Consider the following 288358-nt stretch of genomic DNA (forward strand, 5'->3'; position numbering starts at 1 on the left):
GAAACTGTACTTAAAAGGAAATTCATGACAACAAACACAATAGATTGCTTGGATGATGCAATGTACATAAATCTATCAGTGTAGTATACTACATTGAAAGAAAAAAATGACAAAATTCTTGTATTTTCTCAGAAAATATCATTTGAAAAAATTCAACATTGTTTAAGAAATGCATGCAACCAATTAGGTAAGGGAGGAACTCAGTAACAGGATCTATGCAAAGCACACACCTAGCATATTGCTTAGAGATAAAAATCTATAGTTCCATTTTGAGCTATTTCAAATTCCACTTCTGACATTAGCAAGAAACATCATAAAGTGAAGAAAGCTGAAATTCACACTTACGATTATAAAGTCAACTAATAGAGGAGCAAATGAAAACTTGCATTTAATAATAATAATTAAAGAGGTAATGAAATTGGGGAATTCGGGATTGAGGGGAAGAGATAGAGGGAGAATATGAAGTTGAATAGTTATAAATACAAGACTCATTCATGAAATTATAAAATAATAATAATAAATGTTAAAAACCAGTCAATGGAGTTCCAGCAAGATGGCTCAGCAGGCACACTGTTTTATGCCTAGCATGGAAACTTGGGTTGAATCCCAGGGTCTTGCATAGTAGAAGGAGAAAACTGATTCCTGAACACTGTCCTCTGACTTTCACATGCATGCTGCTGCAAGAATCTCCCAAATGAATAAATTAAGGAACCTTAAAAAAATTAATACACATGCCAAAATTGTTCAGATCATTGAATCCTAGTGGTCTGTCATCAAAAACACAGAGATTCCATCTCCAGAGAAAATGTTTTTTTCATTAATACAGTGTTATACTTTCATATTAAGGCTCTTTTTGATCCTAAATGCAACCAAAAAACATTGCCAAATCAAAATTGTTGGTCAGTTTCTGTATTAATTAAATATTTGTTCACTAAATCACTTAGCATCATTTTCCTAATATAAATGTACATCAATTAAATTGTGTGTGTGTGTTTAGATTATTCTACACACTTCCAAATCATTCTGAAATTCAAAAGTAATGGTGCTGTAGTAAAGTCACTGACAAAATCAACATACTTTTATGGTTAAAAAAACCTTGAAGAAACTAGAAATAGAAGAATAAGCCATCAGGCAACATAATAAAAGCAAAGAACAAGCATATAACCAACATTATACTAAATGAAGGTAAAATGAAAGAAATTCCTCTAAAAATATATGTAAATTGAGGTTATTATCTAATACCACTTGCGGAAGAGGCTGTCTTTTCACCAATGTATGTTTGTGACACCTTTGTCAAAATTTAGATGTACAAAGCTACATGAATTTACTTTTCTTTGCTCTATTCTGTTTCATCTGTGCACATGACTTCGCACCATTACCATGTTGTTAATATCACCTAAGTTCCTTAATATAATAAGAGAGCAGGTATTATGCCTCCACTATTGCTTTTGCTTAGGATTGCTTTGGCTATTTGGGGTTGTTCATGCTTTTATATTAGCTTTAGGATTGTTTTGCTTTTTCTTTCTACTTCGGTGATGAATGTTGCTGAAACTTCTGAGCTCAGGAAGATCCCTTCACAAAAGCTTAACAAAATAAAATAAAATGGTTGAGGATAAACTTAATCAAAGGTGTGAAACATCTTAACAATGAAAACTTGAAAATATTGAAAAAGGAAGCTGAAGAAGGCAATATATGATAGAAAGTCTATGGTCATTGATTGAAAGCATTAACAGTGTGAAAATGTCTATATTACTGAAAGCAATCTAGAGATTCAATATTGGTTTCATATTTCTCAGTATTCATCAAATTCTATTTAAAAAGTCAAATACCTTGATGCAAGATCTGAAACTGATAAAGAAACCAATAGGCAAACCACTTTAAGATATGTGCAGAGGTCAGGACTTTCTAAAAATGCCTCATAATAAAGATTTATAATCTATTATCTATTTATTTACTTATCTATCTACCTATCTATCTATCTATCTGCCATATAGTAGAGTATAGATATGGAAGAAAAGGTCTAAAATATTGGGACAAAGGGATTATTTAAAGGAAGTAGAGGACCAACAAGAGCAAAGAGGAAGGACAGGAGAGAACAGATAAAAAACAAAGAGAGAATACTGAAGTAATTATAATCAAGTGTGGAATGAAGCAACTACAAATAAACAAAACAAAAAAACATTGATGAGGATTGCTTTAATTAAAGGAAAACTATAATAAAGTTTGCCATGGGCCATTTTAGTTCAAGATTGGACTGTTACTAGATGGTAATACGTAAACAATCAATGTTTTGTGAGCTTTTGCTTCAAATTAAGCTCCACATGTATAGATGAAGAATTTCTAGATGAATTCATGGATTTTTTGGTTGTGAAAAATGTTAAGACAGTACACTTTCCATAAATTGCTTTCAGAGTATGATAATGACTGAACTTTCTTTTACCTTTGAATCCTGAGGAGATGGAGCACTTTGCGTTTCTTAGTAAGGGAAAAATAAGTTTGATGTAATATTAAAATTGGTTTTGTATTTCAACCTCATTAAAACATCTGCAAACTGAGAACAAAATTTTTATTTAGTTTAGCCCATTTCCAACAATCTAGCAGAAGACAATAAACTGATGGTTTGTGGCTAAAGAATAATGTATATCTAAAGTCTATTAAAAAAATGTCAGGATGGGAAGAAACAGAAAGAACATCTGGTAAAGTGATTAATATTTCTGCCAATAGAGCAATGTTTTTTAGAGTGATTTTATTGCTTTGCTATATCTATAGTCTTCCAATTCCCTGGTTTTGAAGAGATGGCAGATGTGAAGGTCTCTGAAAAAACCCTCACCTCTATACAGATGGGGAGATATGGAGTATATTATCCATTATCCAAATGGATTAGCTCAGCTCATTTGCTTATGTTATTTTCCATGAAAAGTTTAGATATCAACAAAGAAAAAAATAATATAACTATGTGAGTTTGGTGATTATTGTTTAAAATTTTACACTCAAGATTTTTGTTAGGTAGCATTTTGCAATGAAATGAAATGTAGGTTTCCTTATTTATGCTCTTATCTAATGAATATATTAGGAGGAAGGCAACTTTCTCAAAAGTACCAGAAATTCTCAACAGAGAATATTTTAGGGGGAGAAAACTTTCTCTGTACTGCAAGCATTAGTGACAAGGTAAATTCACTTTTTGTCTTTGTTATCCCATCTGTAAGGCAACTTAATATTATTCAAAGGCGATTTAAATATTCAAGCTGATTTTTCTTCTTTAAATTACAAATTCTTATTTTAAGAGCTCTTTACCACCTTTGAGATGTTTTAGGTTCCCATGTGGAATGGAGTTACAAAATGTATCTATTTAATCTGCAGTGTGTTTATTGCAGCCTTGGGGAAATCAAGAAACAACAGCTCTCTGAACTACGCTTAACTCTACATCACTCTGAACAAGTGACTTTACCTACTGTAACTCAGCTTTATGTGGTGATAAAACTACTTATTGACTTATATAAATTATTTTCTGAATCCTAATTTAAAGCTTATCTTTTAAAGTCTTGTAACACTCTATTAATTTTATTCATGTGTGTCAATGTGTCATATTTGTGTATGGTGTGTGCATTCTTGTGGGCAGCTGCATTTGCAGAGGCCAGAGGAAGACATTGTGTGGTCTTTCACTCTCACAATATTCTCTTGGGACAGAGTCAATCATTAAATCTGGAGTTGGGCTGATGGCTAGGATGTCCTACAGGTCCTTCTGTCTCAGCCAGTCAAAAAGCTGGGGTTATAGGCATACATGCCAGCATATCCACTTTTTGTTGTAGGTGCTAATATCCAATCTAGGGCTCTCATACCTGTGCAATAATGTTCTTACCCACTGAGCTATCTTCCCAGGTCCAAAGAATAAAGATTATTGAAATTTTTAGTGAAAGTATAGAGTCAAATAAATAAAAGCAATTCACTCACCTATACAAAGGCAGCATGATGAGTACATATTTTCAAAACTCAATCATATTTTCTGAACTTGACCTGAACATGCTCTGTAACTTATTCTTCACTCCAGGTTATCCTATCTTGGTGAATTGTAGCAATTAAACAATAGTATAATTAGAACTTGTTTCAAAGCCTTCTTTGTGGTTAGTTTGAAACCCCTGCCAATTTGTAAAGTCACACAAAATGATTAGCTTCAAAACAAAAGCTGCCCAACACACTTTTACTTGTGTTTCAGTTTAGTCTCTCTTTCAATTCTCAGTGTTGGAACACATCTCTGTCCAAATTTCAAGAGTCTTAGACAAAGATAATGAATAATAATAATTTCACAGACACACATTACACAGTTTAACAAAAATCAATTTTCCTTTTGTTTTTGAAGTTTCTCAACCTTTCTAGTGCTGTGACCCTTTAATGCATAAGGTTCTTTGCATTGTGGTGATGCCCCAAATATAAAGTTATTTTCTTGCTACTTCATTACTGTAGTTTCACTTTGGTTATGAATTGTCATATAAATATCTGTGTTTTTCAATGGCCTAAGGTGACCCTTGTGATGCCACATGACACACAGGTTGAGAACCACTAGTTTAAAGCTAACATTCACTCTGTATGTATCAAATTCTCCATAGCAATTTTCTGTTATGTATTTTAATCATAAACTAGTATCTTGGGTTTGACCGTTTTCATAGAGTATCATAGACTTCTAAAAATGATGGTATCTTAACAAAATTCTTTTTGTTTCCATGGCACCAAGCTTCTAAAACCTCATTTTCTGTGGAAGGCAGTATTTACTGAGTGCATCAAGCTCAACAACAGTGGTCCAAAGGCTGGACAGAAGGTGATCTTTTTCTTTTAGCAACTCCCAATCTATAGACAAGACAAAATGCATAATTTCTTTGATCTTCATGTTACAGAAAGCATAATGTTTGCAATCTTTAAGACCAAACTGAAATATCTTTATTAGCATCAAAATAAGCATAATTTTTTATTCATTGTTCATGTGTTTTTTTTCCTCTCATATAACTCTCCACTGTAGCACATTCCCTAAGTGCTTGGCCGTGTTAGAGTGGAACATGTTGATATTAAACAACTCACTGAATTCAGTTAAAGCTTATTCAGAGTCAATTCTGAATGAAAAAAAACCTGCAATAGAGCCAAAACTTGGACTTCGACACTAATTCCAGTTTTATGCTCTTTAATGCTGGCTTTGTGACAAGCACTGTGTTAAGAACTAAGGGATAAGTTATAAATGAAATGAATAGTGACCTTGCAAAACAAATAAGTTCCTTGTTGGTAAGAAAATCCTCCAAATATATGGTCACCTGACCATAGGGAATAATGACACCCAACTCCTCATATAACTTATCATAGCACTTCACTGGCTTGAACCTTCTTTTGAATGAACTCTTATCATCTTATATCATTCTTAATGTCCCTAGAAACACATAAGATTTGGAGCCTCCATACAGCAATGCCAGCTTGACCTCCATGTCATTTAATAATCTATATTTAAAAAAATATTTTTCCAAATTCTGGGACCCAACGTGGTGCATAGAATCTCAGTACCATATAGCATTTCACATCGATCCCTACTAAGTTTCATCGTAGTCAGTCCAAACTAACATAGCCTTCTGTTATGATGGACCAATTTGGCAAACTGCTATTAGTTTTTGTATTCAATTTATTGTGAATTTCAAGTTGTACATTTCAATATTAACTCCTGATGCCAACAATTAGCAGTTTCCTTGTTGTTTTTTATCCTTTGCACCAAGTGCCAGAATATATTTGGGGAAAAGGAGCAGAATAAAGGTTTTGGTTACATGCTAGTTCTTAAGATTCAGAAAGGAAGGGGCCAGGAGAGAAGGAAGGAGAGAAAGCAGGAGTGAAGAAGGAAGGGAAGAGAGTGGGAGGAGGGAAGAGTAAAGGGGAAGGAAGAAAACAAGGAAGGAGTACTTCATTTGAAATAATGTAATGGTATCTGTTACAGATGAATAAAGTGAAATGCATCACTCTACAGATAACTCTGCACCCTTTAGTTGTATGGTAAAATGCCCAATTAATGCAGGAATGGAAATTAGAAATCAGGCTTTTCTGAGAGAGCCAAATAGACTGTACAGGCAGCACAAATGGTAGTCAACAGGAAGGGCTGAAAGAGAAATCACTAACATCTTGAATTTTTCATTTAAATAAGAATGCTAATTGCTACCTTTCTCATTCTAAGAGGTTATGGTAAAATCCATGCCCATAACATAAAATGCATTTATCGAAACACGAATGTGCTACAACGCAATACATATTTTCTTTGGAATTGACATCAAAGTAGTTTCTAGCTTTTTTGTCCTTTAAGTTTCTAGATTTTTACCTTCAAACTTGAATGCATGATTTGTCATTTTTAAAAGTATGTGTTGAGGCAGGAGAATCAGAAGTCCAAGATCATCCTTGGTTGCACAGCAATATTGAGGCCAGCCTGGGCTACGTGAACCCCAGTCCCTAGAATGAAATTAAATAAAATACCAGTAGGTATTTGATTAATAGAAGAATATTAGGTAAAGTTAAATTCATTCAGTAAGATTTTCTGTGAAGAAGGGAACACAGATTTTTAATCATAACACCTTCTGGTTTTGTCTGAAAAAATATGTGACTGAGACCTTCCCACTCCACTCAAAAGGCTTTTAGATTTTCCCCTCCATTTAGTGAGTGTGTCACAGAACCAGAGTTGAATATTACTTTTCTCTGAAACTGAGGAACTGACTAAAAGGCAGCAGCTGCACACAAAGACTGAAATGATCAGAGACTGCCCCCTGCCTTCCTACACAGCAATAGAGCTCTGCTGCTGTTTTCATAAAAAAAACTATTAGCAAAATTTAAGACTTCCTGTGTAATAAGCTGTCTATATATGATATATTTCATCATTCAGTGACTCTGAATGAATAAACATGAGACGTTTGCTATGTTAAATGCTACAAAAAGATTATCTTTAGAAAGTGCATGCTCCAATAATGGGATCTGATGCTTGATTTTTTTTCGATTAAGAAAAAAATGCCGAAATACTATTTAATATAGTTACAGAATTAAAAAGAGTAGTTATCAAGATTGGCTTTAAAGCATAGAATATATGTGGTTAAAGGGATTATCAGGATGTCTTGCATCTATAACGTCTGGTAAACAAGGAAATTTCAATTACTGCACAGGTAAATTTTGTTTGATTTCTTCGGTTCTGAGGAAGTCACTCTTTGGAATATTTTGCTACAATTGGGGTGCTCATTTTGAAATCTGTCTCACAATCTTTTGGGATGTGTTTGCAATATAGGGCTCTCCGGTCAAGAGGTGCAATAATACTGACTAGCAATCTGCCCCTGACTGGAATTAGAAGAAAGTCCTCAAAATCTCATATGATGAAGGTCTTTTTCCTACTTAATAACAAATTGCTTTACATTCTTCCTGCATTTCTAAACCCAAGAAAAAGACATGCATATTGGACAGAAGAACTCTCCCCTGGGAAGAAACCCAGTGGTGAGGATTGGGGTCTCTTTCTGTTCCCAGGATCAGTTAGTATTTGCATAAAAGTGGAGGAATTTACTCTAAATGACTCTCTTTTTTTCTTCCAAAACAACTTCCCTTGACTTAAGTGTCAGGAATAAAATGAAAACCCAGGCTAATCCCTCACTAGCCTCAGGTGCTTGAAAAATCCTCTACAACTGAGAAGCCTGACATTTCCTTCTCCAAATTTCACATGTGTCCTATCTCCCCGCAATGTATTATTCTCGCTAGCCAGTGTTTCCCAAATCGCGAAAGTTCATCAGATCAGCAACTCTCCACTAAGCACCTGCCTGGAGAAGTCAGACTGGCAGAATGTACTGCAGTAGCCAAGAAAGTGGAAAAGCTGTTCCTGGCCAAAATCAGCGTTCAGAATCCGGCTGCATGTTGCTCGGGCTCAGCATCCTAGGCTTTGGGCTGTGGCGAGAGCGCCGCTCAAAGGCAAGCTTGCCTGAGGGTGTCAGGCTACTCAGACTCCTAAACACACTGCCCTTTAGCGAACTTTCTGTCCATCCCATCACAGGGTGGGCTTCACTAATTATCTCTACCAAAGTTTTACTTTTTCCCAAGATGGAAAGAATAGCCTAAAGAATAAAATAAGGAATAAAAAGAATGACTATCACCCTTGATGTTCTCGTCCTTGTAACTGAGCTTGATGTGATCAATTTTCCCTAGCCGGTTTCGTGGGCAACTGGCAAAAAGAGACCCAGTTCTGGTTGATGGTATCTTTCATCCAGGCCTTAGTGAGCTAAGGGATTCATATTTACAATTGTGAAGTAATACAAACATCTCCAGCCTCCGACATACCAGAAGTCGCGCTAGAAAGAAAAGTGTGAAAGCATTCCACATTCCCGAGCATAAAAAAAGACAGGTGGGGACTTCTAAAAGATGAGTGCTTGATTATTTAAAGAGAGAACATACGTTTTCTCTTTGGTATTTATAAAATACTTTTCACTAGCAAAGCGATTCTACTGATGCAAGTGTGGTGCAGTCTGCGGACTTGGCAGCGCTGTAGCCGCCACCTGTGTTGCAAGCATCATACAGGAGCATTCAACAGATGCTTCAAGCAAACTGCATTTTTTTCTTGCGTTGGAAAAAACGGGTGTAGTGGACTGTATGTTCACTGCCAAATTAAATTTCAAGGCCTTTAAAAATGTTTGAGTATATTAGAGATAGATTCTAATCCTCAGGCACACTTCTTACAATACAGTTAGGGCTCCTTTCAAAATTTAGAGGCACGAAGGGAAATATTTGGCATCAGGGCTTCCAGAATAAAGAAGAGACCCAACTCTTCTCATTTCCCCCAGATCTTTCTCCATTCCCAGTTTCTATAGCTACTGGGGTCAACAGTCCCCAAGCAGCAGACTGATGCCTTCCTTTCAGCATTTTTTTTCTGGGTTTTATCCTTCAAGCCACTACACTGACCTTTTGTCTTCTCTTCTACATAATCACCGCTTTGCCCTTGGGTCCCAAGGCGTTGTACTGCTCTCCATCTGATGCTCTGATTTAGCTACCATTGACCAGTGGGGGAAAAGTCTAAACTTCTCCAAGCAGCTGTCCATGCGGCAGAAAGACATATCTACCCACCCCCCCCAACACACACCGTCTCTAATCACTCCCTCTGTTCCCTTCTATCCTCTTTTCTCTGTGGGAGTATCTCCACTCTTAGGCTTGGTTTTGATGTTACTGAGTCATCTTGGCCAGGTGAATCAACCTCTGCCCTACAGGCTGAACACTGCAGGCACCTGCCGGGTGTGGGCACTTGAGAGTTAATGGGGAGTTCGGCTTGCCGGGTTTCAGCTGAGTATACAGGCAGAAGTCAGAAGGGAGGTTTGTTTGTTTTTATTTTTTTCTCCCCTATCCTTACGTTTGTGTTTATGCCTTGATAGCCTTTGCAGAGACTGGACAACTAACTGTACCTCCTAAACTCTGTTGGAAATATTTTCAGCTCCCCAAGAAAGCCGAGTGAGCTACCTTCAAGGTCTATTTCTAAGCCCTTAGCAGGCTGTGTGGGGTGGCATCAAGAAGGAATAAAAAAACTGCTTTGAAAGTCAAGTTTTTCCATTCTCTCTTTGAATTTAAGAGTAGGGGCAAGCGTAAGGAAGCCAGCCATCAAACAGGGTTGTGGCCATTAATATTTGATTCTGTCAATGTGTCTGCTGTTTCTGATGGAGGGAAGAGTGAGAGTCAGAATGGAGACCCTCAGAGGGAGTTTCAAGAATCAGTGAAATTTATAGGACTTTGGAAGTGTGTTACAGGAGTTAAAGCCTATCTATGTCTGTCTGTCTATCTCTATCTCTTGTCTCTGTCTCTGTGTATCCCTGTCTTTCTCTGTATGTCTCACTGTCTTTCTCTCTGTGTGTCTGTCTGCCTCTGTGTCTGTGTGTCTCTCTGTGCCTCTCTCTCTCTCTCTCTCTCTCTCTCTCTCTCTCTTTCTCTCTCTCTCTGCGCAGTATGTGTTTAAACTTTGAACCTTTGAGTTCGAATTTTTGAGACTTTCCCCGTCCCCTATCTGGTGCCATAGATGACCTCAGTTTCCCTGAGTTCCTGTGCCTTATGAATCAAGTTAATCACTTCCCCACCCACGCCACAGGGTCTCATGGTTCTCTGCCAGCAGATTACAGACGCACTAAGATTCTGGTCCAAACAGGCCTGGAGCAGTGTAACCCTGAGCACTGATTGGCTCTTCTTGGCTCCTCGTTGACTCCTCCCCTCATCCCTGGTTTTGCCTAAGAGCCTGGTGCAGCCTCACCAGCTCTGGGTAGGTGCTCTGGTGCTCACCGAGGAAGCTTCCTCGGGTGCACCAATCTTAATGACAGAGCCCTTGGAGCAGCAAGATTGTTAATCTTGGTTGCTCCTTTGGCCTCTATCCCTTACCTTCCTATTGCATATGAACTTTCCTTCGTTCTGAACATCGTTTGTCGTCGGCGTCGTGGAGATCGTCGTGGTGCTCAGGTGGTGGTCTTCGTCCGCTTAGAATAGTGTAGTTAGTTAGGGGCCTTCAAAGAAGAAAGAAGAAGCGATTGGCGCGGAGATGCTGGAGGTGTCAGTTACTATGCTAGAATAGGGTAGTAAAACAATACCAGCCAAACCTTTCCGGGGGGCGCAGGTTGCCCACAGGAGGTCGACTTGCCGGCGCTGTCCTTCGCGCCGAGCTCCCTCCATCCTTCTTTCCGTCTGCTGAGACGCGAGGTTGCGGTGCGCAGCTCAGAGCAGCGCACTGACTGCCGCGGGCTCCGCTGGGCGATTGCAGCCGGGTCCGTTTCTCGTCTAGCTGCCGCCGCGGCGACCTGCCTGGTCTTCCTCCCGGACGCTAGCGGTAAGTTGGAGCCCCTGGGCGGCATGGCTAGGGGATTTGGGCGGAGGATGAGGTAGGGGAGCATAGACAAGTCCCGGGTGGTTGCAGCCTGCAGGACCACACACTGGTTCCAGAGGATGGTTGGAGCGACTCAGAGCGCTTAGATCCCGGGGAGGCTGGGGTCTCTGGAAGAGACAAGCACGTAGGTTTCACTGAGGAAGCGCTGGGAGTCTTGAGGAGGTTGGAGAACCTGACTCGAGATGTAGGCGCTAGAGGATCTAGGGACCCTCGCGCTCAGGGAAAGCTGTGAGAGTAAGACTGGGGTGGGGTCTCTAGAAGTAAGGGGAGGGGGAGGAGGCAGGGGAGGGGTGGGAAGGAGGAGGAGTAAAACTGAACGCGGGCCTTCTCTGGTCGAGGGGTTGGGCTGAGGAAGGTGCAATCGAGTAGGGGGATACCAACTGTTCACCTTTTTAAGAAATCGGACCCGGGCCAAGTGGGATGGGGGCTCAGGGCTTGAAGTAATGGGAGCGGGCCTGGGGCGGGGGCAAATGATCTCTATTATGTTCTCGTTGAAACCGACCATCATTTTCCGCGGGTCTCAGTGAACACATGTAACTCTGAGAGATAACACACTGCGGATCTATGTCTTGGTCTAACAGCTGCTGGCTGAATTTGAACTGCGTTGCTGATGGTCACGTAAGTTTAATAGGATAGTATTAGGGTACCCTGCGAGTCTTTTCATTAGCTTACCTAAGCCATTTGGCAACGGTTTTATATTTTGAAAAGGATTGTGGAAACGTCTCCAATGCTGCCTCTTATCCCACCTCATTGCTCAGCTTAGCCTGACAAGCAGTGTTAACTGCATACCACGGAAATGCTAAACATGAACAGGTTGCTGGTTCCTGGTGCGACATAAAGTTCGTCATTGCAAAACATGTCTGTGTGTCTGTTTCTTTTCTGCGCCGAGCCCTATGCGCCTTGCTTCTTATTAGATGGTAGTAGGCGACTAAGGTAGCAAACACATTGCACTATGTTCGAGACCCCTTATTTTAACTGATAGAGCCCCTCCAACAAACACAGAAGGCAACATTCAGCAGTTAGAGGATATTTCATTTAGCTAAGAATCACTGCCTGTACCTGCAGGTTCTTCATTAATATTTACCAGTGTAAGCTCCATTCAAGGAAGCTTGAGCTTAACATATATGCCCCTTAACATATATTCCCCCTACCCTGCACCTTTAAAATTAGCTAAGCAAGGAAAACGTCCATTGATGTGGAAATGGTATTGAACTGAAGTGTTGCAGGGAGGGGGGAGAAAATGTTGCGCAGTGAGTAATCTGCACTCCCAGTTTGTTGCAGACAATCGTGACCTCACATAAACAGTGGTGAAGAAGGATGTATCAAGACACTTTAAATTTTTTCAATAAGAATTTTATATATATATATGACATGCATACATACATTCATGTGTATGTAAAATCATACACTGACAAACCAAAAATAAATTCAGTAAATATAAACAGTCACCTGGAGTTGTTGACTATGCAATGACAATGAGAATGGGCAATTGACATGCACCGCAGAAAATTATTTCTTTTGCAGCCCTCTCCCTCCCCCCTCTCATGCACACACACACACACACACTGCCCTTTAAGAGGGGTGTAATTTTAACACACACACATACACACACACACTCACACACACACTGTCCTTTAAGAGGGGTGTAATTTTTAACACACACATACACACAAATACTCTCACACACACACTGCCTTTTAAGAGGGGTATAATTTTTAACACACACACACACTCTCTCACACACACACACACTGCCCTTTAAGAGGGATGCAATTTTTAACACCTTTCTTTTGGGAAATCATATACAACTCCCTAACTCATCCTAAAGGAAAGAACTTCCCCCCTATATTTTGAGGAGGTAGACCACAGGTACTTAATTATATTTTTCATTCACTAAATTTGTTCTTCTGGTCCTCTTGGGAAGTAAAAAAATTTGCTCTGTGTAAATCATTTATCTCCTACTAGCACTTATCATCTGCTGCAGCAAACCCAACTCAAGCCCTGCATATCAGAAGGTGGATAAGGCTGTGATTTCAATGGCCAGGTAGGATTTGGGTGTTTACACAAACACCAGCAGGAATTTTCTATCTGCACCACAGACCGGGGCCATTAACCCTTCATCTATTGTCGTTTGGGTTTTTCTTTTTTCTGCCATGTAGACATGTCATGGATAACAGTGATGACTTTTTCAGGTAATAATGTGACAGGCTTTGGTGCAGTCTTTATTCACAGGAAAAAGAAGAGCATGAGAACTGACATTTTTGAGAACCTCCTGGATGCCAGGCAGGTATTCTAGAGTATTATATATAAGCTTTATTTCATAATATTTTCATGGCATTGTTATGAATAGAAAAATCGTATGTCAAATGTTATTGATACCAACCAAATTTCTTCCCAATTTCCAAAGATTCTCTCATAGATTAAGACAAGGAAACACAAAGCACTTATTTGTGCTAACATGGTTATCTGAGAAAAACACACCTATTTTTCCAGCAACAGAAATAATAACTGAAGGTCCTGTGCTGCAACGGAGCACTTACCTAGCATATACGAAACATTACCTTCAATCTCCAGCATTGCAAAAAATTTTTTTCCCTGCATTTAAGCTGGATGTCCGTGACAATGTGCCACCAATGTCCTAAGGATTTAAGAAATATAAGCACCAACACCAAGAAGACAGTAGATTTTCCCCTCTAAAAAATAAACTAAAATTTCCTGTTAGGTTTACAGCATTCTCAATATTGTCTGGAATTTAACTATTTAGGAATATTTCTTCATTTGGCTTTAAAAAACTCAATAATAATCTGAAAAATAAATGAATCCTTGTATCTTCATATTTTATTTTAGTTTCTACAAATAAGAGTCATATATTTTACAAATAAAGGAATCACAAGAAGAAGCAGAATTTAGAGTAAAGATTATCAGCATCCAACATAAAGTATCTCCAGCTGCTCTTAAATTGTTCCAAGCCCGAAACTGAATGTTGCAGTTTGCTGAGCCCTACTGCCAAACAATAATTAAGTTCCAGGATCTAATGGCTCCTTAGTCTCCAGACTATTTGGTTAGTATCATTAACATGTGTCTTGCAACTTCACTTATATAGCAGTGGAATCCTTCAAGAAACAGGGATATACAACACTTGTGTTGAGATTATTTTAGTAGAGCATCTTTGAAAGCTTAATGTCTAATGAAATAAATTCTTAGTTAGCTCATTAACTAGGTAGCAATAAGCCAACTATGAAAACTTGACACCATATTGGGGTCAATAAGGTATTATTGTAATATAATGACACATAGTCATATAATATATAGTGATGTAATAAATTAACATTACTTGTTCATTATGAAACATGACATGCTTTGATATTTTAATGATTTCACAAGACAGTATTTTATATTATCATTTGTCATAATTATAAAATACCTATGTCTTAATTTTCTATGTATTGTATAGTTGAATCTCAGAAGAAAATCACCAATCATTAGCATAATGAATGTTCAATTTCTCTGTCATTGCCTTCAATAGAACATTTTGAGATGTCTTTAAATACAGAGAACATAGCTGCAGAAATTCCTAGTATTCCCCATTTTTCACACTCAGCATTGCAATCAACCAAGAATTTAAGCTGCACCACCATTAGCCCGGCCCCTAGCAGGCATTTTAATGCACAGTTAGAATAGTATGAGCAGGATTTCAAATAAAATGTACAAGAGCTAGAATATTGAGTTTGTGTCCTACTACACAGCATCTACCTCTGCTTTATCTTTATGCTGATTCCTCTTTCTGGCTATGGTTAAGACTGTGCTATCTACACTATCCTAAAGATGTTTAAAAGTTACAGCATATCTAGCTGTCATTTAGTATTATAATTAACGTTATCCATGGTCGGTTACACCATGAAGTGAACTAGAAAAACCTTTTGACCCACAAACTACCTTCATGGCCCTTTGCATCACTTGAAATTCTGCATTCAGAAATATTTTCTTTACTTTTAGTAGTGTCCTATTGAACCACAAATGTCCACTTAAAGGGCTAAAAATGTCCTTGCGTATTAAAGAACCATGACTATACCATAGTTACCAGAGAGCTTTGAAAACTGCAATATCTCATGCAGCAGCTATATGTTGATATGCTAAATTTCATACAAAAAGTGTATCCTTATGAGTTCATAAATAAACATCACCTAACATCAAGTTTCTTTTGGAACAAAGATATGTAGATAGTCATCAATTTCAACTGCCCCAAGTTTGTAAACATTCTCCTTACTCAGGAGGGTAAGTAGAAGGTATTTTCTGGGGAATAAGAAGGAGATTATGCTTCTGATCCAAGTAGCAAACAAGTGAGAAAATGAGAATGAATTGAAATCTCCTAGAAGGCAACCTGAATCATTGTGCTAGGTAGTTAGCCAAGCCTCAGAGGAAAGAATATAGATAGTATGTTTGGCCTTCTATAGAAAATGAAGCAGTTAGTCTGGAGGTTCTGCAAGGAGGGTGTGTTCCAAGATATATATCCAGTGATGTCAGGATGTAGGGTACATGTAGTGCAAACATTGAAAGCAACTAAATACTAAGAAGTCATGTCAAAAATGTACAGACAAAAGTATCAGTGAATTAAATAGCTACAGTGGCCATGTCATTTCATTTTCATGAAAACATATTTCTTCTTTAAGGGCATTAGTGAAATGCCTTTGACTAAATGTCTTCGCATCTTTTTTAAAGTTCATTTTAAACTCACATATCTCCTACTTTAGATAAGGAATCAAGACTCAATGTTTTTTATGTGCAGCTCCCTACAATCAAATCAAGAAGACTTAATCAAGTTAGCAAGTAGTTATTCCTCTTAAGAATATAATAAACAATGATAATAGTGGCCATGATTCATTGAAAATTGCTGCATAAAACATTGGACACATGTATAAGAGGTTAATATATGTTTTCTCATTTAAGCCTCACGACGATTCCATGAGAAGGTAATAGTATTAGCCACAGTTTGTATACTGGCAAACTGAGTCATGCAAGAAGGTGAAATAATCTACTCAACTGTAATGAACAATTGCAAGCCTGAAAGCAGGCACTTTTGAATCTAGTTACACAGTAAACTCTCTTGCTTATATTTAGGCATTGTTTTATACTATTACCACTAGGCTTTGGACAAGTGTATATGTATATGAAGATATCATTGACAATTTCCTTTAACACCTGTCAAGGAATAAAATGGGAATGTAACATTTCATGTAGATTTTGCTATCGGTTAAAAAAATATCAAATAATTTAGAAACATTGATGCTGACAGGCTGGGAGGTAAGCAGCTGAGTGAAATATGGGTGTGGAACCCGAGGTCTTAATATCAGCATTCAGGAGCAAGGTGATTTTAAGTTTGAAGCCTACCATGGCTACACAGCAAGGCCCTTACTCAAAAATGCTAAGTCCCTGTCTCAAAAAGGGGGAGAAAAGAAATCAAAGTTCATGGGAGTTACCGAATTGTACCAAAAACAATGAAAACATATCAGAGAAATAGCATATATAGAGATAAGATAAGCACACAGAGGCAGGGCCTACTACAGTTATGTATACTCAGATACGGTTTGTACTTGATGTCACTGCAACAAAGACCAAATCTATTTGGTCATTTTTAGAAAGCTGGGTACTTGCAATTCAAACAGGAAAATTGAAGTTAAGAAAGCGCATAACTAGAATAACAGAAGGTTGCTAGAAATATTGGAGAAACATAAGAAAATATTGAAAGACTGTGGTATGACGCTCACCCTACCAAACATTCCTCAGGCCTTTGTGGTCTTCCAGGTCTGGTTCATACCCGACCTCCTACAGCAAGATTTTGCCAGCTTGTACTTATATATGACAAAGCCCTTGTCTGAAATCTGTATCAATTAGCAAATTTAGATTGATTGTGCTGCCAACTGTAGAAACTTAATGTTTTGTACCTCTAAGAGCTCAAGCATCTACCACAAGTATCTCCCTAAACATAAGTTCAGGCAATTAAGGATTTTCAAATCTTAACTTAGATTACCTAAAGTTTAGTCTGAAAATACACAGTTTTATTTTCTATTTTACAGTGAAATATACATATGCCCCCCTCTCGAGTGTGTGTGTGTGTGTGTGTGTGTGTGTGTGTGTGTGTGTGTTTAACCATTTGGTTGACTACTTGACTACTTGTCAGGTGATAAACATGTGCTTAATGTGCAGAACCAGTTTCACGTTCTAGGTCTGTTCCATAGCTTCGATGTTATTTGAGCTTTAACTAGTTAGCTCACCGATCTACACTCTTTTTGCGATGTGGGTTGATGGGCAAGTCTAATTGTTTCTTTTCTAATTACAGGATATCAGAAGTTACTATTCTTAAATTGCTTACAGTGATAAGATCATGAATGTGTAGGTTTTGTAATTTGAAACATGTAAAGTTAACTTTATAATTTATAGCTTGCTGGTACATCGATCCAGTTTAGGATTAGTCATTGACTCCTGGAAGTTAAAAACAATTTAACATCTGACCTAAAAGAACTTCAGAGGAATTCCGATGCTTTTATTCTTGTGTGAAGTAAATCTACAGGATCTGGTGCTATTCTAGCAATATGTTTTAGACCTGTAAGTTAAGGGAGCAAAAGTGAATAGGTTTATTGATAGACTTATTTCTTTATCCTTTCATCACATATCTATTTTAAAATAATTGCAAATGGAAAAGAAATGGCAATATATAATTATGCAGTAAAATGATTATTTATTGATACCATGACTCTTACTCTTTCAAAACTTATTTAAGCAGTCACTATGAGTAGATTAATTGGGTTTTAGGTCTATTTCCCTCCTTTCATTGAACAACAGTTTATCTCAATTTCTTCAATACATCTATTACTGAACTTCAACCAATTTTCCAAATTTTATTTAATCAAATCTATTAAGTGTACTGCCCATGTTCATCAAATATATAATCCAAATTAGTCAATCATAAGATGAATAACCTGTAATAATAATGGAATAGCATCAAGTATTATTTAAGGGATTGGTGTATTTCCAATGCTATTTTAGATGACTGATAGATGCTAACGTGCTTATAATATAAAATTTCCTAAAAGAAACTGCTGTTCAGGAAAGGCAATTCTCTTCTTTATATTTCTCACTCAGAATAAATGTCCCATTTTCCTCAGATATGCCATTGCAATTGTAGACTCTTATTACTAGTTCTTTAACTATCACTGCAGAAACAAATCTCCACTCCTAATCTGATCACAATGCACAGATAATGCAAAGTATTTACAGAGTTGTTAGCAATAGAATGAGGAACTAGTTGTAAAGCACCAAGAATAAATAAAGTGAGTACCAGGTAAGCTGTAAAGTAATGAGCCTGTGGTAAGGTAGGTCTTTGTGAATGCCAGCAGACCAGTTCTAATGCTTAGTTCAGGAGGGACTGTACAGTTTTGCCACAAACAGTGGAGAAGAAAGCTATTTTGCTGACTATAAAGACAAAATGCAAGAGCCAGGAATGGTGCTATGTGCCTGTACTCACAAGGTTGAGCAAGAGAATAGTGCATTTGAGATCAGTCTGTGTTACAAATAAAGTTGTTACGAAGTACATAGCAAGATCGTATCTCCCAACAAACACAAAATAAGAATAATGCTTAAAATACAAATGTTTTACACTTTTATGTATACAATATAGAAAAAGCCACTTATCACACTAAAAGATCATCTAATTTCATACATAAAATTATCAAATTTTTCATATTAATTTTAACTGGCACTTAGCATATTGTGTTTTATTTTACTTTTGTTCATTTCTTTTAACTTAATAGTTTAAAGTTCATGTGCCAGGTATGATATCACAGATTTTATAAGCATTGTCTTGGTTTTTAAGTTGAGTAATAGCTATTTTATTAGGTCAAATATTCACAGATAAAGACTGTATTTTATTCATGTTCATATGCATAGGCCATTATACATTATGGTTTACTTGAATATGTTTTGACTGACTAATTAATATATAAACATACTGCACTATGGAAAAGTTTTTTGGGGGGATTTTTGAGGCAGGGTTTCTCTGTGGCTTTGGAGGCTGTCCTGGAACTAGCTCTTGTAGATCAGGCTGGTCTCAAACTCACAGAGATCCACCTGTCTCTGCCTCCCAAGTGCTGGGATTAAAGGCGTGTGCCACCACCGCCTGGCTATGGAAAAGTTTTAAAGCTACAAAGTTAAGGGTTAAGTGACCTGAGTTCTAGTCTTTTATGTGCCTCTGTATCCTTTGCTGGTTTAAGAGGAAATCCGAGGCAGATCAGTAAAGAGTACATAGCTAGCACGAATGAAGGTCTTTGGTTCAGTCTTCAGCACTGGAAGGAAAAAAAGGTAAACTAGGTGGCTACTAGTATCCCTTCAAATGCTTACTGTAAAGTTAAGAAAAACTTCAAAGATTTTCTAGTTCTGAAACCTGTCTTCAAATAAAAATGGGAAGACTGAAGATTTTTCTATCACTGAAAATAGCAGCTATGATTCTTCAAGCACACAAGAAATTGTTAAACAAGCAAAAGTCAGTCCTCACCTCTGGTATTGAACCTGTAATTGTCCCATTCACTTCAGTGCCCTATATTTGAAATGTTTCCCCTTTTAAGTGTAACTAAGTGGAAATGTCTCTTGATTTTCTTTTATTGCTTGAAGTGAATGTAACAGATTCTTATTATCAGGAACAAAACTAACATAATTATGGCTTGTGATCCAAATTCAGGCCCAATCCTTACCAAAGGGAGTTATTTAATGTTGTCAAAAACAATAAAGGTAGCCTTTACAGTTAATATAGTATATCACTTATCAACTTCTTTAAGCGATGTAAGTGTTACTTAAGGAATAATTATTATTTTATCTTAGTAGGATTTATCTGTGGCTGGGTGTAATGACCCTAGTCTGTAAGGCCCAGAACTTGAGAAGGGCAGGCAAGAGGATCAGAAGTTTCAGGGTCATCTTTGACTATATAGTGTGTTCAATAGCATAGGTTGAATGAGACTCTGTCAACACACACACACACACACACACACACACACACTTTCTAGCCATTTTACTTGTGCATATAACATGATCATTCTTTGGGAAGAAAAACAGATGACTTTAAAAACCTTTTTAAGTTTTGAAAATGTCTTATAAACACACAGAAGGCAAAAAGGTAAAAGTTAAATGAATCAAAATGTTTCACACAAAGTTATTTTGACAACATCAAAATTCCAAGGATTCATATTACCAGCCTGTGAACATAGACAATAGTTAGCCATAGTAAAAAAATAAAGTTGGGGCTGTTTTCCATTTCTTCATTTTACTAGGTATTGACTAACATGCACATTTATGATATTCTTCCTAATATATATTTATATTTATGTTCTGTATACACACACACACACATACACACACACAATTTTGTTTTTTAGTGGCAGGGTTTCACTGTGTAGGCCTATCTCTCACTTTGTAGACAAAGCTGGTCTCGAATTAATATTTCTCCTCTTATTCACTCCAGAATGTTGGGATGCATCATCAAACCCAGTCTATTTTCTAATATTCTCTATTACTTGCAATTTAAAAACTTCCTATAAAGTTGAATTTAAGCCAAAGTTATATCCTTATATCCTAGACTACACTTTCCCCCTCTTTCATTTACCTTATTTTCTAAGAAAAGTAACAAACAGCTGAACGTACTTAAAATATAATCACAGAGCATCCTTGTAATATCATTTACACTTGGTTATATAGTTCCAAAATGTTCTCTTATTTTCAACTTAACTACAAAGTAATTAGGGCCCATATTTTAGCAACATTTATGCAAATAAGACCCTTAATAGAAAATACCTTGAAAAATTGTATTTGTGATCACACTTGATTGTACAACCAGATTGAAACAATACCATGCTTTCTCATTCAGGATAACCCAGGACTTCCAGTAGTCGCCATACCTTCTATGCTATACATAGCTTCAAAGAAATTTTGGTGGTGCTGATAAATAAATGACACATTCAAGAAATTGTATGTTCTTGGTAGTATGGTGTTTTCCTAATGTGTGAGGCTCTGAGGTTCATCTCCTGGATCATTAAATCAGAAGTTACATAGAGGTGTGTGTGTGCGTGTGTGTGTGTGTGTGTGTGTGAGAGAGAGAGAGAGAGAGACAGAGACAGAGACAGACAGAGAGAGACAAAGAGACAGAGGCAGAGACACAGGATAATAGAAATGATTAAAATAAATGATAAATGTGTTTCTGCAGAAAGCAGGCATTCATTTAAATGTGGTTAGAGGTTATATACACATAACTGATTGATGAGCAATATGTCTTTGATGAAAATCTTAATAAAAACCTAATCACTTTCCGTAGAATCAGTTGGAATACAGCCACCCCATTGTACTTTAGCCAAGCAAGGTTTCTTGAAAGTCAATCAAGCTATTTTGATTTCCTCTTTTAATTTTCCAAAATGTTTCAAATTATTATACTTTATCTCTTATACCTATTATCACTATTGTAATGTTCAGAGCCCATGTAATCAAAGATGCTTTCAATATTTCACAATATCACATTCTAAACTCTTGTTTAATGTTGTTATAATAATATACATAACACTGAACCTGAAATTTAAAACTTCCTTTCTTTCCCGAGAAAATTAGTAAAAATTAAAATGTCATATTATTTTATTCCAAAATCGCTTTTCAGTGAAGAATTCCCAATAGGAATTCACTAATATTTTTGGTTAACATCAATGTTGCTAACTTTTAGGCTAAGATTGGATGTTATGACTAGAATTTGTCTGGTTCATTAAATATATTCTTAGATTTATATGGGACATTTAGGTTATTAGTGTATAAAGGCTTCACAGGACAAAGAAGGTCATGAGCACCTGTTCAACTAACTAAAGGTCATTACTACATATATGCGACCTTCTCTGACCCCCATGTTAGAAGTATTCTGGTTTTGTATTCTTTTATTCTTTGGGGGTGACTTTAGACGTTAGAAAGAAGGGAAGGAAAGGCCATTTATAGTTTGTCCATGACTCCTGTCAGGCATCCCTTTTGATTTCTAATTGCTTTCCCATGAAAACTATACCTGGGTGTTTTTTCACCATTTTTAATAAGTCTGAAATTGTAGTATTTGTGTTCATGTAAAATAATTTCAAAGTAATTATTCAAGTTTCTGTATTAAGATCTTAAAGTATGGTACCCAGGCCCCTCCTTGATCTGTTTTAGGAATCGGGCAGACTTCTAGCATCATCAATAGAGACAAAGCTTTTGAGGCCTCATTTATTTCAGGACCTAAGAGCACTACAGAAAATATAGCACCTGTGCTTAGAGTCATATAACTGTCAAACCAGAATTTGATGTCCATTCACCCTTTCCTAGAATCACTACCATAAATTATATTGTTATGCAACAAAACCCCAGACATTACACTGTAAAAGAGTATTAAATAGTTGCCTTGCACACAATTAAGTACCAACATGTACGTAAATATGCTGTACATTTGACGCTGATATAATCAGTTGTCTGATGATAACATAACTGTTAGTTTCCAACACCAAAAGATTATTTATTTTTATTAGATCATGCTCAGTAATATTAACAAGGCACTTTATAACTTCTCAAGGTGTAGCTGATGTGAAAGCGACTGTGAATTAAGTGCTAAACATTCAAATAAAGCAATGGGATTAAAGTATTCTCATATTTCTGAGTGACTTCATACTGCATATGGGTTTTTAACATTAAATGTAATGTTCTTTTGTGTGAGTGTGACAGAGACAGAGAAAGAGAAAGAGACAGAGGAGAGGGCGAGAGAAAGGGAGAGGAAAAGGAAAGGAGAGAGAGGGAGGAGAGAGAGGGGGGTTGTTGGGGGACAGGGTCTGAGCATTCATCGAGGTCAGGGGACAATATTCTGCCTTCAGTTTTCTCCTTCCACCTTTACGTGGGATGCAGGAACCGGCCTCAGGTTAGCCGGCCTGTGCTGCAGGCACTTTACCCATGGAGACATCTTTTTGGCCACTATTGATTATGTTTTTAAGATGCCTAAAGTAAGGTTAAGGGACAGTTCTTGACTAATTTTTGGTAACATGTATAGTTATTGTTAATGCTGAAGTCATAGAGATAATTCTAGTCTTTTGACTCTGAATTTGGATTCTTTCCCCACATAGTCCATTGCCTCTTGAAAGCTGTGTGGCATAATAAGAGAAAGCTTTTAACATTTTGACTACATCATACTGTCCTTGAGAATCACGTCATTCTTAATAAATTCGGAATGAACAGAAAATACATTTGCATTCTTGGCTCAAAATTATAACCTCAGTACAAATATGTGAATACCTTGAAGACTATGGCTTTTGTTATTACTGAAATTAACATAGAAGATATAATTACGTTTGTGTTATATATCATATGAACACATATTCACAACATGCGGAAAAGCACAGTGATTTGGGAGCTTATATTAAACTGACCAGTCGATTGGCCACATACACTTATTTATGTTAGCTTTGATTTCTTATTTTGAGCAACTGATGTCTGAAACAGCTCAACGCTGAATGCTTACTCTATAAATTACATTCCTTAAAAATGTACAAATGCAAGCATGAGTCACTAGCTACAGAAGTCCATCTTTAATCCATTATGTTATTTCCATAAGGAAAGAAACCAGCGACCTTCAGTAGTTTTAAAGACAATGACTCTGAGCAATAGAGTATGTGAAATACGCAATCACAACATGAACATTCAATGAACTCAGGTAAAAAATAGCTTTGTAAAATGAAATATTTCCTTCTATGACTATTTTCCCATTCATTTGTGTGAGTACCTTTCATAAATGGGATGGATGTGAAACGATATCGAAACATTATTTCATTCACCATTGTATTGATAGAGGGGAAATCATGTCTCCTTTTGGGGCTTTTAGTCTCATTAGTAAAACAATTTAAGAATGGACTCAGATGAAAGCACAAAGGAAACTTCTTTAGAATGTAAAAGAAAAATTCCCAACTGCAAAACCGTAGCAGCTGCCCAAGGGGAGATAATGGAGGAGAAAAGGAAAAAAGATCATGGCCTTTAGGCTGACATGCACATCAAACACACAGCAAACAAACAACCCCATGGTAGGAAGGCCTCACAGAAAAGATAAGGAAGCCCAAAATGTTGCCGGGAAAGCTCTAAAAGAGACTGAAGAATCAGGAAATACAAATGGAGAGAAGCTGATAAAGAGCCAAGTCAGGACTCAATCTAAAAAGACTGTAAGCTCTTTCCATGGCTCCTTGAGTAACAAACAGCCTACCTTTTCAAAATGTGTCAAATACTTATGCACAAAATTTACTCTGAGTAAAATACCTGTTCAGACCTAACATTCTCATCCAGGCTTGAGTTTGAACACAAGACAGGGGATAGGCATCGTATGATGGCTTCTCCAAATCAAAAAGGTTTGAATCCTTAAAGATCTCACCTCACTTCTAAAAGTGAGGAAAACACTATTTATTAATACCAAATTGATGGGAAAATTGTGCAAGATGTTATATATCGGGCAGAGGTCTATTATGTAAGGTTTTATTCTTCTTGGAATCCAAGGTGGCAACAGTGTTATGAGAATGACTTATCTATGTGCATTCAGCCAAAGTAAAGGATAAACACAAAAAAGTGACAAAAGAAATTACAATTTCTTTCTGTCTTCCATTATCTTGTAGGTTCAAGGGAGGACTCAATGCTTTTTAACAAAAGCAGCTGTTTCTAACAAATGTACCTGTTTCACATGGGGGGGGTGTTCCATCAGAGGATAAGTCACTTGTCACACAAGTGTGAGGACCAGAGTTCAAAATTCAGCCTCTATTTAAAAGCACAAGTCTGATGGCCCGAATTTGATCCCTGGTCTAACTGTAGAAGGAGAGAACCAACTCTTGAAAGTTGTCTGACTTCCGCATGTGCCCTGTGCCACACACTTGCCAACACACATACATCACATACGAATAATAATGATAATGAAGATGATACTGATATTATAATGATAATGATAGTGGTGATGGTGGAGGTAGAGGTAGTGGTTGTAATGATGAAATTTAAATAACTCAAACAACAAATAGGCCAGCAAACAAAATTTCCTCTGGTTTGTCAGGTCCTATTGGATTTTTGACCACTATTGCTAGTGCCACTGACAGTGCACTCTATTGTTCCCTTGACAAAGATACAGTAAGTTTAAAAGGGAGTGTCATATCACAATAACAAAGACCGTGATTTTAAAGACTGCATGTAAACATGAAGTGAAATCTAAGAAAATTTAAAATAACAACACAACACAATAAAGCAGAAGATTATCTTCGTGCTTAAATAACACTCTGTAAAAGAGAACAAAATTTTTTTGAACAGTGTGGAAGAAATAGAGAAAAATCTGAGCCTCTTAATGCTAGAATGTATATCAACTCCAGCAGGAGAAGTTTTGCATCTTCTTGGAGATGCCTGCCACACAGATGGAAACACTTTCCCAAACTGACTAAATTGCCTTCAGAATGAGCACATTTTATCACATATTAATCACGCTTCTATAAGGATTCCTTGAAAATTCAAATAATCAGCGAAAGTAAGCCTGCAGTCTCTTTGTGGTCTTGCTTTAATGCTAAGTTTCCTTTTTCCTAAATAACTCTGATAATCTGCGAATGCACAGAGAAGTACATTTGGTTCTCTTAGTAGCCACTGGCTCAGGCCTCAATAATGATGTTTGAGCACAAAATAGTGCCTTCTTAGGGACTTTAAAAGACAATTTTGAATTGAAACTATACTTTTATAATAGCTTTATTAGAGTAGGCTGGAAATGAAATAGCAATAATTTGTGTAATGTTGAGTATAATCTCTTATCCTCAGAATCACTGTATTAATCAACGAGAAGCCATGTCAAAAGTAATAATATCATACTTGGGAAACTTCAAAATGGATGTTTGTATTAATATATAAAACACAGTTGTGCTCAGGACCATCTTGCTGTCTTGAGACACTGACACACACACACACACACACACACGAGCGCACACGTGCACGCGCACGTGCAGAGACAGAGACAGAGACAGCAAACTTATTGTGGGAATTGAAAATAGTAGTTCAATAAGGTAAGGAGAGATCAAAGACTTGAACTGATGATATACACAAGAAATGGCAGGATTAGGCTGGAAGAACACACTCAAAAAGGAATCAATTTCAGAAAAAGGAAGCCGTCCTTTTTTCAAATTTAACGTTTTTAAAATCTACTCTTTAAAACATTAGACAGATCAGAAAATATTTTTGCCCTTTAATCCCAGCACTTGGGAGGCAGAGGCAGGCAGATCTCTGTAAGTCCGAGGCCAGCCTGGTCTACCGACTGAGTTCCAGTACAGGCTCCTTGAAAGCAATACAGAGAAACCCTGTCTCGAAAAACCAGAAAAAAATAAAAAAGAACGAAAGAGAGAAAGTATTTTTGCTTGTTAAGTTTCAGAGAAATATTTTTAAAACCTACAAGATTAATTTTTTCATGGGGCAAGAGATATGCTTCATTATAAAATGTCTAAATTTATCTTCTCATGATGTAAAACCCAGAATAAACAATTTCTAACAGTGACATCACAGAATGCATTGTTCTGGGTGCAGTAGTCAAACGTGACCACTAGGGGGCCTCAATTTCATTTGCTGCAAATCTGTGGCCAAAATCAGATTTATTCCCTCCATGGATACTATACAATTAGGTAAAATTAATTTAAATGTGAGCCACAACAGGTCGAGCAGATTACTACGTATAGTGAGATGATATGTTTTGATGCAATGCAATTGTACGTTGTATCACGTTAATCGATAACAGCATTTCAAGTGCATCTTCACTAAGCATGAACTCTTACGTACAGTAGAAAATAGTGATTTTGGATTTCTGCATCCTGTAAAGTGTTAGGAGAACAAGCTTTATGCACCTTTCTCCTAAGAAGTTGAGTATTATAAAGTTCCGTACAACAGAATCTTAATTTTGAGCATTTATTTTTACAGTCCTCACAATGAATCTTTGTACTAACTTCTTAAAGTGACAACAAAATGTTCTCATACAGATTTATAAATATTAAATGTATTTTAAATATAATTTAGACAGGAAGGGAGTTTTTTAATCTAGGTTGTTTCTTATTTGTACTCACAACTACTTTATTATACTGTCATAAAGAAGCAGAAATAGAGTAAATCTTAAGTATAATAATTCCATCTTTGATAACATGAAATATAATCCCACCAAATTATTTAAATCGTGGCTTTAAAACTCACTATATACATATTTCATATTACTTTACTCATGTCAATTTATGTTGATCAGTTTATAAATTAATTAAATTATTTTAATAATCTCAAATAATAAAATGATGTTTCCTATGTATTTTTCATAATTTTAATGATGTCTACTTTATTGCATTTTTACTTAGCTAATCAGAATGTTTACTTTGTATTTTAAGAAAGTACCTGCATTTAAAATATCTTGGTCATGTTTATAGTGTTCAGAGAATCTTTTCCTTTTTAAAATAAAAAAATTAAAAGTTTGTCCTAGTCCCAAAATGTAGCTAATATTTAATTTTGAATTGCAAAATAAATGGGTAGAAAATTGATACTGTTATGATAACGGGCATTTAAATAATGGTTGTCAAATGTTATTTTCTTTCCTAGCGGCTAATATCATCATAGAAACTTTGGACCAAAACCATTTAACTGCAGCTCTGGAAACTGCCTTGTATGAAATCATTGTTCAACTTAACATTTGATGTAGAATTTTTCTGATTCCTTTAAAATACCAAACTGACACAGGCTTTCTCCTTTAGCAGAAAGATAAACAGTGGTGTACCTGCTCTACTAATGCTACATTTGGAAAACTATGATTTTCATGTGGAGTGCATGGATAGCATTCCCGTCACATTTCAATCAGGCCTTACCAAAGAAAATTGCATAAGTATTTTGACTAAGCCCTTACTTACAGAATTCTTACTGTACTTTTTTCCTCATGTTTACTTTCAGGGTTCTCAAACAATACCTGCAAGCATAGGCCAATGAACAGTTTCTCCAAATTAATTGTGAGTATACCCATAAACTTGCCTCCAGACTCTTATTTTGAATTAGTATTTAACCTCTATGTATATGTGATTAGTTATCTTGTAAACTTAGGCCTGCCCCTAGACTACTAAGATATTTACCATTAATGAATGGGTTAATGCATGTGAAAAAATTATTTGACTGATTAAAAACATTAATGCAACCTAAAACAATTTTCTTTTTTGTCAAATCACATATTATCAAGTTATGTGTGATGCAGACATACCAAGTTGCAAACCACTATCTCAACTTTGTGGTGAGAAAATATAAAACAAGGTTTTATGTTGGGAAAAATTGTTCAGTGATGAAAAGCCATGCATGATCTCCCAGTTTCCTTCTATAGTGACAGACACATAGTTGTGACATGAAATAAGGATATCAGGCTATCAATTTCTGGTGGTTAATTTTAGAAGGCAAAGCTCCTTAAATATTATTTTTTATTTAAAAACTTTATTTAATTTTACATAATAACCCAGTTCCTCCTCTCTCCCCTTCTCCCACCCCTGACCTCCCCCTTCCTATCCCCTATCTGCTCCTCAGAGGGGGCAAGGCCTTCCTTGGGAAGTCAACAAAGTCTGGCATACCAAATTGAGGCAGGACCAAGCTCCCCCAATATCAAGGCTGAGCAAGGTATCCCTCCATATGGAATGGGCTCCACAAAACCAGTTCATGCAACCAGGATAGGTCCTGGTCATAGTGCCAGGCCCCTTCCCCCAAATAGATCAAGCCAAATAACTATCACCCAGATGCAGAGGGTCTACCTCAGTGCCATGTAGGTTCCCCAGCTGTCAGTCCTTAATCCATGATCTCCCACTAGCTGAGGTCAGCTGTCTCTGGTTTTCTCCATCATGCTCCCGACACCCCTGCCTTGTTTTTAATGACTGAACTCCCTGAGCTCAGCCCAGTGCTTAACTGTGGATCTCTGCATCTGCTTCCATTATTTACTGGATGAAGGTTCTATGATGACAATTAGGGGAGTCACTAATCTGATTAATGGGGAAGGCCAGTTCAGGCACTTTCTCCACTATTGCTAGGAGTCTTAGCTAGGATCATCCTTGTGGGTTCCTGGGAAATTATCTAGCATGGGTTTTCTCTGTAATATCCCTCCCTTTTTTTCCTGGAGATCTTAACTCTTTTCCCTTCCTGGGGCTCTCCATTCTTGATAGATGTGGTTGGTAGAGTACTTGTATGAATAGTGGAAAAATCTGGGTTCCATCCCCAGCACCAAAGTTCTCTTCCTCCTCCTCCTCCTCCTCCTCCTCCTCCTCCTCCTCCTCCTCCTCCACTTCCTCCTCCTCCTCTTCCTCCTCCTCAGGTCAAGTATAGAGAAGGTGAGAACCTTTTATTTAGTCACAAATTTGGAACAGGTTATTAAAGATGAAAAGCAGAGAATAGAAGCTGGGCTTGTTGGTACACACCATTAATCCCAGCATTCAGGAAACAGAGTCAGGTGGATTTCTGTGAGTTCCAGGTCAGTCTGGTCTAGAGTGAGTTTTCAGACAGACATGGATACACAGAGAAACCATGTCTCAAAAGAAAGGAAGGAAAGGGAGGGAGGGAGGGAGGGAGGGAGGAAGGAAGGAAGGAAGGAAGGAAGGAAGGAAGGAAGGAAGGAAAGAAAAGTCAGTTTTTAGTTAAATTCCTCACTATCTTATTGATGTAGTTAATACCACAAAATGAAGTTACACTTGTAGTTTTGGAAGAAACATTGATGATTCTAGAATCTAATTCAATACTATAGAGATATTTTAATGTGTACTTTTAGTGGAATGTTAATATATAATTATACATAAAAATTAACCAGTGCAAAATAGAGTGAAAGATGTAAGCCTATTAAATTTCAAAAGATATTAAGAAGGAAATAGGGTTGGGATTGGGAATGTCTGCTACATACATAATTGATGATTTGAAAAAAATGAAAGAAATCAATGAGTTTTTTCTCATGGCAGGTATATCAAAATTGCTACTTTAAAATATACCCATAGTCGAAATAATCAACATCCAACTGTCCTGCCAGGTTATTAAGCACATCCTTACTTAATGTGTTGGCAAACAGAACCTTTCCTGTATTCACTATATATTTAAAAAGTTCTATTACTCTATCTCACTGATTTGTCATGTGGTGGAAAAAAATCAATCCTTAGGGAAAATTCAAAAAGTATAAAGTGTAAAATTGTGAAGTGCCCCAGCAGGAGGAATCTCACTGTAAGTTTACGAAGATCGAAGTGTACCGCAGGTGTTTTCATTGTGTTGGTGAAATAGGTTAACGTGGATGTGCAGGTAAGTTCATATAGTATTCACACAAGGTCATCTCATGTTTATCAACAGCATTATAAGCCCTGTTTGGTGATAAAGGTCAAGGCCAGTGTTACCACAATATGAAGTCAGCCAATTCCACCTTTGCTGCCACCCTTTCAGTGCTCTTCTGCCTCTGATAAAATATATCTTTACCTCTGTATGCTAAGTTTCTACTACCCACAGTGAGTGTTTCCTACATCTCTCCCTGGCCTGTGCACTCTTTCTGCACATACCTCCTGACCCTTAGTTCTTAATTAGACCTTAGAGAAAATTTGATATGCAAATTCATCTTAAGGTACCAATAACTGACAAGTTCTAGCCAATCCCTCCAAAACCAAAATCCACCAAGGAGATCATAGACGAACTATAGCTCAAAATCTATGTTTTATGTAAAGTTTTGGACTACTTCACTTCTCCACGAGGCTCTCCCTGATGTGGCATGCCAGTGACATGAAAACTGCATCCCCACTCATCTATCTTAAATGGCTGAAAACTAGTTAGATGCAGCTAATGTCCTTAATATGCTAATATTCATTGTGTTTAGATGAGTACCACAAGTGCTATTTTAATACCTATAAAACTAAAGGTTTTTTTTGTGATGAGACTGACATGACCCACACATGCTGGGCAGACACTCTACTGTGGGGATTTTGAGTTTCTCTGACAAAAAAGAAGGTTCACATGATTTTGTACTATCCTTCAAAATTAGTAATAACTTTCCTATAGTCCTATAGAACCAAATACAAAGATATATGATATATATACATATAAAATGTCAATATATATATACAAACACATGTATACACAGAGAGAGAGAGAAAGAGAGAGAGAGAGAGAGAGAGAGAGAGAGAGAGAGAGAGCAAACAGTGATGGGGGGTGATTCTCCAAGGTAATGATTTATGATAGGTAGTCAATGTACCTTTTTAAAACTGAACAATTTTCAACTGAACAGTTGTGTTCCTCCTGATCATGATAAAGTTTATAATGCCAGTAAGTATTTAAGGTAAAAACTGTTTGCTTAGTTTTGTTTTTTCTGTAACATAATAACAGCACTGAAAGTTCTTTATATGAGTAGTTCATGTAATGAAGAAAGATCACCAACAAGTTAGCTCTACTCCTCCAGGATAGGATTTATACTCATCACTCTCTTGACATTTGTATTAAAAATGGAAGAATTTTTATTTTTAACCATGTGGCCCTGTAGTATTAGAAATAAAACAAATTCACTTAACAAACTGCTTGATAGGAGTTCTCTGATGCATGACTTTCAGAATGTTTCATTCTAGGTTTGTAAATGACTTGTCAAAAACACACAAAAAATCGTATTATATGTGAAATATTACTATTTATCCAGTTCTATTATTTTACTGTACACTGTATTGTATCATATCTTTTTCAAAAATATTAAAAATACTTGTATTTCGTGAAGTATAATTTCTTTACTGTTCAACTCTTCCTTTGAATAAATTAAAGCATATAAGCAGAAATGTATGAGGGAAGCAAAGAATTAAAGGCTAAGCAATGTAATATCATTATGTTCTATGTTGGCTATTCCATTTGTATCACATGTAAGAATATACTGTATTACATGTAATATATACTTGATCATCAGTTTCACAATAATTATGAAACTTCTATAATAAAATAATAGTACCTCTAGAAAAGAAACAATAAAGTATACTCTTTAAATTAAAATACATAATATATTTTAAGCATAGGCAAGTTTTCAGGCTTTCTACTGTGGCACTGTGCACAGTATTGTTGATAATCTAAATTCTTAAGCCAATTTTTTAACACTTCTTTAAACTCAAAAGACATGGGATTGTGTAGACACTTAAAGAACTTCTTGTTGCCCTATAAATATGTAGAAACATAATTAGAAATACGCATCTATAAAAATAAATGTATGCATTCTAGTTGACCTAGCTAGATATTTAAAAACCATGTATAGTACAAATACATTGTTATGTGAAGCAGCTTGTATCAAAAACTTACAAGGCTAACAAGATGGTTTAAAGTGCACATATTCTAGAAAAAACGTCTCAACTTCTCCAAAATAAGTGAAAGTCACACAATTTTAAAAGGTAAGTAGCAGAAGAGTCTGTAGTAACTTTGGTGACTTCGAAAGTCGGTGAATACCAAAAGAGGGCCTATGCCCTCCCCCATAGGAATGTGATGGACTTTGATGCCACCCCCCAGTGGAAAGGAAAAGAGTTAAGATCTCCAGGTAAAACTGGGAGGGGGTAGAAGGGAGAGGATGGGGCATCAGTGGGAAGCATTGGAGACTGGGAGGACTAGGGATTAGGGGGATTGATATGTAAAATAAGATTGTTTCTAAAAATAGTCAGTGAATCCATGCATGTAAGTGGTTGTCATGATCAAAGAGCTTGTCACACAAAATATCTATCCCAAATTTCATTATTTTAAAAAACTAGTCTTAAAATATATTTAATTCGGCCGGGCGGTGGTGGTGCATGCCTTTAATCCCAGCACTGGGGAGGCATAGGCAGGCGGATCTCTGTGAGTTCGAGGCCAGGCTGGACCGACAGCCTCCAAAATAATACAGAGAAACCCTGTCTCGTAAAAACCAAAAAACAACTTACTTAATTCAATTTACAAAGCATCAGTTAACATCTTTTTCCAGAAACGTATAATAGACACACTAGAAATAAGGCAAATGGCACAAGGTTCAAAACCAAACCTTGCTACATCATTTGAAACCATCATAGGCTATGTTAGATTCTTCCTCAAACAGAAAACGAACAGATTAAAGCACTAGAGACAACTACAGTTTGGATCTACTTCAATTTTCCATCATTTTATTATTATTTTATTTTTGTACTACTGAATTGTCCTTTACTAGTTCACAATTGCCTAAATTTGTCTTATTTCGTGTATCTGCTATGAACCATATATTTTGTGATCCTGGTCACCTTTTCCCTTCTTTTCTTTTTTTCAACCTGTTGAATTTTTTTGACAAACCATTTCAAGCTAGCATGATGAGTTGTACTCTGGTGTTTCTGGCCCCTATTACAGCTAGAATCATCCAGGTGATCCTGTTGTACTGCAGATTCTCATTCACTAGGTTTGGTGAAGCATCCAAGAGTCAGTTTCTAACAAGGTCCCAAGTATCCACAGTCTAAATTTGGAGTACCAAGGTGAGAGAACAAAAGTCAACAGTTTTTCCCTGTCAAAAGCCTCAGAATCCAGACTTTGAATGCTGTGAACCACAAAGACTCTTTGCCTATATAGCTCAGAGACAGCCAGGAACAGCATATAGAGTGCATGTGGGTCCAAATAAAAACCTCATGAACACTACAGTGAAATCTGAATACTTGTACCCTTTCCAAGCCAGTCAATATTATTGATATATTGACTATTTTTCAAATGATTAATAATTGAGCGCTTTTGTTGGGTTCTGCATCAAAGCAGTCTCTAGTAATTTTCAGACCAGTTTACTGGAGCAAAAAGTACTAACAAATAATGTTGTCATAGTTTAGGAGGGTCATGTGAGAAAGATGAGCTCTGTAGAAACATTACAGTTGAGTTAGGATTGGAACATACATGGCTTTTCTAGACAAGTAAGTAGGAATGAAAACAGGGAGAGATGAGGAAGACCATCATTGTGTTTAGATAAATTAAAGCATCAAGTGTATATGATCCATTCTTGGCCAAGAAACTCGATGAGATGGGAATTCCCCATAAGAATATTTAAATAGTTTAAAACTTGAATGAGTAGTGGTATCAGGTGAGCATGCTGACTTAGCAGTGGGGAATGCAATTAAATTATGCATTTTAGAATTTCAACAAAGGACATGTCTGTTCTGTTGTGAGACAGAAAGGGGATAGAAATGATTGAGGTACTACATTTGAAAGGTCAGAACTTCACAAGTGGCTGCAAATTGTTCTGAGATAAAAGCTTTGAGGAAGCATTTGTAGAAGTCATCTGACTTTGAAGCTTCATTGATGATATGTGGATATGTGAAACGAACATCGAATAGCCCAGGCAGAGCAGGCCTCTGAAGTCAATTTTTCCATTGGTAGAAAGCACACAGCAGATTGATAAAAATAAATGGTAGCTATGAACGAAGGAGTGAAGACATTAAAAGATGATCTCTACAAATATTTAATGGACTGCTAGACATTGCTGATATGCTAAGGAATAGGCACGCCTGCTGAGTGTAACTAGACCATGTAGGTCCTTTAGAAGCTTCTGGTCATTGTTTGGAGATAGTAGTGAACTGAGATGATATAAAAATACACAGCACTCACCTCAAAGTCAAGAAGAGATAGTTTATTCTGGAGTCAAGAATTAGTGACTGTGACCTGGAAACTGATTCAAGTTTTTAGGATTTATCCAATAGTTGCATGTTAACTTACACAGGTACAAGCAAGCCCGAGATAACTTCTGTTTAAAAATGCAACATTCTAACCACTACACTGACATCAACAGTCTCATCATCTAATCTGACCTGCTTGAATGTTCAAAGTAGGTGTAGCTTCTTTGGGTGAAAAATAGCTCATAGATATTACACAAAATACCCAAAGGCAAAAATATGAAAAACTAAATCTCATTACAAAATTAACACTTTTATTAATGCTTTCTGGATCTCTCTCTGAATTTCTCCCTATTTCCTATATAATACAACTTCCCCCACTTCCCGGTCACATAGCTGACTGATTCCAAGGTGTGCTTCAGTGGGATGCTAAACAGAACTGAAGATTTACATAGCATCTACTATACACAAGATACTTATTGAAAGTTTATTCAACAATGTAATCAATGGTGAATTTGATCACTGTTTAGCATACAAAGAATGTGGGAAAACCTCATCTATTCAGCAAATCTGTAAAATGAACACCAAATTTGCCAGAAGCTGTGGATTATAAAAAAAATTCTGGAGGAATTTCTACTCTTCCTCACTGGGGAAATTCTAGTCTTCCTACCAATTAATATCAGAGATATTTTCCTCCAGCTTGATCATCAAATCAAAAAAATTACATAAAAACTTAGGTAGAAATGTTGAGACCATTTGCTTGTTCTGTTTTTGTTGTTTTGAAATAGGGCCTTGCTCTGTAGGCCTGTCTAGATAAGTACTCACAACATGTAATCCAGGCTGGCCTTGAATATTTAAGCTTCCTAAATGCTTAGGATTGCAGGCATGAGCCACCATGCCCAATTTAATTGACTTTGATGATAAAAGCAATAATGGGTTTATTAAGAAAGTTATCAAGAGTAACAAATACAGACATAGGAAAATAACAAAAGTTGTTTGTTTGGTGTGTTTGTGTGTGTGTACACCAGTATGTGAGCTCATAACATTCAAAGGACAGGTGACTAAGTTTCCCATCAAACGAATAGAGAAGTTATGTATAGATATAATAGAAATTATGCCTATATCTGTCATGTTTCTGGATGTGATCAGTGCTATTTCCTACAATTTTCATAACATTACAATAAAACTCATTTTTATTAACCACACTTAATACAGTGCTTCACTGAACATGCCTAATGAAAGCTGCTATTGTAAATTTGGTAGCATTAACAATCAAATACATCCTTGTTGCAAACAGATACATAGCATTGGTTTCTTCCCTAACATATAATTTTCTTTATCAAAACCTGGCTCTGTCAGATGACAAAATGGGTAAAGATGATCACTGCCAACCCTGATGACCTGAGTCCCATCATCAAACACTGCATGGTAGAAGAAAAGAATTTACTCCAACAGGAGCCCCCAACTCCACAGATACGACTATAGTACACACACACACACACACACACACACACACACACACACACACACACACACACACACACACACACACACAAAACACACACACACAGGGGAGGGGGCCAGAAAGTGAGGAGTGTCTTTTTTTCTTTTAATTTTTTAAATTACTTTAATTTTAAATAGCTTGCTTCACATGTCAATCCCAGTTCCCTCTCCCTCCTCTCCTCCCGCACCCCCCCACCCTTCCCCCACAGCCTCCTTCCCTATCCCCACTTCCTTCTACATAGGGAATATTCAGAGACTGTCATTTCACTCAGGGCAGGGTTCAGGTACTCCCCTAAGAGTCCAGGCTGAGAGAGCATCCCTCTTTGTCTTATGGTCACACGAAGTCTGTTTGTATTCCAGGGATAAACACTGGAATACAGTTGCCCAGGCCTCTCCACTGACTCTCACACTCAGGGGGTCTGAATCAGTCCCATGTTGACCTCCCAGCAGTCTGTCTGGGGTCTAAGAGCTCCCCCTTGTTCAGATCAGCTATCTCTGCTGGTTTTGCCATTCTTTGCCAATTTGTTCATCGCTCCTCTTTCTGTGTCACTTGGTTCCATGGGTGTGGGTGTTTGCCTCTGATTCCATCAGGCACTGGATGAAGGTTCTAGGATGGCATATAGTGTAGAGATCAAGTTCATTATCAGGAATTGGCATTTAAGGTGGTCTCTCCACTGTTGCTTAGCTTGCTAGTTGGTGTCATCCCTTTAGATCAGTAGAGGGCTCACTGGTGCCAGATCCTTCTCCTAACATATGACTCCCTCTATTATGGTATTTCTCATCCTGTTCTCCCTCTATCCAACCCCCCACTCAACCTTCCTGTTCCTCCATGATATACTCTCTCTTCCTCTTCTCCTCCTCTCTTCTTCCCAGCTCCCACTCACCCGCCCCCACCCCTTGCAGTGTTCCCAATCTGTTCAGGAGATTTTGCCTGATTCCTCTTCTCTGGGGTACCATGCATGTCTCTCTTAGGTTCTTTCCTGTTTCCCAGACTCTCTGTCAGTGGAAGTGCAGACTGGCACTATCCTGATCCATGTCTAAAATCCATACAGGAGTGAGTACATACCATGTTTGTCTTTTTGTGACTGGGTTACCTCATTCAGGATGGTTTCTTCTAGTGCCATCCATTTACCTGCGAATTTCAAGATTGCATTGTTTTTTTCTGCTGAGTAGTACTCCACTGTGTAAATGTACCACATTTTCTCTATCCACTCTTCAGTTGAGGGACATCTAGGTTGCTTCCAGGTTCTGGCTATTACAAATAATCCTGCTATGAACATAGTGGAGCAGATGTCCTTGTTGTATGAATTTGTATATTTTGGATATATGCCTGAGAGTGGAATTGCTGGGTCTTGTGGTAGATTGATTTCCATTTTCCTGAGGAATCTCCATACTGATTTCCGGAGTGGGTGTATGAGTTGGCACTCCCACCAGCAGTGGAGGGGTGTTACCCTCTCTTCACATCCTCTCCAGCATAAATTGTCTTCAGTGTTTTTGATTTTAGCCATTCTGACAGGAGTAAGATGGTATCTCAAAGTTGTTTTGATTTGCATTTCCCTGATGGCTAAGGATGTTGAGCACTTTCTCAAGTTTCTCTCAGCCATTTTAGCCTCCTCTATTAAGAATTCTCTATTTCTGTACCCCACTTTTTAATTGGATCCTTTGGTGTTTTGGAGACTTGCTTCTTGAGTTCTTTGTAAATTTTGGAGACCAGCCCTCTGTCAGATGTGTGATTAGTGAATATCTTTTCCCATTCTGTGGACTGCCTTTTTGTCTTGTTGAGTCTGTCCTTTGCCTTACAGAAACTTCTTAATTTCAGGAGGTCCCATTTGTTAATTGTTGATCTCAGTGTTTGTGCTACTGGTGTTATGTTCAGGAATGTTTTTTTTAAAAGATTCAAAATGTCCTTTAATTCCAATTATCTTAGCCTTCATATGGAAATCAATATAAGTTTATCAATGAAATTGCATATATGGAATTTCTTGAACTTTTTAACATATAGAAATTGTATTAAAGACCCTATATATTTTTTCTTGAAACATACTTTTATTTTTAAATAAAATCAAACCAGATGGTAGATATTTATGTGTCTGATAATGTAACAGGAAATTAATGTGCTGTTTATATCTAGAAAACAATGCATGTCCACAAAAATGAATTGTTTCAAGTGTTTGCAAAATACAACACATGTTTTCTTGAGTTTGTTTATACTGGCACTCCTTTCTTTTACCATGCTCCCCCTCTAAGATTTCAACAGGCACTTCTCAATAGTGTACTTAGCAAAATAATACTATTCATAATATTATTAAGTCTACAAAGTTATTGGAGTACCACATTAAAAGTTGTCTTTTAATAATTTAATCATTGTTTACCCACAGTAAGAAAGTGTTCAATAAATGGTTTCAATAAATGTTAGATGAAGGAGAATAAATTACTCATTTCCATTCTTTGTTATATTTAAATCTTTACATTTCTGCAGATCTTTGCTTCCTTTACATTGGACATAAACTTATCTGCTAATTGATTTTAAGAAAACACATCATGTTCTCCTGGATATAAAAGAACAAATGATTGTCTTTATCCTACTACATTTTTGACAATTATATTAAATTTTTATTTGAGTACTTGATGTGCTAACATTTAAGTGCAGCATAACTTTCTCACATTATTTTTCCCTTGTTACTTCTCTTTAATTAATATTCACATTGATGATTCTGGCACTCCTCCTGCCTTTAAAATGAAAGCCACAAATTTGTTTTATAAACAGATCGTTACGTTATTGTGTAACAGTTTTCACTAATTCTAAAAGAAAAATAATGGCCATGTATTTCTAGCAAGGAACCCTGATATTTCAGAGACTTCAAATTTGTGAAGACAATTAAAATTACATTTAAAAAATTTTGAAATTAAAATGTAATTGTATCATTGCACCTTCTCTTCCCTCCCTCCATACACTCCCACACACTCCTCTTAAATTCATGACCTCATTTGCAATTGTTATTGATCTCTCCCTTGTCTCACTCTCTACACATTATATTGTATAGTATTTACACAATTAAATATGCAAATAAATATGTGTGCATATGATGTGTAAATAAACATATTTGTTCTTTCTAGTGTTACTTGTATATATATGATTTCAAGACCCACCAAGGTGTATTGGATAAACTATCAGGCTCTGGGCGTTGGTGGCACATGCCTTTAATCCCAGTACTCGGGAGGCAGAGACAGGCAGATCTCTGTGAGTTCAAGGATAGCCTGGTCTACAAAGCGAGTTCCAGGACAGACTCCAAAACAAAACAAAAAAACCTTGTCTCAAAAAACAAAACAAAACAAACAAACAAAAAACAACAATCAGGCAATTCATCCCTAGAGAAGACTAATTTTCCTTCTCTCAGCATCCCTTTGTTGCCTGTAGGGGTAGGGCCTTGTGATGTTTGTCTTAGGGTAGCATCTTGTAATATTTCCCCATGTATGTTAACATGTATATTTTGTTATTACCTGTTTGGGTCTTGTTTAGGCAGCCATATTTTTAACGTATCATGGTTGCAACAAAATATATTTTAAAGTGATTAATCCTTCAGGAAATTGTTTATTTGGAAAGGTATTACTGAAAAGAAAGGCCATGGAAGTTACTATGAGACTAATGAACAAATAGAGGTTACCTTAAATGCCGACAGTGTGTAAGAAGAAGTTCTGAGCTTAAAATTCAGGGTAGAATTGAACTCAGAATGTGGAAAGGCCAGAAGGAAGAGTGTTTCAAAGTGTATGATTGGAGAAGTGTATCTAAGTGGGAGCTTAGGAAAGGCTTTGGAAGAAAGTCATTGGTTTCTTCAATAACCATTGAAGAGATCAGAGCTGATGAGACCTGTGAACTTGCATTGTACAACTAAAAAGAATAAATATAAAATAGGTAAGGTGAGAGAATATGTCAAGAAGAAGATGCTGATTAGGGAAAGCTGACAATATGGGTAGTCACTCCCCCAAAGGAAACTCCTAGACACGCATAGATATGCAGCACGAGATTTCTCATCTGTGTCTCTAAGTTTTGACACTTTGTACAGGGAGGGCTCTGTAACGTTTATGCTTGTAACAGATTGTCCTGACCACTAGGTGGCTACCTTGCTAAGATTGCTTTCAAGAGTTTGGGATTGGCATGGTCAACGTTTTTTCCACAGCTCAATTTTTAGAAACCAAGTCTACCCACTGTTTTATTTACTATATAGACCACCTTTTACTTTTTGTCTGTGTGGAGTGATAGGGATTTTATCCAAGTCCTTGCACAAACTAGGCAAGTGGTCTGTGACTGAGCTGTATCTCCAGCCTGCACACTATCCACCAGTTCAGGGAACTGATTAATGCATTAATTACCTCAAATGAGAAAATGAAAGTAAAGTAATTAATAAGAGCTTTATGTAGTTTCCATGTACCCCATATTATAATTGATGACTTGTTCTCAGACAAATTTCTTTAGTGTTATTGCAATCATCTAACATTGAATTTTGGCCTTTAAAATATTTAATTTCTCTTCCACAGTACACTGACTTTGAGTTCCTATGGCAGAGTTATAGCTGAGGGACAGGATATTCAATAAATTAGAGAAAGGGAAAATGATAGCCAGGCTCTGAAAAGCCTTCAGTGGAAGGTCAGTGACCACTTGGATAACAATCATTGGCAAACACAGATCCAGCAGCTCTGTCTTAAGTATACTTTCTTATACACATGCTATAGAGAACATAAAGTTCTCAGTTTACAGTTTGTTAAAAATTATATAAATCTAAGTTTCTTAATTTGACTCTTCATGTGAATAGGCAATGCATTAAGTTTGCATTAGAATTAAAAATGATGCAACCTGCTTTTGAAAAAAGCAAAACACTCCAATTAACATATCAAAACATCCCTGCCACAGAGAAAATATGCTGTTTATTGATCTAAATTATTCAGAAGTTTTCACACAATTTGTTGTCAACATCAGACTGAAAGAAAATTCCGGAACTATTATTCAGTAATTTTTAACTGATTTGAAGTTTTTTCCTTCTCTTTGTGTCTATGAAGGTTACAATAAAGAAAGGGTAGAATAAAGTGTCAGGATGATAGTTGAATAGTAATACAAGGATATCCTTGAATAATGCTGAAACAGAGAACTATTATACTGTTAACACTATCAGGAATTAATGGATTTACAAAGAAATGTTCACCATGATCTCTGGCCTCTCAATGTTTTCAGGATTTTATTCATGAAATAAGACCAGCTAACAAGAATCAAACAAAAGAATAGTGTACCTTAAGTATTTAATTCATGGATATAAAAAGAAATAAAGAAGCCAGGCAGTGGTGGCACACACCTTTAATCCCAGCACTCAGGAAGTAGAGGCAGGCAGATTTTTGAGTTCGAGGCCAATCTGGTATACAGAGTAAGTTCCAGGACAGTCAGGACTGTTACACAGAGAAACCCTGTCTCACAAAACCAATACAATTATGATGATGATGATAATAATAATAATAATAATAATAATAAGTAGAAGAAGAAGAAGAAGAAAGAATGCACTTTCGCTAAAGTTCCTTCAGAAAGTGCTCCTATGAATTAGCATGTAGCATATCCTTATTTTGCAGTTACTTCTTTCATCTCAGTAAGCATCTATTTCCTATTCATGCCCTTTGCATGGGTCCTTATAAATGATAGGCACTATGTCAATTTTCCTACTTGATCAAAGACATTTTTTGAGACAGTCTTACTGTGTAAACCAAGCTAACTTAGAACTCACAGAGACCTGCTTAACTTTGCTGGAATTAAAGACATATGCCATTACATTAATGCTGCATAATGTTTAATCGCACTGTAAACATCCTGATTGTGTTACTTATGGGAACAACCTGTTTCTAGTTGTGGCATGACTCAACCCTAGCACACACCTTTAATCCAAGAGCTTTATGCTTATTATAAACAGTATAGTAAAGTCAACCATACGTCAAGAGGCAGAGCAAGAACAACCAGTTGACAGGAACTGAACAAGAAAAAAATATAGAGTAAGAGGGAGTCAGGAGGATGGATAGAGAGCCACAGGAAGTAGAAGGGAGGGACATTCATGTCTTTTGTCTGAGACAGCAGAAGATGAAGGGTATTTTTCAGAGGCATCAGTGGAGGAGGAAGGTCAACTGGGTAATTTCTCTGCCTCTCTGCACTAACAGGCTTTCACCCCAACATCTGGTTCCTGGGTCTTTATTGGTAAAGTCAAACAATTGAGATTTAGTTTAAAAAACAATACATTAATTTCTATTTTTTCCTTTAAGTTGCCACAGTTTTATCATTTCGGACTGGAAAGTATCATTTTATCAGTCACCCATTAGCTTCTACACTTTCATTCCTGAAGAACAGTTGTTTCCATACTCTTACATTGGGTAATATTTATTTTTAAATTGTTTTTTGTTGTTCTTATTTCCTTAAACATTTAGTGTCTAGGAAGGAAATAAACTCCACAATCCTCAGTTTGAGGTTCTAAAACAGATTCATAAAAAGTAAAGTAAAAAGGTAACATTTCCCATTGAATATACAGATAAAAAATTTTAAAGTTTAAAAATTCAAGCATTTACATGAATATGAACCAAGTGTTTCTATTGTAGAGTGCTGACAGAAAAACAAATCTGTACAAATACTTAGAAAAATGTTCGCATTATTTCCTAAAATTGGATATTCACAGTGCATAATTTTAAATAACAAATTAATTATAGCAAGAGAGCCATGAGTGGTGCAATGATAACAGTGATTCACACACTAAGGTTATAATTAATCCCATTGTGTGCACTGAGGCCAGACTCTTATAATTCAGGTGGCTGAGTAGCCAATAGTGGGCATTCAGTTTAGCAGAATGTGGGGCTATTGGGTAGGTGTATTTTTGTTTGGTATGTTACTAGTGTTGTGCTTGCTTTATAAAATTTACAAGTGAATAGTTGCTGGTATAATAAAGTAAAACATAATTATTTGCCAGAGGCATGTCCAAGTGGCAGTTTTTCAGTTATAACCAAGAGAGGAAAAATGGAAGATGCATTAAATGCATTGTTTTCTGTTTTTGTACATTTGGGAAAAACTGAGGACTATCCAGGTGCACAAGAAATATGTATCATTGTCATTAGTACAATTCAACTATAATGGTCCATGTATTTTTACAGGAAATATTACATAGTTGTATGTAGTCACCCCACCTTTAAGTCAACATAAGCAATACAAAGCAACTTTGTTTTGTGAGAAGGGATTTATAAAAGGAGTGGAAACATGTAGAATCATTAACTACAAATAATTCCCTGCTTAACAAGTGGGCCCAACAGTGAAGAGTTCATGCAGCTCTTCCAAGGGACAGAGACAGGTAGGTAGCTCACAGCCTCCTTTAACTCCAGCTCCAGGGAATATGCAACCATCTTCTGGGCTGTGCCAGAACTTATACACAGAGAGATAAAAATAACATTAAAAAATCAAAAGCTCCATTTCACACATGGTCATTCCAAAAAAGAGAGATGTCATTGAGAAGTAGAAAGGTGTCTAAGTATGACAGACACTGTTGTCTGGTGAACAACCAATTGTAGACACTGCACATTTTCCCCATAATTCTCACAACAATCAACAACATTAAAGGATGAAAATATTTCAAAGATACTACAACTAGTCAGTGACTACACTGCAACTCTCACCTAATTCTCAACTCCTATTTCTTTCCCCTGAAGTAGACCCTGATTTGAAATCACCTGCTGAGTTAGTTTCTGAGATCTTTCTGGTTCCTCATTCACCATCTCCTAGCTGCTTGGTTTTACAGAGAACATGACCTATCCAAAAGCTTTGATGTATGCAGCACTGGCAAGGTTCCTTATTCACCATCTTCTCCTAGCTGCTTGGTTTCACAGAGAACATGACCCATCCAATAGCTCTGATGTATGCAGCACTGGCAAGTGACCCATTGGGCTCTCCCTTGACCAATTGGGCATCGAGCAGTGCAAAAACAAAACCCTCCAAAACCTGGGGGAGTCACACTGTGGACTACTCCCGCATGCAGGTGGGTACAAAACTTAATGGATCCTGAAAAATATGAGTGAGTGAAAGACAGGCAGCTACATGACCTCTACTCCTAAGTAAAAGTACTGAAGTCCATATCAGGTTAATAGCAAATATTCAGTGCTATCCTTGCTTAGGCATCATTTTAATCCTTGCTAGCTGTGCAGGTTTTAGCAATTTCCATTAACCCCTTTAATATTCAGAGTTGGAGTCCATAAACTATGTTTGATCTTACTGAAATGACCAGAGGTTCTCATGGAGATTTCATGAAGGCATATACTCATTTGAATTTCTTGACAAAAAAAATGTCCATTAAGTGTTGCCGAGAAAGGACAACACATGATTTTCTTCCTTTGACATGATGAAAATGAGACTACAATTGTCCTAAGAGATGAACGACTCTCTTGTATTTTGTTTGTACCATGCATGCTCTATTAGTTTCATAAATTAGCCTTCCCCGGGTTCTTCAACTCCTGTATTTGATAGCGCATTAGATGTAGAGACGTCCCTTTCGTTCCAACTCTTACTTCAAGGTCCATTGCTAGCTTCTTTATAATCTTACATTATGTTCTACTGCTCAGATTTCCACTAATATCACCCTCTAGCACATAGTGAGCAATTGGAGATTCTTTGGAAACAAGTTTATCTTCACATACAAGTTAGAACTTACTGCTGTATATAAAGCAGTCACTTTCATAAAGCATGAACATAATGAATATTTATTGATGAATATGTTCATATAATTTATCTGCAAATTCAAACTGATTATTATAAGTAGAACTGGATGGAGGCAAGCACTAGAATTTTGAGTGTCGGGTTTGGGACTGTGTAAAAAATTTATATATAATATAGTAAAAGTCAGGTGATGGTAGCATATGCCTCTAATCCCAGCACTCAAGGTACAGTGTCAGGCTGACCTGGTCTCACAGAGTGAGTTCTAGCACATCCAGGGCTACACAGAGAAAACCTGTCTCAAAAAAAAAAAGAATGAAGTAAAGACGACTTTGTAAGACATGATTCCATGATAAGTTCTGTACATAAAAAAGTACACTGAAGGAAGATCTCACATTTTTTCTTTTATCGGTGTAGATAATAATCATGACTATCTAGGAAGAGGTTTTAAAGTAGAGTCCTACACCATAAAGTACATAGGGATCATAAGTCTATCTTGGTATAAAGTTTGTTTTCTGATAACTAAGTCAGCATTGTTAAGTGATGTACATAACTTGAAACTCATTATAATCTTACCCTCTAGGGAACAATGAAAGTGAAAAGCATCACTAAAATGCATACCTATGAAAAAATTAAATCTTTAGTAAGAGCTACATAAGCTTGATTAAGATAATGATACATTTCCTGATTAAATGACTACAAACCTAGGATTGCTTTTCTATTCAGCATTTCAAAATGTATTTTTAAATGTATTGTTCTTTAGACTCTAGTCTTTATTAATATTACAGAATCAAGGGATTTTTACCTTTTCAAGTTTGTGGGTGATACGAAGTAAGAGAATAGAGAATTCTTTATATGAATTTCCCCTTGAGTTTCCAGAGACTTTGTCCCTTTGAAAAGTAAAGTCATTTTCCTTAGAAGTCTAAGAAGATAGAAAAGTTCCCGTAAAAAAAGAATAACAGTGATTGTTCACCTATTGCAGTAGTTTAAAAGTAGTTTCTACCTTTTACTTGTTTTACATTAATACACTAAAATCACACAAGCATTGTTCTTATGCTTAGACTGAAAAAAAAGTAGAGTGCTCACCTGACCCATTAGCCTAGTGAACAGATATGTTCAAATACAGTTTTATGGTTTGCCCTTTACTAGTTTATCTGTGAGATATTGGAATGCCCCACCACCACACTTGTAACAGGATGCAAGAAGTCAGGTTTTTCAATAGATTTTGATTTCATAAAAATCATATTGTCTAGGGCTTGTCTTAGAGGTCCATGTGTGTAGGTAAGACTCTGTCAAGCATTTTTTCCAAGGAAAGCACGCTGTCTCCCTTGTAATTATTTTTGACTCTTTATTCTTTCCTGATGGTCTACTTTAGATTCCTTTGGAAATCTGAGGATGGAAAAGTATGATGATTTAGAGAGTATCCTAACGTGAAACCACTTTGTGACAAAGACTATGAATGTCTTTGTTATAAACAACCGCCTATATTTGAATGAAGTGCATTTATTATAGAATGTGATGTTAAAAAGGAAACACAATTAATTTATCTATATAGTGCTTCCTTTGTTACACTTACCCTTCTGGCGTCTTGCAGTAAGTGTATGGCCTATCTGTTTGTTTGTTTTTTGTTGTTAAAATAGCAAATTTTGATCTGGAGCAGATGCTGAAAATGCCCTTGTTCAAGCACTTAAAATTCATTTTGCTCCAGTGTACTTTTAATCATCAAACCACTCATTTTAGCATAAAATAAATTGCATCTGTGTGCGGGTTCATCAGAGATACTTGAATCTTTATTATACATTGAAGCATTCAAATATATATTACTGTGATTGCTGTAATATTATGTCAATGTTATCAAGGGAAAATTGATCTTTTTGTTGCTGTTTCATACAAGACTACTAGGTTACTGAGGCTGGCCTTGGGTGACTATATTCAAGCCATCTTTCTGCCTCACCCACCCCAATAACCAGAAATGCAGGCACATGCTAATGAACCTAAATGCTGCATTATTTTTTACATAAATAAATGCACAGATTTATTTTATTATGTTATGATTACCAAAAGTATTCTATCTAGTTAGGTGGGTAGGAGGATGGAGAGCTAGAAAGATGTTATGTAGATGAATGATAGGTATGTATACAGGAAGATGATAAATACATTGATAATAGATAGGCAGAAATAGTATCGAGAATGGCAGTAGACAAAATTTTACTCATTAGTTGTGTATGAACTTATTATTAGACTTTACTTGTATCCCTTACTTATTCCTCCGTAGCTTATTCCACAAGAAATGAAAAAATCACAATGTGTATCTACATAATTTTTGAGAGGATTTAAATATAAATATATTTTGAACTTCAAAATTGGGCCCCTTGAATTGTAGATCGTAACATCATCGTCTGTCATATACCCTGCACAGAAAGACAACGGATTGTATGGTTTCTACTGAGAATGAATTAGAACCAAAGCTACTTTTGTCACCCTTGACTTTGTTTTCAATACTAAATATTTTTTAAATGTTGAATATGGTGTGAATTTAAGAATGATACAATTATATTATCTCAAGAGATAATTTTAAAAGGAACAAATGAATATTTTGTCGAATAGCCATGCCTCCTAAGCAAATTATATCCATATACAAAAGTTCAATAAAACTCCATAATGTGTCAAGCATTTTAAGTGACTTAATATAATGAGCAAATTCTAACAAAATCCCATATATGGATAATTACATGAAGACATGGAATTATTTTGACTTAATGCTGAGCAAATTTAATACTATTAAGGTGACTATACACTGTAGTTGTCTATGATAAAGTATTTATGCTTCTTATTATCCTATTATTATGATTTCTTTGAGTTTCCTTATTTGGATGCAAAGCTACATGTTTATTTCTACTCGCTCATACAGACCCAAGTATGATGATACATATAACATTATAAACAAATATCCTTTCCCTGGAGGAGTATGAAAAACATCTTAAAAACCAAAGATCTGTACATTAAATAATTACGCAGTAACCTCTCTGATTCTAAATTTAAAGTTTACATTTGTGGGGTAGTCAGTAAGCCCTGCAGGAATTCAGAGAGATAATAAAGGAGCATCTTTGGTTAGGCTAGGCTATTCTAATTTCCTAGGACAGTTCTACTCAACGGTGTTGCATGAATGAAGTTCCATGAACCAACTTACAGTGACTGAAGTGACTATGGCCCACAGCAGAACACCTCACTGGAAAAGAATGAGCACAAAGAAAGATGTGTTAGAAATAATAAAACAAGAACACAGAAATTGTGGTCTGTCAGCCTGTGCCTGCCACTGCCTAAGTTTAAGACACCGAAGAGACTATGCACTTTGACTTTGTTAGCTGTATAAAGGAGTGAAGTAGATTCATCCATTCATCAAGATTTTTAATGGTAAGGCTACTTTGTATAACACCATCAACAGGGTCTATGTAAATGACCTGTCAGGTTATTTCCTCCTCTGACTTTTACAGCAATCACTATCGTCACGTATGTTTCCAGTGCTACAGTATTGTAGTCAGTTTAAGATCATGTGTTTCTCTGTCAAAAAAATCCACAATTGTTGTAGTTAATTAACCTGAAAACATCAAACATATGTTGCATTAAATTTATTTTTAACATGTCCTTTATTCATATTTGGATAGAAACCATATTCTATTTCTTGTGATAGTGGTGGTACTTACAATAGTAGGGGACTCCACCAGTAGAAGTTTGCCTTGCATATTTTCAGAGTGAAAACTTCAATTATGCTACAGGCAGTAACCAAATCTCCCACTTGCTCAGAGGGGTGAAAAATTGCTCTGTATGAGTCTCCTTGGTCATTTCGCACAAGTAGAGATAGATCCTCACTTCCAGTTCCACTCTGGCTTCAGGAAGACTGTTCTTGTTCCCAGTGCTCGTCAGTCACAAGGAGACACCATGCTCTTTGGAGTGCAGGTAGAGAAATTGAACAGCAAGAAATTCTTGTCGACTCAAAGAAGCTCAGATGTCTTCTGTGAATCCAGCTGGTTCAAGGCTGCAGGCCCACTTCCCTTGGCAGGTTTTTCCATTTCAGGGAGTGGGGAAAGTGGCCCTAAACCATCAAAATGGATTATACATCACTCTTGAAAAACATGGATACTTCTCTCCATTAACTGGAGAAATAAGAGATAGATTTAGCTAAAAGCAATCTGAGGATGAAAACACAGTGTCTTAACCTGTCTAATACTTATGTACTTTTAAAATGTGGTGGGATAAAAGGAGTTATATATTTATCTGTGAATAAAATTTGGTCTTTCTTAATATAGTGAGTATAACACCAAGATGAAGTACAAGCAATTTTTAAGATGATCCTTAGTTATTTTATCTTTGTCACTTAACAAAACCAGATCTTGCTTTCTGATAGGATAGAAGTACCACAGTTTATTCAAATCCAGCTGCAAACAACATCTGATTTGTGCTTTCTTGGATTATAGATACTGCTGGTCATAATGCTGGTGGTAGGAAATGAGACAGAGAACACTTAAAATTTTGTAAGGAAACTATTATTCTAAAAGCAACAAAACAAGAACTGTAATAGATTTTGAATAATAAAGGTTACAAGGAAAGCAAATAGTTAAAACTTAATTTGAACATGGTTATTATCTCCCTGTTTCATTTGTTCACACAGAACATTTTTAAGCATTGCTGTAGGTGTGGTAGCATGGTACTCTTTTAGTGTGGTAAGGCATTGGAAAGCCTTTCAATACAGTCTTAGTATTGTTCACTAATTTTTAGTTTCATGATACCTGGCATGTACAAAGGGCCTTATTTTCTAATAGTAGTAATGCCAAAAAGAAAGAGAGAAAGAGAAAGAAAGAGAGAGAGAGAAAGAGAGAGAGAGAGAAAGAGAGAGAGAGAGAGAGAGAGAGAGAGAGAGAGAGAGAGAGAGAGAGAGAATGAAAGAAACAGAGGGGGAGGAAGGAGGGAAGGAAGGAGAAGAAGAAAGGAAGGAAGGAAGGAAGAAAGAAAGAATGAAAGAACAAAAGAAAGGGAGGGAGGAAGGAAGAAAAGAAGAAAGAGAGAAAACCAAAAGGAAAGAAAGGAAATAAATGCTAAGAAGATTCTCTGGGTTTTCATATAGTCACATCGCAATTTTTTCATTTATTCTGGGTATTTTTTTGAGAATGTACATAATGTTCTGCTTTTATATCTGTAAATGTACTATGAAAGTCACTAGCATGAAATATCAAGCCAAAGGTATGAATATCTAAAAATTAATTAATAAGGAATAGAACTAGAGTTGTAAATTCATGGCTGAGAAATTTGTTTTGGTTTTTTGTTGTTTTGTTGTTGTTGTTGTTTATTTGTTTCAATACAGAGTTACAAATCTATATTTCTTCCTGTTCTATTGAAACCTTTTACCCCATCAATTTATAAAAACTCCTCAAACTTGAAAAACTGACTAAATGATAGAGAAGTAGAGAGAGAACAAACAAAAAATGTGTGGGCTCTTTTTACGATGTGCGGAAATAGTAAGCTGCAGACATCTCTAATAAAATACAATTATAAAAATCAAAATTAAAGTGGTTAATAGGTCAATTTTTCAGGATATATTTGATTACATCATGTCAATTAAAACTAATCACGAGAGAGAGAGAGAGAGAGAGAGAGAGAGAGAGAGAGAGAAATCATTGTACGAGGAAAATCAGAAAATAATAAAAAATCTGTGCCTCATTTCATAATTTCTACAGATTTGTAATACATTGCCAAGCCCTTGGAAGGGAAAAGAATATGAAGGAAAATTAAGAGGTTAACTCATATTGATATTTGAAGCATTTAACCAGTCTCAGAAAATCTGAAAAGCTATTACACAGTGCAAGAAGTTGGTGGTGGCTGCTGCCACTGCTTCTGGTCCTCGTCTTCCTCCTCATCCTCTCCCTCTTCTTCCTCCTTCTCTTCTTTTTTCTGACTGAAGACAGTCAATATTGCCTAATAAGAATGGGTATAATTTTTATATGAAGGTAGCCTAATTGACATTATTAGGATAGTGAGCAGACCCTTTTCCTGATAAAATATGAAACCCTTCCAAAACAGAAAAAAGGTAAATATGAACCTATTTTATTCCAGGGATGCTGACTGAGTTATGTTTCAATTAAAGATGAGGTTTACTTATTGTTGAGACACCGTCTTTCAGTACAGCCAATAATGGCCTTGTACTTGCTACTTTCCCGCTTTAGGCTCCCCAGTGCTAAAAATACATGTATGTGACATCATGCCCAGTATTTTGTCATATTAATTTAGAAATAAATAACTGGTTGAATGACATCATCACTGATTTTTCTGAATAAAGTTATGTGTACTTTATAGACAGCTTGTGTAAACCTATTCAGATCCATAAGTTTTAATATAATAGAAAAACTACTGCTGGGCGGTGGTGGCACATGCCTTTAATCGCAGCACTCAGGAGGCAGAGGCAGGCGGATCTCTGTGAGTTCGAGGCTGGGCTGGACCGACAGCCTGCAAAACAGTACAGAGAAACCCTGTCTCGTAAAAACCAAAAAAAAAAAAACCAAAAGCAAAAAACAAAACAAAACAAAAAAATAGAAAAACTACTTTGTTGAATAGAAAATTGGGCATCATTAATGTAACAATAAGTATTTAAGAACATAAACATTTCATTACCAAGACCTATAGTTTAACAAATATAGGTCAAATATGTTCTAAGTAATCCCTGTAAGTTATGCATTTTAATGGTTATAACTGATATGTTTTTGACCATGAATTTAAACATCTTGCCAAAAGTTTGATTCATGTTCTGTAGAAACAAAGAATATTTTAAATATTTAATATTTCTTATTTTGCTTTTGTTTCATAGCTCCATAATTGAATATTTTTGGTACACTGGTATTATTATGAAAGGAAAAACAAATAGTTACTCTTGTCATAATAATCATACTAATATTTTGATCAAATCTTCCTTGATTACTGTTTGTTTATTAAAATAATGTGGAGGAAACATTTTATATACCATTTATTAATTAAATTGTAAATATTGTTAAGTTCTAATTACAAATCCATAAGGAATTTTATTTTGGAGGAAAACATCATAACCAAAGTATGAACTTATTTGTTTGGAAGGTTATACTACGTGTCATAGCACCAACACAATCTAAATCTAGGAGGCAGGTGCTCACATGTCCTCCTCCATGCTTATGAAACACATGGAGGAGGCCATAGTGGCAACTGTCACCATGATTGATTTCAATGATAGAAGATTTCCCCAGCTGGTTATAATCAACCTTCTAGCAGGAAGACCATTACATTTAAACTCCTCAAGGTATCACAAAGGAGAAATGTTTTGAAAGGTAAAGATTTGAAATACAGGATAGATTTCTCACACCATTTCTTCTAAACAACCTGATGTAATGCTTAAGCCATGCATTGTCTTTACATGATAATGTCAAAATGATAGCTTGCATGTTCCAAATACAAGACAAGAAAGCTTAGTGACAAAAGAACTGATACCTGTTAGTTGTGTTACCTAACCTTCTAATTTGTTGTATAAGAATGAATACTCTTGAGAATGTTAGCATGTGACCATCATATGTTCTTCAGTTAGTAATCTGTTAAGTTCAGTCTAGGAAATAAGATTGTTTTATGAAACTTCATTTCTTTGAAGATTAATATTTGAAGAAATAATGATATACTATAATATTGAAATAATGTCTAGACAACTAATTATAATTAAAATATCCGTTGTTCTTTTACTCAACAAACTATTTTATTTATTCTCCTTTCATACAACACATCCAACCGGAGTTTCCCCTTTCTCTACTCCTTCCAATTCTCCCACACCTCTCTCCCCCAGATCCACTCAGCAGGCCTCCCAGGGACATCAATCAACATGGCACAACAAGATCCAACAAGACCAGGCAATATCTGTCACACATCAAGACTGGTCAAAGCACCCCAATAGGAGAGAAAGGTTTCCAAGAAAAGGGGAAAGAGTCAGAGAAAACCCCAAACCCACTATCAGTAGTCAACAGCTAATATATGTAGGGCATTTTAAATTTGAATTACGTTCGTAATAGTAGTCAATACAGCTTCTAGTAAATGAGATAGTCTTAGCTTTAATTGACTGTTGTCAAGGCTTCCATGAATCATGAATACTATAATTGGATGTCATCACTCTTAACATCTATACTTTAGTATATTTTACCCTCACTTTGAATGAAAATGTGAAACAAGGATATCACAATGCATGACTATTGAGTAGGAATAATCACAAGAAACTTCTTATATGATACCGAATACTTGCAGAGTAAAGGTCACTAGTGGGCCACTAGAACGGGAGCATTAAAAACCGCCAGTTACATTCTATCATTTGCAAAAGCACAAGAAAAAATGCATCCATATTTTGGTCTTATGAGATTGATATCTCACATTACATAGAAAGGTGCTGCAAACTTTTGTTGTTATCTATGAGAAAATGAAGTTGGGAAATATGAAATTGAGAGCTACGCTATTGAACATAAATTCTCTATTTTTAACTTATTGAAATTCATTTTGGAATTGATAGACCACACACTTAGTGGGAATATCTTAAGGACTTAATTATTTACAAGACCCAAGGCATATAATGAACATAAAGTATATTCTTCATATTCAAGCTTTTTGCATGTAGTGAGCAGGATGTTCTGGTAATCCTCTCAAGAGCAGGGTCTTCCTGCCTAAAATGATGGAACTATAGCGTCTTTTATTCCACAGTGATTTTTTTCTTCTTTACAACTTTTATTGTCTTTGTAGTACTGACAAAGGAACCCGATGACTTGCATGTGCTAGGCAAGCATTCCACCACTCAGCTGCATCTCTAGCCCCTGTTACTATTTCCTTTTTAGATTAAATGTTCATTAGGAGCAGATTACATGTATAAATGCATGCCACTAAATGATGTTAGCACAGAAAATTCAAAACAAGTCTCAGATGCTGTCTCTTGACAAGAGAGTAGATGGCTATTATCCAGACTATGTATTTGAGGATGTGAAAATAAGACTCTTGTATTGTTGGTGATGCTTATGCTTAATTGATCTTGGTTAGTATATTTACACTGAAAAGTTAAGAAGCAATTCAGGTGAAATGCTGAGAGGTATTTTAGAATAATTCCAATACTCCTTTTAAATTTTGATTTGGATAGATTCTGAAGTAACAGCAGCAACAACAAATTCTTGTCTAGTCAAACTTGGCTGCATGGAAGGGAAAGTTAATTTTCTTTCAACGATTAGTTTCTCATTTTCCTCATTACAGTTCAAATTACTCTCAAAAGCAAAGAGTGTGATGTTATTTCCCAGCAAATGCTCATTTTAAAGGATCATTGAGGAAAAGTAGTGTTCAGTTCCATCAGGTTATCGTCTTCACTTGTGCAGTGACAAAGTAAACTATAACTTCCCATATAGATTTTTAATGTTCAGTCTGCATCTTTGTATCTTAATGCATATTACTCGGTTTTACATGAAAAAGAAACAATCAAAGAATGTAGGAAGAGGTTGCTACAAGTCTGCTACTAAACTTTATTTTATTGTTATTGCGTGTATAATGGGGCACATGTCGGGGGGAAGTCAAAGAACAACTTTGTGTAGTTATTTCTCTCTTTCTTCCTTTATGTGAGTTATAGGGATCTATAGCCTATTACCCACTGATCTAACTTGACTGGTCAACCTTGAGCTTTAAAAAAATTACGTTATGCCACACAAATTAGAGCATTTTAAAAATTATAGTTGGGGGCATAACTCAGTGGTAGATTATGTGTACAAGGCCATAGCCCTAGAGAAACAAGTTTTCAAAATTGGTTCGTGATCTCATTTTGAAATCACTGTATGAATATATGCTAATACAGAAATTTGGGGTGGACTTTATTTGCATTGCTGAGGAGAGAACATAGAACAACCTGAATGCTAGACAAGAACTACTCCACAAACTCACAAACTGATATTTGATACATAAAATATACAAATGACATTCAGATTAATAAAAGAAAAAGGCAGTCCGCACAAATTTATTTGTTTTGCATTTACTGAAGCTTTTAATTATCATCACTTGGATTTTGTTTTTATGTGTAGGGTTGCTATAACTGAAGAATATCATTTTTCTAGCTTTTGAATTTCTTTAGAAAGGTGTGTGCTATACTATAGGTCTTTAGGAGTATATTAGTTTTTCTAGAAACTAGCTGTTAACAAATCAGTGTTTGAAAAAAAGATTTCTTGAACTAATAATGAATTTTCTGTTAATCATTTACAGACACGAGTAACAGTAAAATTAACCCCAAACCATGAATTAATAATAAACTTCCATTCTTTTTATGATAGTGGATATGTAATGGCAGTGGCAGGACCCTCAATACTGAAGTTTGTTAAAGAGAATTTGTTACCTAAGAAAGTAATTTTAATTTTTTGGATTTTTCCAAAATGGGAAAGAATGTTTTATTTTCTCCTCACATATGAACTTATGGTTACATCAGATTACTATTGTCTCCTTTTGGGTTCATTTGAGATACATGAATAAAGAGTTTTGTAGCTTAAAGAGCACTTAAACTGTCTTAGTGCTTTTATTCTTTGCAAGAGTTCTAGAGTCGACCTTATTAAATATTGTCATAGGGAATTGATGACAGCCATATTGATTGCTTTATCGCCTTTATTTTAGAACACATGTTATGTATGCTAGGAGTTTTATCCGAAATTGTTGCCATATTGATTTGTTGGCCTTCACATATTATTTATGTATGTCTTGATTTAGCAGGAGCTGAAGATAAATTGTATGACTTAATCTGTACAGTAAAGGGGAAGGATATGGCTTAGGGATGGCTTTGAGCACTGGTTTTCTGTCTACATAATCCAAAAAATAACTTCTATCAGGACAAAACTATCAGTGTGATAGTATTTTGCTAGGAAATTATCAAAGTGTAAGTTAATTATAACAATGAACTGCTTGCTCGGGCTGACAGTTATTAATTAAATTTTCTCTGCTGGCTACAGTTCAGGTCATTTCCTGTTTTTTTTCAGAGGGAGACAGAGAGACAGAGACAGAGAGTGAAAGAGGGCAGACAGAGACAGACAGTGAAAGAGGGCAGACACAGAGAGAGGCTGACAGAGAGACAGAGAGATGTTGATTCAGAGAGTAAAAGATAGAGAGGCAGAGTGAAGTAGTGGCAGAGAGAGACTGACAGAGAAAGAGAGTTATATTCAGAGAGACAGAGAGTGAAAGAAAGGCAGACACAGAGCACGAATAGAGAGACAGACAGACAGAGACAGAATGATAGAGACTCAGAGACACAGAGATGCAGGGGGAGACACACACACACACACAGAGAGAGAGAGAGAGAGAGAGAGAGAGAGAGAGAGAGAGAGAGAGAGAGAGAGAGAGAGAGAGTGACTTGTATCCTAGGCTGTCTTTGAGCTAAAGATCAGATCTGTTTGCCTTAGCTCTCAAGTGCTGGGCTTACAAGTTTACACCACCCCATGCAGCCATAATGAAAGTATATTTTTGATGCAAATGCTTAGGTTAGCATGTATAAATTTTAGTGATCATCATGATATATTCAAACACCCACTGTAGTTAGTACAGTGATTTGAGATTTTGTATACATACCTAAGTATATGGGTTGTTAAAAAATGATGCAACTAATTGGAATTCAGTATGAGCTTATATTTATTTGGGCAAATACGTTTTACTACGAAGTTGGATGTAACTGAATTTAGTCATATATTAAGAATATAAGAAAGTATGTAATGAGTTTCATGAGCCTCCTTATTCATGTTGAAATTCACTACAAATACATCCTCATCCATTCCAGTTTGAGTCGGTTTTTGACAATTAGATTCTGTAATTATTCTGTACTGTTGATTGACATAGAATACCATTTGCTTGAGGAGTCTGAAGGTTTGGTTCTTAGTCTCGGATGATAGTTTAGCTATCTCAGACAAAAAGAATAGTTAGAGACTTGGAAGTAGATAATTATTTTCTAAGACTTGGAAGTTATAAAACAATGGATGGCAACATATTGAGGAAAATAAATGAAATGAGAGAACATACTAATTGAGGTCTACATTCTTAATGCTTTGTTACTGAATTGTGCCTGGTCTGTGGGTGTGATGTTAGGGACTGGAGGGCTTTGCATTGCCTAGTTATTTCTATAGAGAGGAAAAGGAAGGCTTTTGGTAGGGCCAGAGCACACTCTATGAAACTCCTTTAATTTGGAGTAATAGGGACAAAATTTTTTCACTGTGGTTGCCTCAGAGAGAATACAACGCGAAAGCAATCTAAGGCATGAGACAAACGACACACAATACAATTATTTATCATTTTTAAGGAGTGCAAATGGAATTTGGTAGCAAGGTAATAGCAAGAATGTAATATTAAGGTGGAAAAGACACAAAAATGTTGGGGGACAAATTGTTACTGGATTCTAAAATAAAGTACTTACAGATATCTGGTTACGACAGGAATAAAAATGTATCATTAATACCCAAAGATACAAATGCCACATGTAAAATGATCATAGGAAATGAACTTCAGGAACTAAGAAATGTGCGACAATAAAACAACAAAAACTTAGAATGGAGAGGCTTAAAACATATACAGTAGTCTCCACAGGTTGCAGTTAGGGATAGGAGAATAGAAGAAAGAGGGAGAAGAAAAACATTAATAATAACAATTATTATTATAAAAAGAATGACGGAAAAATTTGGTAGGAAAATCTGTCTTAATTAGAAACATATCTACAAGCATAAAAGGAGTTGTGTGTGGTAGCAGGTGCCCTTAATCCCAGTATTTGACAGAAAGAAGGAAGACTGCCAGGAATTCTAGGTTGGTCTAAGATACATAGTGAAACCCTATCTGTCTGTCTGTCATTTCCAAAAGGACAACGAATAGAACTACAGACAGAAATTAAGAATATAGAGAGTTTATGGAGAGTTGAGAGCTAACTAAAATCAGACAACTAAGAGCAATATAGATAATCTTAGATATATACACTTGGGTGTAATAAGAAACTAAACATGGAATTGAAAAACTGCCAACACCTTTCAGACAAAGTCATGGGAAAAAAATCACAATAATTTTAAAACGAATAGTTTATGAGAAATGACAAGATATGTATGATCTCTAGAAGATATTTATGAATCAGTTGATAGGGTCACTCAAAAAATGTAGAAATGTTACTAAAAACATAGTAAATCCAGGTGAACTCATGGGTATTTTAGATAAAATGACAAAGGATAAGAATCAGATTTTAATATTAAGCTTTGTAAATGAAGCATTTCAAATGTGCTTAACCTTTATATTTTTTACCTAACAAACTGGTGAAGTGATAACTTTTGGACCTCAGATCGTGAAGATACTTGTCTCTAGGGTGTGCTCATTGCATGGGCTGTGTAGACTTTTTATTCAGTACTCAGAACATGCAGTGTGAACTTAATAGAGATTGGAAGACGTCCAGAAGAATAAACCACGAATTCTTAAAGGATAACTTTGTGCTTGCTACATATTAAATAACTCTCTATTTTAAGCTTTTTACTAACCCTGTCTCCAAACCTCACAGCCTATGTTTGAAACACACAACTTGAATTTGCATATTGTTTCTATTTTTATTTGTTATTAGCTAGTCTTTTATATAGGTGCACTAAAATCTCACGTGGAGAGTCAAAGTTAGTTTCAAGTAAAAGTTAAAAAAATCATTTAGGAGCTATAGAGATGACTCTACAGTTATGAATACTTGTTGTTCTTGAAGAGGACCAAGGTTCAAGTCCCAGCACCTACATGATGACACCCAACTGTCTTTAACTCCAGCTCCACTGGATCTGACACCCTCTGCTGGCCATCCTGGGCACTGCATGCAGGTAGTGCATTTGCAAAGCACTTACACATCAAAATAAAAATTAAGAAATCTTCTAAAAACATCCCCATGATCAAACAACACAAAACATCTTAAAGGATATATTATGACCATGTGTCAAAAGTTACTTTGATGACACACTTGACACACTTGATGTACACAGTATTTACTACAGTATTTACCAATAATATTGATGAATATATCATCTGATCTTAAACTCATGGTAATCTTTGCACATATATTCCTTATAATTAAAAAGTACTTGTTATTGTTATGGCATCTCATTATCTATGTAAGGAATCAAAGCGAAGCTAAATATGTTAAGAAATCTAGTTCAAGAGTAAGAATAAAACACATTATAAGCCAGAGAAACACAACGGTTTTATACTTGAATAGAGATGGAAAAGAGGTTTATTGAGAAAGCAATCTAGTAAGCACTCATTATAAATATTGGGGCATCTTCTGAAAGGTTGACAACTTGAAAATTATGGTCTAATGGTTTTAAAGGCAATGTCAGAACATATCCAACACATTATATTTCTTCATGCCTCGCACATAGCAGGTCCTCAAGAAGTATTTGTTGAAAAAATAAACAGAGCAACAAATCTTATTTGAGCACCTGTTATGTGGAGGATAAAAAACTACAAGCCAGATAGAGCTTATGATCTTATGTAAGAGAGAATGAATATAAGGAAGATGCACAAATGAGTATTATTTTGAAAGTATGTAATAAGAATAGACATGCATTTAAAAAAGATCACAGAATGGGCAGCTCATTTCCCATTCTCAGGGACTTTAAGGACTTGAACCTGGTATGCAGAAGAATTAGGGGAGCAAAATCATTTCTATAGAAATTTGACTGAATATAAAAGAATACTAAATCAATAACATTATGAAAGTCAATAAATTAAAAATAGAACTTCCTGGTTCAGCATGAAATCTTGTTATAGTCATTCCATTCTTAATTTGATTTGCATTTCCATTGACATAGTAAGCTTTTGTGCATTGTTTTGCTAAGTACTCTGTCCATCAATTTACTACTCTTCAGGTTTAACTTCTAGCCAGCTACTAAAAAGAGAATTTGAATATGGAAATGACATTAGTTTTTTTCTAATTTAAAAATTCCTATTAAGGATGTAGAGCAATAGATTATACATTTTAACTTTTATTTTTCTCTCATACATTATATCCAGAATAAAGTTTCCCCTCCTACCACTCCTCCATTCTCTCTGCCCTTCGCTCTCCCCTTTGTATCAACTCCTCTTCTGTTTCCCTTAAAAACCAAACGAACTGGCTTCCCAGAGATATCAGTCAAACGCGGGCTCACAAGACACAATAAGACTGGGCGCAAACCCTAATATCACAGCTGGACTTGACAGTCCATTAGGAGGAAAAGGTTCCCAGCACAGATAAAAGAATCAGAGATAAGCCCCACTCCCACTGTTGAAAGTCTGACAAGAACACGAAGCTACACAATAATACATATGCAGAGTACTTGGTGCATACCCACACAGATTGTTGCTTCAGTCTCTGTGAGCCCCTATGAACCCGGCTTATTTGACTCTGTGGGTCCTGTTCTCATGGTGTCCTTAACTCCTCTGGATCCTATATCATTTCTCCTCCTCTACTGCAGAGTTCCCCTGGCTCTGCCTATTGCTAGTGTTTGGCTATGGTTCTGTGCATCTTAGATTATGCAATCAAACAGGTTCCTTTTCCTAAGAAGTTCAAATAACGAATTGTTGTCCAATTTAATTTGCTCCTATGGTCTCTTTTTAACGAATAGCATTACTGAACAATGTTAATTTCATCAGACTAGGGATATACATTAGGAAAAACAAACTGGTTACTCCATTATCTGAATGATGCAGTGATCACTTTGAATATAAATCTGTTCTGTCATACCTTTGTATGTGAGTCACCCTCAATCCATTTTTCCATTTATTTGTTCATTTTCTTATTGATAGCTTTATTGTTTGTTTGTTTGGTTGGTTGGTTGGTTGGTTGGTTGGAAGTTTTTGAAACATGGTCTCCAGTAGCCTACTCTGGCCTTGAGCTGTCTCTGTAACAGAAGATGACCCTGAACTTCTGGTCCCCTTGCTTAAAGGTATGCAACATTATATCTGTCTCCCCTGCATTCTCACTTATGAGACAGAAACCAGATATATCTGCCTTTCTTTTCCTTAAATTTCCTCCTTAAATTTCTCCTTCTCTCTTTCCCATTTCTTTTTCATCTTTCTTTTCTTCGGCACACAAAGGTAATGCTGATGTTGTTCACCATTCTACATTGAATTACTTCAGATATTTGCTGACTGAATTAGTAATCATCTGCTTTAGAAATATGAACTTATTTAAATACAGCACTTTAAAATCAAACTAGATGTATCTTTTGGGACTGGGCACCAGAACTATACATTTTGAATGGCTGTGGTTTTCTATAATGATCTCTATCTGTTGTAATGAGAAGTTTCCTTGCTTAGGGGTGAGAACTACATTTATTTGTGTATATATGGACAAATACATGTAGTTAGGGACTATGCTAGTTTTGTAAAGTGGTTGTTATAGGCTTTCCTTCAAGATTCATATCTTCACTAGCTCTGGGAGTTGGCTAGTTTCCCAGTACTAGGCATATTTTATCAATAGTTATACAGATGGAGCAGTTTATATTTAGGAATATATATGTATGCATATATAAATATATGTTCATGTACATATGCATGTAACAACAACTAATGAAAATGGGATCATGAATTTGAAAGAGAACAAGAAGGGATATGGATCTGGAGAGAAAAAAAGGGAAAAGTGATATAATTCTATTATAATTACAAAAAGAAAAGAAAAACACAGCAAAGACAAACACCAGCAGAAAAAGAATCTGAGTCCTGAATATGGTATACTGAAAAAATGCAGAAGGTTTTTATGTTATTCAATTTGAAATATTCACATTACTACTCTATCTAAGAGTATAGATGTGCCTTTTATTAATAAGGTCTTTTTATTATTACTTGCAACGATAATTTATGCCCACATCATTCTTTTGATCCTTCCATGAAGTAGCTAGTACCTGGTACTATACTAAAAGTTTCAGGTCCATAAGTGACTAAGAAACCATGATTCATTCAGAGATTTAAAAAATTAGAAGAATGTAGGTGAGTGAACAAGAAAAGAAATTACTTTTGTAGTGCTATGGCAGGGGTTATCCTAACATGCTTTAGAAACATGTGAAAGTCCTCCTGAACCAGTCAGGTCAGGTGGCTGTAGGAAAGCTTCCTGTAGTAGGTGTTCTGAGGAATATAATTTTTCTGCTTGTTTATGTCATTCTCAGGGAGGGTGAAATGGAATTTATTGCTCTGTTTGTGTATTTATCTATTTCTGAGATAGGGTTTCATGTAATCCAAGCAGGTTTTGAACTTCTTATGTAGCCTAAGATGACACTGAACTCCAATACTTCAACTCACACTTCCCAACTGTTCGTATTACAGGTATACCCAATCAAGTCAGGCAATATGCAAATTATTTAGCTATTTAATGTCTGGATTACATGGTAGAACTTACTGCTTAGTTACAGAGTGTACTTAGTACTTATGGAAACCACAGAATCCATTATTGAGACAACAGGAGATGTAAAGAGAAAAAGACTAAGAGATATTTTATCCATATGTGACAAGTAAGGAGTAAGTTATGACTATGAACCCAATGGTTAGTAATACAATTCCTGAGAGTTACAAAATTAATAGTTGAATACAATAAGGTACTTGATGATGGTAAATATATTGTATAAACAGTGACATATTCAGCTTAAGTAACAAAGAAAAATAACATTTTGAGTCGTGTCTGTGTGTTTGTTTGTGTGTGTGTGTCCAGTTGCTTACAGAACTGAACACTAGAACAATGACAAGTAGTCATTAAACTGCTTCTTTTCCTTTAAGTTAAGTTTTAGATACACTAACTGGGTACTGTTAAATAAAAAATGTACTGATGCACTGTAACAGTGAATTTCCTATTCATACTTAATTACACTTCTATCAATTTTTCAATCTGTATGGAAGTTTTATTTCTAAGCTATATGAATTTTTTGCCTGACATACTCACTTTACAGTTGTCAGCTATTTTTTTCTTCTCAAATATTCCTCTATAAAAATGATTCCACAGCTGCCTCAGTAGCAGCCCGACAGCCTTGAAGGAGATAGAATCATATTATCTTTCATGGACTGATGAGCCTACACAATATAGAATTCCTTTCTGCATCCTAAATCCCATTAGATCATTTGACAGGATTCTTTTGAAAGATTCTACACCTTCTCCAGTTTTAATACTGTAAAACTCTACTTATTTGCATTGACCTGCTCATTAAAGTTGCAAAAATAACTTGCTGAATCACAGAACAATTATTCTGAGTATTTCTATCCTGGCTTGCTTCATATTTTCATTATCATTTCAAATACACATTAATTTTTGTTTGCGTGGTGATTGCAGCCAACTTGTCTTCATTTAGGTCACCCTGTGCAAGAAAATGAATCAAATCACTGCTTCATCCACTTGCTTGGCTTCTGCTACTGTACATAATTTTGAACTTCCACATATATTTTCTAAGAGGTTCTATTATCTTCTCTCAATTTCTTTTATTACACAATTACTTATAGCCCTTTGGAGTTCACTTTATTGGTTTTAAATGATCCATTAATCTCAGTACTTATTATCTTATCAGGGTACATAAAGGTGGAAGGAGAAATGAAAGATTATCGTAAATTAATTTCCCAGGTCTCTGTGCTCTCTATATTTACAAATCGGTCTTTCTAGAATGTTGCCACAACATGAAGAAAGGAATGTTTCATTTATTCATCCAGCCACCCACTGTTTCATTCATTTGAGAACTATCTTTACCACAATACTTCACATGGAGTTTGCTATAAATGTATTAGCATGTCCATTAGTTATTTCGGCAGTTCACTGCTAAGAATGGAAATTTGGGTCTTTAATGTGCTGGGCATGTGCTCTGCCACTGATCTACCTTCTTAGCCTCCTCAGTTTGGTTAATGAAATAGTAAGTTAATTTCCACAGTCAGAATGTGGGAATTTTTCTCTTAACCTTCTAACTCCCTATATTGTGAAATCAGAGGGGGAGAGAGTTTTCTCTAATGTTGCTTATAACAAGTCAATCCTTTGGTCATATATTTTGCATCTCAGTTTTGATCATGTTAATTTCCTGGCGTGTATCCTTTTTCTATGGTTGCAGAAGATAATAAAATTAAGGGAAGCTTGAATGGTATAAGCATAATACATTTAGTGTAAAGTTTGTACAGGATTCACTGACCCACTGTCAAGTTGAGAAAGTTAAAGAAATAGCTTCATACATTTAAACCTAGACGTGTTATGATATGGATTTTGTTATGATATGGCTTATAGCTTCTTTGCATTTCCAGCAAGATGCTTACTGACATTTATATATTTCTTCATGAGCAGCAGAGAAAACAACAAAAAGATATACCTAGTCCTTTCCTTTGAAAGTCAAACAATATTCAAACTTTTACAGAAATGAATTACAAGTGTCCTCATGTCCAAAAGTTATTCCATAACCACTATTATAATAATGAACTCTTCTTTAGTTCTTTGATTTCATTTAAATTCTCCTTGCAAACAAACATACAACAACCAAGTCTTATATTTCCTAGATCTCATTATTAATAACTTTAGTTTGCATATCAATCCCTGAACTGATGATGTTAATTCATCTGCTAGCAGATCTTATTGGAATTTTTTTTACTGTTCATTAACTAGCCAACCATTTTGTGTACAAACACATGAAATAAATTTGCATGTTTTTTGTGGTCAACATGTTATTTTTGTACAGCTTAGTGTTTACTGACAAGTTTATTCCTCTTTGGGGCTAAAACAAAAGTTGAAGCAATTTAATTTTCTTTAGTAATGCATGAAAGGCAGACCATATTTATAAAACCGGACACTTTAGTATGTCAGGTAATATTTCCTCTTTTTATACTTATTTTGGAAAATGTTTATGATGACATATAGCACTTTGGTAATATTGATTATTTTTATTTATGTTGGGTCCATTATAAAATTGCATAACTATTTTTGAACGGGTAGAAACAACAAATTCAGTAAATTTTCCCAAACTTCACTCAAAAAGCATCAACAAATGCGTTGACGATCTTGAATCAATTGAAATGACCAGTCCTTCATAAGTTCATTCCCACTTTCTTAAGTTCGAATCTAAGATTAATAAAATTTTGAAACATTTCTATTCATATATAACATCAAGACCTTACAATACAATGAATTATATTAAAGAGGCTAATGACTTCAGTTTTGCTGGTAATGATTCACACAATAATCCATAATGTTAATCTTGGGCTGAAGATGTCATTTGGTGGTAGAGCACTTCCATATCATGAAAGTGGCCCTGGGTTTGAGCTTTGACACAGTGTAGGTAGTTACTTAGCAATACAATAAAAGTACTACAACAGGCCCATGACACAAACAACTTTGTTTTATGTTCACTTTCTTCTGTGCTTGGTTGCATATTGTGATTATGGTTATCACATTCATTAAATACTTAATCATTTACTTGTGCTTGAGGTTGAAATGAACCCTGGCCTATAACAAGCAGAGAAAACCATAGGATGACATTTGTGTGGAGCTTAATATACTCGAACCTGTAAGCAACAAATCTAAACGATGAGATGACCTGATGAGTAAAACAAATGTTGACTTAAAAGATCAGTGGACTTTAGTGAAAAACAACACATAGAGAAACCCAATAGAGAGTTACATATGGCTTTCATTCTCTGTTAGAGGAGTCCTGGGTCCTGATTTTGCTTTTGGGTTCCCTGACTCATTGTAACATCATTCTCACCTCTTTCTCTCTCTCTCTGTCTCTCTCTGTCTCTGTCTCTCTCTGTCTCTCTGTCTCTGTCTCTTTCTCTGCCTCTCTGTCTCTCCCTCCCTCCCTCCTTCCCTCTCTCCTTGCCCTCTCTGTGTATACATGTTTGCCTTACTCTTGCTACTACCCCAGTCTCTCTACCGCACCTCCCCTTCAGTTAGGCATTACATGCACTTGTAATCTGGCATGGAGCTGCAGTTGTGGAATTAGATGGAATAAACGTCACATGTAACATTGAGTTCCAGGAAACCAAGGGAGGGACTAAACTGAGTCAAATTTGCTTTATTTTTATGAACATAGATTGTACATAGACATACTTTCACATTTGAGTCACAAACTCAAAGGCAACCTGTGTCCTAATGATGAGTCAGAAATGTACCCTTTAGTAAATAGATTATTTAAGATGTTAGTTTAATAGATAACATGTTATAAAAATGCCCAAAATGATAACAATCATTGGACAACTTTTATCTCACAAGTTAAGCACAGAGCTATATTCATACATAGAAAATCTGGAAATAAATTATAATTATCTTAGCATATGAAATATTAGTCTAATTTGATAAGCAAGTTGGTACATTCAAACTCATTAGAGTAAAAACTTTCACAAAACATAATTACTAAGTGATTGATAAAACACTATCCAAACACTTAAGATCCCTTGCCTATTGATTAGAATTTTGATGATGGCATAAATTGTGACTTTTTAAATTGATCATAAAACTAATCAGGAAACCCATTATAAATTAAGCTACTGAACAGATTATAATTATCATTATCGAGAACTCTGACTTCAACTTCCTATTCAATGCTTATCTAGTAAAATTCTTTCTATCTTTGACATTTTTCTTGCAGAGAAAATGAATGATAAAGTTGGTTTTGGTATACCAGCTATTGGCTATTTACAGGCTGTCTTGCACTTAAAAATGTGTATCAGCAGAACAACTACAACTATTAACTCTAGTCATTGACATTATTAATGTAAACTATGTTTTTAAGAAACTAGAGGGCAAACTAATAGGCTAAGACATTATTATTCAGTTGCCAGTTCATAAAATATTGTAACTAGCATTGTGACCTTGTCTTTAAAAATTAAGTTGGCCATATTCACTTTCAACATACTTGAGAAAGAATCTAACATGAACTTGTCATAGACCTTCACAGGAAATGTATAAAGACAGCTTTAAAATATCTTTTCCTTCTTTTTTCAATGGCAGAAACGAAAAGGGCCATTCCAATTTATATAAAGAGGCATCAAAGTTTCTCAGGGTTTGTTAGGAATGAAACACACCTGTAGAGAGAAGCCTTTTCCTTGTCAGCCGCTTTGGTTTCTCCCCACCAGTCGCCTGGGCTCTGCAGTGTTGTAGTCCCCAAATAACACACAAGACGCTGTATTAATTATGACCCTGTTGGCCTTGCTTGTTTCTTACTGGATAGCTCTGACTTAAGTATTTACTCCATAATTGTTAATTTAAGTATTTCTCTTACCAGAGAAAAGGGTCCAGGCTTCTTACCCCTAAGGCGGTTACATATTGATTCCCTGTCTTTCTCCTACCCAGAGTCCTCCTGGACTCCTAGTCCCATCTATCTTGCTTCCCTATTGGCCTACAGTGCTTTATTGACATATACACAGTACTTCTCCATCACACACCAAGCACAAGATCTTTATAAAAGAAAAGTATCAAACCAGAAAGTGAGGTGACTTGGAAAGAAAATTGCTTTTGTAATAATGCTCCATAGCACTTGAATAAATTCAAATGAATATTTCACAACACTCCTGGAATAAAGAGATTCCTATGTGAGCAGGAAATGAGTGGTGGAGTGCTTGCTTAGCACAAGGGAGACTATGTGTTCAATCTTTATTACCACAAAGCACTAATAAATAAATTCACATATAAGAATTTACTTACGCTAATTATCAATTATTTTCATGACAATGTCAGGTGTATATCGGGGGAAATTTATTTAGTTTCTCTATAAAACAAATATTTCTTAACTATAAAATAGATATTAGTATTGATACTTTGATTGATTGACAAAATGTAATTACGAACCTTCCTCTAAAATAGCTACAGTTCTTTCTTCATTAGAGATATCATGTAGATTTTAATGTAGAGTTCTGGAAAATATTAACAGCTACATACACACATACTTGAAGTTAAATGCAGAAATAAAAATCATGTGGTAATAGTATAGCTTGTTGTACTTAGGTGAACAGTTTGGCTCATGTTTCTGGATTTTAATTAAATTTAAATTTTCAGTATTAACAACAGTACAACTGCTGTTGTACTGTTGTTAATACTAATACTAATACTAATAATAGAAAAATTATATTAATAAAACTGATAACAGTCTGGAAGTTCAGATGATTGCATCCTTAAGATTAGTAGGAATCAAATTTCCACTACCATTTGAATAGATAGACATTAAATTTTATGATTCTTCCCTAGGCAAATAGAAACTTTTCAGGGCAAAATCTGTTCCCTGTTGCCAAACAAATATACTTCAAAAATATGTAACTGTTTACAAATATTTAAGAATAATACTTATTATTACTGATTATTATTATTACTGCTATTGGTAGTGGTGGTGGTGGTGGTGGTGCTGACAGCGATGGTGGTGCCTGTTTGTAGAAATATAGTACATGTCATGGAGAATATATAGAGGTGAAAATATAACTTTCAGAAGTAAACTTTCTCCTTCCTCTGTGATTTCTTTGGGTTGAACTCAGACCATTAGGATTTACAGGATAAGCCATGTTGTCCCTAAAGACATCTAACTCTTAAGGTTACCAATGAGTATATAATTGACCTAGGAATTGTCTCACTTTAATGATCAGAATAAAGTAGAAGTTAACTTGTTTTGTGTGAACTTTATACTGAATAATGAATTTTTAGAAACATAGTGGAAAGTAACTATTTATCCAAATTTTTATTCATATTTATGGATCACTTGCAACTTGTTTTTCTACGTTTTCAATGAATTTTATAGTAAAAATATGAATTAATGAATTACACATCTATACATAATACATAATATAATATTAATCTAAACCAACATAGATTATAAAATAAGGTTAAGAAACATAAAATTATTACACTTCTGAAGGAAGCTGTGCCTACCACTCTACTACCAGCAGGTAATTATACTTTGACTTTCTACCCCTATCAATTTTGAGAAAGCTCCTGGACTCTGCCTCTTTTTAGGATCACTATCCCATGAATGACATGCAGATAAAATCAGCAAATTAGAAAGCCATGTATCATTTGGTATTTAACACTATTTCACTTTTCTTTTTTCGGGGGAAGGGAGAGCTGTAACTAGGGCTGCGACTCATGGTTCTGGACATGGTAGACAGGTCCCAGAATGCGGTATCTGGTGTGTGTGTGTGTGTGTGTGTGTGTGTGTGTGTGTGTGTGTGTGTGTGTGTGTCTGTGTGTCTGTGTGTCTGTGTGTCTGTGTGTGTGTATCTGTGTGTGTATCTGTGTGTGTGTGTCTGTGTGTGTGTATCTGTGTATGTGTGTCTGTGTGTGTGTCTCTGTGTCTGTGTGTCTGTGTGTGTGTGTGTCTGTGTGTGTCTGTGTATTTCTAAGAGATGTACTACGTGATCTGCATATAGAAAATAAGTATTCTACCACTGAACTGTACCTGTGACCTACCTTTGTTTTCTCAAATCCTTCCGTATTATAGTGTATCTAATATCTCTAATATCATGTGGTAGTGGGAAGTCTTAAATGCTAATTTGAGAGATAAGTAGGAAAAGATTAACGTGAAAACTACTTGTTTTGAGCTATATACATATACATATACAATTAATAGTTCTCATACATAGGTGTTCAAATGATAAGATATTTACAAATTTTTTCCTTTTGTTCAAACTGTTTCTAGTAACCATGCATATTATTTATAAGCAGGAGGAATAGTAAGTGACATTTTGAAACACTGAAAAGCCTTTTTTTGCTGCAGTTACCTATACAAGACCTACACAAGATCAAGCAAACAGAAATCCAAGCCCCACCCCCAACTGGGGAGCTGTTGGCAATGCATCATTACTGATGGATAGAAAAAATCATACCATTTATAGAATTCCCATGCTCCAGTAGATAATCCCACATCCATATGCATAGAAAGCACTAAATTGACTACATGACTTGATGTGATATGTTAGGGGGAATATAGAAAGAGTTGAAACAGGAAATGATGGAGTATATGTGATAGCATTTCATTGTACGCATGCATAAGATTCTCAAGAATAAAGAAAAGTTAAAAAACAAATACCTAATGCTTTTGAAATTATTATTTTAATGCATTCATTTATTTATATGTGTATTGGTCATTGGTCAGAGGACAACATGCAAGAGTTAAATCTCTCCTTCCACTATGTGGATTCCATACTAAACTCAGGTAATCACATTGTCAATAAGCACATTTTTGATGACTAGTTGTTCCACTCAACTCAAAGGAACATTAAAATATTATTTTTATATGGTATTGACTCCCTAAAATAATATTAATAATGTATTATCCTGTACTCTAATAAGAAAATATAACAGCCAGCCATTGGCTAGTGCAGGGTTGTGGTAAATGATGTTATGGACAACAACATAAATAAAACAAATATGGTCTGAGTCATGTATTCATCTAATATATATACATATATATGTATATTAACAAATGCCATAGTCTAGTTTTCCATGATATTCTGTTAAGAAAATCCTTAGAAAAATAAATAATATATTGTTTCTAGTGAACTAGCATTTAAAGCTGTGTTTCTAAGGTAAAAACACAACCTAAATATTAGAATTTGAAATATTACATGCTTACCATTTCTTATGCTAACAGGATTTTTCTGGAAATTTCTGACACCGCACTAGTAACTTTAAAAGAATGAGTTCTTTTCAAAAATTTCAAATTCTTGCTTATTTCAATAAGGAAACTAAAAAAAATGCACTTCTTATTTTCAGGCAGGTTTTTCATTTTATCCCTGTCCATAAAAGTAAAATTTGAAGCCTTGTGGTTGCAATGTATAGTCAAAACTAACCAATGCTCTTAAATTAAAATGCACAATAGATGTGAATGATGTCATTAACAATACTTCATTTCTTGTAAGCTTTTTAAGTTTATTTTTTATTTCATTTTGCATTTCAACCACAGTTCCTCTTCCACCTCTATTCCCACACCTCCTGTCACCTCCTCCTCTGACCACCTCTCTTCCATACCTCCCACAATGTAAGTGCTCCCAAGAGGAGACAACAAAGCCTGGCACATTATATTGAGGCAGTATCAAGTCGTGCTCTCTCATCCCTCCATGCCCACCCCTCTTGCTCAGCAAGGCTCAGCCAGGCTTCTCACCCTAGGAAATGTGCTTCAACAAGTTAGCTCACGTGCTAGGGATAGATTCTAGTCCAGCCGACAGGGCCACCTCAGATAGACCCAGCTACACAGTTGTCTTCCACATGTTGAGGGCCTAGTTTGGTCCCATGGAGGCACCATAGCTGTTGATCTAGAGTTTGTGAGTTACACGAGCTTGTTTCAACTATCTCTCTGGAGGTTCATTATCTTGGCCTACCTTGTTCATATATTACCTCCTCCCTCTCTTCAACTTGATTCCCAGAGCTCCTCCTCGTGCTTGATTGCGGATCTCTGCATCTGGTTCCATCAATTACTAGATGAAGGATCTATAATGACAGTTGGGGTACTCACAATCTGATTACAAGGGCAGGCCAGTTCAAGCAATCTATCCACTAGGATTTCTGGGATTTTCCTAGAGAGAGTCACTATGGGGTTAGGAAAAAAACATTAGTTCATTTAAGCCTTCCAGCAATATTTTTATACTTTTAGGATAATTATTCTATACACTCTATATGGGGAAATGCCATGCAAATTATTAAAGCACAAGTACTTCTAACTTACATTTTCAAACTTTTACACTCTGTACCATCTACCAAACAGAATTCTTGTTACTGTGCTCATTATTATGATGTAGCAAGATAACGACACTAACATACTGTTTAATATGCTGTTCATGGTGGACATTAAAAGCAAAATCAAGTATATTTAAAGTTTGAAGTAAAATGGACGTGATCATTAAGCCAGTTGCTGTCTGTTGTTCCTATAATATATCTACAAAATAGAGCTAGAGGTTTTGTAAATATGAAAACAACACTATGACATATATAATAACAAACTCATACTTGAATAATTGTGAGAAAATTTATTCTCAACACCAACTATTCTGCACTATATAATAGAACAAGATGAAAGTGTATAAGCACAAAAATATTCCATGTTATTAAAAACAGAAGAAAAATTCTATACAGTCTCACTTGGTTGTTTGGAGCAGCCTAACTAGATATTTTGAGTGAATCCTTTTTCTTCTTTTCACCTTCAGTATTTACAGACTTGGAAACTTTTAAAATAGCATGAATCTTCCATTTTGGTTTTATACAAAGACCTTATTTGTCATTTATGTCAATGAGTACATTCTTTTTTATTTTAATTTTAAATAGCTTGTTTTACATGTCAATCCCAGTTCCCTCTCCCTCCCCTCCTCCCACACTCCCGTTCCTCCCCTCCCTCCCACCCTATTGTCAAATCCTTCCACATAGGGGATATCTAGAGTCTGTCATTTTACTCTTGGTAGGGTCAAGGCACTCCCCTAAGAGTCCAGGCTGAGAGAGCATCTCTCTTTGTGCTATAGGCACCTGAAGACAGTTTGTATACCAGGGATAGACACTGATCCACAGCTCAGGGCCCCATAGGTTGCCCAGGCCTTCTCACTGACACTCACATTTGGGGGGTCCAGATCAGTCCCATGCTGGCCTCCCCACTGTTGGTCTGGGGTCCAAGAGCACTCCCCTGTTCAGATCAGCTGTCTCTGCTGGTTTTGCCAGCCCATTCTTTGCCAATTTGCTCATCACTCCTCTCTCTCTGTCACTGGGTTCCTTGGGTTCAGGTCAGTGCTTAGTTGTGTGTTTGCCTCTGCTTCCATCAGTCACAGGATGAAGGCTTCCGGATGGTTATAGACATCAAGTTCATTATCAGGAATGGGCATTCGAGGTGGTCCCTCCACTATTGCTTAGCTTGCCAATTGATGTTATACCTTTAGATCACTCGAGGTCACTCTGGTGCCTGATCTGTCTTCGATCCTATGATTCCATTTTCCCCCTATTCTACCCCCACCCCTCAACTTCCTGTTCCCCCATGACCAACTCCCTTCCTCTTTACCCCCTCTATTCTTCCCAGGTCCCACTCCCCCCCACCCCTCGCCGTGTTCCCCATCCATTCAGAGGATCTTGTCTCCATCCTCTTCTCTTGGGTACTATGCATATATGCATATCTTTTAGGTTCTTTCCTGTTTCCCAGACTCTCTATCTGTGGGAGTGCAGACTGGCACTATCCTGATCCATATCTAAAATCCATATATGAGTGAGTACATACCATGTTTGTCTTTTTGCGACTGGGTTACCTCACTCAGGATGGTTTCTTCCAGTGCTATATATTTTCCTGCGATTTTCGAGATTCCATTGTTTTTTTTCTGCTGAGTAATACTCCATTGTGTAAATGTACCACATTTTCTCTATCCACTCTTCAGTTGAGGGGCATCTAGGTTGCTTCCAGGTTCTGGCTATTACAAACAATGCTGCTATGAACATAGTGGAGCAGATGCCCTTGTTGTATGAACCTGCCTCATTTGGATAAATGCCTAAGAGTGGAATTGCTGGGTCTAGTGGTAGATTAATTCCCATTTTCCTGAGGAATCTCCATACTGATTTCCAAAGAGGCTGTATGAGTCGGCATTCCCACCAGCAGTGGAGGAGTGTTCCTCTCTCTCCACATCCTCTCCAGCATAAATTGTCTTCGGTGTTTTTGATTCTAGCCATTCTGACAGGAGTAAGATGGTATCTCAGAGTTGTTTTGATTTGCATTTCCCTGATGACTAAGGATGTTGAGCACTTTCTTAAGTGTCTCTTGGCCATTTTAGCCTCCTCTACTGAGAATTCTCTATTTAGCTCTGTACCCCACCTTTCAAGTGGATCCTTTGGTGTTTTGGAGACTTGTTTCTTGAGTTCTTTGTAAATTTTGGAGATTAGCCCTCTGTCAGATGTAGGGTTAGTGAATATCTTTTCCCATTCTGTGGCCTGCCTTTTTGTCTTTTTGACTGTGTCCTTTGCCTTACAGAAGCTTTTTAGTTTCAGAAGGTCCCATTTGTTAATTGTCGATCTCAGTGCCTGTGCCACTGGTGTTATGTTTAGGAAGTGGTCTCCTGTACCAACTCGTTGAAGAGTATCTCCCACTTTCTCTTCTAAAAGTTTCAGTGTGGCTGGATGTATGTTGAGATCTTTGATCCATTTGGACTTAAGTTTTGTACAAGGCGATAAACATGGATCTATCTGCAGTCTTCTGCATACCAGTACCCAGTTATGCCAGCACCATTTGTTGAAGATGCTTTCTTTTTTCCACTGTACAGTTTTAGCTTCTTTGTCAAAAATCAGGTGTTCATAGGTGTGTGGGTTAAAATTAGGGCTTTCGATTCGGTTCCATAGGTCTACCTGCCTATTTTTGTGCCAATACCAAGCTGTTTTCAGGACTATAGATCTATAATAGAGCTTGAAGTCAGGTATGGTGATGCCTCCTGAAGTTCCTTTATTATATAGGGATGTTTTGGCTATCCTGGGCCTTTTGTTTTTCCATATAAAGTTGATTAATGTTCTTTCCAGGTCCTTGAAGAATTGTGATGGAATTTTGATAGGGATTGCATTGAATCTATAGACTGCTGTTGGCAAGATTGCCATTTTTATTATGTTGATCCTACCAATCCAAGAGCATGGGAGATCTTTCCATTTTCTGGTATCTTCTTTGATTTCTTTCTTCAAAGACACAAAGTTCTTGATATACAGGTCTTTCACTTCCTTGGTTAACATTATCCCCAGATATTTGATGCTGTTTTTGGCTATTGTAAAAGGTGATGTTTCTCTGATTTCTTTCTCAGTCACTTCATCATCTGTATATACTAGGGCCACTGATTTTTTTGAGTTTACCTTGTATCCTGCCACATTGCTGAAGGTGTTTATCAGCTCTAGGAGTAACCTTGCAGAGTTTTTTGGATCACTTATGTAAACTATCATATCATCTGCAAATAATGAAAGTTTGACTTCTTCTTTTCCTATTTGTATCCCCTTTATCTCCTTTTGTTGTCTTATTGCTGTAGCTAGAACTTCAAGTACAATATTGAAGAGATATGGAGAGAGTGGACAGCCTTGTCTTGTTCCTGATTTTAGAGGAATTGCTTTGAGTTTCTCTCCATTTAGTTTGATGTTAGCTGTTGGTTTACTGTATATTGCTTTTATTATATTCAGGTACGTTCCTGTTATCCCTGATCTCTCTAGGACCTTTATCATGAAGGGGTGCTGGATTTTGTCAAAGGCTTTTTCAGCATCTAGTGAGATGATCATGTGGTTTTTCTTTCGCAGATTGTTAATATGGTGGATTACATTGATAGATTTTCTAATGTTGAACCATCCCTGCATTCCTGGAATGAAGCCTACTTGATCATGGTGGATGATTTTTCTGATGTGTTCTTGAATCCGGTTTGCAAGTATTTTATTGAGTATTTTTGCATCAATGTTCATGAGGGAAATTGGTCTATAGTTCTCTTTCTTAGTTGTGTCTTTGTGTGGCTTGGGTATCAAGGTAATTGTAGCCTCGTAGAAAGAGTTTGGCAGTGAGCCTCCTGCTTCTATTGTGTGGAATACTTTGACGAGTATTGGAATGAGCTCTTCTTTGAATTTCTGGTAGAATTCTGCACTGAAGCCATCTGGGCCTGGGCTTTTTTTGTTTGGGAGACTTTTGATGACTGCTTCTATTTCATTAGGGGTTATAGGTCTGTTTAGATTATTTATCTCTTCTTGATTTAGTTTTGGCAAGTGATATCTATCCAGGAAATTGTCCATTTCTTTTAAATTTTCAAATTTTGTGGAGTACCGATTTTCAAAGTATGCCCTGATGATTCTCTTGGTTTCCTCAGAGTCCGTTGTTATGTCCCCTTTCTCATCCCTGATTTTGTTAATTAGCATGTTCTCTCTCTGTCTTTTGGTTAGTTTGGACAGAGGTTTGTCTATTTTGTTGATTTTCTCAAAGAACCAACTCTTTGTTTCATTGATTCTTCTCAGTGTTTTCCTGGTTTCTACTTGATTGATTTCAGCCCTCAATTTGATTATTTCCTGGCGTCTGCTCCTCCTGGGGGAGTTTGCTTCTTTTTGTTCTAGAACATTCAGCTGTGCTATTAATTCTCTAGTATGACTGTTCTCCAGTTTTTTCATGTGGGCATTTAGTGCTATAAACTTTCCTCTCAGCACTGCTTTCAAAGTGTCCCATAAGTTTGTGTATGTTGTGTCTTCATTCTCATTGAAATCGAGGAAGTCTTTAATTTCTTTTTTTATTTGTTCCTTTACCCAGGGCTGGTGCAATTGTGCATTGTTCAATCTCCATGAGTTTGTAGGGTTTCTGCGATTTGTGTTATTGTTGAATTCTAATGTTAATGCATGGTGGTCTGATAAGATGCAGGGGGTTATTCCAATTTTTTGTATCTGTGGAGATTTGCTATGTTTCCTATTATGTGGTCAATTTTAGAGAAGGTTCCATGTGGTGCCGAGAAGAAAGTATATCCCTTTGTATTTGGATGGAATGTTCTATAGATGTCTGTTAAACCCAGTTGGGTCATAACTTCTATTAATTCTTTTGTTTCTTTGTTAAGTTTCTGTCTGGAGGTCCTGTCTAGCGGTGAGAGCGGAGTGTTGAAGTCTCCTACTATTAGTGTGTGAGATTTTATGTGCATTTTGAGCTTTAGTAATGTTTCTTTCACGAATGTAGGTGCCTTTGTATTTGGGGCGTAGATGTTTAAAATCGAGACTTCGTCTTGATGTATTTTTCCTTTGATGAATATGAAGTGCCCTTCTTCATCTCTTTTGATTGATTTTAATTTGAAGTCTAATTTGTTAGATATTAGGATTGCTACGCCTGCTTGTTTCTTGGGGCCATTTGATTGGAAGATCTTTTCCCAGCCCTTTAGTCTGAGATAACGTCTGTCTTTGTTGTTGAGATGTGTTTCTTGTATGCAGCAGAAGGAAGGGTTCTGTCTTCGTATCCATTCTGCTAGTCTGTGTCTTTTTATAGGCAAGTTGAGGCCGTTGACATTGAGGGATATTAATGACCATTGATTGGTGATCCTTGTTTGCGCTTGATTTATTGTTAGTGAAGTTATTTTGTGTTGTTTCTCCTCCCTTTTTCTTTAAGTGTTTTGTAAAGTATGATTATATATTGCCTGTGTCTTTGTGAATGTAGTTATCTTCCTTGGCTCTAGATTTTCCTTCTAGCATTTTCTGTAGAGCTGGATTCATAGATACGTATTGTTTAAATCTGGCTTTGTCATGGAATATTTTGTTTTCTCCATCTATGGTAATTGAGAGCTTTGCTGGATATAGTAGTCTGGGCTGGCATCCTTGTTCCTTTAGTGTTTGTAGGACATCTGACCAGGATCTTCTGGCTTTCATCGTTTCCATTGAGAAGTCAGGTGTAATTTGGATAGGTCTGCCTTTGTATGTTACTTGGCCTTTTTCTTTAGCTGCTCTTAATATTTTCTCTTTGCTCTGTAGGTTTGATGTTTTGATTATTATATGGCGAGGTGACTTCTTTTTCTGGTCAAGCCTATTTGGTGTTCTGTAAGATTCTTGTACTTTCATAGGCATATCTTTCTTTAGGTTAGGGAAGTTTTCTTCTATGATTTTGTTGAATATGTTTTCTGTACCTTTAAGTTGAAGTTCTTCACCTTCTTCTATACCTATTATTCTCAGGTTTGGCTTCTTCATGGTGTCCCATATTTCCTGGATATTTTGTGTTAAGGATTTGTTGGTTTTGAGATTTTCTTTGGTTGACGACTCTATATCCTCTAATGAGTCTTCAACACCTGAGATTCTCTCATCTGTCTCTTGTATTCTATTGGTGATACTTGCATCTGTAGTTGCAGACCGTTTACTGAGCTTTTCTATTTCCAGCATCCTTTCATTCTGTGTTTTCTTTATCGTTTCTATTTCAGCTTTCAATCCTTCAACTGTTTGAGCTGTTTCCTTAATTTTCTTGGTTGTTTTTTCTTGGTGCTCTTTAGATTCTTTGAGAGATTTGTTTATTTCTTGAATTTTTCCCCCATTTCATGGATTTTTTTTTGTTTGTTTTTTCTTCTATTTCTTTAAGGGATTTCCTCATTTCTTCTTTGAGGCTCTCCATCATCTTCATGAAATAATTTTTAAGGTCTGTCTCCTCTTCTTCATCTATGTAGTGCTTTTCGGGTCTTGCTGGTGTTGGATCCCTGGATTCTGGTGGGGTCGTGTTGGTGTTTCTATTGCTGAGTGATCTCTTATTCTGTCTTCTTCCCATCTCTTCTTCCAGTGGGTGCTGGTGGGGTCTTTCCGTCTCCACTGTTCTCCTTCCTTACTGCAGGCTGAAGCTGGGGATGCTGAAGCTGGACTCGCTGGGGTTGGGGTCTTGGAGGGGCTGATCTCTTTCCTGAAGCTGGACTCGCTGGGGTTGGGGTCTTGGAGGGGCTGATGTCTTTCCTGTGTGGGCGGCTCTTCTGGAAGCCGGGAGCGGCCCCGAAGATGGAGGGGGGATGGGTGATGGGCGGGTGGTCCCAGCCGGAGACCCAATCTCACCTGAAGCTGGGCTCCCTGGGGTTGGGGTCTTGGAGGGGCTGATCTCTTTCCTGTGTGGGCGGCTCTTCTGAAGCTGGGCTCCCAATGAGTACATTCTAATAAACTCCAAAAAGATTGGTAATCAGTATCCAGATGAGGGAGTGCCAAGCCTGTAACTCCCAGCTACTAGAATTACTGCAATATGAGGAGCACTTGAGGAACACATCAAAGAGGTGTTTCCAAAAGACTTAAGGAAAGGGAAGAAAGGAGGCAATAAACTTTTAGAAGGGTACAGACTCATTTTCTCTCCATGTGTTGTATGTAGCCTTATTTGTGCTTGTTGAAACGTTTTTTATATTCTTTTCTTCCAAGTTAGGTATTTAGCATTTACACCATATCTTCCATTTCCCTAAAGTTTGCTGTAGTATATTTAAATGATTTATCCTATAGTAATGTGATGGTCTAAAATGTTTGCCTTGGCTTCCAAGCATGCCACACATAGAAACTACTTTGGTCTCAACGTTAAGATCATTTCATGAGGCAAAGCTTCAAAATTATGTCATTGACTAAATTATGAAACTTTCAGTGTTTGGGAGATACATTTTACATTTTATGAATATCTCAATATCAATATCTAATATTAAATAGGCAAATTTCAACCCTGACAAAACTCTTTTTTTGTCATCATAAACTTTGACTAGCACATATAGAAATAAAAGCCACATAAACAAAGGTGATTGATGTACCAAAATGCCTACCATAAAATCTCTGTCTGCAACATACAGAATTCTCTTTAATCTTGTGATACAATTACCTTTGATTGTCTTGCACTATTGTTCCAACCCAAAAGAGGAAATAAATTTCGTTTTAGCTTTCTTGGGTAAGAAAAGGCCCACCTTCAAAGGGAAAAAATGAAAGATCATTATTATTTGGAAAGGAAGAATCCCTTACAACCTGCAGGAGTAACAACATTTGAAGTACAGTTTAAAGTTTTCAACTCATATTTATCAGTCTTTGAAATAATTAGTTGGAGTGCAAGAAATCATGTGCCAAATAAAGGGCCAAAATAACTTGTGATGCCCTATGATACTTCATTATTTTTGTTTGCATGCTTTTAGATCAAATAAATGTACTCTGTGAGCCCAATTTAAAAAACCCTTTACTAAAACATCAAAAATGCCCTTGAGTAGTTTGCTTTTGAGCTAAAAACTATTCAGATAACAGGAGGCCCAAGGGATGCATTGAAACCTAAAAGACTGAAGGAGAGAGGCTTGGATCCTTGAAGTCTTCCTCCAGTTCAGTGATTGAACTCCTTAATTGAATCCAAATTCAGATCAACTGCATCTTCCTTACTTGTAAAACTACAAGACAAGGAGAAAACATGTGGGGAATGATTTAGATGAGAGATTCACAGCCTGTAGGTTTCGACCCTTTGGTGGTTGAACACCACTTTCATGGGGATACACATATATTTACATTATGATATATAACAGTAGCAAAATTACAGTTAGGAGGTATCAATGAAGGTAATTTTATAGTTAGGGGATGTCCCCACAACATGGCAAACAGATAAAGGGCTGCAGCATTAGGGAGGTTGAGAATCACTGCTCTAGATGGAAAAGTAGAGACTGACTCTGGGATATTGTCATAATCACACCCTTAAGTTTAAATTTGTTTGGGGAGTTACCAATGTATGCCACCTCAATGCAATAACTGTTTTTGACTTCTTGGAAGGCAGGCATCAGTTAGCACCTAGAAAACATTCAGCTTTAGCTAGTAATGGAACACTGGCTAGTGTTTTAACCATGTTACAATGAATACTGGAAAGAATTTAAAATGCTGTTTTACATCACCATCTTCTTAATGGCAAAGCCTTATGTTTTACAATATAATACCTCATGTTTTGGAAATTTCACAACTAAAGAGCTTCTAAGCAGACCTCTCATTGATAATAAATCATATTTACATTTATGATTCTTGAGTAATCTTGAATAGTTACAAGTACAGGTGAAAAGAATAATTACAAGCAGTCTAAAGGTTTTGCAATTGTTTTCTTCTTGCTTTAATAAAATGTGCGTGAAATAATGAGACATGCTTGTTGGTGGTGGCCAATGCCTTTAAATCCCAGCACTTGGAGGGCAGAGGCAGGTGAATGTCTGTGAGTTTGAGGCTAACCTGGTATACAAAGAGAGCTCCAGGAAAGCCAGGACTACTACACAGAGAACCCGTCTCAAAAAATATACCACAAAAATAAAAACAAACCCATGTAAACTTAATGCATGGACCCTTCTATGTCTTTCCAGATCACCAAAATGATCTTGTAGCATGACTAAAAGAATCAGTGTTCTAAGACACTCTGTGTTTCAAAATTGCTGGAGAACTTGTGATAAATGAGGTCATTCAGTATTGTTTTGCAACAAGACCATTTTATAATATTGTGGGTATCCTCTTTCCCCCTTGGCCTGTTGACTACCAAGTAGGTCGAGAGGGGAAAGAGGCAGATGGAGCAACAGAATAGTTTAGGCAGCCCATGAGCACGAACAGAGAAAGCACTCTGGGAGACAGATTTTGGTGAATTAGCTCATATTTATTCCAAAATATAAGAAACATATAAGGTTGAGGATCCTAGGGTAAAATCCTAACTTGAGTTAAGTGCCATGCTCCTATCACAAGGCTTTGTATTAAACAGACAAAATGTGCTGGAAATGAGATGCACAGTGTGCATATTTTGTCACACACACTTATATTCACTCACACACACACACACACACACATTCACATTTTAAAAAGGTTGATGTAAAATCCACATAAAAAAGCGTTCAAATGGACCCTGTCAAATTCTGTTGACATTGCCAACATAGTCTCATGACAGTTCTCTTAGCTCAAATTAGAAAATATAATAATCAAAATTTTACAGTGCTGGTATTGATTATTAGAGAGAAACTTAACTTCTACTGTCGTAGTGGTTTTGGAGATTAGCAGTCAGACCCTTTAGGGAAAGAACAGAGCCTCAGAACTTGTTATTGAATAGGAAAGATTATTAGATTACTTTTCCATACCTGTTTCATATCCTGAAGATCATGGTCTCAGAAGTCTTAATTAGACAACAGTGTGAAAGTCCTTGGTAAACTTTAAAGTTTCATATATTCTAGGAACATTAGTCCTTTTGGTCTAAGTCACAACACATTAGACATTTTGGGGAAGGAGGATGAAAATTCCTATATCTTCTTACAAAATATTGCTACTTTTGCCAAAGATGGGAAGGATGACTGCATTCCTTTCCCATACCATTTCATATCCTGCAGGTCATTGTCTCATAAGTCTCGATTTAGAATCTACTCTCACATTCATTAGAAAATGTTAACCTTAAAATATTTCATTTTCATTAAGTAACTAAATGAAAACCATGAACGCAGCTAATAAAATCTATTTATACTTAATCTAACAATGAAAAGTGCTTATGTTTTAGCAGGGCCTAGGTAGTACTTGTCTCAGGACCTTAGAGACAGAGACAGGAGGCCATACTCTAAAAACAAACAAGAATAGTTGCCTTGTACTCACTTAACAAATAAAATGTCTTTGTTGACTTTCAAAAGAATCTCCTAAACAACAGCAACAAAACACCAAAAGTTTCAATAGATTAAAAGTTGGGCATATTGGTGTATACATATAGTCCCATCAACTAAGAATGCTTAAATAGGAAGTGTTCTTAAGCACAGTAGTTTAGGCCAGCATGAGAAATATAGTGAAATCTGTCTTCCCAAAATAATGCATGCATATTAAAAATTATAAAGAAACCCATTTTTTGAAAATTAACTAAATATTTAATTTAAAATACTCTTGAGAACTGAAAAATATTTTGTACAAAATTGTACGCAAGCCCGGTTCCATAGTGTAATGGTTATCATGTCTGCTTTACAAGCAGAAGGTCCTAGGTTCCAGACCCAGTGGAACCAGGTGGTGAGGAGTGTTAACTTTGGACTAGCGTTGGTGGCTCACTCCTTTAATCCCAGCACTCGGGAGGCAGAGGCAGGCAGATTTCTGTGAGCTCAAGGCCAGCCTGGTCTACAGAACGAGTGCCAGAATAGGCTACAAAGCTTCATAGACAAACCAAAAATCATTGCATGCAAAGTTCCTCAGCTTGATCCTTAACTCTGCAAAAGTAAATAAAAATATCTAAACACAAATTAAAATAAATAAGACATATAAATGATTTAGCAATTATTAATTTAGCTATTCTTTAATGGCAGACTATATCACTCCATTCATCAGATTAACATGAAAAAAATGACAGGTGATTAAGTGTTTTACATGATATAGATGTGAGAAAATTAAGATCTCAAAAGAGTTGAATATCTATTCTATTTTTTTTATCAGGAAAAGGTAAACAAGTTATCCCACCATGGGGAGTGGGTTCCTAAAAGCCAGTTCATGCAGCTGGGATACCTCCTGGTACCACTGCCAGCCCTCCCCACCCCCCACCACCAACAGATCAAGTCACATAACTGTCATTCACAATCAGAGAGTCTAGTTCAGTCTCACGTAGCTTCCCCAGATGTCAGTCCATAGTGGATGAGCTCACATTAGCTAGGGTCAGCTGTCTCTGGTTTTTCCCATTCTGCTTTTGACTCCCCTTGTTCATATGATACCTCCTCCCTGTCTTCAACTGAAATCCAGGAGCTCAGCCCAGTCTTGACTGTTGGTTATTGCATCTGCTTCCATCAGTTACTGAATGTAGGTTTTATGATGACAATTACGGTAGCCACTAATCTGATTACAGGGGAAAGCCAGTTCAGGTATCATCTCCACTATTGCTAGGGGTTTTATTTGGCTCAACTTTGTAGATTCCTGGGAATTTCCCTAGCATAAGATTTCTCCCTAACCCCATAATGGTTCCCTCTATCAAGACTTCTCCTTCATTGCTCTTTCATCCAATCCCTTCCTCAACTGAACCATCCTCTTCTCTCATATTCTCATTCCTGGCCCTTTACTGCCCCCAGGCCCAGTTTATCCAGGATTTTTTATCTATTTCTCCTTCCTTCCCAGCGCAATCCATGTGTCCTACTTAGGTAAATATATTTCAATTAAGAGTAATTACATCAGTTTCAACCTCACTTTAGCCGGTGGCAACTCTCCTCCCCGTTAATGTAGCTCCCACTATCAAGTTGACAGTCTCTTCTCTTTTGATTATTTTTGCTACATGTATATGTATAGTTGTATATCTATGTAGAAATATATGTATATTTCAAATATATGCATATTTCAAAGTATAAAATAAAATGAGCCTGGGGAGTGGGTGGTGGGTGGGTTGGGGGGTTGATGGGAAACATGGTAGGATGGGAGGGCAAGGGAATGCGGGGACAGATATGTAATTTTCTATTAAATAGATTTTAAAAAGGGAAAAAATAAATAAAATTAGCCTGTGTGCCCTGGGAATTATATTGAAATTTTCTTTTCTATATCTAAAAGGAATGTTTTGTGATGCAAGTGTAGCTCATTGATACAGTAGTATTCTAGCATGCCAATGTCCCTGAGCTCAAACCATATCGTGACAAAAAAAGAGAGAAAAAGAAAAAGCATTTTTTGTGAGCTTTCTGCTGCTTAAGTTTTATAGAAATGATTCCTGGTGTTCCTCATAAATATAAATAATTGCTTTGTGGTTTAGGGAGGACAAAGGAAAAAGTATCTACAGTTCATTTAGAGATAAGACCTGTTTCTTCTCCATTCTTCCCCTTTCCCTAATACCCTCCAAACCCCCAGAATCTTCTCATCATGGTTCTGCAATCTGGAAAACACCTGTAAATCAGACTAGGTTTCCTCCTTAAGCTTGTTTTCCTGTAAGAAATGGGATAAGTTAATGCTTGTACTTTTTGGGAAAAAGAAATAATTTTCCCTACAAGCTCTGCTTTCTGCCAAATTGGAAAATATATAACCATGCTGATAGTCCAGGGAGTGACACTTATCCCATACATTACTGATGAGAATGTAATAATGTGAGATATAATTATGATTGATCTTAGTCAGACCAAGCATTCTGGAGATGTCACAACTCTGCATCATTCATAGAAATCTGATGAAACACTTCAGCTTGGGAAAGCAAGGTTGCATTTTAAACTAGTTTTAATCCATCAGTGGTTATGGAACATGTAAAACATACATATTCTGACTATGCTATATCCTTATAGCACATGCTGAAAAAGAAATGAACATTATATGTTAAAATAGAGATGATTTATCTTTATACTATTATTCAATTATGCCAGCATATCATTTAACAACATAGAACACTTACACACAAATGTCTCTGAATGCCACAGAGGGACTTTCACATCTTCTTTCCTGTACTGAAAAAAATTTCTAACTAATGTAAGCTAGTCTCACTGATGAGGAAAGTCCTTCTGTGTATATGTTTGTCTGATTGGTTGGATAAATAAAGCACTGTTGAACAACAGGGAAACAAGATAGGTGAGACTAGGAGTTGAGGAGGATTCTGGGAAATGTAGTCAAGAGTAGAGGTTTGCCATGTGATCCCGGGAAGAGAGATCCCATGAGGCTGAGTCCTCAGTAAGATAAAACCTTACAAAAGTATATATTAGTAAGTATAGGTTAATAATTAAATTAGAGCTAGCCATTAAGAAACCAAAGCAAACTGCCAACAGTTTCATAATTAATATAGCATCCTACATGTTCATTTGGGACTGGTGCAGCTCAGGGACCAGGCTGGTGGGAAGAATGTACAGGCAATGGGAACCTAGCAAAAGAATTTCCCCTATGTTCGAACCATTTGACTTCTGATAATCATACTTTCTCCATTTAAATTTTTATGAAATTATCTTTTAAAATACCAACATTATATCAAAAATTTCTCCTGATTGATAAGCCTCACTTCTTTTCCAAAATAAAGAAAAGTGGAAGTACACTTATTAATGCAAAGACTATACCTTCTGATAACAGTCCAGCAGGTTTATATTAAGAATCATTTCACATGAATGATATCAACAAATTTCATAATATTTTAATTATAGTAAGTATTTACTAGTTTAGTGGTTTTCTATTTTGGCATCAGTTTTATCTTAAAGTGTCACTGAAATGGCCAAGTGGTTTTGGTGTTGGGATCCCTTCTCACATTTTGTAAAATTAGATGCTTCCTCAAACCAGAGATTTCACTGAGGACTTGCTTAGGACTTTGGCTGACAGTTAAGTGGAGGTTCAGAGTTCAAGTACTCACTATTTACACAGAATTATTTCCTATCCTGGAATTACATGTTTTCACCATGGAAACAATGCTTAGCAAGGGGGAGGTGTTGCCTAGTTCCTGGGGAGATCACCATGGATTTCATTTTCAACAAGACCAGTGAGTGCTATGTAATACACATTATTTTCTTCTTACAAGTCACAGTGTAGTAACAGTAAATACTTCTTATTTTATATTCTTGACATCATAAAGCATACTTTTAGTTCAGTTACCTTGATATTCTTGCTTATATCTTGGAAGGGGGAAATATATTTACAATGGAAAGCACACAAATAGTTTTCATTTTGTGAGGCTATTTAAAAACACACTAAGAATAAATGTAAAAGCGCTCTTGGCATATAAAGTATTACAACGTTTTCCTCAAAATACCAAAGTACAAAAACAGGAATGGTAGTGGGAGGATTGTATTTCTCACTATAGTGTTTCAAAAATATGTCTTTATAGAAAATAACGACTAAAACAAGATGCCTTCAAAAATAACTGGTATAGATAAATTTGCTGTTTTAAAAGTTTAACCCCCAGACCTGACAAGGGTTAACTCTTGAATCCCAGGCTGATGCCTGGGAATCCAGCATGGGACTGATTAAGACCCCCTGATTGGGGGTGTCTGTGAGGAGGCCTAGATAATCTATTGAGCCTTGGGCAGTAGATCAGTATTCATCCCGAGTTTACACATGGACTTTGGACTCCCATCCAACAATGTGAGATGCACTCTCACCCTAAACTCTTGGGGGAGGGTCTGGGCCCTGCCCTGGATGAAATGACAGACTGTGGACACCCCCATGGAGGGCCTCACCCTCTCTGGGGAAATGAGAGGATATTGGGGGAGGTTGGGGGAAGGGCAAGGGAGGAGGGAAGGGAAACAGAGAGGGACCTGGAACTAACTTGTGAAGCAACCTTGTTTCTAATCTAAATTTAAACTTAAAAATAAAAAAAAAAGTTTAACTCATGATAGGTCTTTTAATCAAAAACTTCAGTTATATATTTTTTCTTCAAGTCTAGTCAGCTAAGGCTTTTATATAAGTCCATACACAGATATAAAATACTAAAGAAATAATGTATCAATTAATAACTAGATGAAGTTTTATGTGTTGGAAAGAATACTAGAAGAAGAATATAATTTGTATATTATAATAATGATATTTCATTGACTTTTGAATCTGATGTTTTTTCTGTAGATTATAATCATGTCCTTAAAATTTATGGTTTGCATCATTCATTAATACTATAAGTACCATTCATTTTATCATTAATAAATACTATGTTGAACATGTTAAGAAAATCTCTTATTAAGAGTTTCCAAATACCTCCAGGGGACTGAACTAGGCCTTCCATATGGGGGAAACTGTTGTGAAGCTTGGACTATCAGAGGAGAACCTGACAGTAGGACCAAGATCTAGCCCTGTTGTATGAGCTAGCTTGTTAGAGCCCATTCCTTGTGATGGAATGTCATACTCAGCCTTAATGCATGGGAGAAGTGCCTGCCCTTGCCCCAACTTATTGTGACAGACTATTTTGACCCTTATCCATGAGGAGGAGAGGACTAGGGGTGGGCTGGGGGAGGGTTGGGAGAGAGAACTGTGGCTGGAATGTAAAATGAAATTTAAAAGAATAAAGCAATTGTATAAAATGGTAAAATAATCCCCCAAAAGTAAAAGAAATATTAAAAATAAATAAATAAATAAAACAGGGATGTCCACAATGTTCATGTACATTGGAATCTCCAAGGAAATGTTATTTTGTTTCTAAATTGTATGTGTTTCTTTATCTACCGAATGCTATGATTAATGTACAGAAAAAAATATAGTTTGGAGAGAAAACTAAAAAAAAATTTTCCAAGAGCCAAAGGCTCATTAAGTCTTCCAATTCCACAAGAAGGATAGTTAATTGTCTTTACTACACAGCCTACAAGTAAGGTGTGAATATACTACCCATTAGACAACATCAGTTGTACAAGAATCCTGCCATTGAACCAGTCCTTCTGCATTTATGACATCTTATAGAGCTGACAGTAGGAATTATGAATTTGCCAATGAATTCTTATCTTATTAACGTGACACACCATGCAAGGATTAGAGTGTTTTGCCCAACACAAACAAATTTGATAATCACAAAACTGTTAACCAGGGAGACTGCTAGTTCCTAGATTGCTTAGATGTCAAATATCTGCCTAATGCTGTACATTTGCTTAATACTGGTTAAAACTGTTATCTTAGATTCAGGGGATTTTAGAAATGAAAAGAAACTAGTCCAATTTGTTTATTTCATGCAGGAAAAATAAATATCAAATGAAATATTTTGCATAACCTTTGTTTTCCACCTTTAAAAAATGATGGAGTCAAGTTCAGAAATTTTCATAACACAAAACCCTCAATAAAAAGCAGTTATGATTATAAGCAAATTCCCATTAAAGCAACAATACAAATGAAAGTCATCTTGCTAACTTTTATAGCAAACTTCTCCTATTGGTATGTAACACTTCACTCAGTTTCTTACTGTCTTTAGACATGATTAAGAAAAATTATTTATTCATATAACACTACCAGATTGGGATACAGGAATCCTTGAGCTAGAGAAATTATTTTTATCTTCTTTACTTTACAGAATATTCCAGAAATACTTCTCCATGGGTTATCTATTCCTAGACCATTTATTTCATAAGCAAATAGAAAGAGATATTTTGAAAAAAATTGAGGACATTTTGCATTATTTTAATATTTGTAATTTCTATGGCTTAAGCTTTTCTTAAGTTAAATAAACTTTTATATGAAATATTGTATGTAACATCAGTGACTGAAGTGGTCATCATTTTGAAAATTATTGTCAAATAGTCAAACTAGTTAATGACATTGACTTTATTACACTCATGTTTTGATGACACTTTGCAAATTTAAAAGACTATTCCTGTATTTTACACCGGCTATATTTTCTTCCAATAAAAGTTTAAAACTCACTTTGAAAAATGCTATACAGGACAATTACTTACTATATGTCAGAATATATAAAATAGAAAACATATGTGGAAAAGTTTTAAGAATCTTGTTTACAAAACAGTTTCATTAGTGCTGGTTAATCCATGGTTGTACTTTCACAATTTCCTGTGAGCATCATTCATTGTTTAGTAACTTATGCCCATTTCAAATATTGCGTGTTATCTCATACATTTGAGACTTTTAATATTTCTTTTCTTTTGAGATAGGGTCTCACTATGTAGCTGCTGCTGCATCAGTCTTAAACACAGAGAAAACAGACGTATACCACCATACTTGTTCTGAATGTCTAGTACTGTCTTTTCAAAAGACCACTACCTTAGCATTTAGTGATATATTGCTTATAAAATATCACTTAAGTTTTCTTCTTAGTTATTTAACTACAATGAATTTGTGCCTAACATATTTTCATATTACACTGATAACAATTAAGACTAAGTTTGCCCACGTTATAAAGACAATTGATGGAACCTATAAAAACTTGTAGTATAATTTCAATTTCAATATTTTCTCCTGGTGCTAGGGATAGAACTCAGTGTATAATGCCTACTAACCAAGCACTCAGGCATTAAACTACATCTTTATCTTCCCCCAGTAATTTAAATTTGGAGAAATATAACACTTTTAGTCAACTAAGTAAGATAGGCAGTTAATAGATAAATATAAGTTATGACAGAGACTTTAAGCTTTATGGTTTATTAATGTAAAAATAATTATATTAACTTTACAAATATTTACTTTATTACTTGTCAGTTTAGTGCCTTGAGCTCTTCCCATTGTGTAGGATGCTCCTGAAGTTTGATGACATTCTCTGTAGGATGATTATAAATGTTAAGTCAGTCATAAGTGTAAAGTACAGCACTATAAATAATGTTGACCTGACAATCACCCACTTCGTAGGAAAATGCTAAAGCCATGTAGGAAAGTCTCAAACCATGGGTTTATGGTACTCTTAGTTCTCATGAATTTGAAAGAGAGCAAAGAGAAGAACATGGGAGAGATTGAAGGGAGGAAAAGGAAGGAGGAAATAATACAATTATATTAGTCAAAGAAATAATAAAATAAGTTTTATTGGTTATTATAATCATACATAAATACCTATGGAATGTTGAGCCACAGCTTTATAATTTAACAGTCAGGTTTGATAATTAGAAAAGTTGTTTCAGCTCATGTATACAAGTAGCAATTACAGCACATGCACCCCGAAAATGATCTTATCATTCTTAAATGGTGAAAGCTTCACTAAAACTAGGGAAATTAAGCAATAAACTGGAGAGGAGAAATTGAGTTTGAGTAGATTTTTTTTTCATTTCTAGCCATAGAAATGTGGATGAACTCTTCATCGTTAAGTTAACTCATTATATGGAAAGACATAACACTGAACATGTGAAAAAATAGAAAATATTAAATTTTATGTGCTGGTGCTTATAACTCATCTCAAGTCCTCTTTTCTAACCAATTCTTGATCACCCTACAAGTCTGACATATTAAAAGGAAGCTCTGAAAATTAACAAGTCTCAGTCAGATGTTTCTTCTCAAGTGTCCTTATCGCTTGCTACATATCTCAGTCATACTATGCATTTTGCCACCAACTGTCCACTTACTTATTTTCTCCTTTAGAATTCTCAATAAGGCATGATAACTTTATCTCACATCTCCTCCTTTATTATAAAAGAAACATTCATTAAAAATGGCACACAGCACCTAACGTATGAGTACATTTTGGCATTCCTGATACTTGAAAGGAAAAAGGCAGGGGCCAGACTCAGCTACATAGTAAGCCAGCCTGGACTACTTGGCCACATACTGCTTGTAACAAATAAAGGAAAGAAATATCGATAATTAAACAACTATTATTTTCTATAAAAATTATTTATACAAAACTATAAAACAGACAGAGGACTAATATTTTTTAAATCTCTATTAATGTGTTGTGAGACAAACCATGACATTTTCACTTCAACTCTCATTGGAAAACACTGGTTGTCAGAAAGTTGATTGAGCGTTTCTGAAAACACTGCACGTGATGGGTAAGAACACACCTCCTTTCAATCTGCTATGTCTCAAGTGACTGAAAACAGACGATCAACCTTTGTTTCTGATCACTATAGTAATTCACAAGAGAAGAAAGTGGTATACTAAACAGGAAGGGAAGCATACACAGCCTATGAGAATCTGAAACAGATCATGTTTACACTAGAATATTTTACTGTCTCTAAAACAGAGGAAAATGGAACTTTTTACAACTGGTTCATAGTGAGATATTAGAAAGGGACGATCTATACAATTGCTTACTTTACAAATAGCTTTGGTAATTTAGAAAGGTGAACTTCTAAAAATAATCTACCATATAGCTGCCTTATGTCCTCTAGTATTACCACTAACACCTTCCCATGCAGAATTATATTTTAGGGTAAACAGTATAATTCAAAAAATTGTAGTAAGGTTGAATAGAAAATGCATTTTCAGTCTAATACAATTGGTTCTAACTGACATTTCACTTACCTGGTTTCTAGAATGACGTGAACAATGTTCCTTGAACCACAATGGTATGGACAAATTTTTGTACTCTAAACTAATAAAGAAACAAAATTGTTTTGTTTTGTTTTGTTGAAACAGGTTTGTTTTCTCTCCATATTGTGACAGGGTCTCACATTGTAGTCCGGGCTGTTGAGATACTCACTATGTAACCCCTTGTAGCTTTGCATTTGTGGCAATCCTCTTGTCGAAAACCTTTCAGTGCCGAAATTGCTACCCTACTCTGCTAGAAATAGGGCCTTCTTGTGTCATCCTGTTTGGTCCCTAACTCCGAAGATCAGATAGCCAGGACTCACAGCATGCACCAGAAAGTCCAACTTAATTAAACCCTTCAAATTGAATGTATTTATTTATTTATATTTATGTTACTATTTGTGTGTGCCTGTGTACCTTGGTGCACATTGAAGGTCAGAGGACAACTTGATGATATCAGCTCTTTTTCCGCAATGTGGGTTCCAAGGGTTGAACTCTATTCATCATGTTTGATGGCAAGTGCTTTTAGTCAGTAAGCCATCTAGTGACTCAACAGCATTTTTGATTAGCAAATCAAACTTGATAGTATATACCAGTACAATTTGGCCAGCTAAGGACATGAATATTTGGTCTAATTTTAACACAACAATAATCTCAATATTAATAAGTTAGTAGGTAGACTAGAATGACAATATGGTAGGTTAAGCTTAGTTTATAGAACAGTATTTTTAAGTGAAGTTATTTACAGCTATTACTGAGAACATTGTCATTTTTGAGATAACTCATCATTTAATAAATTCAATATTTATAAAAGGTATCAATTTGACAAGTCTGCAGATGCTTAATTTAAAAATATATTCAAATAATAGAACAGCAATGATGAGATTTTCTAATCTCCGCCTAAGCATCTGTTGTGTCTAACACTATTTTGGAAAGTCTGTTTCCTGGGTGAAGAATTATTTTGGTCAACATATCTGAGCAGCATCCTCAGAAAGATTGCCTTTCCCTCATGGCACTAAAGATGATCTTCATATTTTTTGACTTTTGGGAGATGTGGGTGTGGATTTCCAATTTGCAATTCAGCCATTTCCTATTCTAAACATCTAGGGCAAGAATTTTGTATTTGACACAAGGAAGTTGCTAGCACTGTGCCAGGTTTTCTAGTTTGTCTGTCATTGTTTTGCTTCCTCTTTGGAATATAACAAACAAACAAAAAAGTAAAGCTACAATTGTACTATTGTTGTCTGACATCTGTTTGATTCAGTATTCCTCTACATATTTCTTTCTTCAGCATCATTTCTTTTATTTCACATTTACATTTAACAAGAATTTTTATATAAAAATGCAACAGAATGAGAAATTTTGAATGCAAAACATAATAAGAAATAAATAAACTGTAAGGCATTCATGCATTGTTTATTGAGAAAATTTAGAACTAAATAGTAAGCTTTTGTTGGGAATATAATAATGCAGCTTTATTATTTGGTATTTAGCAGGAAATTGACATTAGAAATTTAGAATTTAATTAATACAGGTTAAAATATAAGAATGCAATGCTCGCTTAACCCATCTTCTAACAAAAGCTTTAATATTTTAACATTGCACTAGGGAGCAAATTGATGATCATGCAATAAGTTTAATATATTAAGAAAAATATACAGCTTGCTACCTAAGGTAATATCAGTTATGGCACAGTACATGCCTGCTTTTATAGGGAAGTTGACTCATTAAACTTTTACCCTCTTTATAATAGTAACTTTTGGATAGCTACTACAGAATACCTAAGAGAATAACTTCATTGAGTAAAAATTTGTTTTAGTCCATAGTTTCAGAGATATTTCGGTCAGTCTTAGCAGGAAGCCATGATGGAGTTCATGGTAGTGGGAGTGGGATATGATGGATAATTACAAGGTACTGATCAGCATGCATAGAAATTGAGCTGTAATGAGAACTGAGTAAACGTCAAAGTCTGCGGCAGGTGGCCTACTTTCATCACTCAAACTTTCAAAGTTCTGCAACCTCCCAAAATAACAACAGAAACTGGAAACAAGTTTTCAAATATAAGCCTATGATGGAAACTTTATATTCAAACCATAATGCCCTTTAATGGATATCAATATGTTTATTTTGTCATCACAGTTTCAACTATTGTAATAGTTATTTTAATATTCATCATTATCAATATTCATACCTCTCTGACTCCAGCATTAACACTAACTCCATTATAAATAAAAAAATTTGGGATAGAAGTGACTAAATGCCTTGAAGAACCAAGTTATATCAGCACAGTGATAGGAATTGCCATTTAGATAAATATTTCAGCACTTCTTTCTCACTCAGAAAAATTTGAGTAATCATGAGAAGCTAATCCTATAAAAATAAATGGCAAATAACATTTTGGAGCCAGAAATGAGCATGTAGTCATCAGCCTTATGTACAGGACTGAGGCAAAAGGGAAGTCCCACTCACTGATGCTATTAAAAGTGATGAGTTAATAAGAGTGATGTGAGCTACTGGACTTGGGAATCAAGCTTATTTGGTCCTGTCACAGACTGATACAATATGTAAGTTAGAAATGATTTCTGCATAAAACTAAAGTGAGCCTATACCCTGCACCTCATTTAAATTTTTATATTTTTTTATCAGCTAGGTGTTCTTTCACAAATTTTAAACAATTTAATTCTTTGAAAAATCACTTTTTTCTTATTAAAATAGTCACTTTATAATCATTAACAAAGTGTCTTTTGTCACTTGTAACTAAAGAGAAGAGGTTAAGTTTCTATATTTAGAATGCTTAAAGTAAAACTTTCCCTAATTCTTTCAGTTGCTTACTAGGTATTTTTCAGCAATTAAGATGGCATTGATCAAAAATACTAAAAAGTCATTTTTGTTTTCTTTTGCTTAGTCCTGTATACATTTTAATTGAATAGCAAATGTTCAATAGTTCCTTCACTCAACAGATATTTCCTGAACTCCAACAGTTTGCTTGGCTTTGTTAGAAATATAGTATTAAATATTCTTTTTTTTTTTTTTTTTGGTTACGAGACAGGGTTTCTCTGTATTGTTTTGGAGGTGGTCGGTCCAGCCTGCCCTCGAACTCACAGAGATCCGAGTATTAAATATTCTTAAGCATAAAATGAGACATGTTTTTGATTCTCTTGATCAATTGTATTCTTTTTCATGTTTAAAACTAGTTATTCTCAGCCTAGATACAGGGGGAGTGCCTAGGTCCTGTCTCAAATGATGTAATGATCCCACATGGGAGGCCACACCCTCTCTGAGGAATGGGTGGCTGGGGGAGGGGGAATGTGGTAGAGCAGAAAGAGGGGAGAGAGGGAAGGGGAACTTGGATTAGTGTGTAAAATAAAAAGACTTTTTGAAGAAAGAAAAAAGAAAAATTATTTCATAGAATTTTTTTTGCCTGACATCATTGCTTGTTGAAAAAAATAACATCTATATATCTTATTGATAGATTGCTCATAGCTTAGAGTTCTTGAAATTTTAGGAGCAGAAGTGATATTATAGAACAATAGTGAGACCTTAATGTCCTGCCTCGATAGAGAAGTTTCTAGATCTGCTCAAAGAGAAGTATTACATTTTCTATAAGATATCTTCATTTTTTCATAAAGTGCTCCTCTCTGGAGAAATAACTATCAATTTTGACTTCAGAAGTATTTTTATACATTGCATATATTTAGCTTGACTATCAAAAAGAGCAATCTACTCATCTCTAAAATGTGGCAAATCATGAGCTAGGCATTCTATTTCAAAAGGAAGATAATTTTAATAGTCATCATATATCCTTCTTTATAAAAGAACATTTCAAAAGTCTATTTCTACCTATTGACTTTATCCATTGACTGCTATAAATGGTCACTTCTATATTCAGCAGCATAGAAAATGTTTATACTTATCAATATTTCTAAAAGGGAGAATCATACTTAACGTTTTCTTTAAAAATTAAGTAGATTTACCCTATCACATATTAATGAAAGTGCTTAAGCATCTGATGTGATGTCTTATATCTGCATATGCTTATTGCCAGAAACATGCAGTTAGGGCATCAGAATGGAGTTAATTCTCTCAATATACTATTTAAATTTTCTTGTGAATTTTGCTTTTACCTATCACTGTATTGCATGTGTTCCATGTACTGTATTTATTGAGGGTCTAACATGTATATTAGAGCATAAAGTGAATAGAGAAGAGCTATGAAAAGCACTATGAGAACGGGAAACTACAAAGAAAGTTAAGTAGAGAGATTATCTTTTGCCTTCAAGAATCACATACATAAAAGCAATTTATTTTTGTCATTATTCAAAAATAATAATACAGTGTACCTTCAGTTAACTTTTCATTGGTAGCAATTCATACAATAGGTGAAAATACAAATTTTTTTTTGGTTTTTCGAGACAGGGTTTCTCTGTGGCTTTGGAGGCTGTCCTGGAACTCGCTCTGTAGACCAGGCTGGTCTCGAACTCACAGAGATCCGCCTGCCTCTGCCTCCCGAGTGCTGGGATTAAAGGCGTGCGCCACCAACGCCCGGCGAAAATACAAATTTTAAGATGAAATTTTAAACAGTATATTGAGATAATTACCTCTAATTTGATGCCCCAACTACATGTTTCTGGTAATTAATATACACATATATAAGATATCACACACAGAGAGAGAGAGAGAGAGAGAGAGAGAGAGACAGAGAGAGAGAGAGAGAGAGAGAGAGCATGTTTCAGTTATTCATGTTTGCTAGGGATATAGAGAGGAATACATAAAAGACAACAGATGACAGAGGAGCATGATACAGAAGGAGGATGAAGGAAGAGTGGGCAGCAGCACTTCTATAGCAAACATTATTTATTAGCTTCCAATCCAAGAGTCCATGAGAACTGTCAAATTATAGCTTGCCTTTAAGCAGATACTAGTGAGTTGTGTCTAGGCTTTGCTTTTATTTTCCCTTAAAATTTTTAATTTTTATTTTTTAAGACAAGGCCTTGGCATGGGGCCAAGGCTGTCCTCGAACTTCTAGATCAGGTCTTCCTAACATCAACACATACTAACATTTAGAGACCAGTAAGTCTTTGAGACAGATGGTTGTCCAGTGCACCATAATTTGGTTTGTAGCTTTTCTGGCCTATAATCATCAGATACCATTTGATATGCTTTTCCTATCAAGTCAAACAAAAAAAATGCCTCCTGATGGGCAAAATTTCCTGACTTGAGATCCACTGAGCTATGAGGTACATATCTCATCTTGAGTGAGGCTATAATTTAGAAGGCGAAAGGCAATCAGTAGACTCAGAGATAGCCACCAAATAGATGCAGAAATTCGTATTAAATATATGGATAATCAACTATCCTGTGTGCAAGATGATGCTCATAGGTTATATAATGTCTGTCCTGCAAGCACTCACCTGAGGCTTCCTTTTGAAGTAACAGTTACGTTGTCTCTGAGTAAAGAAAAAGATAATCTGGTAAGGCAAGACACTTTCCATTTATTCTATTCCTAAAATAACTACATTGCTAGTGCTAGTCTGACTTCAGTCAGAGTGAAGATGCCAGAGGGAATTAAGATGAAGTCATCAAAATATTCAGCTCTAATTGCATTAACTAAAGAGTTAAATGCTTTAGTTATTCACTGTGGTCCATCAACTTTTCTCCTAACCATGAGCTACTGATATGGATGTTTGAAGATGGCAGGAAACATGAAAATGTTCTAATTAAACATGAAAACAAGGAGAAACAAGAGCCATAATGAAATCATGTTCTTTTGGACAGTGAATGATGACTGAAATGCATATGCTTTTCTACCTATGAGAAACTATGCAAAAGATGACCTAAGCACAACTGTAGTACAAAACTCCAACAACATGTCAAGATTATAATCATCTGTCAAAAGTGGCTTCATTTACATTCTGAAAGTTTTAACAAGGAATATTGTTTTTTTCTAGCTCAGATTTTAGAGTACCTACATCATCTTGTCCATGACAGTAAGATGTTGGTTATCCATGAACAAATAAAACAATAAAATTGCTTATTTTCCTTTGCTGTTGAAAGCTTGAAGGAGAATACATGCTATTCTACAATGTTCCTTTGCATCTATTTATTAGTAATTTACCCATGCTTAAATCCAGTTTTTTCACAGAATTTCTTTATTTTCTTCACTTTTGTGAACACTCAAAATAAATCCCATCTGCTTGTGCTTTAAAAACCCTGGGTTATATATATTCCAAGCCCTGTTCATTTTATTCTACAGCTAAATATTTATAGTATAGCTTTAGCACTGAAGTGTCTAACAAAAAGTATACAGACAGATTGATCATAGGGCCCAACATTTCCCATGCTTAAGGACACGATCTATTTTATTGTTTCATAACTGTCGTCAAACCCAGTCAGTTAAAATTGATTTTCATTCTCTTTTACACTCTTTTAACACATATCCCAAACAAATAACTTTAGAAATGACAGCCAACTGATGGCGATTCATACGAAATATGCAGATTGAGAGTAATATAGCCCACAAGGTCATTAATTTTAAAAGCAGTAGTTGCTGCTTTGAAAGAATTCTTCTGTCGGCTTATTCCTACGATGAGCAAAAAATCACAGTTGTTAGGATTCTACCTTATATTGTAGAATTTTTTAAATGAATGAAGTTGTGTGTAATTGGAGTCTTTGGCACACAAAGAACAAGAAAAATTTATATCAATTATCTAAGTAGGGCATTAATATGCATCATATAGTTTTAGATTTTTGCATTTTCACAATAGGAATGAAATCTTAACGATTTACAAAAACATCCTTTGTTTAATATATAGTGCCTTTCTAGTCATCTGATTAATCTTATGTTGAAATCAGGGGCATATTTAATATTAATAAGATGTTCAGTTTTCATCTCTGGATCTAAATTAGATCCAGGATTTACATAAAAATGCTCTACTTAGTAACATAGTATTGACTCCCAACCCACTTTCCAAAGGAGAGTACCAAAATCTGAGCTGAGCTAGAAAACTGTTTCTGCCTTACAGTTAAATTTCATTACATGCATCATACTTTCTCCAACATCAGCATTAACTACTGGGAGATTCTTCTTTCCTGTGTAAGCACACATATATGTAACATTATCAGAATGAAATATTTTATATAAAAATGATTTTTCAATTTTGTAAGTTTTTATGAGTTTAATACTGTATAACAAACTCACTATTTTTGTTCATGATGGCAGCTGCCTAGAAAGTAATACATATGCTTGTCATTGTACACTTCCTAACATCATAGGGTACTCTATTAGCCACAGGTTTAATATTAATCTGTTAACAGAATAGTCTGTGTTGAAGACTATGGTCTTAGAGGGACAAATGCTATGGACAATGCATAAAATATCATAACCATTTTTCCTTTTTGTTGTTTAACAATGTTTTCCTGTACTGCTCTTAAGAAATAATTCTTTATCATTTAATACTGAAACTTTAGATTATTTGCAAGTCATAATGACTGACAATCTTGGAGCTGAGAAACAATCCTACATTTTTCTCAATATTATGTTTTTTAAGCACAAAGTAATTCTACACAGTTGTCTGTTTGCATTGGATATGTTGTGGTCAATACTTAAGACTGAGATTTGACTAGATGCTCTTTCTACTAGTTCTTTTCATTCATTTTCCACCCCACAATGTAAACACTATGTTGAACTCAGTAAATATTCTTAGAGGTTGACTATGGCCTTAGTTCCCTAAAATTGCTTGCCCTAAATATATTCACCATCCTTTCTTCTGAACTTAATTTCTGGAGAAAATACTTCAGATCTTTGAGTGAATATTGGTCTCTGTTATTGACATTTTGTGCTATATTTTATCCCCTTTTTGACAAAGACTGTGCTCTATTTATATACCAATCTCCAGAAGTCTGCAATTATGTGTATATGTGAAACACAGTGAACAATGACTAGGTGTCTTTGTTTATATGGCCATTTCTATCAATATTTCATCTACAAAATTATATGAATTATTTGCTTTGACATTAATAATTTTGTCAACTTTAAAAGGTTTCGTGAGTTCATTTTTCATCCCTTTTAGGAAAAAGACATTCATATTTGATATATTGGGGAAATCAAAGCACTTGCTAGAAGGCACATAGTCTATAATAAGATAAGATTGTTTTGGAAGTTTGGGTAAAAGTAAAACAATAACTTTTAATCAATACTTTATTGATTTGAATACTAACAAGGTAATTGTCCTCTAAGAACCCTTTTATATTAGGACAGGCCTTTGAAAGGTGTTTGTGGCATAAAGAAACAGAAACATTTTTCTCTGTGGTTTGAATAATTTACATTTATGTTAAACTAATGTTAGACCAAGTTTAAATAATTTCTTAAATATATCTAAAATTGTCTTTGTGATGCAATGTCACTATTCTTTACCAAACATATTTATGTTAAATTATCTGCATGTAGATGCAGCTGAAATACTTTTGTACATGCTTCAAACTATTTGAAATATCCATTGGTAATCTAATCTTATCAGACTTATGTATATGAATTAAAGCATAAGAACTTCAAGATAAAGACTACACAGCTCCTCAAACTCTTTCTTTATTCATATTTGGACTTTGGTTTTTTCAATCAGTATAAGAGATTAAAAATAAGTCAGAAACAGCATCTTTCGAAAGGTATTCATAAAAGAAATTGTGAAATCCAATAATTTTTAAGTAATACTCAAGAATTTCAGTTTAAAAATAACACTAAAATTTATGTATCTTTACCAATCTTTCGTCATCACCATATCACCCCTCACACCAGCCCTTCAGCCTCTATAAACACCATTTTGTTTCTGTCCTCTGCTATCATGAAAGGCATTTTCAGGGTCAACATATAAGTGAGGTAATAGTTGTTGTCTTCTATGCCTGGCTTGTTTTGCTTTGCATAATGTACCCTGTGTTCAGCCATGCTGCTGCAAATTAAATGCACAATTAAGTGCTACATGAGCTCAGTACAGGGACAAATATATTCCTCCATTATTAATCTAAATCCTCACAGCCTCGTATTAAGAGCTGCTTGTAACTGTATCTAAGACATGAAATAATTTATTCCAGCGGGAAATACCTATACATTCATTTTCTCTCTAACAAATTCTTCAATAAACATTATACTTTCTAGGACTACTAAAGGTGTGTGTGTGTGTGTGTGTGTGTGTGTGTGTGTGTGTGTGTTAAGGATACAAGGAAATAGGAAAACAATACACACACACACACACACACACTTCTTCTTTTCCTAATTCTGAGAATCTCCTTTTCTTAAATAATCAGATCTGTCTTCAATTCTTCAACTTCATCATGCTTGCGGTCTTCTACATTTAAAACTTGGTTGTAACAGATACAAATGACCTGAACCAGGAGTGCCTCATTTAAAAATAAAAAGGGGTGAATTGTGGGGACACCAGACCTTGAACTGAGACCCACTTCCCCTTCGGCCTGGGAGTAGGCAGCTGTAAGACAATGTTTACTGAAAACAATTCAGTGCCATAAAGCTCTTGGTAGGGCTCCTATAAGGGCTCGCTCACTGAAACACCATGACTTTGATCCCCCCTATGGCTATATGCCTTTTCCTGCTCCCTGCTGTTTCTCCCAGATTCTGGTGCCAGAGATTTTAATGACCAGCCAGGAGGGTGAGAAGACTGTGAGAGCTGTGAGAGGTGTGTAAGAGCTCGGTTGTAGAACTGTATGTGTGTGGATGGCAAAAGTCTTTAAAGGGGGAAGCGTTTTTTCTTGGGGACATCTCCTAAGCCAACTTGGGGAGAAAAAAGTTTTCTTAACACACACACACACACAAAAAAAAGACTTCACTTTAAAATGTTTACCATATACACTTAGAGATCAGCCATCATCAGAGCAGCTTCCTCTTGTAGGAGAGATAAATGAATAGAGATACACATCCAGACATTATTCAGAGAATGAGAAACTTTGGAACACCCATCCCTAAAAGGGATGTCTACATTAAATCCCTTCTCCCAGAATTCAGAGAAACTGAGAGAAAATGGGGTAAAAGGAGTATAAGAGCCAGAAGGGAAGGAAGACATCAGGAGAACAAGTCCTTCTAAATCAACATGAGAGAAGTTTAAATGAACTCACAGAGCAGAGAGCACAGGGCATGCAGGGATATGCACCAGGTCATTAGTGTATAGATTATGGCTTCCAGTTTATTTGTATGGGATTCCCAAGTATGTGAACAAGTGTGTGAAAAAGTGTTTGAACAAGTATATGAACAAGTGTGTAAACAAGTGTATGAACAAGTGTGTAAACAAGTGGGTCTCTGATTCTGTTGGTTATAATCTTCTAACTTCGATGTAATGATTTTTGTTTTATTTCATTATTATCTCCTAGAAGTCTCTTCTTTTTCTAATGAGAGATGGAAAGACAGTGGATCTGGTTTGAGATTTGAGGGGAGGTGGGAGGTACAGAGAGGAGTCCAGGGAGGAGAAACCATAACCAAGTTATAATGAATGAGAATTGTGATCTTGCCACACCTTAAACTCACTAGAAAAACAAACAAAGAAAATTTATTCATTTTCTAGGGTTCCCAGAATAGCAATTTGATCTAATGATCAATCTTTTCAACATAATGAGTTAGATATTACATGTGCTTTTTTGTTTTTGACTTCCATTTCTGTATTAAAATAAAATATGTATTTATTTAATAGTACTTACTAAGGAATCTTCTAAGCTTACTGAAAAATTATAGGAAGTGGAATCTTAGCTATGTTATTTAAAATCAAGAAATTTTCCCATGCTGTTTGTATAGAAAATAATGCTGTTCTTTAGCCAAGAAAGCTAAGAAGTTAAAGAGCAAACCTGAGGGATATTTCTTATGCAAATAACAGGCTCTTCATTTCATTCCATTCATCAAGTTCAAAGTCATTCATTTGGTTTGTTTTGGACTTTACCAAGCACTTCAATTTCAACACAAACAATGGAAAGACTCTAATGATCAGTGACAACACTATGGCTCACTACCATTTATGGTAGTTATCTTGGTAGCCACAGGATGGCAGTACTAATGAAGTTTTGCCTGAAATGAAAGGTAGCCAGATTGGAATGTGAAGTGTTTTATATTTTCTTACGATTGTTCAAAATGAAACAAATATTAATGTGGTATAGTATAAAATGTTCAGATGTCCTCAATATTCTTTTAGAAACAGATACTGTGATTTTTTCTTTAAACTATGACTTTTACTATCACTATTAAGTGTCTTTGGATCTGCTACACTTGAATATAAAACATAATGTTCCCCTAACAACCTTGAGCTTGATGAAAATTTTCCAATAGAATCCCTTCAGGTCAATTAGTTTCTTAAAGGAACCATAATTTCAATCAGTCATGTCTGGAAGCCATCAGGAATTCAAGACTGTTCTCAGCTGCTTAAGAAAGCTCAGGGCTGAACTATATGAGACCTTGTCTCAGAAAACAAACCAACAAACTTATAATTGACTAACCAATTAAAATTAAACTTCATGATTATACCTGCCCACCTTTTCCCCTGTTAGTACTGTCCACAATCTGACAATCTAGAGTTGGTGTGATTATTTACTACTACTGGACTTGCTCTTTCTAAAAATAGAAGACTATCAAATTTGCCATCATCATGGCTCCTGACATACAGTAGACCCTAAGTGCAAACTTAGCCACTAAGTTAATAGGGGGAAATGAGTGTAGATATTTTTTATCTATTCCCATCAAGTATTTTTGTTAACGATATTGCTAATATTTAGGTACATGTAAGCTTTCTCTTCTGCATTGCCAAGACAAAAATAAATCACCTTTGTAATTCTGCCAATAGTCAATTGAGATGTAAATCAACTCTGAAAATCCACCTCCATAACATTGTACACCAAATTTACAGAAATCAACTCTCCTGAATACACTTTGGACTTTGACCTTTTTATAACCAACTGGCTTAAAATAACATTGAATTTAAGCTCATCAATTTTTGTAAAGTAGTCAAGCGAAAGGCAGTAGCAAACCAATCATAATTGCCATATAGTCTTATAAAATAATGTATTTTGTGATAATTTAAATTTTAATCTGTTAGCTTTTATAAAATGTTTCAGCTTGTAAGATTTGACTCTGTCATTGTTTTTAGTTTATTAAATACAGCCTAATGAAAGAGTTCTATTAATACTAAATAGAAAGAGCGATTTTAAACTGTCAGTGACTACTAGCCAGCCCCCTGGACTCCAACTCAGGAAGATACCTCCAAGAACTATATATCAATATAAATTTAATTCAGTGAAACTCAAGAACTACTTTCAAGTGTCTATTATTATCACTGGGGGACTATAGAATCTCCTTGTAGGTTTTTAGTCTTGAAAGAATAATTTTTTAAAAGGGCATTAGATTAGTTCAAAGACTATGTAATGGAGTAAGAGTAAAAGAACAGGGAGTTAAACAGGAGATCTTGGCAGCTGGGAGAAAGGAAATGGGGGAAGAGTAGAGGAGCACTTAGGGAAGGAGGTTGAGAAGCCAGCAGCTGCAACAGCAGCAGCACCTTGAAGGACACACAGCCATAAAAAAGAAATAAAGAGGATGGAAAGAGGCTTTGATCCTTGTTTGTATTTTTAATTAAAAAGGCACAAAGCTGTGCCCCTCTCAGTGTGCTGTGTGTCTTTGGTGGGGAAGCAGCACTCCATCCTTTTTGGTTAAACAAAGAGGACATAATTAACCTTAAAATTACCAGGTTTAACTTTCTCATCAGCTAAGAATGGCTCTGGGTGGCTTAGAATTCAGGGCATATCTAAACAAGAAAGGAATAATAACTAACTATAACTATTGTTGGCAGTTTGCCTTCCAGTTTGATGACTTTGGATCTGTAAAGAATTACTCACAAGATAAGATGCTGTCATTGTACCTCTTGGTTTTGTGTATTTGGGGCCAGTTTAAAGCCCTTGTCATTTGGTTCTCTTTTTATGCTTTCAGTTGCTTTCAAGAAGCCTGTGGGGCTTCATCACTTACTCAAAGGCCATCACTTGACAATAGGTTATTAGCAGACAACAGGATATTTTTCCATTATAGTGTTTTAAGTCTCTCTCTTTTAATTACTTTTAAATTCCCTGTTTACCAAGATATGACTGATCCTGATCATGCAGTTTGTTTCTAAGTAAATGTGGTACTGATGCCCCTGTGTCTAAGATTTTGCTAAGCAAACAGATTCAAGAGGGCATTTCACTCCCTTTCTTTCTACCTAGCACACTTTCCTCTGGAAACTGTTAAAGAAGGGGATATTCCTAAGGGAATTTGTACTTAAAGGATAAGGGTGGCCATTTATATTAGAAACATACTTTAAGTACATTATTTCCAGGAGACCATAATACCTAAATATCCAAACAATACTGAAAACTAAAGACTATTAATTGGAATGTGCATGCTTGTTTAGCAAATCACTGATTACTTGCTTACTGTTATACTGACTGGTTTGCTGAAAGCTGTGGATTTTGATGAGAGTGGTTACAGTGTAGACATTGGGAAACCCACAGAAACAGCTGACCTGAGCAAGTAGAAGCTCACTGACTCCAGTATGACAGCTGGGGAATCAGCATAAAACCTAACCAGGTCCCCTGAACTTGGTGTCAGTTAGGAAGCCTGGGCAGTCTATGGGACCTCTGACAGTGGAACCAGTCTCTATCCCTAGTGCACATATGGGCTTTGGGAGCCCATTCCCCATGGAGAGATACTCTCTCAGCCTAGATATATGGGGAAGGGCTTAGGTTATGCCCAAAGTGATGTGACAGACTTTGATGATTCCCCCATGGGAGGAGGCTTCACCCTCCCTGAGGAGTGGATGGGGATGGGATGGGGAGATGGTGAAGGGAATGGGTGGGAGGAGGGAAGGGGTGGGGGGGGAGGAAGAGTGAACTGAAATTGGTATGTAAAATAAGATTGTTTTTATATAAATAAAATTCATTTAAAAAAGTAAAATGAAATAAAGAAAATGTAAGCTCAGATCTTTAATCCTAGCACTTGGGAAGCAGAGGCAAGTGAATCTATGTGAATTCGAGGCCAGCCTAGTCTGCAGAGTGAGTGCGAGGACAGGCTCCAAAGCCACACAGAGAAACCCCATCTCGATAAAAACAAGCAGAAAAGCGTGTAGGTGACCACAGGGTGTATCTATGCTTCACTAGATATTGAAAAGCTAGTTTTTTTCCACTGTAAGAAATGGTTTTTGGGGCTCGAGGGCAGTTAGTAAGTGAAGTGTTAATTTAATTAGTCTTTATCAATAAAAAAAAATCAGGAGTCAGTTATTGGGGTAAGAACCTGAAAGATCAGAGAAGCAGGGAGCAGTCACCAGTCACCTCCTACCTCTTCCATTCTTCTGTCCAAAATGGCTGAAATCCTCTCTCTACCCTACCTTAGTGTCTCCACTCTGTCTACAGTCCTCCAAACCTCTATGGTTAATTTTGGTCAGCTAGTGGCTAGCTCCACTCTCTGACTCCAAGCAAGCTTTATTTGTCAGAACACAATCAAATATTAACAAGTAAGAGCGCTTGGTGTTCAAGTATGAGGAACGGGGCTCAGATCCTAGCACCCAGGTGAAAAACCAACTGGCTTCCCATGTCTGTAACTTCATTGTTTGTGCACATATACTACACACACCCCACATAGAAATACCACATCACAAATACATGTGTGCGAGTGTGTGTGTGTGTGTGTGTATACAAATCACACACGTAAAAATAACTTCTTGTGTGAGTCATTTATTCTCATGATACAACTAACTCATGTCTAAAAGCTCCACTTTCAAAATGTTATAGCATAAAGGAATCCATCTCACTTGAATAATGAGGAAACACTTTTATTTGCAACTCAGCTTTAATGTTGTTAAGTTTCCCTTTTATGATGATACCACTTTTTCCTTTGAAATTGTAAAATTTCCTTTCACTTACTCAAAATATGCTCAGTGGCTGACCTTAAGATATTAGTAACTTTATTTACTTCTTTTTTAATTTTTATTATTTAAAACAATTTTATATTTAAATGTTTTCATCATATTTTTCCCTTTCCCCAAGTCTTTCCGGATTCTCTCGCCCTCCCAAAACTACCCAAAAAAGAAAAACTTAATACAACAACAAAATCTTCTAAATCATTAAAACAAAATAAAATAACACACAAACAGAGAGAAAAACTGCAACCAAATGAAAATACACACAAAAACTGTGGAGTCCATTAAATGTTGGTCAACTACTACTAAATATGAGACCTGTCCTGGAGTGGTTGATATACCCAGTGTCACACCATTGGAGAAAACTGCTTTTCCCTCTCCCAGTGGTATAACTGACAATTCAGTTGTTAACCTTTACCCTAGTGTCTACGTATTCATTCATCCATTCGTTGTATAAAATATATCAAAATACAAATATATAACATAAAACAAAAACTATCACATTGAATTTGGACAGGACAAAACAACAGAAAGAAAAGATCCCAAAGGAAACCACAAGAATCAGATAGTTACTCATTCACACATTCAGGTTCCCATAAAAATACTAAACTGGAAATACACACACACACACTCACACACGTATGTATGTATGTATGTATGTATGTATGTATGTATGTATTTTTATATATGCTGAGGACCTGATGCAGACCCATGCAGGCCCTGTGCATGCTGCCTCAGTCTTAGTGAACTCATATGGGCCTTGTTCAGTTTACTTAGAGGGCCTAGTTTACCTAGTGTCCACCCCTTCTTACGCACTTTCTGCCTCCTCTTCCAAGGGGAGAGATCTTTTCTCCATTTAGTGGTATATCCCAAGGTCTAGAACACCACCAGATATATAGTGCATTTTGAAAAAAATTAACAAACTTTTTTGCTGCTATACTCTCCTAAATGTGTTATCTTTTACTCTGTTAAAGTGAAAACGATTTTCAAAATCTACAGAGCATACTACATGACAAATTCTCTTCATTGCATTATTTTAAATCATCTCACATCACTTCATGTATTCCTAAGATGGCAGTATATCCCCAGTAATCTTAACTACTGAGTTTTGCTTTAAAATACAGTATTTGCATTTATATAACAGAATGCTCTAGTTTAAACCTAAAAGTGGTAACTTGTAATATAAGGAAACATGGCCCATTGTCACATTTTAAAAATACATAATGGTACAAATAACAACACTGGCTATACTTTGCAACATAAAGAAAAATGTGCATATTGATACATGTATTTAATAGTTTTAAAATTCTTTTATTTTTTAAAAATTTAATATAATTACATCATTTCTTCCTCTCTTTTCTTCTCACTAGCCTTTCCATATACCCCTTCATACTCTCTTTTAAATTCATATTCCTTTTCTCATTAATTGTTATTATATACATGCATGTGTATGTATAACATATATACATATATGTTTCTAAATATACCCTACTTGGTCTGTATAATATTACTTGTATGTAGGTGTATGCATTGTGTTACTCAGCATTATATGCAGTTTAGAAAAATAAAGCACTATTCAAATGGTATTTCTCTGATCCCAAGAAATACAACCTTACTGAAATAAAAAGTAAAATATTCTTGACAATCCTAGCACACATGATTTAGATGGGCTACAATGTCATATGTGAGACAAAGTTCTCACAATGTTCGCCAATGGTGAGTAGTGGTGAATATATTTTCTATATAAATTTTTGAAGTGGATAGAGGTTTCAAATGGGTAATGAATATTTCTAATAAAAGTTCCATTTCAGCCCATTTAGTCACTAATATTAAAAAATTATGCCTAGGCATGCATAATGGAGCCAGTTGCCTCTCAAGATATTTATGAACAGTGCCAAATTAGAGCTACGGCTTGTGCTAAATGAGCCCCTGTTATTGCACTTCCCTGAAGAGCTTAGATGACAGAGCTTAAGCAATCAGATACTGTTGTTAAGTGGAAAAGGTGATACTGGCAAAAGACTAATACATCGTTATTGGAAATGTCAATCAACTAGAGATAACACTTTTCTCAGAGTGTATTATCATGAAATAGATTCCATAAAAAGCCATCCAAGAAGAACAGGGCCTATTGCATTTTATATCAATGACAAAGACTAATATTTTACTAAGAAAAATATATCATTCACATTTTAGAACATTAAAATAATATTTCTATTTCCTTCTGTTTGTAACAACAGAACTTCTGGCATGTCAAGGTGCTTAAAAATAAAAACCTCAATAAGAGATAAACTAATGAAGGTTTTATTTTTAGGAAGCAATGTTTTTCATGTCTCATTGGAATATAAAATTTCTTTTGAAAAAACTTTCTAATACACACATAATAGTATGGATAAGTCAATATTTTTCTATGACCTCATCTCTCAGATTGTAAATAGATGAATTCTGTAATACTTGATTAATCTATCTCTTTCTCTTTCCCATTATTTGTTAAATTATTTCACACCACATCATCATACAGTTCTAAAATTGTGAGTACATTTATATACATTTATATAAAATTGCAGTGTAATTGTCATATGTAGCAATCATTTTATTTTCCAAAATTAAAACATTTCCATCATTTACTCTTTTCTCTCTCCAAACCCTCCCATGTTCCTCTTCCGCAATACTTCCTCTATCCATGACTTCTTTTTCTTTAATTGCAATGTTATTCATATATATGCCAGAATATATAAACAAGGTCGACTCAGTTTGGATACTGTTGCTCGTATGTATGTATTTTCATGCCTGACCATTTGATATTGGATAACCAGTTAGTGGGCTCATTTCCTGGAAAAATGATTTCTCTGACTCTCTGCATTCCTTGGTACCCTTTGATTCATTGTCTAGGGCTGAGGCCCCATGAGATTTCCCTCTTCCTTCTTAGCATGTCAACTGCATACCTGGCAATATAGAGTAGTTTCTAGATGTGATCTAATACCTTCACAATGTCAACCCTTTGGTGGTCAAATGACCTTGTCTAGGACCAGCAGAAAACATACAGTAACAAAATTACAGTTATTAAATAGCAACTAAACTAATTTTGTGGTCGGGGATCACCACAACATGAGGAACTGTATTAAAAGGTCACAGCATAAGGAAGGTTGAGAAGTACTGAGCTAGAGTGTGTTCATCCTGTACTATTTTGTTGATTTGTTGGACAATTTTGAAAATACTCATTTTTTGTACCAGTTCCACCAAAGGGTTGACAAACAGGTTGAGGACCGCTGTTCTGGTTGAACTTGAAATGTGGATTTCTGAGTGCCTCCAAACTAGGCAGTATTCCTTAAAATACACTTTTCTGTAATTATTCTAGGCACAGAATTTTTAAAATAAGAAATCACAAATAGATAATTATGTATTAAATTTTTTCATGACTTGATGTGATCTTCTAACTCTTCCATCTACGAAAGTTGAAAAAAATAGATGCTAAAGACTGCATGCACATTGGTTTGTACACTGTTTGGGCTGCATTACGAAAATACCCCTTTGAGCAAAGAGGTCAATACCATGTTGGGGAAACCCACAGAAACAGCTGACCTGAGCAAGTGAGAGCTCACTTACTCCAGACTGGCAGCTGGGAAACCTGCGTAAGACCGAACTAGGCCCTCTGAATGTGGGTGTCAGTTGGGAGGGGAGGCTTGGACAGTCTATGAAGCCTCTGGCAGTGTAACCAGTATTTATCCTCCCCCTATGGAGAGATACTCTCTCAGCCTACATACACAGGGAGGGTCTAGGTTCTTCCAAGTGATGTGAGATTTGATGATCCCCACAGGAGGCCTCATCCTCCATGAGGAGTGGAAGGGGGTGGGATGGGACAATGGTGGGGTGAGAAAGAGGACAGGGTGTAAAATAAGATTGTTTCAATTTAATTAAAAATTAATAAAAATGAAATACCCCCAAATCACTCTCCTACTCTTTTTTAAATCAGGAGGTACTTTCAGGTGTGTGTCATGTTTTACATTCAGTTGGCAATAACAAGAATATACCTATTATCTCCCACTTTAACTTCATATACCATTGGTGAAACAACTGAGACACAAGAAGTTTGATTGTTTATTCTAAGTGACACACCAACTGAGTAATAGGGTCATGTCTGAAACCATACCCTCTCCCACCCTGTCTAATGACCTGTGTTTCACAAAATAGGATTTTTAACATGATACATTTTAATGTAAGTTATGAAAATCCAACTTGTCCACTAAATTTTCTGTATTTGTCACAAGTCTTCATTGTTACTGCTGAACCTATTTTGTATAGGTATTGTTGCTAGCTGGTGTCTCAAGTATATTTTCTAGTAATATGTTATTCACCAGTGGCAGAGACTGCTGTTTTTTTTTTAACATGGAACTGCAAAACAAGAAAGACTAATCAATCCTTTAACTCCAAAGTAGAGTTTTTTGTTCATTTCTCTCCTCTTTATCCAGGAGTGTAAAACTGTGAAATGAAGAACTGTTGGAGAGATGAGGAGTTAAGAGTTCATTCGGATGTCCAGATGTATCCAAGTACTTGATTATTTGGCAATAAATACATCTGGGCAACTGATTGAACTTTTCGCTTTTCTTGACTCAACTGGAACATCTACAACAAGCAAGGCCTGCTAGACAGTCCAGCCTGTATGATTTCTTAATCAAATGAGACAGGGATGAAGGAACTTCATTGTAAAACCTAAGGGGTAATTGCATTTTTATTCAGCTAAGTTGAGTTGATTGTATGTACCTTCACAAAATTAATGGAAATTTTGTTTTGAGTTTGTAAAACTAACAGAAAAGTATTCTCATCATTAATAATTGTCAAGTGCCTGTATCGCCACTGTAAAATAAGTGTGTATTTGTGATTAATGCTAAAATGCCCTCAATCAAGAATACATGTGGCTATAAATCTATCCAATATATCTCCTCTAGTAACTCTTTATCTTAATATATGAATACAATTCATTCACAGCAATGGTACACTCTGACATGTTTGTTGCCTGAGTGTTGTGCTAGAATGTAAGCTCTATGAGAGCAGGGTCATTTCTGCCTTGCTTTCTACCACAGGGGCAGCAACTGGCAGAGTGTTGAGCACATAATAGGCAATCAATTAGTGTTTGAACACAGAATTTTGGTTGTACAGTTGTCAGTCTTTCAACTCATATGGAATTGGTTCCAAACACATACATTAACATATGGTTTCTCCATTAGTTCTGCTCTTTAAGAGTCTGTAGTTTATTTTGCTATAAGGATACTTTGGCTGAGATGATTTAGGCAGAATTCTCCTACCACCTATGGAGAAACAGCTTCAAACGGCTGGGCATGCTGCCCACTGTGACAGATTCCTTCAATGTTTGTTACTACAACTGTGGAATGATTTGCAACAGCAACTTGGGTTCTAATAATTTGAGAACTATTTTTGGAGTATTATTTTAGGTGAATGGAATAGTTCCTACTGCACAAAACTTGCTATCTAAGATTATGTTTCCCTATGTGGAGTTTTATTGGTAGACAGGGAGGGAAAAGGGGGTGAGAAGTAACCAACCTGTGCAGAGCTGAGAGAGAGAGAGACAGACAGACAGACAGACAGAGACACAGAGACAGAGACACAGACAGACAGTGAGAGACAGAGATGAGAGTAAGAGAGAAGATGGGATGGAGAGGAAGATGAGAGTAAAAAAGGGCATACAGTGGTCAGCCCTTTAAAGGGGTCCTTTGCGCCTGCATGGTTCTCACAGAACTCTGGGCTGGCCAGAGTGCTGCCTGAGTGTATCCTGCCAGGTAACAGGACAGGCCAGCGTAATGCCTGTATCTTTCATTCCCACCTTTATTTATGATTAAAAAGAGATGGGGGTATTAGACGTGGCAGGTTCGGGATCAAGGACGTTGAGATTTTAAGACTACTTCATGCTGACCTGGGGGCATTGACCATCTTTGGGGGAACCTGAGAAAGCTGAGGTGTTGCCACATCTGGAGTAGCTGGTGGTTCCACTGTAGTCCTAGCTGTCTGGAACTCTGGCATCTCTGTAGATTTGGCAAAATGTTAGCAGAGTAGAGGACAAAGTTAGGTTTAAAATTTTCTTTCTTAGGTCCTGGTATTTGAGGGGAAGATTGTAAGATGAGGGAAGGGTTCCCCAGGGAGGGGTCTCAAGATAAGGGAGGAAAGTCCCATGACCAGGGAGAGGTTGAATAATATCTGGAGTGAATCTGACCTGTTTGCATGGGTCCAATTTGGCTTCCTGGAACTTAAAGAATTCTTTGAGTTTGTGAAAACATAAGTATTAGACATATCAGCAGCATATTTGTATTAGAAAAGACTTGGTTGAAAGCATTAACATTTTAAAAACTGATAGATATATTTAGCACAATGAAAAGCACCTTAATTTTGAGCTTGTAGTTATGATCATGTAGTGCTATCTAAGATTCTAAGGAGTTCAGTTTTCTAGTCTTGTTAAATTTCACAATAATTGCTTTCATGTGGGCCTGAGAATGTAGTTCATGCATGAGGCCTAGGACATCCCAACAATGCAAAACAAAAGAAAACCTCCTATAACACATAACAAGCAGAAGAATTTAGAAAACACGAATAAGGAAAAATGCTTCATTTGCAGTTCAAGTACAAGAGGAAAAAGTCTATTTGCCTCAATACTCATTAGTAATTTCTGGACAGCAGAGTGAGGGAGTGTAAGTATGGGCAAGAATTCCTTTCAGAATAAATAATCATGTTAGTGTTATGAGATCTAATAAAATGTCCAGAAAAGACCCCAAGTACCATCTCCCAAATGCTGCCCCCTGCTTTCAAATAAGAAAGTATAAAACCTCCCAGCATATATAACTGCACAGTCAGAATTGTGATATTTCCCTCTTGCCACACTACTGGGAAGGGTCCAGTTTTAGGTGTGAGGGGCTGCATTCTAGGACAAGTCTAGCAAGAACACAATAATCTAACAGCCTCAAGCCTGAGGTATAGATATCCCTTATCTGAGTTATTAAGGGATTTTTTCCTTTCCACTGATGTCTATTAACTCGAGGCTCTTTTGCCTGGTATAAAATAACACTTCCTGACAGAGCAGATTGCAGAACAGGGGAGGACTTTGAAATTGCCTCTGCTGAAGGTTGTTCTAAAGAGCGTCAACTGTCAAGCTTGTGAAAGGGACTTAAATATAGACATTCCTGAAGACAAGGAACTAGATCATTTTGTCCCTTATAATTTTTCAACCTCAGAAGTTCTGTGAATTCAAGCTTGTAGAATAAGTTAGGACCTTAAAATTGAAAATAGAGTGTTTGGTTTTGTTTAATTTCATAGAATACAATTCTAAATAAACTCACAATATTATCAGTTCCCATGTTTACCACTAAGTCTCTAGAATTTTTTCATCAAATCATAAAGAATTACATGATATGACTATTCAAGGCAAACATGAAATTTTAAAATGAAAAGAATGTGCTGTATTACAAAATCTCTATAGAACGCTTAAAATTGAAAGGAACATTCATGAAACATGCCATAGGCCTAAGGATAATTTTTGGATTATATACGTAGTTCCCAGACTGTTATAAATCTGTACATAATTATTTTCTTCACAGGAGCTATCTGAACATTTGTGACTGATTAACTTTTGATATCACCATCTGCTGAAAGATGACTGCATATAATAATCAGAAGGAAGATTTCATTGACATTTTATTTAAGCTTTGTCAGTTTTAGATGTATATAGAGTTTATATGAGACAATCTCCACTATTACCTTCTTCTTTCTCCTCCCATTCCTGCAGCTCACTTCTTTCCAGATAGTCCCTCTCCTTTTGGATTTTAATGTGGGAACATATTTTTGTCTTCCTGATTTTGTTGCGACTGGCCTCACGACAACCCACTGGTCTTCCAATTACACATCATATTCACATCACCCCACCTTCCCTCCACTTTCTGTTCTTTATACCCGTTTTCTATGATGTTCCAGAGGGAAACCTTTTAAAATTGTGGGTCTTTAGTTTTTGAGCATTGAAAACTGGCAAAACCAAAGCTTCAAATGCAATGTTACATAGCTAGTTCTTCTATAATTTATCATACACAGTCAGGCAATGGTGGGTAAAATAGCTTAGTCAGTGAAGGTGCAGACACCCAAGTACGATGACCTGATATCAATCCTCAAGACACATTTGGTGGAAGGTGAGAGTGACTTCTTCTAATTTCCCCCCTGTTTTCCACATCTCTTCTATGACATGCAGTGAGTATGCACACACACACACACACACACACACACACACACACACACACACACGCGTGCGCGCGCGCGCACGCGAAAATAAATGGAATTTTAAAAAGTCACACGAGAATAGTTTTCAAGTGTGTATTCTACAGCCTAGTTTCAATATGGGTAAAAAATAATGTGCTATGTCACCATGGTTACCTGACAGATTTTCCAGAAATCTAAAGGTAAAAAACAATCTGAAAGAGGTAGTTTCAGAGGATGTAGGACAGAAAAGATAACCAAGTTTTACCACGGAGTTCTAAAGTTCTTTATTCTTCAAATGTAATGTATATAAAATAATAACTCTGCCATCTACCATTAGGTAAGATTTTATTCTTTTCAATTTTGCATCTTCAACTTTTCCAAGTCTCACTTACCCCTCCTTTTAATAAACCGCTTTACACACTGTAGTTGACTAATTAGCTGAAAAGGAATGGCACACACAGAGAGACACACATGAAGATAATTACTGATTATGGCTTTCTGTATTTTGGTGACTGATAAGGATTTTGACAGTTCAAAATTTGTTTCTGAATATTTAACAGCAGTCTTATTTTGGTTCAGCTATTTTCAAGTGTTCACATGATTTTTATGACCTATTTTAATGAACAAGTGTACTCTATTAACATATAGACATAGGTTTAATAAACAAAGTTAAAAATTAATGTTCGGTGTTTGGGTTTATGTTTACAATGCTAGTTACTTAATATCTGCCATAAACTCATACTATTGAAAAGTATATGGAAATTAAGATTTGTCCCTAATTTTGTCTTAACTTTAGAAACTTCATGGAAATGTCTATGATTTGTGTACAATGATGAAATAAGAAACTGATATGAATAGATGCTGATAGAAAATTCACTTCTATTCCTATTATCATTCCACACTTGAGAAAATCAATTAGTTTCAGGTTATTTTTTATTTTTCTGTCTCCTCACACATTTGTACTTAAATGCTCACAGTTTCTATGGAATTCCTACAGATTCATTCTACTTAGAAGGTAGCAATTCGTTAATTATCTTAAAATGGAGTTTATAAAATTTCACAAATCACAAATCTTCCCAAGTTTAAATGTTTGAACTCCCAAATGTTCTGTGTAGCCAGAAGTTTCTGTTTTTTCTGGTTCCACAGCCGTTTGGCCCCAAATAAACACACAGAGACTTATATTAATTAGAAGCTGTTTGGCTTATGGTTCAGGCCTGTTACTGGCTAACTCTCTCTTAATTATTAACCCATAATATGGCCTTATCTTACCACAGATCACCTAGTGCTTCCTACCTTCCCCATAGCTAAATGGCATCTCCTTTCAACTCCTCTCCACAACCTCTCCAGAGAATTCTCCTCGTATCATAGCCCTGCCTATACTTTCTCCCTGGCTACAGACCAATCAGTGCTTTATGCATCAACTAACAAAAGAAACATACATACAGAAAGGCATACCACCCCCCAACCAGGTCTGTTTCTGCTTATGCAACCACTAAAGTTCCATTTTGAAACATAAGTAGAATATAAGAGGTAGAGATCAGAAAGTGTGTGTGTTTATCATATATATAAATGTATATTATATATATACTTCTTTGATCATATATATAAATGTATATTATATATATATACTTCTTTGATTCACTTTTTAGTTATTCGAGGCTTGAACACTTTTGCATCCTTAAACACTATTTCAAACACACAGAATATTGATTTCAAAAACTATTATTGTATTTTATAATGAAACAGAATTTTGGTCATATAATTCATGTAAATTATTTCGTCTATATTATGTTCCTAAACCTCCACAAACACTTCAAGAGAATTTTCTATTTGGTTTAGTCAGTTTTATGAATGGAAATTTTTAATGGTTGTTTTACTTCTGTGATAGGGGAAGGATGTTTTATCCTTGGTACTAGAAAAATAAGACAGAATTTAAATGAAATAAATAAAACAAGTTTTACATGACCAGGACTTCAAGTAATTTTAGTTAAAAACTTAGGGATTTATGCGCATAATAGATATCTATGATTATTATTTTCTTAATGAAACTGAAATGTTAGAAAACAAGTAGCTGCTGTTTAATATTTTATCTGTACTTTCAAGGGAAATAATATAGAATTAGCTAATTTTTAAGAAAACATAGTATTTTGTGAAACAATAATTCAATTCTACCAGAGCTAAGAATGTGTATAAAAATGTTTCACAAGGTCATGACCATATACAGCAATAGCAAGTAAATTTATATTGTTCTACTATAATCTTATTGAGACAGAATACATCTTAGACAATTTTTGCCTCTTACACTAATTATTCAATACTTGAAAAATAAATGATAAAAAGGATTTTAGAACTTTTGGCATTACTAAAAATAAATATTTTGATATTTTAGAGAGATAAAATTGAAAAGTTAAAGGACATTGATATTTTTTGTTATCCTTCAGCATTTTCCATCACCTATTTCTAGACCACAAAAAGAAGAGGGACTTCTGTGTTGTCTGATGGTCTTAACAGATAAAAATGGCCTAATAGACACTGAAATCCCTCTCTCACAAATATTATTAGTCTCTACTCACCAGGAAATCATATTTCACATATTCATTAGAGTAAGGAAATGGTTTTGTTAGAATTAAAAGGTCAAATTCAATGCTGCAGAAAAAAGGCAGAACATATTAAATTGATAATTTGAATGACGAGGAAAAAAGTTATATTAAATGAGATGAGGAATGGGGAAACACATTATTCTAGTCAAATCTTGATTCCAAGTTTTGAATGCCAAAGAAAGAGTATCAAGACAGATTTTCATTTTCATATTCCTTAAAAATTTTTATAAAGTACATAAAATGGATCTTACAGTGTTTTGCTGTGTTCTCTAACAATTTAATGTCCCTCTCTCGTATACACATTTAAACTCTGTCTCTCTCTCTCTCACACACACACACGCACACACACACACACACACACACACACACACACACACACAAAGACTCATACCAAAATGGTACTTGCAAACTTAACAATCTTGACTCTTGAAATCTCTTTATAAACTTACAAAGAATACAGATATTAAGTGTGTGCTTAGTGTGGCTAGAAAGTGTAGTCAAATCCAAACTCAAAAACCCAGACAAGACAGACTAGAGAACAGATTGCTTTGACATCTCTGTTCTTAGATATGGATCTCTATGAAAAAAACCAAAAGATTACCATGTTAGTCACTAGCATTCACACTACTTCCTCAGTGTCCGGGGTAAAGATGGATAGTGGTAGACTCCACCCAGAAAAGATGCATTTTTGTACAATTTAATTCTCAACCAACATGTTCATATTCCAAGTATAGTAATAAGTAATGAGTAGTCCAATACTTATTTTGTGATAGCATGAACAACCCATTGAAAGACATTTTATAGAAACCAAAAGTAGCCACTCTGAAATTCTTTTATAAATTACTTGAAGATAAAGTATTACCTCTTAATCGACAAAAGAAACTAAGACTATTGTTTCAATCATGTAATACAATTGACCTTTAGTTTTCAATTTTCAATACTACCTCATCTGCTTGAGCTATAACATTTCATTAATTAGCTACTAATTAGTTATTACATAGAGTGACTGCTGTGATTAATATGGTAAACGTGACTGATATATTTGAGTATAAACCAGTTATTGCTGCCCTCTTGTGAATGTTGTTGGTTAATGCAACAGTATAAATAGAACTCTCTATATAAATGCAGATTGCTTCATTTGGAAAACAACTGAAAATGTAAAAAATACATTTATGTTATACAAATTCTTGATATCTGTTATAGGTTTTCATTTTAATATAAGGAGAAACCTTTTAATTTTAGAAATTGTATGTTTTTCAGTGTTTTGCAAATCTCAAGGATATATTTATACTTCCTTTCTCTAAGGACATACTTTCTCAAAACACTGATTTGAAGTTCTGTATAACCTAATGGGGGAATCTGCAGTAGATCCACACATCCCTAGACCCTAGATGTGACAAGAATGGATAGTTTTGAGCCTGTAAATACGTGAGCAAAATTGTTCTTAGCCATTCTTTACTGCTTCCATACAACATGTTACCTTTTTGTTAAATGGAGTATTGACTTTCTTACCGCCAAACTAGTGCATTTGAGGTTATGTAATTGTCAGATATGCAAGTTATTTGAAATTTTAATTAATGTCCTTTTTTCTCTTCTCTTTTTCTCTCCTTAGGGAATGAAACCAGTCTGTTAATTTCCCAATTCTCAATTTGAATCCTGTGGTTGCTTAAGACTGAAGCAATCATGGTGAACTTGAGCAATGGGATGCACTCGTTCCTGTAAGGATTTTACTGCTTGTTTTTATAACAGCCAAATTACTTTTACAACTGCTTACTCTGTGTTAAAAAAATGCTTGCCTATGACCAGGCAACTCTATGACCTGTATCAAAAAAGATTAGTATTTCCTATTTAAAGATAATAAATGAGGAATAGGGAAAATCAGGCATCTAATAACATTTTAAAGCTCATGATACAGGGATAATAGCCTCAGTTAAAATAATTACATTTTTTGTTGCTTTTTACCATGGGTAAAGCTTAAAGGTTTTCCTTCTTTTATGAACTGAACAATTAAGACAATCAAGTGGCTGCTTATTATGGCACTGCATACTTATAATGCAGACACCCAGGGGATTGAGACAGAGTGGCTACAAGATTACTGCCAGCTTAGGATAGCCAGATGGTGAACTAGGCAAAAAAGGAGAAGGAGAGAGAGGGTGTTATTATAAGTATTTTATTTTGTAAAGAATAGTGGAGGGATTGAGAATGTAGCTGGACAGAATAGAACACCGTGATCCTGGAATGAATCGATAGTTGAATTCAATAGAACACAATGTAAAGGAGTAGGTAAAGAATCAGATACAAGAATAAAACCACTGTAAATCCCACCTAACCCAAACCTACTATTTGAGGAGTAGAATGGTAAACTCTGAGCAGTACAACCGAGGACTTCTGAATTCCTTTGCTCATTTGCAATAACTGAAATATAATAAATGGAAAGATAGGGAGGGAAATCAATAGATAGATAGATAGATAGATAGATAGATAGATAGATAGATAGATATGAAAGTAGGTCTCATTCAGATACAGCCATTCAAAGATGATATTTTCAAACAGGGAGTTATGAATGTGATTGTTTGTCTTATCATTTTTATCAGGAAAGATGAGTGTGTTGGTTTTGTTGGACACACTTTAGGACACACTTTATGAGCTCAAATCTTGAGAGAATATTTGTGTTTGTAACTTAAAAAAATCTTATCACTATGAGGGAAATTAATTTGAAATTTACAATAGTGAAACATCCATATCTCCCTTGTTTTAGACTGACACTTAGCTTGGAATTCTTACTGACAGACTCTGTCCAAGGACCGATATAAAAATGTGTATTTAAAATTTAATTTCTAACTCTGCCCATGGGAATCAATTGGCTGCACCCATTACTCTTAAGCCTAAAGTCCTATAAAACCAATGACACAAATGAGGCAGGTAGTAGAAGGGAAATTTAAAGCACAAAGCAAGAAACTGACAACTAGAAGAAACTCACTTTGCAAATTTGACAGCTGGGCATACTTCTAAAAAGGAATGAATGTGTATTATTGTCACATCAAATTTCAAAGCACATTCATAAAATTGTTCTGATTATATCTTGCACTTTCTTTTAAATTTTTGTCAAGACAAATCAAGTGCCAATTTTCCTTATGATCAAATGATCCTTTAAGAAAATCTCCCTTTATTTCTTTCACAGCTTTCTTAAAGGAGAGCTCAAGAATTAATATTTTACAAAAACAAAGAATAAAACATTAAGTCGGCCTCTGAAAGAGAAATACCACATATTTTCTCTCATTTGTAGAGCCTCGTCTTCATTGATTCACATAATCACATATGACAGATGAACTGAAAATAGAAGCAAGACTGTCTAGGGAATAATGGGGCCTAAGATGACAAGGGACAGGAGAGCAGAGGAAAAGTATTGGGGTATGGCAGGGAGATATTCACAAAGTACCTGATATACGTGTATAAAAATTGTCTGAAGTAATACAGCATAATCAAATAAAATGAAAATCTAAGAGAAAAATAATAATAATTACATCAAGTTAAATGATAATGATATTATGCTTTGGGACTAGAGTAAACTTTTAAAATTGTGTGATATCAGACCTTAAGATGGACCCAGGTCCTGTCAGTTACTTGGCTATATTGGCTTGACAAAGTGTCATAACCTAACCTTTTTTAACTCCATTCTTTTTTCAACTATGTAATGGTTATAAATTGGTACTGAAATCATGTGGGTTTTTAATGTAATCAAATGTGATCATACATACATATTTTGTTAAACTAAGTGCCTAACTCATATGAATCACTCAGTACAAGTTAAATGATAGAAATTGAAATGATAAGGGTGGAGGTAGTCATGGTCAAGGTAGTGGTGCGGGAGGTTATTGTGTATTATAAGTGAAATATTGTGTGTAAGCAAAGCCTGATGTTCTTTTTTCTTTTTAATTTTCAGTGTGCATCTCATCGGCCTATTGGTTTGGCAATTCGATATTTCCATAAGTCCAGTAGCAGCTATAGTAACTGACACTTTTAATTCCTCCGATGGTGGACGCTTGTTTCAATTCCCAGACGGGGTACAAAACTGGCCAGCACTTTCAATCGTCGTGATTATAATCATGACAATAGGGGGCAACATTCTCGTTATCATGGCAGTAAGCATGGAGAAGAAACTGCACAATGCAACCAATTACTTCTTAATGTCCCTAGCCATTGCTGATATGCTGGTGGGACTACTAGTAATGCCCCTGTCTCTGCTTGCAATTCTTTATGGTGAGTACAATTACATTCATATCTCAGACTCAAATTGTTACATAAGTTTGTGCTAAGCCTCGTGGTACTTATTCATACAGTTAATTAATTGATCTATATAAGTTGGCAAACAAAAATTAAAAGGAAAATGTAAGTAAGAAGAAATTGATTGGATATGTTGAGGTTTAGGAAATAAGACTACAGCAGAGTTTTCAAAATTTAAAGCAACCATTTTATAATATAGTGAAATTATATACAAGTACTTTATTCCTTAATGTCATTTACAAATAATGAATAACTGTACAAAATGGGATAACTGCAAAATGTCACCTCACCTGTATTTTGCAAGTATACTTGTCATAAGTATCTAATACATAAAAGAAAAACCAAACTTGTCTTCTGTAATAAATTTATTTTAAGAAATGTTTCTGAGCCACTGAGAATTGAACCCAGAGCCTCACTTACTCTACACAAGAGCTCAATTGCTGCCATTCTCCCAGCATAAGTAATTTTTTATGCTGACAAAGTAGTTAGTATAAAATGGGCATTCAAAAACAGTTGCTTTTCTTCTTCACGTAGTCTATAACTCATATTTTATAAGGAGGCAAGGTATAAAAATTAACTTCTGAGCATATAAATGCAAGCTCATATCACAGACAGAAAATTCAGCTTAAATAATGATTTTAGAGAGGCTTCAATTTTTTATTTCATTTTCTGCCATCTCTTTACTTTGTTAATTTTAATCTATGTTTTGGCTAGTACTTATGATAAAAATCAAAATCACATAAAATTCCAATCAAGAACACTGGATGTGCTTTCAGAGGATCTGGGTTCTTTTCCCAACATCTTCTTGAAAGCTCAAAACTATTTGTGACTATAGTCTCAGGGGATTTGATGCCCTTTTTTGGTTTCTGCTGGCACTAGGGCATGCATGTTGTACATAGACATACATAAAGGCAAAACACTCAAACACATACAGACAAAATTGAAATAAAAGCATTAAACTTTTAGAAACATTAATAATATGCATAGGTTAATCAATTAAAACTCATGTGTTCTTCCTGCCTCAGGCTCCCAAGTAGCTGTCACCACAGTATATACCACTTTATTTGACTTTCTAAAAATATCTTTCTTATAAATCTGTTTGTTAATATGTGTAGAGCCCAGTTTAACGTTAATTGTTAATATACTCATCTTTCTGTAGAGTAAACAAAAGATGTCTGGCTAGTTCTTTGAAATGTATAATGGAATTAGACAGAGAAAATATTATTAAAGTAGTATCTAGTCTAAAAACCATAAAAGAAGAACAATTCATTTACAAGGTAATCTCTCATGACACTTAAAAAATGAATAGCCACTCCTAAATCTGTAGTGGTAGTACCTAATCATATCAATGATTCTATAAGGTATTCCTAGAAAATAAATAAGTTTTTCTATCTCCACTGAGTTTTGATGATGTGTTTACCTCAAAGCACCAGGATTTCACCTCCCTGTGGACATTTTGCCTTTTATCTCTCCAATATTAATGAATAAGAAGTCACAGAAATGAAATAAAGCAGCAATTTCAAAGGTATAGCTTCTACTGTGAGTTCCCTACTGAATGCTTTTTTGGGGGTAGAAGAAGGGAAGGCTATAAAAATTGTAAAAGGGGCATAACAAAGGTAAAAAATCATTAGTAGGAAGTCTGAGATTCATCGAAAATCATGGTTAAAAAGTACAGTCTGAAAAGTTTCCAAGAAGAGTCTAAGATAACAGACTTAAAAGTGCACCTAAATCTCAACAAAAAGTAATTTCCTGGATGGAGGTAGAAAGGACTGAAAAAGAAAAAAAAAGAAATAAAAATACAGAACTGACATTTGAAGAAAAAAGACAGTGAAGAGATAAAAGACCTTCAAGAGATAAAAAGGTATTTTACAGGACAAAATGTAAAGACCATCAAATCTCTCCATACTGCCCTCTACTGTTCACTGAAAGCCCTCAAAAGAAGTCATACTTTGCTCTAATTGAGAAGATGCAATTGACCAGGATATCTTAGAAATCAGCAACAAATAAAGATGCAAACACCTCTCATCTATATCATTATCATATAATAGATGATAACTATGTAAGGCATTCACTGCAAATTTCGTCATGTTATGTCAGGACACCAGAAGACAAATATTTATTTCCTCTCAAATGAGGAGTTTAGAGTTAATTAAACAACAACACAATAGAGCCGGGCGGTGGTGGCACACGCCTTTAATCCCAGCACTCGGGAGGCAGAGGTAGGCGGATCTCTGTGAGTTCGAGGCCGGGCTGGACCGACAGTCTCCAAAAGAAAACAGAGAAACCCTGTCTCATAAAACCAAAAAAAAAAAAACCAACAATAACAAAATAAATGATATGAAGGTATAAGGATGTCTACTTGACAAGAAATCAGCATTCAATGTGAAGAAGTAGGGGTGAATATGACAAATTAATATATATGTATATATATATTATATGAAAAATATATTTCATGTGCAGTTTATTATTTTCTATAATGTATACTAATAAAAATCAAACTTAATAAACCTAAAATAAAACACTTACTATGTAATTAAATATGTTAATATACCAAAATACTTTGAAATAGCAACCTGATAACTAGGAATATAATTAATTTTCCCTTCCTGAAAAGTTGTTTTTAAATAGTACCATGAGAAGTAGTGCTTTATAATGGCTAGAGTAAAAGGATGGAGAAAAGCATACAAACAAAGCAGTGATTAAAATAGACATTGTGTTCTTGATAGCTGATGAAATCAATTTCAAATGAAAACAGTAAAAGGGAAAACGTGTTTAATGATAAAAGACAATTAGCAGGGACTATGTACCAGGTGACAAAAATCTGTGCGCTCTATTATAACAATGACTTTATAAAGAAAATATTCAAAAGCAGAATTATTTGAAGATATCATACTCAATACAAGGAAGACTAGAGAAGTGGAGAAGGGGGTGCATGATGGTATGTACCTCTCATTCCATCATTAGGTGGCTGTAACACCATGAATTCAAGACAATGTTGGCCTACATAGTGAGCTCAAAGCCAGCCTGAATTATATAGTGAGACTCTGTCGAGAGAGTGGGTGGAAACAGAACAAAATAAAATGAGTGCAGAAATTATGTTATGATATATACTTTGTTCAAGTGTTCAAGGCATACATGCCCCTGCACACACACACACACATACACACATACACACATACACACATACACACACACACACATGCACACACACACACACACAGAGAGAGAGAGAGAGAGAGAGAGAGAGAGAGAGAGAAATGAATGAATGGATTGCAATCAAAGATTGAAAAAAAAACAAAAACAAAGGCTCAAATTCATTTCAGCGGAGAAAATAATCTTTCCAACAAATATTAATGAAATTATCGGTTATCATATGTAGCAAAAAAAAACTCAATCCTCAAAATTTTTACACCAGAGGAAAACTAACTCAAAGGGAATTTAAAGCTAAATGCAAAGCTACTAATGTTCTTCAGGAAAAGAAAGGAAAGTTTCCTGCAATACTGGATTAGGCCAAGAGTTCTGAGAATTGTTATTTGAACCTAAGTTTCATGTGGACTGCTCTTGTAGTGAAAAGTCAAGAGAGCATAAAACAATGTTACTGAAAGAATGAAGAGGAAGCTACAGTAGACAATTTTCAGTAGTTGAGTATCTAATAAAGGTAAATAGGAAAAAAAAGCTAATTTAAAAAATGAGCAAGAGAGATGGATAGGGAGGTCACCAAGTAGAATGTATAAATATCATAAATAAATATGTAAATGTGAAAAATTATTTTAACCACATTTTAAAAATAAATTGGATTTAACCTCAAATTATCTCTTTTCATTACACGCTAATTCATTATGTATGTTTTCATTCCCAGAACTATTTACACTTCAAATTAATATTATGAGCTCATTCCACAGTCACATGCTAACAGAACTTAGACTCAAGATTAGTTAACAAGGAATTTTCAAGACCTTTTTTATTGGTTTTATTGGTTTAAAAGAATGATCACAATCACTCTCGTTGCAGCAACATAGCATGCCTTATTTTTCTGATTTTACACAGTTTCACTTTAAGTGCAACTATTATAAAAATGGAAGGTTCAATGTCATGTTCCATAGTGAAGAAAACATTAAACATTATGGAGAATTTATGTGTTCTAATTCACCACGAACTGGTAAAAATGAGTGATGAACAGCTGTGTTTCTGCTAAAGTCACTTGGGAGCACTGAATTGGTAATTTTTACCCTGTTATTGTCTAAAAAATTTTTTTCCAGCTTTTATTTCCCATCCAATTACCCTGTCATTGAATATGTTCTTAGTGTTATGTTTAATCCATTTCATCTTCCATTTCTTTAAATGAAACTTAGAATACATATTTAGCTTACTCAGGTTGCCAACCCTATTTAGAAGCATATCTTTATGAAAATTGCTGATCATGGGGTTAGCTATATGTAGTTTTGCTTACTACAATAATCACATCTGACCCTCCTCATGCATTTCATGTGTGGTAAGCAATGAAGCTTTCTGATTTTAGAGCATCTTTTTGAAAACACCACAATACATAATACAGATATATAGTCCCCATTTTAAAAGAGACAAACCCAGGTTGACACCTACAACAGAAAGTGGAAGTGACACAATCAAAACACCAGCATGTCCAGTATTAGCCACATGGAAAAATTTATGATCATCAGATTGCAGAGTAATGACAATGAGTATCTTTTACACAATTAGATCACATTGGAGTAAAGATACTTCAATAAGACTTGTGAAGATCATCAAATTTTTGAAGGACAATGTGTCATCAGACTTTGGCTACAGTAATATGTCAAGATCTAAACAGCTAATATTACTTTAAATTTCATAAAAATTCTAATTTTCCAGGCATGGAAATTTGCGATTATTCACGCCATAGCCACTTTTTGAGTACTTATTTTATACCAACCACACTTCTCAGTAGTGAGACTAGTGTAAAACAAATAACAATACTTTTCTGTCCACATGTGGCTTACTAATTTCTTGTTTAAGTAACATCTTGGTCAAGGTCACATTATCAGACTAGTAAAATATCATAATTAAGATCTGAATTGTGATTAAGTTGATTCTAATATCCATTTGTATTTTCAGTTATTCCAGTTTGATATTCATGATTTGCTCTTCAAAAGTGAAGAAGGGCACTGAGAGCATTGTAGCTCAGTTATAGAGCACTTGTCTTACCATGCACGAGGCTCTGAGTTTAATTCCACAGAACATCATAAAAAATCAGGAGAATTTTGTGAGGAGAAAAGAACATGGGAGCTAACCTAGAGAAAAATTAGAAGTCAGGCTAATCTGTAGAATGTCAAGAAGGTAAGTGCTTAAAACTGTTTCAGAGTATGAGCAAAATGAAGCAATTTCAGTGCTTCAAACATTCTAAATCCTTTGGGTATCACTGGGGTGTATAGCTCAAAATATACTTCAAAATGCCTGCACTTGTGTTTTTTTCTGCTTTTGTATCTTTAATGAGTTCCTTCGGTGTCTAATAAGACATTATCATTGCTGTTGTAATTTCTGTATCACTGTTATAATTTTTTCCTCCCAAGCAACTCCAAATTTTTCATAGATCTACCATGGTAATGGTAATGGATGCTGTTCTCATCTGAGCTCAAGTTTCTTTTTTGTAAATCTTTCAAAAAGGCAACACTGAGAAATGTCACTCTGTATCCTCAGAGCAGGTATAAAATGATACTAAATTCCTAATCCAAATAAACACACAATGTTAAGTTTGAAAGTTATTTGGTAAACTTATCTCATTCACTTTGTATATTCAGACGATGAATTTCAGAATGAAATAAAATATGCATTTGGTATCATGTCTTAACAGGTTGAGCATGGTACAGCAGCTGTACGTATAAATGAAAAATATTCAAATGTATCTAAGAGTTCATCTCCACCCTTCTTTCTCACCTCTTCAGTTCCTTCTATATTTCTTCCCCTAACTGCTTCTGTAATTCAAGACCCATAAAACCTAGTTATTCCATTTTGTATTGATCTTATTAACATGTTTTCAGGACTGTTCACTTGGGGTTGAATAGCACATTAGGGAGCTTGTCCCTGGAGAGCATCAATTCTATCTCTCACTAGTCATTGGCTTACAGTAGTGAGTTGTTCATGTAGGGGTCTTAAAATGAACTTTTCCTCACCTATGTTGAGATTATCTCTTAGAATATTATTACTTTTATACAAATATTTTTGATATTATAAAAGAATTATATCATTTCCTCCCCTTTCCTTGCGTTAAATCCTCCCATATGACCCATCGACCCCACTTTTTCAAATTCATGGCTTCTTTTTCTTTAACTATAGTTATTTTTTGCTTTCTGCTGTGTTGCCACTTTCTGATACCCTTCTATGCCACCTATGTCACCTTTAACTGTCTAAAAAGAGAATGGTGCCTCAGTATTTCAAGGTTCACAATCCATAATTAACTTACTGATCTCAAAGAAAAGTATAAACAGATATTTCACAAGTAATTTAAGTCTATTTCTGCATAGAGACTGGCAAAATAATACTAATATAGCTAATACTAAAGTTTCTATAGTACCCAGTTCTTCAGTGAACAGGATCTAACCACAGGTGTTTGCATTCTCAGTTTCCAGCCTTACATCCATCTTCTTCACATACTGAAGAATTATTACTCTCTAACCACAGTCACATCTAAGAAATCATCACAAAATACACATATTTAATGGTACCAGTTACATATTATCTTTTAAGAAAAACCCACTATTTTCTATTATATTTGAAACTGCATGGTTCAAGGACATTATGGAGTGGGTTCTCTTTTCTGTGCTACATACCTAAAAATACTACCCAATACATAAAAGAATTTGATGTGTCAAGAAAGCAGATGTTAAACTGAGAAGATAATTCAATACTTTAAGGAATAATGAACAGTGACTCCCCAAAATTTCATATATTCTGAGCTGGTTCCTAAAGAAGCCTGCAACTCAAAATCACCAACCAACACATGTGAAAATCAAACAAATTCAAAGCATGGATTTAACAACAACAAAAAACGCATCCACTGATGATGTGGGCTCCTCTGTCTATAGCAATGAAGGCTAAAGGAAATTCTATTCTTTCCCCTGAGAATAAAGATAACATGCTGAATTAGAAATAAGAAGTTCGGTGACATAATTGCACAATCAGGTGGGTTACAGGTAATAGTGTGATGCACATTTCAGTAAGCTAGACCAAAGGGTTTTGTATGCTTTTATCACAAAATGCAATGTATTCAAGGAGATGCATATACTTATTTTGCACAATGTGCATTGAAACATCATAAGGTTTCCAATTAATATGCACAATTTTATGTTTATGTTTCATATGTCAGTTGTAAGACATGCCTTCTGCCACAATACAATGGTTAGCATTTTCTATAAGATTGTAGCACTGAAAAGAGTGGATGTTCATGCCATAATCAATTTTCAAAGACTTTATTTGCATGTAATTTATATAATGTAATTATCATACTTCTCATTTTCTCTGACTTACCCCATCACTCCATAAGGGAGCATAAACAGGTGCCAAGGCCAGCTGGAATAATTCTTTTGCAAAAGGGAGCAGACGAATTCCCAAGATGGTGGTTACTTGACTTTGAGGACAGTCACAATGCCTGTTCAAAACAGTAAACACAAAAATTGTATTAGTTCACAAAGTTGTCACAACTAAGAACCATTGAATAGGTGGATCAAAAAGTAAGTTTGTTTTCTCACAGTTCTGGAAGAAAAATGATAGTAAAATACAATGTTATTGGTTCCAATAGCTTCTTTAAGAAATTTCCACAAACTTGGCTTTAAAATATATTATTAGGGACTGGAGAGATGGCCTAGCAGTTAATAGCACTTGATGCTTTTGCAGAGGATCATGCTGCCCCACAACTGCCTACAACGTCACTTCCAGTAGAACTCTCATCCTTGGGTATCTGCATATATATTGTGTACATACAAACAGGAACACATACATACACATAAATTTAAAAATAAATAAACTTAAAATAATGTGTTCTGGGGTTGGAGATGGCTAGGTCAGTAAAGCATTTACTGTGCAAGTCTGAAGACCTGAATATAATATACAGCACCCACATAAATAACTAGGCATGTAATACATGCCTGTAATCCCAGCACTGGGGAACTGTGGCAGGAGAATACTTGAGGCTTTCTAACTACCAATTCTAGCCACATTGTTGAGAAATAAGGTCATTGGAATACAAAGAGTGCTTTTAAAGAGTTGGATAACTCATCTTTATTAAGATGGCTAGCCTCAGACAAAGTAAGCTGGTGCTCAGGCAAGAAACTGATTTCAGATCTACAGTTACTTCAACAGTTATAGCCTGTGCAAGATTATTCTGGGTCTCTTGTTATTAGTGGGTTAGGAGTTTGACGTTATGTGTCTAAGGTCCATAAGCAGCACCTTTACACAAGAAAAAATGACACGTTAGGACTGTTATTCTGTAACTGTCTCTCAAAGTTAGGAGACGGTAGAGTGGCTAGCTAAGGCAGAAAGTAAGCAATATAACAGAAGCAGGGCCCAGTACATATTATTCCTAGCAGAAGTGCCCTAAGAAAATTTACCTCACTTTAATACTCCTTATCAAAATCTGTCAGTGAGCATGAGTTTCAGTGAGACCTTGTCTCAAAAAGGAAACTATTTGCTGGTGAGATGGCTCAGTGGGCAAAAGCACTGACTGCACTTCCAGAGGAATCCACATGGTGGTTCACAAGCACGGTATTCCAGTCCCAGAGAATCCACCAACTTATTCTGACCTCCACAGCCACCACGTACACATTTAGTGTCCAGACACATGCGGACAAAACATTCATAAAATAAATATTTCAATTTTTAAAAAATAAGAGAAAAGCGCCTGAGTTTAACCTCTGTACACAGTACACATACACTAAAACACATACAAACACATACTGCACGCATGCCCTGTGAGCAGACCGTTAAAATCAGTATAACTAAGAGATTCTACAAGACTCTGCTTTCTTTTTTATCTACCTGTTTCTTGTAGCTTCCAGAATTTCTTGGGTTCCGTGCACATCTCTCCATGAGATTGATTGTCATGTCAACCTGGAACCCAGGTTTTCATGTGTGCTAAGCCACACTCTTTTCCTACTTTCATGTCCTTCTTGTGTGAGTGATCTACAAACTCTATGTTTGGTAGTATGAGCATGAGAAGGGTTATTGAGTAGAAGATGGTTGACTTGTCCATGGCTATACCACTGAAAAGAATGGCATTCTCTCCCTCAGGAACTAAGAACTCCAATAGTTCTTCATGGACGACTGGGACTTCATGATGGTAGGATGGGGCCCATACATGAGGGAATGTTGACTGTCCAAATCTTGTGCAAGTCTTGTGCAAAGAACCAACATTTCTGTGCGTTTATAAGTACAGTATTTCTTTGCATTCATAAGTGCAAAGACCATGTTATATCTGGAAGACACTGTTGTGTAGCCATGCCTCACCACTGGAGAACTCTTACATTCTTTCTGCCCCAACTTCTGTTATTCTACATTGCTCACTGGGCCTTAGAGTGGATTTTTAAGTGGTCCTTTTAGGGATGAGAACTCAACAGTTAGCATTGTGACTAGCTGTGAGTTTCTGTATTAACTATCATCCACTGCAAGCACATCAGTCACGGAAAAAGGCTGAGAGTAAGCACTAATCTTTAAGATAGTTCTTAGAGAGATATTTTGATAGTAGTTGGGGCTAGGGCCTTCCAAGCCATGAGATTTTGGCCAAGTTTATGGTATTAGGCATGAACTCCTTCCTGTGGATAAGGCCACAAATTCAAACAAAAAGTTGCCATGGCAGAAGTGGTGGCACATACTATAATCCCAGCACTCAAGGGGCAGAGGCCACTGGATCTCTGTGAGTTTGAGACCAGTCTGGCCTACATAGTAAGTTCTAGTTCAGACAGTGAGACCCTGTCTCAAAACAAAAACAAAAACAGAAAATCATGTCACAAATTGTATCAGTGTGAACATCTTAGGTAAACACTGTCAGCATTGACCCCCAGCCTCTATATAATAATTACCTTTCTGAAATCTCACTCTAGTTCCTTTTTAAAAGGGCACATGTAACTTCATAGCTTTATCAAACCAGAGAATTAACTCCACCGTGGCCACCAAGATATAACTGCTATCTTCCTCATTTACTTCATATTTGGTACCTTGTCTCTAGAATGGTCTCTTAAGGGGAATCTTTTTGTTAGCTAAGTAATCCATCCTTATTTACAATTTAGTCTGCTCCAGTGAGTTGCATTGGAAGGAAGGATCTATGAAAAGACAATAATGTTTATATCTGCCTCATCAAGGGATTCAGGGGTCTTATGGAACCTAGCCAGTAACCGTGACAACACTGGCCTTGCTTTTCAGAGCCTGTCTGACTCTCATCACATCATCTGTGCTATAACATACCCAACTGTAAGCTCTGTGCTTCCCATCCCTCTTGTTCTTAGCATTACCCACCTTAACTATAACATTCCTTTTTAACTCTAACACTAATTCCTACAATAACTAATGTAAGCAACTTACAGTTTGCACTATAGGCTTTCCCCCCCTTACTACCTACAGAGTGCTGTCTCCTGCCTCATTAGCGCTGAATGATGTGTGTAGCTATCTACACAAAAAATGCTACAATTTTTGGCAATTTCATATGTCAGTGAGGCATTATTATATTTCTACTGTCATAAAACTTTTTAAAAACTGAAATAAATTTTCCTTGACATCTCTCTATCACAAGGCCAAAATAGATTTCAATAAATCATAAAATAGCGAACATAATTTTCTCTAAAATATATTCCACAGGCATTTGAGAGCAATTAGTCCTGTGTGTGTGTGTGTGTGTGTGTGTGTGTGTGTGTGTGTGTGAATCACATCTCAGATATTTTCAGAACAGTTTTATTTTTTTTTTGCTAGGAAACATTTTAGCCTCAGCTCCATAATCTTCTAAGACACAATGAAATGAACAAAATAAGAAGAGAACCTCTAAGCATGCAACATTTCACATCCTTACCCTTCCCTATGCATTTATTCCTTCTGTTCAACAACTTGTGTTTAACCTGTTCAGCTAGCATTAGACAGATACATACTGGAGTGCTCTGCAGTGCCTGCTTGGTATGCTCCATCTTCCTTAAGTCTTTCTCATTTCAGTGTCTATCCTAGTAATATATTTTAATGCATGGTTTAAGTCTACCCTACATGTAAAATTACAACAAATATGTATTTGTATGGATTTATGTTTCAAATATTAAAATAACATGTAAAAATATTACTTTTCAAATATTAAGAGATTAATGCTGGGGAGATTGCTCAGCTGTTACTGTGCAGTTATGGGGACCTGAATTTGGATCCCCAGCATCCATATAACAGATATGTATAGTAAGAAGCACCTGTAATCCCAGTGCTGGGAAATAGGAGGGCTCGTTTGGAGGGTGTTTGGGGCTTTCTAGCCAGCCAGCACCTACACACACACTCACACATACACACACACCCCACATTAAGAAGGGAGGTATATTTTGTTGAAAATTCAACCTAAACATAGGTTTCCCGAGCCCAACATGATATTTCTTGACATTATTTCCAAGCTATTGAAATATCTAAGGCATATTGACTTTTATATAGTATACCAATGAATCTGAAGTTGTTGAATTACTTAAATATTTGTAGTGTTCTGTGCAAACTCATTGATGAGCAAAATGAAATCATGCTCTCTGACAACTTGATTTTTGAAATATCTGATTCTGTCTCTTGTGAAATCATGGAATAATAATTTCCAATGTACTTGCACAGCATAGGAAATTCACACCTAATATTGCACTCATGGCTCTATTCAATATACCATATTGCCATTTTCTCAAATGTTGTAGGACTCCAACTAGTGCTACTCATTCTTTTGTTTGTCAGTTTTAATCACTTATTATGCTTTGTAAGGAATAGAGAGGAACAGGTAAAATTAAAAATCTCAAAAATTATTCAAATAAGCAATAAGAATAATGAAAATGCAATATAATTTATTTTTCTATCTCAATGTGCAGCATAGCACCAAGTATATATTTAATTTTGTTCAAAAACATAACACAATGTTTGCCATTTATCACTAAATATCCTTCCATATTTATAAAGCACACATACACAGATTGCATATGTGTATATGTATGTTCACTTTATAATATTGTAAATATATAATTGCAAGTTCTTTTAATGATTTCCATGATTTCCTTTGTTATAACATCACTTTTATAATTTACTGTGAGACATCTTCAGAAGAACGAGGCAGGTAATCTAGCATCTACAGTAGTCAGTCTCTTAAAGAATACATTAAAATTTTCAACATATATAGGTATTACATTAAATAAGACATCCTCATTTATTAGGATTTAATCAGTAGGTTTAATTTCTTATTGATTAGAGTCAAGAACTCTACTCAGAGTTCTAAATACCTACTCAGAGTTTGATACCTAAAATTACTCAGAAAGTTTTTCAAGAGTTGGAAGTGTGCAAAACTCAGGATTGCCTATCTTTAGAGAGAATTAGCCAGAAATTGATGTTAATGGAAACTGGGAAGGCCATAGGCATTAAAGTGTAGAGAAACTAACATTGGTGACTGCCTGCTCTATAAAGCTCTATCAAAATCTCCATATTTTGGTCTCCACTTTCATAGTAAACATCAATATTTGAGAACATACTATTTTCTCATTCTGCAAAGGAGTTTTGTATGTGATAACTCCTTTATTCATCATCATAAAATTATACCAATTATTCATTATTGTGCTTTGATACTGGAAAGCACAATGTTAAGTAAAGTGATGTGTTAAAAGCTTCCGAATTTGTCAGTGACATAACTGACTATTATTCATAGGCATGCAAATATTCCAAAGACCTTACCCTTACTCATTATTTCATCTTATATATCATTTAAAACGTCTAAAGCTAGCCAGGAAGTGGTGGTGCACGCCTTTAACCCCAGCACTCAGGAGACAGAGGCAGGTGGATCTCTGTTTACTGGACCAGCCTGGTCTACAAGGCAGCCTCCAAAGTCACAGAGAAACCCTGTCTCAAAAAAACAAAATAATAATAATAACAATAATAATAATAATAAACTAACATTGTCGAAAACTTTCAAAGGCCTGCTCAGTGTTAAAAAAATGAACTACAAATAAGCACTAAAATCTCAGGGGAAAAGGAATGGACTCACACATAATTGCTCCTCTGCATGATCCTTTATTCTTCTCCCCTGCCCCCCCATCTCTCTCTCTCTCTCTCTCTCTCTCTCTCTCTCTCCATATATATATATATATATATATATATATATATATATATATATATATATGTTAGCAAAAGTAATTCTTTTTGCAATACAATATGAGGCTTGAGTTTGTCAGGGTCAGCAAGGCACATAAGATTTACACACAAAGCAATAAACTAAAATTGCTAGGAGAAACTTTTAGCAACAATTTCTTAGGATTGTAAGTAAAGAAGAGGGTCTAAGTTTAATTTGCCTAAGAAACAAAACCTTTTGCCTTCCAGTGCTCTAACCTCAGTGGCAGCATAGGTCTTCAGGAAAGTTAACGTTTCCCTGAAGATGAGAAGGTGGGATGATTACCTATGTCTTTATTTTCTCGGGTGAATAGGAGAGAGCAGTAAATCTCTGAGCTAAAATAAGTTAAAAAACACAAGAAGTTAGAGAACCTTTTAGTGCAGGATTAGTTTAGGGTATCACTTCTCTATTTGCCAGGGAGTTAAAACTAGGGTCATGCTTGTTTTTTCTATCCATCAGGCAGCTGTGAATCAACAACATTGGGCTTGTAGTAATTTTATGTCCTTGGATATCTGGAATGTCTTAGATGGGATGCTTTTTCCTAGGCCCTGAACACTGACCAAATGCCTGTCAATAAAGATAATTGAAGGAAGACAGATCTCTGCAATTACAATGGAGAGGGGAACAAGGACCTGATTGATAGTGGGAGACAGGTATCACACATAGCTAAGGAATATAATCAGTAAATTAGGACCTATTAATGATGAAAAGGTTTTACACATAGCTAGGGAGTGTATTCGGTAAACTCCAAATGCATGGGAGAAATTTGTTCCCAGTAAATTATCAGATGGTGCTGAACTGTGGGAAGTAAATCCCAAGTTTGTTTCAGAAAGGAATAAACTACAGGAAGAATCTACATCAAGAAACAGACAATTCATTCACAAGACTATAAAGCCAAATGCAACTTTTGTATTGGTTTATCCATCAAAATAATCCTTCATTTTTCTGAGTTATCTCAAGATATGATAGTTGTATAATTACCGTGTGATCTTGTGGCTTGCAGCATAAAAGAATTTATTAAGGGCAACTATATTAATACATGGAACTGTTCAATAAGTTGCTTCTCCTCCTATATAATTACTACATTATACAGATAGATGAAAGTGAATTTTTGTTGGCATTTAATTATTGCACCAAAATAGAATATATACATATAAACTGAGATCTACAGCTGATTCTTCCTTTTGTGAGAGATGTATGTCTTTCAGGAAAATAGACACAAATATTTTCAAAGTGAGTGCTTAGTAACATATTTGGGAAATGATCCTCTCTTTTGCTATTTACCTTATCCTTGGTATTTTTAGATATTCTATCAGTGTCCATGGGAATGTTCTGGATTCAAATACTTAATGAAGGTTAACATGAGTTTAATAGAATTACTTTGATTTATTAAGGATATTTTTACTGGTATTAATAATTTCTAGAACTTTTCTACCTACAATTTTATTCTGCAAGTAGAGCCATTTAACTTTTTAAGACACAATTCATTATTGAGAATTTCATACTCATATACAATATATTCTAATCATAATAAGCCCACACTCTCGATTCCAATTCCTTGCAGATTCTTCCCATTACCCCTCTCTCTTTTGTGCCCTCTGCTTTCTTTTGTTTGCTTTTTATAATACAATGAATCTAATTAGTGCTGCCCATCCATGTATAGATGTCAAGCCATTAACTAGAGCATGATTAACCTACAAGGGGCCACAACTCTAAACTCTAAAGAAAATTAACTGTCTCCTAGCATCCATCAACTGTAAGAACCTTGTCATCTACAGGTAAAGGTTCATGTGTACCCTTACTGGCCATTCTGGAATATTGAATGGTATGAACTTCCGCAGTTCTTTTCAGAAAACCAGAGAGCCACAGTTACTGTGAGTTGGTGCATGCAACAGTTGTGTCTTGACCAGAAGTCACTGTATCATTCTGTTTGTCTCCAATCTCTAGTTCTCACAATCTTTACAACACTTTCTTAAGGGATATTCCCTGAGCTTTGATGGGAAGCTTTGTGATTTATATGCAGCAGTGATGGCGAAACACTCCACTTACTTTCTGCACATTCATCATTTCTGAGTCTCTGTATTCACTGCCATCTACTACAAAAAGAAGCTTCTTGGTGAGGATTGAGATCTGCAGTAATGTATGGATATGAAGGCATTTAGATCCTGTGTTAATTTAGCAAAATAATAATATCAGGGTCTATATGAACCCTGACCATGCATTCTTGGTCAGATTTCTAGTGTCAAATGTAAATTTTCTCCTGCAGAGTTTACTTTAAATACAACCAGAAAGTATTTTCTTTTAAGAGGTAGCACCATATCACTAGTTAAGTGATCATGGTGGGGCTGATTTTTGTCATTTAAACATGATCACAGGGCTAGAGAGATGACTGTGTGATGAAGAGTACCTGATGCTCTTGCAGATAGCCCAGGATCAAATCCCAACTCTCACATTAGATGCTTCACAACTGCCTATAACTCAAGTTCTGGGGGATACAATTGTAAATGGCAGTTTGTATCTCACCTGACAGTTCCCAAATACATACTCAGAGGCTTAATATTAATTGTAATTGTCTGGCCAATGCCTCAGGCATTTTACTGAGTAACTCTCACAATTAAATTCGCCAATCTCTATTAGTTTATATTTTACCACTAGGCTCATGGCTTGTTACTTCACATCTTGCTTCTTTGGTGAGTCCATGATGTCTCTCTGACTCCACTTTCTTTCTCTCCTTATCTTTGTTTGAATTTCAAACTTGGCTCTACTCTGCCTAGCTATTGGCCAAATCAGCTTTATTTATCAACCAATAAAACCAACACATATTTTCAGCATACAGAAGGACCTCCCACACAATACAATATCCTCTTCTGGAATTTGTGGGCACTGCACACACATGGTACATATATACAAACAGGCAAACACATATGCACACAAATATAAATAAATTTAAAATTAAAAAATGGAAAAATGTAGCAGGGCAGTGATGGGACACACCTTTAATCCCAGCATTTGGGAAACAGAGGCAGGCAGAATTCTGTGAGTTCAAGGCCAGCTTGGTCTACAGAATGAATTCCAGGACAGCTAGGTATATACGGAGAAACCCTGTCTTAAAAAACTGAAAATGGACATGACCACAAATTATTTGCATTTTGTTGCCCACTGCCTGCAGTTGAATTTCAATTGTTGGCAGGTGAAAAGATTTTAAGATTTGTAATTTGAATGGCTTTTGACACTGTCTAAATTCCAACTTTGTTGTACTTTCTACGATCCCTTATTTTATCACAGTTGTCCTATCCACTGATGTTACTCATCTAATCTATGACATGTCTTTTAGAAGTGAGCACAGATGACAAAACTTTATATTTGATATATTAAATGCTTTGCCTTATTATCTCCACTTGCTAATAACTGTTTTCCATGAGAGAATAACTATACACTCTACCCACCACTGGATAATTTCAGAGATTGTTGCACATGATCATTAATAAATCAATTTCGCACCGTACATTGCCTCAATGCATTTGGATTTTTCATGAAACTCTTATATTTTTACCATAAGCTATCAACATTTCCAGTATCTGCTGGTCATTCATCATCTGCCACTGGGTATCCATAATGTTTAATTAGGCATTCATCATTACTGACTGGGATTCTACCATCTGCCACTGGGTATCCATCATCTTTTGCTGGGTGTCTGCTGAGTACCACCATGTCTGTTGGGCATTTACATTCTTCCACCAGGCACTGTGGACTCTGCTGATTCTCTGCCATTTCACCACCAGTGCCATCCATGAGAATGCTTTCCTGTGAATCTTTCGAGGGAGACACAAACAAATGCCTATTCAATCCAAAGAAAGCACCCACAACAGAACAAAGATGTGTTTCCACCAAAGTCTAGCTTAGTTAACCAGAAACTTTATAGAGATTGTTGGCATGAATGTGATTGAAGGCTTATTTACAGGCATATAGATAACTCAAAAGCAGTTAGTTGAATCATGAAAAAGCCCATCCCAGTGCATGGGTTGTGATCTATGAAATCTGTCACCCTGGTGATTTTTATACAAATTAAACATCTCAGAAGATCAGTGAGTTTCTTCTCCCTGACAATTATTACTGTTTGTGTAATTTTGGAGATGGGAGACTTACAAATCTTGTAAGTTTCAAAAACAGCCTGAAATTTCTGAGCTGTTCATTTTGTTTGCATACTGAGTCTTATTTAATAAGCTCATTAAAAGATGAAATATCTTAACTTGGAAGAAATTGCTACACAACAAAGCCCTATGAAATTTTTATTTCAAAACAACTATTTAAATTTATTGCGCTTTCTCCAGTCCTTATATATACTGCAGGGCTGGTTTAGAGTCTATATTGTTCTCTTAATTTCTTACCCTTAGGTATTCAAACAAAACTATCAGAAAGATTAAGCAAGATCATTATGTAGTTGTGTATACCTAACATTATGTTAGGGCTTTCAAATTTTTCAACAAATAAATTAAAGCTTCCTTCTTCCTTGAAATTAAATTCATGAGACTACTTTAGATTTTCAGAACTACATATCTAAACATGTGAATTATTTTTCTAAAGAAATGCTTTCTTCCCAAATCTTCTATCAAAAATATGTGATACTTTCATTGTATACTCCACACCCTAAGGAAAATCATTACCAGATTCTTTCATTTCAGGTTCAAATATCACCAAAGGTCCCTATGTTACAGGCTTAGTCTCTTGAATGACACTATCGGGGAAAACACTGGACATTTAGTTGGATAGGTCTTATGAGAACTTCTGTCATAAGGTTTGTGGCCCGAAATGCTGAAAATATCACCTCTTCCTTTTTCTCTACTGCATACTACCTAACATCGTCATCAACAACCAAATCAACAGCCTAAAAGCAGCAAGTCTTCTTAGTCATAGACTGGACCTATAAAACTATAAGCCAAAGTGAAACTTTTGTCTTTCTAAATTAATTAGGAATCAGGTTCATTAGGTTTTTTATTAGAGTGATGTAAAGCTAGGGAATACACAAATATTCAATTCCAAGAAAAGTAACGAATGGCAGATACTATAGTCATAAAAATTACAGTGACAGATATTAAAGACCATAGTCTAGAATTCTTGATTTTTGATATATGTAAAATGTGATGCATCTAGATATTATTACTTTCCCTTCTTTCCTCCTTAGAGTTCTATAGCCTTAGTATATTAGCTATAGATCAATACTTTCACAAAATAACAACATTAATTTAGTTTGCATTCTTGTTCTTGCAGAGGTCATTTGACAACAGGCAGGTAAACAACACTCACTCAACTAAATGAAAACAGCTAGCACAATGAAGAATTTGCTTAACGTCAGGCAACTTGTTCCAACTGCTGTATGACTCTATTGAACAAATAGAACAATCAAAGTAACAAACTTTAATTACCATCAGTATTCTGATATCAATTTAACAAATCAAAATCCACATTTTCTCTTACAAGTGTTAATAGTCTCTTTCAATATACCCATAATAATATAAGCATTTTCTTTGTTTCTATTTGTCTAATCTCAAATGCAATTTATACTGTAAGTATATACCATTCATAGTCCATTGCTTCACAGATTATTATCTATTCCTTTGACAATACATAAAAAACTAAATTTGTAACTCTTGATCCAAATCCTGTATGCCTATCCAAAGGTGGTGAGAAAAAGATAAATAATATATATTGTATAACAAATGTAGTGTATATATAACATGTGTAATTTTGTATAATTGTAATAACTAACATTAAATGAATACTATTTCATTCATATCATTCAGTACAATGTGGAGATAGAACACATATTTTCATCACATTACAGATAATGATAAAATCAAAGTATACAATTTCAAGATACTTCTCAAAGCAGTGTCCAAAGAACACAGAAGATATTTATTGGGAAAGTTAACATGTATTCACAATTAAAACAGATCTATCATCACATGTAAAAGTGGCACATTCAGGAGCATTGTCAATCATGGTTACACATCACATTTTCAAAGACCTGGCAGTTAGGTGGGAATGTATTGTGGTGATATATTATTTCATTTATTTATTTAAATTTATTTTTATTTAAATTAGAAACAAATTTGTTTCACATGTCAATCCCAGTTCCCTCTCCCTCCCCTCTTCCCCAGCCCCCAACCAGTCCCCCAACCCCTCAACTCCCTATCTCATCACTCCTCAGCTCCCCATAGAGGGTGAGGCCTTCATATCATCCGGGGCAGAGCCTACGCCCTCCCTCATGTGTCCAGGCTGAGAGAGCATCCTTCCATGTGGAATGGGCTCCCAAAGTCCATTTGTATGCCAGATATAAATATTGATCTATTACCCAAAGCCCCATAAACTGCTGAGGCCTCCTCACTGACACCCACATTCAGGGGGTCTGGATCAATCCCATGCTTGCCTCTCAGTTACCAGTCCATGAGCTCCCCCTTGTTCAGGTCAGCAGTTTCTGTGGGTTTCACTAGCCAGGTCTTGACTCCTTTGCTACGTGGTGATGTATTATTTATGATTTATTAAAGCTTGTCTTAGGATTCAGACAGCAAAGTCAGCCACAAGCCATCGAAGCAGTCAGAAACTAGGAGGTTGTGGTATACACCTTTAATCCCAGGACTCAGGATTTAGAGGCAGATGGATCTCTGTTAGTTCAGAGCCACACTGAGTTACATGAAATTGACCCAGTTCTAAAAAGAAACAGCTCACACAAAGCTCATCTCAGCACTTGGGATCACACACCTCTAATCCCACAACTCATGAAATTGACCCAGTTCTAAAAAGAAACAGCTCACACAAAGCTGATCTCAGCACTTGGGATCACACACCTCTAATCCCACAACTCATGAAAGGTATTTAAGACAGGAACAGAGTCTCAGAGCTGGCATTCATTCTCCAGCCACATTGAGGACAGGAAGATATTCACTTTCAGGATTATCCAGCCATGTTGAGCAGAACATAGCAGTCTGGGATTACAGTCTGAGATTTGGTGGAGACAGGTCTGAGGTAGAGGAAAGAGCTAGTGGCCAGGTACTTGGTTTTTCTGATCTTTAGCTTGAAGCTTGAACCCCAATATCTCTCTCGGGGTACTTTATTTTTCATGTTACAGTGTACAGTAGTTAAATCTCTATAGAAATCAATCTGGAGGTTTTTGAAAGAAATAAAAATAAAACTACCTTAAGATCCAGCTATACCATTCCAAAGTTGATACTAGAAGAAATGTAATCATACCACAGAAAACCTCATACAGTCATGTTTGCTGTGGCAATATGCATAATAGTCAAAGTATGAAGGAAGACTAAATGTGTATTAACCACTGAATGCATAAATAAAATATTATAGAGATGCACATGCAAATATAATGTAGCTTTATTAAATCATAAAAAGGATGTAATCATTGCAAAAACTATAAATGGAACTGGTATTCATTGTTAAGCAAAATTACCAAAACTCAAAAATCAAAACTTGCACATTTTTCTCTCATATGCAGCAACTTGGTAGTATTTTTTTGCTTGTTTTAGAAATTAAGATAGAACTGGGATTGTTTGGAAAGAGGAAGGGAACTACCAAGAGGGAAGAGTGAGAGGACATGGTATGAATGGGGGAAAACATGATCATATGCATGATATGTGTGTGCAAAAGTATAATGAAGTCCGTTGTTTTGTACAATTGTTATATGCTAAAGAAAACATCTAAATAAAGTAGTTAGGTACACCTCTTGGAAGAGAATTCAGTATGATAATGAACAAAGTTTACTCCAGGAAACTGCTGCTGGGAGGGGGTGATTTCACAATCCTGTCCTATTGTTTTAATAACTTAGGTTTAGAACAATGACTAAAGGCTCCCCACTTCCTTTAGGAGGTCAGAGTCTGAAACAAGTTAATGTAAAAGCCTAAAGGAGAAAGAAGCAAAATGAAAACAAGAATGCCATGCTCTTACACTGCTGTTAGATATTTGTGAGCATGAGGACTCTTTGGTTTTCATAAAAGTACTTTCTAATTACCAGTTGTAATGAGAGGGGATATAATATGTGCTCAAATATTTGAAAGATTTGCATGTTCATTTGCCCTGACATGCCAAAGGAAGCTCAATGGTAAAATATGCAGAAAGGAATAGATTATGGTTCAATAAAATCAAATGCTCTGCTATCCAGAGAGAAACTCTATCAATAAAGGCTATTAAAGGGATTTCTGCATTATTGGTTGGAGATTGATGTAGACATCCCTAAGTTTTAATCTACATCGTAGGATTCCATAATGAACTTGTGTAGCTATATTACTCTGAACAAGTTATTTAGAGCTCTACATTTTCATTATGAAGGTAGATATGTAATTTCCGTGTGAATGCTGGGTACATAAAGAAGAATTAATATTTCTTACAATATTATTGCGTTTCCTACATTCTTTTATGTGTCTATGACCTTTAAAAATCAGTTTGGTTAGTCACAGCAGGACACCTGAGATGAAAATCCACTCATTAAATTTATGTTGTGTTTCATGACTCAGAAGACATTTTATCTCTTTTGTAATCTGAAGAAATTTTGCTTACAGTAGATGGACTACATACCCAAATGCTCACTTTTAGGTACTCTAAAATAAAAAAGTATTGTACTTATCTTTATTATTAGGTTCATAATTCAAATTTGAAATTCATATTTATTTTTATTATTTACTTTTTAAATTTAACTTTTTACACACGTTCCTCCAAGCTCCCTCTTCCTCCCTTCCTCCCCACCCCTCCAATTGCCCCAAACTCCCACCCCATCCCCCCTCTGGTCCCCAGGGAGGATGAGGCCTTCCATGGGGGATCTTCAAGGTCTGTAATATCATCCCGGGCAGGACCTAGGCCCTCCCCCATGTGTCCAGGCTGAAAGAGCATCCCTCCATGTGGAATGGGCTCCCACAGTCCATTTGTAAGCCAGGGATAAATACTGTTCTACTATCCGAGGTTCCATAGATTGCCAAGGCCTTCTCACTGACACCCAAGCTCAGGGGGTCAGGATCAGTAACATGCTGGCCTATGAACCATCAGTCTGGGGTCCATGTGTTCCCCCTTGCTTAGGTCAACTGCCTTTGTGGGTTTCACCAGCAGGGTCCTGATTCCTCTGTTCGCCACTCCTTTTTGCAACTGGGTTCCAGGAGTTCAGTTCGGTGATTAGCTGTGGGTGTCTGCCTTTGCTTCCATCAGCCACTGGATGAAGGTTCTCAGGTGGCACATAAGGTAGTTATCAATCTCATTAACAGGGGGAAAGCATTTAAGGTAGCCTTAATGCCAGTTCGTGTCATTCTTGTAGATCTCTGAAAATCTCACTAGTGCCAGATCTCTCCTCAAACCTTTAATGGCTCCCTCTATTACGGTATCGCTCATCCTGCTCTCCTCTATTCTTACCCTGACTCAAACTTCCTGCTCCTGCATGTCCTCCTCTCCCCTCCTCTTCTCTCCTTCTCTTTCTCCCATCTCCCTCTCCCCTCTCCTCACCCATGCTCCCAATCCCCTCAGGAGGTTTCATCCCATTTCCCTTCTCCAGGTTACCCTGCATATCTCTCTTAGGGTCCTCCTTGTTACCCAGACTCTCTGGAGGTGGGATTGTAGGCTGGCAATCCCCTGTTCCATATCTAAAGTCCATATATGAGTGAGTACATACCATGTTTGTCTTTTTGTGTCTAGGTTACCTCACTCAGGATGGTTTCTTCTAGTGCCATCCATTTGCCTGCAAATTTCAATATTCCATTGTTTTTTTTCTGCTGAGTAGTACTCCATTGTGTGAATGTACCACATTTTCTCTATCCATTCTTCAGTTGAGGCACATCTGGGTTGTTTCCAGTCTCTGGCTATTACAAATAATGCTACTAGGAACATAGTTGAACAGCTGTCCTTATTGTATGAATGTGCTTCTTTTGGGTATATGCCTAAGAGTGGAATTTCTGGATCTTGTGGTAGACTGATTTCCATTTCCCTGAGGAATTTCCATACCAATCTCCAAAGTGTCTGTACAAGTTGGCACTCCCACCAGCAGTAAAAGCATTCACCTTTCTCCAAATCCTCTCCAGCATAGACTGTCACTAGTGTTTTTGATTTATCCATTCTGGTGGGAGTGACATGGAATCTCAGAGTTGTTTGATTTACATTTCCCTGATGGCTAAGGATGTTGAGCACTTTCTTAAGTGTCTCTCAGCCATTTTATACTCCTCTATTGATAATTCTCTATTTAGTTCTGTACCCAAATATTTAACTGGATTGTTTGGCGTTTTGGAGTCTTGCTTCCTGAGATCTTTGTATATTTTGGAGATCAGCCCTCTGTCAGATGTGATGTTAGTGAATATCTTTTACCATTCTGTGGGTTGCCTCTTTGTCTTGTTGACTGTGTCCTTTGCCTTACAGAAGTTTCTCAGTTTCAGGAGATCCCATTTATTAATTGTTGATCTCAATGTCTGTGCTACTGGTGTTATGTTCAGAAAGTGGTCTCCTGTACCAATTCATTCAAGAGTACTTGCACAAGAGTTCTTTTGTTCCGGAATCTGGAACTGGAAAGTGACACATGGGTATTAGCGAACAATGTGAGAATATGTATTATGAATTAATACACTCAAGGCAGGGGTATACATGTCAGTGCAGATTGGAAGAGTTAAGCAACTCAACAGTCTTCATATGATTGTGGCTTTCATCACATAAGAGTTGGGTCATTTGCATAGTATAAGCTTCTGGGGGTCATTTATGTGGCATCACCTTTCTTATACATATTCTTTTACATGTAGCTTTACATACAGCTTTTCTGAATCTCATGTTTCAGTAACATCTAAATTTCCACTTAAGGATGTGTGTTTTAGTATGGCAATATATTACAGGTTACCTTCAGACACTCTGAAATGCCTCACAAGTGACTCCAGCTAGTTCTAATTGCCCTCAGTGTCCTTTCCCTGCTTTATTTTTTGTGACTGTTCTTATTACCTGTTTCTTCTTTTTAATAACCCATTGACTCCAATTACTGCTTCCAATATGAACACAAGTGTAGGGCAAGCCATGCACTGGAAGAATGACAATTTACCAGGGTCCACAGTCTGGAGAGAACTGACTCTTCCTCTTCCTCCAATAATCTTCAACTACACTATTTCCCTCCCTCATCCATGTTGGAATGTTGACTACCTTCACAATGTACATGACTTATGCAGGCTACCAAAGCTGCTGTGAGTTCTTGAGTGCAATGGCCCTTGTTGTGTGCCAGAAAACTGTTTCACAGCAATCTTCCCTGGCACTTAGCTCATATAATCTGTCTGCGACCTCTTCCATGAAGTTCTCTGAGTCTTGAGGAATGAAATTGTGATAAAGATGTATTCCACAGATGCTTTTTCTCTGCTTTGACCAGTTGTAAGTCTTGTATTAGCCCCATCTATACATAAAAGAATATTCTCTTATGATTCCTCAAAGTGTCACTAACATATAAGAATAAAGATAGGAATTTAGAAGATATTTTGATGTGAGCTCCCTAGCCATTGATTCATGGCCATTTTTAAAGTGCAAGGCATGAGTATTCTCTTGGGGAGTATGCCTTATTCAAACAGAACATCATCAGTTACTACCATAATATTCATGTCACTATTGCACCAATAGGTATCCATTAAGAGGTTGGACACTAGTATAGTTTACTGTAGAGTTATTATAGAGTTTACAGATGGATAAGATTGCTGCTGACTATTCTTCCCCAAAAGTCTTCATAGGAGCTTCTGGAACCATGAAAGCTAATCAGTAGTGAGGAAGCTTCCAGGTAAATTCTACACTGATTTCTCTATGTTCTATGACCTGCATGTATGGTATATTCAGCATTATAGTCTCATTATTAAATTCTGTTGGGAAACCAAGCAAAATGATATAAATCTGTACTGTTTTAGTGATTTCTGTGACCCTTCTACCAGCAAATTGAAGGAAGGTATCTTATATCTGGCAATGGCTTCTTGTTTGATAATCTAATAGGGGACACGATTCTCAATCACTTTGGGGCAACTTTCTTTAAAATTTTTGAAAATATATTATTTGAGTAAGCATGAAAAAATAGTAGGTTTATACATGGATTTTCAACATCCTTATTGTCAGGTGTACCCTTTAACCATCTCCTCACATAGCCTTCCTCCTGGTATTTCCTCTTGTCCTTTCATGCTGTGTTTTATGCTATCTCTAGCCCTTAGGATTTCCCATCTCCAAAGCCCCCTTCTAGGTTCCTGGCCTGTATAGGTATTCAAAATTCACACAGAAATCTAAAAATTTGAAGCTAGAATCCACATATGAGGGGGGAAATTCAATATTTGTCTTCCTGGGTCTGAGTTACCAAACTCAATGAAAGTATTTCCAGTTCTATGCACTTACCTGCAAATTTATTTTGTATAGCTAAGTAAAATTTCATTGTGTATGTGTGTCATACTTTCATTATCCATTCCTCAGTTGATAGAAATCTGGGCTGTTTCCACTTTCTGGCTATTGTGAATGGAGTAGCAATGAACATTGTTGTGCCAGTGTCTCTATAGTAGAATACAGAGTCCTTTGAATGTATGTCCAGGGGTGATAGAACTGAATCACATGGTAAATCTATTTCCGGATTTATGAAGAACCTCCATGCTAGTCCACCAGTTTTCATTCTTATCAGAAATAATTAAGTATATTTCCCCCATATCAATGGCAGAATTTTTTCTGATCTTCCCTTTAAAAAAAAACTTGACAATTTTCACTGGGGTAAGATGAAATCTCAAAGAAACTTTAATTTGCATTTTCCAGTTCACTAAGGATGTCAAACACTTTTAAAAATATTTCTTAGCCATTTGTAGTTCTTCTTTTGGGAGTTGTCTATGCAGGTCCATGCTGTTTTTATTACTATCACTCTGTAGTATAATTTGAGATCAGATATGGTCATCCCTCCAGTGTCATTTATTTTGATCAGGACTATCTTGACTATCCATCGTCTTTTGTATTTCCATATGAATTTAAAATGTTTTTTCTTCTATTTCTGTGAAAAATATCATGGTATTTTCACTGGAATTGAATGGATTCTGTAAACTTCCTTGAGCCGGATACTTGTTTTTCCAATACTAATTCTACCATTCCATTAACACAGAAAATTCTTTCCTCTTCTAGTATCATTTTGATCTTTGGATCCGTTTCTTTTATGTTGCAGTAATAAATGACCAATTCCAAATGCAACTTAAGGAAGAGAGAGTTTATTTTGACTTATTGCTCCAGAGGAATGAAAGTGCATTATACTAGGGCAGAGCCATGGCAGCAGGCAGCAGGCAGCAGGCATGGTCACATATCACATCCTTAATTACAAACCCAAAGCAGGAAGAGTGAAGTGGAGGTGAGGCAAATCTATGTAGTCTCAAAAGTCTACCCCTAGAGATGTGCTTCCTTAGCTAAGGCCACATCTTCTAAACCTTTCAACCAAGCACCAAATAGGGAAACAATGTTCAAATGTTTGAGCCTATCTGAGACATTTTAAATTTGAACCACCACAATTTCTTTTAGATTCAATTTTTTAATTATAAGTCTTTCACATCTTTGATTAGATTTATTCCAGACTTTTTTTAAAGGCTATTATAAATGGGGTTGTTTCTTTGATTTCTTTTGCAGCATATTTGCTATTTGTATACAGAAATGCTACTAATCTTTATATGTTAATTTTGTATTTTGCCATTTTGTTGAAAATGTTGATCAAGTCTATGAGATTTGGTGTAGTGTTCCTGGTATCTGTATCTGTAAACATGGATATTGGCTACTTCTTATTTTGTTTATATTCCTTTTATTTCCTTCTCATAAATTTTTACTCTCGCTAGAATTTTGAGAACTATATTGAATATGAGTGGAGAAAGTGGAAATCCATTTCTGATCCCTGATTTATCAGGAGTGCTTCAAGTTTTATTCCATCTAAGAGGATGGTGGCAAAGGATTTTCCATATATATCCTTTATTATATGGAAAATGGGATCTCAGAACCGATAGTTGAAGTGGGCCCAAGCCTACATCCCTAACCCAGAATTAATCTCTAATTTAAAATAAAAATTTAGTCTTTTCAATAGTCTCACTGGATATACAAATCACTCTAAAGGGCAGGCCCTATGCCCAGTAATAGATGGCCAACACAAAACAAACTCAATGGCATTGTTGGAGATTCTTTGTCTCATAATACTTTGTCAGTATTTTTTAACCTTATTAGGGGGTGGGGAGGAGAGAGAGAAGCATCTTTTGTTTTGGGTGGATTCCTGTGTGTGCAAAAGTGTATGTCTCTGCATCTGTATGTATTTCTTTTGCTTTTTTGCTTCTGTTTTTTAGTTTTGTACTTATCTGATTTGTTTGTTGTCATATTATATTTTATCTTGATATTATTTAGATGCCTGCCTGTTTTCTAAAGACAGACAGAAATGGTATAGATATTGGTAAGAGAGGAAAGGGGGACAATTTTATAGGTGTTGGGGAAGGGGAAATAGTAACCAGACTATATTGCATGAAAAAATTATTATCAATTAACAAAGGGAAAAGATAATACAAATTTTCTCTTCAAATTTTTACTAAAAATATTTAAGGCTTTTAATATTATTAAGCATGTATTCACTTTTCTATGTTGTTTGTATCCATCTCATATGTTGTAAGCCTAATTGTCCCTTCATAGAGCAATAATATCCCCTACATAGAGCACTCATGGATTTCCTATCTTACTAAGAAGTACAACATGAGAATTTGAATGTATTATTTAATCAATTTCAAGTATTTCATTTCAAATTTAAAATATATTTTTAAAAAACAAGTAGACAAGTAATGGAAAATAAATCATTCACACTGTCTCATTTTGCTTGATGGAAGTGAAGCTCCTAAATTTTGAATTCCTCACAATCCTGTAATCTGTGAATACAACAATTTCACCAGTGGGTGGCACATATCAACCACAGTAAGCAATTTTTGTCTTCTTTGCAATTAGAATGAGACCTTAAAGATGACAAACTATTTTTACTAAACTGTCATATAGCAATTTTGTTGTAAATAGAAAGGAACTTGTTTAATGAGAATAATGTAAAAATACAAAAATTAATAGTTGATTATGTACGTCTTTGAATTCTTAATTTTTAATAGCCTTTATTATTCCAAGTATGTTAGTCTATAGTTAGTCTATATAGCTAGTCTATTAGTTCACTATGTATGATTCACTGTGACATTTAAATACTAAAGAATTAAAGTGAAAGTATCTGGGAAATTTGAAATCTCTATATAATTTGATATTATTTTTAGGAATACATCCAAGCAAAATGTATTGTTCGAAGCAAAAGGAAAAAATTACTAAAATGTACCAAAATAAATTTCTGGAAGTGCTTTATCATTTTAAATATGACGCCACATGGTTAAATGTAGTAACCACTGATTTCCTAAGTTTGAACAGAATAAGGTAAGGTACTAGAATTCCAGTAGACTAGGAAAATTGAGTAGCAATATTCACAAACTTATTTCACTTAAAAGTATTAAGGAAGGTTTTATTTGAGAGTAACATTTATTAAACAATTTTAATATGTAACACTGTTGGAAATTACTTAACTTTCATTGTGTAGTATTCTTCTGCCAGTTTCTGTTTAAGTAATACTGTAATCAGAGTTTTAAGGCAAAATCTGTTTCCAGAAACTCCAACAGTCTAGACTTGGACATCTATATCAATATGCTAAAAAGTATTGGAGAAAATCTGAGAAAGGAGAATTAATTGTTGCATGAATAAGAAGACTAGATATAGCCTAATGACCTTAAATTCACCTTTAGTTACTCATATGAGATTTTAGATTTAACTGGAAGAAAAACTATGAAGTAAGCAGGTCTGGTTAAGACGTGTTCTTGCTCATTTTACCAGCACTAGTTCTACAAGGTGAGCTGAAGAAGTCCTTGGAAGTCTGTTTATGAGCCAAGAACTTACTGTTATCATCATTTGAGATCAATATGGGTCCTTCAAGATAGTTACTATAGCACCACGGTACAGTCCTCCTTCATAGCTAATTGCTTTCCTCTCAATGATCTGTCCTATGAGACTTTGTTGTTTCTGAAATCTAAGATGACTACTGATTTCCTACATTCCTGTTACTTCACACTTGAAGGCCTTCTTTCAATCACACATTCTACATATTGGCTGCTTTCGTTTCTTCCTATGGACCACACTTTTCTATTACCTTCTATGTCTTATGACTTCTTTTATTAAGCGTACAGAAATCTTTTATTCTAATCATTTAAAAATGAGTTCAAAAGCATTGTCCTGGCAGAGATGGGAGAGGGAGTTAATGTGTAAAGGGTTTGCATACATGCACAGGTTGTGTGTGGTTCTTGTCAGCTCTGTCCTCTCAGGGTTTGTCTGCTTGTGCATTACCTGCTGCAGATGAGTCAATTCTTTCCTTTGGATATAATTTGCAGCCTCATTATCCAATGTAATCACTTCTTATTGAAAGGTAGATATTTAAAACAATAGTTTATAGTCCCTTTTGGATCAGGTCTTCTCCCCATCCATGTTTCTTATTGCTTCAAGGCTTTTGTATCTCATTGCTGTTTATTTTAGTGCCCTTCCTAGATTAATTCTGAATATTCGATATTTTTTAAAATGTTACCTGTCACTTTCTACTCTCTTTTTTTCTTTAGTTCTAGTTTAGTTTTGGACTTGGGCTCTTACAACTTGCTCTTAAAGCTGAAAAATAGGATACATGCCTTTAATCCCAGCACTCAGGAGGCAGAGGTAGGCAGATCTCCATTAGTTTGAGGCCAGCCTGGTCCACACAGAGAGTTCCAGGACAACGAGGGCTACCAGGACAACGAGGGCTACACAGAGAGACAGTTTAAAAGGAAAGAAAGCTGTTTTGAAAGCTCATATTTTGGAATTAAATAATAATTTTTCAGAATATTTTATGAAATGATGTAAGCCACTCATTTTTTAGACATAAAAGTATTTTCAGTTTTATTGGGCAACTATGTTGCCTGAATGGTCCTTATAGACTATTTTTCATATAACATATATTTATTTTCATTTCTTTATATATACATATGTATATATATTTCATTTAACTTTTTACGCATGTCACTTTCAGTTCCCTCTCCATCCCCACCTCCCCTACCTCCCAACCCCTCACCCCCACTCCATCCCCCCTCTGCTTCCCAGGGAGGGCAAGTGCCTCCATGAGGGGTTTTCAGAGTCTGTCACATCATCCCGGGAAGGGCCAAGGTTCTTGCCCATGTTTCCAAGCAGAGAGAGCATCCTTCCACATGGCATGGGTTCCCAGAGTCCTACTGTATGCTAAGAATAAATACTGCTCCACTCTCCAAGGACCCACAGATTGCCAAGTCCTCCTCTCTGTCACCCACGTTGGGTGGGAGGGTGTCTGGATCAGTCCCATGCTGGCCCCTCACTCATCAGCCTGGGGTCCATGTGTTCCCCCTTGTTTAGGTCAGCTGCCTCTGTGGGTGTCACCAGCCCGATCTTGATTCCTTTGGTCATCACTCTTCTTTGCAAATGGGTTCCAGGAGTTCAATTCCGTTCACAACTGTGGGTGTCTGCCTCTGCCTCCATCAGCCACTGGATGAGAGTTCTAGGATGGCATATAAGGTAGTCATAATTCTCATTATTATGGGAGGGCATTTAAGGTAGCCTTAATGCCAGTTGGTGTCATTCTTGTAGATCTGTGAAGATCTCACTAGTGCCAGATCTCTCCTCCAACTTATACTGGCTCCCTATTCTAATCACACTTTTCTTCTCCCCCAGTGCTTCCTGGATTTTTTTCTACCTTCCCATGTCTCCACCAACCTAATTTCATGTCCTTTACCATCTCTGTCATTAAAATAAAAAGAAATATGAAAAATAACAACAAAACAAGAAACTCATGCACTAAATTCCCATAACATCAAACATAGGGAAGGCATATAATTCAAGGAATAATGCAACTAGACAAAAATTACCTAAAACAAACAATGTGAGACAAAAAAAGTCTCCAAAAATGTAAGCCACTTTTTATTTCACTCTGTTCTGAAACAGAGTTTATTTTGGTATCAGCTATTACCTCCCATTTGAGTAGAACACCATAAAGAGGGAAAGGTTATAATTATTATCTTCTCTTGTTTTACAGTAATGTGCACAGACACACATATATGCCACTTATTTGATACCACCTAATATACTGGACACTGTAAAGTCCTGTATGCTGCTCTTATTGTCTTTATCAACTTTCAGGATTTTTGAAGCCAGCATATTCTTTGTTTTAAATAAATTCATAGACTTAGCCAAATGCTGTGTTACTAAATCCAGCTTATTGCTACTGTTCTCAATAATACCCCAGGGATAGGGGTTTTTCCAAGGAACTGAACTCAGAGTCAGGTCAAGTAGCCCAAGGCCCTGGGAATAGAATGTTTTAAGGAAATTGTATTAGTTAATATTGAAATACTGAATTGTTCTAGGGATAGGGCTTAACATGACACTCAAAAACAGGTCATCTCCAAGTTCGCCAGCTGATGTTTTTTCATGGTTTGTGTGCTGTATCACTATGGTAAGAGAGGAACCGAATTAGACTCAAGTTTAAACCATATAATTCCATTGTTTACACCAATGCTCAGTATGTTGTTTCAGGATAGATATCTTTTAAGTTAGTTTTATGCCTTTGGTTATTTTCTAAAGCTCAAGATTTTTGTTGTTATGGTTCTCTTTCAACATTTTCATTGCCTTTGTGAAAGAATTCATCTAGATCCTTACTCTACCAATCTGTAGGTCTAGTTCTTATAAATACTTCTTTACTCACCTTTAATTCTCATGACAGTTTCAACATAAAACCCAAAATTATCTAATAAAAGTAAAATGCTTATTTAGTGTCATATACTACCTAAACTGTATTCCCTTTTCACAATTGACTAAAAAGGTATAAAAAAAGGTCACTTCATTTAAGTGAGAATTCAAACAAGTTTCATGAATTTTGTTTCTTTGTGCATTAGTTACTTTTCTCATTGATCTGACCAAATTTCTGACAAGAAGCAATTTGAGGGAGGAGGCTTACAGCTTGAACAGACATGTTCCATCATAGCAGGGAAAGCATCGATGCATGAGTGACAGGCAACTGGTTCACATTGACTTGTAGCAAGAGTGATGAATTCCACTGTTCAGTTCACTGTCTGCTTCTAATGTAGTCTGAGGTCATAACACATGGAATGATGCAGCCCTTGTTCAGGGTGGTTCTTCTTTTCAGTTACTATTTTCTAGAAATGCCTTCGTACGTAGTACCCAAAATCAATTTCCCTGTGATTCTAAATCCAATCAAGTTAACAATGAAGCATGACCATCATACTAACAAATGGCTTATTAAGTCATTGAAGGGTTCATTAACATACATTGAAATATGTTTTATATTTTCATCCATGTACATTATAAATTTTGATCATATACACCCCTCTGTATTGTCCTGCTTTGTTACCCACACACTCCTGTCAATCCCCTTCCTTGTTATAGCTAGCCCTATATCATCATCAGGGTTTTATTGCTGCGATAAAGCACCATGACCAAAGAAACTTGAGGAGGATTACTTTGCTTACACTTCCAGGGAACATTCCATCACTAAGGAAAACCATGGTAGAAACTCAAGTAGGACAGGAACATGGAAGTAGGAACTTAAACAGAGGCCACGGTGAGATGCTGCTTACTGACTTGCTTCTAGTGGACCTCTGCTCAACCTGCCTACTTATAACATGTAAAACCTACAATCCGGGGGTTGATAGTGAGCTGGGCCCTCTAACATTAACTATAAATCAGAGAAATTCAGCACAGGCTTGCCCACAGACCAATCTGGAGGGCACATTTTTTTCAATTGTGGTAGCCTCTCTGAAAACAGCTCTAGATTGTGTCAAACTGACATAAACAAGCCAGAAAATTTTACCTTGTGAACTTGACACACAAATATATCACTGGAAAACCTTGTTGATGTCCATGGGAGGCTTGCCACTTTCTAAGCCCACACAGAGGAGGAGTGGATTTGGGGGGCAGAAGGAAGGCAGTGTGGGGGGAGAGACAGGAGGAGGGGAGACAGGGGAAAATGCAGTTGGCATGTAAAATAAATGAAAGAAAATTAATTACTAAAATAAAACTTAACCCTTTTCCTTTAATGATCATCCCTAAGATCTTCATGTTAATATCACAATATAAAATATTCCAACCATTTAAAATTTTTATATTTAATTTTTTCATACATTATATTTTGATCACATTCTTGGCCTCCTCTCAATTCCTCCCAAAAGTTTCTACTTCCCTCCCTACCCAACTTGTTCTCTCTCATTCTCTCAATAAAAGAAAACTTTAAAACCCACACAAATATTCCACCTCTTATAGGCCCAATGATCTGTACAAATTCAAACACATTAAAAGCTCAGTATTTTTAAAACATCCAAAGTCTCTTTCAAAATTCAAAGTTTCTAAACTGTGGGCATCTATAAATTTTTTAAAAAGATAGGTTAAATACTTTCTAACTCCAACAATGAAACTCCAGGTCACGATCACAGTTTAAACAAAGAAAAACCAAACTTCAACAGTATAAATAATTCAATGTCCAATGTCTGGGATTCTTGAATGATCTTGGCTCCAAAGGGCTTGGACAGTCACACATCACTGGCTTTGCCATGCAGAGTATGTGAATTTTGTCTCTAAGACTCAGGCCACCTCCATTGCCACAGCTGCTACTGTCTTTGGCAGTCATCCCATAATACTGGCACCTCCAAAATGTTCTGATCTCCACTGCAGCTGGGATACACATCCACCAATAGCCTATCCTGATTACTCTTAAGGGACCCCAGCCCTGACACACAGTGCCAAGCCTCAGCTGCACTCCATGACCACTTCAAAACCAGCACCATTACAAACTTTGATGGCTAGAATGAGATATAGCCTCAGCTCCTTTTGGACCAGTGCTTCAGTGTGCTAACTGTTAGGAAATACCCCCGTGAGTTTTTACATCAACAATGCTGGTCCCTTTTAAATTACAGCTAATGCATCAGCTTCTCATGACCAGTATTCATTGTCTCAGAAAAAACAAAGGCTTTATTCCAGCTGCTTTTCTCTTGTTAATTACAATGAAATCTTCAACTGTGACTGTTGAGACACCACAGACTAACACAAAATATAAAACAACACAACTTTATATGTGCCTTGACAACAATAGCTCTTAATTCCATTTTACCCTAACATCCAAGACAAGAAAAAAGCAAAAACTGAGATGTAAGAACTGATAAATTTAGAAAGATACCACAAAGTCAGAAATGAGAGCTAGGAAATTTAAAAGGTTTTTGTGGAAGTAATCAATATATTTAAGCTGAATTACTTTAGAGTGTCAGACCTTTGGCAGGTTACTTTCTTTTATTTTTGCTTGTGAGCCTAGCCTTTAATGGTTGAGCCATTACTTTCTTTCTTTTCTTTTTCTTTCTTGGTTTTTTGAGACAGGGATTCTCTGTATTGTTTTGGAGGCTGTCCTGGAACTCGCTCTGTAGACCACACTGGCCTCAAACTCACAGAGATCCACCTTCCTCTGCCTCCCGAGTGCTGGTATTAAAGGCATGCACCACCAATGCCCAGCACTTTCTTATGAATGATTTTTCTACTATGAGATTTTCCACATTCTTCCATTAGTAAGCACTCTAAAAAAGAGTAGACAAATTATTGAAAACAAGCTCGTGAATCCAGCATTTTCAGCAAACTATATGTGCAAGGGTAAGCCAGTTGACTTCTTTGAGCCTTTTATTTGGGATTGGAAAGATTAGCTATTTCTACATTTGTCTTTATCTATACAGTATGATTAGTTATTCTTCGATACATATATAATAATGAATATATTCAAGGACTCAGCATTCCTTTTTCTTTAGTTTCATTTTGTTTCCCTTACTCTGAAACTCAAATATACTAGAATATCCTTTCACATTTTCCTATCACAAACTATTTTACAGAAGGAATTTATTTCTGCTGTACACTCTATGGCAAGATAGAAATATGTCCCTTTCTTCTCACTTGTATTTTTTCATCTACTTCCACTCCACTTTGGTTTATGTTTTGGACCAAGTATATGTCTAATTCCAAAGAGCTGATAGTGTTAAAGGGGAAAGCAAGTTTTAAAGAAACCTTCTTGAATCATGTATTAATAGTTATCAGTCATATAACAAAACTCCGGTATATTAGGCCCTAGACTTTGAATGAATGCAGATATGGACAGCATGGCCCTAATCCCTAAGAAATAGTTCAGTTTTATAAAATAATGAACATAAGTTAAATGAGTTATATCTTGCATTTCCCTAACTTAGGTAAGACATCTGATTTTCATCATTACCTTCAAAATCTGAAGAAATTTCATAATCATCAATGACAAATAAAATCCAGTGATTAATACAAGCTAATGAAGAGATAAAATGGCCAATTCCAGCAAAAATAATTGAGGCAAAGATTTTTGTTACATTACTTAAGTGACAAGATGAATTCTTGTAAGAATGCATAATGCATGCTTACACAACAGCAAGTATTTGGCAAGAAATAAAATGCTATGCCATTTGTAGTAATACTGTCAATCTTTCATTCTCCAAATAGACTTTTAATTGATAAAAGTATAGTGTTTAGAATGCTTTGAAGGAGCCATGTCTGTTTAACTGTCACTGCATCTATCGATAATCATGAAATATTACTAGTTATATGCTATTTTGTGAGATACTGTATTGCATTAAATGGACAGAGGTTTATATCTCCACACTGCTTTATTCTCATCTTGGACAAACTACCTCTTATTTCTAAATGAAAAAAATCTATCACCTAAAAATCAGAGAAATAATATCTCATTGGCATGGCACTGATGCTTACAAGTTGTGTATATTAATATTGTAGTACTTATTATGTATCTTGTGGTTCAATTGTTACTAGTGAAACTATAATTAAGAACTGATTTATATTCAATGTCATTTTATGACCTAAATAAAAGAATGTGGAAAATTACATTTAAGTACTATAGAATAGGGTGATTACATAGAGCAAAAAAAATATTTCAAGGCATATAGTATCTTAGAAATAAGCTCAAAACAGAAAGTAGCCTACTAAATGCAACTTTCTTTAAGATAAGATCTTGTTATGTAGACCAGACAGGCCTTAAATTAGTACTCATCCTACCCTACCCTGCATAACTATGTTGAACCTGAATTATAAGTTAGTGTTCTATTATGCCTCATATGTATCTTCGCATGTAATGATAAAATGATACCTATTGTCTGTTTAAAAAAAATGAATGCCTAGACTTGGATCTGACTCAGTACACTGGGAAATGTATAAGGAAACCGGAAGCACACAGAGTAGAAGTGTGTTACATTGAAAGACTGTAGCTCATATTTTCAGTGTTTTAACTCATTCATATATTTTGTCTCCACATGTCTTCAAACAACTCTGTAGGTAAGACAAAACAATACCTTTTCTTGAGATTTCAATGGAAAAATCAAATTACAAAGTTACAGTTGTGTTCAGAAAAGAAACTAGTAAAGTAATTGTTCCCGTTCCTTTTTCTACAATCAGTAGAAGCATAGCACCTCTACTTCTGTCTGACAGGACAGGAGCAAATTAAGTACCTGGCAGACACTGTTACTGTTTTGTATGTAATAACTCTAATCTAATTGCTTATTCTAGGTAAACAAAACCAGTCATATAAACAAAAAATAAAAACCTTTTAAACTTAGGCAGGATAACTACTTTACATGGACAAAAGAGTTCATCTAGACTTATATTTCTACTACTCTGAAAGCCTTGCTTACTGTAAATGCTAGTAACTATGTCATTGATGTTTTTAGTTGGCATGTAAATTGATGGGTCTCATTTTAGCAATTTGGACATACATCATTTTTATTCATTTTCCTTCCCCACTCCCCTCCCTTGTTCTCTGCTCTCACAGGTACTCTTGTTTCTCCCAGTAGTCCCCTTTGTTGCTTGTTTATTTTGCTTTTCGAGACAGGGTTTATTTATGTAGCTAGCAATCAATGTCCTGGAACTAGCTCTGTACACCAGGCTGGCCTCACAAAGTTCCAAGTACTGTGATTAAAGGTGTGATCCTCATAACCAGCTCCCCTTTTGCTTCCATGTTATAAATATTTATTCTATGACAGCTTCCAAGTACCAAGACTCTTCCCCTACTCTTATAGTTCCGTTTACAATTTTATGACTCTTACTACAGCTGCACATATATAAACATACAAAAATCTATGATACAGAATTTATGTATGAAAGAAACAGTGTGGTGCCTGTATCAGAGTCTGGGTTACTTTTACTAAATATAATAATTTCTGCTCTTCTCATGTTCTTTTAGATATCATGATTTCATTCATCTTTATAGCTGAATAAATTTCCATTGTGCATGTACCACATTTATTTTTTCACTCACCAGTTTGTGGACTTCTAGGTTGATTCTATTTTGTTTCTATTGATAATAATTCAACAATAAACAAATATGTGCAAATACCTCTATACTAGGACCCAGAGTCCTTTGGGCCTATATAGTGAAATGATTGGGTGAAAACCATGATACTTTAATTCTTTCCTTTTTGAAAAACGTTCTTACTAACTTTATAGTAGTTATACCAGGTTATAATACCACCAGCAATGTGTACGTATTCCTTTCCCTCAGATTTTCACCAGAATTTGTTGTCATATTTCTTGATGATAGCTAACTATTCTGACTTGGGTGAGAAAGAATCTTTTTTTTAAAATCTTTTTTATTTAAATTAGAAACAAGCCTGCTTCATACATCAATCCAATCTCCCTCTCCATCCCCTCCTCCCCCCGCCCACACCAGCCCCCATCTTATCTTACCTTCACTCTCCAAGGAGGGTGAGGCACTCCATGGGGGATCATCTAGGGCAGGGCTCAGGCCCTCCTTCATGGGTCCAGGCAGACAGCATATCCCTCCATGTGGAATGGGTTTCCAAAGTCCATTTGTACGACAGGGATAAATACTGACCCACTACCAGAGGCCCCATAGATTGCCAAGGCCTCCTCACTGACAGTGAGATAGAATCTTAACGTAGCTTTAATTTGCATTCCTTTGGTGGCTAAGAATATTAAACACTTAAAACTAATTATTGTCAGTTTATGTTTCTTCTCTTAGCAATTCTCTTTTCAGACCATTAGTCCACTTAATGATTGTAATAATCACTTTTGTGGTGTTTGTTGTAGCTCTTAATAGTCTAACAACCACCACCTCGGTCTACAGCATAGGTGACAAAGATTTCTCTCCCATTCTTCAGGACATTTCTTTGTTCAGTTTCCTTTGGTTGGAGAAGCTTTTTAAGATTCCATTATTCATGTTATCTCTTGTGCTTTTGGGGTCTTTCTAAGGAATATCTTATACATTCTTATAAAGTATTTTGGGCTTCACACTAAAGCCTTTCCATTATTTTAATTCATTTTTGCTCACATTCTTTTAGTCCTGAACAGCAATTTTTTAAGTGTCACTTATCATTTTCTCGAGTATAAGATTCTGTCCTCTTTGTCAGAAATTCAGTGACTATAGACATGGATTTATTTCTTCATTCTCTATCCTTTTGTATTACTCTATATGTCTATTTCTGTCGTAATACTATGCTGCCTTTGTTTCTATAAGCTCAGTAACATAATTTGAGATCTAAATATGCCCTGCATTGTTTTTCCTGAATTGACTATGTGAAATCTTTGTGTTTCCACATAAATTTGAAGGGTTTTTTTCTAGTTTTGTGAAGAATGGCTTCGGAATTTTGATGAAGATTCTGTTTACCCTGCAGATTCTTTGAGTAAAACAGCTAATATCCCACTATAAATTCAGCCAGTCATGAGTATGGAAAGTCTTTCCATCATTTCACATCTTCAATTTATTTCTTTTATTTCCTATTTTTAAATTGTTTCTTTTACTGAGATAGTAATATAATTACATCATTTCTCCCTTCCCTTTCCTCTTTCCAAAACTTCCCATATAACCCTCTCTACTTTCCTTCAAATTCATGTCATGTTTCATCAATAACTATTGCATGCATATGTGTATATGTATATGTATATGCTTATATATCATTAAATAAAACCTGCTCAGTCTGTATAATGTTATTCATAACTGTTTTCAGTGTTGAACATTCAGTATTGAATATCCAATTGGTGTGCTCTTTCCTAAGAAAGACTTTTTCTCCCCTTCTCAGTATTTCCTAGTTGCCTGTAGTTCTTTTTTATCATTTTTTATTTTAATTTTAAATAGCTTGTTTTACATGTCAATCTGAGTTCCCTCTCCCTCCCCTCCTCCTGCACTCCCCTTCCCCTCCACCCTCCCACACGATTGCCAAATCCTTCCACATAGGGGATATCTAGAGTCTGTCATTTCACTCTGGGTAGGGTCCAGGCACTCCCCTAAGAGTCCAGGCTGAGAGAGCATCCCTCTTTGTGCTATAGGCAAACAATGACTGTTTGTATTCCAGGGATAGACACTGATCCACAGCTCAGGGCCCCATAGGTTGCCCAGGCCTTCTCGCTGACACTCACATTTGGGGGGGTCCAGATCGGTCCCATGCTGGTCTCCCCACTGTCGGTCTGGGGTCCAAGAGCTCTCCCTTGTTCAGATCAGGTGTCTCTGCTGTTTTTGCCAGCCCATTTTTTGCCAATTTGCTCATCACTCCTCTCTCTGTCACTGGGTTCCCTGGGTTCAGTTCAGTGTTTAACTGTGTGTTTGCCTCTACTTCCATTAATCACTGGATGAGGGCTCCCTTATTGCTATAGACATCAAGTTCATTATCAGGAATGGGCATTCGAGGTGGTCTCTCCACTATTGCTTAGCTTCCCAATTGGTGTTATCCCTTTAGATCACTCGGGGTCACTCTGGTGCCTGATCTGTCTTCTATCCTATGATTCCCTATTCCCCCTATTCTACCCCCACCCATTCAACTTCCTGTTCCCCTATGACCAACTCTATTCCTCTTCACCGCCTCTCTTCTTCCCAGCTCCCACTCCGCCCCACCCCTCGCCGTGTTCCCCATCCATTCCGAGGATCTTGTCTCAATCCTCTTCTCTTGGGTACTATGCATATATGCATATCTTTTAGGTTCTTTCCTGTTTTCCAGACTCTCTATCAGTGGAAGTGCAGACTGGCACTATCCTGATCCAAGTCTAAAATCCATATATGAGTGAGTACATACCATGTTTTTTTTTTGCGACTGGGTTACCTCACTCAGGATGGTTTCTTCCAGTGCTATCCATTTACCTGCGAATTTCAAGATTCCATTGTTTTTTTCTGCTGAGTAATACTCCATTGTGTAAACGTACCACATTTTCTCTATCCACTCTTCAGTTGAGGGGCATCTAAGTTGCTTCAAGGTTCTGGCTATTACAAATAATGCTGCTATGAACATAATGGAGCAGATGCCCTTGTATGAATTTGCCTCATTTGGATATATGCCTTAGAGTGGAATTGCTGGGTCTAGTGGTAGATTAATTCCCATTTTCCTGAGGAATCTCCATACTGATTTCCAAAGAGGCTGTATGAGTTGGCACTCCCACCAGCAGTGGAGGAGTGTTCCCCTCTCTCCACATCCTCTCCAGCATAAATTGTCTTCGGTGTTTTTGATTTTAGCCATTCTGACAGGAGTAAGATGGTATCTCAGAGTTGTTTTGATTTGCATTTGACTGATGGCTAAGTATGTTGAGCACTTTCTTAAGTGTCTCTTGGCCATTTTAGCCTCCTCTACTGAGAAAGAGTTTGGCAGTGAGCCTCCTGCTTCTATTGTGTGTGAAAACTTTGAGGAGTATTGGAATTAGCTCTTCTTTGAATTTCTGGTAGAATTCTGCACTGAAGCCATCTGGGCCTGGGCTTTTTTTATTTGGGAGACTTTTGATGACTGATTCTATTTCATTAGGGGTTATAGGTCTGTTTAGATTGTTTATCTGTTCTTGATTTACTTTTGGCAAGTGATATCTATCCAGGAAATTGTCCATTTCCTTTAAATTTTCAAATTTTGTGAAGTACAGATTTTCAAAGTATGCCCTGATGATTCTCTGGATTTCCTCAGAGTCCGTTGCTATGCCCCCTTTTTCATCCCTGATTTTGTTAATTAGCATGCTCTCTCTCTGTCTTTTGGTTAGTTTGGACAGAGGTTTATCTATTTTGTTGATTTTCTCAAAGAACCAACTCTTTGTTTCATTGATTCTTCTCAGTGTTTTCCTGGTTTCTACTTGATTGATTTCAACCCTCAATTTGATTATTTCCTGGTGTCTGCTCCTCCTGGGGGAGTTTGCTTCTTTTTGTTCTAGAACATTCAGCTGTGCTATTAATTCTCTAGTATGACTGTTCTCCAGTTTTTTCATGTGGGCACTTAGTGCTATAAACTTTCCTCTCAGCAGTGCTTTCAAAGTGTCCCATAAGTTTGTGTATGTTGTGTCTTCAGTCTCATTGAAATCGAGGAAGTCTTTAATTTCTTTTTTTATTTGTTCCTTTACCCAGGGATGCTGCAATTGTGCATTGTTCAATCTCCATGAGTTTGTAGGGTTTTTGCTATTTGTGTTATTGTTGAATTCTAATGTTAATGCATGGTGGTCTGATAAGATGCAGGGGGTTATTCCAATTTTTTTGTATCTGTGGAGATTTGCTATGTTTCCTATTATGAGGTCAATTTTAGAGAAGGTTCCATGTGGTGCCGAGAAGAAGGGATATCCCTTTGTATTTGGGTGGAATGTTCTATAGATGTCTGTTAAACCCAGTTGGGCCATAACTTCTATTATTTCTTTTGTTTCTTTGTTAAGTTTCTGTCTGGAGGTCCTGTCTTGTGGTGAGAGCGGAGGGTTGAAGTCTCCTACTATTAGTGTGTGAGATTTTATGTGCATTTTGAGCTTTAGTAATGTTTCTTTCACGAATGTAGGTGCCTTTGTATTTGGGGCGTAGATGTTTAAAATTGAGACTTCGTCTTGATGTATTTTTCCTTTGATGAATATGAAGTGTCCTTCTTCGTCTCTTTTGATTGATTTTAATTTGAAGTCTAATTTGTTAGATATTAGGATTGCTACGCCCGCTTGTTTCTTGGGACCGTTTGATTGGAAGATCTTTTCCCAACCCTTTACTCTGAGATAACATCTGTTTTGATGTTGAGATGTGTTTCTTGTATGCAGCAGAAGGAAGGGTTCTGTCTTCGTATCCATTCCGCTAGTCTGTGTCTTTTTATAGGCAAGTTGAGTCCGTTGACATTGAGGGATATTAATGACCATTGGTTGATGATCCTTGTTTGTGCTTGATTTATTGTTAGTGAAGTTATTTTGTGTAGTTTCTCCTCCCTTTTTCTTTTGGTGTTTTGTAAAGTGGGATTATATATTGCCTGTGTCTTTGTGAATGTAGTTATCTTCCTTGGCTCTAGGTTTTCCTTCTAGCATTTTTTGTAGAGCTGGATTCATGGATACGTATTGTTTAAATCTGGCTTTGTCAGGGAATATTTTGTTTTCTCCATCTATGGTAATTGAGAGCTTTGCTGGATATAGTAGTCTGGGCTGGCATCCTTGTTCCCTTAGCGTTTGTAGGACATCTATCCAGGATCTTCTGGCTTTCATCGTTTCTATTGAGAAGTCAGGTGTAATTCGGATAGGTCTGCCTTTGTATGTTACTTGGCCTTTTTCTTTAGCTGCTCTTAATATTTTCTCTTTACTCTGTAGGTTTGATGTTTTGGTTATTATTTGGCGAGGTGACTTCTTTTTCTGGTCGAGCCTATTTTGTGTTCTGTAAGATTCTTTATTTTCATAGGCATATCTTTCTTTAGGTTAGGGAAGTTTTCTTCTATGATTTTGTTGAATATGTTTTCTGAACCTTTGAGTTGTATTTCTTCGCCTTCTTCTATACCTATTATTCTCAGGTTTGGCTTCTTCATGGTGTCCCTTATTTCCTGGATATATTGTGTTAAGTATTTGTTGGTTTTGAGATTTTCTTTGGTTGACGACTCTATATCCTCTAATGAGTCTTCAACACCTGAGATTCTCTCTTCTATCTCTTGTATTCTATTGGTGATACTTGCATCTGTAGTTCCTGATCGTTTACCCAGCTTTTCTATTTCCAGCATCCCTTCATTCTGTGTTTTCTTTATCGTTTCTGTTTCAGCTTTCAATCCTTCAACTGCTTGAGTTGTTTCCTTAATTTTTTTGGTTGTTTTTTCTTGGTGCTCTTTAGATTCTTTGAGAGATTTGTTTATTTCTTGAATTTTTCCCCCATTTCATAGATTTTTTGTTTGTTTTTTCTTCTATTTCTTTAAGGGATTTCCTCGTTTCTTCTTTGAGGGTCTCCATCATCTTCATGAAATAATTTTTAAGGTCTGTCTCCTCTTCTTCGTCTATGTAGTGCTTTTCGGGTCTTGCTGGTGTTGGATCCCTAGATTCTGGTGGGGTCATGTTGGCGTTTCTATTGCTGACTGAGCTCTTATTCTGTCTTCTTCCCATCTCTTCTTCCAGTGGGTGCTGGTGGGGTCTTTCCATCTCCACTGGTCTCCTTTCTTCCTGCAGCTGAAGCTGGGGATGCTGACATGTAGTTTGGGGTCTGGAAGGGCTGATGTCTTTCCTGAAGCTGGACTCGCTGGGGTTGGGGTCTTGGAAGGGCTGATGTCTTTCCTGTGTGGGCGGGTCTTCTGGATGCCAGGAGATCAAGGGGATGGGTGTTGGGTGGGTGGTCCCCGCAGGAGACCCAATGCACCCATGAAATACAAGTAAATTGGTCATAATGTATTATATTATTCATGTGTCTCTGAACTCAATTTGCAAGTATTTTGTTAATAATCTTTGAACCTATGTTTATTAAAGAAATTGACATGTGGTTTTCTTTTTGTATCTTTATTCAGTTTGAGTGACATAATTAAGCACTGAATTTACTCAGCTTTAAGTTTTTTTGTGTGTCATGGGAATTTTAAACTGTTATTAGTCTTTGAAAATGGCATACATGCATCTAGCATATTTGAGTTATTTTCACCCCCTGCCACCTTTTCTGATTCCTCTCCAACTATTGATAAACAATTTTTCCAAACATGTTCTTCTACTATTTCCATGTCTTTTTATACATGTTTGCTCTGGGGGGTGTCTGGAATAAAGATAAGATGAACAGCATTATGGTTACTTACATGAGCATTGCTTTTTCTGAGTGAGCTGCAGTTGTTTATATATTCTTAATTTAATATTTGTGGAAGACATGTGTTTAGGGATTCATGTATTTCTTCTAGATTATCTAGCTTTTGGAGCATAGAATTTCCCCAATGATCCTTTGAATTTCATTTTAGTCTGTTGTAACAAGGCCCTTTTTATCACTAATCTTGCTAATTTCAGTCTACTCTCTGTTTTGGTCAGTTTGTATATTGTATTTATTTTTCAAAGAATCAGCACTATCAAAGATTGAAAAGCATCTCTGTACTTTGATTACAAAGACCTTGAAGCTCAGAACTGTTTACAGTGTGGCTTATCAAGAGAATTTCAGACAAATTGGAAACAATGCTAATGGGAAAATATAAGACTATTGAGCCTAGATTTTAGTTTTCTGAAATGTAGTATGCTACATTCTTTGGAGAACCACTACTGATCAAGCATATCAGACACATGAATATTTTCTCATGTGTGTATTTGTATGTTATGTGTGCAGTTGTTAAAAAAGAACTGAAAAGATAATAATGACGTACCAGGGAAATTTTTAACTCAAAGTTAGAGCTCAGATATAGTAGTTCAAGACTGAAGCAGTTATTCCATTGTAGAAATATGCTAAACACATAAAGTTGAAAGAATATTGAGAAGTCAATGGAGGAGCATACCTCTTTAAGCTAACACCATAAGAGACGATATCATAAGTACAAGGATGAACCAGAAATGAAACTGAACTGCAATCTTACACTAGGTCCTGACAAGAAAGGTATTATGATAGTAAAAGGTACAATAGGACATACAGAATCACATCAACTTGGTTATCTAAAATGGTCAGGAACACAATGCAACTGTTTTCTCCTAATCATAGATTTTTTTTAAATTCTAAGAAGTAGAGACTTCATCCAACCAATGTAATGCCAAAGGATCTAGCTGTTATATTCTATCAAAAGCCTTATATGTGCTCTGGAGAAAGGGAATAAAACTAGTTTGAACTATTTTATTTAATTTTTATGTGATATATTTTGATCATATTCTTTCACCTCCCCCAACTTCTTCCAGATCTTACCTACCTCCATACCTACTGAACTTCATGCTCTCTCTCTCTCTCTCTCTCTCTCTCTCTCTCTCTCTCTCTCTATCTCTCTCTCTCTTTCTCTCCAAAAATTAAAAATATTTTGTAGGTCACTGAATTTGAGTTTTAGCAATTTCAAATGATTTACCATAATAACAATTTTGAGCCCAGTTGGCCTAAAATAACTTAATGCGCTAGTTACAGTTTCTATTGCCATCATTAAAAATAAAGTGCAAAAGCAATAAAAAAACTTAGGGATTAAAAAAAAGTTTATTTCAACATACATGTGTCTGTCACTCTCCACCATTAAGGGAAGTCAGCATAGAAATCTGGAGGCAGAAACTGAGCCAGAGGTTATGGAGAAATGCTGTTTAATGGCTTGCTCCCCATAACTTGTTTAGTCTGTTTTCTTTATAGCAGCCAGAACCAGCAGTCCAGGGATGTCTCAGCCTACAGTGAGCTGGAGTCTCCCATACAAATCCTCATCAGCCAAGAAAATATGCCACAGGCTTGCCCACAAAGCCAATTTGGTGGGGCTATCTTCTCAAATGAAATTCCATCCTGTAAGATAACTCTGGATTGTATCAGGTTAACATAAAACTGCCCAGCACAATTAAACTTTCATCAACTTGATATGCAAACATATAATACAATTAAGCCATCATCTCAGTTGTTATCCCCATGATGTCATGTTCATATCAAAATAAAACATTTCCATTTTTAGAAGTTCCACAGTCTTTTAAAATTAAACACTTTAAAAAGCATCCAGGACTACATAGAAACAAACCCTGTTTTGAAAAACAAGTTCAGTCTCTTTTAAACATTCAAAGCTTGAGTTTCTTTAAAATATCTAAAGTATCCATGGTCTCTCAAAAATTCAAAGTCTCTTGGTGGATTTCTTCTGTGATGAGTATTAAATGACCTCCTTTGTCTCATTCAATTGATTTTGGTTTAAAGTCTAATTTGTTATATATTAGGACTGCTACCCCGCTTGTTTCTTGGGTCCATTTGATTGGAAAATCTTTTCCCAATCCTTAATTCTGAAGTACCACTAAGGAGTGCTTCTTGTATGCAGCAGATGGATGGATTCTGTGTTTGAATCCATTCTGTTAGCCTGTATCTTTTCATGGGTGAGTAAATTTTGAGGGAGATTAAGGACCATTGATTGCTCATTATTGTTTGTTTAGAAGTTGGTGGTGGTGGTGGAATTGTGTGTGGATTTCCACCCCTTTTATCTTTTGGCTGTTGGTAAATTGGTACTTTCTATTTCCTATGTATTTATGGTTGTAGTTAACTTCCTTAGGTTGCAGTTTTCCTTTCAGAACTTTCTGTAGGAGTGGATTAGTGGATATGAAATGATGCTGCAACGATAAACAGCACCCTTTCTGAAAGTAAAAATAATTATTTATTGTAGAAATTACTCACAAGAGACCAAACAAGTAACCCAGATGAGCGGAGTAGATTTCTGCCATCGAACTGGAAGCCGAAAGCCAGAAAAAGAGACCAAGACTTCCGTTGTTCAGTCTTTTATACCTCCCCTCCCCCCGTAATGCCCCTAGCCATACCCAAAAGTGGGCCTGGCTAGTGACATAGTTCACCACCTATGTCCGTATATGTCTTTAGTCACGCATAAAGTAGGTGTGGTTAGCGGTGTGGTAAACCCGCTCTTTTATTACCTCATCGGTATGTGCCTCTAGTTAGTCACATGGTTAATGGCGGCATTGTTTTCCTCCTACAATTCCCCTTTTAGTCTAAAAAGTATATATAAACTTAAAACAACTAACTTGTGTCAATGATCAAAATGTATCAAGCATCTATCCCATCTAAACCTAAATTTATCTGAAAGAAACACCCAAGTCTGAACACCTCCTTCCAATCCCAACTCTAAAATAATTGAAAATTAACACTAACAGGTGTAAACTATCCTATACTATCAATAGTAGGGAGAGAGGGCATGGAATTCTCAAAACTACTTCCTGCTGAGATGGGACGATGACAATCTCATGGGGACCTGTGAGAAGAAAAATGTTAGTTTAACAAAATCTTCAGTAGATCAGACAGTCTCTATATGGCAGGAGATGCTTGAATGAAGTTCCTGACTGGGGTTCTAGTGTTGATTGAAGCTCTCGTCTGAAGCTCTGGCTAGACTGCAGAAGATGTGCTGTTTCAGTTCCTTGGTCCGAAGTTGTGTCGAATGATGTAGTTTCAAGCCAATATAGTGCTTGTCAGGTGGAGTCAATGATGTGGGGCAGTTGAGATGCTTCCAGTCGAATCAGGTGGAGTCAAGGAAGTGGATCCTCATTCTCTTTCTGAAGCAGTTGGAGATTGCTGTCAGGAAATCCCTTGTTCTCTGGAAAACTCAAACATTAATGTTAACAAAGAAATATTTTAACTTTTATATGTATGCATACTGGAAGAGGTGACAATACGGAAGATGGTAAACATGAAGGAAATTAGACTTTTCAGAAAAAGAAATCCACAGATAACAGTCCCTAATTTTATTTTCTTATATCAATGGCTCTTTGATATAATACAGAAATTCTGAATTTTATTTAAATAATATGCTTAAATTTAGAGTAGGAGAGCCAATCCAACTCCAAAGCCAGCTTCAGTTAAATGAATGGCTACTGAAGTATATGAAGAAACAAAGATAAAAGGGTACTATAAAAAACAAAATAGAGAGATTTAGACTTTGATACCACACAGTGAGTTACTGTTTGTTTGATGGTCCTCAGGGTAGCTATTCATTCTTCTTCAGGAATCTATATATCTAGTATTCTTTGCTGAGTTTACCAGTGAAGACAAAAAATAAAACACTTCTCTTTCCTTTTAGGAGGTCACTTTACCCATGGTAGAATATGAATTTGTAGAGGAGCTGTTATCTTCCTCCTCCTGAGATGTCTTCTGTTCTGATCGAATCTTAACTAATTTTGATGGAACACAAAGCTTTTCTTTTCCTGTGGAAACAAAAGCATAACCCCTTCCCCAACGTAACACATATCCTGGTTTCCATTCTGAGGTCATAACATCCTTAAAATACACCGGTTGGTTCAGTTCAGAAGTCTTCTCAGTAGTCCAGTATCTTTCTGCTGCAGTTTGTCCTTTTTCATCGGCATTAAGAAAATTCAATGTCAGTAAAGCATTATGTAACCTGTGTTTGGGGGGTCTGTGTTCCCCCTGGCTGTTTATGAAGCATCTCTTTTAAGGTTTGGTTAGATCTTTCAATCACTTCTTGTCCTGTGGGATTGTAAGGTATACCAGTTACATGTTTTATATTATAATATTTGAAAAATTGTTCCAATTTACTGGAGACATATGCTGGAGCATTGTCAGTTTTTATTGTTTTAGGTATACCCATAACAGCCATCACCTCTAAGAGGTGTGTAATAACAGAATCAGCTTTTTCAGAGATGAGGGCAGTAACCCATTGGAAGCCTGAGAATGTCTATGGTATGGTGTACATATTTCAAACTGACAAATTCTGGGAAGTGAAATACAGCCATTTGCAAAAGTTCATTTCTGTGAATACCTTTAGGATTACAACCTGCTGGTAATGGAGCTTGATTGTAGAATGTGCAACTGGGGCAATTTCTTACTATTTCTTTGGCTTGTTGCCAGGTGATAGAAAAATCCTTCTTTAACCCTTTCCTGTTAACATGGCGTTTCTTATGAAAATCTGAAGCTTCCAACACATTACCTATTAATAAATGATCAATTTCATCATTCCCTTGTGCCAGAGGACCTGGAAGACCTGTATTGGATCTGATGTGTGTTATACATACATATATATATATATATATATATATATATATATATATATATGATGAGTCCTGTTTCTGATGGTTTCCTGTAATTGTAAAAACAATGGGGTTAATTCTGTACTACCAGGAACAAATCCAGCAGTCTCAATGTGCAAGACAACACTCGCTCTGCATACTGAGAATCCTTGACTGTATTGAGAGGCTCTGTAAAGTCTTTAAGTACCATGAGAATGGCATACAACTCTGCCTTTTGTATGGAGTTGTAAGGCTTTGAACTACTGTACTTATATTTCCTGATTTGTACCCTGCCTTACCTGATTTGTTTGCATCCGTATAGAAGGTAAGAACTCCAGAAATAGGTGTTTGCCTCACGATACGTAGAAGAATCCAAATTGTTTTCTTTATGAATTTGATTCTCCCTGTTTTGGGATAGTTATTACTAATTGTTCCCAAAAAGTCACTGCAAGCTATTTACCAATACTCATTATCCTTCCATAAGGAGGAAATTTCCTCACTTGTTAAAGGTATAATAATTTCAGCTAGGTCTTTCCCGGTCAGATGACGAAGCCTTAACTTACCTTTTAATATCAAAGCAGAAATCTTTTCTATATATGTTTTCAATTTTTTATTCTGTTTATGTGGCAGAAATACCCATTCTAGTATGATGTCTTCCATATGCATTAATATTCCTGAGGGGTATGCTCTAGATGGTAAAGTAACGAGTGTACAGTCCAGCTTTGAATCCACACGGTCCACATGTGCTTCTAATATTCTCTTTTCTACCCATTCTAATTCTTTTTCAGCCTTAGCTGATAGTACTCGTGAGCTGTTTAGGTCTTTATCTCCTTTCAAAGCCATTTTCAGGTGTTTTAAATCATGCCATTCTACACCGATAATTGTCTGTAATTGACAGATTTCTCCTAATAGTTTTTGAAGATCATTAAGAGTCCGGTAATGATCTCTTCTGATCTGTACTTTCTGCGGTCTAAATTTCTGAGTATCCATTTTATAACCTAAATAGTTAATAGATTCTTCTCTTTGTATTTTTTCTGGTGCAATTTGTAATCTCCAGCAAGGCAAAGTTTCCTTACTGCTTCAAACATTTTTTCCAAAGTATCCTTATTTGAATCAGACAGTAATATTTCATCCATATAATGATATATTAAAGAATGTGGAAATTTTTTACGAATTATTTCTAGAGGTTTATGCACAAAATATTGACACAAAGTTGGGCTAATTAACATACCTTGAGGTAGTACCTTCCACTGGAATCTCTGTGCCAGTCGGGAATTATTATAGGTAGGTACCGTGAAGGCCAACTTTTCTCTGTCGTTTTCTTGTAACAGTATGGTGAAGAAGCAATCTTTTAAGTTTATAACTATAATTGGCCAATCCTTAGGTTCTAGAGAACCCATAGGCTGAATTACCTTGTTGATGGCTCTAATATCAGTAACCATTCTCCCCTTACCAGACTTCTTCTTGAGAACAAAAACAGGTGAATTCCATGCACTAGTTGATTCCTCAATATGTCCAGCATCTAGCTGTTCCTGAACTAACTTCTCCAAAGCCTCTAACTTCTCAGATGTCATAGGCCATTGACCTACCCAGACAAGTTCATCTGTCAGCCATTTTAAGGGTAGAGCTTTTGGTTGCTCTGTAGGTTTGGCACTAGCATCCTGCTTCTGTACAGCCTGTACATTTGGCATCTGTTTTCTGTACTACCTTACTATATTCTTTCTACCACCAAGAGCTTGTCTATAATTCCTAGCTGATACAGGAGGAATGTTAACCTGCGTATTCCATTGCTGTAATAGAACATGACCCCAGTGGTTTATAGCAATATCTGCGACATATGGCTTTAACCTTTCTCTCTGTCCTTCTGGCCCAATAAAGTCAATCTAAACGCATTGTTTAACTTGAGATAGGGTTCCAATCCCTAAGAATTGAACGTTAACCTCTTTTAAAGTCTAATTTGGGGGCCAGGACTTCTGATTAATGATGGTGACATCACCTCCGGTGTCTAAAATGCCATTAATCACCATATTATTTACTTTAATTGGTAACTTGGGTCTATGATATTGTATAGAAGTTTGCCAAAATATACGTTTTGTATTTCCTCCTGATATAATTGATTCATCCTCTGGAGCTAATGTATTATCCAGTGCCATATTATTTACAATTGGCCGTGGATCTTCTAATTGTCCTGGGAGAGGCTGTCCTCCACTGTCCGGAATGACCGGATAATCTTTCTTTTTGGGAACTGCTTGAGGCCCTGATTCACGTTTCCCGGCTGTAAAGGTCTACCTTGTCTATCTGTAGTCGACCAGCATTCTTTGGTCCAATATCCCCCCCTTTCCACACCTCCTGCAGAGACCAGGAAGCTGAGGCCTTCTGTTTGATGCATTCCTGGTAAAAGCATTATTTCTAGGAATGCGTTGTCTACAGTTCCTACTCAGATGTCCTATTTTACCACAGTTAAAGCACGTGGCATCTTTATGTCTGTTAAAATTTTTGGTGATTGCCTCCCCTACCCAGGCCTCTGTATCGTCACCGGTAGGGTATTTGGCATCCTGGTGCCTCCTCAAGCCTGTAGAAATAGCTTAACCTACCCAAGCTCCTGTATCCTGACCTTTACATTCCAGGTTCGCTGTATATATGACCCATTCCTCCAATGGCGCTGATCTTATTTTTAATGGCGAAATTAACTGCCTGCATTGTGGATTTGCGTTCTCATATGCCAAAGATTCTATAAGGAGTCGCCTAGATTCTGGATTTACTACCTGTACTTCTATTGCTCTGAATAATCTCTCTAAAAATTCAGTGAACCTTTCCCTTGGATCCTGTAATACCTTGTTATAGGGTTACATTATCCTCCTGTTTCACAAACCTCATCCAAAGCATTTAAAGCAGCTTTTTGGGATAAAAACAGCATGTGCTCATCATATGCAGACTGAACCTGCATGTCAGCGTAAGCACCCTCCCCAAGAATCTTGTCTTGAGGTGCTTCATGTCTGTTCTTTAATTCCTGAATCCCTAAGGCTTTTGCCTCTTGCCTTCATAAAGCTCTCCATTGAATTTGAGAAGAATTTTCGAGCACTGCTGAGGCTAATTGGGCCCAGTCTTTTGGGGTTACTCTATTTGCAGTGGCCCATGAGGTTAGGAGCTCTCTGACATAGGGAAAATGAAGACCATATGAAACAATGGCCTCCTTGATTTTCTTTAGGTCCTTCACCTATATAGGTTCCCATTGATAAGCAATGGGACCATTTGAGTGCTTTTTCATTGCTGGTTTTTTGGTTACAGATACTGGGAAAACCATAGGTGAATGCATAGCAACCTTAGGGAGATCTTTCCAGCATCTGAGAGGTGTGGGGAAACCCCTGTCCTGACATGTTGCCTGTATGTCTGATTCTGAAGTATCAGATTGGATGTCTTCTAAAACCTGCAGTCTATTCATCATTGTTTCTCTGAGCTCTTGAAGTTCTTGGGACAAATAATTTTCTAAGGATGTCATGGAATCGTTCATTTTTTTTGCATTCATCATTTACACACGATTCCAAATATTTAATATTCTCATCCTTAGAAAGTATCTTAATGGCATGTAAACTGCCTTCCGGAAATGACATTCTATCAGCTAGTTTGTCATAGCTCTCAGACATGGAACAAATCTTTTCTGTTAGCATTTCAATCTTATGTTCCAGTCTTTGTAGTTTGCTAGTGAAATCATCAAACATGGAACATTTTTGTTGGTTAAACGTTTCAACATTATGTTCTACTTTTTCTATTCTGTCTGTTGAACACATTTTTCCTGAAAGTAATTCAATTTTGTGTTCCGTCTCTTTAAACATGTTTGTCAGACCTACATTATCATTTATAATATCCTGAATATTTTCTACCAAACCTTCCTTACTATCCTTTAAGGAATTTTCCATTTCCTGAATTCTTTGTACTAAGATTTCATAACTATCCTGCGATGACTGTATGACCTGTATAAGTTTTGCCCTATTTTTGATCCATTTCTTTAGCAAAATTATATTGATTATGAGACTAGTAATCACCATTGTGGGTAGGAAGTACCTTTCAGGTAGGTCATCAACTCTTTCTAAAATCCCATCCATACAAAAAACAAGAAAATTCTTAACATCCTGCATTGTAATGTTAATTGACATTGTATAAAACAGTTAAGTTCATTACCAGTTTTATTCAGGCCGAAGTCAGCAGGCTGCCAGCAAAAGAGCATGTGGCCAAAGTCAGCAGGCCACCAGTAAAAGAGCACGTGGCCAGGAGAGAAATCTTGGAATACCATCTAACCTTACCGGCAGGTAGAAGGTGCTGGTTCCCTGAGGCAGGAATCGTGCCTTGCTGAGCTAAGTGGTGGGGAACTTAGCGAAAGGAGAGTCCATGTGTGCTTGGTCCGGCCAAGGAGCAGCCGCTTTTCTGGTCTCCAAATGGAGGCATGGGTTCGAATCCCACTTCTGACAACATAATGATGCTACAACTATAAACGGCACACTTACTGAAGGTAAAAATAAGTATTTATTGTAGAAATTACTAACAAGAGACCAAACAAGTAACCCAGATGAGCCGAGTAGTTTTCTGCCACCGAACTGGAAACTGAAAGCCGGAAAAAGAGACCGAGACTTCGGTTGTTCAGTCTCTTATACCTTCCCCCGTAACGCCCCTAGACATGCCCAAAATTGGGCCTGGCTAGTGATGTAGCTCACCGTCTATGTCCGTATATGTCTTTATGTCTGTCCATATACGTCTTTAGTCATGCCTAAAGTGGGTGTGGTTAGCGGTGTGGTAAACTGCTCTTTTATTACCTCATCTATATGCGCCTCTAGTAAGTCACATGGTTAATGGCAGCATTGTTTTCCTCTTAGAAAAATGTATTGCTTAAATCTGATTTTGTCATGGAATATCTTGTTTTCTACATCTATAGTGATTGAAAGCTTTGCTCGGTATAGTAGTCTGGGCTGGTATCCATGGTCTCTTAATGTTGGTAGAATATCTACCCAGAACTTTATGGCTTTCAGAGTTTCCACGGAGAAGTTAGGTGTAATACTGATAGGTTTGCCTTTATATGTTACTTGACCTTTTTCCTTAGCTGCTCTTAATATTCTTTCTTTATTCTGTATGTTTGATGTTTGGATTATTATGTGGCAAGGGGACTGTTTTTTGTGGTCCACTCTATTTGGTATTCTGTAAGGTTCTTATGCTTTCATTGGCATATCTTTCTTTAGGTTGGGAAAGTTTTCTTCTATGATTTTGTTGAATATGTTTTCTGCCCATTTTGAGGTGGTTTTCTTCACCTTCTTCTATACCTATTATTCTTAGATTTGGTCTTTTCACAGTGTCCCTTATCTCCTGGATATTTTGTGTTAGGGATTTGTTGGACTTAAAATTTTCTTTGTTTGATGAATCTATTTCTCAAGGTAATGGTATCTCCAAAATACTGGGCTATCCTGCTGCAACTGATGCTGTATCTTCACAAACAACCTCTTCTGCCCTTACTCCAGGAGCCATGCTACACAGTTCAAAACTTCAACTGCTCCCTATGACCCTTCTCCTGGGTGACTTTTACACTACGAAGCTTGGCTTCTGGCATGAGATACACCCGTGTCCTCTCTGGAGCACAGCTTTTGCTTGATGATCCCTAGGAAACTTCCTAAAAGATTTTGTGTCAAATATTCTGGTTTCTTCTTAATCACAGGCAATACTTGAGCCCAATCTGATCAGTATTGATTGTCCCAAGAAAGCAACTATTTACTATAGTTATTCTTAATTCAAAATATCAAATTGTCCAAACAGTGTCTTTAAGGGTCTCTGAGACTTCACAAGCCAAGCCTCCTTTCTCTACACTGCTCTCAGCAACAGCATCTAAGCCCTAACAGCAGTGTAATAGGCTAATGATCACTCACTATCTTTCCTAGACCAAAGTTCCAAAGTCTATCATCAGTTCCCCACAAAACATGGGTCAGCACTCTTATTACAACCCATGGCCTGTCTCAGTTAGGGTTTCCATTTTGTCGTTAAAAAAATAAAAAACTGACCACGATAATTTGGGAAGTAACGTTTTATTTCATATTCCAACTTGTAGACCATTATTCACAAAGTCAGGGCAAGAACCTGGAGATATGAACTGATGAAGAGGCCATGGAGGAGTACTTCCAACTGGATTGCTCCTCATGGCTTAAGCAACCTACTTTCTTATAGCACACAGGACTTCCAGCCCTGGGTAGCACCACCCACAGTGAACTGGGGCTTCTCCTATCAAACAGCATGCTAGGCCTTTCTATAGGCTCTCCAGTTGAAGACAGTTTCTCAATTGCATATATTAATTATATAATAATGATATTCATGATGTTTTCATACATGTATGCAATGTAATGCATTACTTTCTCTTATGAAGCCTTCTCTTCTAGCTACAGTTAATTCCTTATAAAAAAAACACAGGAGAGTGCTAGGCATCAGATAAGGGAATTATAGGGATCCATGGCCCTCCCAGCTTCAGTTTACTCCATAAAAATCCAGAGAAGTTTGGAGTCTCATGAATTCCCCTCCCAAACCACAGTTATATACCTTTAAAAGTCTAAGATGGGGTGTTGTGCCTCATGAACCACTGTTTTCTTGCTACATTTAACTGCCAATTACAACCCAGGGAGGTGTGGACCTTCTTGAGCCCTTCCCCTCTAGCTACAGTAAACTGACCCCCCCAACAAAAATAGGGAGAATGGGGCTCATATATACCTTCTCTCTTGCTACAGTTAGCTCCCAATAAAATGAGGGAGGGGCAGGTTCTTTTGAGCCCACCCCTAGGCCTACAGTTAAATGGCTTTAAAAACTCAGGATGGTATGGGGATTCATGAGCCCCTCCCTGCTCTGTGAGAGATGCTGATTGGCTGAATCCTGTACAGATAATATCAGCTGTAGTTCCAGTAGCCAAGTCATGCCCAGAAGAAAGCATTTTCTTGTACTTCTCTCATACTCTGACTCTTATGTTCCTTTTCACTCCTTTGCATGATGCCCCTGAGTCTTGCAGAAGGCTATACAGTTATCTTATTTTAAAGTGACCAATAAATCATAACTGATTCTCAGCATGTTGACCAGCTATATGTCATTGCAGTTCCTGCTGCCACATCAAAAGCTGACAGTTTTTAATTCATAATCATAAATATGAAAAGATCACCTGAGAAGGGCACATCATATCCATTTAGCAAAACAATGTCAGTAGCTTCTTCTCTAGGATCTATTACCAACTCAGTCATAACCTCAGACTGGATTTACAGTACCAATCACGAATGCCTTCTGGTGCAGTGGGCACCCAATTCAATGAGAATGTAGTTGGTTATCAATATAGCCATCATGCCACTATTGAACTAATAGACACATCTTGGTACTTATTAATATGAAATAGTACAGAGTCAATACAACAATACTCAATCGCAAATTCTAGAGATATTTTCTTTCATTTGGTTCTTTATAATGCAAAACATTTCCAATCCAGTCAATTGTTTTACATGCTTTTCTGGATGATCCTAGGACCTGAATTCTTGAATTATTAACTTCAAAGCCTTCCACTAGCCAGTGGTCCTATAGAAAGAAAAACCTGCTTAATCTGAGGATGAAATTCCCTTCTTGACTCACCAAGAGTGTCTCATTTTAGATGTGCCTGGTCACCTTTAGGAATATGTTGGAAGAATATGGCTTTCACCTGGTTAGAGAAAATATTAAATTGTTGATAGGGATGTCTGTTGAAGTGCAGAATGTCCCTCAAACACATTGGAGATGTCCCTACAATAACTCAAGATAGTAGGGGTATACTGTTTCTGTGAATCTGTAACCAGAAAAAGGTTATAATAAGATAAGGATATTTAATTGATATAAACAACAATTAGTCAGCTTCATTTTCCTGACTATGGCCTATTGCCATTCATTAGACTTCAATTAAGCAAGATATTTTTCTCGGTATATGTTTTTATTTAAATTAGAAACATGCATGCTTCACATGTCAATCCCAGCTCCCTCTCCCACCCCTCCTTCCTTGTCCCTCCACCAGCACCTGCCAGCCCCACACCCAATCTCCACATCATTCCCCAGGGAGAGTGGAGCCCTCCTTGGGGGATCTCCAGAGTCTGTCATTTCATCTAGGGCAGGACCTAGGCCCTTCCCCATGTGTCTAGGCTGAGAGAACATCCCTACATGTGGAATGGGCTCCCAAAGTTCATTCGTATACCATGGTAAACACTGAACTACTACCCAAGGCCCCAGAGATTTCTGAGGCCTCCTCACTGACATTACATTCATGGAGTCTGGATAAGTCCCCTGTTGGCCTCTCAGCCATCAGTCTGGGGTTCAAGAGCTCCCACTTGTCTGGTCAGCTGTCTTTGTGGGTTTCACCAGCATGGTCTTAAGAAAGATATTTTTGATATATCATCAATTCATATGGTAATAACTTCTTCCTATGTCATTGAATTTCAATGACTGTAGACTAATTCTTTTTTAATTTTAATTTTATTTTAATTTTAAATAGCTTGCTTCACATGTCAATCCCAGTTCCCTCTCCCTCCCCTCCTCCCGCACCCCCTCACTATCCCCCCAGCCTCCCACCCTATCTCCACTTCCTTCCACATAGGGAATATCTAGAGTCTGTCATTTCACTCAGGGCAGGGTCCAGGCACTCCCCTAATAGTCCAGGCTGAGAGAGCATACCTCTTTGTGTTATGGACACATGAATTCCATTTGTACGCCAGGGATAAACACTGATCTACTTCCCAGGGCCCCATACGTTGCCCAGGCCTCCTCACTGACTCTCACACTCAGGGGGCCTAGATCAGTCCCATTCTGGCCTCCCAGATGTTGGTCTGGGGTCCAAGAACTCTCCCTTGTTCAGATCAGCTGTCTCTGCTGGTTTTGCCAGCCCATTTTTTGCCAATTTGCTTATCACTCCTCGTTCTGTCACTGGGTTCCATGGGTTCAGTTCAGTGTTTAACTGTGGGTATTTGCCTGTGCTTCCATCAGTCACTAGATGAAGGTTCTAGGATGGTTATAGACATCAAGTTCATTATCAGGAATGGGCATTTAAGGTGGTTTCTTCACTATTGCTTAGCTTGCCAGTTGGTGTCATCCCTTTTGATCAATAGAAGTCTCACTGGTGCCAGATCTGTCTTCTAACTTATGATTTCCTCTTCCCTATATTCTAACCCCCACTCAACCTTCCCATCCCCCCATGACCTACTCTCTTTTCCTCTTCTCCCCTTCTCTTCTTCCCAGCTCCCACTCCCCCCCCACCCCTCGCTGTGTTCCCAATCTGTTCAGAAGATCTTGCCTCATTCCTCTTCACTGGGGTACCATGCATACCTATCTTAGATTCTTTCATGTTTCCCAGATTCTCTGTCAGTGGAAGTGCAGACTGGCACTATCCTGATCCATGTCTAAAATCCATATATGAGTGAGTACATACTGTGCTTGTCCTTTTGTGATGGGGTTACCTCACTCAGGATGGTTTCTTCTAGTGCCATCCATTTACCTGAAAATTTCAAGACTCCATTGTTTTTTTCTGCTGAGTAATACTCCATTGTGTATTACCACATTTTCTCTATCCACTCTTCAGCTGAGGGGCATCTGGGTTGCTTCCAGGTTCTGGCTATTACAAATAATGCTGTTATGAACATAGTGGAGCAGATGTCCTTGTGGTATGAATTTGCATCTTTTGGATATATGCCTGAGAGTGAAATTGCTGGGTCTTGTGATAGATTGATTCCCATTTTCGTGAGGAATCTCCATACTGATTTCCAAAGTGGGTGTACGAGTTGGCACTCCCACCAGCAGTGCAGGAGTGTTCCCTCTCTCCAGCATAAATTGTCTTTGGTGTTTTTTTTTATTTTAGCCATTCTGACCAGAGTAAGATAGTATCTCAAAATTGATTTGTTTTGCATTTCCATGATGGCTAAGATGTTGAGCACTTTCTTAAGTCTCTTTTTTGTCCATTTTAGACTAATTCTTAATGCCAAGTGGTGCCTTTCATAACTCCCATCCACCTGTGCTTGGCCAAAGGGAAATTCTCAGAAAACAATTAATTTCACAGGTTTCTAGAGCCAGAGGGGTCAAAGACACCACACGAAAACTGACAGAATCCCAGTCCCCCATTCTCACTCCACCCCCCCAATCTCCTCCTCTTCTGTTTCTGTCCAGCAAAGGGTAGATTTCTTAAGAATATCAATAAAACATGTTACATCAAGTTCCAGTAAGACTAAGCACCTCCCCTTGTATTAAGGCTGAGCAAGGTGACTCAGTATGAGAAGTAAAGTCCCAGAATCCAGTAAAAGAGTCATAGACAGCCCCTGTTCCCGCCATCAGGAGTCCCATAAGACCAAGCTACACACCTATAACATATAGGAGAAGGGAACCATTAAAAACTCTGGGATAGAACCAGGTGATATCCTGTCTGGATACGATAGCAAAATTTACTTTGTTGGTGTCAAATATTACATGTTCTAAAATGGTAGTTTGGGGAAACTGCATGTTTGAAATGCCTTGCTAGATTCCAGTAAGAATAGTTACTTCTTTTTGTGTAGTCTCAAACAGCTCTAAATATAAAACTTGCTGTATATTGTAACATTAACATTATTTTACCTTATTACTATGAATTTGTTAGAGCCTAGTAGAATTATTTGTACATTTCTATATTAGTCCTATAATTAGGAAGATACCTATAAGTTTATGGAGAACTAAAAGTGTATGGGAAACTAATATTTAAGTTGCTTCAATCCATCATCTTGTTGACTTTAAAACTACGGCTTAGTGAGGTGAATTGATTAATGACATACATATAAGTGGTATGAAAGCCAGAAGAAAAGTACATTAGCCAGTGTTAGGCCATCAATATAGACTGCTGTCATTTCAAACCCAGTGAAGACACCAAGGTGCAGATGCAGTCACTCAACAAATATGCGCTAGATAGGATACTTCATATCAGTGATTTTCAACCTGTGGGTCATGACCCTTTGGGGGTATTGAGAAACCTTTTCACTGGGGTCACCTAAGACCATCTAAAAACACAGGTAGTTACAATTCATAAAAGTAGCAAAATCATAAAAATAATTTTATGGTTGGGGAGTCACCACAACATGAAGAACTATATTAAAAGTTTGCAACTTTAGGGAGTTTGAGAAGCACTGCTCTAGGGAATACTATTCTACATTACAGAATGTGCTGGATTCCAGAAAGTAACAATGAGTAACTCTAGGTCTCTGCTTTACAGAAATTATGTTTTTGTGGTTATTTATGTCTGTATATATTCCACAATGACAATATTTGAGAATGCTAAACCAGAAATATATCTAGATACATAGTGTCTATACACACACACACACACACACACACACACACACACATATATATATATATATATATATATATATATAAACTGTGAAAACATTTAATGAAGCTTTATAAGTAAGGAAGACTGTTTCCAGACTTTATTGTAGGATAGAGGAAAACAAATCTACGTACACATACAGCTGCCAAGCCTTTGTTCAGAACTTATTTTCAACAAGTACCATTTCCATCATTGGTACTTTTCCTATGACTCTTCTATGTTGCTTTGGCACAAGACATTAAAACATGTAAAACAACAATGAAAGAGATAACATGACAGAGGGAGCCATTATGGGATTAGGCAGAAAGCTGCTAGGGAAATTCCTAGGAATCCACAAGGATGACTCCAGCTAAGACACTTAGCAATAATGGAGAGGGTGCCTGAACTGGCCTTCCCCTTTAATCAGATTAGTGACTCCCCTAGTTGTCATCATAGAACCTTTATCCAGTAACTAATGGAAGCAGATGCAGAGATCCACAGCCAAGAACTGGGCTTACCTCCTAAGAGTTCAGTTGAAGAGAGGGAGGAGGTATCATGTGAGCAAGGATGGTTAAAAGCATGATGAGGGAAAACCACAGAGACAGCCCACCCAAACTAGCAGTAGATCACAGACTCTGGACTAACAGCTGGAGAATCTTCATGAAACCCAACTAGGACCTCTGGATGTGGGTGATGGTAATGTGACTTAATCTGCTTGAGGGAGGGGCCCTGGCTGTAGGACCACCCTGGCTGTAGGACCAAGTCTTATCCTAGGTACATGAACTGGCTTTTGGAACCCATATGTTGCCCGCCCTGATTTGGGGGGTGCTTGGTCCTGCCTCAACTTGGTCTCCCAGATTTTGATGACTCCCCAAGGAAAGCCTTATTCCCTCTAAGAAGTAGATGGGGGATGGGATGGATGGAGGAGGGGAGCTAGGGGAATTAGGGTTTGAATGTAAAAATAATAAAAAGAAACTAAAAAAATATGCACTTTATGTAAATTGATCTAATTATGGCTTACAGCTTAGCAACCTACACATAAGCACCCTAATGGAATTAGAACATTTAAGATCACAATTCATCAACACAGCATGCATTAGTCCAATGAGATGGCTCAACAGGTAAACATAGCTTCCACCAAAGCTGACAATCCACCTTCAATTCATGAGACCCACATGGTGAAGAGAGACCTACCCCTACAAGTTGTTCTCTGACCTCCATAAACATGCCATAGCATACCCACACAAACAAGCAAAAAATACATGTGATGAAAAGTTTTTGTCTAGTTTCAATATTTATATTGTAAATGTATTCTTTTGAATCATTTTAACTTTAACAGACTTTTACAACCTTTCTGCACTTGAACACATCTGATTAACTACAAAGAATCACTTCTTATACAAGTAGTTTAATGAGGTACAAAGGTAAGAAAAAGTATCCATCCCCCAATGCCCTAAATGATCCATTTATGAGCTTCTTGCAATTTATTGTTGGGAGCAGCATAATGAATTGAGTTGAGACACTGTCATTTTGGAGTCTGCCACAGAATAGAATAAGGGATAGAATTACGAGAACTCTTTATCCCTGGCTTTGATGAATTCATAGGTGATTTTAGATGCATGAAATACAAGAAAATGAACAACCTTGTGTATCTCTTTTAACAAATAGAGATCTACAGAATCTGACTTCAAAGTCTGCTCCAGAAACCCTATTAGACATGTTGATGTAAGGGCATTGAGATAGGCCCATTACTTTGCACTGAGCTACATTGCTATTCTCTGACACTTTTATTAGGAATGGGAACTAATTAAATATCAGAAAAATCAGTCCACTTCAGGTGAAGCATTAAGTCTCCCAATGCACCTTGTTCTTATAAACATGCTTTGATATTTCCAAAAGGACAAATTAACTGCAAGAAACTGCTCTAACTAATGAAAACCAAGCTATTGTGTGGACCACATTAACAGTGAGAACATTTTAGCATGGGAGCTTTAACACACCTCATAAAGTTTAGTGTAGAATAATGACTTTTTCTTTGATTTCTAATCTTGCTTTACTGGTCTATTATACTTTAATTTTTTATGTAAATATGTGAAAAAATTCATTATCCTCATTCCAATCTCATTCTTTCTGGAAAAAGTCAATTCAAGCCACTTAAATATAGTATATATGTTTTTAAAATACTTTCATGTTCTTTATTTATCTGATCTAGATGCTTTATTTATCTTTGAGTCCTGATACTCTATCCGCTGTATCCATCCACTTGATGAATTCTGCTTGCAAAGATTCCCTTGGAGTTTCTAGTTGTTGGGTTTTTCAATTCCATCTTCATTTAGTCTTGCGTCCTCATAAATATTTCTGTCTCCTGATTGAGAGACATCCTGGATTGTCCTCATTTTCATCAGCATTATGTTTGTGCTTTCTTGGGTTTCACTCAGACGTTTATTCCCCTTAAATCCCCTTTCTTTGATGTCATTGAACCATTTCATTGTGTCCTCTTTAAATTCCTTGAATTATTTGATGAAGTTTAGGATGACTCTTTTCAATTCTGTGTCCTGGGGTTCACCTAGGTAATTTTCATTAGCAAATATTTCTAAAGGACTGGCAGGTTTTTATCTTTTGCATTGTAGTTTTGATATGAGTGTGTGAAATGTTTTCCTTAGTCCTAAATGTGATGTAGACAGAACAGACAGGGGCTGAAGAGAGGATGTATGGGCGGGTTAGACCTAGAGGCTGGAAATGACTTGGGATGAATGAAGTCAGGTGGAAAGAGGAGATTTGGCTGTTCCGCCTGACGTACATCCTGGACAGAATCTCCAATGTGGGAATGGGTCTGGATGGATAGAAAGGTTAGATATAGCATGGTAGAGGCCCATGGTTTACGGGTGAGGCAGGGTGGAGCCTGAGGGGAACCTAGAAATAGCTGTACTACAAGAGGTAATGGCTAGATTAGGCCAGGGTATGGATGTGAACCAGGGCTAGATCTGGCAGGTTGAGGAGAGTATATGGAGGTGAGGAATAAGGAAGACTCACTGGGTTAGACCCTGGAGGTGGAGGTGGGAGAGAGATTTAGGAAGATACCCAATCTATTTTATTAAGGAAATAAATCAGAAAGTTTGAAACTTCTCAAATAATTTCTTACCCTATAATGCTATCCTGCCAATATTATGTAGCAAGTAATGTCATAGTGTTCCTTGCCAGTGGTACTTTGGTGTCATTAGGTGGCACTTCCTGAGACTTATTGTAATGACATAAATTTCAGGCTAAGACCATTTTAAAACCTATAAAGAAAGCTTTCCTAGGAAACAGGCAGGATGGCGCCTAGGCTTCACCGTAGGTTCACAATGATCAAGTGAAGCTTTCCCTTGTTAGTCTTACTCTGCTCCATGGAGTATTGCCACTACTTTGCTTTATTCATGTCCCTTTAGCTAACCCTGTTCCTTTGTTTCATGCATTCCTGGTTCTGAACCTCTGGTATGACCTCAGATGAATAACTACAGCACCAATCTAGAGTGAACTGTGGAAATGGGACCCTTTGCTTGTGGCATAACACTACAGTTGTTCATTATTACAACAATGTCCCTGACTCCACCTACACTTCTCTCCCTTTTTTAAACATGTCTTCAATTTCAATTCTGAAGCAAACCTTTTATAACAGAAAAAAATTAGAAACATTCTCTTACTTCACCAGATGTGATTAAAAGTTGCTCAGGTAAAAGCTGACACTTCTTGTGCCTTTATAGGCATTTCCTTTAGGTTGGGACGATTTCTTCTATTATTTTGTTGAATATGTTTTCTGTGCCTTTGAGCTGGTATCCATCTCCTTTGTCTATCCCTACCATTCTTAGATTTGGCCTTTATATGGCGTCTCAGATTTTCTGCATGTTTTGTATTAAGAATACATTGGTCTTAGCATTTTCTAGACCAATGAATCTTTTTCCTCTGCAGTGTCTTCAATGCCTGAGATTTTCTCTTCCATCTCTTGTTTTATGTAGTTCCAGTTCACTTGCCCAGATTTTGCATTTCCATAATTTCATATGTTTCTGTTTTGATTTCTTTAAGGGAATTTTTCATTTCCTCTTTAAGGGCCCCTATCATATTTATAAGATTACTTTTAAGGTTGTTTTCTTCTGCTTCATCTGTGTTGGGATATTCAGGTCTTACTGTTGTAGGCTCATTGGGTTCTGGTGGTGCCATATTGCCCTTTCTATTGTTGAATATATTCTTACACTGGCATTTATGCATCTGTTCTGGTATGGGTTATGCCTGTGCCTATGTAGTCTTCTGGAGTTTCAGGGGAGGGCTGGTCATGAGGAGGATAAGCATGTGCTTGCGGTTGAGTGGCAGAGTTGGTCTTGGGGAAACACAGCCCAGTAGGTGGGTGGGAGTGTCGTTACAGCCTGGAGGCAGGTCTCTCACCCAATTGCAAGCTGGTAGGAACTGCACCAGAACAATGGAGTTCTACCAGAGTTGGAGGCAGGGCCCAAGTGCCTTGCTGGTGCTGAGATGGGAGCAGGAGGGGCATGGGAGGCTCTCTGGAGTTTAGGGTATGGAATTTGGGGCAGTTCAGCTGGGAAGCCAGTCACTCACCTGCTCGTCATTATTCTTGGCAATGCTTGTCAGATCGAAAAGGCAAAGATAGTTCAAATATAGTATTACAAACACTTGATTCAACATGAAATACATTAATCAGTTTTGTCTAATTCATAAATGGTTCTCTAAATCAACAGTTTTAATAGAAGATTGAAAGGCACTTATTGCTGGATGCTTCATCCTAGGAAAGTTTGTTGTTTCCTAGTGAATTGCTAACTATTCCCAGTGTGTTCCTTTATTAGTCATCCATGAGCAAGGAGCAACTCCTTCTCCGAACATTCACCATTCCTTGTAGTAAAACAGCTTCATCATACTGTCACTTTTCCTGCTACAGTGACAACAATTTTTGAAATTGCTTTATGACATACTAGCTGCTTTCTTTTTTGTTTGTCAATAGTTATTTATGCACCTAGTTTATTTCCAATGGAAACAAAATATTATTATACTAATGATCATCTAAAACTCTGCAGCTCACCCTTTGGTTACCCTAATTATATGTCCTATATGTAGAAGAGCTATAGCAGCCAGGTTCTATGCTGTGAAGACACTCTCCAGTAGCTCAGACAGGAAGTGCTTAAACAGACTGATATATGTGAATCTTTTTTTAAAGTCAAATGACTTACTATTAGCAATACTAATTATCAGTCTTCTCAGTAATATCATTTAATTAACTGAATTATCATGTTAAACAGCTGAGAGCTTGTTTAAGAAAATATCAAATGTTAAAATAAATGTTTTATGTTTTAACAGACAAGAATTCTTTCAGAATTTTGGTTTGCTACTAGTTATACTTATAATATGTAAAGCACTACTATATTTCATATAGTGAAATTATCTCAACTCAAAAATATGTCATGCCACCTCCCAAAAAAATCTACCATAAAATATTCTTTTTATTCTACTTCTTTTTTATTTAAATTAGAAACAAGCTTGTGTCACATGTCAATACAAGCTTCCTCCCCCACCCCCACCCCCACCAATCCCTTCCAGATCCCCTCAATCACCACTCCACTCCCCAGGGAGGGTGAGGCTCTCCTTGGGGGATCTCCAAAGTCTGTCATATCATCCGGGGCAGGGTCTAGGCCCCTTCCCAATGTGTCTAGGCTGAGAGAGCATCCCACCATGTGGAATGGACTCCCAAAGTACATTCAGATGCCAAGGATAAATACTGATCTAGTACCCAAGGCCCCAAAGATTGTGGAGACCTCCTCACTGACACTCAGATTTAGGGAGTCTGGATAAATCCCATGCTGGCCTCTCAGCCATTAGTCTGGGGTCCATGAGTTTCTCCTTGTTCAGGTCAGCTGTTTCTGTGGGTTTCGCCCGCCTGGTCTTGACCCCTTTGCTCAGCACTCCTTTGTATCTGCAACTGGGTTCCAGGAGTTCAGTTCATGGTTTAGCTGTGGGTGTCTGCCTCTACTTCCATCAGCCACTGGATAAAGGCTCTAGGATGGGATATAAGGTAGTCATCAATCTCATTATCAGGGAGGAACATTTAATATGGTCTCTCCACTATTGCTTAGATTGCCATTTGGTGTCATCCTTGTAGATCTCTGGAAATCTCACTAGTACCAGATCTCTCCTCAAACCTATATTGAGTCCCTCTATTATGGTATCTCTCATCCTGCTCTCCAGTATTCTTCCCCTGATTCAACCTTCCTATTCCCCATGTCATCCTCATAAAAGATTCTTATAGACATCAAAATGATATTTCACAATCTCTTTTATTACATGGAAATACTTAAAACCACCCCCTTGGTGATTAACTATTTCCAGAATCACAGTGAAGAAATATGAACTTGGAAATTTTTGACGGAAGACTGGTGGAGGTGGTACATTATTAAAGATACCTGCATATATTTCTTCAAGAGAAGGATAGTATAGTCGGGCAAAGAATCCTATTCCCATTTTGGAGTCTAGTTCAGTAGATTAAGTTCATAGTCACAAGTCCATAAGGAAAAGGAGGTGTTCAAACTGAGGTTCCTGGCCTGGACAGTCCAAAGAAGTGTGTTGAGGTGTTACATCAGGAGTTTCCAATATTGTCCATGTTCAGTCTTGAGAGTAGTCTTTAAAAAGGTGAAGATTTAAATACAGAAGCATCAGAAACTGATACGACAATGAAGACACAAAGTAGATATTCTACTTGCAGACAGGATGGCAGGTTATGTCTGTAGTCTTCCAGTGATCTTGTTTTGAAGCCTGGAGGCTAGAAAGGCTGGCGATCTGGGGCTTGTTTGGTTGAGTCAGTCACTACATAGCCTGATCAGAGAGAGACTGAGACTACTGGCTGAAAAGAGGTTGTTGTATACTACTGGGTCTATCCTCATTGGTTGAAAGTCTGAGCAAAGATGATGTCAATAATAAGGTGAACTGTGACATCATGAGGCATGAAAGTACTGTGCTATTCACTAGAGTATAGGATACAGTACAGAGTACCCTCCAAAGCTTTCCTGTATAACAGAGACTATAAGAAAAACTGGTACAATAAATGTACTAGAATAGAGATATATGCAGTTTACATTTGTAAGACATAGTAAAGGGACAGTAACTGTACATGGAGTTTCAGAAATGGCTTCCCAAATGAAGTACTATTTCATCTGGGCCTTTTATTATGCATAGGAGTTTATTTCGAAGAGCAGGAAGCAAAGGGCTATTTTATAGGTATCAGGATGTGAATAAACAGCCAAAATTGACAAATACATAGAAAAGTCAAGGGGGGTGGATAACTAAAGATGATACTGGAGTAAATGGTAATTCCCTAAAACTTATGCCACATAGTCTAATGAAATCCTATAGATTTAATTTCATAAGGCTCATAACCATCACAGGTTATCCAGTTACTACTGGAGTTACAACAAATTAAGGAAAGCATGTAGTGTTCTAATCCAAACTGAAGCTATGCCTTCTGCATACTATTGACTAAAAAATTCCTGCATTAATTTATCAAGTTTAATAAGGCATGTGTTACCATATATATTGTGTGCAACATAATTATCATATATACAATATTTGCTATAAAATATGTATATAATGCATACCATATAATAAATAGTACCATTTCCAGAGATCTACAAGGTTGACACCAACTGTCAATCTAAGTAATAGTGGAAAGGCTACCTTAAATGCCATTCTGTGATAATGAGATTGATGACTACCTTGTATGCCATCCTAGAACCTCCATCTAGTGGCTGATGGAAGCAGAGGTAGACACCCACAGCTAAACACTGAACTGAATTCCTGGAAACGAGTTGCAGAGAGGGAGGAGTGATAAGCAAAGGGGTTAAGACCTGGCTGTAGAAAGCCACAGAAACAGCTGATCTGAACAAGGATGAAGCTCTTGGAACCCAGACGGATGGCCTAGAGGCCAGCATGGGACTGATCCAGATTCCCTAAATTTGGGTGTGAGTGAGGAGGCCTCGGCAATCTTTGGGGCCTCATGTACTAGATCAGTATTTATCCCTGACATACAAATGGACTTTGGGATACCATTCTACATGAAGGGATGCTCTCTTAGCCTGGACACAAGGGGGGGGGCCTAGGGCCTGCCCTGGATGATATGACAGACTTTGGAGATCCCCAAGCAGGAACTCACCCTCTCTGGAGAGTGGAGTGGGTAACAGGTGGGGGCTTGAGGGATGGATGGGGGGCGGGGGAGGAGGGAAAAAATAAATGGTACCGCACTTTATAGGTATTTCCTCCTGACACTATATGTGCATTCAACAGAAAATTTCATTTCCACTTTTGTTTACTATATTTGTTTCAAAAATAGACACGTTCTGCCTCAAGATGGGGGTGCTAAAACACAAAGAGAGGAATTTGTAACTGGTCAGGCAGAAATGAAGATAGTCTAAAGAGACACTTGGGTCTCAATTTGACTATCAAACTGTTGAAACAATAGACTCAAAACAAATGAGAATTTCCCCCAGGAACCTCATGCTGAGAGGAGGAAAGGGGAACTAGTCTCCCAGAAACAGATTTATAACAGTTCTCACAACTTTACAGGATGACACTGAAGCCCATAAAACAGTGGGCCAATGGTGGGCAGAAGCTGATGGGTGGCCAGACTTGACTTGGGGCACAGGTTATGACAACCCACTCCAAGATCCCTAACAGTGCTGAGGCTGGAAACCCTCGAATTCCAACCACTGTCTCACTAGTGAGCTGTCCATAGAGTTAGTAACTTTTTAAATGAACTCATTGCAGTCTAGTTTTAAAAAAATCTTGCTAATGTTACCCAGAATTAGTTTATTTAAGAAAGACATCCAAACATGAATATGAATACTAATCTCCTTGATGATTACATTCATATTGTTCCCATTCCTCCCCTTTCAATTGATTTAACAGTCTCTTTGCACTTCAACATAGTCAAGTGTTTTCTTTTCAGAGACCTAACTACAGTATGGTTAATGTAATAAGCTGGAGCCAAAGCCCCGAACAAGGAAATATGGAAACATAAAATTAAAGGCACAATCTTTATTTCCCTCTCTGTATCATTTGATTTTTCTTGCTGCTAAAAAAGTGAAATTGCATAGTACAAATCCAGCTGAAATTATCCTTTATAAAGGAAGAAAGCACAAAGGAAGTTTGTGATCTGGTCTTATACATATTAAAACACTCGAAAATATACATGAATAGAGGAATGAAAATGTTTATCATCTGTCCTTAGGGAATGGCTTGCAAGTCTGTTTGAATAGCTTAATCAAATGTCACAGCTTTTGGGAGAGGTAGAATTCCTTTTCCTTATGCATGTACCTCCTAAAAGGTCTATGACATTCCACACACCTGTCTAAGTACAAAGGCAGGGTTAATGGGACTTGATGGATTTTTTTAAATGAGGGCTCAAAGTTGGATGGGTGTGGAAATAGTCCTGGACCCGGGAGGAGATAAGGGAAGGGGCTGAACATGATCAGAAAACAATGTACACAATTCTCAAAATAATAAAAATTTAAAGTTCATGTAGAAAACCTTAGAGTTCTGGGGCTCTCAGTTGGGCAAGTACAGGGTGCTCTGAAATAATTATTTGCTGATCATAATAAACAAACCAGGAACTGTAGGGTCATAACTTTCAAATGCAGTGAAGTCCTCAGGGCTACAACTTGAGTAAGCACATCAGGCAGAATTTTCTCAGCTGAAACTCTTTCAGAATTTTGTCATCATTCTGTAAAACTACAATCTCTGGTCTCAGGGTGGTTCTTCAGACTACATTTTTGATAATTAAATTTAGTTTAGTCTGTCCTGGCATTTTCCAAAAATGTATATGCCGTATACTCTTCCTGCACTAGAATTAACTTTACTATAGTGTAATATGCCTATGGGACTATTATTTAAATAGTCTGTCAGGGTTGCCTAAACTTGAAGTATATCTGGTAAGTGTAACATATAAATTATCGTGGAACCTGTAATTATGGTGAGAACTTTTTTTAAAGATCTGTAACAGATGGTTGTTCTGAGATGTGGAGAATAATTGGAGAAAGGGGTGTTTTATCGATTACTAGGTTTCTAGGCCATTCAGGTTATCAGTAGTCAACACCATTTCACCAGAAACAGAAGACAAAGTTCGAAGAAATCTTCTTGTCATCATTTGCACAGAGATGCATCAATCAGTAGCAAGTTCCTCAACAAGAACTGAAATTCAAGGTGCAGCGGTTGACCCTCATATGGACGGGGAGGTTGAACATCCTGCATAGTGCTGCCAGGAAATCCCTACTTCATACTAAGAGGGGGCTGGCTGGTTGCATATGTAGGATGTCCCATCTCCCGGCCCACTTCATCATGACAGATACTGAAAACGCCATTCTGCTTTATTGAAGAGCCATAAAATCCATGCATAGAAGAAACAAAGATATTGAGCTACATCACTAAGAAGAAATTGATTAATATATGTATTAAAGTGTGGAGACTGACTTATAATTTTAGCTCATAAGAGGAAGAGGGCATGTGAGTACATCTGTGTAACTGTGTGGATCTGTCTTGAATCATATGGCAAAAGGGATAACGAAGTTTGCAAAACTTCCTAACAGCACATAGGCAGTGCTTCAAGGAGGGTGTCACTTCCTCTCAGTATTATGCCAACACGAGATATGGTAATTGAACATTTTTATGGAGGATATTCAAAGGTAGAGTACCTACAGAAAGAGAGAATTCAATACCTACTCATAGAAGGAATACCATTTATAGACTTAAAAGTAGAAAACGTAAAATTGGATTGCTAAATCAGAAGTCTTTTACCTCATATCAGGAGTCCAGAAAGGATTCAGTAATTGTAAGCAGGATAAAAACTGTCCAATTTCAAGCAAGAACCCAAGATATAAACTGCAAACAGGAATGATTCCAAGAGAGAAAGTGGTATGTCACCCAATATTTTTGAAAACCTAATTGTTAGATATAGCATCTAGCCAGATCAAAGGGACTTATCATTATATTATATATAATTATACATATGTACAATTTGTTTTCAAGATTAGATTTGCCTCTTGAAACATTTTTTGAAATAAGTACTTTATTTACCAAAAATTTGGATATGATAGGCATGTAGATTTTCAGATGTATTTGCGGTCATGTGTAAACACATTTGATTATTTTGTTTTCACATAAAAAAACAACAGCATGATTTCTTATATGGTTAGACATAGATTTGCATTTTCCATAAGATTCATAATAATTAAAGAGTAAAAATAAAATGAATATAGATCTCGTATTTATTTAGAATTTTTGTATTTAATTAGAATTTTTATGTGTCACTGTTAAAAATTATTTTTCCATTTTCCTGTTTCTAGTATTTGCCCTTAGACAATTAAAACCTCTAGATTATTTTCTACTTACCTTATATCCAGACAAACTATATTTTCTTCTTACTGAACCTATTGTTGTTTTTAGAAGTTACAGATTTACTAGGCCTTCAGTCACAGGAATACATAGATAATTTTACTCCTTGTTTTCCAATGCTAAGCAAGTTGTTTAAATGCTCATCTCAGTAATAATGAACAAAGTGTCAACAGGAGCTTGTAAGATGGCCCAGCATATAAGGACACTAACATCTAAGATTGACCAGCTGAGTTTGATCGCTGAGACCCACCAGTTAAAATGAGAACATAGACTAGTGCATATTGTCCTCTAACCTGCACATTACCTTGTCAAATGTCAACCCCACGTATACACACAATAACTAACTAACTAACTAACTAACTAACCAACCAAATAAATAAATAAATAAGAAACAATTAGTAAGCTCGGTCTTATTAACCTAGCACTCACAGGGACCTAAGTTTAAACATTATGACTGCAAAAAGAAAAAAAGTTTTATAATGAAAATAAGAAAGTATCCTCTCTAGTTCCTGAATTTGAAGTTGAACTACATTACCTAAATTATTGTATTATATATATTGATTGTTGTTTTCAGTCAAGCTATCAAGTTGAAGAGAGTTCTTCATATCTATAGACATTAAAATTTTAATTAGGACTGACTTGTTTTTATTCAAATTATTTTCAGGATGTACTGAAATAACATAACATTTTTCTCTATTATTAACATAATAGATTGTGTTGGTATATTTTACAGTGTTAAATCATGATTTAGTTACTGTAATTACTGTTGTTTGTCTTGATGTATTAGCCTTTTGGTACTTTTCTGAACCCTGTTTATTAGTATTATAATTGAAATTTTATAAATATATATTAATGAATGTTTTTATCTCTACCCTATTTAAAGGATTTCAAGTTTTGATGTTGACACTTTATGAATTTTTAAAATGTCCTTGATTTCTTCAGTTCCCTCTTCAACATTCACTTGTGTACTGTTTAATCTCTATTTGTCTGTGAATTTTCTGTAGTTTATTTTGATATTTGTTTCAATTTAATTTCATTACAAGACAGAATATTTGTTAAGTTGTTTTCTGTGTCTTAAACATGATGTATTCTACAGAAAGACCCAGGGTCACTGAGAATGTTTTCTCACATGAAATGTTCTCTAGCCCCATTTGACATATCATAACATTTACCTCTAATACTCCTCTTTATATTTTTGTTGTAATAACCTGTATTGGAGGAAGTGGAGATATTTAAGTAACCTACTACTACTGTTTTAGGGTTGATCTGTGACTTTAGTAGTATTTCTTTTATGAAATTGGGTACACCTTTATTGAGTGAATATATCTTTAGAGCTGTAATGTCCTGATATTTGATCTTTTCAGTGATCCACTCTATTGACTAGACTTTCAAATACATTTTCATTTAATTTTTCACTTCCAGCACCCACATGGAGGCTTACAACTGCCTGTAACTCCAGTTCCAGGGGATTTGACACTGTCACACAGACATGCATGCAAACAAAACACCAATGCACATAAAAGCAATCATTTATAAAGAAGAGGGGCTTGAAAAGTTTATTCATATAATCTTTGATTTCTCTTAATACATGTATAATAACTCTTTTGAATTTTTTCTCGAACTTCATCTAAAGGAGATCAATACTGTGGGATTGACAATTTTTGCAGGAAACATGTATTGGGGATTTTAAATTTTAAGTCAACTGTTTTTTATTAAAGATTTATTCGTTTTATGTATATGAGTGCACTGTACGCCAGAATGTCAGAGAGAGCATCAGATATTTCTCATTTTTGGATGGTTGTGAGCCACTATGTGGTTTGCTGGGAAGTGAACTCAGAACCTCTGGACCAAGAGACAGTGATCTTAACTGCTGATCCAATGCTCCTGCACCATAAGTCAACTATGTTTTGTGTGTGTGTAGGTTTGATAACATATAAGACATATAAGGGTAACCAGATTATAGTATGGGTAAGGTAACAATTGTTTTCTGTTAGACTGGTGCTCAGGTATCAAACTCTATCCCAAAATCCCCCTGATAATAGAATACTAACTGAAATAAAGTCACTAGAGGTGAACCCACTATGAACATGGAGTAATAGTTAATTAAAAGCAATCAACTTTTATACATCCATCATTAGAGTAAAGGCATGTTGATAGTACCATGCATAATAATATATTAGTGTGGATAGAATGGAAATGGTGTATTAGTTACTTGTCTTGTGTCCATGACAAAATACATGATGCAAGCTTCTTAATGGAAAGAAGAGTTTGAGTTAGCAGTTGCAGACGAAATAGGCTATCATGGCAAGAAAGGTAATGTGACAGGAACATAGTATGTTCATAATCAGCATGCAGAGAACAATAAATTCCGTGAAAAGGTACTACCCACAGATAAGATAGGTCTTCCTATCTCAATTAACCTAGTATCAACTAACCATCACAGACAATATGTGCAGAAATCTGGGTTTTGCTGACTCTAAATCCCATCAGGTTAACAAGATCAACTATCTACAATGGTAAACAAAACAAGGAAGAAAAAAACAAAGCAAGGCCAGTTGATAGTGTTAGGTTAATAAAAAATAGAGAAGGGAAATTGTATTGAATTCTATAGGTCAAAAGCAAGTTTAGGTGAGAGTTTAAGCTAAAGGTGGACTGAGGGGTAAAAGGCAAAGATGTGTAATCAGAATGCCAAACCACAGAGATTTTGGAATTCTGCCAATCTGTGTTCCTTGGGAGAAGAAAATGAAAAGAACGAAAACAAAAACAAAACAGATGAAACAGGAAAGAGTAAGGAAGGGGAAATAAATTGATGGCAAGAACAGCAGGACCAAGTTGACTTAAACTGACATTGGGCATTAATACAAACACATTTAGAGGAGTGAGAAAACTGTGTGGTCATATATGATGAGGGAAACTGACTGACCTGCTTGTTGCATCAATGTTCTAAGTCTCCATAGCTTCTTTCCCAGCTCCTATAAATCTGTCTCACCCCTGGGAGTGCTTTTGCAATGCATGGTTTACTTCTTCCTTTGGATGGTCAGATTATAGATTCTGTTGGATTATTAATTTTTGGCCAAGAGGAGTCATGTTGTCTTGATTCTTCATGTGTCTTCATCGGAGCTAGCACCTCTAGGATTTGTCCAATGGTTGCATTATTTTATGACCTTCATTCTTTCAGTTGAAATTTTTACAGTGTTCATATAGGAGTAGATTACAGTAGGATTAGAGTATTTCTCTTTCCTCCTGGACTGCTATACCCTCAGTTCACATGCTCAGAATATTGTATTCAAACTCCATCACTACCCCAAGAATGGATAAGTAACTATAGAAGCAACCACAACAGATGGATATGGCCTCTATGAAAATAAAATAGTAGCTAATTAAAAGCAGGTATCTAGGGCTGGAGAGATAGCTCAGTGGTTAAGAGCACTGACTGCTCTTCTAGAGGTTCTGACTTCAATTCCCAGCAAACACATGGTGGGTTGTAAACAACCATCTATAATAGGATCTGATCCCCTCTTCTGGTGTGCAGGTGTGCAAGCAGACAAAGCACTCAAACATAAAACACATAAACAAATGAACCTTTAAAATTAAAAATAAGTAAATAACATATTTTAAACCCAATAATATTGTGGGAATAAACAATCAAAGAACAATATACACCAAAACACTAGTTACTGTGAGTAGAAATGGAAAAATAGGCATAATAAGTAATAGAAGAAAGAAAAGAAAATAGAAAGCAGGAACCATAAAAATGAAGAGAAGAGGTAAGATAGTCCCAAATAAAGGCAGAAAGAAAACAGAAATCAAACACCAAACAATCTTAGTATTAGAGAGGATGGCACAGGGAGACTCTACACATCCATGTATAACCCACGCCAACCTATTTTCTTTAGGAAAGCATACTTCAATTAAGGCAAAAATGGGAAGAGCAACATAGTTCACAAAATTGAAACTAGATATGTTACATAAGGATTATGTAAAGTTGAAGGAAAGAGAACAGGACAAAGCCTCGCAATCTGTTACTCTAAATTCTCTCACATGGGTTCCACATGGGCATAGTTGCCGAGTCTGTCTGAACACTCACTTTATTTTTCTCCATCTGACTAGGTGTACTTCAGCGAGATCAAAGCCTCTGTGGGATTTTGCTTCTTCTGATAGTCTGCTGTTTGCCCACTACCAGAGGGTGTGGGACATTTGGTTCTCTTTCTCTAGCTATTGGATAGGGCTGTAAGCTTTCCCCTGGCAGACCTTGTACTTTTTTAAAAGAACATTTTTAAGTACTTGCCACAGCTTGTTTCTCTTCAGGTGAGCTAGTGAGTCTCATTCTAATCTGTTGATCAGATGACGTGTCCACTGCACAGGATTCTGCAGAGATCTGACTCAACACTTTTCCCATACTGTTAATGGTATTTGGCAGGTTCAGTCTTGGAGTCTTGGCTCCGGACACTTGGTCTGTGTTCCCAGAATGGGCCTTGCAAAGAAGGACCTTTGTAGTTTTAAACTGAAATAGGTACAAAATCAGCCAGGATCTTTTATAACTGGCTTCATTGCCGTTGACCTTGTCATGAAGACCTTATCATCAACTAAATGGCATGTGGATCCCAAGATTCTTGTCTGGTTGATTGTAAATCTTCTCAGTGGTATATGCAGTACTGATTGAATTTTTACTCTTGTTCTCTATCATCTTTAAAGTATCTTGTAGTAAAAGTACAGTGGGAATTGCTCTAAGTTCTCTCTTTGTCTTAGACAGGATTCCAACCCTCTTCATTGGCCTTTGCTCCACACTGGAAAGAAAACACTTGCTCTTTGGAGGCTAAGCTGTTCCACTTTCTAAATTTTGCTTCCTTTCTTTACTAGTAAAATTAATATTTGTCCACAATCATTCATCTTAGGACAGGTGTTCTCCAATCCATCCCACTTTGTTTCCAGAAATTCTATTAGTAGGTGTATGGACATCTTCTGTCTTCTAAACCCTAAAGTGTCATCCTGTAAAACATTATATGTAACTCTGCTTCTAAAACTAAGATTTTGTCTTTTACAGCTATTCTTTATTACTATGGAAATTTCTAAACTTTCCCCATATTCAGTGTATTGAAAATGTTCCTAGATCATGTCAATTGACTTATTGCTCTAAGAAATCTGCTTTATGGTAGAAAATAACAGATATAATAGTTTATCCAATGGAACTTCTACTCATGTCTACATTTAAATCACAACTGGGAATGAAATTTTATATGCAAAACATGTCAAGTACTATAATACAATCAACTTCCTTAGCAGATATAATTCAAGGAAGCTAAGAGAAGTGATAACATACTTAGGTTGTAGCTCAGTAGTAGGGCATATATCTAGCATGCACAGGGACATGGGTTCAAGCCCCAGCTCTGAAAAACAGATTGAAAAGTTAGCAGTCAAAATTCAGTAATACTGTGTTTAGAGGACTTCCTAGGACTGAACACTTGAATAAATATAACATTGGTTGAGTTGAGTTTTCAAAGCCATCACTTTCATACAATTCAGGAGGAAGAAATACTTTGTGCCATGAGATGTCGCTAAGGCTCTAATAAACAATCCTCAGTTTGGTGACCTAAATAATCAGAAGAAACTAAGAATTTTGGTTCACACTTGTTATTAGCACTATGGAGGCTGAGCCAGGATGATTGTCATAGGTGAATGTCACATAGTGATTTCCTCAGCTAGAAGGGTAGGAGTCTGTCTCAACATCAAAAAGAAGGAAGGAAGGAAAGAAGGAAGAAAGGAAGGAAGGAAGAGACAATATAATATTCATAATGGTTAGGTTATGATAAATTTTCAAAAATAACAAGGGAAAAGCAACATTCAAGCATATGCATAGACCCACTTTTCAGAAGCCTACCCTGAAAATATACAGATACTGAAATTCAGAGATTATTATTATTATTGGTATTATGATATGGCATAAAGGAAACTATGTCCATAATCATTGGAAATTGCAGCTTTCAAAAGACATATAGAAACAACAAATAAAAGGAATTTGAGAACTGAAAAATAATACATGAAACATTTTATTTTATTTTATGAGCAATATGTTTATTTGCCTGAATTTGCTGAATCCAGAGCATTAATTTTTATTACACGTACTACTACAAAGACTCACAATATATAAAATACTTAACATTCTTTTAAGACAATTATTTTAGAAACAACAAAATAAAAGGAATTTAAGAGCTGAAAAATAATATGTGAAGCGTTTTAAATCTTTTGAATAGATATAAGAGCAAATGGTAAATGACAGAAAAAATGCATTCAGTACTTTTGAAGAGAGATTCATTAAAGTCAGCACCAGATAGCAAAACATGCTCAGAAAAGAAATAATGCATCCCATGGAATAAATTATCAAATCATATATTAAAGTTCTCCAACATATGCATGGCTTGAGACTCAATGGATAAAAGACAGAACATTCTATTTGAAAAATAAGGATTGAAAAGTCCTTAAATTGGTAAAAGACATAAACTGTATACCCATGAAGGTCTGAAAATAACAAACATAAGTATGAAATACAGGCTTGACCAGATGGCTAAGATGACATTTCTGATACCCCTGAACTTCAGAGGACAAAGAAAAGTTTTAAACAGCATCCCCAAGCACTGAGGAGAAATCTCAGAGTCAAGTTGAAAGCAATAAGGAAATATTTTATTTTCTGAACTACAGAGTGTTTTAGAATATTTTAGTGAAAAAGTATGTGAGAGTCAAGTCTGGTGGTAAACTTCCAGAATTTTGGAGGTTGAGATAGGAGAATCATGAATTTAAGAGCAGCCTGGGCTGCATACCAGTACCGGGTATTTTTTTTTCATTTCCTAAACTACACTACAGTATAAACTCAAATTAAGTGTAATATCTATACAAGACAATTAAAACAGGCTTTGAAAAATTGTAACATACTTTAAATAGGCAAAACAAACCAAAAAAGTCCAACGTAGCAAGTGTCATCAACCCATAGGGATAGAGGAAAATCTAACTTACAGAGGTGCATCATCATCAAATTAAAATATTCCCAAATACACAAGTTTCATTAATATTAAAAATCATAAGTCAGGCAGTAGTTAAACCCAGCACTTGAGAAGTTGAGGCAGGTAAATCTCTGTGAGATCAAGGCCAGCCTAGTCTACAGAGAAAGTTCCAGGATAACCAAGACTATCCAGAGAAGCCCTGTCTCCAAAAACTAAAATAAAAAATCATAAATAGTGATAAGAAAAGGTGTTCACCTTGAGAAAAAAACAGATACTAACAACAGGAAGACCAAGAATGGAATTATCAAAGATTTTAAATCAATTTCTTAAATTATTTAAATTGCTGAAGGGAATAGTGAACAAAGAACTAAAGGAGACAAGGAATAAAAGTTTAGAAGTATAAAAAGGAACCAAGTACAAATTTGGAAATTAGAAAGTACCATACTGGAAATAATACATTCACGGAAAACTGAAAAACAAGAAACAGAAATATTTGTGATCATATATAGGAAAAATCATGAGGAAACTACACACAGGATCCATAAACTAAAATTATTTCAATACTATATACAACAATAAACAATCCATAAAGGGAATTTAAAAACAATTATAAGAGCATCTGAAAAATCTCATGTGACCACCCCATTAGCTATTGACAGGAACATAGTAATAATAAATAAATAAGTGCATAGAAGTCTCCAAACATAATTATCAACAATCCCACTATGAAAAATAATTCCAGTTATATGAAATGTCCAAAGTATGTAAATCTGTAATGAAAAAAATAACTAGAGTTTTCTTAGGAGTCTAGGAACAAATAATGGGTTGTTGTCTGCTTAACGGATAGTGTTTTTCTTCTGGACTAATGAAATATTCCAAGCCTAGAAGGAAGACATGTTTGTACAATATTGTGAAGGGACTAAATGGCCTGGGCTTTTATATTATGTAAAGCGTACCGTGATAAAAAATTGTAACTGATATTACTAACATCATCATCACTGGAAAAAACAATCAAATTTTACTGTCTTTAAAATGTTGTAGAGAGGTAGGAATATGTAGACTACAATGGAAAAGTGTAGACGGTACAAATTGGATAACATGTTTTTTTGTCTTCTCTATTTTCTCTTTTAGATTATGTCTGGCCTTTACCTAGATATTTGTGCCCCGTCTGGATCTCACTAGATGTGCTATTTTCAACTGCGTCCATCATGCACCTCTGCGCCATATCGCTGGACCGGTATGTAGCAATACGTAATCCTATTGAGCATAGCCGGTTCAATTCGCGGACTAAGGCCATCATGAAGATTGCCATCGTTTGGGCAATATCAATAGGTAAATACCTGGCCATAGAATTGCAGCGGCTATGCTCAATACCTTCGGATTATGTACTGTGAACAACCTACAGACATCGACTGGTAACATTGCGTTTGATCGGGAGACGAGTAATTATTCTTAACCTACATATCTGATATTTGGGTTAAAAATAATGAAAGTATTAGAATGCATATGGATATGAAGGCATAAATTTTTTATAGCTAAATTATTTTTTACATTAATAAACCAATGGATTCTGCAACACAGATAAAAATGTTATGAAGGCTACAAAGATAAAAGAAAAAGCCTAAATTTTTAAACTATAACATTGAAATCTATGAAAGATTTTTCCAGAATATTTGATCTACTAGTTTTTGCATATTCTATCCTCAAATTTTTAACGGAAAAATTAATAATTCAATTTGAATTGGCATGAAATAAACATATAAATTTGTGCTGCTATTAAACAAAATCTACTATTTCTCATCCATTTTAATTAGTGTTTGAGTTCTGCTTAAACACAAAAAGACAGATGTTGTTTTTTGAAAGATTCTAATTATTTAAGGAGAGATAAATGATCGTGTTATTTCACATACTTATGATACCCATAAATTTTTTGACCATGTTGATATTAAAAAGAATTTTAACTAGGTGGAAGTTACAGCATTTCTAATCCTCTCCTCTCACCCCATTGAACTTATATATCTCATGAAAAAATTCATCTTCAACCTGTGTTTCTTTGGAACATTCAGAAGGAGACTATAACAAGATCCAGATGTTTCTCCATTAAACTTCTAAAGTTTTATCTCTGGATTAGTCAAGCACATAAACTTGTATCACTTTTAAGATTGCTTTGTTGTGCTGATTCTGTGAGTATACAGCAAGACACCCTTAGGTAACAAGCCATGAAGCCTCCCACAGAATCATACCAATCTATATATGCCAATTATGCTTATGAAGTTCAGTCCACACTCCATCCATTCATAAATCAGTATATAAGGTGATAGATACAAGTATGAAATTTTTAAAAGAAAATTATATTTTACATTAAGATTTGATGAAAAAAGAATAGCATGTACATAGAAGGGAATCAAAAGAATGTAACAGAAATGCCTAACTTCCAGATTTTAAAAAATGAACATTATAGATAAAACAAATCTAAAATGAGATATTGAAGATATAAAAGGAAGAGAGATTAAATAAGAAAATATAAAACAAATAATAAATGGCAGAATTAAAACCAAATATAACTCAAATGATATTAACTAAAAATAACCCAAATAGTCTAAGAATGTGAGAATTAGAAAAAATAATAAAGATATATAGAGTACATTAAGAATGTAAAATACAAAGTTGAAATTTTTTAAAAGGTCCATTTCTCACAAACTAACAAAAATGTTATACAGCAACATTATTAGTAAGCATAACATTTTGGTAAAAAAACATTCTGTAGAATGTTTACTACAGGATGATTAGACATTAAATTCATCCAGAAAATATAACATAATAAATTTGTAAGTACACAATAATTTGGATTCATCCGAAGAGGATAGACAAAACTTCAAGGACAGATATTATTTCAAGCAGTAAGCCTGATAAGTATGAATTAGAGTAAATCATTTAGCTGTAGTCTTCAAAATTATACATCGTATTTTAAAATCTTTTCATAAAAATCAAAATTAGCTAATCAGCCTCCAAAGTAAAATATCTTGTTTTTTAAAAAACATAATTGAACTGAGTAAAGTCAAACAATACTATGATTTGCAATCCATACACATATCCATATGTACAAAGAAATATTTACTTAAGTTGTTTAAATTATATTTTACAGTTTTCAGTCTTCCATCTATCTTTTGTAAACACATCTCTGGGCATTTACTTTCTTTGACTGTTATTGTAAATAGTGTTGGTTTTAAAATGTTTGTTTCAGATTGCTTATTGGTGGTAAACATAAATAAATACACCTAAATTTTATGTGTTTATTCTTTGCCCAGAGATCTGGCTAAATTCACTTGACATTTCTAAGAGATATTAGGAGTTTCTGCCGTTTTCTATATATGCTCCATGATGTCACTTATAAATGATGACAGTTTCATTTGATCCTTCCTATCTTTATTACCTTGATAGAGTGTGCAAAGCAGTGTTCAGTGAAAGTGGAGATAGAAGACGTTTTCCCTTATTGTCTGAGTAGAAAAGTTTTGGTATTTCAATATTTAGAGTGTCGTTTGTGTGCAGGGGTGTGCCTTCCATGGTAGAAGGCTTGTCTGGTATGTATAAGGCCCTAGAATAGGGAAAAAATAAACAAATGTTGTGTGCTAGTTCAGGTCTTTAATTTTTTTTCATCCGGTTCAGGAAATTCCCTTTTATTCCATATTATCTGTGACTTTTCATAATAGGTATGAATTTCCTCACATCGTTTTATCCATATCTAGTGTGATGATTATTGGATTTATTTTCTCTTTTATTGTCTTAGGATAGTTGATATGTTTTTGAATTGTTATTAACCTTGAATTGCTTAAGTAGATTCCATTTGGTAATGGATTTTTCATTTCTGTGTCTTTGGATTCTTTTTTAATTTAATTAACCTTTTTAAATCAATTGTACAGAAATAGTTTACTTTGTCATTTTGTTTTCTTCAGTGGCTAGTTTTGGCTTGAGGAACTGTCTCTCTATCTTGTTAAGTCTTTAGAAGATTTTTAGAGTATCACTTTTGTTTAGAACAATTAAACAATTTAGTCATGTAATAGGTCGTGTGTGTGTGTGTGTGTGAGATCTTAATCATTGATTTAGTTACCTCAAAATGAATAGGAATATTATCATTTTCTTTCTTATGTCATTTTGGAACACAGTCATTTTCAAAGAATTGTGTTTTTTTACCTAATATTTCCAATGTGTTGGCACAAAGCGGCATATATAAATCTTGTATCATCCTTTTAAGGTCTACCTAACGGTTTCATTTTACTGTCTCTCTTCTTTTTAATTTTGCTAATGTTATACAAGTTTTACTGAATTTCTCCAAGAAGCAAATTTACTCGTTAATTTTCTTCTTTACCTCCTCTTTCCATGTCATTGATATTTGCTCCTTCGTTATGTCTATTTCCCTGTTTACCTTGAGCTTAATTCACCTTCTGAGAGAAATTTCATTCAGTGACTCTTCTTTGGATTTGGTTTATTCTCCATTCTCTACTTTAAATGGAAAAATCAGTTTATTCACTTGAGATCTTTTAAAACATGAAAATTGCACCTGGAATGTTTTTCTTCTAAACTTACATTGTGTCTCATATTTTTATTATGGTGTGTTTTCATTTATCTTAACATATTTTTAATATCTTATGGTTTCTACTTTGAGTCACTATTCATATAGGATCAGGTTGCCATAAACCCAATTACTTCCTATATTTGAGAATTTCCCTAATTACCTTTCCATTATTGAATTCTCCTTTTATTCCATCATAGTTGGAAAATATACTTTGCCTGTTTTCAATCCTTTTAAGCTAACTGAGGAATGTTTTCTAACTATTTGAAAATCTATTTGTAATAATGTATTTGCGAATATTGTGGGTGCACTTGAGAAGAATATGTATTCTGCTGTTGTTGTGTGGAACACTCTATAGATATATATTAGGTTTATATCATAGCATAGATCAAGTCCTGTAGTTCCTTGTTAATTTTTTAATTTTTATTTTAAATTTAAATTAGAAACAAGGTTGCTTCACATATCAATTCCAGGTCCCTCCCCTTTCCTCCCCTCCTTCTACGCCCTCCTACCAACCCCACCAATATCCCCTCATTTCCCCAGGGAGGGTGAGGCCCTCCATGGGTGTGCCCATAGTCTGTCATTTCATCCAGGGCAGGGCCTAGATTCCAGGGTGAGAGTGCATCTCTCATTGTTGGATAGGCGCCCAAAGTCCATTTGTATACCCAGAATAAATACTGATCTACTACCTAAGGCCCAATAGATTACCTAGGCCTCCTCACTGACACCTACGTTCAGGGGGTCTTGATCAGTCCCATGCTGGAATCACAGCCATCAGCCTGGGATTCAAGAGCTAACCCTTGTCAGGTCAGCTGTTTCTGGGGGTTAAACCAGCCCAGTCTTAACCCCTTTGCTCATAAGTCCTCCCTCTCTGTCACTGGGTTCCTTGAGTTCAGCTCCGTGTTTAGTTGTGGGAGTCTGCCTCCTTGTTAATTTTTTATTTATTCAACCTGTCAGTGAAAGTTATGTAGTAGAGTCTTAATTCTGCTTTGGAATTAGCTGCTTCTTTTTAAATTATGTTAATTATTCTTTGTGTATTCTATAGTTTTCTTCATTAGATGACTATCAGTTTGTCATTCATGTGTCATCTTGACTTGTTGCCATTTTTATTACTTTAGCTTCTTTTTAGTTGAGACTATTTCATTATGAAGACTACTGTACTTTCATTTCAGCTCACAGTTTGGGGAGAGAAATTATTTAATCTTGACATGTCTATTTTTGTGGTGAACTGCTTCTGAGATTCTTGCATGGACCTTGTAATTTGATTTTTTTCCTTATCACTTTATATTTTATTTTATTTAGGGTTTTTAATTTATTTTACTTACTGACCAAAGTTCCCCATTCTTCCTGTCCTACTGTTCCCTCTCCCACCACCTCCCATCTACCCCCATCCCAATCTACTCCTCCTACATTACCATTCAGAAAGGGGAAGGCCTCCCATGGACATTTTAGTATACTATCTCTATCCATTCTCCTTTTAAACTTTATTCTACTTGGAGTTCATGGTGCTTATTGGATTATAGAACATTAGTTCTATTCAAATTAGTTAAACAAATGGCCATTACTTCTTCAAATGTTCTTTCTTACCCTTTTTGTACCTACTTCTTCATGGAACTCCCAATTTTTTTTTTTTTTTTGGTTTTTCGAGACAGGGTTTCTCTGTGGCTTTGGAAGCTGTCCTGGAACTAGTTCTACAAGGAACTCCCAATTTTGTATGCATTGGTACACTTGAGGGTATCTCACATGAGTCTGAGAATCTCTTGATTTTTCTTCACTATTTTTATTCTTCACAGTGCATTATCTCAGTCAGTGTCCCTGTCTCTCTGTCTCTCTCCATATTTGCTGTTTCTGTCTTTTTGACATAGCAAATCTACTATTGAGCTTTTAATTTAATTTTCATATCAATGACTGTGTCAGCATTTTACAATACTTCCCTCCTATTCTCTCAAATTTACTTTCAACTGTAATGCAATCAACAATTTTTAAGTTCAGTATATGAGCAAGATTTGTATCATTTTTCTTTCTGGGCTTGGCTTATTTCACTAAGCACAGTAATATCCAGTCACATCTAGTTTGTTGCAAATTCCAAGGATGCATCCCTATATTGTACCATCATGTACATACATTAAATTTTCTGTAACCACTCATCAGTTAATGTGCATGCCTTGTTTTTATTTCTTGTCTATTACAAGCAGTGCTGCAAAGAATGTGAAAATGCAAATTTTTGATGGACTCATTTAGTCTCATTCAGAAATATACCCAGTAATTGAATTACTGCATCATATTTTTATTTAATTTAACTTTTTAATTTCCTGAGGAAACTCAATACTCATAATGACTATATTAATTTACATTCTCAATAACTACACGTATAAGGTCCCATTTCTCTACCACTTCATCACCATTTGCTATATTTCTTCTTTTTTTCGTAGAATCCTAACTCTATCTCACTGTGACTTTTGTTTGCATTTTCCTTATGATTACTGATGATGTGGAGATTCTGATATATATGATTGACTATTTAAAATTCCTTTGAGAAATGTTTAGTAGGAGCTTTATGAGTTTCTAATGTTGCTATTGAGTTGTTTGATTTCCTTGTACATTCTTGTTATTAGCCTCTTATCAGATATACAGTTTGAAAGTTAATTTCTTGAAATCTCTAAGTTTGCTCTAACTCTGTAGACTGTTTCCTATTCTGTGCAGATTTTTTCTTGGTTTTTCGAGGCAGGGTTTCTCTGTGGCTTTGGAGGCTGTCCTGGAATTTGCTCTGTATACCAGGTTGGTCTCAAACTCACAGAGATCTGCATGCCTCTGCCTCCCGGGTACTGGAATTAAATGCATGTGCCACCACTGCCCAGCTCAGATTTTTAAAATAAAATTTGATGTAAACCCATTTGAATATTTCCACTTTTGTGTCCTATACTTTAGCATATTCTCCAAAAGCCTGCCTCAATCCAATGTTCTAAAACAGTCTTCTGTTCTATTTATGTAGTTTCATGTGCAATATTTAACTCTTTAATCCTTTATTTGTTGATTTTTTTTGGTTTTACGAGACAGGGTTTCTCTGTATGTTTTGGAGGCTGTTGGTCCAGCCCGGCCTCGAACTCACAGAGATCCACCTGCCTCTGCCTCCTGAGTGCTGTGATTTAAGTCATGTGCCACCACCACCCGGCTTCGTTAGTTGATTTTTACATATGGCAATAGAGAGCTAGTTTAATACTTCTGTATCTGGACATCCAATTTTCCCAGCACAATTTATTCTTTTACTGATAAATGTCTTTTTACTTTTATTAAAGATCCATTGAGTATAAATGTGTCTTTGCTTTCAGAATTGCCAATTTTTCACTAGCACATCTGACTACTTTATTCTGTTTTCGTCACTATTTTAGTATGTGGTATTTCTCTTTTCTGTTTTTTAAATTCTGGTTTTGATACATAAGTTGTTCAAGAATAAATTGTTGGAGGTGGGGGAATTGTTCAGTCACTAAGCTAGTTTATTCTCTTGCAAAGGACCTGTGTTTGGTTCCCAGAACTCACATGTCAGCTCACAACTGTCTGTAACTCCAGTTCTAGAGGATCCAATGAGCTTATCTGAAGTCCATGGGCTCTTGTATGCATGTGGTGCACATAAGCTCATGTAGACACATACACACAAATAAAAAGTAAACAAATTTTGAAGGAGAAAATTATTTAATTTCCTTGGATTTCTATAGTTTCCAAAGCATTCTTTGTTTTCAATTTATATTTCCCTTGAAATGGTCAGAAACATACTCTATATGATTCTTTTTTAATTTGAGGTTTCTTTTCTAGCTCTGTCTTGAAACATGTCCCATGTACTTTTGAAAATTTTGCTTCATATACTTACGTGCTCTGATGCAAAAACAAAAATACATTTTCCTGTATTCCACAGTATTCACATATATTCACATATACATGATATATTCACAACACCAAAACATGGCATATATATATATATAATATGAATTCCTCTATTTGAAAGATCTTTTCCATGTTTCTACCATTGTATCAGGACATCAGCTATTACTCAAGGCTGCCACTGGTACAAGAAATGATGAAAGCTTTGGTTCTTGACAATAGCAAGAATTTCTTGCATCAATGATCAATGTTTCCCCTGTTTGTTGCTACTCTTTGATTATTTTCTACAGTCCTAGAGTTCTAATTCTACTTTTCCTCAGGCATTCTCTTCTTTTGACTGAGAAGAAAATATTTTCTAAGTCCAAACTCTGCTATTTTTATAGACGTCGCTTCCAAATCTGTTTTTCTACAATAAACTTCTTCTTCCTCTTCCTCTTCCTCTTCCTCTTCCTCTTCCTCTTCCTCTTCTTCTTCTTCTTCTTCTTCTTTTTCTCCTCCTCCTCCTCCTCCTCCTCCTCCTCCTTCTTCTTCTTCTCCTTCTTCTCCTTCTGCCTTCTGTCTTCTGCCTTTGCCTCCTGGTGGTCAATAAACTTCTTAATAAGCCTTTTGAACTCTGGCATTGCCTTGTAGATATACCTCCCTGTATTTAAATTAAGATAGGAAATAAAATGTACTTCATTAATTCATCCCAATCAATTGTTAGTTGTTTTCCAGACTCAGAGATATACTAAATTTATGAGTAGAATCACTTTAATAATTCCCACAATTTGTGTGTAATGTGTATTTGCAGGTGCAGGCAGATAGACAGGCAGGCAGGCAGACAGAAAAGACAGGCAGACAGACACACACACACACACAGACACAGACACACAGACACACACACACACACACACACACACGAAGGGGAAGGGTCTCCTTATGTAGCCCTTATTAAGTTGAAACTCGCTATGTAGACCAGGCCTACATTGATTCTCATGAGCCAGCTTGCTGACCATTGGGATTCTAGACACATACCACCAAGCCCAGCTGCTGTATCACAGTAAATCTTATAGTCACATAATATTTATGAATTCTTCACTGCTTCTTGCTCATATCCTTTCTTTTTATCCTCAAAGACTTGCTGAAGCACTTTTCTCACACTGAAATCTAGCAATATTTCTGTGTTATAAAGTGTCCAAATTTAATTCTCTTTGAGATTTGCCATTTTTCCACTCCCTAAGTTTTTTTTTATTATTTTTAAATTTAAATTAGAAACAATGTTGCTTCACATGTCAATTCCAACTCACTCTCCCTCTCCCTCCCCTCCTCCCACACCCTCCCACCAACCCTCCATCCCCCCTCCCCCAATCCCCACTCCTTTCCCAAGGGAGGGTCAGGCTCTCCATGGGGGGTATCCATGTCTGTCATTTCATTCAGGGCAGGGCCTAGACCCTCCCACAAGAGTCAAGGCCGAGAGAGCATCTCTTATTGCGGGATGGACACTCAAAGTCCATTTGTATGCCAGGGATAAATACTGATCTACTACCCAAGGCCCCACAGATTGTCTAGGCCTCCTCAATTACATCCACATTCAGGGGCTCTTGATCAGTCCCATGCTGGATTCCCAGCCATCAGTCTGGGGTCCAAGGGTTCCCCCCTTGTTCAGGTCAGCTGTTTCTGTGGGCTAAACAAGCCCAGTCTTGATCCCTTTGCTCATCAGTCCTCCCTTTCTCTCACTGGGTTCTGTGAGTTCTGCTCAGTGTTTAACTGTGGGTGTCTGCCTCTGCTTCCATCAGTCATTGGTTGAAGGTTCTGTTTCCCAGAGTCTCTCGCAGTGGGATTGTAGGCTGGCACTCTGCTGATCCATGTCTAAAATCGATACATGAGTGAGTACATACCATGCTTCTCTTTTTGTGAGTGGGTTACCTCACTCAGGATGGCTTCTTCTAGTTCCATCCATTTGCCTGAAAATTTCAAGATTCCTTTGTTTCTTTTTCTCGCTGAATAGTACTCCATTGTGTAAATGTACCACATTTTCTCTATCCACTCTTCGGCTGAGGTGTTTCTAAGCTGCTTCCAAGTTCTGGTTGTTACAAATAATGCTGCTATGAATACAGTGGAACAAACATCCTTGTTGTATGAATGTGTATCTTTTGGGTATATGCCTAAAAGTGAAATCGCTGGGTCTTGTGGTAGGCTGATTCCCATTTTCCTGAGGAATCTCCATACTGATTTCCAAAAGTGGCTGTACGAGTTGGCACTTCCACCAGCAATGGAGAAGTGTTCCCCTTTCTGCAATCCTCTCCAGCATAAACTGTCATTGGTGGTTTGATTTTTAGCCATTCTGACAGGAGTAAGATGGTATCTCAGAGTTGTTTTGATTTGCACTTCACTGATGGCTTGGAATATTGAGCACTTTGTTAAGTACCTCTCAGCCATCTTAGATTCCTCTATTGAGAATTCTCTATTTAGTTCTGTATCCCACTTTTTAATTGGATACTTTGGTGTTTTGGAGGTTTGCTTCTTCCAGTTTTTTATAAATTTTAGAGATCAGCCCTCTGTCAGATGTAGGTTTAGTGACTATCTTTTCCCATTCTGTGGGCTGCCTTTTTGTCTTGTTGACTGTGCCCTTTCCTTTACAGAAGCTTTTTGGTTTCAGGAGGTCCCATGTATCAGTTGTTGACCTCAGTGACTGTGCTATTGGAATTATGTTCAGGAAGCAGTCTCCTGTACCAATTCATTCAACGGTACCTCCCAGTTTCTTTTCTAACAGGTTCAGTTTGGCTGGATTTATGTTGAGGTCTTTGATCGACTTGGACTTAAGTTTTGTGCATGGTGATAGACATGGATCTATCTGCAGTCTTCTACATGCCAGTATCTAGTTCTGCCAGCACCATTTGTTGAAGATGTTTTCTTTTTTCCATTGAATATTCCACTCACTATCTTTCATATTTAAAAATTCATATTCTTAAATAATTCCTTGTGGTATTTGATTCTGTTTCTTTTGAATTTGTTTTACTAAATGTTTGATGATTAACAAGTTCCTAGAGATGCATACATTTTCATCCAATTGAGTCAATTTTTGTCTTTATTTCCTCAAGTGCATTCATGTCCTATTCTTTCTCCTCTTATTCTAAAACATTATTTGAATGTCAGATAAATTGCTTCCTATTCATTTCTCTAATTTAGTTTATGGGGGTTTTTTGTTATTCAAAATCTTTTGTGGTCCTGTCAACAGGTTCTGGTTCCTTATTTTTTTCTCCCACCTTTAACAATCCTTTTAAGGTGGACTTCTTACTTCATATTCAGACATTTTACTCTGTGCTTTTAAATTTTCCATTCATTTGTTTTACGTCATTAAATATCTTTGATGGAAAATGGGAAACTAGCCTGATATATTAAGTTTCTATTTTTAATAAGGCATCAGAAAGAGTATAGAATGCATCATTTCAGTTCCATGGTGTTACATTTTAGACTGGCATATTGGTCATTTACTAGCTGGTCTCCTTGCTCATGCTGAGGTTTCAGGTCACATTACAGTAAGATCTTGCTCACTACTGAGCATTTTCCCCTTATGTTAGCAACCTGCAGTGCTAGTAAGGTAGCAATGACATATCATCATTCTGAGTAAGACAGACTTAGGCCACCTCTTGTATGTTTTCTGTTCTTATCTTGATAGCTGCCACTCTCCACGACATCTTAAAGAGTATCTCTTGTATATGAGCAACCTAGTCCTCAAGCAGGAACTTGTAGGGGTCATGAGTGGATATTTGCCTCTCTCCCACTCTGCATGTCTTCCTCGTCTATCATTTGTCCAGGAAATCAGAGCAATTTGCAGTGCCTTTTTTGTCCTCTGCCTCCCTCGATCACTAGGATAGCCAGTCTCTGCTTGAGCACACTTCTCTGTTCCATAATCAAGACATTATATACAGGTAGAAACTTAAACATACGGCTATGTGTTTTTCTTAAAACCATTCTACTCCTAAAAAGAGTTGTCTCATACTTCAGAAAGTTTTACAATTCCTTTGTGGCAAGTTGAGGTCTAGGAACTACGTCAAGACTACAATCATAGATCCAACTCTTTGCAATAATGTTTCTTCGTTTTTTTGTTGTTGTTGTTTTGATTTAGTTTTCATTTTTTGTATTTGGAGACAGGGTTTCTCTGTGTAACCAGACCATGCTAGCCTCGAACTCACAGATATCTGCCTGTGACTGTTTCCCAAATGTTGGGATTGGATGTATGCTCCACCACCGAGATGCAATGGTGTTTTTCACTGTGATTAAGTTTAGATGATTTACATTGACTTTCATATTCACCAGCTACTGCTTTTACTAGTTATCCTATCTGGTTTTTCAAAGAGTGTATCTTTCAGTTTCAAGATTTTCTTTCGTTTTTGCACCCATACTTAAATGTCCATTTCTACATCTACTATAGTTATCATTTCTGGGTGACCAGCATATTTATGATAAAGTTCTTCTGTGTTAATTCTAATAGTCAAGTTTATGTGTTGATATGTTTCTGTTGACTTATATCGCCTTGGGTATATTCCTCCATTCTTTGTATCTCTAGAAACCTTGTAAAAGATATTATTGAAGAAACCTTGGATAGTTTGTTTTGTTTTAGTAACAGTGAGATGCAGGTCTGCTTTCAGTCTAAGGTTACAGATTTAAGAAAAGAGCAAGCTGACTGTGTCATTGCATGTATGTGAACCCAGAATGAGAGCTACTAAAGCAGAAAGATTGTGAGTTCATGGCCATACTGAACTGCAAAGTGAAGTCCAGGCCAGCCTGAGCAACATAGCAAAAGACCATGTCAAAAGAAAAGAGAACAATAAAATCAAAAAGAAGGGAAACAACTTTCTCCTTAAAGGTTGTTCTTTCCTACAATTAGTGAAATGCTCAAGATGTATACTTGGCCCCTTTTACTTTATATAATGCCAATTCCAAACTCTCTTTTCCCTGAAAGAGATGATATTAAAATCATTCTAAGTATGTTAAACCTCTTAAATGATGCTGGCACCATGTTTTCGTCAGAGTCCTGCTCATAGAAGATTCAGGTGCCAATCAGGAACTCAAGGGAAGTCTTCATGGCAATTCCAGGCTTCCCCCACTCTGTGATTCCTTCTTTCACTGGTTCTACCACTCCTATTCTAGTTCTTTTGGCAGTCCTGAATTCTTTACTCTGACTCCAAGTTCAGTTAGACATTGAATTTTCTAGTTCTAGAGAAGACCCTCAGGCAAAGGACATAGGAAGTGGAAATTCACTTCCCATAATTCCAAACTTTCAATGGAATGCCTGGGTTCCTTTTAGTTTTTTAAATTCTTGTTTAGTTTCAAGTACCTTAAAATATTTTGTTATTGTTGCTCAAAATTTATTCTGAGTTTCTGAATATTATTAGTAGGAGTGTGTATTTTCTATAAGTTCCTCAACAACTACTATAAAATGCTCTTTTTAAAATGTTTTACTTTTCAATTAAAAGTAGCTTTTTTCATATTATATATTTTTCCATTTAAAATATTCTAATTATAGTTACCTTTCCTGTAGGTTGTCCAAGTTCCTCTCTACTTACCCACCCACTCAAATTCATACCATTTTTTCTCTCATTATAACACAAACAGACATGTGAGTAATAACAAGATAAATTAAATACAAACAAACCAGTAAAGGACAAAAGAAAACCCAAAAAATATAGTCAAAGAAATAACACAAGAAATATTTACAGACACTGAGAAACATTTTTGCACACACAGAAAACCCATAAAAACAAAATCAGAAACCACAAACTATAAATAAAAGATCTGTAAGGTTAAAAAATGCTCAAAGCATGAGAGAGACAAAAACAAAACAAACAAAAACCAAAAACATCCAAAAGTACTACTGAGTTTGTTTTGTGTTGTACTGCCACGGTTTTTAGAAGAGTTTCTGTAATTGTTTGTTAGGACCCAAAGCTGGTTTAAATACTAGCTAACATAACATGACATTTGTTTTAAATTTTGAATTTGAAAATATATTTTACCTAACCAATATATGAAATTTGAGACTCTGTTGACTTAACTATAATTATATGCAATGTAGCAGAAAAAGCATTTGGATGTTTGAATTATATCACCAACACGAACTGCAGATATTTTCAAATCACTTTCAGTTCTGAAACAAACAGTGTATATGGTAGATGCTCATTAGCTATTTCTAAATTTCACTAGACTTTGTTACTTACTGCACTAATTACAAATCAGGTACAAAGTCTGAACTACTTGCACAGGACTTTAATCCCAGGCACTCTGGAGGCTGAGGCAGGAGGATCACAAATTCAAGGCTTGCTTGGGTTAGAGAAAAATTCAAGACCATCCTGAGCAATTTAGTGAGACTATCTCAAAATGTAAATACAAAAAAGTGGACTGGGAATGTGACTCTAACACTTGCAAGACCCTTAGGTTCATTTGTTTGAACCATAAAAAGAGTGAATGTATTACTATTTCTAACAATACCATTAATATTAAAATAATTCAGCTCCTTTGAAGTCTCTTATATATCATTTTGTTTTCCTTGAGGAACAATATTCTTAAAAAGAAGTACACAATTACAAGAAAAAATTCCAAACTTTTACTTCAGAGTTTCCAGGTTCCCCTTTAGTCACCAGCATTCCCTCTAAAAATCATGACTTTGTAATTTCCCCTTTTAAGAAAAATTATGGGACTAACCTGCATCTGTCTCCAGAACTCTGAACACAAATAGTCAAGATTTTTATATTGATTCCCTGCAAGTGGCTCTAACATAACCCAACCCACGTTGAGTCCTGCAACAGTCCTGTCCTTTCCCCCATGGACTCACATTGGATGTGATCCCATCTGCCATGAAGCACTGGTGGGAAGCCTGCAGTTACCACTGCTTCCCTCTTCCTCTGCATCACTGGTCCTCACCCTTCCAAATGCAGTTACTCATGTTTTGGTGACCCTAACCCTAAAATTATTTTTGTGGATACTCAATAACTGTGATTTTGCTACTGTTATGAATCATAATGTTGATATTTTTGATGATAGAGGTTTACCAAATGGGGTCATACAGTGGGATTTTCTTTGGGCCATCAGCTACTAAATACTGACACAGAGACTTATTATGTATGAATACTTGACCTTAACTTAGGCTTGTTTCCAACTAGCACTTATAATTTAACCCATTTACATTAATATACATTCTGCCAAGAGGCTTGTTACCTTTTCTCCATACTGTATGTCAGAGTTCCTCCATGTCACACTGTCAAATCCTCATGCCCAATTCTTTCCCAGAATTCCTATCTCAGCCCAGAACTCCAGCCTATCCTGCCCTGCCTAGCTATTGACCATCCAGCTCTTTATGTAACCTATCAGAAGATACCTTAGGCAGGTGAAATAAAACAGAACCACATCTTTACACAGAATACAAAAATATGATTCCAGCAGGGTCATGATCTGCACGTGGAGAACTACTGCCCTGGTGCTACTTTTGAAGAATAAGAGTTATTTTGCACTTCCAATGGAACTGCCTAAAGATGTCAGCAACTCATCCCTGACCTTTAATCCCTTTTTCTCCTTTCATTTGGGTTTCCATTTCCCCTTATATAATCATCTCTCTTTTATGTGTTTATTAGAGAACTGAATCCACCTTCATCCTGAGGCTTTATTTTCCTTCTGGGACCTAAATGTCCATATATTCCCAGGTTCTCTTGTCTGTTTTTCCAACCTCTTCATACTTATTCTCCTGGATAGTTTCTTTGTATCATATGAGTGCTCAACTATCACGTCTTCTACAAAGACCTCATTTTATTTCTGGTTGTTGCTTGGAATTGAGAAACATCTATGTCAACCACTTTGTGGATCCAGTCAACAATTCAGCTAATTTTGCAAATCATTTCCCACTTCTGTTACTTTCTAACTTTTTGTGTAGGCCCTGACAGTTGCTGCTACCTATTCATGCTTCCAACAGTTCCCATAAGAAAAAATTTTCATTCTGCCATTTGTCATTTTTTTCTGATTGTATCTCACTTTGTCTCCTTAGGGACCTTCGCCTTTCATTCTTAAAGGTTTGTTTTCTGTGTTTTTGAGTTCTCTTAACCCCACTGTTTACCTTCAATATCTAAGTTCCTTGTCATCCATGAATAGTTACTTTCCTCAAGCTACATTAGTCTGTGGTGATAATGTGGTCATCTAAGAGTGCTCCTGAAAATTTCTTCTCCACATGCGGTATTGTAGTTAATATAAGATCTTCCCTTACGCATTTCTGCATACATTTCTGGCCAAGTGCACTTTCTGTTCCCCAGACATTCCACCTGTAAGCTCAGTCTCTTTGTGATTTATTTCTTACCGTCTTCTTTTAGATCACAATTTCTCAACATGATGTGAGAAATTCTTAGCACTATAATAGCATCCAATGTCCTATAAATACATATGCATACGTATATACCTATTCATATACACATGAAAATATGCCTGCATTCTTTCTTTGATCAAAGCTAAAATCCTTGAGGTTCCAATTTTACTATGGGGTCGTTAAAGTTCCCATACCACCAACACCATAAATGAACCAATCCTTAATCATAATTACAAAATGCCAACTCTCCAAATATTAGCAACAATTTGTCATCTGAAAATTTAAAAGCACTGTTTTCCTATGTTCTTTTTAGTTGCTATCTATTTATTTTTCTTCTCTTATATATTATATCCTCACCACAGTTTCCTATGCCCCCTCTCCTCTCAGGTTCCCCCACCTCCCCCATATCAACTTCTCCTCCAGTTCCTAATAATAGTCTTTCATCACATGTGGTTAACTATGCTATTCAAGGGACTCACAGCAGGAGTCAAGGGATTAGTCCTCAGTTTGGTCTGCCTAGAATGTCCTTGAAAAGTACACTCTCCCTGCATTACTTAGCAATTGAAAACAGATATATCAGAGGCGCCTCCAAAGATCCACAGCAATTTCTCTAATCAAGAGTTTTATTTTGTTGGAGAGGCTATTCCAGGAATTTTATTCAAACATCCTTTACATATCACCATTCTCCAATCATTTATTACCCATATCTTGACAATCTGTTTATTATTCCATTAAGACTACTTTCTCTCCCAACAACAATGACCTAAGTTTAAAAGACAAAGAAAGTGTTTCCAACTCTAGAACTTTTTGTGACTATTGTAGCTTTTTGTTTGTTTGTTTGTCATAGTATTGCTGCACTGCTATAATATAACCATTTCATGAATATTGTTACTGGGTGTCTACTGAAGGTTATCAAACCCAGTTTGCTAAATATGAGAACGATTTGACAACTGCTATCTAGTCAACAATGATTATAATATATTATCACTTAATAGGCACATCATAAACCCCAAAATGATTAAAAAATAAATATTCACTTTAGCGTCATTGGCAAAAATATTATCTGATGGCTTGAAAAGAACAGATCTGTGTTGCTTGAATTCAAGGTTTTAGGAACTAATACAGTGCATTTATACATAGATAATTCTAGATTTAGATTTTTGGAGTAAAATAATCTCATTAAATGAGTTTTCTGTGAGACTAGAATATGATAGTAAATATAGACAGAGTTTGTAATGTAAAGCAAGTGTAAGACCCAGTAATACTCAGGCTTACATTTTGCAGTAAAATAATTTAAAAAATGAGTTTATATTAAATTAGAATGGAATAATGCATGTAAATATAATATGATTGTCACTAAATTAACAATTTATTAGAGAATATCTTTAATGAGTGAGAGTTGTAATGGCAGCAGTAGTAGTTGTTTTTATAATAATAATGTTAGGCTATATTTTGCATGCTTATTGAAGATTCATTTAAAGATTAAATAACCTTAATAATTAAGTAACAATAATATATCATACTTCTATAGAAATACACATAATAGTAATATATAATATTTTCAAAAATTTGAAATATATACATATATATTACTGAAATCAATGTCTTTATACTGTTGAGTTAGATTTTTATATGCTTATTGAAGATTATCTTTAAATAATATTAAAATTATTACTGATAAAACTATTTTTCAAAGTTTAAAGAAATTTATGAGATAGTCATGCCTAATATTTGACTATTAGCTTAAATAACACCTGCTGTTCATAGTATTACTCAATTATAACTTGTTTTCACTGTTTCTAATATCTAAGATGACACAGCCTTATCAAAGTTGACTTCAGAAATATTAAATTAGTTCCATTGATAATTATTTTAATGTCTGCATTTAATTAAATAATGTATGAACTATATGGAAACTTTTTAAAAATTGAGTAAAAAATTGTTTTGTCACTGAAATTATTATTGGTTTATGATGTCAAGAGTAGTTCATTTCTACCCTTCTCACTTGATCAAATCACGGATGTAAAAAATATTAAAGAGTACATATTTGCTAAATTTAAATTTCTGAAGTTAGCTTGACCAAATAAGTGATTTTCTAAATTTTTATGGGAATATATTAATGCATTTATGGTATATTATTGGTAATAGTACTGTTATTTGCTTAATGGTATAATAACACATTAATTGCTATTGCTTGAATTGAAAATGATAAGGAAGACTTTACATATCTGCTAAATAACTTACCGATGAACACAAAATAGGTGTTCTCAAACTCTTTGGTTTAAGGACCCTTGATATTTTTCAAAACATTTAAGAACTTTCAAGGACCTTTATTTATGTTGATTATATATTGCATCAGTAGTATTAATATTATTGTTTGTGATATTACACATTAAAAGTTTAAAAAGACCCTGATGAATCATTTTCCTTTAAATAATGATAATAAAATAAACCTGCTTAATATTAACATGTTCCACATTTTTAAGACAATTGATACAATTTTAATTTTTCTGAAATAAAAGCATTGTTTGGCAGGTTTGAATTTTAAAATTTCTACTGATACAATACCAGCTAAATTCCTCAATACATACATGCATTCAACCAATTGGGATGTTTCAAAGACAGAAATATGAAAAAGTACTCAGAAGGTTAAGGTAGTACAATCAGAATTTCAACCAGGCTGAGTTATGTTTACAAAACTCTAAAATATAATAAAAGTTGGAAAAGGAAAACTACACCCAAGAATTATAAGAGTCACAGAGGCTCTGGGTCTTTGAAGCACACTTTGAGAACTGCTGATACTACTTCTTAAGTTATTAAAGTATTAATAAAATAGTCTGTGAATGATATATTGTTATTATTGCTGTTACTATGATTGTTGTTATCATTATTGATATTGTACTTATGGTGTTTTTAAAAGTTAAATCCTCTTGTTTTTTGACTGCATTCATGGCTTCCAGAAACAAATTTATGATTACACATATTTAGTAAAGAGGTTAAACTACTTGACCAAATTATACCAATTGTACATGGTTTTAACCAAATTCAGATAAAGCATTTTTCACCTGTGTTATCCATAATACACATGACTTAGCATGTGACACAGAGAGTGGATGAAATAAAAGACAGCTATCAGATTTACTCTCTTCAATGTACCTAAAACTATACAAAAGAATGCCAGGTATAAAATGGTCTCACAGAGGCTGGTGAGATGATGGCTCAGGATGTAAACACCCCTTTCTCTAAGTCCGATGACCCATGTTCAGTTCTGAAAGGGGAAAACGAGCTCATGAAAACTGCCGTCTTAACTTTATAGACATTCTATAGCATCTCACACATATGTGCACTGTGTAAGCACACACAAACACAGAGAGGGAGGAACAATTGGCCTCATATACCCAAGTACATAATAGCTGTCCTTGCTGCTACCACCTATTATCTCTTGACAAGGCTTTCCTTAGATTCCTTAGGAAGGTGAAAAATCTGTTAACAGCTCACAGTCCTCCAGAGCTGGGCTCTGAAAGATACCAATGTGCACCGATCTTGTAACCAGTCTAAGACAACTTCCCTAGGCACTTCAGGTGTCTCTCAGATCTCAAAGATGACACCAGCATTTTCGGTGGCAAGTTGGAACTTCATGTACAGGTACCTTACAGTCATGCCTGTAGAAGGATGACAAACTTCTCTGAGGATTCTCCAGCCTAAGGATCTCGAAGTTCTGGGCAGCAGATGAGGCAGGCACTGGAGAGGAACTATTTTACTTGTACCCTCTGATGCTGTTGCTAAAAGGTTCTGGGAAGATGTACAAGTTTTCTTCCAGATTTTTCTCATGAAATGGACTTCTTCCCTGGGACCATTGCAAAGATCTGAGTGTTTCTAGCCAGGTTCAAATTTTTGTTTGAGAGAGCATAGTTGAAAAGGTGTCTCTGACTTTATGCCCTTCACTACTTCCATATTTGCATGCCTAGGTCTCAAGATCTTGAGATTTCTTGCACATACCAGAAATTCAATGTCTGGAGAAAATACTTAATGATCATCTTTCAAACACTCCCTTTCTTATCTTCCCAGAGATTAAATACCAATCAATATTATCTATGTTTTTCTTTTTGACCATCAGTCTAATACATGGCAGGTGACAAGCAGTATTTATGTCAACTGGTATAGCCTCACAGTATTAAGTTCCTCATAGTTCCTTATGTGGCCACCAGTTAACTACCATCTTTGAAGGTGCACTTCTACTTCCTCTCCCATTTTGCAATGTGGATATCCAGCAGCTCACAATGCCACTTAGCCTCTGATAGAATCTCACAGACACAATCTGAGTTTGCCAAGGCTTTAACTTCTTGATGATGCAGAGGGGATAAATGAATATGAAAATCCCCTTGGCAAATTGTCCCTATGTGTTGAGGGAAGAATATCTTTATGGCCTACCACAGTGAGTTCTCACAGTTCTCAGAAAGTTTCAGCATAAGATCACAGGCTGCCCCCTTCCTTTATGCTGATATTTCCTATCCCAAATCCAGTTTATTTTTCTGGCTGATCACTTGTCAATACCCATAGGAATAGAAAAAAAATCTGTCTCTCTGTCTCTGCCTCTCTGCCTCTGTCTCTCTGTTTCCTGCTCAGCTCCCTCTCTCCCTCCCCCTTCCTTCCTCATTCACTCCCACCATCCCCTTCCCCTTTCTTTCCCTGTCCACATTTATAGGCCCCCTGTAATACCATGAAACCTTGAAAACATGTTGCTGATGCTCAAGCACACAAATACGCATACACACACACACACACACACACACACACACACACACACACACAGAGGTCCTTGCCAAAAAGAAAAAGAAACTTCTTGCTTCTGTTAACAGGTTAGTTTTTGCATAATGGTGAAACACAATCCATTCATCCCCACAGGCTATTGAAGAATGCATACGTATCATTGTTACTGCACTTGAGTAACAGTTTACTAAAAAATGAAATGGGCCTGGACAGTTCTAGGGGCTGCACACAGAAAAAAATGGAATCAGAGCACTCCTAGGTATAATCATAATCTCCAATAGCTTGTCTCAAACATGGAGATTCTACACTGCTACAGCAATTCATGGAAAGCCATCATACTCTATTGTACTGATATGTTCTATGAGCTACCTGGTATGCCGTGAATAGCTTTCAACAAACATCATATCTAAATGCCTTTTGGTAAAATGCTAATGAATGACTGTGCTACTGTACAAACCTGCTCAATCATTGCATATGCTATAACGACTTCCCACCTTTTTGTTTCCCTAGGTGTTTCAGTTCCTATCCCTGTGATTGGACTGAGGGACGAAAGCAAAGTGTTCGTGAACAACACCACGTGCGTGCTCAACGACCCGAACTTCGTTCTCATCGGGTCCTTCGTGGCATTCTTCATCCCGTTGACGATTATGGTTATCACTTACTTCCTAACGATCTATGTCTTACGCCGTCAAACTCTGATGCTACTTCGAGGCCACACCGAGGAAGACCTGCCTGAAATCAGTCTGAACTTTCTGAAGTGCTGCTGCAAGAAGAATGCTAATGATGAGGAGAACACGGAGAATCCCAATCCCGATCAGAAGCCGCGTCGAAAGAAGAAAGAAAAGCGTCCTCGAGGCACCATGCAAGCTATCAACAACGAAAAGAAAGCTTCCAAAGTCCTTGGCATTGTATTCTTTGTCTTTCTGGTCATGTGGTGCCCGTTTTTCATCACTAATATCCTGTCTGTTCTTTGTGAGAAGTCCTGTAACCAAAAGCTGATGGAGAAGCTTCTCAATGTATTTGTTTGGATTGGCTATGTGTGTTCAGGCATCAATCCTCTGGTGTATACTCTCTTCAACAAAGTGTACCGAAGGGCTTTCTCTAAATATCTGCGCTGCGATTATAAGCCAGACAAAAAGCCTCCTATTAGACCGATTCCTAGGGTTGCTGCCACTGCTTTGTCTGGGAGGGAGCTCAATGTTAACGTTTATCGGCATACCAATGAGCGTGTAGCTAGGAAAGCTGATGACACTGAGCCTGGAATAGAGATGCAGGTGGAGAATTTAGAGCTGCCAGTCAGTTCCTCCAATGTGGTCAGCGAGAGGATTAGTAGTGTGTAAGCAAGAGAAGCCTTCCTACAGAAAAGCTCTTGTAGGAAAGTTTTCCCCCTTGATTTTCCTACGGATCAAAACTAATGTAAATACTGCAGCGTGACAAAACAGTGTTTTTATAAATAGCTTTGCAAATGTGTACTTTAAAATCATGCGTTAACAGTGAGATTTGAGGTTCTATATTTACTGCATATGATAGATGGAAACTAAGTTATTTTGATTCCTTATTGAATAATAGTGTTTGTTTCTCTCTCCTGTCCTTCCTTATTCCCTCCCTTCCTTACTCCTTCTTTGCTTTCTTCCTTCCTATCTCTGTTTCATTTGTGAATGTTGGAAATGTTGATGTTCATCTCAGGTGGCATTTGCAGGAGACCAGAATGATGCACACGACTGTGGTGATATTTCAAACCACACCCAAAATGACAGATTCAGTGGCATCTTTTCCAGGTTAACAGTAAATATGTGCTTTAAATTCTCGCTCTGCTCATCTACACATATAAACACAGTAAGATAGGTTCTGCCCATTGTGAAAAAATATCCATCAGTGAGTCAGAGACAGAATTTAACTTTGTCATCACACATCGGGGTAAAATTTGACATTGTCAGAATGCTGTGCCAGTTTTTTGCTGCAATGTCTGTCCCCAAACATAGTGGTATTTTAACATAGCAGCTGGTTAACCAGGACTACAGAAGTGGAAGGATGCTAAAGAGATATACACACCAAAACAGCTTTTCACTTCTTAAGGACAATGTTCAAATTCTGATTATTATGATCAGCAAACTGGAATTAGTGTTTTCATTCTGGTCCTTAGTAAATACCTAATTCCACGACAAAACTGGGAAATGAGATCCCAGAGTTAATTCCCAATCCAGGATTCAACATCAATTGGATTTTGATCTCAGAATTCTGGAAATTCCTGTGCTACACATAAAGTGAAATTTGCATTTTGAGCCTTATTAAAATATTTTCTTAATTATGGTACCTCTATCTATAGGACCCAATTTAGCAGTCCATTTTTAAGTAAAACTAGTAGGAGAAGGGTAGATAACCATGACCTTGGAAGTTTTACTTGATTAAGGACTACTGACTTAGGCCCTTAGAATGTGAAAAAAGTAATTTAAAAAGACTCTTTCTTTGAACTCTGGGAAGAATAGAAATACAGAGTTTCCATTTGGATTTTAAACAAAATTTATCTCATTTTCAGATCCTTCCAAACTCTCTAGTGCAGGAAAAGGCTGCAGCTAATTTGTGAACATGGCAAGCTCTCCATTGTACTGCAATTATGTACTCAAACTTTAAATCTTTGTTCAAATATAGTGTTGTGTTCCTATAGGTGTTGGCCATTAATTCATTCGTGGGCCTGTTACTCTCTAAGAATTAAGTACCATTTAATGAAATTGAAGACCATGAAAAGCTTTCAAACATTGCTCAAGTCAGATCATTAAGTCTATGCTGCGTGCAGAGTATACACATTCCTAGTAACTGTGTTTCCATGTGTGTACATTTCACACAACTGTGGATAAATTTCTGAAGAATTCATGATGCTATATCTCATGCCTGACAGTTACTTGCACACCTAGGAGTGTGCCTCTTAGTATCTTTAAACTGTTGAAGGCAGAATATGAATTTCAAAACTCCTGGAGTTTGTTCTCAACACAGAGCATAGATAAATTCAACATTCTGCCACAGGGGCAGTGGGAGAGTGACTGTATTTGAGGAAACTCAAACAGTCTCTATTTGATTTACAACACTGCCAAATGTCAGTCAATTGCTTGAGCATGCCCAAACATGACAAGAAAGTAAAGTCTACCTGCCTCTTAGGTCAGTTGAACTGCATGTTAAAACAATTACCTGAAATTGAATGAGATGACCTACTTCTTACTGAAATGAAAAAAAAATGTTTGAAGAAACACAGCATGCATTGAGCATGATTTCTGCACATACAGATGGTGCTATGCATGTACGCCATGTATGTTGCATGAATCCACTGATCGGGATCAATGTGGGGCAGAAGAGCTTATGCAGAAAGCGCTGGAGAAAACTCCTTCAGCAATTCATGAGAGACATTCAGATCTGAAGTACTGTATTAGAGAAAATGGGAAACATCTGATTTCTTTCTTTACTATCAGGGCGAGCTCATAGCACATGTTTTTACAGAGAAATAAAGTATAAACCATGGAGTTACAAAAGCACTAGCAATAAGTTGAATGATAATAGCTTATAGCACATTTGTTAATAACTCTTAAGTCATCAAGTAGTAGTACTCAATAGTACCCAACACAGCAGTTATACTCAACTTGTGTGCTATTCGTAAGTTCTGTGCAGTTTGGTATGAAACATATATATTCATTTGGAAATAAATCCTACAGTACAAAGTTAAATCTACAAACTTTTATAAATGTTTTAAAACAGTCCATGTGACAAATGCAAATGTGGTGAATTTATTGTCAAGTCACTTTGATGTAATAATATATACGCATACTGTTTAAGACATGTGCAACAGACTGCCTTGTATTATTTCCTGTAATTTTTCTCTTTTGTCAATTGGTACTTTTTGTGAATGGTTGCAAAGTGTTCTCTTATTCCTGATTCCTGTATGTTACCTTCTTCTGAGTTTTGTGAGACTTCCTCTTAATTTATTAAATTTATTAAATGTGGCCTAGAATGTCATGTGTCTTTTTTCCCCGTGCACCGTTTCAGTATCAAAATTTACTCCATCAATTGAAAAAGTTGGGTAGGTAGGGATTAAGGAAGATCTGGAAGCACACGGGGAAGAGGAAGAATGTGATTAAAATTTCTAAATTTAAAAATTTGTGGGAACACCCTGACCTTGACCTTTTTCAAAGACTAACCGCCTCTTCCTGACTCACCCACCACCGCCTCTGGTGTCAGGGCATATAAAACCAGTCAGGGTAAGAATAAAGCAGAGCCTTCTTGAGGGGCCTTCTGAAAAGCCTTCTTGAAGTTTTCTTTGCACCACTGATGGGTCTCTGTGTCATCAATCTTGACACCCTCCACACATTCTCAGACACAGGTTGTGCAGCAGGCATGGCAAAAATTTCTTTAAATTATAGAAATCAAATTAACAAGTAAAATGATTTTTAAGCTTATAAAGGGAAACACCATTGGAGAATATCACTTTCACTGACTGATGATGTCTGTGTACTAAAGGACATGGGAAGAACAACATCTAAGTGGAGTGGCTGACAGAAAACAGCATCAACGGTAACAACACATTACTTATAAGAATGTATTAACACCACAAATTATGGCATCTTCCTTTCCTTGGCATCATGGAGGGGTGGAGTGGAGAAGGGGCTTGCCTTATTTCATTGACAGTTACCATCACTGTCATCTTTCCTTCAGGCACGTGCTCCCAAAAGACAGACAGGACCATCTATCATTTTGTTTTGTTTTGTTTTTTGAGGCAGTGTAGCTCTGGCTGGCCTGGAACTCAGTCTGTAGTTCAGGCTGGCCTCAAACTCAAACATCTGTTTGCTTCTGCCTCCCAAGTGCTGGGGTTAAATGTGCATACCACCATTGTCTTATTGATGGTTTTATCTTCAACATGGAGAAGCTACTATACTTTCAACAGATACACAACAGACAGTAACAAATCATTGCTAAATTGTCTCTATCAATGGCTAAATGAGTTGTAAGAACTTGCTATTCATTAAGCCATCATGAAATATGGCACTATCACCTTAACTTTACCTCTCAACTCAGATAACTTAGGAATACACCTCTAAAATTATCAGAGTCGACATAAAATGCAACTCTGTTTCTTATAACTGGAGCCAGAGCTGACAAAATGATTTTGGCTTTTCCTCCAACATACATAATTTATAAGTGATGGAAGAACCAAAAGGATACTGGTCTGAATTCAGTTCTGGAAGGAAGCTTTGGTGCTTCATTCCTTTGTAAATATGAATGGGTTGGTTCAAAAGAAATTAAACAGTCACCTGAATCAGCAGAGACACTGCTATGCAGAGCCAGAATGAGTTATTCAATTCAAAGTTTTCCTAAGCTTTCCAGATTGACCTAGGAATGCTGCATAGTCCAAGCTGACCTTAAACTCACAATCTCCCTCCTCAATCTCCTGAGCAATATGATTACAAGTGTGTCCCACCATACCAGGTATCTAAAATGCCTTGAACTATCAAAACTGGGGGGTTTCATGTGGCTAACACAGAAAACAATAAAGGCTAGATTTCTCTCTGCACTTCCTACTTCAGGTTGGTTACATTGCAAACTTCTAAGATTCTGATTGATTCCCCCAACTCAGCTTTCTATATCCCATTGGGATTACAAATGCGTACTATCTTAGTCAGTGTTTTATTGCTGTGTAGAGACACCATGGCCACAACCAACTCTTATAAAGAAGGCATTTAATTGGAATGGTTTGCTTACAGTTTCAGGGATTCAGTCCATTACAGCCATGGTAGGGAGCACGGTGGTATGCAGGCAAGATATGGTGCTGGCTATAACTTGCTCTTGATATTTACACTGTCCTCAGGAGACATGTGTGACATCTCTCTGCTATCTCCAACCTTTGCAATTCCCTGAGAACTGGGAAAAATCAGCCCCAAGCCCTTTAACACTAAAGGAATAAATCCTTCAACTCTAAAGGAAAACCCTGGCAGAGGAGTACAGTATCTACGACAAAAAAGACATATCGGATAGAAAACCATTCATCAAACCAGGCCTGGTGGCAGAGGGATTCAAGGTCAGCCTGAGATACATAGCAGATTTTAGATGAGGCTGGGCAACTCAAAAAGACTATCTAAAAATAAATATTTCAAAACAGGTCTAGCTAGAACCTGCAGTAGAGTGCTTGCTTAACAAGCAGGAGACCCCTAATTCAGTCACCAGCAAACCTCTCCAGCCCTTCCAAAATCACAACTACAAAGATTTGCTTTTACAACACGGGCCTCTGGCAACAAATGTGTAGAGTTTCCATATCAAGCAACTCCAAATCTCAGAAGACACAAGGCAGGGTGTCCTACAGTTTAGTTAGTCTCTGTGGACCAAGAATAAAATCAACTTTGGCGAGACAAATGTCAATGTGAGGTTAATTTGAAAGGAAAAGATTCAGTTTTCCAAATGTGGTCTAAGTTTTATGAAATGACACCTGCACTTGTAATTTTAAGCCACAATTGGGACTGAAAATTCCACTTGCTAGGAATTAAGTGGTGCTTGAAAAAATTGAGCTGTCCTATATGAAAAAAAAGATTGTGTGCTGATTCAGTTTTTTTGAGGAAAGGGTCCATTATCAAGAAGGCCAGCAGGTGTTAATTTACTTTCCATATGGGAAGGAATATGGCAGTATGGAATCTAATTAGCAGTGGTCTCCTAGCCTTGCAACATACTTTAAATAAAGGACATTATATATGTATATATATATATATATATTTCTAACACTAAATATAGTTATCACCAACTCTCCAGTTGAGGATGCAGTCCAAACTGTCTCCTTCTCAATTCAAATACCACTTAAAATATTGAGTATCTAAGGTACTCCATATTTTTGCCAGAATTGGTTATAAATGGAGGATTCTCACAGTACTCTCCTCGGGTTGTTTTTTACAAAATTCTATCATAGCTTGCAAAAACTCAGTGAAGCAAATCACTCTTTCTTACTGGTGTATTATAAAGGAAACAAACAAGGATCTAAGGAAACAAACATGGTTCAATGACATGTGTATAGTGCTTGCATTAAGCATGAAGATCTGAGTTAATCCTCGCAGCCCATGTAAAGCAGAAAACATACAGCTGTCAGCCCAGTGCTCCTATAGGGAGATGGGAGAAAGGGATGGGAGAAGCTCTTGAACCAGCTTACCTGACATAAGCAGAAGCAAACTACAGAAACTCAGACCACATCTCAAATAAGATAGGAGATGTGAACCAACATCTAAGTCTATTCTATGACCTCAACACACACTCTGTGGTTCTCTCTCTCTCTCTCTCTCTCTCTCTCTCTCTCTCTCTCTCTCTCTCTCTCTCTCTCTCTCTCTCTCTCTCTCTCTCTCTCTCCCTCTCTCTCTCTCTCTCACACCACACAACAAAAAGTGAAAAAATTGCTGCTGATGGAAGAAGAGATGCATGCACCTCTACATAGAGGAGGGAAGGGTATTTGTGAACCTTATTTCTCCACTAAAACAAATCTTCTGCTTAATTTTCATTTTAATATCAGATCCATTCATATCCACATGGCTTAAATATAACATTATCCCTATCCTTAAGTTTGTCTTCAAATCCATCTATCCCCTCTTAGCTTTAAAACAAATTCTAAACCTATTTCCCCTAAGTCCAAACATTATCTCCCTGATCTTGCATTTTTGCAAAAAAACTCAAACGTCACTCAAATCCCTACCGATATTCCTATTATCAGCTTCAGTTCTGCTTTTAGCACTCCAGCAGGGTTAAATATGAGAACTTCTAACATTATGACTAAGACAAAGAACTAGCTCTAATTATTTTGGAACATATTCTTTGTGTGAAGATCATCTGAATCTGGACACAAGGACACAGAAGAAAAGTTTATGGTGCTGTGTTGAGGAAATATAACCATACACAGGGTATGAATATTGATGGTCAATTTATGAAAGAAAACCTCTCAAAAGAGAAGCCGATAACCAGATTGGCACTCCAAGAAATCCAGTCTCAGCAGCACTCCGAGACCGACCAGACCCTGAAAAGAGACCCAGTCCCCTTACTTCAAGCTCTTTATTCCACATACCTTCTATGTACCTGTCACCATGCCCACGTACCTAATATCTCTCTCTACAATGCTTTTCATTTTCTTTATCTTCAAACTTTACACCAAAACCATGAAAAAAGACTTTGAGGCTTTCATTTCATGTCCATGAGGTAAAGAAATACTACAAAATACTCAGAAAGAAGTCAATAAAACTGGCCTTCTGAGTTTCCCTTGGTTAGAATTAGTTCATATTTTTGCTAAATTACATTTCTATGTGGCTTCGCATTTCCAGAGTGAACTGGAGCTTTAAAATAAACTTCTTTAGGGTCTTTGAATTTCTATGTGTGAAGTCTCCCTGGTCACAGAAATCTTTATTTAAACAAGTATGTTACAATTTTCCCTTTTTACTATATTGATTTTTCTAGGAAAATTAGCCATAATTAAAGACACTTTTTTCTTAGCTTTTTAAATTTTTTCCACATTTTTAATTTAAATTAGAAACAAGCTTGTTTTACATACCAATCCCAGTTCCCTCTCACTCCACTTCTCCCCTGTCCCTCAATAACTCCCTATCCCATCCCCTTTCTGTGCCCTAGGGAGGATGAGGCCTTCCATGGGGTTTCTTCAAAGTCTTTCACATCATTTGGAGCAGGGCCTAGGCTCTCCCCCATGTGTCTAGTCTGAGAGAGTATCTCTATATGTGGAATGGGTTTCCAAAGTCCATTTGTACATTAGGGATAAATACTGATCCACTACCAGAGGTTCCATAGATTGCCCAGGCCTCCTAATTGACGCCCATATCAGGGCGTTTGGGCAGGTCCTATTCTGGTTTCCCAGCTATCAGTCTGTGGTCCATGAGTTTCCCTTGCTTAGGTCAGCTGTTTCTATGGGTTTCCCCAGCCTGGTCTTGATCCCTTTGCTTATCAATCCTCCGTCTTTGCAAATGGATTCCAGGAGTTCAGTTCAGTGTTTAGTTGTGGGTGTCTGTCTCTGCTTCCATCAGCTACTGAATGAAGGCTCTAGGATGGCATACAAGGTAGTCATCAATCCCATTATCAAGGAATGGCAATTAAGGTAGCCTCTCCACTATTGCTTAGATTGTTAGTTGGGGTCATCCTTGTAGCTCTCTGGACATTTCCCTAGTGCAAGATTTCACTTTAAACCTATCATGGTTCCCTCTATTATGGTATCCCTTTTCTTACTCTCCTATATTCTTCCCGTGATTCAAACTTCCTGCTCCCTCGTGTCTTCCTCTCTCCTCCTCTTCTCCCCTTCTCTTTCTCCTAATTCCCTCTACACTACACCCATGCTTAAGAGATCTTGTTCCATTCCACTTCTACAGGGAAACATGCATGTCTCAGTGCCCTCCTTGTTTCCTAGGTTATCTGGCAGTATGGATTGTAGGCAAGTAATCATGGGTTCTAAGTCTAAAATCCATGTAAGTGAGTGCATACCATGTTTGACTTTCTGTGACTGGGTTACCTCACTCAGTATGGTTTCTTCTAGTTCCATCAAGATTCCATTGTTTTTTTTCCACTGAGTTCTACTCCATTGTGCAAATGTACCACATGATCTCTATCCATTCTTCAGTTAAGGGGCATCTAGGCTCATTTCAGGTTCTGGATATTACAAATAATGCTGATATGAACATAGTTGGACAGATGTCCTTATTGTGTGAATGTGAATCTTTTGGGAATATGCCTAAGAGTGAAATTGCTGGATCTTGAGGTAGACTGATTTCTATTTTTCTGAGGAATCTCCATACTGATTTCAAAACTGGCTGTTTGAGTTGGAACTCCCATCAATAGTGGAGGAGTGTTCCCCTTCCTCCACATCCTCTATAGCATAAACTGTCATTGGTGTTTTGATATTAGCCATTCTGACAGGAATAAGATGGTATCTCAGAGTGGTTTTGATTTGCATTTCCCTTATGGCTAAGAATGTTGAGTACTTGCTTAAGTGTCTCTCAGCCATTTTAGACTCCTCTACTGAGAATTCTCTATTTAGTTCTGTACCCCACTTTTTAATTGTATTATTTGGCGTTTTGGACTAGCTTCTTGAGTTCTTTATAAATATTGTAAATTAAGCCTCTGTCAGATATGGGATTGGTGGATATCTTTTCCCATTCTGTGGACTGCCTTTTTGTCTTGTTGACTGTGTCCTTTGCCTTCAGAGTCACAGGAGGTCCGGTTTATTAATTGTCAATCTCGTGTCTGTGCTACTGGAGTTATATTCAGGAAGCAGTCTCCTGTACCAATTCACCCAAGGATACTTCCCACTTTCTCTTCTAAGAGGTTCAGTGTGGCTGGATTTATGTTGAGGTTTTTGATACACTTGGGCTTAAGTTTTGTGCATAGTGATAGATATGGATCTATCTGCAATCTTCTATATGCCAGCATCCAGTTATGCCAGCACCATTTGTTGAAGATGCTTTCTTTTTTCCATTGTATAATTTAGCTACTTTGTCAAAAATCAGGTTTTCGTAGGTATGTGGATTAATATCAGAGTTTTCAATTTAATTTCATGGGTCTACCTGTCTGTTTTTGTACCAATACCAAACTATTTTCAGGACTATAGCTCTATAACAGAGCTTGAATTCAGGGATGATGTCCCCAGAAGTTGTTTTGGCTATCCTGGGTCTTTTGTTTTTCAATATAACATTGAGTAACTTTCTTTCAAGGTCTGAAGAATTGTTTTGTGATTGCATTGAATCTGTATATTGCTTTTGGTAATATTGCCATTTTTACTATGTTGATTCTGTGTATCCAAGTCCATAGGAGATATATCCATTTTCTGGTATCTTCTTTAATTTCTTTCTTTAAATACTCAAAGTTCTTGCTATACAGGTTTTTCACTTGTTTGGTTAGCATTACCCCCAAGATATTTCATGTTGTTTGTGGCTATTGTAAAGGGTGATGTTTCTCTGATTTCTTTCTCAGCCCATTTATCAACTGTATAAGTAGGGTTACTGATTTATTTAGTTAATCTTGTATCCTGCTACTGTGCTGAAAGTGTTTATCAGCTGTAGCGGTTCCCAGTACAATCCTTCAGGTCACTTATGTAAACTATTATATCATCTGCACATAGTGAAAGTTTGACTTCTTCCTTTCCAATTGTACACCATTGATCTCCTTCTCCTTTTGTTGTCTTATTGCTCTAGCTGGAAATTCAAGTACAATATTGAGGGCATATGGAGAGAGTGGACAGACTTGTCTTCTTCCTGAATTATAAGAATTGCAATGAGTTTGTCTTAATTTATTGATGCTGGCTGTTGATTTTCTGTATATTGCTTTTATAATGTTTATGTATGTTCCTGTTTATCCTTGATCTCTCCAAGCCATTTATTATGAATGGGTGTGGGATTTTGTCAAAGGCTTTTTCAGCATATAGTGAGAAGATCACGTGGTTTATCTTTTTCAGTTTGTTTACATGGTGGATTACATTGATGTATCGTCATATGTTGACCCATCCCTGCATGCCTGGGATGAAGTCTACTTGATTATGGTATATGATTTCTCTAATGTGTTCTTGGATTCCATTTGCTAGTGTTTTATTGAGTATTTTTGCATCAATGTTCATGAAGGATTCTGGTCTGAAGTTTTCCTTCTTAGTTGTGTCTTTGTGTGGCTTGGGTACCAAGGTAATTATAGCTTTGTAAAAAGCATTTGGCAATGACACTTCTGATTCTATTTTGTGGAACAATTTGAAGAGTATTGGTATTAGCTCTTTGAATTTCTGGTAGAATTCTTCCCTCGAAACCATCTGTCTATGGGCTTTTTTGTTTGGGAGACTTTTGATTCTTGCTTCTATTTCATTAGGGGTTATAGATCTGATTAAATTGCTTCTCTGTTCTTGATTTAATTTTGGTAAGTGATATCTGTCCAGAAAATTGTCCATTTCTTTTAAATTTTCAAATTTTGTGGAATCCAGGTTTTCCTCAGTGTCCACTGTTATGTCCTTCTTTTCACTTCTGATTTTGTTAATTTGTTCTCTCTCTGCCTTTTAGTTAGTTTGGATAAAGGTTTGTCTATCTTGCTGATTTTCTTGAAGAACCAACTCTTTGTTTCAGTGATTCTTTGTATTGTTTTCCTCGTTTCTACTTTATTGATTTCAGACCCCAATTTGATCTCCTCTGGGGTGATTTTGCTTCTTTTTGTTCTAGAGATTTCCGTTGTGCTGTTGATTCTCTAATCTAACTATTTTCCAGTTTCTTCATGTGGACACTTAGTGCTATAAATTTTCCTTAGTACTGCTTTCAAACTGTCCCATAATTTTCGGTATGCTGTGTCTTCATTCTCAATGAATTCTAGGAAATTTCTTTCTTGACCCTATTGTGCTTTGTTCAATTTCCATGAGATTGTAGGATTTCTGCAATTTGTGTTATTGCTGAATTCTAACTTTAAAGCATGGTGGTCTGTTAAGATATAGGGGGTTAGTCCATTTTTTTTGTACCTGTTGAGGTTTGACATGCTTAGCATGTGGCCGATTTTAGAGAATGTTCTATGTGGCGCTGAGAAGAAGTTATATTCTTTTGTGTTTGGATGGACTGTTCTATGGTTATCTGCTAAACCCAAGTGGGTCATATCTTCTGTTATTTCTTTTGTTTCTTTGTTAAATTTCTTTCTGGTGGTCCTGTCCAGTGGTGAAAGTGGGGTACTGAATGCTTCCACTGTAACTGTGAGAAGTTTTATGTGTGCTTTGAGTTTTAGTAATGTTTCTTTTACAAACATGGATGCCTTTGTATTTGGGGCCTAAATGTTCAGAATTGAGACTTCTTCCTGACAAATTTTTCTTGTGATGAATGTGAAATGACCTTCTTCATATCTTTTGATAGATTTTAGTTTGAAGTCTAATTTGTTAGGTATTAGGATAACTTCACCTGCTTGCTTCTTGTGTCCATTTGATTGGAAAATCTTATCCCAACCCTTTACTCTAAGGTAATATCTGTCTTTGAAGTTTGAGTGTGTTTCTTGTACGTTGCAGAAGGAAGGATTCTGTCTTTGTATCCATTCTGTTAGCCTATGTCCCTTTATAGGCAAGTTAAGACCATTAGGGAAATTAAGGACCATTAAGTATTAATTTTTGTTTGTTTTGGATTTAGTTGGGGTGGTGGTATTGTGTGTGGATTTACCTTGCTTTTTCTTTTTTTATTTTTAAAATTAATTAGAAACAAGGTTGTTTCACATGTCAATTCCAGGTCCCTCTCCCTTTCCCTCCCCTCCTCCCATGCCCTCCCACCAACCCCACCCAATATACCCTTATTTCCCCAGGGAGGGTGAGGCCCTCCATGGGGGTGTCCATAGTCTGTCATTTCATCCAGGGCAGGGCCTAGACCCTCCCCCAAGAGTTTAGGGTGAGAGTGCATCTCACATTGTTGGATGGGCGTCCAAAGTCCATTTGTATACTCGGGATAAATACTGATCTACTGCCCAAGGCTCAATACATTACCTAGGCCTCCTCACGAACCCCACATTCAGGGGGTCTTGATGAGTCCCATGCTGGATTCCCAGGCATCGGCCTGGGATTCAAGAGCTAACCGTTGTCAGGTCAGCTGTTTCTGGGGGTTAAACCAGCCCAGTCTTAATCCCTTTGGTCATCACTCCTCCCTCTCTGTCACTGGGTTCCTTGAGTTCAGCTCAGTGTTTAGCTGTGGGAGTCTGCCTCTGCTTCCATCAGTCATTGGATGAAGGTTCTGTTTCCCAGAGTCTCTGGCTGTGGGAGTGTAGGCTGGCACTCCTCAGATCTATGTCTAAAATCCATATATGAGAGAGTGCATACCATGCTTCTCTTTTTGTGACTGGGTTACCTCACTCAGGATGGTTTCTTCTAGTGCCATCCATTTGCCTGCAAATTTCAGGATTCCAAAGTTTTTTTTCTACTGAAGTACTCCATTGTGTAAATGTACCACATTTTCTCTATCCACTACCCTGCTTTTTCTTTTGGCTGTTGGTAAAGTGAAATTGTCTGTTGCCTATGTTTTCATGAGTGTAGCTAACTTCCTTAGGTTGGAGTTTTCATTTCAGTACTTTCTGTAGATGTATTAGTGTATATGTATTATTTAAATCTGGTTTTGTTTGAAATACCTTATTTTCTCCATTCTTAGTCATTGAAATCTTTGCTGGGGATAGTAATCTGGGCTGGCATCCATGGTCTCTTAGTGTTTTTAGACTAGCTATCTAGGACCCTCTGGCTTTCAGAATTTCCATGGAGAAGTCAGGTGTAATTCTGATAGGTTTACCTTTATATGTTACTTGGCCTTTTTCCTTGCTGCTCTTAATATTATTTCTTTATTCTGTATGTTTGGTGTTTTGATTATTATGTGAAAAGGGGCTTTTTTTGTGATCCACTCTATTTGGTGTTCTGCATGCTTCTTGTAATTTCATTGGCATGTCTTTCTTCAGTTTGAGAAAGGTTTCTTCTATGATTTTGTTGAATATATTTTCTGCACTTTGAGTTGGATGTCTTCACCTTCTTCTACACCTATTATTCTTAGGCTTGGCCTTTTCACGGTGTCCCATATTTCTTGCATATTTTGTGTTAGGAATTTGTTGGACTTACGATTTTCTTTGGTCACTGAATCTATTTCTAGTAGTGTATCTTCAACACCTGAGATTCTCTCTTCCCTCTCTTGCATATGTAGTTCATGATATTTTACCCAACTTTTCTAATTCTAGCATTCCCTCAGACTGTGGTTTTTTATTGTATCTATTTCAGCTTTCAACCCATGCATGGTTTGAATTGTTTCTTGCAATTTTTGGTTTGTCTTTCATTCCTTTTCTTTAAAGGATTTTCTCATTCCCTCTTTTAGTGTCTCTATCGTCTTCATGAAGTTGTTTTTAAGATCATTCTCTTCTGTTTCATCTAGGTTGGGATATTCAAGTCTTTCTAGTGTAGATTCTCTAGACTCTGGTGGCATCATATTGGTGCTTCTGTTGCTGAATGTGTTCTTATATTATTGTCTTCCCATTTCTTCTTCCACTGGGTACAGGTGGGGTCTCTTCCTTTCCTGGTGGGTACGGGTCCAAGGTTCTCTTCTGGTGGGTGCAAGCAGGTCCAATACTCTGGTGGGTCTCACAGTGGGTGCAGGCAGGTCTGAGACACTCCCTCTCCTGTTGCGTATGAGTAGGACTAACACAGCAATGTCAACAGACTCAAATTGTTTGGTCTGATGGGAATGAGTTGACCTGCCTCAAAGAAATCTATTTTTACTTGATCTAAATTTAAGTATTATCCCTAATTGAGCATTGCTAATTAAATAATTACTATATTTTCCCTTTTTAAAATGTTTAAAATCTGATATCTATAAAGACAATACCATATTTTTAAATATTGGGTCCGTTATCCCACTTCTTCTCAGGGATAGAAATCAGGTCATCAGGTCTTGTATTTCTTATCCAAATCAAAACTAAGGCCTTTAGTATTTCTGTTGCTTTCTCCAAATAGTTTCACCATTTTATACTTCCAGTTCTGTGGTTCTTTCCTCCACAGCACTTTTGAAATAGCCTCAAGCCACCCAGCTGTTTCCTGGTTTTCATGTCCCAGTCCAGGAATAAAATATCAGAAATATGGAGAGTATAATGACTGGAATGGAAGCCAGCTGCCTAAAAACACTTCGACTCAAAGTCAGACACATAGCTACACAGCTTTTTTGTCCTTGTCTTCCAAGAGTTGCCATGAGCCAAAATTTATGTCAAGAAAATACTGTACTTGGATAAAAACCCAGGCCCTTCCTTTTGTTGTATGAGACTTGCTTTGGCTAAATTTGTGAATGTCTTGGCTCATTTCTCTGCCACAGCTTCATCAAGATCTCTTCTTCTGTATTCATTTTCCTTCAAGCAATTAAAATTTGAAAATAGCATATCATAAGTTTCTTACAAGTAAATGACATTGTGTTTACAACATCTGTAATAGATTACTGGCAAAAAATTAAACTTTGTTGACCCTAGAGATGACTTCTAGGAAGCATTGCTTAAAATAACAGGGGAAATTACTATTGTGGCACTAAGCCTAGATAAACTATAAAGAAAAAAAGACCAACAAAAAGAAAAGAACCAACAAAAATAATGTACTCCAAGACCAAAATGACAATCAGAATCATTAACTGCTATTGTATATGCTAGAAAATGCCCAAATATTGTTAAATATATACACAAGACATGTAAATAGGGTCATTCAAACTCTTCTTGAAAAAAATGCAATTGAATTAAATGAACAAATCAAATTGGCACTTTTAAGTTTAATAGTGTAAGAACTTTATGAAGTATTCACTAGGGAAATCTAGCATTTCCTGAAATCATTACACATTGTGTTCCCATATTGCTCCTAGGGATCTCTGTCTGCCCTGCCTTTGGAATTCAGATAAGGTACAGAGCATATTATAGGACATCAAGTTTCTTACAAAGTATAGCAGTGTACTCTTGGGTGATATGCCAGAGGAAAACACTCTCATGAGATGAGATTGGACAATGGCCACAGAGATCATTTTATTGACATATATTTTACTATGTCTTACAGTTTAAGGATAAACCGATTTCTTGAAGAATTCTTCTGTCCCTATGATTGATGGGCCCATTTGGATGAACTTTTACAGTATGGGACAATAGTATCTCTTTGTTCTTTCCAGTAATCCTGGGCTAGTTAGAAATTGTATGTTCTTTTGCACAGTATAAAATGTCTTATTGCCACCCAAGACTAGAGATGATACACTCCGATTCCATTCTTTCAACCAAATGCTATGTAGATTTAAAAGAAAGAAAAATAAAAAATAAATCTATAAATATAATCATGCTTCACAAATAGGAAATGCACTCCCCTTAATGTGCCACAACAAAACCCCACTGATGTTTCTAGGAACTACATGGTTCCTTTCTGTGGGCTCTTAGTCTCATAGATAAAACAATTTTAAACTCAGAAAGAAATGAAAGAAGAGTATTATTAGCATTTTAGAGAAAAACAGAAGGGTAGGTAGACTGAAAGCAGACACCTGAAGAATGGAGCTAGATAACAGAAAGAGAGTAAGGCATGCCTTTTGAATTAGAGGTCAAGAAAGCAACCAGGTTCTATCATGAAGAACTTCTGGGGGCTATATTTGGAGACAGTGTCTTCACAGACAGGGTAAAGTGTCTAGAGTGTCAGAGAAAGCAGGTTTAAGATTTAGGACAGTATTCAATAAAGGGAAATATAAAGAGGGAAAGAAAATGTTACACTTTGTGAGATAGAATTTAGACATTACAAAGGCTTAGCAGTGGGATTGTAGAAGCTTTAGAATACAAAATCACATATCTCATTTAAAGGGATAATTTTAACATGTCTTCAGGTGTGCCATCTTCCTTAAAGTTATTGTGTTCCTGAAGGGTAGTCTTCTGTCCAGGTAACTGATGAGCTCATTTGTATTAACCCTGAGACTTGAAGGCAATAGTACACCTAGTGATTATTCAATCTTTTGGGAAATTCAAAATGACATGTTTCAGTCAGGCCTTGGAGGCACATCCCTTTAATCCTAGCACTTTGGAGGCAGACAGATCTCTGTGAGTTTGAGACCAGCCTGATCTGCAAGAGCTAGTTCCAGGACAGCATCCAAAGCCACAGAGAAATCCTGTCTCAAAAAACCAAAAAAGAAATGCCATGTTTATACCCACTCAGAGATGCAACTCAATAGCAATTCTTGTGACCAAAAAATAGGTAACAGTATAGATTACAAGCTTAAGAGAAAAAAACTAACTTTGATTCACCAGGAAGAAATAGTTTTCCCTTAATGGGCTTTAACAAATCCCTGATACTGCTGTCTCCCTCTGTTGCATATAGCATTTTAAATCTCAATGAAGAGAAATTCTAATGATTCCTTCTTTTTTACATAGAGTAGTTCTAATTCTAAGGAAGGCAAGAGAGATATTTTATATTTTGTAAAGTTAGTGGGTTACCAGAAGTTGTGCAATACTATTCCTGGGAAGGACTTCAGCAAACATCTCCAGATAAGGCACCAGTGGCAGACCAAAGTACAGATACCACTGAAGAGTGCTCTTGACTAAGATATGATGTTTTAAGCTCCTGCCTTAATTTCCATGCAATAATGGTGAACCAATGGGGTTTTTTTTTGCATTTACTTGTAGGGATATGGGTGAACAGTTACTTACAGAAGCAAAACTTACTCAGAGAGCTACATCACCGAAGTCTACCCCAGTATGAGTGAATGCTGACGAAAGCTGAAACTCAGCACAATCTATAGTGTTCAGGATGCTCAACAGGTTGGAGAGTATATTCCAGGTATCTGAGCTTGTCTTTATTTCTCCAGGCAGCTGGCTGGTTTTTGTTCCTTTTAGGCATTTCAGCTGGTCTCCTTTCAGGTGGCTGGGCTTGACTGACAGTGATGCTCAACCCTCTTTATTCTTTATGTAATCTTGGTTTTTCTCCTCTGACTCTTTATGTAATCTTGGTTTTTCTCCCCTTAGAACAGAGGTTCGCAACATGTAGGTTGTGACGCCTTTGGAGGTCAAATGACCTTTTCACATGCATTGCCTAAAACCATCAGAAAACATGGATGTTTGCATTGCAATTCATAACAGTATCAAAATTAGTTATGAAGTAGTAAGAATAATAATTTCAGGATTAGGGGACACCAAAAAAGGAGGAACTTTTATTTTAAAGGGTCACAGCATTAGAAAGTTGAGAAACACTACCTTAGAAAATCACCTTCTTGCAAACGTCTTGTCTTAAAAAGGTATTATTGTTTCACCTCTCTTTTCATGTCCCCAGTATTAAGAAATTTTCCTTCAAGATTAAATGTTTTAAACTCAGAAGAAACTGCTGCCCAACACAAGGGAAACAAGACATGCAATGCAAAGCTAGTCATTATGGAGGGAACCATCTTCAATGGCCTACAAGACTGTAAATGTTTGGCTAGTTTCCTAATAATATGGCCATACATACCAACATTATCTGTAACAACATAAAAGTGAAAAATCTATATGTCCAACAATGATGAATTTCATAAAAATAACATGTAGCATATAAATAAAATGTGCTATCATTTGAGAGAAAGAAATGCATAAGATATTATTCATTTATAACGTTAAAACATGAACTTTGAAAATATGCTGAAAAAATATACAGTGAACACATATTTATCTTAACTGTTGAGAATCAATGAATCCATAAACAGAAAAGTTAATTAATTGTTAGACTTGAAGTAAGAATTTTAATTATAAATGGAAACTAAAGATCATAGTGTCAGGAAAATATTCTAAAATATACTAAAATTCAGCTGCATCCTTAGAACAAGTCATTGGTAAATTTTATGGTATGTTGTTGGAACACAATTCTTGAATGAAGCTGTGTGAGGAGAATTTTTGAGAACTGTGTGCATAACAGCTCCAAGAAAACAAAGCAAAAGTCTTTTAATATCTGTTTCTCCTTTACATGTCAAAGCAAAACATACAGCTCTCAGTTCAAAGGAAATAAGTGGCAGTTTATTCTTGGGCCAAAATATGAATCACTACTACGTTACTGGTGGTCTGGTGAAAGTCCAGGCTCTTGGTATCTTTTCAAAAGTATTCAAAATAAGGGCTCACACAGATTTGTGAATGCAACAAACGATAACTTTGTTCCAAGTGCAGCAACAGAATGGATTAGTAAAAGATGCACTGGCAGGGTTAACAGTGGGCCACATGTTGCTTACTTTGTTTTGTTTTCTTTCCTGGGAAGGGTGCAACAGTAATGAGGGGGGAATATGGGTGACCAGGAGGTGAAGAGAATTGGAGTGCATGCTATGAAATCCTTGAAGATTCAATAAAGAAGTAAAAAATAAATAAATAAAACAGTGGGCCACATGAATGAGGGTGCTCGTGATTGTTATTGGTGCTTCCTCTTATGAGATTCAGAAGAAGGGAAAGTTTGGTTAAGGAGGATAGCAAGGGTGGTTCTCTGTTTTGATTGATAGACAAGCTCATTTTTCTACTGTGCCTGCTCCTTCTCATAAAACATCTGATTTTAATCATATGCATGCACAATGATACATAGGCATAGGTAAACAAGGCATTATCTCTATAGGTTCATTTTAGGACACAGTTTTGCTTTACTTCATACACACTCAAAACCAATTCAATCTGGATCAGCCTTTCTAGTTTTCATACCCAGGGGCATTGGGAATATATGTGAGTAGAAACTGTATAAATTTGATTGATGGTGGAGTAAGGGAAACTAATGTAATTATTCAAAATGGATGTTCCTGTAGCTCAATGCAGTGTGAGTGCACCATACACGCATGGAAAGGAGCTAGGTCTCCAAGCACAAAAACAGTGTGCATAACTGAAAACACATAGAGTCTGGGCTATTAAACGATTCTTTATGCTTGCTTGACATAGATGTGCAAGAACACAAATTTAGGTTACCTTATATATAGTACAATGGAGAAACAGTTTTGTGAAGGTTTTATACTTAGAGAATGTGGTGGTTTAAATAGGGATGGCTCCCACAGGCCCATATATTTTAATGCTTGGTTATTAGGGAGTAGCAATACTTGAGAGGGATTAAGAGGTGTGGTTTTGTTGGGAGAAGTGTGTTACTGGGAGTGGATGGGCTTTGTGGTTTCAAAAGTTGGATCTAGGCTCAATTCTCTCTCTCTCTCTCTCTCTCTCTCTCTCTCTCCCTCTCTCTCTCTCTCTGTCTGTCTCTCTCTCTCCTGGCTGCCTGTAGTTCCATACATAGAACTTTCAACTGCTCTAGTGCCATTTCTGCCTGTGTGCTGCCATGCTTACCACAATGATGACAATGAACTGTAAGTGAGGCCCAATTAAACGTTTTTCTTTATAAGAGTTGCTGGCAATCTATGCAATAGTGGAGAGGCTACCTTAAATGCCTTTCCCTGATAATGAGATTGATGACTATCTTGTATTCCATCCTAGAGCCTTCATCCAGTGGCTGAAGGAAGCAGAAGCAAACACCCACAGCTAAACACTGAACTGAACTCCTGGAAACCAGTTGTAGAGAGTGAGGAGTGATGAACAGAGGGGTCAAGACTAAGGGTTGAAACCCACAGAAACAGCTGAACTGAACAAGGGAGAGCTCATGGACCCCAGACTGATGGTTGAGAGGCCAGCATGGGACTGATCCAGATCCCCTGAACATGGGTGTCAGTGAGGAGGCTGGGGAAATCTTTGGAGATTCGGGTACTAAATCAATATTTATCCCTGGCATCCGAATGGATTTTGGGAGCCCATTCCACATGATAGGATGCTCTCTCAGCCTAGACACATGGGGGAGGGCCTAGGCCCTGTCCTGGATGATATGACAGACTTTGGAGATACCCATGAAGGGCCTTGCCCTCCCTGGAGAGTGGGGTGGGGTTTGGGTGGGTAGTTAGGGGGATTGGTGGGGAGTGGGGGAGGAGGGGAGGGGGAGGGAGCTGGTATTGACATGTGAAGCAAGCTTGTTTCTAATTTAAACAAAAATAAATTAATTAATTAAAAAAAGAGTTGTTGTGGTCATGGTATCTCTTCACAGCAATAAAACACTGACTAAGACAGAGAGCAAAAGAAAGTCACAAATCAAGTCACTTTTCCATACATTAGTAGAAATACCAGGTAGGTGATTTAACTTGGAAACTGGGTTTCTCTGTTGTGGATTCTTAGTCTTGCTGACAAGAGAATTTAAAAAAAGATTCTGAAGCAAGCAATTGGCATTTTATTGATACTGAAGGGAAATATGAGGCAGGAAAGCTGCAAAGCTTGGTAGTTATTGGGAGGAGTGAGATGGGGATGAAGACAGAAAGTCATGTCTTTTAAGGTAGGCACAGCATGTTCAGCAATAGAGGATGGCCCAGAGCTGCATTGGGTAGGAGGGATTATCAGAAAAAGGCATCAGAAAGGCCTTCCATATCCTTAGAAATTGTTCTGTACATGGCATGAAAACAAGATAAGACACAGGGACTCCTCAAATAAAAGCTAAGAGACATTTCTAGACCACTCCATACCTTTCTATCTAGTTACCCTATAATGTGTTTTCAAGTACGAATATAAGCTATAAGAGCTAAAGATAGATGAGCCTGACATCTAGGCGTCTTGGTTTGGGATGATTGCAATTCTAGGTTTTTATGCCTGTTTTTCACCTTTGTGTTTTCCATTCCTTTGATTCTGTTGCCCTCCCTGCATCTTAGAAGCATGCAGTGGCTGTGTGTTGCCTGGAAGAGGGTGCTTCTGAATCACTGCCAACTGTGGCCAGTAGGGGTCTAGGGTAGAATGTGTGTTTTTAGGTATTGGGTGCTGGGTCTGAAAGGCTTCACAGGAAAGAAAAACCTGGGTAAGCCACCCCAGGATCTATGAACTCTGGGAGTGGGAACAGAAATGATCAGGAGGCCACAGTAAGTGGTTTATTAGAAAGCTGGGCATTAGCCCGGGTGGGGTTGGAATTGGAAGAGAGGAGGGAGAGTGAAGATGTCCTGACAAGCAAGGCAGGCAGGTTTCCAAAAAGTGCCTCTGGGAGTTGGTGGCAGAGTGAAGGGATGGGATGGTGGAGGAAGGCTGTAAATGATGAGTGATTTGCTGGGAATCCACCCCAGCTTTAAGTAATATTTATCCAGGCAATGTAGTCCAATATCAGGATACATCAAGATACTTTTTTCCAGGCCTGATAATACCTAATTGTTACTCTTATATAAGAATGACAGGGTCTATTAGCAAGATTTTTGGCCTAAATCTTGGTTCTGAATATGAATACTTGCCAACAAAAGAAAAGGTAGAATGTAAGAATAGATGAAAAATGAATTAATTTTCCTTTAAGCTGAGATTGAGGACAGAGAAATTCTACCGTTTCTCCATTTCACCTGTAAGAATATTACAATTTCATAGAAAAGATCAATCAAAATAAAAAAATATAGCCATCTGTGGATTTAACTGTGGGCCTATTACCAGAGCTGAGTTATGGTCTTTCTCTTTTAAGATGTGGAGATATTTCATGCAAAAATCCTAATCCTGAACATATCCACAGATATCAAGGTTTATAGGTACCTGCAGAGGAGTTCCATGTTCTTGTGTCCCAGAACAGGGAATTAGAGACTTGTGCCTAGTAGCAAAATCAGAGAGAGATGATTCAAAAATAAATACCCTTAGGCTGTGTGTGTCTCATATACACCCTATTTCAAAAAGAGACAAACATGTCCATTTCTTTCCACAATGTTAGGCTTCATTGAATAACAAATTCATAAGGCAGAAGCAAATACAGGCTTTCGTGTTGCAATTTGAAGTACTAACAATAGATCTCAGATAAAACGTTACATACCACATTTGTGTGTGTGTGTATGTGTGTGTGTGTGTGTGTGTGTGTGTGCGTGTGTTTGCTACAGAATGACTACAAAGGGTTAAACAGGAAAGGAGTTTCAAAGAGACCCCGAGAGGCCTGGGCTGGCAAACTAACAGAAATACAAAATGGTCTAGGTGGAACTCAGATAAGGAACTAAACTGAACTGCAAAAGAAGCCTCGTGGCTGCTGCAGTTCCTGTGTGCTTTCATAGAGTTTGCAGAGTCACTCTGCATAGAGCTGAAATACTGCCATCAGCAAAGGGGAGAAATGAAGAGCAAGACTGGATCTGGATGGGAATACAGAAGAATAGCCAGATGGCAATTTATCTGTCAGTCAGTCCCTTGACACACATACCAAGTGGTCGGAGGGTAGGTTCTCAGTATTAGATGTTTGCCTCTTTATAAGATCCAGGTGAGTGTATATCTGATATATGTAATACTTCTCAGGCATTTTTATATGATGTGGTAACCAATGTGCCTCTATAGTCCCAATTTATGCCAGTAAGTTTTTAAAGTAGTACCTTTTCTCCTCCAAGAATAAAAGTAAGTGGTCAATTTGTACTGTCTGAACAGTCCTGGGCAGATGTTGCCATTCCATGTCTACCCATGCGTGAAATCACTTTCTGTCCTCAATATGAAGTCAAACACTGTACATATAATGGAGACCCTTGGGGCAATACACAGCTTCATATCCAAGGGGGCCAAAGCAAGAAGAACAGTTAGTATCTCAAAGGGCAATACTGTACAAGTGCAAGTGATGACGATTTTTATTACATATTTTGGGGGTTTTTTGGAGAGGCAAATCATTTAAATAGAATTGTAACTCACAGCACGTCTGCATGGCATGGGCTGTCTTGGGCATGCTCTGTTACATGTAGTTCTATATATAATTTCCACATAGCGTGTTTCATTAGCATCTTAAATCTCCCTGAAATGGTATGTATGCAATCATTATAACAAGTCAGAGTTTGCCTTTACACATTCCGGAGTGTTTCTGGCTGCCCTGGTGACTCTAGCCTGTTCTAATTGGCCTCAACAGAGAAAGGCAGGTAGGGGGCTTGCAGCCTTCCTTCCTTTGCCAGCAGGTCTTTCTCATATGCTAAGTTTGCAGTCTTTGTGTAAGGATTTCTGAACCCTGCCTTCAATTCTATTCTCTTGTCTCACTAGGGAGCCCTTTCTCCTTCCTTTTGCTTTTCCTCCAACAAGAAATTTGTCATCAGATTGGATTACTATCACAGGATGGGTGGGTGGATTCTATTGAAGGCATCTGAAGCACAGAAGTGGAAAAAAAGAAAGAAAAAAGAGAGGAAGAGCTGCATGCTTAAAAGAAATCCCATGAATAGAATTCAAGTAGGATCCAAGGTCAGAAGGTGTTTAATTGTGCCACCTGGCCATCTTTTTCTTTTCCCCTAGGATGCCTTTTTGGCTTGGTTACTCCTCTTGACAAGGTATTTCAGTCTTCACAGTTTCCACCATTATTTCAAAAATAAACTTTTTTTCTCTAAGTTGTCACTGATTAATCATTGTATCTGTTGACATCATGGACATGATCAGGACATTCCTGATTCCACTCACACACACTCACACATACACACACACACACACACACACACAAACACACACACACACACACACACACACACACACACCTTTCCCAACCTTGCCCTAATTACTGGGAAGAAACTGTCAGGTAGCCTCCATGTGGTAAGGAACCAATCAGAAGTTAGCTGGCAGGCTTTGGATGTGCCTTAACTGAAAATAGTGGAATGCAGTTGGTAGCAATGGTGCTCGGATGGCCTCCAAGGATAGCAACCTTTCTGCAGTTGCAGCTGACCAATCAACTCAGGACAGGTTCCCCAACGCAGAATTGTGCCAATCCTGAGACTGTTACTATGCAAATAGCAGACCCCCAGACACCCCCTTGCTTTACTCCCAATATATGTCCTGCCCCACTGCTTATTTTTAATGAGTGATCTTTTTATTAATTCACATTTTACATTCCAATACCAATTCCCCCTCCCTCCTCTCCTCCCACTCCCGTCACTCCTCCCCACCTGCCATCTGCTCCTCAGAGAGGGTAAGTCTCTAAGAAATCTACTAAGTCTGTCCCATCATCTCATTGAGGCAGAACAAAGGTACCTCCCCACCCCCCCCCTCTGTGTCTAGGCTGAGTAAGGTATCTCTCCATATAGAATGGGCTCCACTAAGTCAGTTTCTGCATTAGTGTTAGATCTTGGGCCCACTGCCAGTGACCTCATATGTTGTCCCAGCCACAATTAATGAATGATCTTATAATTTCTCAAGCTAGTTTTGGTTTCTTGATTTTTGTGCTCTGAATTCACCAGCTTGTTATTGAATACATTTAAAATTTTGAATTTTTAATCTAAGCTTCATTATCTCTGATCTCAGACTAACTCCTTCTTACACTTTGCTGTGATTTTGGAAGACATTTGATGTCAACTCCTATGTGTGGCCATTTTAATAAAATTACACGTACACATATGCATCATGGAAGTCATGTGGAGGACAGAGCACTACTGGCAAAGGGGATCTCTCCTTCCACCATGTGAATTCCAGGCCAGCATGTGCTACAGTAGGAAACACCCCCTTTAAAACGTATTTTTTAAAACCTCCTTTTTTCTGCTAGTCCATGAATTGCTTCCTTGTAAATTTTACTTTGCTTTATTTCAGCAAGCACAGACATAAAAGTCACAGCAGACAGTCCCCCCGTATTTTATTACATTCTTTATATGTATTTTACACATTTGAACTTGTTGGAAGCTTTCCCTACTTTCTAATACTTATGAAGAATTTTCTCAGATTGTTATATGCCTTCAATTATTTTAGTAAGAATTCAAGAACAAGAAGTGTTAAATATGTGGGATATAATTGCCATCTTGAACAGGAAGTCTTAAATGATTTTTATTAAAATGGCCACACATAGAATTCCCCAAGGGCAAATATCCCACAGAAATTAAAATTTATAAATAGCACAATTTTCATGAGAGTTATATTCCAAATATATTTATCCTAGCTAAGTTTAATACAATTATAAACTTTTATATATCTGATACATTTGTACCATTCTAAATGAAACAATTAAAGCAGTTATGGCAAATTTAGCAAAACACAATAAATATAACTCACTTTATATTACTGAGATAAAATATAAAGTATAAAACAGCTGGAGGTGTGTCTCAACGGAAGCATTTATCTAGTATTTTGGAAGCCCAGAATTTGATCCCTAAAACATAAGGTAGGAGGGAGCATGGGACTATACATTCCCAACTTTTAAATGCAATGGGTTATATTTTGTTCATTCTTCATTTTTTATTCATGTGCGTTAGTGTTTTGCCTGCATGTATGTCTTTGTGAGGCTGGTGGATCACCCTGTAACTAGAGTTACAGATAGTTGTGAGTTGCCGTGTGTGTACTGGAACTTAAGCAGAGGTCTTTTAGAAGAGCAGTCAGTGCTCTCAACTGCTGAACCATCTCTCCAACCCCATGTTTTGTTCATTCTTTGTATCACTAATAAATAAATCTATTATGCAGCATTGTCCATTCAAAAGAGGATCACCAAAGCATAGTTGACAATAATATGATTAACAGCAAATGTTTGCTAAACCCTTTAAGCACTGAGCAATTAGAATTCTTATAAAAGTTTGTCTTAATTATCTTCAAACTACTTAAAAGGTCTCTGTGGTAAGTAAGAGCTACTAAACTTTATAATTGTCTAAATTCTTTCCATGTGAATCTTGAGGGAAGTTGACAGACATTAATAACAATTCAAACTTAATAAGCACTTTAAACATAACCAAAGTATTATAAGGCACCTAAAGCAGTCCAATCCATGACATTTCCATGATGACCCTAAACCTAAGTTCTTATAAATTCAGCAGTTTCACATTTTATGGGGTAATCAAGGCTCATACTTGACAGTTTGCATAATGAATTCCATGTATGCCAGTGAAGCAGTATTTCAACAGAGTTCTTGGCACAGCTTGTTCAGTTGCCCTTGGTTCCACCAACATACACAGTGTGACTACTGAGAAGGCTGGAGAGGCCTGAAGGCCAGGGAGGAAGCTCCTTAGCTCTTTAACTGTGAACTGTCCAAGAACCAATATCAATTGCCCCTTCCCCCCCTTCCTCACTCTCTTCCTCCTGTCTTCCTCCATCTCCTACCAAATCCATATTAAGAACTTCTCCCTGATCTTAAAAGTTTTAAAATTAAATGAATATTTAGCTAGGTAAATATGAATATCATCAACTTTTAAAAATTCACATTTAGCTTAACCTCAATAGGTATTCATTCATTTAGTACTTAATCAGTTAATATATGTTGTCAAAATTACTGGTCCAACACAAAACAGAAAATCATTTCTCTGTAGCCACAGAACTTGAGTTTCACTGACAATAGACGTGAGGGGAGCATAGGAGATGGATCCCAGGCTTCCTAGTGTGGAACAAAAGTGCCTTAGGACTCAAATCACACCCTTCAAAGCTAGGTTATGCAATATGTTACACGCTAACAGGTGTGAGCACTATGAAAAAAAAGAATAGAGAGTGTGGTGAAAAGCTAGACTACTAACAAGGCTAAAACTTTCTTTTAAAGTCAACAAGATCGTCACTTGAGAAAGCAGTATTCAAGCAAAGATCAACAGCATCATCCATGAGCATATTCCAGGAAGGAAGTTCCTAAGCAGGGGAATAAAACAAAGACCCTTAAATATTAATGTATCCAAGACAGTACTGGCAAAGCCTAAAACACAATATGTTGAGTACTCAGTGGGCCAGAGGGACTCTAAGGTCATGAAGTCAAAGATGAAACAAACAACTGGATTAGGCAAGGCTTCAAGTGGATATTTAGTTGGAGTGACATGGAAAGTCTTTGGTTTCCAATAAAGTTTGTCAAGACACCAGAGCTTTTGAGTATTATACAACATGAACATTCATTAAAAACTTGCAAGTTATGCAATATATACATATATTTAGTAACATACATATTTATTGTATATAATAGCAAAATAATAAAATCTTGTCATTTTTAGAAAAGCTGGTAGAACAGAAGGATGTCACACTAAGTGAAATAAGCCAAACATGGGAAGACAAGTATCACATGCCATTTTATGTATGTGCAAACAACAATATCAACAGCAAAAATTTCAAACTTGAGCATAGGATAATGATTACTAGGGACTGTAAGGGTAGAAATGGGGCATGATGATAGATGGAGGGTGGGCGGAGTCAATGAACACATGTTGAAAATATGTATGGAAATATATATATAATGATAAATTCCATTAGTGTGTATAATTAACATATGTTTATTAAAATAAATTTTTAAAAAGCAAAAACTTCAGGGACAGTAATCTCTATTTGATGAAATAATGCCCAATAACTAAATGAAGCTGAAACTATACATACTTAAATTGCTAAGTAAAAGGAAAAAATCTGTTGTATCATTGACAGGCCATCTCCTATCACTTGTTTTAGGGTCACGCTCAAACAATAGCTAACCTAAATGCATTGGCAAGTTTTTAAAAGCGTATTTGCTCCTTTTTATTCTTTGTCTCCTTCACATAATGCATCATCCCATTCATTTCCCAACCCTCCGTACCCCGCCTTGTTCTTGCAACCTCCCCCCAAAATAAAATAAAACAAAAAATTAAGAGAAAATATTCAATATTATCATGGAAGCTGTAGTGTGGCATAGTGAGCTATGCAGTAAACCCTTTTATAATTTTTTATTTAATTTAAATTAGAAAAAAGTTTGCTTCACATAGTCAATCACAGCTCCCTCTCCCTCTCCCCCTCTCCAGCCCCTTAAACCTCTCCACTATTGCTTAGATTGCCAGTTGGTGCCATCCTTGTCCAGAGGCAGTAAACCCTTTTATCCACATATCTTTACTTGCAAGTGGTTGTTGTAGAGATATTGGTCTGGTTTGAGACCTCTGGTTTCTGCTACACTCTGAATGCTGAACCAGTTCTCCTATTTTCATGTCCTCACAGTCAGTTCTACACCTGTGTCATTAGGACAAGCTCTACTGTGTTGCCCAGTAGAGCATCATTCCTCCCTCTCTTCGAGTGTACACTACATTAGGAACTGTATTAAAACTAGTAGCATTAGCACTGCTCTAATTCATAACAGTCAGCAGTCGCAGATCTAAAATCTGATGACACACACACGATATGACATATGTGCAGTGCAAAAGGAAAGTATGCTTACTGTGTACACAGAGAAACTGCAATAAAGTCACCTGCGACAGTAAGTGTAGGTGCTGCCTGCCGAAAACAAGTTGGATTCACAACACATTTTCATTAGAACTAACTCTTTGTGGTTGTGAATTCAGTTAGACTCTTTTCTTGGTATCAAGCTTCTCATGATTGCTCACATTTGGTCATGCTACCCCACACTGTAATGCTTATGGCTCATAGTTAAGGAATGAGGTTGTAAATGTGGGTGATGTTTTAGCATGAGAAAGATACTATTTAGGTAATTTTGTTTAGAGTGCCAACAAAGCAAAGATTTATAAGAAAAATTGTAGCAAGAAAAATAAAAGACCCAGAGACAGATATTGGGGTTCAAGTTTCAAACTGAAGATCATAAAAGCAAAGCAACCAGCCACTAGCTGTTAACTCTACCTGAGCTCAGACCAAAGGGGTGAACCTAATTCTGCTCCCGATTTCACTGCTCCTCAGATTCACTCAGACTTCTATGCTCTCCTCAACGTGGCTAGAGACTTCAACATCTTCCTATCCTCAGTGTGGCTGGAGAAAGAATGGCAGCTCTGAGACCCTGTTCCTATCTTAGATACTTCTCATGAGTCCTAGGATTAAAGGCATGTGATCCCAAGTGCTGAGATCATCCTTGTGTGAGCTGTTTCTCTTTAGGACTGAATCCGTCTAACTCTTAATCCTGAATCCTGGGATTAAAGGTGTGTGCCTGGCTTCTACGGCTTGTGGCTGACTTTGCTTTCTGAATTCTCAGGCAAGCTTTAATAAATCATAAATAATATATCACCACAGAAAGTACAAAACATAACCAAAGGAACAGCAATTGCTAGTCTTCTCCAAAAGATTTTAATAATTAAAAAAAACAATCTAGTTACTTTTGTTGCATATAGCATTTTAGGAATCCTTTTTAACTACAAAGTGTCACTGCTTGGATTGTGAAATCTTTGAAATCATTTTATATATCAATTGTACACTTAAGAAAATGCAGAGAAAAGAAACATAGCAAGAATCTAATAAAAAGATTTTCAATATATGTCATTTCATAGTATTTTGACTTTATTCTTTTTATTGTCGTTTATGTTTTATTTTTATTTTCTTTGTATTTGAAGCAGGATCTCATGTAGCTGAGACATATGTGAAAGTCTTTGTGTAGCCAAAGAAAACCTTGAACTCCTCATCCTACTGCCTGTACCTCCCAAGGACTAAGAGTACAGGTATGCACCTCTGTATCAGGCCTGAATTATTTCTGTAATTATATAAATAAGATGTTTTTATATCTCAGCAAACTCATGCTTGACAACTTCCATACATTAAGAAATTCTCACAATCATTATATTAGTTATTTTCATTATTTACATACCAGTTTGAAATACCCTTAAAGCGAATATGTTTTGACTAGAAAAATCACTTCATTTCCTCTCATTTTTTTATCCTTGAGGATGCAAGAAAAAATGAAGAAATTTTAAACTCCTTTTAGAACATCATTTTGGAGAAAATCCACATCAAAATTTTTGTAGATAATATAAATTTTCACTTGCCATTCACAGAATCATTGTTTATTCTTAGAGAGTGGAGCAAGTCTGCAGTAATTCTCTCTTAGGGCCATCAAGTTAGTATCAGCTTCCTTCTCATTCCCACAAAAATGTAACTAGAGATCTCTCAAGGACTGATTCAGGCTCAAACTCAGGCAAGTGTGTTTCCTGAATATTTATGCTTCTGAATCCTTGTTCTACAAGAAAATAGTACCCCAAGGGTATTCAAGTCTCAGATAGTAAAGATAATTTATTTTGTCTCTTGGTGGTACTGCAAAGTGACCAAACATGAGTCCAGATAGCTTTCTGGCCCCAAATGTGGAGATGAAAATTAATGCATAATCTAAACACATGAATACCTAATCAGGTGACATGAAAAACAAAATGATTACTCTGACAAACAAAATCAGAATGTTTTCGCCAGGAAACAAAACAACCATCAGCAAGGGGTTCACCTGAATCTTTAAGCTGACAGGCATGTAAATGTGCCTCCTTTAGAAACTGGTGCCAGGAGCACAAAATAAACAAAGGTCTGGGCCATCAAAGCCTACCAGGAACTCTCCAAATTAAAAAAAAAACACTAAAGTTTGACGTTTGTTTCATAAATGATACCAACTCCAACTCAGAAGCTCTACTCCTTTCTGAATTTATCAAACTATTACATAGGTAACCTGATACACAGCTATCAGAGAAACAGGGAAAGAGCTAGAAACTGGAAATTACCATACATTTCAATTGTGGATAACTACCATCGAAATCATCTCTTGTTGGGCACTTATAATATCAGCAATATAATGGCAAATACTGACCATCAACTGGACTTGGAGACGAACGTCTAAGGATGTCTGTGGGGGAGTTTTTGGATTGGAAAATGGATACGGAATTACCCACCCTAATGTGAATGACACTGTCTAATGTGTTGGGAGTCACAGAATGATAAAACAAAGACAGTGAATTGAGAACCAGCATTCATTTCTCTGCTTTATGAGCATAGATGTAATGTGTCCCTCTGAATCCCTTCTTCCCTCCTAGTCTCCCCTCCCATTTTGATTTCTTTCTGTGTATGTTTTGTGACCCACTGAGTTTGCTTATGTTTGCCTTTATGAGCATGGGTGCTGACATTCTCAACCCTAGGTTTCTTCAGGGAGACAACATGCAGATGTCCTAATATTGGCAAATTCTCCTAAAACTAGGCCCTAATTTATTGTTTGAACTTTTAATGCAAAACCAGAAACCAACAAAGGAAGAGTACAAGGAAAAGAAAATTGATTCCAGTGTACTGTGTAATTAGAAAAAAATTTTTTGCTGGATACTTTGGGGAATTATTCCGGTCCTCAGATTACTTTATTCCCCAATAAGAGCCAGCTTCACTTCCCTAAAACAATGACTGTGGCTATTTGGGAATGAAGTTCCCTAAGGTCTTAGTTTAGATTGGCTGGTCTCATGTGTTTGTACTTTGTAAAACTGTTTGACACACAATCTTACTTTGAATAATGTTTGGAAGAATAGCTAGGCAGTGTTGTCTGGCTATGAATCAGATAAATACTTGTTTTTAACAGTATATACTCAAGGTTCTATGCTTTCAGTGTTTCCCTCACCACATAAGACAATTTTCCCACATGTCCTCTACCTTTTCATTGTACTGTTGAGTGACAAGAAAAGACTTCTCTGATTGACAAAACTGAGCACAGCTCTGCATATAAATTCCAGGCACGTTTCTGTTGTTAGTTTCAAGATAAAATCTTTTCATTACTACATGAATATATTGGCCATTAAATGAAAATTGGTGGAGTTGCTATTCATAAGTCAGGAAGGAACTAATTTCACTCTTCATTCACCATAAAATCTAGGGCAAGCTGCATGTTTCAAGGGACATCTCTTGACTCTTTCGATATAATTTTAAAAAAACAAACAAACAATAGAAAAAATCCAGGGCAGTGAATCTCAAATGCCTCTGTACAACCTGTTCTGGATCAGTGCTTTCATAACCACGGAGGAATTTGTTTTTAAAAGAGCCAGTATGGCTGGAATCCTATGCTAATCACTCATTCCAGTAGATGGTCATTTACTAGAGCTGGTGTTTATGTTTCAATAATCTCCTATTTCTGGTACTAAGCCAAGCATGAGAAAGAACATTCCAGAATATTTCATACAGTGGTTAGATCATCTTGGTTTATTTCAAAGGCACTGCCAGAGTTAGAAGAAAGTTAATTTTCCATATATAGCATAATTTCTTTAAAAAAACATTCAAGTAGTCATAGTGTAAGAAATGTACAATACTGACTTATAATGTTAATAATTCAAGAGGCATTGTGGGTGTGGGTTTATGGGAACAGTATACCATCTGTTTTTTAAAATTTGACCAATATAAAACTATTCTATGGGGCTTTGGGTAGGAGATCCGTACTTATCCTTGGCATACAAATGGACCTTGGGTGGCCATCCCACAATGAGAGATGCTCTCTCAGCCTGGTCTCTTGGGGGAGGGCCTATGCCCTGCGCTGGATGAAATGACAGACTATGGATACCCCCCCATGGAGGGCCTCACCCTCCCTGGGGAAAGGAGTGGGGATTAGGGGAAGGGGATGGAGAGTTGGTGGGAGGGCATGGGAGGAGGGGAGGGAGAGGGAGCTGGGATTGAAATGTGAGGCAACCTTGTTTCTAATTTAAACTTAAAAATAAATAAATACTGTATTAAAACCTATTCAAAAAGGAATAAGTGTACTTTAAAATCAGAGTAATGAATATAATACCCCAGAGATTATAAAATACCCAAACTAACATTATCCAGTCTAAATTTCCCAAAACATATGATAGATGGACTGCAAATGAGGAATTAAAGAGAACTCAAATGACCAGACTGATCCTGCAGCCAATCAATTCCAGAAAAGACTTTACCTGTCAGATTTTCTCAAATTCCAATGGAATTTCTCCTATTATTAATGTATTCATTGGGTATGCCATATTGATATCAATAAATGTGTCATTATTTATTGATACAGTATTATTAGCTAGGGTTACATTTTATTCAAATCTCCTTGCATTTTCCCTAATATTTTCTAATACATTTCTGTTTTATAATTATAGAGTAAATTTAGTCAGCATGGCTATTATGACCTCATTTTTACTTGATTATATCTCCAAAGATGAAATTTCTAATTATTGTCACAGTCTTAAGTTCTACATGGACACGAATTGGGGGGGTCAATATTAACCCTACCACATAGCCTGTATTTTCTGATACATATAGTGATTCTAGGTTTTATTTTCACAGTCTCTTACTTCTTTCAAACTATCAATGTCTGTGAATCTTAGTTGTCTTGTAGACACATGCCATAGGATCATTTCTTTTATCTATTCTGTTAATCTCAACAATTTAAACGAGTTTTCATCTTATATACACTTAATGTAATTGCTGATAAGTTGGGCTATACATGTGCTAGTCTACAATATGTTTTCTCTTTTGTCTTTTCATCTGATCTATTCCTCCAGTATTGTTGTCTATGTTTAAATAGGGACATTTTAAAATGACATGTAAATTAAATGGCCAAAAATACAGTCTTATGATTATATAATATAGATAACTTAAAATTATATAATATAGATAACTTAAATCATAAAATTTTAATATTATAAACAGCAGCAACCAAAGGTATTTTAATATCATCTATATTTACCCCCATAGTTATTGTGTTTATCTCTGTTTATTTGTATGGTTTTAGGCTAATGTCTAGTGGCCTTTCAGTTCTATTCTGAAGATGCCCTTTGTTATTTTCTATAGGACAGGTAAACAAGGGTATAATAATCTTAGATTTTTTTTCTTCAGTTGGTAATGTCTTACTATTTTACTTCTAACTTATTTTTGAAAGGGTTTTGTCAGTTTTGGAATTCTTCCTGGACAGAGCCTTCTTTAACAACTTTATGTCATGTGGCTTCTTCCTAGCCTCCATATTTTTTCCAAGAGAAATCAGTTAAACTTAATGAGGATTTCCTTCTTCAGGTGTCACTTCTTTCTTGTCATTTTCAAGATAAATTTCCTTTGCCTTTCAACAGTTTGACTCCGATTTATATGTTAGCTTCTTTATGTTTACCGTCTTGGGAACTTGTTGAAACTTTTGGATTAGTGACTAATGTTCTTCTCCCCGTATCTTCTATGCAGATACTCCTAGTTGAGTTACACAGGTTGCTTTGATTTATTTTCTGTGTTTTAACCCAACAGATGTTTTTTTAAAATAGTTTTATTTCAGTTTCTTTGTTTGTTTCTGTGCATGAATGTGTTTGCATGCCAAGACATGAGCGTAAAGTTCAGCGGACAACTTGGGATGTCTGTTCCCTCCATCTACCATGTGGGTCTCAGGCTTTGCACTCAGGTTATCATGCTTGGCAACAAGCATGTTTAATGGATGGGCCATCTCATCAGCACAACTTCAGTACTTGAGTCACAATTTTCATCATTGTACTATCTTCTGAAACTAGTCTTGAATTCTTTATGTTGTGAATGGCCATGAGCAAAGATACTTATACTGTATTAAGTGACAGAAAACCAGGTGGGAATCATTAGTCCTGGTGGAGGAAAAAAGGAATACAATGAGATGTGTGAAGGTAAGTCCAAAATGCATAAAGTAAAAGAAATTTATTATTTCCAGTATCAAAAAAGATAAGGGCACCAATAGGGTATGGCAGAGATTTCAATCAGAAAATTAATGACATAAAAACCTGTGAGTACATGGATTTAGCATTGCCCCTTACTTTTTATTATTTCTTAAAGTAAATAGATTGGGTAGAGTGGCTTATTTACATAATTCTAGTCTCAACCATTAGGTTTTATGTCATGTGTATGTAGATTTATCAAACAATCAAATTTAAAAATGGAGCACAGACTTAAACAAAGAATTCTCAACAGAAGAATCTCAAATGGCAGAGAAATACTTACAATTGTTCAACATCCTTAGCCATCAGAGAAATGCAATCAAAACAACTCCAAAAAACCATCTTATATAAGTTAGAATGTCTAAGATCAAAAACATAAGTGACAGCTCAGGAATGACAGGATGTGGAGCAAGGGAAACACTCCTCCACTGCTGGTGGCAGTACAAACATGTACGCCACTTTGGAACTCAGTATGTGTAGCTTTATCTATTTTCAGGACACCTAACAATGGGAGCAGGGGCTGTCCCTAATGCTTTGGCTTGCTTTTGAGAACCTATTCCTCATACTGGATGCCTTGCCCAGCTTAAATACAAGGATAGGTTCTTAGTCTTATCACAACTGGATATACCATGCTTTTTCAATACCCATGGGAGACCTGCCCATTTCTGAAAAGAAACAGAGGAAGTATTGATTACAGAGGTGGTGGTGGAGGGGAGCAGATAATGAGAAGAAAGGAGGGAGTGGAAACTGTAATACGATGTAAACTAAATAAATTTTTAAAAGACTGAGTGATGGGGATGTCCTACTGTATGTTGTGAATATATGTTTCTCTTATTAGCTGATGAATAAATGCTAAGTATCCAGTAGCCAGGCAGGAAGTATAGTCAGGTCTACCAGACTAGGAGAATGCTGAGAAGAGGAAGGCAGAGGGTGTCAACCAGGAGATGCCATGTAGCTACCAGAAAGATAGGAGGCTAGGAATTTTGCAGTAAGCCAAGAGCACATGGAGATACATAGATTAATATAAACAGGTTAATAATGAAGAGCAAGCTAGCCAGTAAGATTCCCGTACCATTGACAAAACAGTTTATAATTAATAAAAACCTGTGTGTGTCTATTTTGGAATAAACAGCTGCGGGACCAGGAAGGATAGAAACCCAATCATCAAAAGATGATGAGGAATATTCTTCTCTATGCTGTGAATACATGTTTCTCTTACTGGTGGATGAATAAATCTGTTTTGGCCAATGGACAGGCAGGATGTAGCTGGCAGAAAGTATAGGTGGGGCTATCAAACTAAGAGAATTCTGGGAAAAGGAACACAGAGAGTGAGTTGCCAGGGAGACGCCATGTAGCTGCTGAAGGAGTAGCATTCTGGAGCGTTGTGGGTAAACCACAGCCTCACGGAAATACATAGTTTAATAGAAATGGCTTAATAATTAAAAGAGATCTAGACAAAAAGAAGCCTGAGCTATTGGCCAAATAGTTTATAATTAATATAAACCTCTGTTTGTTTATTTGGAACTAAATGGCTGTGTGACTAGGCAGAACAGAAAATTCTGTCTTCAACTGAGTGTTCCAATGTTTCATATTCTCTGCACATTAAATTTAAATCAACAGAATACAAATAATAAAAAGAATAAGCAAGTACCACCTATATCCTGTCTGCAAAATTTTTACTCTAAATACAAAGACACCAAGTATAAGATTAAAGAAAATACATTGTGATTTCCATATGATCCGTTACTGCCTTCTTGTCCCATTTTCAGTGCCCTTGGCCTCATCTTTAGGAAGGGACACTAGATTATTATCATCAACTTCACTCACCCAATAGGCTATTTTCTAGGTGACACAAAAAATCAAAAATTTGAACATCAAGAAAACAAAAAAATATCCTAATTAAAAATGGGGCATGGGCTCCCATTGGCAACCAACTCCATAGAAGTAACTTGTTCTCAGGACTGGATTTTTTTGTTTGTTAGCCTCTGATGTCTATCAGGGGCATTCTTTTTTTTTTTTTTTTTTTTGGTTTTTCGAGACAGGGTTTCTCTGTGGCTTTGGAGGCTGTCCTGGAACTCACTTGGTAGTCCAGGCTGGTCTCGAACTCACAGAGATCCGCCTGCCTCTGCCTCCCGAGTGCTGGGATTAAAGGCGTGCGCCACCAACGCCCGGCTATCAGGGGCATTCTTATTCCACTATATGACAATCTCATTTTAAATCTTGTTTGTATATGTATCATTATTCATGTGTTTATTTTACATCCCAGCTACAGTCTTACCCAGATCCTCCCTCCCAGTCCCTTCCCCCACATCCACTCACACATCCTAACCACCTCCTTTTGTATTTTCATCCAAGAAAGGGCAGGTCTTCCCTGAGTATCAATAAAACATGGCATATCAAATTGTAGTAAGCCTTAGCACCTCTCCATATATTAAGGTTAGGCAAGGCAAGCCAGTATGAGGAATAGGGTCCCAAAAGCCTGTAAAAGAGTTGGAGACAGCCCGTGTTCCCACTGTTAGTAATCGTACAAGATGACCACACTACACAACTGTAACATACATGTAGAGTGCCTAGATCAGTCCCATGCAGGCTCCCTGATTGTTCAGTCTGAGAGTCTCTATAATCCCAGGCTAGTTGATTCTATGAATTTTCTTGTGATTTCCTTCACCCCTCTGTCTCCTTCTATCCTTCCTCCCTCTCTTCAGCAGGATTCCCCCAAGATCTACCCAATGTATGGGTGTGGGTCTCCGCATCTGTTTCCATCAGTTACTGGATGAATGCTCTCTGATGACAATTGGGCCAGGTATCAATCGGGTCACAGGAGGTGGCCAGTTCAGGCTTGGAGACTAAGCTTGGGTACTTCCTATAGACTCTTGGGAGATTCCTCTGAGTTAAGCTTTCCCCAAAACCTGAAAAGTCTCCCTACCCTAAGGAGACCCCCTCAGCACTCTCCCTCTTCATGCCCTCCCAACCTGATCACTCATGTTCTCATCCCCATCTTCCCTCAGTCCACTCACAAAATCTCTTCTATTTTACCTTTTCAGGAAGATTGGATATCCCACCTTGAACCCTCCCTGTTACCTAGTATCTCTGGGACTGTGGATTGTAGTATGGTTATCCTTTATTTTATAGCTAATATCCAATTATGAGTGCATACATACCATATTTGTCTTTCTTTCCTGGGTTATCTCACTCAGGGTAATTTTTTTTCTAGTTCCTTGCATTTGACTTCAAATTTTCTAGTTTATTTTTTAACCACTGAGTAATACTCTATTGAGTAAATATACTACATTTTCTTTATCCATTCTTCAGTTGAAGGGTATCTAGGTTGTTTCCATGGTGTGTCTATTACAAATAAAGTAGCCACGAACATAGTGGAACTAGTGCCCTTGTAGTATGATTGACCATCCTTTGGGAATATGCCCAAGAGTAGTATAGCTGGGTCTTGAGGTAGGTTGATTACTAGTTTTTTGAGAAACCTCCACTGACTTTCAATGGTGACTACACAAGTTTGCACTCCCACCAGCAGTGGAGGAGTGTTCTCCTTGCTCCACATCTTCTCCAACAAGAATCTCAAATGGCCAAGAAACACTTGAGATGTTCAACAACCTTAGCCTTCTTTAAGGGTCAGTTTTCTCTAAGAGTGTTGCATGTGATAAGTCAACAATTCTCTAGTGGATTACATGCAGGAGTATCTAGGCAACGCATATTGACCTTCATGGTGGGGAGGGGAGTGGAGACAAAAACTTGGGTAGGAAGGGAAGAGTTCAAGGACAGGAGGATAAAAATGATAAAAAACACACTGTACAAAATTCACAGATAACTAATAAAGTATATAGTAAGAAAATATTGAAGAAAAAAATTCGTGATGAAAAGAGCAATCATAAAACTAAAAAGGCCAAGAAAAAAATTCAAGCAAAGAATGTAACAAACACAGAACATTATCAGAGAGTAAAAGGGATCTTTCAGTGTCATAAAGGGGTAAATTTATTAAGATGACTAGCACTAATACATATATCTAACAGTAGAGCTACAAAACTCATAAAGCAGAAACTGGAATGTTTGTAAAGAAAAACAGACTAATCTGTGCAGTTGGAGAGAGCAATATTTTTCTCTGTATAGTTACCGTGATAAAAATGAGTACAAAAATCAATAATATAGATTTAATAACACAAACAATCGAATTGACTTAATTGATGCATTCAATGGGATAAACTAACTATATAATCAGTCATAAAGTTTGCCTTGATAGTTTGAAAAATGTAATAAACATAGTTTTGCAATATTTTATTTTTAAAATTAGTTTGCAAAGTGGCACATTTCCATTTGACACTTTCATAATTACCTTATTTTGTATGAATCTCTTCTCCCCTTCCCTAACTTTTCTCACTGAGCCCCTCCCTTTACTCCATGTTACCCTCCCACATCATCTCCCCTTTCCATTTCATTCTATTGTCTTTCCCATCTCTCTCCATTAAAGTCTCTCTTTCCTAACAATTTCATGAGCCATTTTTCCCTAGTTTCTTACTTTTGACTCACATTTACTTCCACCAGCTACAGATATTAGCCAATTGCAGTCTAGGATCTGCCTATGAGAGGGAACAAAGTCATTTGTCTTTGTGAGGATAAGTCATAACATTTTCCATTTGCAATCATTTTCTTTAATTTTTTCCCTTATGGTTAATAGAAATCACATGTACCACATTTTCTTTCTTTTTTATTTAAAATAGATTTTTCCATTCAATATTTCAATATCTCTTTGTTTGCTGACTTGACATCTAGTAAGATTCTATTTTCTTGCTGCTGGGAAGCCATTCGTGAACAGCATGGATGTGCAATCATTGCCATATTAAGATGCAGAAGGCTATTGACATATGCCAGTAGAGCTATATTTTTAGAAGTCCGAAGTCCAACAGTCCATCATTTGATGCCATATAAAAATAAGTTTGAAATCAATGATAAAATGGTATCTAAAACAGAAATTCCCTAGACCTATGGAATTTAAATAAGAAACTTTGATTCTGAAGATTTTAAGCTCATTTTAAACAAATCATAGAATTGTTTAGATAACATAATCAAAGTAAAACAGTTCTGCAAACATATGTATGGTATAACCCAAGGTTAAAGTATTTGAAAATTGTATGCAGATGTGTGTAATCTAAGAGAGATATGATCCAGCAACTTTTCAGTGTTCAAGGAATTAAGGGATGCTGAATCCCACAGGCATCCTGACCAAGAAAGTTGTTGAAAAATTACATATCTAACATAAGTTTTTGGTGGATCCCTGTATGTTCTCCTCATGCTTCCACAAAACATGAATACTTAGAAAACTTAAGGCATGTTTGATATCCCTGAGCTGATAAAAATCAGAAATGATACTGAACTAAACAGTTTTTAAGGCACATCATTTAGGGCCTGGGAAACAGATGAAAACAAAGATATAGTATTTATGTCTCAGAGCTCCTAGGTAATACTCCACATACCATTCTGCTTAGTCGGCCATCTTATCTTGCTTTCCTAGTGAAACATGTCAGGCATGGACTGTATAAGATGAAGCCCATGTTTGTCTACATATGGAAAAGATAAAAATGTATCCACAGTCCCCGATCAAAGGTAATAGGATAAAATCTCTCAAATAGTTTCAAAGACCAATTGTTCATTTAAAACTGGGTCTGACACCCACAGCTGAGAACTGAATTGAGCTCCTGGAACCCAGTTGCAAAGAGGAGTGATGACTAAAGGAATCAAGATCGGGTTGGCGACACCCACAGAGGCAGATGACCTAAACAAGTGGGAACACATAGACCCCAGACTGATGGCTGAGGGGCCAGCATGGGACTGATCCAGAAATCCCTCCCACATGGGTGACAGAGAGGAGGCCTTGGCAATCTGTGGGAACTTGGAGAGTAGAGCAATATTTGTTACTGGCATACAGATGGACTCTGGGAACCCATACCATGTGGAAGGATGCTCTCTCAGCCTGGATACATGGGGAAGGACCTAGGCCCTTCTCGGGATGATGTGACAGACTCTGAAAATCCGTCATGGAAGCCCTTGCCCTCCCTAGGGAGCAGAGGGGGTATGGAGTGGGGCTGAAGGATTGGGAGGGGTGGGGGGGGAGGAGGGGAGGAGAGGGAACTGAGAGTGACATGTGTAAAAAGTTAAATAAAAATGTGGAATAAAAAAATAAAACTGGGTCTGAATAAGTCATAATGCAGAGTCTTTATAAAGAACCATCAGAAAAGTAAGGTTTTTTTTTTTTAACCAGGCCACATGAAAACAGTTCCTCTAACTATACTTTCTATACCATGTGTAATGTTCACTCTAGTTCACTGGTGACCAGGGAAAGGGCAAGCAATGTGACATTTCTTTTTTTCTCTTTCTTTTAACTTTTTTATTTTAATTTTAAATAGCTTGTTTTACATGTCAATCCCAGTTCCCTCTCCCTCCCCTCCTTCCACACTCCCCATCCCCCCCCCAGCCTCCTACCCTATTGCCAATTCCTTCCACATAGGGGATATCTAGATTCTGTCATTTCACTCAGGGTAGGGTCCAGGCACTCCCCTAAGAATCCAGGCTGAGAGAGCATCCCTCTTTGTGCTATGGGCACACGATGACTGTTTGTATTCTAGGGACAGACACTGATCCAATGCTCAGGGCCCCATAGGTTTCCCAGGCCTTCTCACTGACACTCACATTTGGAGACATTTCTTTTTTCTTTTCTTCTTTTATGTTTTTGTGGGGGGGATTTAAAACAGGGTTTCTCTGTGTAGTTCTGCCTGTCCTGTAACTAGCTTTGTAGACCAGGTTGGACTGTCTCTTGCAGAGATTCACCTGCCTCTGCCTTCCAAGAGCTGTGAGTAAAGATGTGTGCCACCACTGTCCATGATCTTCACATAAACTCTTCCAATGCAAATCCCTCCCTCCCCAAAGTCTTCTGCTCTATACTCCTGAGAAACACAAAAGTTCTCTTATGCATGCAGGAGAGGTAGAAAATCCTCTTCAGTGAAGCCTGGTTTCCGGGGGGCAAATGGCTCCTCCAAGTTTAGCTCTAAAGATTTTCACATTAGGGAATCAACCTGTTCAACACAGAAGAACAACACAACTGGACACAATGCCAGAGGTCAACAGATCAGGGTGAGCCCAACCCCAGTGGATAAATCTGCATCACATTTGTATCTATGGGTCAGGGAACAACTGAAATGTGCAGAAAGGTTGCAAGAGCAAGAATACCAGGAAATCTGCTGACAAACAGTCTCTCTTGGAAGGACTTCATAGCATAAACAATAGCGATGGACATACTAACATGGATGGGAATAATTTCATGGCATCTCACCCCTTGATAAAGAACTATAGGCAACTAGGGACAATGGGAACATGGAGAATTAGCCTCTCTCAGATATGATTCCCATTATTGGTTATCCAATACAAAATAGTCAGCCCTTAAACTATGTATGCAGGTAAACAACAAAAAGATGGGCTCAGTAGATTTTATTTATGTGTTTGTGTGTGTATATATAAATATATATGTGTGTGTGTGTGTGTGTGTGTGTGCGTATGCAACAAAAATAAGCAAAGAAAAAGAGGCTATCAGTTTGAGGCTGGGTGGCATTGGAGGGATTGTTAAAGTGTACCTGGGATGTACTGAAGGGAGGAAATGGAAGAAGAGTGATGTAATACTGGTTTAATCATAAATGTATTTAAATATAAATACAAATTTGAAACATCGAAAAGTGTTCTTCTTGTCACAGTAGTGTGTAATTACATATCACCATATTTCGCATAAAGTTTGCATATGGTTGCATACACACTTATCCTCAGTTCTTCATTTGTTCAAGTCATAACACATTATTAGAGACCATGCTTTTCACATCAAAAGCTCATGAGACCATCAAGTCTTACTGCCTTTTTGTTCAGCCTCAGACTCCTCCACACTGTTAATACAGTGATGTTTCTGTATTATTCATTAACTTATTCTGGAGCTGAAATATTAAATGTTTCCCTTTCCATGATTCAGATTCATGAATTCAGCATTCATTTATATGTTTGTAAATCCAAAATCATGAGCCAAAATATTTCCGTGTGGCAATCATGCATCCCAACTACTACTGGATATGCTCACCTGGAAGAATTTCAAGATCCTCTTATAAATCCTTAGAAGTAACTGTTGATGGTCCATCCATCAAACTGAACAATTTCACCATTTCAGACTGCCTGCTTACATTTACAAATTCTGTCAATCTGGAAGGCAGTTCCAAATCGATGACTATCTATCTACTCCTAGTCCAGTTCTGTTTTAGTATCCCTCACAGCAAACATGGATTAAATGATAACATTATCTAGTGCATAGTCAGTATTTTGTGCCCAATGCTTCAAATTAGCTTGCTTCATCTTTAAAACAGCCCTGCAAGGTAGATACTCTTTTTTATCATTATTGCCCAGATGGAAAAATTAAGACTAAGTGAGGTCAAATATTTTTGATATCATAGCAAGTAAAAGCAGGGACAAGAATCCAAAGTAGCAATGCAGACAGCAGGACTCCAAAGAAAGAGCACTTAATCTCAATGCTACACTGCTCCCCCTTCACAAAATCTGTTTCATATGTTAGATGGAGTCTCATGGGCTTGTAATGTAGTCCAGCTACCCAGGACAGGAAGGCTGAAGGATAACATACAATCAGGGTGTGGATAACAACCAGTACCACAAAATTAAGCTCAAACCACTAAGGATCTCTCTCTCTCTGTCTCTTTCTCTCTCTCTCTCTATGTCACACACACACACACAAATCACAAACAACGATATAACACATTTCCTATAAATGCTGTCATAGTTGTTGCCAGATAATCTCTGAGCAGTTTGAAAGAAAACATGATATATTTATCCTCTATAAGTGAACAGTTCCTACAATACAGAAAGCATTCTATAAACATGCATTAATTGTATGAACATGAGGTTAGATCATTGTGTTTCTGAGCAATCTTGCCCAATCCAGCACAGAATTATTTAGAGATATAAGAAACAAATTGCAGCAACAATTAAGAGAAGAGTTTGATTACAGTTTTGAAAAGCCTTCTTCAAATTCTTGTCAGTTCACATAACAAATTATTATATGTATCATTGATTATATATTTCACAATGTTGTGATGACTATTGTGCATTCTTACCCAGAGAATAAAATGGTTCGTTAGAGGTAGCTAAAGATTGGATTGCTAATAAAAATTTCCCCCAAATATCTGGTTAAATATTAGCAAAATACAGGTCAGGGAAATGTCATACAACTGTGCATGGTGACTAGAGGTTAAAAGGCATACATTGCTGACACCCAGTGGAAAGCAGGTATAAAACAAGTCATTCTGAATCTCAGAGATCTTTATACTACTATCTTTAATTTCATGTGGTTTCTTCCTATACTTTCTAATTTTATATTTTATATACAATACTCATCTAAAGTAAATTTTGAAAGTCTAGAAGTGTCTAAGACAATATTGCTCATTAACTTTTTATCAAAAAGGAACAGGGTTTGACCCCAAACACGAGGGGTGGTGATGGAGGGAGGCTAACAAATTTTAGTGCAATTTTAAGCATAACTGAGATGATAATAATATTGCTTTAGAAGTCAACTCACACACAGTGCAAGGTCGTTTGTCTCCCACATGTAAAGTTATATCCATGTAATTATTTAAAGAATGAAAGAAGCAAAAAACAGTAGGGGAAGTCATTTTCCCACGGAACCCAGTAATTTGTGTTGCTGTGGCACATTAATCTTCACAGGCATATTAAATACCTTAGGAAACTGGAATGCAGGACAAGTTCTTGCCTTCTCCTCATTCTTTTTTTTTTACTGCTAAGATTAGCTTCTAAGAGTGTAAGACAAGATCAATATTCTTTTGCCTTAATTGTCTAACTACTAAAATGCAAAGTAAGTCATAAAAACTCCTAAGGTGACAACTGGAGGTTAATGACACCATCACCATGAATCGTCTTGTCAAAGTGACAGCTGCTCTGGGAAATTTGTCAACTGAAAACCAAAACCATGCCACAGGACAGCTGGAGGAGATGTGTATTTGTGCTGGTAGTGAGCCAGCAGAAACAAGAAGTATGGCTTTGAGGGACTGGCAGAGTGATCACAGCCCTTAGCATGGTAGTTCTTTAAATTCTTGATTTTCACAAGGCTGTAAGATTTTAAAAACTGCTAGGCTTCTTGAATAGGTGTGGTACAGTTTTTTCCAAGCGCAAATTGGTCCAGAATCTTATGACTTCATATGATTTTTCAATCAAAATGTAATATTCAAGTAATTAATGGACGTAATCAACATTTTTTAGGAAATAGGATTCTTGGGGCTAACTGTAGCCTATGAAGGTATTCTGAGAACATTAAGATAGGGTAGGTGATGCGATAGTGCTTACTAAGTTAAGCGTACTAACATAAAATGTTTTTTTTTAGAGTTTATTAGGTGTACCCTCTATCCCTTTTTGTAAACAGAGGAGCACCTGCATGAAAAACTCCAAAATCACACAACAAAGCATTATGCCATATCCTTTCATTCTGTTTTGGTTTTATATTTTGTTGTTCTCCATGGGTGTCTAACATCTGTTCCTCTTGCCTATATACTTCTCTAGTGCCGGGATTACAGGTGTGTGCCACTGTCTCATTAGTTATTCCTGAAAAGATGATACTTGAATCCAAAAAAGAAGAAATAAAATAAAGTGTGTAAAGTGAATTCTGTTATAAAAATGAGAACCATCGCATCTTTTTTTCCACTTGACACAGCCTGGGGAAAAAACACAATCAAGTACCAGTAACTAGAGACTTATCTTCTAGAACATATTGTTAAATCTTGCCATCTCTAACTATGTGGAATATATGGCTTCTACTAGATAGGTTGATTAATTCATCAACTGTGTATTTCAAAGAGTAGGAACAGAAGTCTATGGAAATTGGGACATATTTATGTAGAAAATTCTTTATTAATTTTAGTGAGACATGTAATTGAACAGTGCATCTTATTTGTCAAAATCCAGGAATATTAATTCTAAAACTGTATGAAATAAAAATTAATGTTAATACCCCTATTATGTTTGGGAAAAAACTGAGACACACAGTGGTTGAGAAAATTCTTTAAAATTACACATTTAGCAAGGAGTCATGAAAATATATGAATATAAGGAACATGAGTTCATATCTCACAATGTTAAGCAAAATACTATCCCTTGGTTTTGACTAGTTCTTTTTCCTTTGCTTTAACAGATAAAAGGTATAAAAAAAGAGGAAACAGTTAAGCAGCTTTGGGCAGGTACTACTAAACCATGTTGGATACATTGGGATTCTGTCAACATCAAAGAGAATACACTGTATATTTATAGAATAGGACACTGGCCATTCTCCAGACCTTCCAGGAAACCTATTGGAATTGATTCTCAATGGAGGATCACTTGCCTACCATGTAGGATACCCTGGACTCAGGCTACAGCACAGCAAATCAAACAACATACACATCTAATAGCTTCATAAGCTTTTCCAAGGGATTCAAGAACAGAATATCATATTGCCTTGCTTTTTTTTCCTTTTTTATTTACATTAGAAACAATTTTGTTTCACATGTCAATCGTAGCTCCCTCTCCCCCCCCTCCTCCCAATACCTCCCCACCAGGGGCACCAGTCCCCCACTCAATCTCCACTCAAATCCCCAGAGTGAGGCCCTCCACGATGGATCTGCAGAGTCTGTCATTTCACCCAGGGCAGGGCCTAGGCCCTCCTTCAAGAGTCCAGACTGAGAGAGTCTCCCATATTGTGGCATGGGCACTCAAAGTCTATTTGTATGCCAGGAATAAATACTACCCAAGGCCCCATAGATTACCTAGGCCTCTCAACTGACACCCACACTCTGGGTCAGTCCCATGCTTTCCACAAAGCCATCAATCTGGGGTCCAAGAACTCCCCCTTGTTCAGGTCAACTGTTTCTGTGGGTTAAATCAGCCCAATCTTAACTCCTTTGCCCATCAGTTCTCCCTTTCTGACACTGGATTCCAGGAGTTCAGTTCAGTGTTTGTCTGTGGGTATCTGCTTACTAATATGACAGAAGAACACATCACAATAACATCATAGGAGAGGGAGAATGAGAGGAAGAAGAAAGAAAGGAAAAGGAAACTTTTACATTTTTGTGCCACATCTCAGATTTTCTCTAATAAAAAACTTGGTCACAATTCAACCTTAATGGCTCTGACCTGGTTTATAACAAGACAATGATGATAATTTAATAACAACAAGGGCTGGCTCGTATTGAGCACTAGGAGTAAGGTACCATACAAAGTAATTTACATTCACACTTGCAACAAATCAATGAAATGGATACTATATTTAGGATCATACCATTGAGATGGAGAAAGGTTAACTCGTTTTCTCATGTTAGTAAAATTCAGAAGGGGGCACTTAGAATTTAACTCCAAACTTAATATAGTAAAAACGAAAATCAATCCTTTGTTTCTACTAGCATGCCATTTATTAGAAATTCATGGAGACTTTGGGAAATTGTGCATTTTGCCTTCTTACCATGGATTACACAATCAAAAGGGAAATAAGCTGAAGATATAGGAAAATGAACAAGTAGAATAATCCTGTTACCAAGAGGAAGCAGATCGTTTGTACCTGGAAGTTTCATAGACTGCCTGAATGAAATGAAGAAGGGTGAGGGAAAGATAAATATTCACCATCAGATATCCAGGTAACTATGATTAGCAGTGAGAGATTAAGGAAGACAAGGACTAAAACACCTCCTATAGTTCACACTGGGAAAGAGAATACCCTATAGTAGACACATTCACTCGAAATTTGAATACCTTCTAAATCCTTAAATGAGAATTTACTTTCTCTCATTTCTCAGTCTATTTTTTGGTATGCTACAAAATAGCATAATCAGGGCGATTGACTATCAACAAAAAATTTATTGACTAAGTATTATGGCTGAGAAGTCCAATACCTGGCATCTGGCAATAGCCTTTTTTAGGTGTCATCATATAACAGAGGGTGAATAAAGAAGAGGAGGCTGATACAACCTCTTTATATGAAACCAGCCCCATATGTGAGTGTGGAGTCATTGTTTCTTTTTTTTGAGTCATTGTTTCTTAATCATGTCTTAAGGGTCCTATTTTTCACATGGTTAAACAGGTGTTTAAAATTCAGCAGGACTTTTTGAGAACACAAACATTCAAACTAAAGCACCCTTCAAAAATGCTATTCTCCTCTAAACAGTACATATAAGAAAATTTAAGTTTGTACACCATAGTGTAGTAAAGAAAGGCAGAAGTCTGATAGCAGATTGCTTGGCTTCTCATTTACATAGTAACCATGTGACTATGGTTTAGTCTTTATATTCCTTGGTTTTCTTATTTAAAAATGTATATATAAGAGTTGGACTGGGCAAATGGCTCATAGGGTAAAGTACCACATTTTCTGTATCCATTCTTCAGTTGATGGGCATCTAGGTTGCTTCCAGGTTCTGGCTATTACAAATAATGTTGCTATGAAAATAGTGGAACAGATGCCCTTGTTGTATGAATGAACATATTTGGGTATATGCCTAAGAGTGGAATTGATGGATCTTGTGGTAGGCTCATTCCCATTTTCCTGAGATACCACCATACTGTTTTCCAAAGTGACTGTATGAGTTGGCACTCCCACCAGCAGTGGAGGAATGTTCCCCTTTTGCCACATTCTCTCCAGCATAAACTGTCATTGGTGTTTTTGATTTTAACCATTCTGATATGAGCAAAATGGTATCTCAGAGTTGTTTTGATTATAGGTATGCACCACCACATTCAACATTCAATAAGATTTTCAACATGACAAAACATTAAGGATAAGATGCTTTTCCATGAAGAAGATCCACTAAAATTTGTCTCCTCAGAGTTTCTCTTAAAATAATTTTTTCACAAAAGTGGTTTAACAAATCCCTCACCACTGCCATCAAAATGAGCCTATCAATGAGAAAGCTAAAATCATCCTGGTGGTTAGAAAAAAGATGTCGCTCAAACAAATTATATTTTAGATTTTCAGGGGAAGCATTTGTGTATAACAGGAACATATTCCTTGGGGTTTTTTGACATGTTTAAAAATCAAGGATTTACAGTCTAAAGTAAAACACTATCACTTAATAAATTGTGTGAAGTTTTCCGATATTTGGGCCCTTAAACTTAAAAGTCTAAAAATAAAAGTACATTTATTGCTAGGGTGTGGTAAGTATTAAATAATTTAGCTACTTTGTGCATAGCAGTCATATATGAAATGCCAAATATAGCATAGCTACAGTTCTCCTTAATAGAAACAGTAAGATCTCAGGGGTCACAATCAGAGAATCATGTTAGGAGAAAAGAGATATAGATGAGAAGAGTAGAATCATCATGGTTTCAAAGCAAAGAAACACTGTTTTTCAGAGTACACACCTATAGAAAACATGCTGTAATTTCAGATAAGCTATTGTTCAATATGTGATTTAAACTGAACTTTTAGATTTTCCTTTATAGCCTATGAACTAAAAACACAATAAAGTAATTTTGTTGAGAACTACAAAATCTTTTGTTATTAAGCAGCCTGAACACTAACTCATAATTCAGTCTTGGCTGCACATTCTTTCTGGAAGCTTCCCCAACTTTGAGGGCAATATTTTCCCACCTGGAGATTATTAAAATTTTGCATGACTCTAAGCAAACTGCCACTCCTCTTTACTGCATCTCTCTGCCAAATTGCAAGGCCATCTTAGGTGAATTTCCTTTCAAGAAGTGGCACAATTCAGTTTGACCTGATTTTAAGGATAAATAATTTGGTGGGGGAAAACAAAAGAGTACATGATGTGATCTGCCTTGGAGCCAGGATATCTTGCACATCCCTAAGGATAGTTGTTATTCTGTTAACACAGAAGATACAGTTTGCTATCTGATGCTTTTGTGACCAACAGTGGAAATTACCAAAACAAAATAACAAGAAGGAATTAATCATGGAACATGTATAGAGAATGTCAGTTGATTCAATTTGAAGCAAATGTCTTTGCTGGAGATGGTAGGGAATAATTAGGGAGACAGGTCAATCTCTTATTTTGGAAGGCTTTTAATGGAAGATCAAGAAATATGATACTCACTAAGCATTTTAAGTATATAAACAATGTTATTTAATCCAGCTTTAGGTAACTGAGCCTGGGACTGTGCTTTGGAGAGAAAGGATGCGGAGGACAGAAGCTATGGCTCCATGCATGCTATGCATACACTTTACCACTAAAACATGCTCATAGACCCAGAATCATATTGTTTAGCATACAAGAATGTAAAAGAGACCATTTGGTGGATCAAAGAACTCAACATAAATCCAGCCACACTGAACCCCTTAGAAATGAAAGTGGGTGGTACCCTTGAACGAATTGGTACAGGAGACAGCTTCCTGAACATAACACCACTAGCACAGACAGTGAGATTAACAATTAATAAATGGGACCTCCTGAAACTGAGAAGCTTCTGTAAGGCAAAGAACATAGTCAGAAAGACAAAAAGGCAGCTCACAGAATGGGAAAAAATATTCACTAATCCCACATCTGACAGAGGGCTGATCTCCAAAATTTACAAAGAACTCAAGAAGCAAGTCTCCAAAACATCAAAGGACCCAATTAAAAAGTGGGCTGCAGAACTAAATAGAGAGTTTTCAATAGAGGAGTCTAAAATGGCTGAGAGGCACTTGAGAAAGTATTCAACATCCTTAGCCATCCTGGAAATGCAAATCAAAACAACTCTGAGATACCATCTCACTCCTGTCAGAATGGCTAAAATCAAAAACACCAACAACAATTTATGCTGGAGAGGATGTGGTAAAAGGGGGACACTCTTCCATTGCTGGTGGGAGTGCCAACTGGTTCAGCCACTTTGGAAATCAGTATGGAGATTCCTCAGAGAAATGGGAATAAAACCTAATACAAGACCCAGCAACTCCACTCTTAGGCATATATCCAAAAGATGCCCATTCATACAACAAAGATGTCTGTTCCACTATGTTCATAGCAGCATTATTTGTAATAGCCAGAACTTGGAAGCAACCTAGATGTCCCTCAAACGAAGAGTGGATAGAGAAAAGGTGGTACATTTACACAATGGAGTACTATTCAGCAGAAAAAAAAATGGAATCCTGAGATTCGCAGGCAAATGGATGACACTGAAGAAACCAACTTGAGTGAGGTAACTCAGTCACAAAAAGAGAAACATGGCATGTACTCTCTCATATATGGATTTTAAACATAGATCTGGGGAGTGCCAGCCTACAATCCCATGGCCAGAGAGTCTGGGAAACAGAAACTTCATTTAGTGGCTGATCGAAGAAGAGGCAGACTCCCTCGGTTAAGTACTGAGCTGAACTCAAGAAAGCCAGTAACAGAGAGGGAGGACTGATGACCAAAGGGATTAAGACTGGGCTGGTTTAACCCCCCGAGAAACAGCTGACCTGACAAAGATTAACTCTTGAATCCCAGGCATCAGCCTGGGAATCCAGCATGGGACTGATCAAGACCCCCTGAATGTGGGTGTCAGTGAGGAGGCCTAGGTAATCTATTGAGCCTTGGGCAGCAGAACAGTACCCATCCCGAGTATACACATGGACTTTGGACTCCCATCCAACAATGTGAGGTGCACTCTCACCCTGAACTCTTGGGGAAGGGTCTAGGCCCTGCCCTATATGAAATGACAGACTATGGGCACCCCCATGGAGGGCCTCACCCTCTCTGGGGAAATGAGGGGACAATGGAGGGGGTTGGGGGGGAGGGCACGGGAGGAGGGGAGGGAAAGGGTGAGGGCCCTGGAACTGACTTGTGAAGCAACCTTGTTTCTTATCTAAATTTAAGCTGAAAGATAAATAAATAAGTAAGTAAAAGAGACCATTTGGTGAAAGTCTAGCTCAAACTCTGCTAAAATACTTCAGGAGAATAAAGCCAATATTTTGTCTTGATAATAGAAAAGAGAAGTAAAGAGAGAATATGGGGGTGGGGCTCAAGATGTCTCATAATTTATTGAGTGTTTGGCTCAAGAAAGTGTAAAGAGGTAAAGTTAAGATCTGTAGGTCTGAGTATGTATGATGGTACCACATCAAGAGAAACTGAAATCAAAGGACAGACCTACAATGTAACAGAAGCAAAGATTTGTTTTAAAGTAAAGATTACTGTTTGAACCTGAAATTATGTTTTAGGCTTTTATTTTGAATATTCATTCTCTAGGTTTTTGTGCTATTTTCAAGGCTGTGAAGCTTTTTGAATTTGGATATTGGCTGCCAAATGTAGATCATGATAGGCCAGACATTGAAGATTATATCTGTCCTTGATGCCAGGCTCAAGTTACACTTCCTGGTCCATTGTTCCTGAAAAATATCTTTCCATGTGACCCTGATACTGTGGATGGTGCTGATACTGCTTCTATGCATTCCCTGCCACAGTGAAGTTAAGTACTTTTTCTGGGGCAGGAGAGATAACTCAGTGGTTAACAGTACTGACTGCTCTTGCAGAGGACCTGAGTTCAATTCCCAGTACCTATGTTGGCTGGCTCACAAGTACTTATAACTTTAGCTCCAAGGAATTTGATACCTCTGGCACCCAAGGGCATTTGTACTCACATACTCACACACATATTCATGACTAAGAATAATAAACTATTAAATACCTTTGCTTTTATAGCCCAAATATACCTTAGATTGTCTCTGTCAACTATTTAGTTACAGCAACACAAAATAAATAGATTTAGAAGGTCAGCACCCAGGGGCATTGGTGTGATAAGCATGATCATGTTGTTTTTGGAACTGATTAGCAGAAGGGATTAGGAAGTGTTTAAACACATGGACTAGGGAAGATATAGAATGGGCATTGTGGTCACAGTTCAAACCAAAATGTTGGTAGACATTCAAATGAAAAGGACTGTGCTTGTGAGGTTTCAAATAGGAATAAAGACTACATTGGGTATTAGGTCAAAGGCCATGCTTGTTACTTCTAGCAAAGACTACATTGACATTTTATCTGTGGCCTGAAAATCTGAGTAAAGCAGAATACAAAATAGGGTTGATTTATTTTGTGAAGGGAAATTTATGACAGCAAGACAGACTATGACATGGTTATTGTTCACTCCTTTTATCCAAGTTTACACAGAAAAATGAGAGAAAAGGGTGACATGCAAAGATATGGAAAAATTAAATTTGACAAGGGATGGTGATGCCTCCGGACGTTGCCTTGTTGAACAGGGTTGTTTTGGCTATTCTGGGTCTTTTGTTTTTCCATACAAAATTGATTATTGTTCTTTCAAGGTCTGTGAAGAATTGTGCTGGGATTTTAATGGGGATTGCATTGAATCTGTAGATTGCTTTTGGCAGGATTGCCATTTTTACTACATTGATCCTACCTATCCAAGAGCATGGGAGATCTTTCCATTTTCTGAGGGCTTCTTTAATTTCTTTCTTTAAAGATTCAAAGTTCTTACGATACAGATCTTTCACTTGTTTGGTTAGCGTTACCCCAAGGTATTTTATGTTGTTTGTGGCAATTGTAAAGGGTGATGTTTCTCTGATTTCTCTTTCAGCCCTTTTATCATCTGTATATAGTAGGGCTACTGATTTTCTTGAGTTGATCTTGTAGCCTGCCACTTTGCTGAAGGTGTTAATCAGCTGTAAGAGTTCCCTGGTAGAGTTCTTTGGGTCATTGATGTAAACTATCATATCGTCTGCAAACAGTGAAAGTTTGACCTCTTCCTTCCCAATTTGTATCCCCTTGATCCCCCTTTGTTGTCGTATGGCAATAGCTAGAACTTCAAGTACCATGTTGAAAAGGTATGGAGAGAGTGGACAGCCTTGTTTTGTTCCTGATTTTAGAGGAATTGCGTTGAGTTTCTGTCCATTTAGTTTGATGTTGGCTGTTGGTTTACTGTATATAGCTTTTATTATGTTTAACTATGTCCCTGTTATCCCAGATCTCTCCAAGACCTTTATCATGAAGGGGTGTTGGATTTTGTCAAAGGCTTTTTCAGCATCTAGTGAGATGATCATGTGATTTTTGTTTTTCAGCTTGTTTATATGGTGGATTACGTTGATGGATTTTCGTATGTTGAACCATCCCTGCATCCCTGGGATGAAACCTACTTGATCGTGGTGAATGATTGTTTTGATGTGTTCTTGGATCCAATTTGCCAGTATTTTATTGAGTATTTTTGCATCAATGTTCATGAGGGATATTGGTCTGAAGTTCTCTTTCTTAGTTGTATCTTTGTGTGGCTTGGGGATCAAGGTTATTGAAGCCTCATAGAAAGAGTTTGGCAAAGACCCTTCTGCTTCTATTGTGTGGAAAACTTTAAGAAGAATTGGTATAAGCTGTTCTTTGAATTTCTGGTAGAATTCTGCACTGAGGCCATCTAGACCTGGACTTTTTTTGGTTGGGAGACTTTTGATGACAGCTTCTATTTCCATAGGGGTTATAGGTCTATTTAAATTGCTTATCTGTTCTTGATTTAGTTTTGGCAAATGATAGCTGTCCAGGAAGTCATCCATTTCCTTTAAATTTTCGAATTTTGTGGAGAATGACTATGACTGTAATTGTAGATAAATCAAGTGTAGGTAAACAATTGTTAAAGAAATTGACTTCATTAAAAAAAGCAATACATTTCCTATTGAGACAATACAAAAGATGCCTTGATGGAAAGACTCCACTATTCAAAGTTTCAAAGACAAACTCACTGAATATTTTTTCATCTGAAATGATAGTGCCTGAAAAGACAGAGCAACAAATATGACATGCCAAAAATAATGTTCACGTACGGAAGTCTATTTCTGGGTCCAGATATTCATGCACTTGAAGGTCACTGTACATATGTTCCAAGCGGTCCTGGATATTTCTTAAATGACAACAGAATGTGGCATCATCAATACAGTGCTAGTTTTGTACTCATGCAAAATGAAAAACTCATGGTTTGTGATAGATTTCACCAAAAAACCCTAAAAAATTCTCTGAGACTAAACAGTGTATGCTAAGGTTAGATTCCAAGCAGACAGCCTTGGAGTAGGTTACACATGAAACTTTGAGGATGAAGCCTAAGTTGCAAATGGAAATGAGATGCTAGGAGCATGTCACGTCTGTCAGGACAAGTTGTTGATGCTAAGTGGAAATGCCCAAAGAGAAAACACATATGTGTTACAGGAGACAGAACTATTGGGGCAGGGCTACACAAGTCCCTTAAATATCAAGTAATGCTATTGTCTGGAGGCAATACATGGAACTTCAGGATTTAATGTTGGTTCAGCTAGATTTTAGTCTATTTCTCCATGCTTCCTTTTTGGAATTGGAATATTTATTCGGTATTGTTGTGTCTTGAAACTCTGTAATTCTATTCTTTAAAAATATAGGGGCTAGCAGCTAGCCATAAATTCCAGAAAAGACTTTAGACTTGTAAAAAGTGCTGGAACTGTTGAGACTGTGGTGATCCTTGAAGGTAGACTAAAGGAGCCTAGGAGGCCCAGAGAAAAGAAACTTATTGTTTGAATCTAACTTGCCCCCATAGTCTCAAATTCTAAATGCGTAGTCCCCAGACTGTGATGATATTTTAAATGCCATGTAATATTCAAGGGGTAGAATCTAATGGGCAAAAGATGGTTTCCAAGGAGAAGCCTTTAAAGTGTATTCTGCCCTTATCATTCTCACCACCAGCTAACAGGGAAAGGTCATTCTCACCACCACACCTTCTTAACCATAATGAATTGAAATCTCTATGGAATTCTGAGCCCAAATAAAATAGCCTTATTTAAGATATTTCCCTTAGTTATTTTGGTCACATGAACACAAAAATAACTTACATAGTAGCCATGGGATCCATATAATAGGAACCTGTGATTACTCTATCAAATTAATTCACCCAGAGTGTTTTTCCAGGCTGTTAACAGTGGATAAGGTGTTTGGGTCTACCTCAACCAAGCGGCAGAGTTTCAGCATCCATATGCTTTAGGTACTCAACTCATGGATATGAAAAAACATACTAACAGAGGATATGTTACAAATATTTGCCTTCGATTCTTCTCTGGTGCTGAGATAATGACAAGAGAGCAGGAATAAACTCCTGGCAAACTTAGACTTAGGTCCACATCTAATACTGAAATAGTAGACGTGATGACAGACTGTTATCATTAAGATCAGTGGTGACTTTCTTTCATTTCCAAAAACTTTGCCAACAGCCAAAATATTTTTCCCTAGGGCCAGCATGTTGGTTCAGTAGCAAGAGGCACTTGCATGCTTATGTGATGGCTTGAGTTCAATCCCTAGATCCCACAAGATACAAGGAGAGAACTGACTCCCAAAAATGGTGTCTGATATTTATATTGAACCATGTACATATGTACCTGCACTCATACACATATATGCAAACACACACACATGCTTCCTGAAACAAAACTAACAATTTAAATTAATGATTTTTCCTAAGTCATATAAGAAACACAAAGTAAAAGTCGACAAATGTAGCAAAAATGATGCAGCAAAACACACAAAACAGAGGAAGTCTGTAGGAGCAACAGAAACTGAGCTCTAGTAAAGCTAGAAAACAAGGGAATCAAAGTCACAATGCAGGAATGAGGAGATAGATAGCTCAGCTGGTAAAGTACTTGCAATGCAAGTCTGAGGACCTGTTATCAATCACTAGCCCCCACACACAAAAGTTGGACATAGAAGTATGTGTCTGTAATCACAGAGCCAGTTGGACAGAAGTAGGAGGATCTCGGGGGTTGGCTGGCTGGGCCATCTAGCTGAATCAGCAAGTTTCAATTTCAGGAGCAGAGCCCATCTTTCAAAATACGGAGGAGAGAAAATTAGGAAGACACTCAACACTGACCTCTGGTCTCTACATACAGTGGATCACATATGAATGTGCATCTGAACACACATATGTACACACACTTAAACCCACCATGCAATATAACCACTCCAGTGAAAATTGCTATTACAAAGACAAAATTTAGTGTGGATGCAGAGATACGTTTACACGTGGTTGGAGGGAATGTGAATTTGATAGTCATTGTGAAAAACAGTATTGATGTTCCTAAAAATAAATGTAAATTATAAACACCAGGTGATCAGGCAAAACACTACTTAGGTATGTGTCCAAAGAAAATGAAATCAGCATACTGAATGTATGTTCATACTCTGAGGTTTACTGTAGCACTATTCAAAATAATCAAGAAAATTGAAACAACTTATGTGTCCAATACATTAGCAGAAAAAGAAAATAAAACATATATACAAAATAGGACAATATTCAACCATTAAATGAAGAATGAAATTGTCTTATTTGCAACAATATGGGCAGAACTGGAGATCATTATGTTAAGTCTGACACAGAGAGACAAACACAATGTAATCTTACTCACATGTCAAATGTAAAATAGTTAATCACATAGAAGCTGAATGTAATGTAGTTTTTACAAGAAGGTGGGGAGAGGCAAGATAGAAGAAATTTTGGTGTTCCTTTGCTCAGTAGAGCCACCATAAATGGCAATAATGTACCACACATTTAAAACCATCTAGATGGAAGAATTCTGAATGTATCTACCTCACATGAAAGATCAGTATTTGAGGACATAGATACAATTAAGCTGATTTGAACATCACACTGACTTGAGTTTGACTTCTAGCATCCATGAGGTAGAAGAGGAATTACAGCATAGTACTTCATAAATGTACATATATATGGCTTCCAGGAGTTCAGTTCAGTTTTTAGCTGTGGGCATTTGCCTCTGTTTCTGTCAGCCACTAGAGGAGGGTTCTAGGATGGCATATAATAAGGTAGTCATCAATCTCATTATCAAGGGAGGGCATTTAAGGTAGCCTTAATGCCAGTTGGTGTCATTTTTTTAGATCTGTGAAGATCTCACTTGTGCCAGATCTCTCCTCCAACTTATAATGGCTCCCTCTATTATGGTATCTCTCATCCTGCTCTCCTATATTCTTGCCCTGACTAAACCTTCCTGCTCTCTCGTGTCCTCCTCTCCCCTCCTCTTCTACCCCTCTCTTTCTCCATTTCCCTCCACCCTTCCCTCCCCCCCTGTTCCCAATCTAATTAGGAGATCTCCTCCCATAACCCTTCTCCAGGTTACCATACATATCTCTCTTAGGGACCTCCCTGCTTCTCAGACTCTCTGGCAGTGGGATTGTAGGCTGGCAATCCCCTGTTCCATGTCTTATATTAACATAAATGTACGTTTTATGCTTGGTACTCCCAAAAAGTAAATTTAGATAGGTATGTGGCAGGCAACAATAATTCTAGCACTTTAGCTGCAGAGAAAGAAGATGAGCAGTTCAAGGCCAGCCAGGTCTAGGTAGTGAGTTTCAGGCCAATCAGAGCTATAAAATGAGACCCTTCCTCAAAAAGCCAGACTATAATTTAATTTAATGTAAATGTATAAAATTTAATGTAAATGTATAAAACCAACACTGCCTGGATAGATGAGGGTGTTTTAGTTGGCTCTTTTGCACTGTGTTCATAAAGAAAACTCTCACCTCAAAATATGGATACTTCTCACTAGATAGTTGCCACTATGTGGGTAAGATCTACAGCAAGCTATTGGTTACTCACAGTCCAAAAGAGGACAGCACTACAAGCACATAAGATCATTTGAAGTTTATGGTCAGAAACGTAGTAAACATAATGTGCTGTAGGTCCAAGATTTATGGTATCAAAAGGATGAGGTGAACCCTGGTTCCTATTAGGGAAATTGCTGACTTGCCTTGATCCTGTGGGCTGGAAGGAAACTAAACTGCACTCAGGTAGGATCACCAGGATCTGTGCTTGTTTTTTGTTTTTTGTTTTTTTGACCATGGAACACAGTCAGGATACTAGAGACTTTTCTGGTTCTATCAGAAGTCAAGGCAGCAAATATTAGGTCAGAATTTTAGGCCTTTGTATTACTAGACACAAGGTTGAGCATTAAACAAATGTATCTGTATGTACCAGCAGCAATTAAATGATAAAGTGTTAAAATACATATCATTTTCATTTTCAGTGACACTGAAAAGAAGAAGTTTGGGTAAGCAAGATGGTTCAGCAAGTAAGAGTGTTTTTAATTCTGATGATCTAAGTTCAATTTCAGAAACCTACATGTTACAAGGAAAGATTGTCTTTCTTAAATTATCTCCTCATCTCCACAAGTATATCATGGCACATGCACACACACCCCAATTTTTTAAATGTAAAAATGTCAGCAGATACTTACTAATAAGCATGATGAACAATATGAAAATTTCTACACATAAAACTATAGAATATTATGAAGACTGGACATAGTAATACATTCTTATTCTTATATTTATAGCATTAGAAAAGGCTAAGAGTGGAGGAAGATGCTTTGGAGGTCAGGAAGGCATGCATATCATGTTCAAGGACAGTTTAGGATAAATGATTAATACTGTGTCTCAAAATATCTGAAATTAATTAATTGACTTATTATTAGAGTGTTACACTGCTAATGGATAGCAAGTTTTACTATAATAATGGCACTTGTCTCTCACAATGTAATCTCAATAAAAGTTCCAGTAAATATTTTTGTGGAAATTGGCAAAGTAGTATTCAAGAAATGAACAAAGCTGGACTTCACACAATCAGATATCCAAACTTGTAAAACTATAGTTGTTAAGACACTGTGCTATTGTTAAGAGTGGCAAAATATACCAATGAACTTGAATATAATCCAAGACAGGTACACATTCTAGTTCCTTATTCATGACTATGAAGAGAAATAGAGCTTCTCCCAACCCCATGCACACACGTGTTTGTGTATGTTTGTATACATGCACACACATACACATACACCCTGAGAGAAACAGAAGCCTGAGAGTCAAGGGGGAAATAATTGGCTTTACTAGAGACACAAGTCAATTCTAGGTACACTGTAGGTCTAAATATAAAAGCATAAAAAGTATAGAGGAAATAACATTAAATAAATCAGCATGGTGTGGAATAAGAAAAGCTATTGTAGTAATCATTTTTGCATCATATTACAAATAAAACAAAATACCCAAGAAAGTCAACTTAAAGGATGAATAAAATTAATTTAGCACAAGACCTAAAGGGTTATTACCATGGTTATTTTGTTTCATTGTTTCTGGTCCTGAGGTGAGGCAGAAGTTCATAGTGAAGAAGTTCATGTAGTAGACAGAAGTTTCTAACCTCATAGCAACCAGAAGGCAGAGAAAGAGGTGAACAGGGAAGTCCCTAATCACATCCCTCAAGCCAGTAGTCACAATCTACCAAGATTTCCACCATCATCCAATAGTACATTAAGCTGTGATTTCATCAATAGACTAATCCATTGATGATGTCAACACCTTCATGACTTCCCAAAGACTTCAATTCTGACTACTACTAGTATGCTGTCTCAGTTACTGTTCCTATTGATGAAGAGACACCATGACCAAGACCACTCTTATAAAAGAAAGCAGTTAGGGGCTTGTTTACAGTTTTAGAGAGTTAGTCCATGATCATCATGTAGAGAAACAGACAGACATGGTGCTGAAGCGAGGCTGAAAGTCTTCCACCCTGATTTGAAGCTAGCAGGCAGGAAAAGTAAGGGACACTGGGCTTGATATACGCTTTTGAAACATCAAAGCCCACCCCCATGGGCACACCTCCTCCAAGAAGAATGTACCTACTTCAACAAGGTCACACCTAATCCTTCCCAAAAAGTCAAAATTATAAAAATATCAGAAAAAAAGCTGAAAAGAGTGATAATACCAAATGCAAGCATGCAAATGGAATAACTAGAACTCTTACAATGTGCTGGTGGAAATGTTAAAAGTTGCAAATCCTTTGGAAAAATCCTGAGCTGTTTACTCAAAAGTTAAATATACATTTATATTGTGACTCTAAAATCTGCTCCAAGGTATTTACTTGAAATACAAAAAGATGGTTGCATTAAAATATTTGCATGTGAATGTTTATTGCTGTTCTGTTTTTAACAGCCAAACGCATTATTAACCAAAAAAGGCCTCTAGGAAACGCATGAATAAACAATTTATTGTGTGTCTGCTATAGTTTCAAGCTGGAATGTTTCCCAGTTTAAAAACTTGCTTCCCACTCCCCCCCACCCCTCGCCGTGTTCCCCATCCATTCAGAGGATCTTGTCTCAATCCTCTTCTTTTGGGTACTATGCATATATGCATATCTTTTAGGTTCTTTCCTGTTTCCCAGACTCTCTATCAGTGGAAGTGCAGACTAGCACTATCCTGATCCATGTCTAACATCCATATATGAGTGAGTACATACCATGTTTGTCTTTTTGCGACTGGGTTACCTCACTCAGGATGGTTTCTTCCAGTGCATTCGCATTTACCTGCAAATTTCAAGATTCCATTGTTTTTTTCTGCTGAGTAATACTCCATTGTGTAAATGCACCACATTTTCTCTATCCACTCTTCAGTTGAGGGGCATCTAGGTTGCTTCCAGGTTCTGGCTATTACAAATAATGAGAGGGGGTGACGAGGAAGAGAGTAGGTCATGGGGGAACAGGAAGGTTGAGTGGGGGGGGTAGAATAGGGGGAAGAGGGAATCACAGGATAGAAGACAGATCGGCACCAGAGTGACCTCGAGTGATCTAAAGGGATAACACCAATTGGCAAGCTAAGCAATAGTGGAGAGACAACCTCGAATGCCCATTCCTGACAATGAACTTGATGTCTATAACCATCTGGGAGCCTTCATCCTGTGACTGATGGAAGCAGAGGCAAACACACAATTAATCACTGAACTGAACCCAAGGAACCCAGTGACAGAGAGAGATGAGTGATGAGCAAATTGGCAAAGAATGGGCAGGCAAAACCAGCAGAGACAGCTGATCTGAACAGGGGAGAGCTCTTGGACCCCAGACCGACAGTGGGGAGGCCAGCATGGGACTGATCTGGACCCCCCAAATGTGAGTGTCAACGAGAAGGCCTGGGCAACCTATGGAGCCCTGAGCTGTGAATCAGTGTCCATCCCTGGAATACAAACAGTCATCGTGTGCCTATAGCACAAAGAGGGATGCTCTCTCAGCCTGGACTCTTAGGGGAGTGCCTGGACGCTACCCAGTGTGAAATGACAGACTCTAGATATCCCCTATGTGGAAGGATTTGGCAATAGGGTGGGAGGGTGGGGGGGAAGGGGAGTGCGGGAGGAGAGGAGGGAGAGGGAATTGGGATTGACATGTAAAACAAGCTATTTAAAATTAAAATAAAAAATGATAAAAAAACTTGCTTCCCAGCTTGGCACTATCAAGAACAGTAGAAACTCTAGGCAGTGAAGTTTAGAAGAGATGTTTGCTTGTTGGAGAGGAGGCACGATGTTAAAAGGAGTTATGGGACTCAGTTTCTTAATTCTTTGCCTTTATTTTATACCCTGTCATTAGAAGAATGGGATTTTTCTCTCCCATGTTATTGTCATGAGATGCCACCACAGGTCTAAATCAAGGTGCCAGTCCTGGATAGAAACTCTAAAAACAATGAACCCAAATCAACCTTTATAAAGTAGAACATCTCTGGTATTTTCTTACAACAAAGAAAAACTGACTAACACAGCATGTGAGTAATGAAAGACTAATCAAAAGGAAAACTAAATCTCAAATTTAGTAAGAAAACTTACAGTGACCAGATCTAAAAGGCTGTGTAATCGAAGAGTCAATTGTAACAACTTGTTGGAAAAGGAAGAAATAAAAGGACTGATATATAGATTCACGAATGCCATTGATTAGGGACGGTGTAAGAGTTGGAGTGCCAACAATCATAAAGAAACCTTGGAGGACAATGAAAATAAATGTATCCTAATTGGGATAGCATTTATACAACTGTAAAATAATTGAAGAGAGGGATTTAAGAATGTGGACCTAAGGTTGCTGGCCACATACTCATGGGCTATCCTCTTGCCTCAGTCTCTCAAGTGCCAAGATTACAAGAATGAGCTACTTTGCCTGGCAATGGGTGGAAATATTTTAAGCCTTATCTGAATATACTTTGCTTGCAAAGGGATGAGAATTAAACTCTATGAAGCTGATTTTTAAAGGCAAATGACAAAGTGTTAAAGAATATTAAAGTCACTAACGAAAAGGTGATAATAAATGTTCTTTAATTAACAGCAAAATATTCAGTGCATGAAAATAAAATATATTTCAATAATAAAAATATAATTATGACTGTTAATCAAAGATACTGTAAAGTATAAAATGGTGTACACCCACCCCGAAGTTGCTCAGAAGTCAAGTGCCCAGCCTCTGAAATATTGCAAACCTCAGTCCTTTAAATAGTTGTAATTAAGGGACTAAAAAGGTCAAAGACATGTCATAGAAAAATAATTATAAAGCATAACTAGGTGTGAACAGCATGAAAAATTATCTTCTCTATAAAGCAATTAAGGAAACTGTCGACCATAAGAACCAGCATTGTCAGAACTCCTGCAAAATAACAAACTTGCAGCCACCCAGAGGAGATGTTTTAAGTTGGTTCTTGTGAGAAGTATTTTCACTTATAGTGTTCCTATCCCTCACTTAGAGTGTTCCTATCCCTTTCTTTCTAGTTCTAACACATGTGAAGATGAATAGTTAGCTGTCATGTGGACAAACGGCAACCAGGCAAGCACTAGAAAGACAGCAGAGGACTTACAGTCCTTCACAGCCTCATTGCCAGAGAAATGCCATGGCTCTACAGGACAGCTAGATCTCCAGGACACTCAATTGACAACTATATTTATTAGACAAGATTCAGGGCTTACTCAAAGCTAAAAAAAGATGTTCGCCCAAGGAAATGTAATAAAAGAAAGCATCAAGGGGCAGTTTGAATTTTAGGCTGGCTGAGGAGGCCAAGAAGTGTTGGCACAAACATTAAACTGAAAACCAAAAACCTAAAAAGGATAATCTAAGGAATGAGTTACCCATAAGGGATTTGAGAAGCTCTAGCAAATATTTCAATGTTGAGAAAGCCACGAGCAAGAAGTGAAGACTCAAGCAACGTTGTCAGTTGTCTGAGTATTGTAAGTGTTCCACCAAAATGCACACAGAAATTTTCGGTAATGACTGGCAGAATAATTGGTTCCGGGAACTTAAGGAAACTTCTGTCAGTCTGTCAGTTTATAGTTAAATGAGAGGAGACATCAGAGCACATAGCACATCATGCACACATAGCAAATAATACACACTCGGCAGAAATAATCAACACCAACTTTAAAATTAACAACAAATGATAGGGCTGGACAACCATCTAATTTCTGGTGCTGACACATTAATTAATATGATTTAATATGTCAAGTTTGGGATGAATGATATATGAGATATGCAAAGAAAGAACAAATAGGTTATAGCTCATATACAAGGATAAAAGAAATGATGAAAACCATTCCTAGAGACATACTGGATAAAAGTTTTTCAATAAGCCATTTCAAATATGATCAAAAAATTCAGGGATATTGTGGTCCAAAAATTAGATATAAATTATCTTAAAGAAATTAAACAATAGTAAAATCCAATATTCCAAATGAAAAAGCTACAAAAGCTAGCACCATCACAGATATGAGCTACCAAAGACTGAACAAAAATATGAAATAACATGGGAAGACACATATCTCTGATTTCAAACCTTGCTACAAACCTACACAGACTAACACAACATGGTACTAGTAGAGCCTATTGTTCCATTGGGATATGGTTGGCAAAATAGAAATAAACCTCACTTTTCAGGTCCACTGATTTTCCACAAAAATTTCAAGATAATTCATTGGGGGAAAGAATGGCCTTATAAATAAATGATGCTGTGAAGAAGGTTTCAACAGGGAAAAGAATAAAGTACTACCTTAATACACAAAAAAACTAAGTCAAATTCACTTAATGATCTCACACCATAAGTAAAATTAAAGTCACTTAGAGGAAAGTATTAAATTCAAACTCTGTGACCTTAAATATGACATTAAATTCTCAAGTAATACTTGACTCATGATGAATTGATTTTCATCAATATTGAAGATGGTTCTGATCCAAAAGACATGACTGAGGAAGTAAAATAAAAACTCATAAAGAAAGTAAGTTTTATCAGTATTGTGTATTTAGCCTGAACATCTGTTTTCAGTTCCCATGTGTATATAATTAGGTGTATATATTGGCACATGTAAACAATGCTTACAGCTCCACAGTAAAATGAAAATTCTCTTAATTTAAAAATGGGTCAAGAACTCTAGAAGATATTTTACAAAGAAGATATATAATAGGCTAACAAGAACCTGAGAAAATGTGCAAAATTATTAGGTACTGGAAATTGTAATGTAAACACAAATAATTCCATATTCAATAAGATTATCTCCATTCAAAAGGCAACATATAGGAATTTCTAGTAAGGATTTGATACAGTTAAAACTTTGGGGAGATTTCATATACGAGCACTATTTTTGCATCATTTCTCACTCTACTCTCTCTTTTCCTTTCAACAATTCTATACACATCATCAGTGAGAATATATAAGAATTTAGTGGTTTCTCAGGAAAAAGTAGTTATCACATGACTTAAAATTGTCATCTTAAAGAACTCAACATCCTTAGCCATCAGGAAATGCATGCATCATGAAATGACTGAAGAACTAAAGGTGTGTACAGTGGTTTGAATGAGAATGTCCCCATAGGCTCATATGTTGAATACTTGGCCCCCATCTGGTGGAACTCTTTGGGAAGGATTGGGTGGTTCGGCCTTGCTGGATGAAGTATATCACTGGGGACAGGCTTTGAAGTTTCAAAAGTCTCATTTCATTTTCAGTGTGCTATCTCTGCCTCGTGGTTGCAGTCAGATATGTGAGCTGTCAGATGTTCCTGAGCCATGCCTTCACTCTGCCATCATGGACTCTAACCATCATGAACTGTAAACTCAATTAAATGCTTCTTTCTATTGTTGAAAAAATTGTCATCTTAGATATATGTACCTA

General features: G+C 36.6%; 1 protein-coding gene and 2 non-coding genes across 3 annotated transcripts; all 3 read left to right on the forward strand.

The window, feature by feature from the left end:
* The first annotated feature begins 10254 nt into the window (after nucleotides 1–10254).
* Nucleotides 10255–225650, forward strand: Htr2c (5-hydroxytryptamine receptor 2C). The gene is made up of 6 exons (XM_040744524.1): nucleotides 10255–10831; nucleotides 27890–27945; nucleotides 118343–118448; nucleotides 120674–120990; nucleotides 201251–201451; nucleotides 222172–225650. Exons 3-6 carry the CDS (start codon nucleotides 118414–118416, stop codon nucleotides 222999–223001), a joined length of 1383 nt encoding a protein of 460 aa, XP_040600458.1. The 5' UTR covers nucleotides 10255–10831; nucleotides 27890–27945; nucleotides 118343–118413; the 3' UTR covers nucleotides 223002–225650.
* On the forward strand, nucleotides 43969–44096 carry LOC121140107. Its single transcript, XR_005876938.1, has one exon. It is a non-coding gene; the product is annotated as a small nucleolar RNA SNORA35 (small nucleolar RNA).
* On the forward strand, nucleotides 82090–82162 carry Trnav-uac. Its single transcript has one exon. It is a non-coding gene; the product is annotated as a tRNA-Val (tRNA).
* Nucleotides 225651–288358: the final 62708 nt, after the last annotated feature.

Source organism: Mesocricetus auratus, unplaced genomic scaffold (assembly GCF_017639785.1).
Source record: "Mesocricetus auratus isolate SY011 unplaced genomic scaffold, BCM_Maur_2.0 Super-Scaffold_100003, whole genome shotgun sequence".
In the NCBI taxonomy this organism is placed as follows: Eukaryota; Metazoa; Chordata; class Mammalia; order Rodentia; family Cricetidae; genus Mesocricetus; species Mesocricetus auratus.

Bases quoted from the DNA above. Each gene is read 5' to 3' on its own strand.
- Htr2c (XM_040744524.1), top strand. From the start codon at position 118,414: ATGGTGAACTTGAGCAATGGGATGCACTCGTTCCT. The intron at 120,991-201,250 runs GTGAGTACAATT...TTTCTCTTTTAG, and splicing joins TCTGCTTGCAATTCTTTATG to ATTATGTCTGGCCTTTACCT. The intron at 201,452-222,171 runs GTAAATACCTGG...TTGTTTCCCTAG, and splicing joins CGTTTGGGCAATATCAATAG to GTGTTTCAGTTCCTATCCCT.